A 288,358-nucleotide genomic window follows, 5' to 3' on the forward strand; every position below is an offset into this window, starting at 1 on the left:
CTGGAGAAGAGTGCTGTAAGACCCCTTAGTGAAGGTAGTCTCATATTGCTTAGGTTTGATAGATGTGGAATGTAACTCCACCTTCTAATTATATGGACAGTAAGCAAAAAAGAGCCATACAGTCAGAATGATAATCAGTGGCAATGCAATGTGGAGTTGATTCTATCTGGTAAATAATAACAAAGCATCCTGATGAACAAGCATGATTTGTGTTCTTTTTACAGTTACTTTTATCACCTCTAGCTAACAATTGGTATGTCTGTAAAGTCTTTATATTTAAGCACTTGCATAGCACATTTCAGTCATTCATCAGTTGTTGCAAAATCCAAAGTTTTGTATTCTTGTGTTACAATTTTCAGGTTTATATGGAACTTCTCTCTAAACAGTTCCACAGAAATCCTCATTAATGAACCTTGTCCACAACAATCCAGAAGTGCTAGCCTTTCACTAATCTGCCCTTGCAGAGTTACCTGGCCCATAGGATTAACAATTACCAAATTTGTTGTAATCAGAATGTTGGTTTAATCATAGTATTGCCTTTCAGAAATGGCAAACTATTCAACATAGACTGGAGTTTTACAGGCTAAAAGTATTAAAATATTTATAATTCAATAGGTAAATAAAGCACAAAACAGCGTGGGAAATACTATTGAGGACAATATTGAACTAAAATAAAATGAGCAGACTTTATAATGGGTGAATTACCCTTTTTACAAAGTGGCTTTGGAAACTAACAAAGTCTTTGATTTCCTATCCTCTTTTGATTGTGGTGTCCCTTTGATTTGAATAATTTCCTTTTGAAGTTAAGTTTCTAGCCAACCTTAACAAGATTAAAATTCATAGATACAAAAGGATCCATTTGACAATTTGAATGATACATGCACATTTGTTACCTTAACAGGAATTAACACATGGGAACAGATTACGCTGAACCCCCTATTAAAACTCCTATTTCTGTCTCCAATGCTCTGCTTAACCCTAAAAAAACGTTCCAGACATACACAATTGATAGCAAAAGGAGCCAGTTTTACAGAATGCAGCTATTTTTAAAAAAAAATGTGACCATTAGATCTTCAAAGTCAGTGACCCCACCTGCTCGGAGAACAATGGAGGAACTTTTTGTTCTCAGGATCAACAGGCACCGAAAGCTTCTTTGATTAAACAGAAACATGAAACAATGTGTTTCAACATTCATGATAACTTGCATGAACTATAATTACAACTTTGGACTCTTTTTCTAAGATTGTGTTGTGTCACTTTTGTTTCGGGGCTGAGACAATTGCTCTGGTTTTAGCGAAGTTTCCAGCCAAGTAGACTTAATATATGAATCCGAGTGATCAAATGGTCAGTTGTCTATACTACTATCTACAACAGTTGTTACAAAGACCATGAACAATAGCATTTCTAGCCTAATAAATTAATCAATACTTAAAGCAATATTTGTAAAAGGTTCTGTGAAAAAATCAATGGAAATTATTGCAGGACAAACCCAGTGGCAGCTACAGACCACTGGATAAATGGATTGCTTTTGATTTGACAGGGGTCAGGTCTGTATAGTACAATATTGTCTAATTTCCCTAAGTGCATGGACAAAGTTTTTCGGGGGGGTATACCAAACTGAAAATAATCCCCACCCCACACCCATATACTTTTCTGTTGCATTGTTTCTTGGCTGATTAGTATTCTTAGAATTAGACAGCCTTATTTTTGCCATCTCAGATTATTTAAAGCTGTGTTTCCTTGCAATTATTTTTGTTGAAATCAATAGTACTCACCAAAATAAATAGCTTCTGCAAAAATCGTGATTTAAATCCATTTTGTTTTTATGGTAATAAAATGGAAAGTTTGCCAAATTGAATTTAAAGTAATCGCTTTGATTTCTGCACTGCTCACAGTATTAGCCTGTCAATCATGACGTCATCATCACTGCACGTTGATGACAGTTACCTGGAGGCTGGATGTGAGAATGTATGCCCATAAATGCAGGGTTTCATGCCAACATGACTGGGTTGAAGAATGGCAAGCAATTGTTACTGCAGCTCTGCATTTGCAATGAACGGAACTATCATGCGATGGGATATGGTATGTGTCCACATTGTGATCGGGAAGATGGTACCAATGTACTCTCATATTGTATGGTGTGTTGCCCTGCTCACTATGCTGCTCATCTACATAATGAGGGTCAAACTATACATATCAGTTGTCTAACGACCAACTAGCGACTATCCTCCTGGAGTGCGAAGGAAGCTGTGTCTCTTTTGGAGTTGGGTTGCTCCAAGATGACATGCCTGGTGATGGAAGAATGGAACTCAGGCAATCTTCTGTGGCAGTCTCAGTCATACCACTGTTCAATGAACTAATCCAGAGAGGCACATAACATTCTTAAGGTATCTTTGATTATTGATCCGGCACATTGATGGACCTTGGAGGATTAAACCTGTTCCTGGGGGCTTCAGGTAACACTGCAGGTCAGCTGTGTGGATTTAGCTGGCTAAACACCAGCAGTGCTCCTGCACACACTTGTGAGTCTCTAAGCCTGTGCTCTTGCCAATATTTACCTAAGTTTTCTGGACTTGGGTAAATAGGATTTGCACTGCGAGGAGAGTGTGTATGCCATAATCAGTCAAGAGCATACCATTCAACTCAGACATTTAGCTGATCAAAACAAAAACTGCACATTCAAGGATCAAGTGCTTATCAATGACAATGTTATTGTACTGCAAACCAGACTCCATCCTCTCCTTCTCCTGCTCCTTCTGGCCCCACAAAGGGAAGTTTTAAACACGCCTGGAAAGGCCTCTCTGATTTCCAGACCTGGTTGTAGTAGTGAGCCCCCCTCCCCCACTTCCAGGTTAAAATGGCACCAGGGTCTGATTGATGTAGTAGGACCCTGATTTTCCCGCCTGGCTGAGGGGGCACCTCATACGCCTGAAAAATCAAGCATTTTAAAATTGGAACGGAGTTGATATTTCACTTAAATTTCCTCTCCTGGTTCTGCATCCTCTTCTGGCGGGAAAATCGCAGTGGCTTCCCCGCTTAGGCCAGAGTTAAAATTGCAGTCGGGGCTTGATGATGTCATCGGATCCCAATCTGTGCATATAAACAAGGACCTCGCCAGCTTCAGGCTGTGTTTTTGCTGTCTGCTCAGCACAGCAGGTTAACATTAGGATCGACATGATGCAAGCGGGAAATTGATGGGTAAGTTCCCGGCGCAACTTGACTGCCCACCAGCCTGATTTCCGCCAAGTGGGTAGAGTTAAAATCACCTCTGTCGTTTCTTTTGGGGATCGCATTTTGCAACTCTATCCATTTTTCCATGAAACCACAAACCAGTGTTCCTGATTATGATACACAGCAAGCTTCACTTCGCACCACATTCATTACCAGAGCTGTTTGGCACCACCTCCGCTAAGTCCTCAGACTCGGGTAAGTTCTTTTTTAACATCATCATTCACTGCATAAAAATATGAACCACGTGTAATTTAAGCTAACACATTACGGATGCCAATAACACATTGCACAAGACTGAAAATGTATTTGGTGCTGTACTGGCTAGATATGCACTCATGAAGTGCAAAAATACTTGTCTTTCCACAGCAGTCAGTAATTTGTGATGGCAGAGCTCCATCCCTGCTTATTTCTCATAGACATTTCTTACGTGCCACCCTGTTAAGATCACTTAAGTGAGCTCTCTGTATCTCTTTTCATTTTGGAAACAACAACAACTTGCATTTATATAGTGCCTTTAATGTAGTAAAACGTCCCAAGGTGCTTAATTTTTGGAGCTGCTCTGTGCCTGCACAGGCGCATGCATGATGATGATGTAGTATGCGTGTGCCTGAGCCTGTACTGTAGTGCTCTCAGCTTTCGAGGGGCCATGATTGTATGCAGCCTGGTACATCTGAGAGAGGCATTGTTTAATGCATCTCATTAGCACAAGCTCATTCAGCATGACAAGAGCATAATCAAGGTTTAAAATTTGAAGATTGGACAGACAGGTAACCTTGGGACTTTAACCAAGTCCCTAGATCCTAAAGCATTCACTCTTACCACTCCAGAGCTGCCTAGTTCCTGTATTTCATTATTGTTCCACTGAAGGAGCTTGTTGCTATTGAGAGGTTTCCACTTACTTCTGATCTCATATAGTTTAAAAATGTATATTGATTTTTTTAATAGACCCTTTACAAGTGTTGCTGCAAGAACTGACATCCAGTTCAAATGACCCTTCATACTCTTAGTGGCTTTCCACTCTATACGTTTTGCAGCAATTGCTTTATTATCTCTCTCAGTCACTGCAGTTAGTACCAGAACTCTGAATGGACACTGGGGCAATATTTCTGTTGCTATCGGAACCATGTTCTTCAGCTGAAGTCGCTGGACTCTGAAATAGAATGAGGAGCATTGCAGATTTAAAATATTGATAGGTACAGTTGGACTTAATGTTATTGCAAGCGTCACTTTGATTTCATGAAATAAATTTCAATCTTTTTTTCTCAGCTTTACCTCCAGACTCTAAGCAATGAACTATCCTGTCAGTTCTCAACATCAAATTTCATGATGAAATTTTGGCAGAACCTGCACATTGTTTAGTTATAATTATATTAGTGAGTCTCCCATGGTATTCCTCACGGATACTTACGCATCTGGAGTGTTGTGTTATTTTTGATGTTTACCAGGATGCTGCTGAAATATGACTCAAGTTCACCCATTACTGTAATACACCGAAGTTACTGAAGCAACATATCGTGTAATTGACTTATGATAAAAATATTGCATACCTTACTGATACTGAAAGATAAATATTATATAATTTTAGTAATGTTCACCTACCATTTTACAAAACTGCTTCTCTGCCCTAGACATCTTGGTGACTAAATTCATTAGTGCCCGAGGGTATGATCCATGTGGAGGCCCGAGGAGCATCCTAAATTTGTCCCAGGCCTCAGTTCCATCACTGCAGCGAGCTGCGGATGCCAGTCCGGACTCCTCGAATTTTGGCCAGTTCAGACACCAGCCGAGGCACACAGATGAGTCAATAATTTTGAAATTAGATCCCCTTATGCCCGGTTATTTACATTATGAAGTATTTATTATTTTGCTCTACCTTCCACAGCAGATTTCCAGTATTTGCTTAAGATTCTGGTGCTTTATTTATTTGCTTATTCTTCACTCCTTCCTTCTCCAAAGCCTTTCCTTTTTTCCAGTTATTTACATGTCTATAAAAGATTCTTTACTTCCCTCAGTGGATTTGTAATTCTTGCTGTAGCTATTTTTGGTATAGCACTGCCCCAGGAAGGTTTTCCTACTGTTGAATCTCCACATTAACAGGTGGCCAGTTGCCATGGTCAGGATTTGGCTGATTAACTGACACTGTAAGCCCCTGAAGTCTGCACCTCTGTCCTCTTCAGCTGTTTCCTGGAACGATCTTTCCACCTGCATTTTCTCCTGCTCGCTTGTGCTTGGTGACTCACCCAATGTAGACCCCTCCAACTCACTCTCTAGAGTATGTAGGGTGCCAATCGTGCCACTGTGCTGGTGCTTGAAAGAGTGAGAGCGAGTGACGGTGCACCTTTGGGATGGTTCTCCTTCTCAACATGTGCTACGGCAAGGTCTGAGACTTCTGATTGACCTTGAAGAGAGGAGAGGGTCAAGGGTTAGCACATTGTGGTAAGGGTAAGCTGTAGCAAATGATTGGCAGTAGATTGCACCACCAGGTTGTCTTGCTGAATGTGTGAGTTAGAGAGTTAAGTATAATGAGAGAAAGAAGTGGAGATGCCCAAACACCCTGCTATACATGGCCTCCAGCCTGATCATCTCCAATGCTATGTGCCCTCCCTCTGCGAATTATGTCGGTGGTGGCCTCCTCCATTGGCTGACCATTTGCACTGAGGCAGGACCTCGTCCTCATCTTGCACTCTCCCTCCTGTTGTATGCCAACTTTTCCTGCAAGAAGAGTAGGAGTGGGTTAGTGTGTGCCCTGTTGAACAGTTTTGAAGATGTTTGAGGCAGCTCAGCATAGTGTGCATCATGAGCGGAAGAAACAGTAAGTGTAGCAAAGAGGCGGATGTCATTGTGAGGGCAGTAGTAGGTCCTAGGTGTGCAAGTGCAAGCAGAAGAAGGTACAGTGAAGTGATTGTAATTGAAGAAGAGGCATGGAAAGCAGGGGAGGGAAGGATTGCTAGTGTTGGGGCTGTGCAAAGAGGAGTCTTACCTTTGCAGATCTGGTGAGGTCATTAAATTTCTTCCTGCATTGATGCCATGTCCTGGGAACAATGCTTGTGGCATTTACTTGCTCTGCCATCTCTCTGCATTGCTGCTGAGAAATTTGCTTGGACAATCGGCACCATCACAGTGGACGAAGGTCTCCTACCTGCTGTGCACTTGCTCAATTAGCACCGCCACGTTACCATCCAAACATCTGAGGGCCCTGGTCACAGTCATCTTGCCAGAAACCAGCATATGAAAAGTGCACCCTTCCCCCAGCCCCCCTCCCCTTAAGAGGTGCAGGCTGCCTTTAAACAGCTGCAACCCGATCCCGCCTGCCCAATCAGCGAGCTGCCTATAGGGGGCATGATTTTATTATAATAAGGTCCAACCATGAAAACGGATCAGGCTTCCCGCTGACATCATCAGGTGGGCCGATTGGAAGCCCCGCCCACCACCTGCCTAACAAACAATATATGAAAATCTACCCAGCAGGGCAAAACTCTCTCCATCCCAACAAAATCCCCCAACATAATATCAGAAAAGCACCAATACTCAACGAGCGTGATATTTTTCCTTTTCTTACATTAGCCTTCCAGTGGCCTCCCCGAATCAGATTGTAAATAAATGCCTATTAGGGTCAATCTTGCGCTGTGTGCCTTCAAGAGAGAAAGGGAGTAAATTGGTGAAAAAAGGAGGAAAAAGAATTTTTAAAATATCAATATGCATCACAGAGGTGCTAAGTACAGTATACATCATGATGGTGATCTCTTTATGTTAGAAAAAATTAATTCTGAAATGAGACGTACAAACCATTCTTATCAAATCCCATGTGCAAGGTATAATGAGCACATTTTATCTCAATTCGATGTCTGTTTTACTGCAACAAATTAGAGCCATTATTTGTGGCCTTAGATATAATTACATTGCAGGACTGTCATTCTGGGGCCTAATACCAATCAGCACACAGCTGCCTTAAGTTTGTATATCCTATTAAAGGTACGCCAACTTCAGTCTGCTGCGGACTGATTAGAATCAGACCTCTGGAGTATGTGGAGCAAGTTCACTTCCACAGTAACTCAAAGCCACTCTTACCACTGTATTCATTGAGAAACATTGATCTGAGGCTTTTATTTAACTATGAAACAATTTACAATTATCACTTTATTCAAAGGTCAATATAACTGAAGAAAACAGCTACAGCTCCGTACATTTCTTCAGCTGTACTGTCAGCAAGAACCTATAGATTTCCAAATCCACTTTATTAATACTCTTGTTAAAGCTTTGGAAAGCAATAGTTAATTATTGTAGCCTGATGTAGTCTGATTTGATCGAAGTTTTCAAGACATTGGGCTCAATTTTGAAATGGCGGCGGGTCAGCAGTGGCGGGGAGTTGGAGGTGCGCGTGGAAAACCCGAATTTTAAAAAAACTTACCGTTTCCGACACTATCGGAATGTAATTGACGGTGATCAAAGTTCTTTCCGGGTTTCACACCTGGCAGCTAGCCTGATTGACAGGCTGGTTGCCGACAGGAGCTGCAACGCCGAGGGAAGTGGGAACAGAGAAAGAGAGAGAGCCAGACATCATCCGGCGCTGGAATGGAAGATCGGGGTGGGGGGGTGTGGGTAGAGGGGAAGATCGGTGGGGGGAGAGTGGAAGATCGGGGGGGAAGAGGGGGAGATCTTCGGGGGGACATGGGGGGGAGAGGGGAAGATCAGGAGAGGGGAAGATCGGGGGTAGAGGAGGGGGAGATCCGGGGGGGGGGGAGATCGAGGGGAGAGGGGAACATCGGGGGGGAGGAAGAGGGGGAGATCCGGGGGGACATCGGTGGGGGGGAAGATCGGGGGGGAGAGGGGAAGATCGGGGGAAGAGGGGGAGATGGTGGGGACATCGGAGGGGGGGAAGAGGGGACGATCAGGGGGACATCGGGGAGGGGGGAAGAGGGGGACAGGGAGACATCGGAGCAGGGTGGAAAGGTAGGTTGATTTTATGTTTTAACTTTGTGTAATGGTTTGTTATTTAATTTATTTCATTTCTTTTTGCCTGATCTGGCCTTTCACCTCTGGTTTCACCAGACGTGAATCAGGAGCTGTGGGAAAGCCACCCAGGTAAGTTTAAAAAAATCATTCTGACTACCTAATATGTCACAAGTAAAGTGCCTTAAGCACCTCAATGAGGTACATTTGGTTCTTTAACTATCATCCCGCCGGCTTTAATTGCCGGTGGGACTTCCGGTTGCGGGACACCCGCACGCACACAGGTGCGTCTGTGGGAAACTCAGAAGTCGGCAGATTGGAGCCAACTTCCGAACCCGATCGGGATTTCTGCAATTTTCGCAACCCCCCGCTGTTGGTTGGGGAGTCTAGGACCAGGGGACAAAGCCTAAAAATTAGAACCAGGACTTGCAGTAGTGAAGTTAGGAAACACTTCTACACACAAAGGGTGGTAGAAGTTTGGAACTCTCTTCGCAAACGGCAGTTGATGCGAGCTCAATTGTTAATTTTAAATCTGAGATTGATAGATTTTTGTTAACCAAAGGTATTAAGGGATATGGGGCATGAGGCGGGTATATGGAGTTAGGTCACAGATCAGCCATGATCTCAATGAATGGCGGATCAGTCTCGAGGGGCTAAATGGCCTACTCCTGTTCCTATTTTCCTAGCCAAATAGTCAGGTACGTAATGGCTGGGAAATTGGTCTTGTTCTGATAAACGGTGTGAAGTGGGTGGTACACGCATCTGAAGCTTGCTGGAAATCGGGCCTCGGACCTCATCTAATAGCAGCGAGCTGCGGATGCCAATCGGGCGTCCCAATGCAGTTTACTGGTTGACGCCCTGGAAATTCGGCTGGCTGCGACATGGAGCAGGGCTACAGATAAGTTCTCAGGTAGGGGAGAGGCGAACCTAATGGGTGGGGGGAGGGGGGGGTGGAGAAAAGCACAGCCTGGCAGCAGCCCACAGTATTTCTGGGTACAGGGGGGTATCGGGCGTGGGAAATCTTGCCTGGTAACTGGTCCACCCCCAACTCCTATATTTTGCCTGGAAATAGGGTGCAAAGGAGACCAATTTCTCCGCAAATTAATCCAAACTGGAGGAAATCACAGAAGAGTTAAAGTAGAACTAAGGTGGCCAGGAAATGGCGATGGTATAGAAGGTTTTTGAAACCTATTCTAATGGATGTTTTGGAGAAGCATTATGGAAGCACAAATGCAATACACATAGACAAACATGATCAGCATTATTAAAGACTCTTAATATACATAGATAAAGGTGGCACTCTTTTATGTAACCTAGTACTGAGTGAATTGATTAAATAGGGTGATAGATATTACATCCCTAGTACTGAGACAACAAATGCCTGTTTATCTCAGATTTCTAAGTTAATACTTTTAGGATTTGCCTCAGCTCTGTACGCAGGGGATTCCATAGAATAACATAAGTATCTCTGAACAATCCTTGATAGGAGATTGCAGTGTTTTCAGCTTACACTTTGGAGAGGTAACTTTATGGTCATTGGTCTAACTGGATGTATAAGTTTCTTTCATTTTTTGTTTGGAAAAAATTGCTTTCATCAAGTTGAATGATGTTGGTGTTAGGAAATGGAACATTTTCCACTTTTAGTACCCACTGCCAGTTTTGAGCAGCCTCGGGTCTGGTATTGCGTGAGTTGGCCCCGACACTGCCCTACCCTATACCTGAAATCTAACCTCAGAAAAGCAACCCTCAATGCACCAAGTGGACATTTCCATTTTCTACACCAGCCATCCTTGAGGTTTCTGAGTGAGGCTGACAGTTTGATGCTAATTGCTGCCAATTTATTGTCGGTTTCGCAATGTAGGCTTGCACCCAACTGGGAACTAGGTTGAGGCAGCTCAAACTCATTTCACTTGGGACCTTGCAGCCCCCACAGAAAATGGACTTTCATCAGCCAGGGTTGAATTTTAACCCAGGGCCTAGAAGTAAAAGGTTGCTATTTTAACCCACACACTTCTACAACTAAAGTAGAATGTACTGACACAGCTACTAGTAGCCAGTTGGCTGAATGGTACAAATTCACTCTGCCAGGTCATTAGAGAAGGAAATGGAAACTAACATGGAAAAACCTTCCAGTACAATCAAGTTCGTGCTCTAGTAGGGAGATGCCTCTGAGATGGATCGGTCTATCTTCCTGAGGCATGAGATGCCATGAGAGAGAGGGCAGGTGGAGGAACAATTATTTAAAAAAATGGAAGTATCTAACATAAAATTGTGACATTCAAAACAACTACTTCTTACAATGTGATAATTGTAAACAATTTTACAACACCAAGTTATAGTCCAACAATTTTTATTTGAAATCTACAAGCTTTCGGAGGCTTCCTCCTGAGGAAGGAGGAAGCCTCTGAAAGCTTGTAGATTTCAAATAAAAATTGTTGGACTATAACTTGGTGTTGTAAAATTGTTTACAATTGTCAACCCCAGTCCATCACCGGCATCTCCACATACAATGTGATACTCAGAGAAAGTTTTATAATGTGATTTTGTTAACCTGTGACTATCAGAAGATAATTCTTGTGGACGTATTTTCACAAAGTAAGTTTGTACTCTGAAAACTGTGCAGGAAATTCCTTCTTATAAGGCTTAGAACTGTCACTGTTGTAATTAGCCATTATATTGGTAGGTTTATTGATTTGTTTCAGGCATGTCAAGTATCACTGGTCTTTAAAATAAAAACAGAAAATATTGGCAGTACACAGCAGGTCAGCATCTGTAAAGAGAAAAGACAGGTTATGATATTTCAGGTCTTTGGGCTGTTATAATTTCACTGAAACTATCCTACATCTCTAAATTCAGTACCGTTTTATGCTTGAGTGCCCCTTGTCTTATAATTTCTATTTCAAAAAATACATAAAACATAAACCACACAATGATTTTAATACCTAATCTCTCATCTTGTGAGGGTAAGAGTAGGAAGGAGAATTTAAGGGTTTGATTTGTTTTGCCAAATAATTTCACTGAAATTCATTTTTGGAACTTGCAGCTCTTAATTTGAATTTCACAGATCCTTCCTCCACTGTTTTGTTTTCGATAACCCATTGCCTCCATGTAGTCTTCTTCAGCAGGGTGAGTGGTTGGGTTAAGGAACCATAAACTTAGATGACTTTGATACTAATGCAGCTTGGTGCTCATTATCAGTATTCCCTCTAGAATTCCCTCCCCCGAGGCAAGATGCTCTGCTTCCACAAGATACCCTGCCTAGTGGCTCAGCTGAGAACTGACAAGCTCGTCACCTATGTAACTGGTAGATTAGAGTGTCAACAAATGTTAGGCCTCTAATCTGTAACTGCTGGCTCGTGAAAGAGCTGGTGTTTATGCTAGACACTGAGTTACTGAGGCCGAGAGAGTCGCTATTTAAAAGAAATATTTCAAATGCCTAACCAGAATACCAGTGAGAGTACTGAACACTTCAGAGAAAAGTGTTGGCAAAGTACATGGAGCTGTTGTGGAAGACTAGTTATGGGTATAAGTTTAATTGCATTCTAGACAACTTGGAATAACCAAGTAAGTATTTCCTCAACATTAACAGATGAGAAAATACATCAATTTTTAAGATGTCTGATTAGTATTTCAATTGCTCAAAATTTCAATGGTACAATAAGGATTAACTTTACTTGGATTCTTGTTCTCTGAAACTGTACCAACAGATCCCTCACAGTCATCAGAGAGAGAGAGAGAGGAGAGACTTTCCAGTTTATTTGTCTTTGAACCCAGGTCTTAGAGGTGAAAGGGAAAAGCATTGTGTCACCCCTTATAATTTGCAGTTGCCGCAGAATATTACAAAGAGGCTAATCAGGAATAAGGGCGTTACTGTCTGTTTAAGTGAGTGAATATCTTTCATACTAAACCAAGTGATTTGTCGTGTTTTTAGTTATCATATGTAATATTCAAATTAATTACACTCTGATGTGCGGCCTTTACCCGAATGACCTTCCCCGGTGATTTCTCAATCCATGAAATGCTCTAATTTACTGCATGAGTCATGTCAAAAATAATTTTGGTTTAAAGTTAATAATTATATGTGCTATCAGTCTGATGTTAAAAATCCTGAAAAATTTTGCACGAAATGTCAAATTTAAAAAGCAGCCTGAAAAAAGACTACCTTTTTTTCCTTGCTTGACTATCTCTAGTTATAAGTATGATTTTGAAAAAGAACAGTTAACCTCTTGAATACTGGAGTTTTTCTGTTCTTCACATTATGCTTGAATATTCCTAAAATTTCTGTACATGACACATAGCTGGGGTTAGTCAACTGTTCTAATAGGAAAATAGTACTGTTGGACCCTTCTAAACTACATCTGTTTGCCGAGAAATTTTCTGCTTCGTTCAGAGTTTCTATAATCCAAAGGTAAAAATAGCTAATTACAAATCTCTGTAGCCCAGCACTTTTAATCTTATATGGAGCAATTTGATGTAAACAAAAATAAAAGACATACAAAAAAGCAAGAATTTTACACAAGTGATTTGACTTCTAAAATGTGCTGCTTTCTCCAGGTGAAAATTCTCAATGGATTGAGTACATGTAGTGTGCCGAGTAATAAAATAGGGTAATTGGGAGCACTTTACGTAGGGATTGGGAATTTGTGTTAGAATGTTAACTATAATATCATGTGATGAGATGTTTACAATAACAAAGGGCATTGAAAAGGTAGATGAGAGATTGAATTTAATAGTAGTATAATCCAGAAAAGTGAGGATTATCTTAAAATTAGAACTAAGATAGTTAAAAGCAAATCCCGGGAAAATCTCACAAAGGGTTGAGAGCTTGTGGACTGCATAGACCGGAAGGTCAATGAAGCATATATGTATTGAAGTGTTTGAAAAGGAGATAGACAATTACATGAGAAGTATACATATTAAGGAATATGAAGAAAGGGCAGGAATTATTATAAAGATAAAAAGCTGCCATGGCTAGAGTGGACCGAAAGGCCTAATCCTTTTCTTCTGTGCCCGTTTTGATGATGACATGAACATGATGTCATTAGTAAAGCACTACAATAATTGATCTCCACTTTGCAAACTTTAACTAGACTTCCCATGGTTAATTTCAAACAAAAAATGGGGAGGTAAATATTATTGTATCACCCAAGTATGTTATAGAAAATAATTTAGCATCTTTATTGATTCAAGTTGATTTGTTAATTTTGATTCCACTTCATGAAAAAAATGGGGGCCACCTTGATTGCTTTTCTATATTTTCATTACACATCAAAATATTACATGTTGCATGTGCATGACTGTTGAGAGCATTCAACTGAATTGTATGATATATGAAAGGTCACTTTTCAATATGTCAAGATTTTTATTTAATGAATTTTGATTAAAGCAATGCTCAAGATTCCAGCGCAAAAATTGCTGCAGATTGCTTAACGGCCACTGCTTTAATGAATACATTTCTGATTTTTGCCATCAGTTTAGTGTTTCTGTTCACACCGATAGAGCACGTTTGATAAAGCTGAAACCAGGTATGAAAGAAACAAGTGCAAAAATCAAAATTACAATGTGATGCTGCAAATCGCACCACGTGTGAATTGTAAATTGCAGTGGGTTTCAACAAAGCTTTCACCTCTGGGGCTTGTCTCGAATCAAGCCCCAACAGATGGAATGAAAGCTTCTTCTCTCAGATGGCTGCAAGAGTCCTAAATGAATGAGTGTAGTTGCTCTCAACCCAGCTCCCTGTGGATGATTCCATTGCACAAAATTGCCCATAATTTGACAATAATTGGCATTAAATTGTGAGTTGACTCAGAAAGGCCACAAAGATGGCTGGTATAGGAAATAAAAATGACACATGAAGCAGCAGGGGATACATTTTTGAGATTGGGGTTAAGGTACCTTTTTGGTGCAGTGTAAGGGGATGATTTGCATCCAACCCCTGAGTCGTGCTATATTTGACCTTTGAATATTTAGCACTGGGGACAAAGAGCAAAAAGATGTTCTACTCCCTGAGTTTACATGTTTCACCTTAATAATAGGGAATAATACTCATCACAAAATGTAAGCAATACAAAGCTCAGGAATTCAGCTCATAAAACTATACACTTTTGACAAAATCTAATAGCCTTAACTGAATGTATGGTAAGCAAGTATTTCTGACAGTTGTTACTTGACAAGAGGTCCTCTGTGATATCAAACATATTTATCCTATAACTCCAATTAAAATCCAATAAAGGGTGTTACATTGTGTCTAATCCAGTAAAGATTAGGTAATGAAAGTTCAAAACCATTTTACACGTATTCTGTTTTCACTGATAGCTGTAAATTTATTAAATGTGAATCAATTTTGGCTGGATTCAAACAACTTACATCTTGGGGAAAAAAAATCATCCATTACTATTAAAATTGAGCAACAAATGGATGTAGTGAAAAATTCTTATTAATATTTCTCTATTGCTGATATGAATACAATTTTCAAACCAGCAGGTTATTCATTTAACATGAATATACCATATTTGAATATTTAACCAGAAAGTCAGATTTCAAAATCTTGAAGTCATGATGTTGTTAATATAAAGTGGTCCAGTGCTGCTTTTGATCTATGATTAAACTTTTGAGCCCCGGATCTGGAGGAGATCTTTGTTCCCACTTGCCAACCTGGGGCAACTAGAACTGCTCAACTCCCAGTTCTATTTGTTTAATTCATTCTTGGGGTGTGGGTGTCATTGACGAGGCTGGCATTTATTGTCCATCACTAGTTGCCCTAAGGTAGCTGTTTGATATAACTGAGTGGCTTGCTAGGCTACTTCAGAGGACAGTTAAGAGTCAACTATATTGGTGTGGGACTGGAGTCACATAGGACAGCAGGTTTCCTTTCCTAAAGAATATTAATGAACCAGTTGGGTTTTTACAACTTTTACTGCTAGCAGCTTTTTATTTCCAGATTTTGTTAACTGAATTCAAATTCTCAAACTTTTGCAGGGGGGATTTGAACTCACATTCTGCTGGGATAATAGTCCAGAACCCCTGGAGTACTAGTCCAGTAACATGACCACTACACTACTATAGCCCTAAGTGCAGAAGTCGCCCACTCCCCACTATGCTGCTTTTGGGCTCTTTTGATCTTTCTAAAAACTGCATCCTAGGATCTCTTAATACATGAGCTTGAGCACAGAGGTTGGGAAAGACAGAGTGAACCTCCAACAGAGTGAAGCGCTAACAGAGAGAGGACATTCAACTGGGAATTTGGTGAGTGTGGAAATTCGGTGCAGAGGGTGAAGGTGGTGCTAAGTGATTTAAATCAAATAATGATAGACTAAGCAGAGCATAAAGCATAAAGCACGAGGAATCAAAACAAGGCAAGGAGGAGCGCCGAGGATAAGTCAGTAAGTATTTAGTTCATCGGTTAGTGTTTTTAGTTTTTGGTGGTTACTGGGGATAAAAGGAGCGCGAGCAGAGGCCCGAGAGCTGAAGGAGAGGGAGCAGCGACCGAGAGCAGAGCGGGGATATAAAGGAGCGGGAGCAGCGACCGAGAGCGGAGCGGGGATATAAAGGAGAGGGAGCAATGACCGAGAGAAGGGCAGGGATTATAAAAAAGTGGGAGCAGTGACCAAGAGCGGAGCGGGGATATAAAGGAGAGGGAGCAACGACCGAGAGAAGGGCAGGGATTATAAAGGAGAGGGAGCAGTGACCGAGAGCGGAGCGGGGATATAAAGGAGAGGGAGCAACGACCGAGAGAAGGGCAGGGATTATAAAGGACCGGGAGCAGTGTGGGAGCAGTGACCAAGAGCAGGGCAGGGATTATAAAAAAGTGGGAGCAGTGACCAAGAGCGGAGCGGAGATATAAAGGAGCAGGGCCAGTGACCGAGAGCTAAGTGTGAGCAGTGACCGAGAGTGGGAGCAGTGACCGAGAGCAGGGCGGGGATAGAAAGGAGCAGGGCCAGTGACCGAGAGCTAAGCATGAGCAGTGACCGGGAGTGGGAGCAGTGACCGAGAGCAGGGCGGGGATATAAAGGAGCGGGAGCAGTGACCAAGAGCAGGGCGGGGATATAAAGGAGTGGGAGCAGTGACCGAGAGTGGGAGCAGTGACCGAGAGCAGGGTGGGGATATAAAGGAGTGGGAGCAGTGAGCGGGAGTGGGAGCAGTGACCGAGAGCAGGGTGGGGATATAAAGGAGTGGGAGCAGTGACCGAGAGTGGGAGCAGTGACCGAGAGCAGGGTGGGGATATAAAGGAGTGGGAGCAGTGAGCGGGAGTGGGAGCAGTGACCGAGAGCAGGGTGGGGATATAAAGGAGTGGGAGCAGTGACCGGGAGTGGGAGCAGTGACCGGGAGTGGGAGCAGTGACCGAGAGCAGGGCGGGGATATAAAGGAGTGGGAGCAGCGACCGAGAGCAGGGTGGGGATATAAAGGAGTGGGAGCAGTGACCGAGAGTGGGAGCAGTGACCGAGAGCAGGGTGGGGATATAAAGGAGTGGGAGCAGTGAGCGGGAGTGGGAGCAGTGACCGAGAGCAGGGTGGGGATATAAAGGAGTGGGAGCAGTGACCGGGAGTGGGAGCAGTGACCGGGAGTGGGAGCAGTGACCGAGAGCAGGGCGGGGATATAAAGGAGTGGGAGCAGCGACCGGGAGTGGGAGCAGTGACCGGGAGTGGGAGCAGTGACCGAGAGCAGGGCGGGGATATAAAGGAGTGGGAGCAGTGACCGGGAGTGGGAGCAGTGACCGGGAGTGGGAGCAGTGACCGAGAGCAGGGTGGGGATATAAAGGAGTGGGAGCAGCGACCGGGAGTGGGAGCAGTGACCGGGAGTGGGAGCAGTGACCGAGAGCAGGGCGGGGATATAAAGGAGTGGGAGCAGTGACCGGGAGTGGGAGCAGTGACCGAGAGCAGGGTGGGGATATAAAGGAGTGGGAGCAGTGACCGGGAGTGGGAGCAGTGACCGAGAGCAGGGTGGGGATATAAAGGAGTGGGAGCAGCGACCGGGAGTGGGAGCAGTGACCGAGAGCAGGGTGAGGATATAAAGGAGTGGGAGCAGTGACCGGGAGTGGGAGCAGTGACCGAGAGCAGGGTGGGGATATAAAGGAGTGGGAGCAGCGACCGGGAGTGGGAGCAGTGACCGGGAGTGGGAGCAGTGACCGAGAGCAGGGTGGGGATATAAAGGAGTGGGAGCAGTGACCGGGAGTGGGAGCAGTGACCGAGAGCAGGGTGGGGATATAAAGGAGTGGGAGCAGTGACCGGGAGTGGGAGCAGTGACCGAGAGCAGGGTGGGGATATAAAGCTGAGACCAACTCGAGCACAGGCAGAAATTTTAAAGTGTGACATCAGAGGACAGCAGGTTGGTGTCTGGTTGGTGAGTAATACATTCTTTTTGCTCTCTAAGCAAAGTGGTTTAAACTAGGAACCTATAACTTGCTAATACTTTAATAAATTAATAACCCTAACTAGATAAATTCATTTTAAAAATAACTAAAATTAAACTGAGTGAATTAATTACATTAAAGCTTTAATTAAGTAAATAAATAAAACAAGGTGCAGATGGTGTGCAGTAACTATGGGAGTTTATGGAGAACAGCATGATCCCAGGCAACCACATCTGTAGTAAGTGTCTGCAACTCAAGAAACTTCGGCTCAGAGTTGTTGAACTTGAGTCCGAGGTGCAGACATTGCGATGCATCAGAGAGGGGGAGAGTTACCCGGATACTTTGACCCAGGAGGCAGTCACACCCCTTAGGTTAGGTAGTGGTTGAGATTTGGTTAGTGGTCAGAGATAGGAGGATGTGACTGCGAGTCAAGCAGGTAAGGGGGCCCCAGATGTAGTGATGGAGGTGCCTCAGTCTTTGCTCTTGTCCAACAAGTACAAGGTACTTGCTACCTGTATGGATGAGAACAAAGACTGCAGGGAGGATGGACAAATTGGCCACGGCACCATGGTACAGGAGGCCATTCAGGCTGGAGTCCCGAAGGCTGTGTTGCCTGCTCAGTGCCAGGGTTAAGAACATCTCCTCCTTGTGACTGGAGAAGAACTTGAAGCAGGAGTGGGAGGATTCAGTTATTGTGATCCACGTAGGAACCAACGATATTGGTAGAACTAGGAATGAGCTTCTGCTGAGAGAGTTTGAGGAGCTAGGATCCAAATTAAAAAGCAGAACCTCAAAGGTAATAATCTCTGGATTACTACCAGAGCCATGTGCAAATTGGCATAGGGACAAACAGATTAGATGGTTAAATATGTGGCTTAAAGAGTGGTGTGTGAAGCAGGGGTTTCAATTCATGGGGCACTGGCAGCAGTACTGGGGAAAGTAGGAGCTGTTCCGTTGAGACGGGCTCCACTTAAACTGGGCTGGAACCAGTGTCCTGGCGAATTGAATAACTAGGGCGGTAGATAGGGCTTTAAACTAATAGGGGGGGAGGTTTCAGGTAAGGGTAAATTTATAAGTCTAAAGAGAAAAGTCAGTGCTGTAGAGCAGAGTAGCGATTTGGGTAAAAACAAGCAGTGTGTGTCAGGAAGGGACAGTGAGTTTAACAAAGGGCATTAGCGACTAAGGTCACATCAGGGAAAAATAGTAAAAAGTTACAATTAAAGGTGTTATATCTCAATGCACGAAGCATTCATAACAAGATAAATGAATTAATGCCACAAATAGAGATAAATGGGTTTGATCTAGTAGCCATTACTGAGATGTGGTTGCAGGGTGACCAAGGTTGGGAACTAAGTATTCCAGGGTACTTGACTTTTAGAAAAGATAGGCAAAATGGAAAAGAAGGCGGGGGAGGGGGGGTAGCCCTGATGCTAATGAATGAGATAAAGACAGTAGTGAGAAAGGATATTAGCTCAGAAAATCAGTATGTAGAATCAGTATGGGTGGAGCTAAGAAATAACAAAGGGCAGAAAACACTGGTGGGAGTAGTTTATAGGCCCCCTAACAATAGTTACAGTGTTAGACAGAGTATAAATCAGGAAATTGGAGGAGTATGGAACAAGGGTAATGCAATAATCATGGGGGACTTTAATCTTCATATAGACCAGGCAAACCAAATTGGCAAAAGTAGTTTGGAGGACGAGTTCATGGAATGCATTCAAGAAAGTTTTCTCGGACAATATGTCGAGGAACCAACTAGGGAACAGGCTATTTTAGATCTAGTATTGTGTAATGAGAAGGGTTAAATTAGTAATGTTATAGTTAAGGATCCTCTGGGGCAGAGTGATCATAATATGATAGAATTTCATATTGAGTTCGAGAGTGATGTAGTTTAGTCCGAAACTAGGGCCTTAAATTTAAACAAAGCCAATTACATAGGTATGAAGAGTAAATTGGCTAAGGTAGATTGGGAAATTAGATTAAAAGATATGACAATATTTAAGCAATGGCGAACATTTAAAAAAATATTTCATAATTCTCAACGAATGTACATTCCCTTGAGGAATAAAAACTCCATGGGGAAAAATGATCCAACTGGCTAAATAGAGAAGTTGAGGATAGTATTAGATTAAAAGAAGAATGTTGCCAAAAAGAATAGTAAGTCTGAGGATTGGGAGAGTTTTAGAAATCAGCTAAGGATGACCAAGAAATTGATAGAGGGAGAAAATAGAATATAAGAGTAAACTAGCAAGAACAGATTGTAAGAGCTTCTACAAGTATGTAAAAAGGAAGAGATTAGCGAAAGTAAATGTCCCTTGGAGGCAGAGACAGGAGAAATTATAGTGGGGAATAAGGAAATGGCAGAGATGTTAAACAAATATTTTGTATCTGTCTTCACAGTAGAAGACACAAAAACATACCGGAAATAGTGGGGAACCAAGGGGCTAATAAGAGTGAGGAACTTAAAGTAATTAAGATTAGTAAAGAAAAAGTATTGGAGAAATTAATGGGACTAAAAGCCGACAAATCCCCAGGACCTGATGGCCTACATTCTAGGGTTCTAAAAAAGGTGGCTGCAGAGAGAGTGGGTGCATTGGTTTTGATCTTCCAGAATTCCCTAGATTCTAGAACGGTCCCCATGGATTGAAAGGTAGCAAATGTAACCCCGCTATTCAAGAAAGGAGGGAGAGAGAAGACAGGGAACTCTGGGCCAGTTATCCTGACATCAGTAGTAGGAAAATGCTAAAATCTATTATTAAGGACATTGTAACAGGGCACTTAGAAAATCATAATATGATGAGGCAGAGTCAACACTGTTTTATGAAAGGGACATCATGTTTGACAAATCTATTAGTTTTTTGAGTATGTAACTAGTAGGGTAGATAAGGGGGAATCAGTGGATGTAGTATAGTTGGATTTTCAAAAGACATTCGATAAGGTGCCTCAGAAGAGGTTGTTACACAAGATTAGGGCTCATGGGATTGGGGGGAATATATTAGCATGGATTGGTTAATGGACAGAAAACAGAGAATAGGAATAAATGGGTCATTTTCAGGTTGGCAGATTGTAACTAGTGGGGTGCTGCAAGGATTGGTGCTTAGGCCTCAGCTGATTACAATATATATCAATAACATAGATGAGGGGTCCGAGTGTATTGTATCCAAGTTTGCTTACGATACAAAGCTAGGTGGGAAAGTAAGCTGTGAGGAGGACGCCAAGAGACTACAAAGAGATATAACCAGGTTAAGTGAGTGGGTGAGAAGGTGGCAGATGGAGTATAATGTGGGGAAATGTGAAATTATCCACTTTGGTAGGAAGAATAGAAAAGCAGAATTTTTTTAAAAGACGAGAGACTAAGAAATGTTGGTAGTCAGGGATTTGGGTGTCCTTGTACATGAATCACAGAAGGTTAACATGCAGGAACAGCAAGCAATTAGGAAGGAAAATGGTATGTTGGCCTTTATTGCAAGGGGTTGGAGTATAAGAGTAAGGAGGTCGTGCTGCAATTATATAGGACTCTGGTGAGACCACATCTGGAGTACTGTGTACAGTTTTGGTCTCCTTACCTAAGGAAGGATATACTTGCCTTAGAGGGGGTGCAACAAAGGTTCACTAGATTGATTCCTGGGATGAGAAGGTTGTCCTATGAGGAGAGATTGAGTAGAATGAGCCTATATTCTCTGGAGTTTAGAAGAATGAGAGGGGATCTCATTGAAACATATAAAATTCTTAGAGAGCTTGACACGGTAGATTATGAGAGGCTGTTTCCCTGGGCTAGAGAGTCTAGAACTAGGGGGCATAGCCTCAACGTAAGAGGTCGGCCATTTAGGTCCGAGATGAGGAAAATTTCTTCACTCAGAGGGTTGTGAATCTTTGGAATTCTCTACCCCAGAGGGCTGTGGATGCTCAGTCGTTCAGTATATTCAAGACTGAGATCGATGAATATTTGGACACTTAGAGAATCAAGGGATATGGGGATCGGGCAGGAAAGTGTTGAAGTAGAAGATCAGCCATGATCTTGTTGAATAGCGGAGCAGGCTCAAGGGGCCCTATGGTCAATTCTGCTCCTATTTCTTATGTTCTTATGAATTTGCATAATTACATACAGCATTGACACTGTGATATTCAGGAGGGCGTTAAGGTCCAGAGGTAGAATCAATTTATGTGATTACAGAGGGCAGAGTTGAGGCCACAAGGAGCAGCTCAGCTCACAGTCAATCAGCAGTAAATTTGCACTGGAGGTATCAGAAAGATCATCTATCTTTCATTCCATTAACTTTCTGCATGAGGTATAGTTCCTGTTCACCTTTGATAAAAATCAACAACTGTTAACGATTCATGTTGTTCATCGTGCACGGGGATGGGGCAGTAATGGAATAAGTGTTCAATTTAAATTCACTGAGTGGCCTAGCTCTAGAGTGCTCTACTGCTTTGCTGGGTGGACCTACGTTTCAATCGCAGCCTTGACTGACATTCCAACCTATTTGACCTTGGTGGTCAGTGCTGAGGATTGTCAGCCACAATCTCAAATTGGAGTTCCTCATAGTAATGGTATGCTTGGTTTTGGAGGGAAAAAAGACCAAGTGGGGGACCAAGGCACCTCTTTAAAAAATGTGCCCCTTGCATTCGGACAGCCAATAAGAAGGAACTTTGAAAGCAGCTGTGGGGAGAAGCATTCTCCTCTCCTTGCTGAAGGAGCCTGGGGTGAAGGGAAGTGGTCAGACAGAGACAAGAGTGAAAGTGATAAATAAAACCTGCAATATTATCATGCTACAAGCTGAAAAATATTTGCTTTAGTGTGTTGCAGAAGAGTCTAGAATTTAACTGCAATTGAGTTTTTAATACACTCTCTAAGATTAAGATGCTTAATAAGCACTTGATTATTATTTTTCCCATTACTTCAGTAATTGCCATGAGAGCTGGGATTTAGGATGTGCAGCTTGCTACTGATGATACTTGTGTTTGTGAGCACCATATTTTTGAGGTACTGTGTAGCTTTGGATTTATTTATTTTAATAGCTGCGCTAAATTTTTATGGAACAATTTCTGTTGGAAGATTTTCTAATCAGAAATAGGACTAAATACAATGTTATTATCCCACGTTTTTTGCAAGAAAACTGAATTTCTTAACCTTGAAAATAGGAGGAAAGGTCACGCACCTTAGTTGATGTACGCTGGAGGACCATTCCTCTAGCACAAAGCTGGGCTCGCTTGAATGAGTTTAAATATAAATAACAGCAAATGCTACACACAAGAAAAGCAATAAGGTTGCACATGAAGAATTACCCATCGGTCTACACCTAGAATCAAGTTTAAAATCACTGAGGGGAAAAGACCTTTGTTGCATTTTAAATAAAACTTTTACATTTCTTCCTAGGAATACTCAACTCGAGTGACTGGGTGGCACAGTGAGTTACACTGTCCTTTCACATCTGGAAACTCAGCTTGAATACAACTTCTTATGGAGTGAAAATGTATTTTCACTGAAGTGAAATGAATTCATATCATCTCAGCCTAGTTCCTTTGGGTTCAAATTCACAGCAGAAAATTACCCATAGCCATCTAGGTGTTATATAAATGCTTGTTGTAGTAGAAAAAGGACAAAAAACCCTGACTCTTTATTCCCCTTCCTGGACAAGTAGCGCTAAAACCAATTGCAGTACTCCAGTTGCTGCCCCAGCTACAATCAGTTAACTCAGCACAGACAAGGAATCAAATTTGGGATCTTCTGGTCTGTACGATTCCGTGCCGAATTGAACAATGCCATCCTATACTGGGCCATCGAGAGAGCTTTGGTTGAGAATCTTAACATACAATTAAGCACAGTTTCACTCAGCTTCAGATCCTTCCACTGTTTTGCGTTAGAGCTATTTTGAAGAGAAATGACAGCTATCAACTGAGCATACAAGTTTATATATATTTTTAAATAACTATAATCTAAAAACAATTATGATCTCAAAGGTGTGTGTTTAACAAGGTTGTGCAACACCAGGGCCTGATTTAATGCTCAGCTATGCCTTGTTTTAAAGTGATCCCTTATGCACTAAAACCCATGCTAAATGCACACTCTCATTCATTACTGTCTGATTAAGAGTACATACAGATAACTATAGTTTCATAGACAAACTAAATCTCTGTGTTGGAGCAAGGCAATCCACCATGAATACAGCATTTTGTTCTTTTCCTGGTGTCTTGGCCAACATTTATCCATCAAACACCACTGAAACATTTCTCTCATTGCTGTTTGTGGGACCTTGCTGTGCGCAAATTAACTGCCACATTTGCCTACATTACAACAGTGACTACACTTCATCAATAATTAATTGGCTGTGAAGTGCTTTGATATGTCCTGAGGATGTGAAAGGAACAGTATTCCATGATTGTTCACATTTCCCTAACCAAAATTGTGTTTTCTGCATAATGCTCCATATAGTCAACTTTGACCCTTTGAGGGGAATTAAAATTCATGACCAACGAAGACTGAGATTCAAATTTGCGCTATCTGAATTACAGTACACTGCTCTACACAACAGTGATTGGGCAGCCTTCATTTAAGAAACTTTAACCTTGCTAGCTTGCTTTGTTCTTTTATAAAATGTGACCATAGTCATCATATACTGAAAGCTGCTTGCAATGGCTATTTTCTGGACTCACCTGAAGCAGCTATAATGCATAAGTGACCTTGTTTCGGATATGACAAGAGATAATATAACATGGCTGTTGACTCTCTGGTGTAAAACCTTCTGACATTCCAGGCTCCTCTGGTCTGATCCAGTTTTCTGAATGGTCAGCAGCTGTACTGAAATTGAATTATTCTGAACTACAGTGGGACCCTCTCAAGATGAATTTATTTGCCAGGGAGGGGATAAGTTTTATGTCAAGCAGGATCCATTCTTAATGGATTTCTCCTGGTAAAATGAAAGTAAATAAAGCAGCTGTGAACTTTCTCACTACAAGTTGCTAGTTCATTAAGTAAATGCTGTTGTACAGACAGCATTTTTTAAGTGTGCTAAGGGCATCTATTGACAATTGACGAGACTATACCAATTATTTCATCTGATTACTATGTTGAAGGTGATTTCCAGCCAAGAAGGCTGCTTTGATAACATACACGCCAAGCTAGAAAACTAGCGACTGCTGACCAACAAAAATCTGACGCAGCTGCAAGAAAGCTGGAACTCAAAAACTGGATATAAGCCTATGACATGTAAAAACAAGTAATCAGACTGAAAGAGCAGCAGGGCACAGGATTGTAAATTAAGTTGCAGATATATCCAACACTCCTTCATTCTATTTGGAGAAAATAAATCAACAATACATGAAAGCCTGAAAAGGATCACAATGTCCAGAGTGTGCCATAGCATTCAATTGCTTACAGCAGTTCAACAGAGGAGATAGAAGCCCAGGACCAGTGCTGAGGGGGAAGGAGCTCAGGACCAAAGTTGATTTTCATCTATGAATATTCCATCTGGAAATGCTGACTACCTCCGTTAAATGTGATCAGTTGGCATGTATGAACTAATACTAGAGCTGGGGAAACAATGATCTTCAATGATTATGGACTAGAATTATGAGCCTAGAAATTACTGTTGATGCTATTAGTAGACAAATGCTTAATGTTTTCATGTAACAGTTTTCTGCCTATTATTTTAACATAGGTATTAACTGGTTTGTTTTCAATCAGTTAACACCTCCTTTAAAATAGGGACAGAAGGATGTAATGTTGTTGTGTTAAGTGTTTGCCCGTTGATATCATCAACAATAATTGCCAGGCTGTGGCCTTAAAAATTTGCTCTTAAAGGCAATTTGATCCAATAGATTTGGGAGGAAAGGTTCCTCTGTCCTTTGTACCGACGCTTATGATTTCATCACAAAGAGCAAACCTTCCGCTTTGATCATTATCAGGATTTTTTTTCTGAGCTATGAATGATTTTGTTGGAGTTATTAGATTTGATCCTAAGTAGGCTCAATCTCAGAATATTTCTCACAGAAAAAAAAGATTAAAAACATGCCAGTTTGTCTCCTACAGTGGCTGTATTCAATTGTCCCTATAGTTGCCTTCAGGCAAATATTCCTGTTACTGTAAATGAAAGTCTTTTTGCCAAGAGTGCACAATTATCAATAATTATAAGCAAATTATATACAGTCATATTCTGTATTAAGCAGCAATCCTGTGGTGATATTTGGACTTTTTTAAACAAGGTTTTTAAAAGTTAAACTGAGATTCATAGTGCAATTCAGATTTGTGTCAATTGGTCAATTGCAGTCAGAGACCAAAGGTTACAATATGAATTCCTACAGATAAGCTTCCTGGAAAACAGGTTATTTACTTAGATACGGTGAACCATATTTGGAAAAGCTCTGTGTATTTCTCTAGGCTTGACTGAGATCAGCACAAGAAGATCCATGTAGATCTGGAAGGTGCCAAGCAAAAAATATTTACGCCAGTTATTTCCACAGGTGTTCTTTGTGGAAGATTGACGGAGACCCTAGAGAAATGGCATAAACAGCCCTTTACACCATTTCTCTGGGGTTTGCATCGATCTTCCGAATTCCGGCAGGAGATTGGGGAACCTCTGCAGAAATTCTAACCCTGAGTGTCATTACTCTGTAACACCTTAACCTTACAATCAGTTTATGAAAATCTAACCTTCATCTTTTTATTAAAATTGGAGAAAGCATGTTTTTCACCAGAATTAATGAACTATTAGGAAAATAATATATTCTAGAATTTACTTTTCTTATAGTGTCGATACACAATGATAGCGCATGCAATGACAATACATGCTCAAATGGATAAGTCTGCTTATGTACTCATTGTGTATCATATCCTGTCTTCAGGAGAGCCCAGTGAACCAGCAACTTCCCGTGAAGAGCATCCAAAACCTAAGCACCAACTATCATCCCCATCATCATAAATACACACAATACAGGAGAAGTAGATACTGATGTTGCTGATGGAGCACAGGATCTGAGGATGGTATAAGATAGAACAGTGGTGGTTGGCTCTTGCCACCAGATCCGATATTGGCCGCTGCTCCATTTTCCTCATAACTCCTTGTTTGTTCACCTCGCCCTCTTCCACCACCTCTCCTTTAGAGTTTTCTTCATTCTCCGCCCTCTCAATCCCCATGGTTATTTCTTCACTGAGATCTCCTCATCAACCTTCACCTAAATTGCCTGAGTTCAACTTCAAACCCACAACTTATCGTCTACCAAGACCATTTGCATCCATCTTCACCACAGTGCCTGCATCCAACCTCACCACTGATCAACATCATACAGTAGCCACTTACTCAAAACTATTTGAAGAAAAGCTAGAGGACAAATTTGAAATGCTTTATTCAGGTAATTCTTATATAGTGTTTTAAAAACATAAAAGTGTGTGAGAGAAAGAAACAGAAACAGGCAAAGACCAACTTAAAATGTAACTACTAATTACACACCTGCGGTAGCTTTTGTTTATAAATGTATAAGCGACTGCCCATTTTAAACGTGGACATTTTAAATGGCGGGAACTGTATTGATTTTTATCAGTGAAAGAAAGAAATTGTGTATCTGTGCATAATAGAATTTCAGTTTGCCTCTTTTTTTGAAAATAATTTGAAATCAAAGTGGATAATGAATTTAAGTAGGTTTTCAACAAAACTTTTAAAACAAAGCTATTAACTACTTTTTATTCCAGATAAGACTGGGGGAAGAGACTGAGAGAAACTATCCCTTTCTTTACATTTAATCACTATTTGTGATTTTGTGAAATTTGTTTATGCAACCGCTGTGAGTCAGTGAAATGCTATTTATTTGCTGTTGAGTGGAAAAATGCAAGAAGCTGTGTAAGGTAATTTGTTTTTTGCATATTAACCAGATAGCAATATAAACCATTTGTTGTTCTCAGGTTTTTGTCTCCCCCTCCAAAAAAAGTTACCTTGGGGCTCTCATCTCAGTTAAATAATACTTTCTGAGGTAATTTCTGACTGTGTTTATGATTGACAGGAAGACTGTCCATCAACAGAGGATTTTGGTTGCAGGCCCCATCATTTTCCAACAGACGCATTCATTGCTGACTGAATTTTACTGTTAGAAAGCAAAAATACATTTTAAACATCAACGTGTTTATTTATCGTTGCAGTGAGACGGAAACATAGAGTATAAAATCTGTATATTTATGTATGAAACGAAGATATTTACTTATCTAAGAAAAACAATGGTGGCAAATTTCCTTGGAGGTTCTCCCGCTCTACCATCATAATGTCATCGGAAGTGCAGTGGAAACCCTGTTTACATGTGTGTATAAATGGGGTTTCCACTGCACCTCTAATGAAGTTATGGTGATGAAGTGGGAGAAGCTGCAAGGAAATTCACCCCCAATATTTTTTTCCAGGAACCAGTGACAAAACAATTACTTCAATGTTTGTAGATATCTACTAGAAACTTACAAACCAGTGCTGTCGGGCCCCTGGGATCCCCTTCCCCAGTGCTGTCGGGCCCCTGGGATCCCCTTCCCCAGTGCTGTCGGGCCCCTGGGATCCCCTTCCCCAGTGCTGATGGGCCCCTGAGATCCCCTTCCCCAATGCTGTCGGACCCCTGGGATCCCCTTCCCCAGTGCTGATGGGCCCCTGAGATCCCCTTCCCCAATGCTGTCGAAACCCTGGGATCCCCTTCACCAATGCTGTCGGACCCCTGGGATCCACTAGTGAGCCAAGTCCCAATGTTCCCCTCCATAGTGCTACCAAATTCCAGGACTGCTTTCAGTACTGCTAAACCTCATGATCCCACCCCCACTAAACTCCAGATATCTCTAATCTGGAACATCTTGCTGTGTTTCCTCAGATTTGAAAAAGGTAATGAATAAAAATTAAATACAAATGTAAGGTAATATATTGAAAATTAAAGACATTCATTTATGACTATGAGAATAATCAAAGCCACAGGAAAAATGCAGTCAATCCCCAAAGCAGCAATACAAATCTCATACCTGTGGAAAAAAAAAGCAGGATTTGATTTATTCAGTCACCATGGGGTCGATTTTAGCACCCGCGATTGGGTGCGTTCCTGGTGGGGGGGCTGCAAAAATCGGGGATTCCAGGGGCGGGGCGGGAGCCCGGCTTCAACCCGCCCACTTCCAGGTTTCCCACAGACGTGCTGACATGCGCACGCAGCCCCTGCATGTGGGACTCCTGCAGGCAATTAAAGCCGGCGGGGTGCCACTTAAGCTATTTATTTAGGTATTTCAGGTCGTTTACAAACCTGATTCAGGAGATATTTCAGGAGGGTTGGGATTTTACAACTGGGACTGTTTCCCGTACTGGGGGAAACACTCCCAGTTCAAATAGACGTGTTGCACCCATCAGCCTGTGGCAGCTGCAAAGGTCCATTTGACAGGTGCGGGGGTGGGGGGAGACCCTCACTCATTGCAGGAGGCCACTCTGTCACTTTGGACAAAGTTTGGCCTCCACCACCCTCCTCCTAACAATAAAAATCACCAACTTGCACACTAACCCCAGTGTCCAGACACATGTACCTACCTTGCGGACCCCCTCAGATGTACATCTTCCGGATGGGGGCCGCTGTAGCTGCAGTCAAGACCTCCTCGAAGGACGAACAGCATCACCAGCCTTGCCAGCCACGCCATCCACCTCTGACACGTGGAGCTCCACAACACAGTGCTGTGACACATCCACCTGCACAGCAGGAGGGAGGGAAACCGCAGAGAGAGATGCGTCGCAGAGGGCACTACCCTCGCCACAGGGTCCACAGACCAAGGCTCAGCTTCCTGGACCTCTTTGAGCAGCAGTGCACACGGAGGCTCAGAGTCACTCGACGTGTAGTCGTGGACATCTGCAGCCTCCTTCATGCCGAGCTGCTCCCGGCTGGCCCGAGCACCATCTTCTTACCTGTCGCTGTCAAAGTCACCGCTGCCCTCAACAACTTCTCCTCCGCATCCTTCCAGGGTGCCACCGGGGACATCGCCGACGTCTCTCAATCGTCTGCACAAAAGAGCCCTGAAAATACACCTACACCCACTCTGCAGTGACACAATGGGTGGCATCAGTTGTGGGTCTTCATTGTGATCCTCAGGAAAGGGCATTATTGCACAAACCAGACAAGATTCGCAAAGACGTGACTGTAGTGGTGCCAATATAATATGTAATGTGCATTGCTCAGAAATTAAATATAAGGAAAAACCATGACAAACCTGCAAACACCCTTGTGCATCCCCTTCATGCTCATGTTTGCCTTACGCTGCCTACTGCACATATGTGATGCATGCCCTGTGGCTGCAGCACAGGTAGTGGCAGGTTGAGTGAGGCTGACCGTGAAAGAGATGCATGAGAGGGTGAGTATGAGATAGAGCCATGAGATTGTATGAGGATTGGGTTGAGTGGTAGTGGCGGGATGAGTACTGGCGAGGTGAGTAAGTGCAGGTAAGATGAGGATGAGCTTTGAGTGGGTGTGAGGGGTCATGTGACAGAGTAGTGTTGGCAGTGCAGAAGGAGATGTGGGGTGGGGGCGGTGATGTGGCAGACAGAGTGTAGGGGAATGAGTAAGTGTACTCACTTTGGCTGACCTACTTAGGTCATTACAGCACCTCCTGCACTGTATGCAAGTGGGCGATATGTTGGTGGTGCAGATGACCTCCTCTGCCACCTTGAGCCAGGCCTTCTTGGTGGCAGAGGCAGGCCGCTTCCTCCCGCCCGCCGGGGGGAAGATCTCTGTCCTCCCCCTCCTCCTCACCCCATCCAGTGATACCTGGAGTGAGGCATCATTAAACCTGGGAACAGCCTTTCTCCTGGGCTGCGCCATGCTGTAATTTTTCCTATTTCTTGCAGCATCAGTCAGTGGAGGACTGCCCCTTTAAATAGAGCTCCTCCAACTGACAGATCTTAGTGCGCATGCGCAGTCCGCCCGCCGCACAGCTCAGCAGTGGGGAACCCGGAACAAGAGGTAAGTGGATCCAATCAGCCTGAGATTGCGTTCGGGGCAGACTGATTTCACCGGGCGCGTTACCCATGCGCCCGGTCGCCCCCCCGCCCCCCGCGAACCCGCCGCCCTGGTAATATCGGGCCCATAAATCAGTGGCCCTGATAATATGTTAAGCGTTACATAGCATAACACCCTTTTGGTATCAAACATCATATTTGCTGACTCACCATGAGCCCAAAGTTACACCAGATCTGCAAGTAAATAATAAAAATGGTTTGTGTGTGCACATTTTGTCCATTGTGTCACAATTTGTTACAGATGCAAAACAATCTGAAAATAATTGGTGCTTCTGAGCTTTAGCTTAAAACTGATAAGCACTTTCCAATCTATAAAGTTTTCTGATCAAACAATAAAACTCTGAGTAACCAGAGGCTCTGTTTACTTAACAACAATTAGACTTTGTGATCTTAAAAGAATACAGCCCCACCTTTGTGGAATAATACATTGTGCATTACATTGCACAACATTCTTGTCCATATAAAACAGTGTATCACCCATATCACCATGAGCAGTACTGCAGGAGATTTGCTAATTTGTATATAAGATTTTGCATCTAGTGCACATTCATTTTTTTAAAGATGCAAAACAATCCATTTTCTAGTATATATAAAAGTTTTGCATTTTGTCTATTACACTCCAGCTGTTGCACTTTTCTATAGGCAAATTTTGCATCACTAATGCTGAAATGCCCAGTTCATGAAACAGTGACAAATCAGAGTAGGGAATATAGGAAAAAGCAGGTATATAATATTCCAATGAAAAACTAACAAGGATATACAAAAACAATCATCAAAAGCTACCAATAAAAAAGGGGAACCAATGAGATTGCTTCAAATATATTTTGGAAAGCTTTTTAGCCACTATCAAACTCTGTCTAGTTGGCATCAGATTGTCTACTCTGCTTCTCTAAACTTAATATGCTTTCTGAAATTCATAGGACACAAAACAAAAGTACTCTATTCTCACATAGTCTCTCACTCACTCACACACACTCACACACACACACACGTGCGTATGAGGCACACGCACACACTCTTTTAAAAAAATTTATATTGTTTTCATTTTAAATAACCATATAAACTTTACCTGAATAAGGCATTCAAAATGTATTCTCTAGCATTTGTTCAAATAATTTTGAAAAACAACTAGGCAGAAACTGCTAGAAGCTTAAGAAAAATGTTCCAGTAGCTTAACCGACTGAATGATACTGATGCATTCTGGAATATTACACATGGACAAATTGCATAGCCTGAATTCAATTAACTGTATCACAGCTCTAGGCAAAATATCAAGTCCAAGCTCAAGCTTTTGGGAGAAGCTGAGGTTTTCAAGTAAATACTTTAATGAGGGCATTAAAAAACATGAATTAATGGATAAATTTGTTATTGTGATTTTTATTTTAATAGTTTGTTAAAACCCTTTGTTTGGACATTAGACATTTCAGTTACTGAGAAATAAATGGCAGTGAATTTTTTTTCAGAAAGCACTTTCAGCAATTTGTGGGGGTAGGTAATATGACATCAATCGATGGCCAAAAACAAAACTGGAGCCAGTTGCCATAGGACTCTTCCATTTTAAATGTGGACGTAAGAGTTTATAATGGAATAAATTGATACAAATATGCAATGAAAATATGACAACAGGAAGTACGGTTTTGTACACCGGAAGTGCATGTAGACATAAAGATCTAGATATACATATAATACATATAGACAGAGAAGATATTGCATGGCCAGTGGTGGAATCGTAATTTGTTTTATGAAGAAAGAAAAGCAACACTGATCACTTCAAAAATAGTTCATAAGTACAACAGTGATTACACTGCAGAAGTATTTAATTGTCTGTAAAGTGCTTTGAGACATCCTGAGGTTGTGAAAGGCACTACATAAATGCAAGTCTTCCTTTTTTCACTTGTAAATTGTAAAAGTCATTTGAGATAACTGTGACTCAGAATTGCATGGTCAAGTTTTCTCCTATTTATTACATATTTGCATTTGAGTTTAATATAAAATTTAAAATGTTTCTCAGTTTCCGTTATTTTATGAGCTTTTGTAAATGTCGGACAAGTATTTTGAGGAGTGTTATGATGCTACATTGGTACAATGTTCCCTCCCAAAGTAAAGATAATCAATAATACACACTTTATTAGAAAACCAATTTCCTCATAACATCAATAGTTTCATTATAGTAACAGTGTTGATGCCAAATTTTATTAATTTTCTCATGCTGAAATAATATTGCTCCCTGGACACACAGCTAGATACTTAGATTTTTTTTATTTCTTAGAAAATGTTTCTATATTTTAGAAATGGAACATATTTCAAACCTTGAGATAATCTCCACTTGAACCCGAAAACTAAAATATTGGCTCTTCAAGGTCGTTTCATATGGAATAATTTTTTTTAAATTGTAAACTTATTTTGAAGAGTTATAATTAAGGGTAAAGTCGCAGGACAAGTCAGATATTGGACTACCACACCATTAGCGTGGATTCTCTGACCCATGCTCCCTGCTGGGTGAGCTCCATTGGTGAACTTACTCTTTCATGTACATTTTCAGTTCATTATTGCATTAATAAAGCTCCTGACAACAGTCAATTTACTGAGAAATAAATAAGGCTGGATTCTCCTCAATTTCAAGCATAATGCTCATGTATCTTAATGAAAGGCTAAATGTTGGTGAAGAATAGTGGAATTTTGGGAGAAAGTGCCAGTGTTTGGTATTGTCCTAATATTAGGGATTACGGGGAGCGGGCAGGAAATTGGACATGAATTTAGATTTGAGGTTAGGATCAGATCAGCCATGATCTTATTGAATGGTGGAGCAGGCTCAAGGGGCCGATTGGCCTACTCCTGTTCCTATTTCTTATGTTCTTATGTTCTTATTCCTACCTGTCACAAACAGGAGTAAAATTGCCCGTGAAAAGTTTTTTTTAAAAAAAGAACAATTTAACTTATGCCGAAGGTACTGTTATCCCCAATTTCCATCGATAAATTCCCATGTTGTTGGATCGGTAAGAACCAATTCCTGCCCAATCCTGACCTTTCAATAGGATGAATTCTCCTGTTCCTGGGGGAACACGAGAAGTGAACCTGTCACACTGGTGATGTCATCACACAGCATGCGCAATGACATCACTAGCATGATGCAGCACAACGCGGGACTGACTTCCAGTACCAATTTCTGGAGGTAAGCCAGTTAAGATAAGCTCACTTCTTGATATTGCAGGTTATATTACTTAAAGGGATTGATTTGTCAGGACGAATGGGCCAAAATGCAAAATTTATAGATGCCCTGATTTTTTTTGTCTAATTTCGAAGTTTGTTGCTCACTTCTGAATATCATAACCATTTCCCAGTTGGAGACTTCAGGTTCTTCCATTGATTTCTGAACTATTCAGATTAGAATCTATCCTGTAAATGATGCCACTTCCTGGTAAAATATGTGTGCCGTGTCTTGCTGTTGTGTGTCAGTGTATTTATGAGTGAACAGTAGGTCATCAAGGTTCAATCTTTCTCCAAATGCATTTTCTTCCACCTTGAATTAATTAGACACCAAATCCAATGGCATCGGCTTTTGGACACTGGGGCTAAATGACCAATTACAGTGTGTGTAAATGAAGGGATGGAGCCAACATTCTCTAATGGGGAAAGAATTAATTTCATTACAGAGCAGATAGAATATCAAGAATATCAAGAAGCTTTAAAATATCTTAAACTGAGGATCGGGTGGGGATAGGACCATTTGCAGGTCAGCATTATTCTTGGCAGAGGTAGAAGAGGTTATTGTTGAGGCCCATAAAAGTCGAGTCTGTGAATTGTGTAGATAATTGTGGGTTGTCATTTAGCTTAACTGCACCTCATCAGTCCCTTGCTTGTTTTCTTGAGGCTTAGTGATGTTCAAAATAAAAACTGATTTTGTCTGAATTTACTCTGGATTTTCGGTTTCTATTCCTCCCCCCCCGCCCCCGATTTTTTTTTTCACAGCTTTTAATGCCAGAAACAAAAACTGAAGAACACCCCTAATAATCTAGGTTTTTAAATCAGCAGTAAAAACTGATTTGATCAATTTCTAACTTCTTCCTTTTTAAAGTTCTTGATTGCGTCATCACCGCTGGCAACTCTTTACCCAGCTATCATGTGTAAATGGCAGAAGGGGGAGACAGGGCCCTGGTCCCCTGCAGATTTCCCTCCTGTCTGCCTGTGTTACCGCTGCTTCCCATGGCTGCCATGATGAAGGTGGCAGTGGGTCCCGCAAAGCAATGTTAACAGCTTCCTCTGGTCATTATCACATTGCTGTTTGTGGGAGCTTGCTGTGCCCAAATTGGCTGCCGTGTTTCCTACATTGCTGCTTCAAAAGTACTTCATTGGCCGTTAAAGTGTTCTGGCACATCCTGAGGTCGTGAAAGGCTCTATATAAATCCAGGTCTTTGTCTTTCTTTCCTTCTGTCTATTTACGACGTAAATAGGACCCCGATTGCCATTTTAGGTCGGAACTGATAGGAGCCTGCACTGTTCCATGGGCAATGGAGCCAAAGTAGCCTGGTAAAGGTAAATGTGGAATTATTTTTATGGGCCTCGGAGCAGCAGGAGTGCTCCCATGGGGCCTACAAACGTAGTCTGGGCCGTTGCTGCCGCGGGAACTCCCTAAACCCCCACCACCAATTTACTTTACTGGCAGTCACCCCTGCTCAATTTCAGATGCTGCATTGGGACATTCATTTGGCGTTGGATATTATTAATGAGGCTGGGGCCTCAAAATCGCGGCCACCTCTTCATCGCGGGTATGGGCTCTGCCAGGTCGGTCACCCAAGATTAAATATCGACCCGATTGTACCTCCCAGTGCCTGTGAATTTAGACGGTCTTCAGTTGCTACAAGGTTTAAAAAAAACAATCACTTTCAAGCCATACAATTTTCTTCTACAGTTTTCTTTACAATTAATAAATTGATTTATTACAATCCCATTCTAATCTACTAAATTAAAATATTTTACTGCATAAAATACTCCATCTTTGTACATGTCTTCACATGCCTCGGGGCTGCTACTCTAATCAGTCACTTGGGAGTAATGTTTCGCTGAGTGAGATTTATGAGAAGAAAGACTTCCCAAGCTATCTGCAGTTCTATGTTCTGTACAATTCTGTTAAATTTGGATTTTGGCCCTCGTTCCGGCCTACGAACACCGTATCTTCCCGATTCCATTTCAGGTTAGCTAATCTTTCGCTTATCCTCATCCTTTTTTATTCCTCCTCCTACATTACTTCTTTATTTCTGGGAATTCAGTCTTGACCTTCACATCAATCGTCAGACTTTGGGGGAGAAATTGTTTCCCGTCGTGCCCATTTTTTGGGCTTAAAAATTAGGATTGGGGGACCAATTTCCAGGCGTGAAGTCCCGCCAGTGACTTCCAAGTGTCCAGAGCGCCCGCCTGAAACAGACGTTTGGCCCCTTTAACATGCTTTTTTTAAATTTCAAAGTATAATTCATAAAATTTAAAGATACACACAGCTTACACACAGTTCAAGCAGAAAGACACAGATTCCAGCAGGGCAGTTCAATGCAATACAGTGCAGATCATATACACAATTTTAAAGCACAGTACATATCTTCTAATACATTCCGTACAATACAAGGTGGGGTGGCCTTACCCCATAGGGCCTTTGCGTAGGCCGCACCTCGCTTCAGTGTGTCACGTAGCACGTACTCCTGGACCTTGGAGTGTGCCAGTCGGCAACACTCGGTCGTGGACAGCTCCTTCAGCTGGAAGACCAGCAGGTTTCGGGCGGACCAAAGGGCCTCCTGCACTGAGTTGATGGTCTTCCAGCCGCAAGTGATATCTGTCTCGGTGTCCTGTGTTACCGAACTGTTTGGGATGAACCGGGACAGATAGTAACGCATCTCTCTCCACACCCTCTGTGTGAAGAGAGGTGGACGACGGTCTCCTCCCTGCCGCAGCCTCAAGGGCAGCTCGCGGTGGTGCTGAGATTCCATGCGTGTTGGAAGGACTGCACTGGGAGGGCCCTTCTCACCACCATCCAGGCTACACCCTGGTGCCTGTTAGTCAGTTCTGGCGACAAGACGTTCTGCCAAATGGCATCGACCGTCTGGTCGGGGAACTGCCCAATCGGATCCACCCTCTCCTTTCGTTGCAGGACCCTCAGAACGTTCCGTGTCAACCACTTTCCTTTAACATGCTAATCAGGGCCCTGATAGTTGTTTTAGGAGCCCAATCCCAAATTTAGCAAAAACTTGGCGGAGCATACGTCGTGCTGCTCCTTTCGGTTCTTCCGGGTCTACAATGGTCGAACCAACGATTCTTAAAGGGACCGCTGGAGGCAACTGTTATAAAAGTGAGTTCACTCATTTTTGAATTTATGTTTATGTGAAGCAAGGAGGAGCAGGAATGCCGCTTTGAGAACCTGTTCACCAGATTCAATACTGAAACTGGGGCCAAGGAAACTCCCAGCCCAAGAGATCCCTCCCCTTGGCCCCCTCTCCCCACGGCGTGGGCCATGTTTGGGGCAGTCAGAGGTTCCATCATTCCCAGGCCCAGTTGCGATTTGGCAGCATATTGCATTTGCTTGCTCCTTTTCCCAGTTTGTTGTGTATATAGGATAGTCGTCCCAGCAGGGTTAGATGATGTCAAATCAGCAAAATATGATTTTCCCCCTTGATGTGTTTTCGCTAAATATGTCAACGTAAACCAAGAACAAGAGTGGTGCTGTTTTAACAGAATCAGGAGGGAGTGTAGCTTTAACAATCTGGAGAATAGTTTCTCTTTTACAACTGACAGGCTTGCACATTTGTGTCGTGGAGGAGTGTTTTGTGCTTTATTGTTTGCATGTCTATGAAGTACTGGGATGAAAGAGCTGACTTGTGAGCTGGTTTTGATTAAGATCTAATTGTTAACATTTGACATGCCTTATTATCAGCCAACTGTTATTGTACTGTAAGGAATTTGGCTCTCTGAGTGTTGGCAGTTTACAGCAAGGGGCTGATTTAAATGTAAGCTATTATATTGGGCATAAGTCTGACTATAGAGCCATGCAAGGCTGAAATACACTACTTAAATTAAAGTTATATGTTTCTTTGTTTGCAGACAAAAAAAATACAGCAAACCGCCAAATGTAATGAAGTCATCAACATGTGTCCCTGTCATTGCATGATGCACTGCACAGATCACACATGTGCTTGCTTTGTAGTGATTCATGTACCATCGCAAAGATGCTGTCCAAGTACTAATATAAATAGATTGATAGATTACATGGGGCTTTCAACTCTTTAGTCCCTGAAAATGCATTAAGCCATGTTTACACTAACAAAATATTGTTAATCCACATGAGAATGCTTTATTTCATTCCACTTTGTGCCTCAGTTCTGCTCCATGCCAAAACTTAAATGGAGTCATGTGCCAATGGTAACATAGTAACAATTTCAGGCAGGAGGAAGACCTTTGGCCCGTCTAACCCACCTATCCACAGTGTACCCTTGATGCATTTCTAATAACCCTGAATCCCATTTGGTCCTTCTTGAAACCCATTAAGGTTTCTTGTTCCACCACCTGTGCCTCCAATCTGTTCTATATACTTATAACCCATTTAGTAAAAAAAAAGCTCGTCCTGCATTTATTATTTTCTTTTGTTGTTCTTAATTTGTAAATATGACGCCTTTGTGCTTAAATTCTGTACATGGAAGAAAAGCTTACTTAGATTCAATTTGTCCAAACCGTTCATAATTTGAAACACTTCTATCATATCCTCTCTCAGTCTTCTCTTTTCAAGAGAAAAAAACCCCAGGGTAGTGAATCTTTCCTCACACGTCATTCCCTTATGTTCTGGGATCAACCATGTAGCCCTCTTCTGAACCTATAACTGAATATCCTTTTTGAAATAGGGACACCAAAACTGTATGCAATATTCCAGATGTGGTCTCACCAGGGCCAAATACAGTTTTAAAATGACCTCTTTGGATTTATACGTTATACCCCTTGCTATGCATCCCAAAGTGCTGTTTGCTTTTTTAACAGCCTGGGAACATAGTGAACTGTCCACTAAAACCCCAAGTCCTCTCTCATGCTCTGATACCTCAAGTACATTCCCATTGGGCACATAATCCCAAATCAACCTTCGCTCTAGAAAATTTGATATTTTTTTTATTCGTTCATGGGATGTGGGCATCGCTGGTGAGGCCAGCATTTATTGCCCGTCCCTAATTGCCCTTGAGAAGGTGGTGGTGAGCCGCCTTCTTGAACCACTGCAGTCCGTGTGGTGAAGGTTCTCCCACAGTGCTGTTAGGAAGGGAGTTCCAGGATTTTGACCCAGCGACGATGAAGGAACGGCAATATATTTCCAAGTCAGGATGGTGTATGACTTGGAGGGGAACGTGCAGGTGGTGTTGTTCCCATGTGCCTGCTGCTCTTGTCCTTCTAGGTGGTAGAGGTGATATATCCTTACATTTCCCTGAATTAAATTACATCTGCCTTTCTGTACCCACACATCGCGCTTGTTAATCATTGCTACTCTCAAAGGGGGAGAAGGAAGAGCAACTCTTCCGTGAGTTGTTGCGGGGGACAATTCTCTTTGTTTTATTTACATCATTTACAGGCAGGGGCAAACTGGCCATATGGGAAATCGAGAGATTTCCCGATTGCCCCATGAATGGTTCCATAGCGCTATTATCAGCGCCCCTCCTTTTCCACGAGAATACTGAAGAACCCGCACACTTTCGAGGAAGCCAGTCCGCCCCTGTTTCCAGGCCCATCATCATTTATATTGCTCGATTCCGAAATGCAGTTCATAAATTTCTTACTATAAACATCACGTACAAAGCAAGATGGCATTACTAAAACATTGTCCATTCACAGGCTGTAAGAGACATACTAAGCAGCAATTCCATGCAAGTTTAGACTGCTTTATTTGTTCAGAGTGTGGGCTTAAGCAACACAAACAGTCACGTGGCAAGCCTGTTGGGCTTTGCCTGGCTTCACTGGTTTAGTTTCATGCCAGTCGCAAAGTGTTGCAAAGTAACCACAGTCAGTTCAAGGCAAAAAATGTAAGTATAAGTGCTTGCTATGTTTAAACAAAATTCGAAAAGGCAAATGGAATTTGCAAGTTCAAGATAATGATTCACAAATGGACAACCAGAGAACATGTAAGTAGGGGAAAGTCAACTAACTAGCTGGTTCTAATCATATTTTGTACACTTTCAATTAGCTTGAAAGCTTGTGTCCCAAGTATGGCAACTTCTGCCCTTAGTAATTTTTAGTGTTTGGACACAAAAGCATGTCTTTCAAGAAATAAAGAAACCATAATGGAGTCTGATGTCTGGAAGCTGTGAGACTATTACAACCTCAACTCTTCTCTGATTACTCAAGAGCTACGCACCTTCAAAGGAGTGTACTCTGTAGCTCACAAAAGTATATATATTGAAGATCTTACTATCAAAACATCACAAACAGACTATGAGCATGAGGATAATACAGAAGAAACAGAAATTGATGTTTCATTCTCAAGATGGATTGATTATGGGTTTATCAAACCACTCAGGCTTATCAGTCAACTCTCAGGATTTCCAAACTTATTAATTCGGTATTCGATTTTGGATTTGATTGCAGTAACGAGTGTTTTTGCAGAACACACCATTAGCCGTGTCGCTATTATAAAGAACAAACTAAGGTCAACCATGTCAGATACATAGCTATCAAATCTTTTGGTTCTATCTTGTGAAAGTGATATTTTAAGAATCAATCACAAACAATGAGATTATATCAAATTTTGCATTGACAAGTCTAGTTAGCAAGAAACGTCTGATTGGCTGATCGGTATGGATCTTTTTAATCTGTTTTTGCTACTTTTAGTGATATAAAAGCTTAGCATAATGATTGTCTTAAGTATATGGTTATATATACATTAATTTAGTTCTATAGACACTGGTGGGCTGGGGGCAGGGTGGGGACTGTGGGGCAAAATTAGTTCAGAAGAGGAGGGACTCTTCCCCAAGACCGGGTGGGAGGATGGGCACCACTGTTGTCATTGGTACCACTGTTATCTCAAAATGACTGGCAAACTATAACGCTGGAATCCAGAATCACTTCAACTCCATGATTAGGTGTCGATTCCAAATTCAGTCCAAAATTAATCTGCTGGAGAAAGGTGAGTTTCTCTACCGGCCTCAATCAGACGCTTTAAATCTTTTATTCTGGGTGCAAGGGTAGTGTAGTGTGTGTAATGGGAAAGCACAAATTCAAGCCAGAAAACCCACGTTACATTTTTATCAGCTACAGAAGCTAAATTGAAGATTATAAAATTGGCTGAAAATCAGTAAAGTACAGTCACTGGAGCCAAGCACCTCTTCAATTTAGCTAAAGCCACTTTGGCTCATGGCAATCTTCCTTTTACACCTCCTCCTCCCTATGAATCAAATGACTCGTAACAAGAGCATTCTATGAATCAGTCTGTACAGGATTGAAACATCATGGGGGGTATATTCTCCATTCACTAATTTTAGCAAAAAAGCAAACATGAGTATAGAGCAGGAAAAAAATCACCGTATGTTCATATCAACTTTTTGCTGCAATCCGCCCTGATTAATTCTAATAGTTGCAGTGTAAGGGTAAGTCATCACAGGACAGATATACAGCCAAATTTTAAATTATATTTGGAGTCAAAGCTCTTACCAGTCCTGTTTTAACATTGGTTATGTTGCCCCATCAAAGGCTAATTCCACTTCATATATACTTTAAAGTTTGATTTGTCATATAAAATATATTCACATAACATGGCTGTATTCTATCTAGTTATGCATAATCCCAACTGAATATAATCTTACAGAATTGACATTTACTCACACACTGAGTCGGTAAGCTGCCACCATGACATACATGCTGGATATTTACTCGATCCAGGACAACAGCAGGAGATTTGAATTAGTATTTTACGCTACTCTATATTGAATCTCTGACTTCTCAGCTCAGTTTAAGAGAGGGCAGATTCTGTGCTGAACTAAAATCAGAGTAAATTACTATACCAATTACAATACAGCCTTCAGTGCTAATTTATTACAATACTGAAATAGCATTTAAAGTGCAATTATGGATGTTGGTACAACAGCTAAGTTGCATGGAAGAGGGACCAATGGACCTTGGAGGAATTTCTTGAGCACGGAATAATCACCAATATTCTGCTATGATTTTCCATATTGTATAAAGATTGATACTTGTCAGAGACCCCAATCACTCCTTTTTCTCCCCCCGCTGATTTCTGAAAATCAGAAGTAAGAATGTAAGTCCTGGACTTCCCTGCCCATAAAGGAATGCAGAATTCGCATGGTGCTGACTAGTAAATTGAGCAATGAAATAATGCAACACATTTTGTTGCTCTTCAACCATTATTAACCAGTTCGTTGCAGAGTCAAAGGTTAGGAGAAAAGCTGGCAAGAGTCCATCTCATCTGTCTTTATGTAGTGGGATTGGATGATGTATAGGTTTGGAGTTCCATGCAGCTGCTCATCCAGTTGAAAGTTTGTGATGGCAGAAGCATTAATAACTCCTAGCACTTATTTTCCTAACCAGAATTCGTATTGTAGATCCACAGAGATGTAATGGTGCTCATGAGGTGTATTTAAAGTCATGCAGATGATAATTTGGGGTATTTAAAAGCTATTTGCTGAACTCCATAATGTTTTTGTTCCTACCGTTCTAAAAAGAATCACAAATGTAATTGGGATAAAATGTCTTAATTTCTGTAATTGTCAGGCATCAGACCTAGATGAGATGAAGCAGGGCATGAGACAAACAGTGTTATCGGATGGTTATCTATACAATAAGAAACCCTGCACCTCAGGGATAAAATGGGACTAGAAAACTGAAATTGCATATGACATCAAGATCACCTTCATATTTATGGATCATCACTGTTTTCCTAAAGATATCCTTAATATGGGTAGGTTGTGTAAGAGACAAATTGGTGCAAATGATTGTGGAGCTATGGCACTTGGAGTGCCTGCTGTTAGTGCAAGACTTATTTGATCTCTTGTTGCTGCTGTACTGATCTGTGAATCAGGTTATGCTCACTTGACAAGAGCATCGCTCACCTGAGACATAGAGTATGACAAAGACGTCTTGATAATGGCAGCTAAGTTGCCTTCTGGCATCTCAAGTGAGACAGTGGCAGAATAGGTTAATGTTAGTGTGACCTTTACATGGACAGACAGAGCATGTTTGATTTTTGGCAGTATTAGATTCAATATTTCCCCTGAACTCATGACAAACATGCACATATTGAACATATGCCTCAATTGACTTTGGTGTCCATCTGGTCCTGCAAAGTTAGTGTGGGATTGTCATGGAGTCTCTTCTTTAGTGTCTTGTAAACATTAAGAGAAGAAGAGCCATATTGTAAGAAATTAAGCCAACAGTAGTGCAATATGGCACTTGGAATGTTTGTAGGTAAGTAACAGCAGCTTGAAGCTCATGTCATTCGATTCTCTGTAAAGTGACAATTTGCAGATCAACAGAGTTTAATGAATAGTCGAACAATAGTCATTTGTGAAGGCATCCATGCATTTAAATACTTAATAGTGATACTCAACAAAAGCTCCATAGTCAAGTACTGTTTCCACAATTTCACAGTTCATGTGACCTAAGCTAGATTTTATTTCAATTGTTTCAGTCTTTAGCACGATGCTTTTCTAAGGTCTATAAGCTTTACCACCATGATTTTATTAATTTGGACAAGGAGGAACAACAGGTCAGTCTCTGTGACACCCATGCTGCAAAGTGAGGCAACAAAAAGTGCACCAAATATTACTATTTAGTAAAAAATACTTTTTTAAATAAAAAAAACTTAGAAATACCTTACTTTAGGAGGCTGCATAATGTCCATTCTTCTGCACAGTTATGTCTGCCATTTTCTTAATTTTTTTTCTCTATATGATTGCAGGGGAAATACCACTTTTGAACTTCCTGTGCCATGCAAAGTAATTTCCTCCCTGGATACAGATTTAATTTGGCATGCTGAACAAAAGCTTGCCAGAAATGCAGTCAGATATGATGATTAATATGAGTCTAGAGGTATGTAACAAAGCATCACAGCCATGACTCGAATCAATTACTTTCTGAAGGAACACGGAATCGCACTTTGCATTGGCATTGGTACAAATTCACATTGCACAAATAAAATTTAGCCTCCCATCTGAAAAGTGCTGATACTATTTGCAGAAAATTACAAGTGAGCCAATCCAAAAAGATTAAAGAAGAGGAGCCTTAGCAAGATGGGAACTAGAAAGATGAAAGTTTGAAATTTCAATTAGAATTTAAAAATATTCATATTGCTTTGTATCATTATCTGCAATTATAGAACACTAAAATTGCTACTTTCAAAGGAAACTGTTGCCTTTTTAGTAAGCTTATATCTTTGTGGATGGGTCACATCAGGTGAAGTGGACCTCCTTATAGAATAATAGAACTGTGAACTTTGACTCTCCTCAGAGATGAACATAGGATTTTGTCCTGGGCAGTGGCACAACGGGCAGTAGCACAATCGGTTTGGCTGCCCTTGTACTGCAATGGAACTGAATGTTGGGCGGGAAGTATAATCGGTGGCTAATGCCATACTTCTCGTTTTGTGCTACGGCTCTAGACAATTTCCTACCATGTGGAGTCTAAATGATGCCCAAACTGAGATGGGCAGCTTCACTTTGACTGAGTCAGTACAGTATTTGGTCACTCATGCAGATCTTTTACTACAAAATGGATATCCGATGGCGAGATTGAACCTCTAGAATCTAAATATAATAGTCATTAAAAAAATCACTAAAAGATATTGCAAAAATCATTTACCAATTTACCGTACCTACTCAGTTCAATGTAACCATGGCAATGCACCCCCACCCCCATATCACAATCTCATTCCTATGGCTGTGGGTTTCATGCCACTACAAAAATTGAATTGTGACTGTGCAAAATGTAAGCCTGACCCTGGATTGACACAGCGATGAGCTTTTGACCTTCTACATGTACAAGGCACCACAAGGTAACTACAGGTAACAAGGTAGTCAGTGTAGTGAACTGAGATCACTACGCTGGCATCTTAAGTCTACATGCTGTAAATACTGCAGAGGAAACTGTACCCAAAGGAAACCTACTGGTTACTCTATAGTACCAATCTAAATGGAGTGAAGATTGTATTCTGTCTCCTTGTAGAAGAAACCATCATTATTATCATAATGTGCCAGAATTAAATCAAAATATTGGTATAGTGCAACTTTGTGCCACTAATAAGCTGCAGTAACTGTAAATTATATGAGTATAAACTATAAAGGTACAATGAATCCATTATGGATAAATGAGAGACTCCTGCATTATTTAGCATTGTCATTTTGTGTTGTAGTCACATAGCATTCAACTGAAATTAATGAAAGAGAATCGTGATATGATTCAGCTCAAATTGTAGAATATAATGTTATGAGCCCCCTTGTTTAGCAAATGTCAGGTTCCCATTGTGGAGGCCTATTTGGAGTGTTACTGAATCATTTGACTGATGGTTTCTGTTCCTTGACTCTCAGTTATATTTCATCACTAATCAAATGTTGGTGCTCTTAGTTCTGCTTTGGCACCATTTAAAGGTAGAAATTACTGTTCATGATATTAGCAGACAAATGTTCGGTGTAATTGTATGACATTCCTCTGTTCCCCATATTAACAGAGACATTAACCCATCTAAATTAAATGGACTCACAGCAACAGTAGATTCTACCCATCAGTCCTTACTTTGGCTTTTATATTGATGTTGCATTTTGGCAAGTCTTAAAAATCACTTAGTTGCTCTTTCCTTGTTTTGACAATGACAACTTGTACATCTTTTGTGCCCAATTTGTTCAGTTGGTAAGTCATGAAACCTACTCACTTCGAGGCCCCATACAGCTGGGCGATGAGCAGCATGTATACTCAGACTAGTGCTCTGCTGGCAATCAGCCTGTTTGCTCTGGTATTTTTCAGTGAAGATGTCCCGATCCCATGAAGTATCAAACCAAGCAAAATTTGCAAGCTCGTCATATTTGTTGAATCTGTGTATGTCAGGCAGCAGTGGAATTCATAGTTAAGTATCAGAAAGTGAACATCTTATCTGCTGTATTGCTTTGTTGTTTTTCTTCACTTGCTGCTTGTCCTTCTTAGGCAGTGTTTAGCAGTCAGCTAGTAGCTGAGCTGCCAGAAATATGCTTGTAATGTAATTGTGTGAAAACTAGACTATAATTCATAATACAGTGCTTCACTATTCACTTTAATAAAAACAGAGCGGATTCAAACTTGCACACATGTGGGTAGTTATGGTAGAACTACTTGAAAGGCCCGCAAACAGTCTGTACAATCATTTCCAGTCCCATTTCTTTCTATCTCAACTCTATCTGGTCAGATCACAAGTATGTCACGAACTGATAGAAGTGTTTTATATCTAGAGCGATCATAAAGGTGAAGGATTATGATAAAGCAGTCCAAGTGGTTACAATAGTTACAGCAATATCCACCATGGTAAAGTTTCCTATGATTTTTTTTCCATAAAACAATTTTAGTTTTAAAAATCATTAATTGAAAACTAGAAATTCCTGATAAAAATTCCGCTTTAATGGCTAGTGAAAATCCACGTTGGAGTTTCCCAAACTTAGTGGGGTAGAAATTGATACGCATTGTGCATGCTTTTCAGGCGTTAAATGGGCGTAAAAGATGCCAATTTAGCAATGTGACGACCTGCGCCCAATCTGCGCACACATTGGTCCCACTGCTAAATTTGTGGGACCCATATTTTTTTGAATATGTTGATACAGAGCCTGTTACCTGTTGAAGGAGCCCTCTACAAAATTAGTCATTGATGAGTGAGGCAGACGTCAAGCCTGCCCCGCTCAGGATTTCTCAATGGTCCCCTCGACCGCCAGCTAACGGTGAGTTTAATTTTTTTTTTAAAAACCTTTCTGTGACACCAGGAGGAGCAGGAATGCTCCCACTGGCTCCATAGTCCTAGCGATCGTTTCCCTCATTGCCTGTTCCAATCCCCCTCCCGCAAATTACCTGAGGACCGTTGTCGGTGCAGCAGGTGGCCCGAAATTCAATCCTGGAGAAGGACGAGCTGCCTGTGGAGGTATGAGAGGCACCAGCAGCTCGCCCGAATTTTGATGAGGGCCACTCTGTTCGGGTGAGTCTGGGGCCAAAAACCCACCCAGACTAAATTTTACCCCAGTGAGTATGGAAGAGACTGTTTGAAGCACTGATGTTAACAGACTGGAGACAGCTGTGAAGTTCTAGAAGATGGCCATTCTTATTTGTGATGCCAATTGAAGTTCTTAGTCTGTCTTTCAGCATGACATACACCCTTGTTATGATTTGAATAAATTAGGGCACAAACTTAAACAATGCTTGTTATGCCTTTGCATGTAATAAATTTTAGATATGTAGTGAATTGTATTTCACCACTGAAGTGATTAAAAAGCCCCACTCTGTATCTCAGTGGAGCATCACTAATTTGACTGGTAGTTATTAATAAATGGATAATGATAGTGGGGCTTCATTATTTTTTGAATGAGACAATTGAATTTTAAATAGGCAAAAGCACTTTTCAGGTGACCTACACTAGCTGTATGAAGAATTGGATAACATTTTATTGACACGATATGCTAGTGGAATAAACATGCTCTGAAGATTTGCTAAAACCTTCATTTTATACCCATTGGTATTTTAATGATTTTTGTTTATCATTTTTTTAAAAATATGAATCACCTCATTTTTATTATAATGCAGTACTTTGCAACAAAATGTTTTAGTGCTAATAATCAGATATATGTTGGACTGAGTGTCCCACAGCATAAAATGTAATATGAAAAGTTGGAAGCCAAGCACCCAATGCCTAACATTAAAGAAAATGCTATAACTGAGACCCCAATAATGGAGATGGGGGGGTTTAGCAATTAAACCAGCTGTCAGAATATGAACTGAATGGTCAACCACATGCTTTGAGTTCCACAGTCTTCTGTAATGCCATCAAACAATAACAGTAGAATATTGTGCTGATGGTAGCACTTTTTACTTGAAGGGAAGACCATCATAGCTGTGGTACTCAAGAAAGAAATCCATTTACACTAATGAAAGGACAGGTGGTCATGAGTGGTCATCAGCAGGATATCTTGCACCAAATATTGACCTGAATATTTCTCATGTGTCTCCATCAATTAAAAACGTTATGCAAAATTAACTTATTTCACCCAATCTTCTTCAATTTTATCTGTACTGGAGGGCACTGTACTTCACAGTGAAAACTAAGACTAATTAGAGCTGCTTAAAGAGTTTAGAATGTGATATTTATGCTATCAAGACTCTACTGAATAGACAAGGAATTAGCAGCTTAATATTTGCAATATTCTTAAATCTTAGAGAAAAGTATAGTTGCAGTTATTGGTGTTTATCAGTTCTCCCTGCTCCCATATTTTATTCTATAAAATTTGGCTCCTTTAGAGGCTGCTAGAAAACTTGCAATGTTCATATAACCTAGAAATCAGATTATAATGTGTGCTAATAATGCATGTTTCATGATAGAGGTGGAGTTAGGTCTGCAGCTGTCAAAAAATCATAAGGTATAGAAAGCTACTCTACCAGCAATGGAAATTCTGATGAGAGGACAAGAAGACACTGTATTCCTTCAGTGGCTCTGAATCAGAACTCAGTGGAGCAAAGGTTTTAATCTACAAAAAGCAATCATTTGGCACAACTACTAGATGGTCAAATTCATTTGTGTTATTGCAAATTAAGGGGAGTATCTCCCTCATTCAATTAACCCTGGATGAGAAGGCATGTTTTTTTTATTTGTTCACAGGATGTGGGCAATACTGACAAGGCTGCATTTATTACCCATTCCTAGTTGCCCTGAGAAGATGGCAGTGGGCATGCTCCTTGGACCGCTGCAGTCCTTGCGCACTCGGTGCTTCCACAATGATGTTAGGTAGGGAATTCCAGGATTTTGACCCAGCAACGATGGAGATGTATGTCCAAGTCAAGATGCTGCATGACTTGGATGGAAAGGTGTTTCCATGATCTTGCTGCTCTTGTCCTCGCTGGTAGAGGTCATGGGGCTGGGAGGTGCTGTTCAAGTAAGCTTGATGAGATGCTGCAGTGCATTTTATAGGGTGTACATCCAGCAGCCATAGTTCACCTGTGGTGGAGGGAGTGGATACTGAGTCCAGTGGAAGGACCGTCAATCAAGCGGACTACTCTGTCCTGGATGGTGTCAAGTTTCTTGAGTGTTGTTGTCGCTGCATCCATCCAGGCAAGTAATAACTATTCCATTACCCTCCTGAGTTGAGCTTTGTAGATAGTGGAGAGGTGAACCGCCTGTCATAATGTACCCAGCCTCTGCGCTGCTTGAGTAGTTACGATGCTGATATGGCTGGTCCATCTAAGCTTCTGGTCAATGGTGACCCCAGGATGTTGATGATGGTCATTACCTGCCACTGATGTGGTGTGAATGTTACCTGTCACTTCTCAGCCGAAGCCTGGATATTGTGCTGTTCCTGACATGGACTGTTTGATTATCAGAGGAGCTGTGAATGAAGATGAACATTGCACAGTCATCAGTGAAGAGTCTCAATGCTGACCTTATGAAGGACAGAAAATCATTGATGAAACTGCTGAAGATGGATGGGTCGAAGTTGCTTCCCTGAGGAACCGCTGCTGCGATATCCTGGGGCTACAGTGATTCACCTCGAACAACCACGACCATCTTCCTTTGTGTCAGGTATGATTCTAACCACTGGAAAGTTTTCTGCCTGGTCCCCATGGACCTCAGTTCTGCTAGGACTCCTTACCCTAAACTGCTGCCCTAATGCCCTCATATCAGCGCTTTTTAAAGCAATGATAGCTGTTGTTAACTCTAAATTCGCATCATCATGAAACTTCTGGCCTAATCCATGATCATCAGTATGGTTATCAGCATAGCCTGTGTAACATAAAAGGCTCAAATACATTATTGCATAGTTGAGGTGCTACAAGTTGAAAAGAGGCACACCACGGAAATGAGCAGTCATCAGACCATATCTGCCAACATGTGAGAACAACTGCCTTAGCTTGCTGTGGGTTGTCAGTGAGTCAGTTGCACAGCTTTGCTATCTGCAGGAAAGACATCTTCAGCCAAGTTGCAAAACAGGGCGATACTGCAAGGTCACCGCTGCCCTCAACTGTTCTGCCTATGGCTCAATTTCATTAGCACTACAATATCAGCCAATGTGCTGCTCACAGATACATCAAATAGGTGACTGATGATCAGTTAGCCTAGCCAGCACTTTTGTCACCATTCCCATTGCACAATAGACCAATGTGACCACATGGGTATGATGCAACTACAGAACTGGTTGACAAGTATCATTTTATGGCAAACCATTTACCTGGTACATGGCACTGTTGGGTAGTCTTACCTTACCAGATTTCTTAAAGTATTCTATATTGCTGATGATACTGAAGATTGTACATAAATGCCATCAGTGGTCTATGATTCATCTTTGCACATCTTCAACACAAGAGGACTGAAAATGACAACACAGTTCCACATACAAATGCAGAAATATAGCACTCACTATTGGAAATAGATCCTCTGATCTTTCAGCTTTTGTGTTTCTCAGTGTCTAACAGTTTTTTTTTGTTTGGTGCTTCAGTTGCACTGATGTATAAGTTCTGTGGATTTAGCTTCATTCCCACTACATGTGTGTAGCCTTTAAATTTTTACATTTCAGTAAATATGGATTGTTTGGTATTTTCTCTCCTCTTTATTTAGATATCCCTAAGGTCATGGGTCATTCCCCGTCCAAGAAAATGGATTAGATTTTCTATTCCAAGGTCTCTGCCAAAGGCTTGAATGACTCACCCTTCACTGTTCCTTCCCTTGTAGGAAAGCACATAAGGGTGAAATTGGACCTCATTAAGGTCCAATCTAAGGTGTCAACCACACCCAAACAACGCCTGAACCATAGCTGACGCCATATTGGTTTGGTCGCTGTAGAAGCCTCCCTGGCAGCCGCAGATTTTAGGCCTCATGAATATGCTATTAAGGGGCCTAATGCCTGATTTAGGACCCAAATCGGAAATTGGTTTGCCCTGAACACAGCAAGCATCGGGCTTGCAGCATTCAGGATTACCTAGTCTACATGTGGCCTAAACAATGGTTCTTAAAGGGACCACTTCAGCCCAAAAGGAGCAGGAGCAGGAGTGCACCTCCCTGCTCCTCATTAAAACTGTGGGCCACTGCCAGCCACTGCTCGCCCCGCCTCCCCACAATATAGGTTTTCGCTGGCGTCCCAGCCAGCCAATCTTGCTCCCCTCACACAACCAGCGAACTGCCTTTGGGACAGTGACTGGTGGCCGCAGATCTCTGGTACTAAGCTGATGAGGCCGGTGGACCAATTTGCCGTGGTCCTGCCGCCAGCCTCATTAGGCGCGTGCAGCGTGCACCACACTCGGATGGCGCCCCGATTCACACACAATCCAATCTCTCGGTCTAAGTCTTTGCTCTACATCCCCCAAGATCAGGAACTCAGTGCATTGGACAATCTGAGGATAAACCACGATCCTACCACTGCACAACATATTGGACCACCAGTTTCAAATGAAACAGGGATGGTTATTCTCAGACAAAAAGCTGTATACAGCTTGGCAGCACACAGTGCTCAAAGGGCAACATGACCATGTTCTGGCCATTGATATTTTTGTTCTAGCTGCTGTAACTTATGAAATATCACTTTTTTAAAAGCAGCAGAAGGAAGGCGGAACTACTGGAACAGCTGCACATAAAATAAAGATGCATTCACCAGATTTAACATGTTTTGTAACTTATTGATTTTGGTACCAGTTATTAGAAATAAAGTCTGAAACTCAAAAAAAATTAAATTCATGCTTGTGAACATTTTATTTAGAAACAGAAGAAAAAATGATTTTACTGTTTAAAAAAAGAAATAGGGCCAAAAACAAAATATTCAAAATTTCAAGTTCTACACCACACCCCCCTCTCTCTCTCTCTCTCTGACACACTCACACACTCATTGAAAGCACAATCTTTGGCAACAATAAAACACTCTCCTCCATCTTTGCAAGCAGCTCATTTTACAAGAGAGTAACTGACAGGAAACAACTGGAAGGGTCATGGATGAGATGCAAATATTACAGCAAAAGGATTAAACGTCTGCCATTTAGAACAGCCAACAAAAAAGAAAGCCAGCGCATGTTGGTAGCCACAGCAAATCCATAGATTTAATATTGTAAACTTTAGAATTAGTTGCTTAGAATTCTTAACTTAACAACGTTAATGTAAGTTACAATGTTCTACTAGTTACTGAAATGTCACAGTTAGTGGGGAAGCCATGGTAGAAAAGGATTAAAGAGACAAGGCTTCTCCGAGGATCGTTTGCTGGATAAATATAGCATGGGGGAATCTGATACATGTGTCTTCCTCAATAAATTATTAAACTCAAACTTCCTTCATTGGCACACTAAACATATGAAAACAACACTAATATTGAAATGTTGTTGAACGGGAGAAATGTGTTAAATAAAAAGCAAGTTAGAATGGTAAAGATCAGCCACTAACTTTATCTACAAGCTCATATACATATTGCATTGAGGTAATTAAACTGAAACCACATGATCAGTATTCCAATATTTATAGTATGAAAGGTCCCTTTCACTCCTGGTTGCAAAATTGAATGACAGCCATGGCTGACCCTGTAATTCACTGTATATGTGAAATACGTTTGAGTTGAATTTTGAGCTTATACTGAATTAGGGGAAGGGAAAAAGGGTACAACTAAGGGCAAGACAACTCTTATTAGCACTGAATAGCTGGGACTTTGTTTTACCTGCACCACAGAAAGGATGTTACACTAGGGCAGCAGGAGTGCTTGAAGAACATGGCAGATTCCATGCAGGTGAAACCAGGATTATGGGGTTGGAGGAGGATGTAGGAACTCCCTTCAAAGGGAACTGGTGGATAAATATTATTTAACATATCGAACCATTGTCTACGATTCTGAGAAAGGGAGCATTAGGCTTGGAAGAAGTCCACTAGCATGGCGTCCATCCGCCCCCCCCACCCAATCCCTTCCTGTCCGCCGCCCCCAGAAGTCTGCAATTCACTTAACCCTCGGGCTGCGGGGAAGATTGATGAAAATGAGCGGCAATGCCTGAAGAAAGGGAAAAGGAACGAAAAATAGTCTAAAAAAAAGAAAACTGGTCTTTTTTGTGAAGACTGCAGCTAATTAAAAAGATGTGCTATCAAGATGCAGCTTGTGGTACAGCCCCTAAAGATCAAGTAAATAAAAGCGTGTCTCATTGATAATTTCTGTTCCGGTGTACGTTGATCTACACATCTGTTCTGCTATTTATGAACGTTTGAGTCACATGGTAATTGTAAGCATCACTATCTTAGTTAATTTTGTCAACAAAAAAAACTGCACTATGATATCAAAGCTAATTTATTGTAGGCATCTTGGGGGAAAACTGTGACAGATTAATAAACTAGACTTTAAAGCATATGGTACAATAGCCAGATGTGGGACATATGTTTCTCACTGCTTTGAATGAAAAAAGATAAAAAGGAAATTTTTCACTTTATAATAAGTTTAGTGGTCAAACGATAGGTTAAATGATAAAATAAACCACATGAAAAAACAGAGAAATTCAGCACTTGTACACAATTGTGACTTTTACAGAACATGTGGAAGTCAGCTCTTCTTGAAACTATAAAAAGCATATTTGTACCACTTAAAAATAGCAAGATGTAATCTTTTAATCATTCTAATATGTTTCAAAGTTATTTATGAAAGTATAGTAGTTTACAAAATAGTACATTTTATATATTTTAATCCCTATTTTGTTTACTTTCCACTAGACGACTCACCTTAAGTTAATTCCCTGATTAAATGCCTAGTTAAAAGCAAACATTTCCCTCTATTAATTTCTATCTAAGCATGTTCTGTTAGTATATTTAGTATGTCATTTTTGGCCCGTTCACACCCTTGAAAATGTTAATCTGTTAATTGTTCATCTAAAATAGGTCATCTTAATAGCTCATTATTTACTAACTACTATGCTGTGTAACTGGTGGAAATGTCGCATTTAAGGTGTCACAAACTGTCTTATTATTATAAACATATTAAAAATGTTTCTAAGTGAACCAGTTGTTCAAATACAGCAGACTATACTTTTGCTGGAAATCCATATTAAGTATATAAAAATGTAACGAAAAAATAAGGAGGAAATAGAAATATGAAAGAAATTGCAATTTTTGTTGAACATTAGGTTGTACATGACCAGCTATTCAATGATGCTGCTGAGGCAACCTCCGACTGATAGTTGTTCGTTTTGCTACTTGTGCTGAAACAATTTCTCCACAGCACAAACTATTGTTTGCAATACTAAAACTCTGACACTACAAACGTTACTGTGTTGATAATTTGTGAAAAAACTGCACAAAGGGGATAAAAGGGGACGGTTGTGTTTATACTGTGATGTCTTTTTCTAATTCTGATTCACACAATATACTGTTCAGTACAGTGCTGACACATCATGATCAGACTTTTCCTCCTTAACACTATTCTTCCTGTATTTTTAATGTCGTTTTCTCTCCTGTATAATTTCCAGGATACAGTTAGGAAAATGAACTGTGCACTCCTTGATTCTCACACATGTGTATATGCAAAAATATTGTTCCAAAATGTTGGCATTATGCCTTTGTATCACATCATGTTTGACTGTTCTCTGTGCTTTTGCCCTGTTTGTCTTCTCAATTTCTTTGCTTTTTTTTAATTTCCCCTTTTTGCTGTTTTATTTTCATTCTCCCTCCCTCTCTTTTTCTGTTCTAAGGTTCCTTTTACTTATCTGATGTTTCTCTTTCCCTCACTCCCCAGTTTACTCTCTGATGCTTCTCCGTTCTCTCCCTTCTTTCCCTTTGATACTTATCTTTCTATTTTTCCTTCCAGTGTCTTCCTCTCTGGGTTGCAGATATTAAGCCATGGTTATTACATTATGTATTTGATTTGCTTAATGTTTTTGTGATGATTCTCTTTGTCATTTCGCTAGTCACCTTTGACTGGCTCTTTCATGCGTTTTGTGATGTACGATCACCATATTTAATTTATTTGGTGCCCTCTGACATCCTGTGCCCAGTCTGGAGTCATTTGATGCTGCCATGGTGACATTTTAAAACTAACTGCTGCTTTTTCATGGCTGCTTTCTCATGGCTAAATCAAGAAAGGTATTTGATGTCACTCAAAATCCATCTGAATATCATAAAAATTAATTTATTGAGCATCAAAGAGATGTGATACCACACACAATCATTCTTCACTTTCAAAAATTCAAGTATCCTGGCCCTGGGTTGAGATTTTTCTCCATTTAGACTACAAACTTGTTCCACATTAACTCAGGAGTTCGCAGGACTCTCTCCATTCTCTCACTCGGTCCTCTCTCCCATTCTGTTCTTTCTTCATATCGATGACCTCTTCTACTCATCACCCAAACTTATTCACTTTTTGCTGATGGTTTCACTCTGCACTCTCATCATTTTTTTTTCCGAAAGCACAGCTTTAGTGCACATATTGGGCTGATAATGCAATGGCAGGTGCCCCCTCCTAATATTATCACGTACAGAGGCCTGAGGCCTATAACATGCCCAAAGTGGCTAGCATGACAACCAGTATGTAGAACAGCAAACAAGATAAACATGAGGTAATACAAAGACAAAACATTGTGATGATGTAAATGTGTAAATGAATGATTAATGACTTTGAAAGAGCATTATGTAATAAATGGTTTTATACTTAGAACCATTTCCTTTCAGCATTATTTACAATAAATAAATAAAATTATAAAAGCAATGATATAAACTTTCACTACAGTGAACTGGTGATCAATATCAGCATCAAGTCTTATTATATATGTTTAAAACTGAATAGTTAACAGTTATATATTGTAAATGTGATTACCAGTATCAGAATAGCCTCTGCTTTGAGTCTGGTCTCTGAGAATTGTAAGTTGAATAACTACCTTCTGTAAAGGTTTTGGATGTGGGAATTACCCCATGACTGGCTATTTCTACCCATTGTTGGTCATGTGTCACCTTTATTTTAGTTTCTTTTTGAGATAATTGAAAGTATTTATTCATTTCCTCAGAATCCCTAATAATGTGAGAATCGTATGGACCATTCTTATTATTTGTGTCCAGGTGATTCAACACCCACTTTATTTGTAATGTTCATGATGTGTTCCTTCTATTTGGTGTATATTCTTTGCCTTGCTTTGCATGCACCTTCTCACCTTTACCAGCTGCACTAACCAAGCCTGACTTGTAGCAAAGTCAAATGGCTCACTTCTGGTTCTTAAGGTGCTAAGTATGCATAATTTCATATTAAATTTCTCATATGTGCAAACTCAAAGCCTTTTTGTAATTTTACACCCATGTGTGAGGCAAAGGTATTAAATAATGTAGGTATTGTAAACAACAAAAAGAGCTGACATTTTGCACCAGCTGCCATTTTCTAGTTGCCTACTGGGATAAGGAAACCAGTATAAGGGCCTAAAGCTGTGTACACAGCAACTACCAAGGTTTTACAACACTCTAAAGCCCACAATTCATTACAGTTTAGGCAAGCAATAACCTTATTACGGCCTTCATTTTAGTCATAATATTTTGTATAATAGAATTCTATTGCGCAAATTGGCTGCCGTGTTTCCTACATTACATCAGTGACTACACTTCAAAAAGTACTTCATTGGCAATAAAGTGCTTTGGAACATCCTGAGGTCGTGAAAGGTGCTATATAAATGCAAGTTCTTTCTTTCTTTATTTAATTTTAAACTGTAGGTTAGCATGCCGAATTGATTTGAATCTAAGGTCATCAACTCTGTTTGGACATGTTCCTGGAGGTTTCAAACACTTTCACCTCTAACCACCCCATCCAGTCAAACAGCCTTTATTCCTACCTCTTAATATTTTTATATCTAATAATCAAAAGTGTTCAAAGAAAATGAAAAAAACAATTTTTTAATGCCCCTATGATTTTTCTCCCGGGTTGCTCGCAGCAGTGTCCAGAAGATTAATCTTTAATTCCTGGACACTCCCAAGACAATCCTGGAGGGTTGGCAACCCTATATATAGCAGGCAGGAATATTGGAGGGCCATCTAACAAATCACAGTCAATAAAAGCACATATCCTTCTACATTACTGATCGTTCTACATGTAGGATGGTGATGGGGATATGGATGTTGGGGAGTGAAACGCTTTTCTCCTTTTGTGACGTAATAAAGGGTCATTTCATGAGGCTTCGCTGATACACACCGCCTCACAAGTGGCAAACATGAGTCAGAAAATCGGGACTGCAATACTATAGCCCTATCTCTGTCTCACACTCAGGCCTTGAAAGATATTATCAGCACCAAGTGCTCTTAGGTAAATTATAGCATAGATTGAATGCTGAGTAAAACTCCCTCTGCTCTCCCCTCAACAATGAGCCTTACCTACTGTTGAACTATTTCCCTCCCCACAGCCTTCCTTTGACCTCTCTGAATGTCCATCTGTGGCAAGTTATGGACAGTTTTGTACTGTGGTCCTGTGGCCAAACGGACTGGATTGATGCTGCCCAACTTAATTTCATATAGCACTGTTTTAGACATGAGTGAGAACTGAGACTCATTTTATCCCTGGTCTTGGCTGGATTCAACACAGTCCCAGAGCTTAAAGGTCAATGTATTAACCCATAGCATCAGTCAATCCCCAAATATTTGTCATCTAAATACCCTACATGCTTATAAGGTTGATTGTGTATCATTTTCTCAAATTCTTTGAGAAATTACCTAGTATTTTATCATAACATATGAAGCTGAAGATTGTTCTTGGTTGATTCTGAACTCAAGCGAAACTATGGGCTCAAATTTAAAAGCCAAGTCCGGGTGCGTTGGGGGCAGGGGGGTGGGGGGGCAAAGAAAATCCGGAGTGGGAACGAATCACGGCTCCAACCCGCCGACTTCCACGTTTGACCCAGACGAGTCTGGGTACGCCCGCGCTTCAGGAAACCGGAAGTCCCGCCGGCAATTAAAGCCGGGGGGAACGATATTTAAAGCAGTAATTAGGGGAGTTGAACTTGTTAAATTACTTAATTTTATGTTGATTGAGGCAGGGAGAGGTTTTCCTCAGGATCTGCCTCAGCATGTTTCCCGTGGCCTCTGGAACACACCATATTGAAGGAGTCGTGTTTCAGCCGGCAGCCATTTGAACATTTAAATGCCTGTTTGACAGATGGGGATAAATGGTGAGTTATTGCAGCAGGACATTCAGTTCTCTCAGACAAACTTTTGGCTGGCAGATCTTTGTGTTTACACTGAAAATTCTTAGTTTCCAATCAGAATTGTTCTGTTGATACATATTTACCAACTTTTCACACACTCTCAAACCGACACCATCAGGATGGGGGGACGCCATGCTGCATTCACCACTACATCCGAGGACGAGGAACATCACCATCCTTGCCAGGCACGGTGTGCACTTCTGCCACTTGGAGCTCCACAACACAGTGCTATGCCACAGGCACCTGCACAAGAGCACAGAGGGGAACAAAAGAGGGAGCGACATCGCAGTAGGCACTACCCTCATTAGAGGGTCTACAGACCAAGGCTCAGCTTCCTGGACCTCTCTGAGGAGCAGTGAATACGGAGGCTGAGAATGAGTCGCCAGGCGGTCGCAAACATCTGCAGCCTCCTTCACGCCAAGCTGCTCCCAGCTGGGCCTGGTGGCATCTCATTACCCGTCACAGTTAAAGTGACCACTGCCCTCAACTTCTTCGCCTCCAGATCATTCCAGGGTGCCACCGGTAACATTACCGGGGTCTCTCAGTCGTCTGCACACAAGTGCATAAGGCAGGTCACTGACGCTCGTTTCGCAGAGCCTCACAATATGTCAACTTCCCCATGGACGACCTCATCCAGACGGAGAGGGCAGTGGGATTCCACTCTGTGGTTGGCTTCCCACGTGTACAGCGTGCAATCGATTGAATGCATATAGCAATCCGAGCACCTCCATACGAGCCAGAACTGTTCATCAGAAAGGGGTATCACTCCATCAATGCTCAGCTCGCTTGTGACCACCGCAAAAGATTTCTTCACGTGTGCACCAGATTCCCTGGCAGCTGCCACGATTCGTTCATTCCAAGGGAATCCAACATCCTGGGCCTCTTCCACGCACCGAACTCCCTTAAGGGCTGGCTCCTCGGGGACAAGAGATTGCCCCTGTACACTTGGCTCATGACACTTCTGAGGAACCCTATCAGCGAGCAACAGCATCGATACGATGACAGCCACATCACCACCAGGTCTATAATTGAACAAGCGATAGGGCTGCTCAAGATGCGATTTCGGTGCCTCAATCGTTCTGGGGGAGAGCTTCAATATGAACCAGCAATAGTGGGTCGCATTACAGTAGTGCGTTGTGTCCTGTACATCATGGCACAACAGAGAGGGGTACCAGTTGAGGAGGCTCCATCTCCTCATCCACCATCCACATCTGCCAACCACATTGAGGAGGAGCAGGAGGAGGAGGACGAACCCATGGGCAGATCAGCGGCTGCTCGTGAGGCCAGGGAGTCACTCACGTGAACGGTACTTGTAAGATCAGAAAGTGAGAAGAATCCAGTCCTCACCACCTCGATAGACCAGCGCCAACACCAGCCCACCCTCCCCCTCCCTGCACAAAACAGTCCAGCAACTACACATACACCCACGGTAAAATGACCCACGGGGTGACATCAAGTGTCGTGTTCATGATGAAGCACATGAAAGGGCGCTATCACAAAAGCCAGTCAAGAATGGGCAAGACGTGGCAGTGGTGGCAAGAATGATAACATTTAATGTCACTTTAACATAAACCAAATATAAATGTCTGTCAGACACCCTTGTGTGTACCCTTCGTGATCACAAATCCTTAGCCTTTCTCTTCCTACCACTTCTACGTGGTGCATCCCCTGTGGCTGCAGCAGATTTAGTGGCAGGTTGCTCATGTCCATGGCCGGACTGCTTAGATGCTTTCAGCCTACACTCTCTGGGCTTGGAGCCTGTGACTGCTCCACCTGCACCTGTGCAGGGGCAGACTCGGCCACCTGGAGAAGAGGCAGCATTGTGGGCACTGCTTGTGAGGAGGGCAACGGGTGAGACATGGGAGTGCTTTGAGTGGTGTCCCCACTTCCATGTCCCCTTTCGCCATCATCCCTCCCCTTGGCCAGGCCCACATCACTCCTACCATCCTGCTGGACAACAGTTTGGAGGACATGTGTGATGCCTTGGAAGGCCACTTCTAAAGTATCTGTCAGCCTGTTTAAGGCAGTAGAATGTTGTTTACCCTGATTCCGAGCAGCCATTGTCAGTGCCTGAATGGACTCATTTGTGAGCCGTGCTTAAAGCTCAACGGAGGCTAGCCTTCTCTCCATCGCAGACATTCCCACAGTTACCTGCGACATTATCTCAGACTATCAGCAGTTACGTGCAACACCATCTCAGACAGTTGCTCACATCCCTGTGACACTATCTCAGCGATTCCCTCACATACCTGTGCCACCATTCCACTCATTCAGGAGTTAGACTCCTCCATCCTCTGTGCTATTGTGGAGAGTGTGCGTGGCACCTGTTCCAGTACCTCACAAATGTGCTGCTGTACCTTGATCATTCTCCTTTTAAAGAATGGTCCCCTGGATTCAGCATCTGCGCCCGGCTGAGCAGAGCCTGGAGAGGAGTGCGCCCACCGACGCGGACTCTCCAGAGCTACCCCTGCCACCAGTGTCTGCTTGTGCTCACTTGTGTGTGGTGACTCACAAGGTGCCAACCCAACTAACTGACTACTAGGACCCACCGAAGTGTGAGTATCTGCGCTGGTGGATGGCTCGCTAAGATGTGACGATGCTCCCTCAGAGGCCTGGAGCTCCTCTGAGGAATCGCCTTCTGCCATCACTGTGGTCATTGAAGGGCCTGTAAGAGAACAGAAGGCAATATTAAGCATCATCACAGATGTGTCATGTTGCGATGAGCATACTGAGGTGTTCAACATGCCAATCATTGTTAACATCAATTCATGTTGTGTGTGATGAATGTTAAAGTTTATCACCAGACGTTTGTGGGGTGCCAGTCTCGGCATCCCCAATGGACAGGTACTCGAGGGTACTCGAGGGTGATCCCCAGGGCCTCCTCCTCCTCGTCTGTGAGGACCACTATTTGTTGTGGCCCCCCCCCCCTCCAGTCCTCACCCTCTTGTGTGAATTTTGCACTCTCTTCTAGAAAGGGAGAAAGTACAGACGTGTGAGTGAGTGATGGTGAAGTGGCCGGCCGATGAATGCATTGCTTTGGGAGAGGCTGACCGTGAAAGAGGTGCATCCGAGGGTGAGTATGAGACAGAGACATCACATTGGATCAGGATTGGGGTGAGTGGTAGTGGTGGAGTTACAAATGGGGAGGTGAGGAAGTGCTCATGAAGTGCAGGTAAGTTGAGGATGAGCCTTAAGTGGGTGTGAGAAGTGATGTGATGGAGTAGTCTTGGCAGTGCAGAATAAGTTGGGGTGGGAGGAGGGGGGGTGATGTGCACCACGGAATGCAGGAGAATCAGTAAGTGTACTCACTTTTGCTGACCTAGTTAGGTCATTCAAACGCTTCTTGCACTGGATCCAGGTGCGGGATATGTTGCTGCTGCTGGTGAACCCAGGCCTTCTTGGTGGCAGAGGCAGGGCACTTCCTCCTGCCGGCTGAGTAAAATAGCTCCCTCCTCCTCCTCCCCACCCCGGCCAGTAGCACTTGAAGTGAGGCATCGTTAAATCTCGGAGCAGCCTTGCCCCTGTGCCTCTCCATTGGGTCTCCTTGCTCTTTGCTCCAGCAAAATCCACTGGAGTAATGGCCCTTTAAATATAGATGCTCCAGCTGACAGCCTGTCCTGCGGGTGCACAGCTTTGAGACAGCAAACCCGGAAGCCACGTTAAGGCCACCAATTAAGTTGCGACCGCGTGGGGAAGGTAAGTTTTTATTATCTGGGTTTGCCGCGCGCCCATTGACCCCCCCCCCCCCCCACTGCCATTCCACCACCCTTTTAAAATTGAGCCCTATGTGTGGGATGCAGCTTCATACTGTATGTTTACTTATTATGCAATAAATATGCAGTGGTTATATTAACATTTTTATTTAAATTACAGATTGTAGCATTTATCTGATTTAATAGTCCCATTTTACCATCTGTGTATTTACTGGAAATTGTACTCTGACATAACTCACACCTACCAGCTCCTAGTTGAGAATCCATTGAGAATATTTACTCTTCAGTTCTATTGATCCTACTGCAATATTCTCACACACTCCCAGAATGAAGGTTATTTTTATGAGTGTTAAAATGAGTTATTAATAACTATAAAGCAGTAAACTGTTATTTTCTTGCATTGAGTCTGGCTAATTCCTACCCAAATAAAAATGCAGCATTTAGTCACGGAACTATCAAGCTAATTTAGATTCACATGTTACATCTACCTTGCACCTCTAACAATTCCTCTTGAGTGTAACTTTAGAAGAGTACATCATACAGGACTAGTATAATATTCTGTATTTTCTTAGTCGGTGCTAAAGTGGCTACACATAATCCTTCCAATTCGGAAAATACAGCAGTGTGTTGACGAGTTACACTGCTGTTATTATTCGGTGGAAAAGGGGAAGAAAGTGTTGGCCATGCTGTCTTAGTTGATACATTTGTGGGATGTACATTGGCTCAAAATGCAGATTATCCCTATGCTAGCCTTGAAGGAGATGGAGGCAACAAAAATTTTGGGAGGTGACTTTGACTGCCACTGACAGTGCTGTACTATGGTGCAGGTTGGCTACAATGTCCTTGCAGCAGATGCCACAGATCTGTAATTGGCTCCATACTGGCCCGAAGCCTATGGAGCCAGTTCTCCATGGTCATTGATAGGTATATGTGTCAGGATCTGCAGATGTGGTTGGTATATGATAGCGGGTGTGGGCAGTCCAGCTCTGAAGCCTGCTGATCTCAACATGCCTTTTTTTCATCTTGTACCACTCAACATGAAATACTACATTTCTCCACTTCGGATCCAACTCTCATCATTAATTTATCAGCAGTCACAGGATTTTCACTTCGACATTCCTTGGACACCCATTAAAGTTTGATTTACATCGAATTTTACAGCACAGAAACAGGTAATTCGACCCAACAGGTCTATGCTCCATACGAGCCTCCTCCTACCTTACTTCATCTCACCCTATCAACATATCCTTCTATTCTTTTCTCCCTCATGTATTTATCCAGCTTCCCCTTAAGAACTCCTTTTTCATGTCTCTGCTTTTTTTCTGCTCGTCCTGTTTTGCTGAAGTTCTGGAAATGCTTCAATTTCAGTCAGCATTCCAGTGAATTAGTAGACAACAGTTGGCCGACCGCCCGATCCCTCAAACAGGAAGCCCGGCCCATTTAAGGGCAGGGCTTCATTAACATGCTGCCAGCAAACTTCAGGCCCCAAACGGGCATCCTGCTGCAGCTCGCCGGTTTCAGGACCAGCTCAATATCGGGCGTCCTGGAGGCTGATCCAGCTGACATGAAGGTACGTCTGGGGAGGAAGCTGAAAGGAAGCTCAGAGCTCCTCCTGGCTCCACAAAAATAATATTGGACTTACCTTTTTTGGGCCTCTTATTGATCACAATTTTTTACTGAGTGGAGCATCCACACATATGCTCTGCCCATTAGGCCATCTGAATTGCATTAGGGTCCCATGTAGGTCATAGGACCCCAATTTGCATAGATTAATGAGGCTTCTGCCTGATTCACGTGGGCACTAGAACCACCCAGCGGAAGTCCCAAGTTAAAAAAGCGGCAGCGTGGGAACGGGCCACCTCGATTTTAACTCTGCTACCGTCCCATTTCTGCCGGGCGGAGGGAGTAAAAATTGCTCCCTATGATCCGCATTGTGGACTCACATGCCTCCATACTTGCGGCAGTGGAAGTTGGTAAGATTGGTTTAGGAGAGCAATTGTCTCTACTGCAAACTGTCAACACCAATGGCATCTGCAGAGACAACCTCAGAAAGACAAGTTATGGACACAGTGAGCACAGTGCTCAAGAATGCTCTCACTTCTGCACTGAAGGCTTTGGGGTCCAGGCTTTAAGGGAAGTAGTGGCACGTTTCAATTCTTTTGGTTACAGAACAAGAGAAAGATTCAGAGACTTTATGGGTGCTCAGCGTTCTTTGCTTACATAGAACCATCTCATAAAGGTCACAGCACATAGGGGGAAAACAGCAGCAAAACACAATAACGCATATATCCTATGGATTGCAACATAAATTGAATTAATTAATATATCCAGCAGCCTCTCATGCTTTCAGTGTGCCGAAAAGAAAGCATCCCCTGTCAGAAGTAAACCTAACAGACCAAATGCAATGTTATGCAACAAATGTGATTTATAAGTCCTCCCCTTGAACTGGTTCAAGCATCGAAAGTGCTGCTTTAGCACTCCAAATGAAGGCCCTGGTTCAATAAAATAAATTATATAATCCTTTTTGCAACCACAGAACATCCCAAAGCACTTTACAGCTAACAAATTACTTTTTGAAGTGCAGTCACTGTTGTTATGTGGGCCAATTTGTGCACAGCAAGGTCCTACAAACGAATTAATGAATGACCAGATATTTTTGGTGGTGTTGGTTGAGGGAGGAAGGTTGGCCAGAACAGCAGGGACCTGGCAATGATCACTCTACTCATCCTTTCAGGCAAGAAATCCATCTATATTATTCACATCCGTCATTGCTGTGCTGATACTCTGACATTTAGCCCTTCTGTAAGAGCAGTAATACCAGATCTGACTCATAGTTAAATGGTCCCTTTTTGATTATCACTCGTCCTGCATAATCTTGAATACGTTTTTCATATTTGGCCTTTAACAAGGCTTAAGCAAGTTAAATTGTCCTTTCTTAATCACTCAGGTTAAGTTCCATAAGACTATTTTTGGAGGGCGCTAAACACAGATGATTAATTTTCAATAAAATTATTGAACAGAGGAAATGCAGCCCTTAGTTACTTCACCTCTGGTTTAAATATACTGAATGATTGAACTACAGCCAATTGGGGTCCAGGATGCTCTTTTATCTCTGTATTTCATGTGTTTTTACGAAATAAACCACATCCTTATTTTTATCAAACTTTGAGAAGTGCTGAAATCCAGTAGCAGTTGCTTCCCCCCAGGAAACGTTCACAAACACAAGAGCCAAATTATTATAAATGGATGATACTTGCAGTATGTTTGTCTGCGTCCCCCCATTGACTGCTCAGTTTATAAGCCAACCTAAACTACTTCCATCTATTTCAAAGTATCTTACGCAACATGCAACAGTCTCCCTGCATTATAATAAGGGTCAAAATCAACTCAGCATCAGTTAAGTGGCCCTGTGCTAGTTAGCTTATGTTAGCTTGGCTCATTTGCTAACACCCTTACCTCTGCATCAGACATTTCAGAACAGTACTGAGAGAGTGCTGTATTGTTAGAGGTGCTGGGATTAGTTTTCACCTTCATGGCCATTGGCTGTAATCTGGCAGAGTAAATCGCCCACCCACTGTAGAACATCATATTGATTTTAGCTAAGACACCAGATCAAGGCCCCGTCTACCTTTTCAGGTGGGCATAAAAGAGCCCATGGCACCTTTTTGAAGAAGAAGAGCGAGGAGTTCTCCCAGTGCCTTGGCCAACATTTATCCCTCAACTAACCATCAAAAAAGATGAACTGGTTATTCATCTCATGCTGTTTGTAGGATCTTGCTGTGAGCAGATTGGTTACCAAAAGCAATTCCTTGGCTATGAAGTTTGTTGGAACATGCTAAGGACATGAAAGGTACTATATCAATGAAAGTTCTTCATTTCACCTCAGTAAAATATATTCACTTCTCACTTAAATTTGTATCCCTTCTTTTTATCCCTCATTTCTTTCCTACATTTATTCTAAGTATTGTTTTAGTTGTCACCTGCTCTAATTAATTTTTTACATCTTCTTGATTTATTATCCATTAAAAATGGCAATTATTGCCAATTTTCCTTAGCAGAGGTTAAACTGCTCTAAGGCATAGAGAGCATTTTCATTTCTGCTGAGCAGTAGTAGTAATAATATCATTGACTAGTGCTACTTACAATAAGTGACAACATTCAAATAGTTTTGAAAAGTTAGTATTAAGGAGCACCAGTAACAAATTGGACTGAAGCATTGTGACCCCAGCAATCAAAGTAGAATGGGATTGGAGGTGAACCTGAAATCAATGTCAAACTTTTCAAATCATTTGGGAACACATACACACAAGTTGCTAGAATATATCGAAAACATGTTTCACACCTCGTTCAATATTTTAGTGTCACTGACTCCTTCAGAATGCCAGTCACAAACATTGGAAGATACCTTAAGTTGTGCTGGGTTTGGACTGTTTTTATGTTAAGCGCTCAACTGGGATATTTACCAGCAAAGCTTCTGCTTCTCATGCATGAGAGAGAAAATTCTAATTCATCTTCACCTCATCGGTCCAGTCTGAATCTAAATGCAGATCTTCAATGTGCAAAGACAGCTTTATAAAACTCTGCCAGTCAGCTAACCTTCTTAAACTCAGAGGTGCCTTTGGTTGTTTCAATATATTCACAGAAGTACCACAGGCAGAACTACAGAATTTCCACTGATGCACTGCTGGACACCCAGTAAACTTCCACAGCAATATCTCAAGATATAACTTTCAGTCATAGGATGCAACTAAATAAAATGGAGATGTTACTTTTAAGAAAATCTATCAACTTACGGACAGTTTAGAAATATTCCAGTCCCCATTACATGGATAGCGTGAGGGTACTCGTAAATCATGGACTGAAGTATATTGTATTGGGAAGCGGGAACTTCTCTGAATTAACAAAAGAAACTCAATGTAAGGAGTGAAAGAAAGAGATGATTTACTGACACCATGTGGCCAAAATATATATGATGAGGAGATGCCGGTGATGGACTGGGGTTGACAAATGTCAAGAATCTTACAACACCAGGTTATAGTCCAACAATTTTATTTGAAAATCACAAGCTTTCGGAGGCTTCCTCCTTCGTCATTCACCTGACGAAGGAGGAAGCCTCCGAAAGCTTGTGATTTTCAAATAAAATTGTTGGACTATAACCTGGTGTTGTAAGATTCTTGACAAAATATATAAAGCTCCATATGTAACTTCAATACCACATAAGATAAGCTGGCAAAAAGTGTGGTAACAAAATGAATAGCAGATTCTGTAGCGGAAAAGCAAAGCGCCTCCGGAGATAATTTTCCACTGGTTTTGATGTTTCTCTTCATAAAGTTCTCAGTGATGTTGGTCCAAATAATGCCACCGGCATCTTTGCTCCCTTCAATACCCATTTCCAAACTCAAAATTTCAAGGAAGTGTATCCTGGTTTACTCTGGTCACATGTCCAATTCACTACAACATCCTGCATTTGATGTATATAATTAGGAAGCGGGAATGCAATGTTGTACAAATGTGAGAATAAAACACAAAGAAACAATATGGCTTGATTTTGAAATAAGTTCTCTATCTTCCAAATGTAGAATTACGCTTCTTTTTAAACTGGGAAACATTGGGGGTGAAATCCATCTTTGGCAGGGGCACAGAACAGGCAGTAGCAGATCGGCTGCCCGTTATATGCCCGGCCAATTTCCCTTTCTGTTGAAGTCAATCAAAAGGAGAATCAGGCGGGGTGTATAATGGGCGGCCAATCAACTAAATTCCGTTTTGCACCCCCACCAAAGTTGGATTTCGCCCCCATCGTTTTTACAGCACCAACCTTCTCTACATCCTGGACAACCCGATCCATCTTATGAATCATGTGATAGAGGTCTTATGAAGATTATGAAGGGTTAAGGTAAAGTTTGTTCCCACTAGTTGGAAAGCCGGTAACAGAGGGCTCAAATTCAAGATGATCACAAAGAGAATTAAAAGGAAGCTCAGAATAAATTACTTTACACAGAGGGTGCTTAGCAAGTGGAATTCTCTATCACCAACTGTACTTGAAGCAGAGTCCATAAATTCTTGTAAAAGGGAATTGTAAAAGTTGCTTGTAAAGAGGAAAATTAAGAGTATAGGGAACAAGCGCGAGAGTGGGATTAAATTAAGTGGCTCATTTGGAGAAAAACACCAGCACAGACTTGATTATCTGAATGGTCTGTTTCTATGCTGCAACATTCTATGATCCTAGGCTAAACTTTCATTTCAAGTATAAATGGATTTTGGTAATTTGAACCAACTACTATGCCCACAGTACTTTTGCTCCCCCATATCAACACCAACACCAATAGGGAGTTGATACTGTAGCTATGGAGGACAAACTGTCCACTGAGGCCAATGTAACACCTCTTCTACCAATCTGCCTGTGGCAGACTAACTCAGCACAGAATAGGGATTTAATTTGAGATTTCAGCACACTGGAGAGTGTATTTGCCTACTCGGAGGAGCTAACAGGACAAGTTTTGAATATAAAACTGGAAAATGTTTGCCCCGAATCCCAGATGAATCCAATAGTTGCACATCTCTGTAATATATATTTTACACAACAACCAACAATACCAGTGTTTCCTAAGTGCTGTATGCAAAGTATAGCTTATAGCTTCATTAACATTGTGGCAGTAGAGGACTGCTAGCCCTTCCTCATTTCTGTTTATAAGTTCATTATGATAGATGGATTTATTAAACTTTATATATTCTATTTTATATTTGAGCTCCATAGCTCAGAATGGCCATTTCTGGTGTACCAACCTCAAGGGTTTCTTTAGCTGTGTTGAAGATTAGTTTTTGCATAATGGCAGCTGATACAAGCATAATCATTGCTGCTATTACTTGTCTTTGTGCTCAAGCTCTGTAATCAGAATGATAAAAGATTTGTGATACGTTGTGCAAAACAGTTGAAAATATTCCAACATTCAGTTCAGAATTCATGTGATGATGTTTAGACCATGCATTGACTGATTTAGCTTGAAAGATTGTAGATGTTAATGCTTGTGGCAGCATTGTTTCTTTGTCAAACATAATGATTTATCTGCTAAGATTTGCAGGTATAAGATCAGATATTAACTAAATAAATGCAGGTGTCAAAGGAAATAATAATGAGAAACAATACAGATTTGATTGTGTTGCTATTGATAAATTGTGATGTTAAATATACTTCACCACCATTGTGATTTTCTGTAAACATTTAGACAGTTAGGAAACTAGATGCTCCAGTGAATTAGACACTGGCATTTTACCTCTGGGACGTGGATTCAATCCAGCCTAGACCGATGGGATGAAACTGTCCTCCGGCTTCTGCCTATAAAGTTTGGCCAGTTCAATTCATTTCCTAGTGGAAACGGACTTACTGACCCCAATTGGTAATCTCACTCACAGAGGCCACAGGACGGTTGGTATGGGAGATGAAAAAATATCATTCTGGTGCAGTAGGAGTGCTTGTCTGAGGTTGAGTGAGGCATTTGATTGAGACAAAGTAGAGGGAGCTTCACTCTCTGTATCCAAGTGTGCTATATCTCACCTTGGTGCTGACACTGGATGCCTAAAAAGGGAACAGTTCCATTCCTCAGTGCTAACACTCCTTGCCTTGATGAACATAATTTTTTTTAAAATTACACTTAATTGTTCAGGTGATGTCAACATTTTGTCTGCTCCTTTTATCATTAATGTCGGCTCATCAAATATCATATCACTGTACTTTACATTCCAGGAGTTGTTCAGAATATTCCTATATTTAGCCCAGTATTTACTTGCAGTAACATCAAAGGTCTTAAAATTTTGCTTGTGAAGTTTAGCATACAAATCCTTAATCTGCTCAGATTAAATTCCTTTTTGTCCTCTATTTTAACAAAGATGTTAGCTCATTTGTTTTAATATTTCCTACGTTAATCTTCACATAACTTAATTTCAAGGCCTAAGTGTTTGCTTCTACATTTAATTTTTAGTTGTCCCAGGTCTTAGCGAATTACTGGTGTCATGAGCTTTAATGAAACGTTTCAAATGTTGTTGGTGCTGTTAATTTTGCGAGGCTTCCACCTGACTCTGCGGGCAGCTTGAGAGTTGACAGCTTAGATTTTGATTCTGCTGCATACCTTAACATCTCTTAGTTTTCCTCAACTATCCACTTACCAGAAGAAATAGACTTGTTGCTTTCACAAAAGTTCAGTTGACAGAATAGCAGAACAATTTCAGTATCCATTTCAGAATGTTCCTGGTGCGGTTTGAATGGTGTGGAAAATATAAAATACTTGAAAGAGGTTCAATTGTTGACATCAGGCTCACAGAACAGGCTCGAGGGGCTGAATGGCCTATTCCTGTTCCTATGGCAATATATCATAATCTCTTTTTTCATACTCTGCTGCCATGATGACAGAATTTCATTTTGTCATTGATGGTGACCTCTTCAGCATTTCTGTCCCATTAACTGTTAAATTTGGCTGATAAAATGTTAAAGTTGGTATAGATAGAATAATTAATAATATTCCCACATTCAGTTCATAATTTGCCTTGACAGATAATGCAGATGAAGCTCTATCTGTTGATTTGGTGGCCTGTCATTGCACAATTCCTTTGGTTTCTAATTCGGTAGTTGTCTTGTATGCTGATGTGATTAAAAAGCTGTGAGCTGCATTGCTAACTATTAGGATTCAGTTGTTTCTGGAAATGAGCTTGGTAACATAATGGATATTAGTAGACACCTCCTTATTTCACTCTCTTCAGTCATTGAGTCACCAGAGTAGACAGTTTTACCAAAGGTAGCAACACTACCATAGGTGAGGGCTCCTCCTGCAAGCTCCCATTGTAAAGGTTGTTCTTAATATAGCAGTTGTGTGTTTTCTCATTTCATTCACAAGTTGTATAGTGTTATGCTGTAATCAACGGTTTATCATTTAGAAGTACATTTGTTGCTTGCAGTGTTTGTTCTCTACTTAGTTTTGTAATCAACTTATATCTTGATATATTTGATAAAATATGTGGTGTTATAAACTCTCTAACAGTGAACATTTATTTCAGGTGTTAATGAAACTGACATTGATATTGAATGAATAGATGCTCACACAGTTTTACTGATTACTAATTTTAAACTTTAATGTATTTTACGTTCATTCTCTGTAACTCTGAAGGTATTTGATAGCTTATGTCCTGTTTTTATGTTACAGACATCATCATGATGATATAACTTACTAGGGCTATCAATGGGGAACATATTAATTGAACAACTAAATCAGAAAATGTTTTCTCACTAATCTAACAAGTGTATTATGCTGTTTTACCTAGTTACCTAATGGTCAATCTCCCTTTTAGTGTAGCTGGTTTAGTAGCCGTTTCACAAGAACTTGATAAAACCTGTAAAGTTGTCCACTCCCGTGCTGAATAAAATGTTTAGCTTGTCAATGCCATTTATGATACGGATAGCACAGGAGATGGCGATACAGATTGGCTTACAGCAGATGTTCTCCATTTTCACTGGATACAGCAACTATAACAGCCAGTGATGCAGGTACTAATTCTATTACAGCCACAAATTCCTTCATGCTTTGTGTTGCTGTTAAAGTTGTCTTGTCAAATGGAGTAGGTGTCACTCTAAAGAGTATTCTTGAAAAATGATACTGTTTATTTCTGAACTTGGAAGGTGAGGTATTGGAATTCTTGAGGTTTTTATTACACGTAATGTTGGAATTGCTCGACACCATCCAAGATAAAGCAGCCCGCTTGATTGGCACCCCATCCACCACCCTAAACATTCACTCCCTTCACCACCAGCGCACTGTGGCTGCAGTGTGCACCATCCACAGGATGCACTGCAGCAACTCGCCAAGGCTTCTTCGACAGCACCTCCCAAACCCGCGACCTCTACCACCTAGAAGGACAAGGGCAGCAGGCGCATGGGAACAACACCACCTGCACGTTCCCCTCCAAGTCACACACCATCCCGACTTGGAAATATATCGCCGTTCCTTCATTGTCGCTGGGTCAAAATCCTGGAACTCCCTTCCTAACAGCACTGTGGGAGAACCGTCACCACACGGACTGCAGCGGTTCAAGAAGGCGGCTCACCACCACCTTCTCGAGGGCAATTAGGGATGGGCAATAAATGCCGGCCTTGCCAGCGACGCCCACATCCCGTGAACGAATAAAAAAAAAAAAAATTGTCTCCCAGGCTGATGTTGATTGCAAGGTCTCTGGTGCCAGTGAGTTGAATGATACTGGTGATAAATTTTTTTCTTCATCATTGATGTCAGTTTTATTTTCGTTTTATTTTTACCCTCTAACATTTGAAAATGTCACTACCTCAGAAACCGAGTCAGCCACAAGATATAGGATTGAACCTATCTCATTGAGAAAAGTCGTTGCCTTAGTTGTTATTCCCTGTGATAGAACCGTCAAAAATATCTCCAAAAGTAGTTCAGAAGCTGGTCATTGTAACATTACCAATTGTCTGTTCAATGATATTATACTGTTTGGTTCCATGTTTGTATTAGCTGTTGAACTTTCAATTGAGCTTGTGGTTTGGGGTCCTGTTAATTCAGAACTTTTTGGCATCATTAAAATCAATGAGGTTGATCGTGTACTAGATGTTGACACATTTTTCCTAACTAATGTTACATCAAGCTGTTCCCTAGGCTCATACACGTTAGTCAACATCGGAAACTGATAGTTTAGATCTTGATTGTGTCACTGTCACGTTCGTGTTACTTATTTCATTTACCGTTGAATTTTCATGTAATGGAGTAGATACCATTTTAGAAACCAAGTTTGATGAACCATTGAAAAGTTCAGAATTTGTCTGATATGATGACACTGCCCACGATTTGTTGATTGCCGTTTTGTTTAATTCAGTATTTGTCTTGTACTTTAATCTTTTTGATGACATTTGTGGTGTTGTGAGCAGTGGTGCTAAATAAGAGGGTTTGGTTGCCAATGAGATTAACTTTTGTGACAGCAAAATGGGTGTTGGTGCATTAGTGCCTACTGATGTTAAACTTACTTGTTCATCAAGTTTGTCTTCTGTTGAAACTGAGACAATAAATAGCTCAGGTTTAGATTCTGTGACAGATGTCTGCATTTCTCTTTCTGGTGAACTGATGTTATCAAATGGCATATTGATCATTGTAGAGGCCATTTTTGAAGAAATGGTTGGAAACATTTTCTCTTTTAGTTCAGAATTTTTGTGATAAGCTGCTGCAGCTATTGAGATGTCTGCTTTATTTAATTTTGTAGACATGACAAATGTTGACATATTAGATAAAACTTGAGGTAATTGGCGTTTCGATGCTGATTCTGATGCCACTGAAGCCAATGATGCAAAGGGCACTAAAGTTGATCTAGTTTTTGTAGTTAATCTGTCCTTATGATTTATATTGACCTCTGCAGATGATACCACTAAAGTATTTAGATTCCATTCTTCCTCTGATGTATATTGCACCATCATTGTTGTTTCAGATCTAGGATGTAATGTTGATGCTGGAGTGATAAAAGTAGACACAGATGCTGTGGCCAGTGGTTGATGTGTTGCTTCTATCTCTGGAAACTCCGCTGTTGCAGATTTGGCTGGGGCGAGTCTTTCTGATGTAGCGTCTGGAGGATGTTGTGTTTCAGTGTACACTGATGTAGGCTTTACATTTATCCCTGATTCTGACTCCCTGTAAGAAGCTCCACTTGCTTTGCTTTTTTCTATTGAGAATGGCATTGTTTCTGCCATAACTGATGATGCTGCAATCAAAGTATAAATATTAGATGAATCTGTCCCGATGTATTCATGCCTAAACATAGAAGTCTGTCAATAGCTAAAAACACACATTCTATTAGAGCTTTCCAGTAACTTTTATCATGAAAACCTATCAAGAAAGCTTTGCACACAAAAAACGTATACAAACATGTCTGTAGATTTCAACATCGAGTAATCAATCATAATTATTCCACCACAAAAATCATTTGTGCTGATTTCATTATAAATACTTAATAAGACTCATTTAAAGATTTAAGCACTGTGTGAAATAATTATCCAGATAGTTTACAAAGACATTAAATTCCTTACATTTGCAATCAAAATAATTCTCCAAACTCCAGTGAACTTCATTGACCATTTCTTCAAAGATCAGTTTCACGTTTACTTTAATAAAAGGCTGCAAATCCATAGCTCTGATAGACTCGTGACATGCCTGAAAAGATGTTCAGCTCAGTATAAAAAAGGCATTGATTAGCCAAACAAGTAGAATTCAATCTTCATTACACTCACAATTCTCTTTTGTTATGTGTATGGTACAAGAACTTTATCACTGATTCGACATGGGATTCCTTGGCAGGTCATTGCCTACAGATTGTGCACTGGCAGTGGAGTGCTTGAAGTAAGACTCCAGAAAAGGGATGACTTAAAATAAGGGCTACATTATGCAATACATGCATTTGAAAAAATGTTTTAAATAAGATTGAAAGGTTCAGTACTAAAATACTGTCCCACAACCCAAAATAAAAGTTACAAGGATGAAGCATAGCTCACCTGGTATGGCGGAACAGTTCTGTCATAGTTCTTGGGTGGGTAGGTAAACAGGAGTGAAGGTATAAAAACAACAATCCTGCCTTGGTACACCAAGGAATGAGAGCACTCTCCATTTTTGCATTCTCAGTCCATTCTAGGGATTAGCATTCTAACTGCTCCAAACTGAAGAAGCACTGTGACAGCACACGGATAGTTGGTGTGGCCTCTTAGGTCTGAACATGCCAAGGACAAAAGGTTCACCTTATCATCTTTTTAATGTGCTAGTCCTGAATAAAATAGAATAGTACAACACTGCCATCTTGTGAAGGAAAGCATGATAAGATATAAATACATTGTAGTGCACTGACGTGGAAACAGTTTAAATCTGATAGCCCCTATAAAGGTTATTTGTTTCCTATTTTTTCTGGTTCTGGTAGATTGTTGTACACTGAATGCATTGTCTTTCTCGTCTCCTTTTTCCATCAATCTTCTCCACCGTCCACTTCTGTCTTAAAGGTATTGACCACTTGTTGCTGTACGACTCAATAGGTACCACGCTGTTTTCCCACCCAAGGTGCCATTCTCCAGCACGAGCCCAGCAGGTGAGCAATGACAAACCACTAGACCATGGGTTGCAGTGGTATCATAGTCAATCCCAAACCTGTTCCCAGCCAATGACTGCACGTTGCAGCACAAGGCACTGGATGGCAATCAGCGGCAAGAGCCCCGGCCATTTGCCCCCTACTCAGGGCCACTGAGATAATTTTAACACTGCTATGGTCACTCTGGATGAGATCAACTAACTCAACAAAGACTAGGGCTGAAACCTGACACATTCTTGGTTCTTCTGGCTCAGCTGAGCCATGATGGGAACAGTGGTGTCATTTCTATTGTGGTATTTTATATTTATTTTCTTCACATGAGCAAAAATCGTTTAAAATCTTAATTCAGTTCTATAAAACGCATCAACTGTTAAAGTTCCTTTAAGCAGGCTACCAATTAAGGAAGATTATTCTCACTCCAAGACCAGCAAACAAGATGATGGTTCCCATCCAACTATTTCGGATAGCTTTTGGTTGATTTCACTATACTAAATTTTTTATACACTGTAGCTGTTTGCTCTGAAGAACCAGCTGTACAGGGTATAAATAATAAAGATGAGACGCTACAAGCAAATAACATGACTGAAGATAACAAAACTTCGAGAATAATAACACCTATATAATATATTAAAAATCTTATTTCTGTGTATATTTCCAGTCTATAAAACCTTAATACTGTTGATAACTTTCCCCATCATAAATTCTGATGTCCACATTTATAATGGCAGCTGCCTATGTAAACTTGTCAGGCTGTAATTAAACTGCCCCACCAGTGGTGGCATTGTAGCTTCTCAGTTTTACATTTTCTAGCTTCGCAGACTCTACTGCAGACAAACTGCTATGCTCATCCAACTCTTCAGCTGTGGTTTAACACTCCTGCGTTTGTTAGCCCACGATTTTCCATCCATTAAGGTGAACTTCTCTGCTTCCTTAATGACTTAGATGAAGGGACCAAGTGTAATATATCCAAGTTTGCTGACGATACAAAGCTAGGTGGGAAAATAAACTGTGAGGAGGACACAAAGAATCTGCAAAGGGATATAGACAGGTTAAGTGAGTGGCCAGAAGGTGGCAGATGGAGTATAATGTGGGGAAATGTGAGGTTATTCACTTTGGTAGGAAGAATAGAAAAACAGAATATTTTTTAAATGGTAACTATTAAATGTTGGTGTTCAGAGAGATTTGAGTGTCCTTGTACACGAAACACAGAAAGTTAACATGCAGGGACAGCAAGCAATTAGGAAGGCAAATGGTATGTTGGCCTGTATGGCAAGGGGGTTGTAGTAGAAGAGTAAGAAAGTCTTGCTGTAATTGTACAGGGCTTTGGTGAGGCCACACCTGGAGTACTGTGTACAGTTTTGGTCTCCTTACCTAATGAAGGATATACTTGCCTTAGAGGCGGTGTAATGAAGGTTCACTAGATTGATTTCTGGGATGAGAGGGTTGTCTTGTGAAGAGACATTGTGTAGAATGGGCCTATACTCTCTGGGGTTGAGAAGAATGAGAGGTGATCTCATTGAAACATATAAGATTCTGAGGGGGCTTGACAGGGTAGATGCTGAGAGGCTGTTTGCTCTGGCTGGAGAGTCGAGAACTAGGGGACATAGTTAGGATAAGGGGTCGGCCATTTAGGACTGAGATGAGGAGGAATTTCTTCATTAAGAGGGTTGTGAATCTTTGGAATTCTTTACCCCCGAGGACTGTGGATGCTCAGTCATTGAGTATATTCAAGGCTGAGATCGATAGATTTTTGGACTCTGGAAGAATCAACGGATATGGGAATCGGGCGGGAAAGTGGAGTTGAGGTCGACGATCAGCCATGATTGTATTGATTGGTGGAGCAGGCTCGGGTGGGGGGGGCCGTATGGCCTATTCCTGCTCCTATTTCTTATGTTCTTATGTTCCCAAATTGCTATCCATTTTGCTATTTAACTGGAAATAATACTGTAAAATCAAAGTATTGTATAAACATAAGCACAGAATGTATGACTTTAAAATGGAAGCTTAATGTCGTCTGCATGTCCTGGCCCAATTATCCCCCACCCTCTAATCCCTCTTCACCTAAAGACTACACTTGGTTTTGACTCCCCATGTGCAACTATACAAGAGTTTGACTTGTATCGCATTAAAAACATTGATTTTGGGTTCTCTTCTGGTCATCTGATTATCTCATTCTATCTGTGTTGGCTTCTAGCAATCAGATTGCTCCGAATGAATCACATGACTCATGTCATCATTACTGTTCTAGTGATTTGATTAATCCATGGGAATCACATTATTCCATATTCCCATTATTTCTCACATGATCTGAATGGCATGTGGGAACCATGTGACCTGTAGAGTAGAGACTCTCAAGATATCTTTTTTCTCAATAATGTCAGGTGTTCTTTCTCCTCATCTCTTCACAGTCCCACTCACACCTTGAACTTATCAGCTTGCAGTTGCACTGGCCTCGGGGCCTCAAGCTGCTAGTCATTATTACTTCCTCTGCAATTCAGCAACCCTGCTCTCAGGCCCTGGTCTAGCCTCCCCACTCTCCCTACCGCAGCACATCTGTTCTGCTGAGAGCCAGAAGTACTCCATGCTGTTTTTCAAACAATGCGACGGGATCTTTAATATCCATATGAATAGGCAGATGGGACTTTGATTAAGCAGGTCATCCAAATGATGGTACTTTCAACAATCCAGCACTTACTCAGTATTGTACTGGAATGTGAGCCCAAATCCTTGAATGGGGCTTCATAGCAGAAACTTCAGAGGCAGAGGCAAAAGGCCTACCTGCAGTCTCAGTTATATCCACTCTCTGATTAGTATTAACTGTATAGAAACCACACGCAAGTATCCATCTACATGCCCTTTGTATACTTCAAATACTGACCTGCGTTTCTTGCATAAATACTTTGGGGATGCTGATCATTACAAAGTCTTTGTTTTCCATCACTGTGTATGTAGCCACCTGCTTTACAGTGATTGACTTCAGTATTAGTTTATCTTTATTATAACTTCTTCGTTTGACCAATCCCATTCTCTTTTTAATGATGGGTATGTTAATCTCTTCAGAAAATACTGACACTGAAATAACAAAGATGAAGATATATATTTATAATAAAACAGCAATAGTTGGAAAATGCCACATACTGGTGAAAGATCGGAACTATTATTTGTCAAATACTGGTATGGGTACCAGATCTGTAGCAACAGTCTATTATAAAGGATGTGATAACAGAACACTTGGAAGGCATTAACGGGATTTATGAAAGGGAAATCATGCTGGAGTTTTTTGAGGAGGTAACTAGTAGAATAGATAGGGGAGAACCAGTGGATGTGGTGTACTTGGATTTTCAGAAGGCTTTTGATAAGGTCCCACACAAGAGGTTAGTGTGCAAAATTAAAGCACGTGGGATTGGGGGGAATATACTGGCATGGATTGAGAATTGGTTGACAGACAGGAAACAGAGAGTAGGAATAAACGGGTCTTTTTCCGGGAGGCAGGCAGTGACTAGTGGGGTACCGCAGGGATCAGTGCTTGGGCCCCAGCTATTCACAATATATATCAATGATTTGGATGAGGAAACTGAATGTAACATTTCCAAGTTTGCAGACGACAGAAAGCTGGGGTGGAATGTGAGCTGTGAGGAGGATGCAAAAAGGCTCCAATGTGATTTAGACAAGTTGGATGAGTGGGCAAGAACATGGCAGATGCAGTATAACGTGGATAAATGTGAGGTTATCCACTTTGGTTGTAAAAACAGAAAGACAGATTATTATCTGAATGGTGATAGATTTTGAAAAGGGGATATGCAACGAGACCTGGGTGTCCTTGTACACCAGTCGCTGAAAGCGAGCATTCAGGTGCAGCAAGCAGTTAGGAAGGCGAATGGTATGTTGGCGTTCATTGCAAGAGGATTTGAGTACAGGAACAGGGATGTCTTACCGCAGTTGTACAGGGCCTTGGTGAGACCACATCTGGAGTATTGTGTGCAGTTTTGGTGTCCTTATCTGAGGAAGGATGTCCTTGCCATGGAGGGAGTGCAACGAAGGTTTACCAGACTGATTCCTGGGATGGCAGGACTGACGTACGAGGAGAGATTGGGTCGACTAGGCCTATATTCACTAGAGTTTAGAAGAATGAGAGGTGATCTCATTGAAACATATAAAATTCTAACAGGACTAGACAGACTAGATGCAGGGAGGATGTTCCCGATGGATGGGGAATCCATAACCAGGGGGTCACAGTCTCAGGATACGGGGTATGCCATTTAGAACCGAGATGAGGAGAAATTTCTTCACTCAGAGGTTGGTGAACCTGTGGAATTCTCTACCACAGAAGGCAGTGGAGGCCAAGTCATTAAATATATTCAAGAAGGAGATAGATATATTTCTTAATGCTAAAGGGATCAAGGGATATGGGGAAAAAGCGGGAACAAGGTACTGAGTTAGACGATCAGCCATGATCATTTTGAATGGCGGAGCAGGCCCAAAGGGCCGAATGGCCTACTCTTGCTCCTATTTTCTATGATTCTATGATTCTATGATTGGAATTTAATGGGTTATGTGGATAAGAAAAAACAAAAAATGATCAGGAGTGTGTATTGGACTAAAACTCTGGTCTAAATACAGAATCTTGATCCATAGTAGGATTTGATAATAAATTTTGATGAATGAACGTGCTTTTGTTAATGGAAATTGTTGATCTTAAGAACGATTTAACTTCATTAGGGTTTAAGTATACACACTAAGAATCTTCAGAACACATACCTGGTGAACAGCTTGTCTCCATTGAATATGCATAATAACCACTCACCATCCAGAGTGGCAATACTTCTACAATGGTGCCCATTACCTATATTTTAGATACACAAGAGTTAATTAACTGGCTCCTATTGGTGAACCAAATAAATCAGAGTGTACAAAAAGCTGGTCTGTTTTTTTGCAGACAATACAATGCTGATTCTGAAATATGTTTCTTTTTAATAGCCAATTTTCTCACCTTCTCGTGAAGGTATTGACTCCGTACATGAGCATTGGGCATTTCCGGCAACTTGCTCAAACGGCCTTCACAGTGAGTGCCTGTGGAACCATACTCCAGCATGAATCAGCACTTTCAGGAGAGATGGGGAGAAATTTGGGGCAGAAAGGTTTGTAATTTCCATAAGTGTAGAAAATTCAGTTGGCTGCTACTGAATGTTTGTTTTTTTGTTGCCTGGTGTGGTTCAAATGAAATAGTCCAGGATGAAGGAAAGCATGAAACAAGAGAGAGAGTCACAACCCAACTGATCCAGTTCTTCTATACTCACCACATCATGAAGACTAAACAATATACAGAAATCAAAACAATCAATTGGGACAACAGACTATGAAACCTAATATTTCCTTTCTTGACTATGTGGTTGACTGAGGCAGTGTGGGCTTGATGCCAACTTGCAAAAGGAGACAATGAACCAGTCACAATCCCAACGGACCCAATTTTCCTCTAAAAATTTACTAGAATTCAGCGTCTACAAATCGAATTGCAGTATGGGAGTTGCACCCCTTCCATTTGGTTCAGCTGTGCTGTTGGGTTGCATTCTGGTTAGTCAGGAAGGGTCTTTTGTCATTGCCCGGTGGCTGGGCTCTAAGCTAAAGGCTTAATACAGACTTATATGTTTATACTCATGTAGTGTTTATTATAAGAGAATTATCTCTCACATTGACACTTCTGGAAAAAATGGTTTGGCTGGCATTGCTTCATCCACCAATTCTTATGATGATGCTTTTATCCCATCCAGTCCAGTCTTTACATATAGTAACATACATCACACTGATGATGGTATTAACAGACACTTAATGGAAGATTTTCCACCTGCCCTTCCATTGCATTTCAAGATTTTTTTTTATTCGTTCATGGGATGTGGGCGTCGCTGGCGATGCCGGCATTTATTGCCCATCCCTAATTGCCCTTGAGAAGGTGGTGGTGAGCCGCCTTCTTGAACCGCTGCAGTCCGTGTGGTGACGGTTCTCCCACAGATATTATGCCTCCCAAGCCCATGATTTTCCACCCATTAATATTAGACCAGAAAATCATGGTCTGGGAATGTGTAATTTCCAAATGTCCGTTCCTAGCGGTGCCGGAAGTACCAAGTGGAAAATCTCCCCTACAATGCATTTGTGTCCCATCCTTCTGTCTGCTATTTTAATGGAGGCACTAAACCATTTATTTTAAATAGCTTAATGGTTCTGCTAAGATAATGGATAGAAGAACATCATACAAACGCACTTAGCGTTCATTAACAGTCACCAACAATAATTTCTGGTTTAAAATGTTCCACAAGAATCAAAATATCAAAGTAAGGAAAACAAACTTTGAATCATAAGGGTAAATTCACTGAAGCTTTGTTCCCAGCGTGAAGCCGCTTTCAAAGGGACTGCATGTAGAAGAAGTCGTGCTGTGGTGTTGCAGCCCTATCTTTGACCTGCATTCCTCACTCAATGCTGGGAGCACAATATGAGTAAATTTCCCTAAAATGTGCTGGATTTCCCACCATTGACTATGAATGAGGGAAAATCTAGGCCAACATTTCTTGAAAGAAACGTGTTTTTTCATAATAATATAGTTGAGAAATATAGATAAATACAAATTAAACATCTTTAGTGGTGAACCAGCATTGAAATGACTGCACTGTATCCAGTCTCACCTCCTGTGTGATAAGAAGTCCCCTTCTTTTGCCTTGTATTGTGATATCAGTCTCATTCATTGCCACACGTAAGCCAATCAGGCTGGCGTCTTCCAGTGTCACTAACCATTCACCTCGGAATAAAAGGGACCAGGAAAACTTCAAAAACACAAAAAAAACCATCAGTGCTACAAATCGCAATGTTGCATCCAACCAATCAAGAAAATTGACTCTGCAGTGTAATTAATATTTTTATTTTGTTAATTGTATATTCCTATGTTTTTTTGTAGTATAAGAAGCTAAATATAATGCAACTTAGATGCATCTTTATTACAAAAATGTTGAACTTAATTTTTTTTTAACTTCCTCCCCTTACTCCACTTTTTTGAGGGATGTGCTACACAAAGGAGGATGATTCCATAGGCACTGGAGCCTTCCTGTTCCTCATCCACATGGCCAATCCCATGTGTCAGCATGATATTTCCCCACATTAAAGCCTAGCCCAATCATATCCTCATTCAACCTCCACATGTACTTTCCAGCAATCCTGGCTGACTATGGCCCGAACTAGGCCAGGAACACTGAGGCCAATTATAAGTCCCCTACTGTCATCCCAGCTGAGATCAGCACAGACCTCAGACACAATCTAGTAACCCACCATGCAGTGTAGTTACCAATTGATCCACAGGGGAATCCTACTGAGGTTTATAAAGTGGCTTAGCATTATCATCCCACTCACACCTTACAATTCTGGAGACCAGTTCCTTGCACTGTACTATAAATAGGGATATGCCTATGCAGATCAATTCTCTCAATGAAGGACTTATTTAATAAATATCAACGGGCCATTATTTCAATCAAAAAGGGTTACAGAAACCAAACACAGGACTAGAAATTTGGATCACGACCCAATTGGGGCACCTTCCAGGTGCAGCGCACACACTGTATGGGCCTAATGAGGCCGGCGGCAGGACTGTGGGAAATTGGTCCGCCGGCCTCATTTGCTTACAGGCTCCAGGTGAGGTAGCTCACCGGTCCCAAGAGGTACCAAGTTCGGCCGGCTCAGATACCATTCAAGGTTGTAATTAGAACCGGGAAAGGGGTGGGGGTAGTAGGGAGGGGAGCGAATGGTGGGTGGCCTGCAACAGCTGGTGATTTAATTTGAAGCCAGAAGGCACACTCCTGCTCTACAATAAGGTAAGTAAAAAAAATTAAACTTACCTTTCTGGTGGCAGCCTCTTTGGCTGCCAAGTGCCTGAAGAAACAATCCAAATTTGCAAAGGGGGCCTCAAACTTGCATTCAACCCCCTATTTGCATAGGCAAAGGTCCTAATACCTGTTTCAGGCATGTGCTCTGGATGCCTATGGAGGAGCCTTTACCAGTATGGCGGGTGGCGCACTTCGAGCGCCGAATGAGTGGCACCTGCCACCCGCCATACTGGACCCTTAGGCGCCCATTTTGCACCTGTAAAACGGGTGCAGCACGATCCAATTTCTAGGCCACTGTGTTTGAGTTTGAATTAGAACGGAGACTTGAGCACTCCTTGCTGTATGTTATTTTCTACTATAACAGATAAAGTGTCTGAGTGTTATAGTGAGGAACAAGTCTGAGATGCAGTGATTGATAAATACTAAATCAGTGCAGGATTAATACCGTAAATACAGCATCCCTACCAAGCTCTGTGTTAGCACTGGTGTGCCATTAAAATTGGGACTTACCAAACCGTCCACATTTCCTTTTGGCAATGATCGTGTCAACTACAGAAACATAATACAATAAAGTTGCTTACACTTCACAACAAATGGAAAGACAATTAACGAATGAATACTGTATAATCATTCACATCAGAAGAACTTACTTGAAAATATTCAGGGCTGCAGAGAACGCTTTCCTTGCCTGCGACTAAGATTACCATTGGACATTTCATGATGAATTCCTCATGCCTCCCTCCATTTGCAGCTTCTCTTTTCCATACAATGACTTGCAGCAAGTGATAATTACCCTGTAATGATACATTTAGCATGTCAGGTAGATTATCTGTACTGGGCTCATTCATTCAGTAGCTGCCAGAATAGGTAAGGGTTTTAATGATGCTTTGGGTCCCTCACATTGGCTAATATTAAAGACGCAATTTGGTTGTTTATGTATTCGTATCTGGTTCCATTTAAATTATTCTAATTTTTTCCAAATTCACTCTGTTGGGGTCATTTTGATTTTGGGTGACAGTGTAAAACGGGCCCTATCAATTTAGTCCCTCGTTTTACATCTCTCTTGATTTTCATTTCCATTGAAGTCACACTCTCACTCTGCCCTATATCTACTTGTAAAATTAGCATACAACTTCTACAATAACACGAGATGATGCAGAGTTTGGTTGAAATTCTAATCTGTTTTATTTCACAGTAAGGTGAAATGTACAGAGTAATAGACATTGGAGTCACTTAGTTCAATCAGTAGAACTTATAGTCGTGCATTGATACAAAATAAAGAAGACGCAGCACTATCCCATTTCGGTGGGTCGTCTTACTTAACTGAAACAATGTTCCCAGAAATTGCTCTGAAAATATCCACAATTCTAACAGGGCTCACTTGTATAATCACTCATGTCAGAAGAACTGAGAATGCTTCCCTTGCCTGTGAATAAGATTTCCATTGGACATTTCATGATGAACTCCTCATGTCTCCCTCCATTTGCAGCTTCTCTTTTCCGTACAATGACTTGCAGCAAATGGGAGAGCAGGTTCCAGTGACCGCACATGCACAGTTAAACGCGGAAATCCGGAAATTGCTCTACCGGATGCGAGCCTTCTCCAAAAGCTGCGGGAGAGGGACAGCTCGCCTGCTGAATGAATGGACCAGTGTGAACTTGCTCTCCTGCCCAACTGGAAACTAATTAATCTCTCCACAAAAAAGGTATGCTGGGTTTTTTAGGTCTAAATTAACTTCTAATGGTGTGGTAAGTCTTAATGACTGCCAAACAACCTCTCTAGCACTGAAAATTAACTTTTCAAAATGTGGAGTCTCATTACTTCCGATTTTAATTGTTGTTGGACATTTATAAAAACAATTTTTTTAAATATTTTTAAAAAATTTTAAACTTTTTCTGCCTGTCTCTTTTAGCTCTGTCTTTTCATTTGATATTTCTTAACCTGTCTTTATTTCTCTTTATTTTGCTTTCTCTAACTGATTTTACATTGAATTTACTGTAGTCGCTTGCACTTCCTGGTTCTGACTGCACGGCTTGTCAAGGATGCTTCAAGCTGATGGGTTGAGGGGAGAGAGATGCTTTCCCTGCTCTCACAGCTCACAGAAGTCCGGGAATGGATGCTGCACTTTTTTCAACTCCCCACTGTAGCAAGTTGGCGCCCAGAAGCTGGCAGATAGTTTGTGGGTGAGTTTTAATCTAACGAATGGCGGGCACCGTTCGTTCACTGCTCAGCACAATTTCCAGACTATTATTATCTCTCTGCGTCCTAGCATCCTACAGCCCAGGACAGAACCACTCTCAATGCAGTTCCCGTCTTTTGAAGCTTTTTGCTACCTTCTGCCTGCCTGTGCAGTGTCCTCGTTCCAAAAGTTCTTTTCCTTTTTTGGTGTCTGTCTCTTTTTTAAAAACCTGTCTGCAGTGTCAGCTTTTAGTCAAAACTGATTACCCCCCTCCCCAGAAGTGGAGTCCACCAGCCTACTTGGCAATGAGTCCTGCTGAATTCAGATGAATATGATTGTCACAACAGCAATGAATGTGTACAGTCGCTGGAATGCCACATTGTCACCAGGATGCTGGTTTAGAAGCCCCATCCGATACCTCATACATACTTTCGAGCCATGCCATCCTATTGTTAAGGGATCGAGAGCTAGTAAGGAATCTATTTTGTATTCAGCCCTTAAAAGCTTGAAGAACTTTGCTGACAGTGCAGTCTACAGAGAGGTCACAAAAAGCAAGATCTTGAGGTTAAACAACACATTGATTACAATCTGAACTTTCTTGCAATTCTTGCATGTCCAGTGACTAACTCATCAGTAGCATAGCCACAATATAATACATCATATGCCTTACTAGAACATAAACATCAGCAGCTTCAGCTAGCCTCCGGGACCATGAACATCAGATGGAGCGCTTAGGGTGTTAGATGTTTAGAGAGCCTGGAACTCCTTGATAACAACTGGTATGAGATGGTACAGAGTGTGTAAAGTTATGAAACGTATATGGTTCAATATAGTTAGAAAGGGTCTAAAAAGAGCGAGATCGTAGTCAGAAGTTTGAAGATGAAGCAGAAGGAAGAGACCTAGAAACGACTCAACGACCGTAACAGTTCCAGGGTGTTGTCTGTCAGTATGTTCATTTAACTCTTAATAAACTTGCAAGTGTTTGACTCCTGCATCTAGAACCCTCATTTCTGGTACATAGACAAGAACTGCAGCCTCAATCTATCTTATACTATGAACTTTCCATAGAAAAATGGTCAAAAAATCCAGAATCGTGACAACGAGCTTTTCAAACGATTCCAATTATGCCTGATGGCAGTGGAGTTACAGCACATTGATGGGGAAGACTGAAAAGCTATAATGGGTGAACGCATACTGCATTAGATGGGGCATGAGCAGAGAGAGGCAGCTGTCAGAGGATAGATTGAACTGATGGTTTGACTGGGACATGTTTTTTTTTCTAGTTCTATATGTGGAGCATAGGATTCAGACGCTTTTGTTGAAGACTTTGACAAATATTTGGTGTGATGGATTCAGCTGAACGGCTTCCAAGTATTCCCAAGTTTCCTTACGGCTCCAGTCTAATTACAGTGCAGTATTTAAAAAGGCACTTCAGTACGTTAGCACTTTTCACAACAGTTGCCGTAACTTAATGATGTTTTTCCAGCGGTTGCTTTTATTTCAATAATAAATATAGAGTAATCATAAAATATGAATATATATCACTGATACTTATGCAGCAAGAACCCGCTTGTGACGATATGCAGCCTTTGTTGTAATTATCCTGCCTTACCTCATGCTGCACAAAGCAGCCGTTGTACTGTACTCGGAAGAGGTCATTTCCATTTTGATCAGTGGTGAGGGAATAGCCACAGTCAGCCAAGAAGTTGTTTAATTGGTCCGGAGTCCCTAAACCAACTTAAATGAGAAGAAACAGTGACAAACATGATAAATGCAGCAAACTATATTAAATATTGTTTTCTGTGCACTTTGCTAAATTTAGACCCTCATCCCTTTATTTCGGATTTCCCTTTTGTACTCTTTTCTCTGTGATCATTGGCTTGTTTGTGGGACAGGAAGCAAGCAGAGACAACATGCTTTAGCCTGAGGATTTAATTAACCCTTTTGCAGCGTTCAGTATCTTTGCCTCCGGCAGCACCGTCAACTTTCCCCCTGAATCCGTCTATTATCATTGTGCATTACAAAGTGTTTTTAACGGCCTGAGCCAGAACGGCATGAGCCCACAATTATTTATATTTGTAGTTAGAGGTCTGTCCAAATGGAGGGTGCATTTACATGAAAGAACCACTTCCTGAACTGCACACACAGTTGGTTTAAAGTCATGTTTATCTCCTGGGACCCAGGTTAATTCTGTGGAATGTATGGAGCATACATCAAAACTTTGGCAGCTCAGGCTCATAACAACCAAACAAGATGGCCGCCTCCACCTACATGTAGAAAGGCACTTTGAAATTTTCCATTTCCCATAACAGTCAACTTTATGACTCAGATTGTTAATTTGTTACCAATTTGGACCAAATTGCGAGCAGTTTTATGCTATGGACTTATGCCTGCTGGGTAAAGAGTTAAGATTGCCCATTCTCGTTTTACATTGACCACTACAGGCAGTAAAGTGAAAACACTTTCATCCCATCCGTCAAACCGAGGTCCTAGAGGTGAAAGAACAACGTGTAGCCCACTGCGCCACCTGTTCCCATTCCTTTTAATAAGGCCGGCAGTTTCAAAGAGCACAATTGATAGCTAAATGATAAAGATTTCTGAAACATCCAGAGCTGATGACTGTATCTCAGAGCAACAAACAGGACTGAAGACAAATCCGCAGAAAATTTAGTTCAATATTTGATTTTTGATTTGACAGAAGGGGAAATTTTGCAGTTGTGTCCTTGTGATATTCAGGCACCTTAGCACCAGGCTTATCCCAGTCTCTACAGCATTGCTTGGGACAAGGAGATGTCCACTGGCAGAGGGTCGGTAACCAGAGGACACAGACCTGAGATAATTGGCAAAAGAACCAGAGGGAAGATGAGGGAAACAAAATGAGACAAAGTGAGTTGTTACGATCTGGAAGGCACTGGGTGGTGGAAGCAGATTCAATAGTAACTTTCAAAAGGGAATTGGATATATACTTGAAAAGGAAAAAATTACAGGGCTATGGGGAGAGAGTAGGGGTGTCAGGCTAATTGGAAAGCTCTTTCAATGGGCCGGCACAGGGACGATGGGTTGAATGACCTCTTTCTGTGCTGTGTGATTCGATGATGATTTTATGTGGGATTGCAGGGGAATTACGAGAACATCTGAGCTGGGAGTACTTGACGCCTTGAACACTGTCACAGGACAAAAAGGGAACAGTGTTCCATTCCCCAGGACTGTGATCCCTCATACTGAAAAACATAACATTTGCCTCTAAATGAGAATAAAAATGAATAAAATAAGATTCTATTGTGGTGAGATGTGAGGTCCCGGCAGTGGGTGACACTCAAATCCCCCAGCCACGAGCGTGATGTCTTTTGTCAGTTCTTGGCTAGGTGCCTAGGTACAATGCCTCATGGAACTATTTCAGTTGCCAGATTGGCTTCAACAAGAATAACCAACGTCGCATTTTAGTCCCTGGTGAACCATGTAATATCGTAAGTGAAAGAGCAAACAAAACGAGTACAGATTTCAACATATTCCCTGCAGAAATAGACTTCTCTTCCTTAAAGCAAAGCTCTTACATCTGGAACAGTCTAAGAAAGGGGCCAAACCTCTCTGGAATGACCACCTTTGAAACAGATGTCAACTGATTTCCATAGAAAGTATCACCTCCCCCTCCCCCTTCTCCTCCCCCTCCCCCTTCTCCTCCCCCTCTCCCTTCTCCTCCCCCTCCTCCCCACCCCCCAAATCCTCGCTTACCAATAGGGAGGAAATTCTGCCTATGGTACAGGGTTCAGGTAAGATCCGTTAACATATTTTTGGAACCATCAATAAAGGTCACTAAAGGAAGGTGGTCATTCTATGCAAACAGTCTTTAAGACCGTGACTGGTCTAATTGTTTTCATGAATCATGAAGACAATTAGGAAAAGCTGATTTCCTTTAAAGCTTTATTCAGACTGAATCCAATGGAACTGGAATTAGCCACCAATGAACTGGACAGTCGTTACCTGGTATCTGTAAAGCTTTGATGAGCCATTGTTTCAGCACATCAATTCTCTCCTTCTGAATCCAGAGCTCCATGTATTCAGAAAAACATTCAACATCTTCACCTGAAAGTGTGTTTTACAGAAACAGTTAGACAGGACTCTCTTAATGGAGCCTTTTATAGACTATAATCTTAAGGCAGTTAATAGTAATTGATATGTAATTAGTGGATATATATTTAAGCTCTAAAAATATGCACCATCTAATCATTTGGATGATATTATTGCCACTAGCACCTCTATATACTTTCACCTTCTTAGACCCAGGCCTATATTCCCAGGTCTGTGCTCCCAGGCATGCATTCCTCAACATATTTTCCCAGGTGTGCTTTCCCAGGTGTATATTCCCTTTCGTGTATTCCCAATATGTATTCCTCAGCGTATATTTCTCATCATGTATCTGCCAACTTGTGCTCCCGACCATGTACTACTAGGTGTGCACTTGTCAGTATATAGTCTCCAGTGTGTATTCCCAGGCATGCAACCCCAATTGTGCACTTCCTGGCTTATACTCGCAGATGTATACTCCCAGATGTGTACTCCCGAGGTGTACTGGCAGGGGTATGCTCCCAGATGTGTACTGGCAGGGGTATGCTCCCAGATGTGTATTCCCGGGCCTGTACTCATGGCTATCCAGTCTCATCAAACACATTAGGACACCCAGCTCCTCTTTCTAATTTTTCCTTCTGCCTTTTTAAGGTGTCTAGCCTTTACTCTGCATGTTCCCCACAAGAGACCATGTAGAGATCTGTGGGCATACCTCCAATCCCCCCACCCTGTGCCATGCAGTGTTGGAACACCAAACCACCCTGACACCACTGATTTAACACACCAGTTCATGAAAGCAGGAAACTGCACTCTTTTGAAATTAGTAACAAAGCAATAATATGTAAATGGTTGCCTCAGAGAAGGGCCTCCCTGAGCAGTGGGCCTATCACAGATATTGTCTATTTATTGGATGGTAGAATTTCATTTTATTTCAAAATTTCTTTTTAAAATATGATGCAGCTGAAATATAGGCCTCGATATTAACCCCCCCACGAGGGACGGGAGAGAGTCGAGGCGTCCGAGTGTCTTGCCATGGAGAGACTGGACACCTAATTAACATATTAAATCAGGCTCCCACAGTGCAGTTGGGAGCCTGATTTAAAATTGACTGTTGCTGCACAGGTTTCTCAGGGGTCAGGAAACCCGGTGATGAAAGGGAGGCGGGAGCTGCCAGCTCCACCAGGTAAAGTGGCTGTTCCAGCACTCCTTGTGGGCCAGGAGGAGCAGGAGTGCTTCCCCCCTAGGCCCCTCTCCTCCCAGCCCCGATCACGGGCCTCTCCCCCCAGCCCCGATCTCGGGCCTCTCCCCCCAGCCCCGATCACGGGCCTCTCCCCCCAGCCCCGATCTCAGGCCTCTCCCCCACCCCCCACGCGATCGCAGGCCTCTCCGACCTCCCGATTGCCAGAGACCGTCCCCAAGGATTCCTGGCTGTGGCCTCCTGCCGCTGATGCTCCCTCCCACACCAGCCGGCCAGGCTGTCTATTTGGCCGGCTGCCAGGCGGAAACGGAGCTAAAAAATGTTAATAAGATCCTGCCGTTAAGTTCGGCAGGACCTCCACGTCCCCGGTCTTACCGGATTCTTCGGCCATTTTCCTTTAAATATCAGGGCCTTAAATACATCAATCATTAACAGAATTCAGTAAATAATTTTTTCTGAGACTCCCACTCTGTTCAACCTCGGTGATTTCTGGGACTTTGGGCCATGGTCTTTCACCAAAGTGTCAGATATTTATTAAACCAGGGTGGGCTCTTATGTCGGATATTTATGGCGTCAAGGTCCTATTGACATAATAGGACCCCATTTGCATGAAAGTTTGAGGCTCCCGCCTGATTCATGGGGCACCTCATCTGCCTGAAAAACCAGGCATTTTAAAATTGCACCAGTTCGGGACGGAGCAGGGAGTTTACCCGCTCTATTTTAACTGCCCTCCCCCCCCCCCCCGGTTTCAGATTATGGCACCATCTATTTAGAAGCCAACGGTATGTTAACAGCTGGGAAAAAAAGCTGAACAATCAACCAGCAATGGTTGGCAAATGGGGCAACCTGGTTATATTTGACCATCAGTCTGCTTCATGCATCAGTCTATGGAGCCAACTGGCCTATGGAGCCAATCCAGCAAACAGCAATGACTGAGTCTGTCCAACGCGAGTATCCCATTGTCATCGATTTTCAAAATGTCCTGCACAATGTATCATTATTACAGGCAGTCCTCCATTACCACAGAAAGGGGAAACAAAGTACTTTTATGCAAAATATGTCCCCTTTTTTTTAGAAAGAAATGATAAATTTATCTCAAAATTATCCGGCCTTTTTTTAAAATGTCAGTTTTATCCACTGACGTGAATACTCTCACCACAGGTTCTCCCTCCCTGCTAGGCCATTGGGTGATATCAGACTGGTGTATCCTGAATCTCACCTCATGGGAGGTAGGGGACTTTAAACGGCCCTCTGGGATGCCAGGCGAAGCCAAGCGACTCCGTGAAAACCACACTACAGGCTCACTTACAGCCCATAACATTGTTTTCCGGGATTGGGCAATTCCGGAGTAATCCTCAGTCCAGTCTGAAGTCCCACCTCCCCCTGTTTGCGTTGGAGCCTCTCCGGTACAAATGGGAACGAATGTCCCCATAATTTGTCACCGGGGGACCTCAGTAGGAAGGTGACCCTAATGGAGGGTCTCCCACCACAGGCGGAATTTACGTTTATCACATTCTTCTCTAAAATGGGGGAGTACTTTGAATAAAAAGTATTCCCCCTGGACATTCCTTCTCCTTTCAGCAAGATAATTATTACATGAAGAATAAATTTATAACAGTAATTTAATTGCAAATGTGTTTTACAATAAAAATGAATCTTACTTGGTTGCACCAGTGAATGGAAACATGTGGTGTCACTGCTAAAAATGTCAGCTTTAGATGGTGCTTTATGATTCATGTCAATATTTTATTAATAAATTATCTGGAATCTTAAAACTATAAAAGTGATATTTTTAAACTTGTTTCTCAGTGAAACCTTGAACGCCTGGTTTATTACTACGTCTCGTGGCCCTATATTTCTATAAAGATTAGATCACTTGGCAGTGATTACTGTAATAATTTCAGGTTTCATTGAATAGTTTCTACCTTGTCGCTGTAAAACCATCCCTTATGGTCGTGTTTCAACAAAGTCTAATCGATGTTCATGACTTTGCCTAAATACCAACAGTGACTGCACTTCAAAAGTGGTTGAGAAGAAAGAAAGATCTTGCATTTATATAGCACCTGTCACATCCTCAGGACATCCCAAAGCTCTTCACAGCTAATGAAGAACGATTGAAGTGCAGTCACTGTTGTAATATAGGAAACAGGGCAACAAATTTGCAGACGACAAAGTCCCACAAACAGCAATGAGACAATGACCAGATAACCTGTTTTAGTGATTTTGCTTCAGAGATGAATATTGGCCAGGACAGTGAGGAGAACTCCCCTGCTCTTCTTCAAATAGTGCCACGAGATCTTTTGCATCCACCTGAGAAGTTTAACGTCTCGTCCAAAAGACGGCACCTCCAACAGTGCAGCACTCCCTCAATACTGCATTGAAGTGGCAGCCTAGATGATGTGCTCAACTATCTGAACCCACAACCTTCTGGTCTTCTGAGGCTGACACTTGTATAAATACAAGTTCTTTCTTTCTTTGAAATAGAAACCCAATTTCCTCTCTGTAAGTCCATTATCTCCAGCTTTATTGAACAGAAATGTGGGCGCAATTTCAACCCATCCCACCTTGTGGGAACAGAGCAATAGGGCCTTTAAAATGCAGCGTTCTGCCTTACCACCCTATTCTCGCTGGAATCCCGCTGACCACCATTTTAACTGATCAGTGCAGTTTGGAGGCTGAAGCTCCCTCTGGAAGCAGGCAAGAGCCTCATTAATTTATGCAAATCAGGGTCCCTTTGATCAACAAGACCCAGATTGCACTTTAACCCAGGCCGGAGCGGGGAAGCCACGGCGGCTTTCCCACCAGGTGAAGGCGGATCGGCAGCTGTCGGGAGGAGCAAGAGGTAAATGGAAGACTCCAAGGTAAGTGGAAGACTTTCCTTTGTGGGGCCAGGAGGATCAGGAACCCTCCTCCGGGCCCCACATCCAAAGTTGTAGCCTCCCCAGCCCTGGACCCCCTACCTCTTCTCTCCCACAAGAACCTTCCGAAATCCCCTCCCCATGACTTACCTACTGGCCAGTCAGCCCTCCTCTGGAGCCGGACAGCAGCCTCCGGCCAGCTGCCACTTTCTGCCAATTTTGTTTGCCTTTGTGGCAAGTATCACCTCATCCTCAATGACTTCATCCTTTACCTAAATTTCCCTTGTTCCTTCAATTTCTTTGCCTCGAGGGCTACTTCAAGTATTAGCTCCATCCCGCACCCAAACCTTGACCCCCATATATTGCTGTAGGGCTTCTCCTCCCCATCCCACACCCCCATCCCTCTCCAGTGTCATCTCCTCCATAAGACCCACCTCTTGCTCCCTCAATCCCCTTCCAACCCAAATCCTGACCACTCAACTACCTTCCCTTGCCCCAATGCTCACCAACATTGTTAATGGTTCCCTTTGCACAGGTAATGTTTCCTTGCCATCAAAACTGCTGTTATCTAAAGACCTTGACTCCTCAGTTCTTTCCAACTATGGACCATATCTAAGCTCCCTTTCCTCACTAAGGTTCATGTAATTACCACCCAGTTCTATACTCACCTCTCCCACAATTCCCCATTAGGAATCTCTTCATATCAGCCTCTGCTCTTCAGATGACACCGACTACACTGAGGCAGCAAGTGGGATGGTTTTCCACCAAATGTAAATGGGACACACACAAGAAAACAGACTTTCTGAAAAAACATTCTACTGAAAAAAAGGAGCTAGCTGGTTGAGAATCAGACTGGCGGAACTCTAGTCTAGAAAAAAACCACCTTTCTTTCTGTTTATAACTAACCAGGCCCGTACTTCTAATATGTTTTTATTTCAGATATTTCATCTTTCTTCGATAACTTTAAAATGCCAATATGGTTAAGCTATCATGTGTTGCGTGACATGTCCACAAACGTGGTTTTGGTTTAGAACTCTCAAGGCTTACAACAGAAGGGCTTCCTCTGGCACATGTCTGCGATCCAAAAGATGTGGGGTTTATATGAGGCAAAAAGAGAAAGAGGCTTCGGAAAGGAAGAGCTTTGGCCTACACGAACCTATTGCTGAGTAGTCGGGAGGGGGAATTAGCCTCATGGGCACTCCGTCATCCCAGATCCCCAGGAATTAGCTGTTGGTGATGCGTGAAACTTGGATCTGTGCATCTAGAACATCAAGGTATCTGGGCTGATGCAAACTGCTCTGTGCCGATCCTTCCACTGCACTGAGACTTCGGACAACAACTATTGGAGGTATTACCTGGAGGCTAGGTATTCCGTGGAAGATATGCTCAGATATCAAGTCCTCCACGCCTACGGTGATCGGGTTGATGGGGGGGAAAAGCAGCTGCTCCTGGAGTTGTGCACTGCCAACTGGTGGAAGTACTATTCACTGTAAGGGGGCATAACCTTCAAATCAGAGCTAGGCCATGCAGGGGTTATGTTAGGAAGCACTTTGTCACACAAAGGGTAGTGGAAATCTGGGGCTTAAAGGGTTAAATTATGAGGACAGATTGCATAGACTAGGCTTGTATTCCTTTGACTGTCGAAGATTGAGGGGGGATCTAATTGAGGCATCTGAGATGATCAAAGGAGTTGATAGGGTAGATAGAGAGAAACTATTTCCTCTGGTGGGAGAGTACAAAACAAGGGGGCATAACCTTAAAATTAGAACTAAGCCATTCAGGGGTGATGTTAAGAAGCATTTCTTCAAGGGTGGTGGAAATCTGGAGCTCTCTCCCCCAAAAAGCTGTGGATGCTTGGGGCCAATTGAAAATTTCAAAACTGAGATTGATAAATTTTTGGTAGGTAAGGGTATTAAGGGTTTTTTTTAATTCATTCATGGGATGTAGGCGTCACTGGCAAGGCCAGCATTTATTGCCCATCCCTAATGGCCCTTGAACCGTCTTCTTGAACCGCTGCAGTCCATGTGGTGAAGGTTCTCCCACAGTGCTGTTAGGTAGGGAGTTCCAGGATTTTGACCCAGCGACGATGAAGGAACGGCGATATATTTCCAAGTCGGGATAGTGTGTGACTTGAAAGGGAACGTGCAGGTGGTGTTGTTCCCATGTGCCTGCTGCCCTTGTCCTTCTAGGTGGTAGAGGTCGCGGGTTTGGGGGGTGCTGTCGAAGAAGCCTTGGCGAGTTGCTGCAGTGCATCCTGTATGGTTACGGAACCGAGGCGGGTAAATGGAGTTAAGATACAGGTCAGCCATGACCTAATTGAATGACGGAGGAGGCTCGAGGGGCTGAATGGCCTATTCCTGTTCCTATGCGCTACGATATGAGTCAGGAGGATGGGGTGGCATCAGATTCACACAATATATGAAGAGTTATGCAGCTCACCCCCTGCCAACCTAGCCCAACACGTGTCAGTGGTCTGATAATCAGCAAGTTACCATACTCCTGGGGGCCAGGTAGGCAGGGTCTCTTTGATATGCCCAGTAATGGTAGTTTGGAATCACACCAACCCTCGATGACGGGTTCGGTAATCTTATACCTGAACCAGGCAAGTCTGCAGTATCCCAGAGCGCTGTTCATTATTGACCAGCCAGTCTGACTCTCCAGGGGAGGGGGGGGAACGATTCTTCCCAATTGGCTCCAGATACCCCTGCAAGCCTTTGCTCCAACAGTATGGTGGGCCTAAGTGGACACACAGCGGGAAGTTTACCAGTGTTTTGTCGGTAAGTTGTACAGTTTCAGTAAATTAAACTCCAGCAGCGACCTGGGGGTCTCATGAGCCCGGCCAAGCTGTACCTAAGCTTTCTGGATTAACTTAAATGGGGTGTGTTCCGACAGGGTTAAAGTGTGAACTCCACATTGGGCAAACAGAAATCCTGGGTTTAGATTTCTCAGTAGCTTGATTTAGAGATTCTTAAACATGAAAATAGGTTTCTGCACACATCAGAAAGCTGGCTGAACAAAAAAGTCAGATTTTTAGTAATCATGATTTTATTTTTCATTCATTATTTATTGTTTGCAGCTGCATTAACGTCGTCTATTGAGCCCGACAGTAGAGTGCACTTTAACGACCAGCAGTACCTGCACCTTCCAACCGGTGACGCTGCAGACCGATTAAAATTTAAAAGCCATCGCTCGCACCCGCACCATCTGTAGGAATTTATTGGAACTGCAACTAGGTGCTCGCTGTTGCTGTAATACTGCTAAGTACCAACTGGTGGCGCATTAGTACCATCTGTAGGAATATGTTGGTACTACAGCTGTGTGCGTTATATTCGAACTGCAGTATCACTAAATACCAACAGAGGACGCTGCAGACCTACTAAAAATTAGGTCTGCAGCGTCCTCTGTTGGTATTTAGTGATACTGCAGTTCGAATATAAATTAAACACACGACAATACTAAAAATTAAACACACTACAATCTGTAGGAATATTTTGGCTCTACAGCTGTGTGAATTTTTTGTAGTATCACTAAATACCAGCTGTTGGAATATTTTGGTACTGCAGCGGTGTGAATTTTATTATGACCAACTGCAGTACCATTAAATACCAAATGACGTTGCAGGCCGATTCAATTTTAAAAGCCATTTCTCAAATCAGCACCATCTGTAGGAATTTATTGGTACTGCAACTGAGTGTTCGCTATTGCTGTAGTACTGCTAAATACCAACTAGTGGCGCTGCAAGAGTACCATCTGTTGGAATATTTTGGTATTGCAGCGGTGCGGATTTTAATATAATTAATTGCAATTCCACAAATTACCACATGATGACGCTACAGACCGATTAAAATTAAAAGCCATCACTTGTCACTGCACCATCTGTAGGAATATTTTTGTACTACAGCTGTGTGAATTTTATTACAATTAACTGTAGTACCACTAAATGCCAACGGAGGACGCTGCAGACCTATTGATTGAAAGCCAGCGCTCGCAACAGCACCATCTGTAGGATGCTAGCGGTACCACAGCTGTGTGCACTACATCATAATTGTTACCAACTGGTGAAGCAGGCGGCCTATATAAAAAATAAAAAGCTGTTGCTTGTAACAGATGGAAAGTCTCCCTCCCTGCAGTTATTTCCATCTTTTGCCACAAATAAATCGGATGGGACAGGGAAGAGGGATACATCAGTCACAAAAGCCACAGACGACACCTTGTCCATGTTTTAATCTGAATTTAATCATAGAATCATAGAAGTTTACAACATGGAAACAGGCCCTTCGGCCCAACATGTCCATGTTGCCCAGTTTATACCACTAAGCTAGTCCCAATTGCCTGCACTTGGCCCATATCCCTCTATACCCATCTTACCCATGTAACTGTCCAAATGCTTTTTAAAAGACAAAATTGTACCTGCCTCTACTACTGCCTCTGGCAGCTCGTTCCAGACACTCACCACCCTTTGAGTGAAAAAATTGCCCCTCTGGACCCTTTTGTATCTCTCCCCTCTCACCTTAAATCTATGCCCCCTCGTTATAGACTCCCCTACCTTTGGGAAAAGATTTTAACTATCTACTTTATCTATGCCCCTCATTATTTTATAGACTTCTATAAGATCACCCCTAAACCTCCTACTCTCCAGGGAAAAAAGTCTCAGTCTATCCAACCTCTCCCTATAAGTCAAACCATCAAGTCCCGGTAGCATCCTAGTAAATCTTTTCTGCACTCTTTCTAGTTTAATAATATCCTTTCTATAATAGGGTGACCAGAACTGTACACAGTATTCCAAGTGTGGCCTTACTAATGTCTTGTACAACTTCAACAAGACATCCCAACTCCTGTATTCAATGTTCTGACCAATGAAACCAAGTATGCTGAATGCCTTCTTCACCACCCTATCCACCTGTGACTCCACTTTCAAGGAGCTATGAACCTGTACTCCTAGATCTCTTTGTTCTATAACTCTCCCCAACGCCCTACCATTAACGGAGTAGGTCCTGGCCCGATTCGATCTACCAAAATGCATCACCTCACATTTATCTAAATTAAACTCCATCTGCCATTCATCGGCCCACTGGCCCAATTTATCAAGATCCCGTTGCAATCCTAGATAACCTTCTTCACTGTCCACAATGCCACCAATCTTGGTGTCATCTGCAAACTTACTAACCATGCCTCCTAAATTCTCATCCAAATCATTAATATAAATAACAAATAACAGCGGACACAGCACCGATCCCTGAGGCACACCGCTGGTCACAGGCCTCCAGTTTGAAAAACAACCCTCTACAACCACCCTCTGTCTTCTGTCGTCAATCCAATTTTGTATCCAATTGGCTACCTCACCTTGGATCCCGTGAGATTTAACCTTATGTAACAACCTACCATGCGGTACCTTGTCAAAGGCTTTGCTAAAGTCCATGTAGACCACGTCTACTGCACAGCCCTCATCTATCTTCTTGGTTACCCCTTCAAAAAACTCAATCAAATTCGTGAGACATGATTTTCCTCTCACAAAACCATGTCCTGTTTCCGCTGATATATAAAAACATACAATCAAAAGCAAAATACTGCGGATGCTGGAAATCTGAAATAAAAACAGAAAATGCTGGAGAAGCTCAGCAAGTCAGGCAGCATCTGTGGAGAAAGAAACAAGGTTAACGTTTCAGGTCAAAGACCTTTCATCAGAACTGGAAGATGTTAAAGAGTTAAAGTTTTTAAGCGAGGGAAAGAGCCAGGGAAAGAGGGGGGAGGGAGGGAAGAACAAAAGGGAAGGTCTGTGATAGGGTAGAGGGCAGGAGTGATTAAATGGGACGATAGTGCAAGTCAAGGAAGGTGGTAATGGGACAGGTTAAGAAACAAAATAATGGTCAGGAGTAGCTGTAAATGGCAACAGCAGAACCATTACCAGCACCTGCTGACCGAAAAAATGGGAGCAGTGATTATGATCTGAAGTTATTGAAATCAATGTTTAGTCCGGGAGGTTGTAAAGTGCCTAAACGAAAGATGAGGTGCTGTTCCTCGAGCTTACGTTGAGTCTCATTGGAACAGTGTAAGAGGCCAAAGACAGAGAGGTCAGAGTGGGAGTGGGATGAGGAATTAAAATGGCAAGCAACTGGCAGGTCAGGGTCACACTGGGACAGAGCGGAGGAGATCAGCAAAGCGATCACCCAATCTGCGTTTGGTGTCCCCAATGTAGAGGAGACCGCATTGTGAGCAGCGAATACAGTATTCTAAATTGAAAGAAATACAAGTAAACCGCTGTTTCACCTGGAAGGAGTGTTTGGGGCCCTGGACGGTGGGAAGGGAAGAGGTGAAGTGGCAGGTATTGGATCTCCCCCCTTTCCCTGGCTCTGTACTTGCTTAAAAACTTTACCTTTTTAACATCTTCCAGCTCTGATGAAAGGTCTTTGACCTGAAACATTAACCCTGTTTCTTTCCCCACAGACGCTGCCTCACTTGCTGAGCTTCTCCAGCATTTTCTGTTTTTATATTATAAAAACATATGGCCACATTAGGTCAATGATTATTGTCAAGCAATTGAGTCACATTGCCTGGTAACTACAGGAACAAGTGCACTGGTAATGGGAGGCACATTCAGCGGTGCTCTGTCAATTTACTAATGGGTATATAGGCACATATTTGAAGCTTTATCCTTACTTCACAGCGATTGTGATCGGTGTGAAACGGAAGCCAATGCTGCTTCCTGCCGTGAGTAAACAAGAGGTAATTTATCAATCACGCCACCAGTGGGAGCCTTATTCACTACGACTGCATATCAGAAATTCAGAATTGCACTCCCCACAATTTTCTGATCATTTGTCTGTTCTCTCCACAGATGCCGTATGTTTCTAGCATTTTCTGTTTTTGTCTCAGGGCCTCAAATTTCCTTGGGGTCTGGGATCAGACTTGGGGTGGTCCAGGCGGTTAAGGGCAGGCAGGGGTGGGAAATGGGGAGAGACCTGGAAACGCCTGGTTTCCACCTTCAGGGAATTTCCTCAGGAGGATGGGGAGCAGGCAGCCTGACGTAGGGAAAGGAAGCAACACCGGTGGGAGATGGCGTCATCTGCCAGAAATCCTGCTGCTCACACCTCCTGTGCCCCGAACAAAGTGGATGTCAGCAAGATACCGGGGTTCAGTACAGTGGAGTGGAATGTGGGGCCCACAGGGGACCGGGATCATGGCCTGGACCAAGTCTGGGATGAAATTTCAGATGCAGTGAAGTCAGCCCTCTTAGAAAGGGGCCAATTTCGACATGATGCTGAATCTACAGCCTGTCTGGCGAGTGACAAAGTCCCACTCCCCCCCCCCACCACCACAGCAGGCACCCAAGAAGTGTTCGGTAGAACAGATGGCTGTGACACAACAACAACAACAACAACAACAACTTGCATTTATATAGCGCCTTTAACGTAGTAAAACATCCCAAGGCGCTTCAGAGGAACAATTATCAAACAAAATTTGATGCCGTGCCATATAAGGAGATATGAGGACAGGTGAACAAAAGCTTGGTTTTAAGGAGCATCTTAAAAGAAGAGAGAGAGATAGAGAGTTGCTGAGATTTAGGGAGGGAATTCCAGAGCTTAGGGCCTAGGCAGCTGAAGGCACGGCCGCTAATAGTGGAGCGATGAAAATAGGGGATGCGCAAGAGACCAAATTGGAGGAGCGCAGAGATCTCAGAGGGTTGGAGGGTTGGAGGAGGGAGGGGTGAGACCATGGAGGGATTTGAAAACAAAGCTGAGAATTATTAAATCCAGAAGTGCACCAGAACTACAAACATTAGGATGAACTTTCCCACAGGTCAAGGAAAAGAGATTTACCTGTAGTATTCTCTGTTACTTGCGAAGGCCTGTCTCTCCTTTGTGGGTCGATGGGCAGGCCTTGAGCTGGAGATGCCAGCAGACTGATCAATAGACCTGAAACCCTAGACAAAAAGATTTTAAAAGTTAGCTTGTTGGAATAAGGTCAGTTCAAGGGCAAGCACATTGTGCACAATACTGATTGCTGGTTGTCTTTTTCTTCCACCCTCCGTAAGCTTGAGCTCATCCAAAACTCTGCTGCCCATATCCTAACTTGCGTCAAGTCCCATTCACCCATCATCCCTGTGCTCGACGACCTACATTGGCTCCTGGTCCACCAATTTTAAAATTCTCATCCTTGATTTCAAATTCCTCCATGGCCTCACCCCTCCCTATCTCTATAACCTGTTCCAGCCCTACAACCCTCCGGGAACTCTAGCGTTTCTCCAATTCTGGCCTCTTGCATATCCCCGATTTCCACCCCACCAATGGCAGCCGTGCCCCCTGCTGTCTAAGCTCTTGAATTCTCTCTCTAAACTTCTCCACCTCGTTCTCCTTTAAGATGCTCCTTAAAATCTAGCTCTTTGACCAAGCTTTTGGACGCCTGTCCTAATACCTCCTTATGTGGCTCAGTGTCAAATTTTGACTGATAACGCTCCTTGGGATGTTTTATTACATTAAAGGCGCTATATAAAAGCATTGTTGTTGTTGTATTAACCCTACTCTTTTTGACGTCAATAGGCTCATTAAAAGAGGGCATAGATATTTATTTTGGGGACTCTGATAATAAATGTAATTATTATGTAATTATTGGCGATGGGAGGAGTCCCACACCTCTATCACCACATCCTTGCCAACCTCCACCGCTTTCATTTCCCCCAATGCAGTGAATTCAAAATTGACGTGCTGGTTTACAAATCCCTTCATGTCTTTGGCCCTTCAAACAGCTGCCATCTCCACCCATTGTACTTGTCAGCACAGGTCCTCTGCTGTTTCATCTCCTTCCCACCCTCCCCACTCCACTCAAACTTCCAGTGGTACAGCCTCCGACATCTTCGCTCCACACTCTGGAACTCTCTCGCTAACCCCACTGACATATAAATGTAAGATGTTGTTGTTTTGTTCGTGGGGAACACAAAATAGTGTACGATACAGTGGTGGAGACTCGTGTATAAACAGGGCAGCTCAACTTAGTGCACCCTCATAGATTTAAACACTGAGCCCAGTTACAGCACTGGAGTGAGAGTAAGTTACCTTCATACTGTAAATCTGACAGGAGTATTGTGAAGGAGCGTTTGCTCAGGGAAAATTACACTGGGATGAAAATTCCTCCAACCAAGGGGGCAGAACTAGGATGTGATTCCAGCGGAGGGGTCCATGATTTGGGGCAGAACCTGGATCTGCAGGTTTAGAAATTGTACTCCAGGACGGGGAAGGCATTTCTTAGGCAGGGGCTGAGTCGGAACTGGGAGGCATTCCTGGGCTACCCAGAAATTCGGTGCAGCTCTCCCTGATAGACCCTGTGGGACCTTCGCCTGCTGAGAGCAGGCATGGATTCGGCTGCGAGCCTCTTCAGGACCCCCAAAGGAAAAATAAAACAAAGGCAATTGATCCCAGAGGCATTGATAACCTTTACAAAATTCAGCTGTTTTCAGCTTTAAATGACGCCCACACACATGTTCAAAGCACACACAGGCAGTGTTGTTTTTTTCCTGTGACCAGTGATACAGAGCTGACAACTTTACCTCCTGATAGCTTTCAATCTGTCAAAATCTCAGCCAGGTACGATTTGCACCTTCCATTTACTTTACTCAGTTTCCCTTACAGTAAATGCCAGAATTTGTCGCCGAAAGCGTGTTTCTGTGGTTAGTCTAGACGCTGGACTGCGATAAAAGAAAATTCTTAACAACGTCAGCATGTCTGTCCTCTGACTGACTCACTATACTGAGAAACACAGCCAGAATGTTCCTAATCCCACATTGTCATTGTGAAATCTCTCAACCAGTGGTAATGAGACACATCTGAAGCCGCAAGAACACATGGATTTGCTTTCCACCTTGTGTCCCACAGCAAACAGCCTCTGTTTCAGTAAGTTTAACATCTCCAGTTTTAAACTGCATTTCTGTGTAGCCATTTTAAAATCTAACGGAATCTTTTTATTAAAGTCTGTGTACAGCAGGTTGACATGTGTGCAGCTATTTTTAAATTTATTTTCCTCACCATTTCCTCTCAATTTTAAAATGGCCAGAAAAGGAAGGGGATTTCCAATGAGACTGGTTATACCCGTTAGCTAGGAAAGCTGGAGAGACAGATTAATATCAACGATGTAACCACACTCACTGAAATCTGCTGGTAGCCAGGGTTTACACAACAGGCAGCTCTGTGTTTAACTCGTTCCAGATAGACAAAAACCACTGTCAATATAGAATGGAATAATTTCACCATTTTCAAATGTAGGACTTGAATTTTGTTTGTTCAATTTGGTTCTGGTTTTCAGCTGTATACAAGGTACGACAGAATTTAATCGCACGCACTGTTGTATAGCAGCAAGAATTAACCAACATATTTTACAGTGTGTTGGGACACTGAGGCAGAATGCCACAGAGTGGTAGGACATTGTTTCTTCAAGGCCATCAGCACCCCTCTCACTGAGTTCCCGATCTCAGCAATGTCACTGTGTACTGGTACTCACCAGGGGCCAGCTTCCCCACAAGCCGGGAGAGCCACCCCAGGAATACTCACCTATCTCTTTTTGGTCCACTCCAGACAGGCACTGGCTGAGCTGGAGGCCTGGGAGAACACCCACTCACTCAGCAGAATAATTCATAGTAGGGGGATGAACTCTTCTGACTGCTAGGTGAAGTAACAACATAAATATATTCAAAAAGATAGTCGTTACACACAGCAACCAGAGAGATTGCCATGATGTGTTGCCCAGGGAGAACTGAAGGAGGAAAGTGCCATACAAACCCACAGAGCAGGCCTGAACACAGGTACAAGTTCCACTCTGCTTAGCTCCACATCTGAGGCGCCTCATCGGAACAGGGTGGTGTCAAATGGAGGCTGTGATATCTCACAGCAAGGCGGAGGGAATATCAGAGGGAGAGTCCGACCCAGGCAGTCACTAGTGCCTCCTGATGGCCAACTGCAGGGCACATTCACGGCCAGGGAGAAGATTGTGTGCCCATCCTCTTAGTGCTGTCAGACCAAGGACACAAGGAAAGGGAATAAAAATTACAGAGGGGGAAACATACCCCCAAAAAAATCCTTGTAAAAAGAAAGTTAAGACTTATTCCCTTCCCCTTTTTCTCTTCTGGAAGTTCAATAATTCCTTAGTTAAAAGAAACAACCTAAAATAAATCCTTTCTCTGAAAAAGAAACACTTCAGAGCGGCTATGAGGAAGCAGTTGCTTTAGATGAAGGTGATTCCAAATATTACTGAGCCTTAATTGGGCTTGGGATAGATTATCAGGACCTTGCAGGTTCAATATTTAAAATATTAGTGAAAAATAATTCAAAACTAAATTTAATCAATTGTAACATTCTCACAGCACTGTTCCAAATTCACAGCCAGTGTCGTTTGTGTTCTAGGGAAAATCAGCCATATAGACATTAACAGAAAAGGATTTCACTGAAGTCCCAGGAAGAAAATTTCCATTCAGTACCGATATGTTTAATGTTTGTCACCTATGTAGCTTTTTAGAATTATATTGAATAAAAGATCACTGTCTGCGACTTAATATGCTGTTCAGAGTAAGTTTTCTTTTAACACTTCCAGTTTTCAGAATGAAGCATTGATATAAGTGCCTGTCAGTGAAGCTTCAAACTAAAACAAAAATCATGAAGCACGAGTACACTTACCAGGTTAATATTACTGAGTGATGCATCCTGTGAATGAAGCCTCTCATCCTGGCCTCCAGCAGAATTCTGGATGATATTTATTAAGCATCACATCAAAGCAGGAAAGGCGGACCAAACACATTCACAGCTAATTGTCTGGGTAACAGCAGTAAATCAAGTGTTACTTGAGTGCCCACTGATTTCAGGGTGCAAAATGTCACAGGAAACATAGGGGACTCTGCATAACTCTGATGAATTGCTACCACAATGTGACATTCAGAGCCCTTTTAGAGGAATACAGAACAGCTGCAGCACCTGCACCCCCCCCCCCCCCAACACACAGACACACACACACAGACACACACACACACAACAGTTAAACTGACCAGTCAAATCTCATTGATTAGGCTTTAAAAATGTAGACCCTGATATTCCGTTGGGATTTTCCCAGTCTCCCCACGGTCACTCCGATGGGAAACCAGCGGAACCCCCCCAAAAAGAACAGTGACCCAGCGTAACCGGGTATGCCAAGTCTCTGCCGTTTATATGGGGGTTCCATCGGTCTCTTACCAGAATTATGGGGGGATATCAGGAGAACCTTCATGGAATATTTTCACATAGTCCCTTAAAAATGGTCACAGCTCTTGTTTGTGTTATTGGGTTTGCAATCGGTCTCACTCTTTTTGGTTATAAATCTCACACCTAACGTTCCCTGATCTGCAGTTATACCACGTCATACTGAGGTAATTGGAGGTTAGATTGTATTCAAAATTGGCACAAGTTCTACCTGTACTGGCTGCAAATCCTGCTCTTTGAACTGATCCCAGTATCATGTTGATCCACCATTAAGCAGAACCAATTCAGAGGCACTGCACAATGAAGAGGCATCAGATTCCTGGGTACATCATTCCCAACTGCCCACTGTACAATGAATTTGCCCATAAGGGTAATTTGTACCATGTCTGATGTACACAACCATGCATTATCAATGTACATGTCAATGCAGAATCTGTCCCATACAATGTCTGACATAAAGAAAAAAGAAAGACTTGCATTTATACAGCGCCTTTTATGACCTCAGGATGTCCCAAAGCGCTTTACAGCCAATGAAATACTTGGAAGTGTCGTCACTGTTGTAATGTAGGAAACGCTGCAGCCAATTTGCACACAGCAAGGTCCCACAAACAGCAATGTGATAATGACCAGATAATCTGTTTTAATGGTGTTGGTTAAGGGATAAATATTGGCCAGGACACCAGAGAGAACTCCCCTGCTCTTCTTCAAAATAGTGCCATGGGATCTTTTATGTCCACCTGAGAGGGCAGACGGGGCCTCGGTTTAACATCTCATCTAAAAGATGGCACCTCCAACAGTACAGCACTGGAGTCTCAGTCTAAATTATATACTCAACTCCCTGGAGTGGGACTTGAACCCACAGCCTTCTGATACAGAAGTGAGATTGCTACCACTGCACCATAGCTAAAAGTTGTATCCACTTTAAATTTTATTAAACCCAGCACTATATTATTCTGGCTGAGGAGGAGCAGGGAAGGCTGAAACTTTGCTGAAAGTTGATTGCAGTGCCTATTGTGCATGAATGCAATGTCTGACAAACCTTGCCTGCAACATCTAACTGCTGTGTGAACTATGCATACATACAATGTGCAGATATTCTCCCATTTGTAGGCATCATATTCACTTTAACGGGTTTGCAAATGCAGTAGCCAACACACAATCAAAGGCTGTAGCTGATAATGGTGCACACAGCTGTGCATCAGCACTCATTGCATAACTGACAACCGTCCACTTTTCGTGCAGATGCCTTTTCTGTTGCCTTGTGAGTACCCTGCGTTTCGTGCTGTTATCCAGCAGCCACTCTGTATTGTGCTGTTGTGTAGGATGCACCTTCCCAAATCCACTGTTGCGTAGTGCTCACCTGTGTGCTGAATGTATTGATATCCTGGGCCACTGCAGGAAATGTACTCAATGCAGCCCCTGGGGCCTTTTGGATTAGTTAGGCCACACAGGGAGTTTTTGTTGTTTCATTTACAATTGATCCCCCTGTGTGATTCCTTGTCCTCCTCCCTCATCCTGCTGTCACTTTGAATTGCAGCACAGCGACAGCAGCCAGCCCTGTTTGTTTATTCGTTGGTAAAAGAGATATTTGTTCTGCACTAGGTTATGGTGACCACCCATTCCATCGCATGTAGTAATATTAGTGTCCCAGGTTCTGGGTGGGGTTAATTCTGGCCACTTGCACAGAGATCTTAAGCTCCCCCCATTGTAGAATCTAATTGTTTCTTAAATGATTCCAGGGTTTTTGCTGTCACTGCTCTATCTGGAAGTTTATTCCACAAGTTGATCATTCTGTGTGTGAAGAAGAATTTCCTGATTCTTCAAGTACATTTCCTGCAGTGGCCCAGGTCATCGGTCTCAATTATTCCAATGTTTTCCTGGCCTGCCTCCCATCTTCCACCCTCCATAAACTTGAGTTCATCCAAAACTCTGCTGCCCATATCCTAACTCACACCAAATCCCATTCACCCGTCACCCCTGTGCTCGTTGACCTACATTGGCTCCCGATCTACCAAGGTCTCAAATTGTGTTCAAATCCCTCCACAGCCTCACCCCTCTCTATCTCTATAACCTCCTCCAGCCCTACAACCCTCTGAGATCTCTGCGTTCCTCCAATTCTGGTCTCTTGTGCATCCCCGAATTCCTTCGCCCCACTATTGGTGGCTGTGTCTAGGGCCAAATCTCTGAACTTTCCTCCCTAAACCTCTCCGCTTCTCTAAGGCGCTCCTTAAAACCTACCTCTGTTAAAAGGAACCAGCGAACTTTTTTTTAAATTTCAAAATATACTTTATTTCATAGAATTTAAGGATACACACAATTCAATGTAAATATCACAATTCCAAAGCAATACAATTCAAAACAATACAATACAGGTCATACACAATATGATCCCAAAATTACAATTTAAGCACAGTATATTTCTTATGATACATGGTGTACAATACAAAGACGGTGGCCTTTCCCCATAGAGCCTTTACGTAGGCCGCACCTTGCTTCAGTGCGTCCCGCAGCACGTATTCCTGGACCTTGGAGTGAACCAGTCGGCAACACTCGGTCGTGGACAGCTCTTTCAGCTGGAAGGCCAGCAGGTTTCAGACAGACCAATGAGCCTCCTTCACCGAGCTGATGGTCTTCCAGCAGTATTAGATATCTATCTCGGTGTGCGTCCCAGGGAACAACCCGTAGAGCACAGCGTCCTGTGTTACCGAACTGTTGGGAATGAACCGGGACAGATATCAACACATCTCTCTCCACACCTTCAGTGCAAAGGGGCAGCCCATCAGGAGGTGGAAGACGGTCTCATCCCCTTTGCATCCTCGAGGGCAGCTCGCGGTGGCGCTGAGATGCTGTGCGTGCAGGAAAGACTGCACTGGGAGGGCCCTTCTCATCACCATCCAGGCTATATACTGGTGCCTGTTGGTCAGTTCCAGCGACGAGACATTCTGTCAAATGGCTTCAACTGTCTGGTCGGGGAACAGTCTTATCAGATCCATCCTCTCCTTTCCCTGCAGGACCACTGTCTGATTGCCAGGTGGTCGAAAGGGTTCCTCTTCAGGAACTTCTCCACCTGGGACAGGTGATGGGGGATGGTCCAGCTGGACGGGACGTCCTGCGTCTGCTTGGCCAGCGCGGTCAGACCCAACCTTCTCAGTGGGATGGACAGGTAGAAACTCAGCACGTAGTGACACTTGGTGTTTGCTTACTGGAGTTCTACACCCATCCTGAGGCAACCACACACAAAGGTGGCCATCAGGATCAGGGTGAAGTTGGGGACCCTCTTCCCCCCTTTGTCTGGTGTCCCTGTGGACGCGGTCCATGTTGGACATCCAGACAAATTGTCTGGATGACTGTGGCGGTGGAGTGGCGGGGAATGGCCAGACCTGGGTAAAGCAGCACTGCGAGCACCTCAAAACCTTATCACCAGTTTCTGCCGGCAATGGAGAGGGAACGTCACCCCCCCCAACCCCCGCGCACCCCCATGTACGAAGCTTCTGTTTGGCCTTGGCAACTTGTTCCTCCCAGTTCTTGGTGCAGGCCTGGGGCCCCCCAAAGCCACATCCCTAGCACCTTAAGGTAGTCGGACCTGACGGTGAAGGGAACAAAGGATCGGGTCTCCCACCTGCCAAAGAACATGGCCTCGTTCTTACTGCGGTTCATTCTGGCCTCCGAGGAACCGTGAGCTGCCCGGCATAATGTACATCCCAATGCAGCTTGCTGGATTAAGGCCGGCCTAATATTGGATGGTCCAAAGGTCACCAGGCCGTCAGCAAGGTACGTCCAGCGCAGGGTGGGGCGGGGGGGTTGTGTCGCGATCTTGGATCTTGGAGCGGGGGAGCCAGGCGCCCAGATTACTTTTGTGAGATCCGGAGGAGCATTTCTGCTCCTGCTGGCCCCGCAAATATAATTTAAAGCTTACCTTTACGGGGACTCTTTTGCTGTATTGCCAGTAAAACTGGTCGGAGAGTGCATGGCACAGGCTCCAAGCTGATCGATCCTAAAATGGCAATCCTATGTATATCATAGGACCCTGGTTTGAATATTAAAAGGGGCTTTCCCCCTGAATCAGGCTGGTGCTTCCACCACTCTGCAGTAAAAGTGGCAGAGGGCAGAGATTTTTAATGGCGAGCTAAGTCTCCTGACCCCAAGACGAGCCCTTGCAAGTTGAGCAAAAAAGAAAATGATCACACCCGACATAAATGTGCCACAATCTTTTCTGTGCTCCTGCATTTTTACAGCGCCTTGAAAATAGCACCTCAAAGTAACAGCTGCCGTTTCTGTTTTCTGAGGGTTTGGCTTCCTGTGAGCTGGGCTGGTTTTCTAAACGAGCAAGTGAATCCTCACTGAAGCACAGTCCGAATGCACTGCAGTGAACACTGTGATCTATCCTATTTCGATGCAACAGCAAAAACCTTGGTGTGAAACTTCTGAGGGGTAAGTTCTGAGAGGTTTCTGAGGGGAAACTATTTTTCTGCATTTTATGTTTTGCTGTATTCAGCCTCAGTAACATTGATGCACTGAGGCGTTTGAGATTTTAAATCGGTGTAAATGCAAATATTGTTTTGGGACAATTGAGATTGATATTAAAAATAAATATCAGCATTTATATTTGAATATTTATCAACACTAAATGTAAGTCGGTGTATTTTTAATTCAGGCTAAGTTAGCTCTTTGCTTGGGGCTGGGTTGCATGCAGTGTTTGTATTGGTTCTATGTGCATATGACTTACCACTAGTTGTCACTGCAGTACTATCCTATTGCTCTGGGTGTGTCCTTTATTATCTAAATCTACAAAGGGATTATAGATAGGGTAAGTGCGTAGGCTAGAAGGTGGCAGATGGAGTATAATGTGGGGAAATGTGAGGTTATTCACTTTGGTAGGAATAGAAAAATAGAATATTTTTTAAATGGTGAGAAACTATTAAATGTTGGTGTTCGGAGGGATTTGGGTGTCCTTGTATACGAAACACAGGAAGTTAACTTGGTGATACAGCAAGCAATTAGGAAGGCAAATGGTATGTTGGCCTTTATTGCAAGGGGGTTGGAGTACAAGAGAAAGGAAATCTTGCTGCAATTGTACAGGGCTTTGGTGAGACCACACCTGGAGTATTGTGTACAGTTTTGGTCTCCTTACCTAATGAAGAATATACTTGCCTTAGAGGCAGTTCAATGAAGGTTCACTAGATTGATTCCTGGGATGAGAGGGATGTCCTATGAGGAGAGATTGAGTAGAATGAGCCTATATTCTCTGGAGTTTAGAAGAATGAGAGGTGATCTCAATGAAACATATAAGATTCTGAAAGAGCTTGACAGGGTGGATGCTGAGAGGCTGTTTCCCCTGGCTGGAGAGTCTAGCACCAGAGGTCATAGTCTCAGGAAAAGGGGTCGGCCATTTAGGTTTGAGATGAGGAGAAATTTCTTCACTCAGAGGGTTGTGAATCTTTGGAATTCTCTACCCCAGAGGGCTGTGGATGCTCAGTCGTTGATTACATTCAAGACTGAGATCGATAGATTTTTGGACTCAAAGGGAATCAAGTGGTATGGAGATCTGGCGGGAAAGTGGAGTTGAGGTCGAAGATCAGCCATGATTTTATTGGTTGGCAGAGCAGGCTCGAGGGGCTGTATGGCTTACTCCTGCTCCTATTTCTTATATTCTTATATAACTAACGCACTTTTACAAATGTAGGCAATTATTTTCAACACCGTTTCATCATTAGTTTGTATGTCATTCAGTTTGAGTATTTTTAAGTCGCACAATGAGAACACAAAGATTTTCCAAGAAACGCAGCTGCATTCGTGATCGGCTGTTGAATTAACTTTGAAAATTGGTGCAAACTGGGTCCATTAAAATTGAGCAATAGATTTGGAACCATGTCAATCCTTGTCTCATTGTTGTTTTCCACAATGTTAACTCCTCACAGTGACACAAACCAAAATTTTAAAAAATATGTATGGGTGTTTGAGGTGTATGTCGTGTGTTAGCTGAGCGTCAGTGGGTGTGCTCTCGCCTCTGAGTCAGAAGGTTGTGGGTTCAAATCCCACACTAGGGACTTGAGCACAAAATCTAGGCTGACACTCCAGTCCAATACTGAGGGAGTGCTGCATTGCCAGAGGTGCTGTCTTTCGGATGAGATGTTAAACGTTAAAGACTGCAGGTGGACGTTGAAGATCCCATGGCACTATTTCAAAGAAGAGCAGGGGAGTTCTCCAGGTGCCTGGCCAATATTTATCCCTCAACCAACATCACTAAAAGAGATTATCTGGTCATTTTCACATTGCAGTTAGGGAACTTGCTGTGTGCAAATTAGTTGTGGGATTTCCCACATTACAACAGGGACTGCGCTTCAGAAGTACTTCCTTGGCTTTGGGACATCCTGAGGTTGTGAAAGGCGCTATATAAATTCAAGTCTTTTGATTGATTGGATATTATAATGTTATGCACAAGAAATTTAAGGAAATATTTCAGGAGTTGTTATGATCTGGAATGCAATGCCTGAAAGGGTGACGGAATCAGATTCAATAGTAACTTTCAAAAGGGTATTGAAAGTATACTTAAAGGAAAAATTTGCAGGGCTATCGGGAAAGTTCCATTCGCAACCCCTCAGATAATGAAGCAGTCCATGCCCGCATGCAGCAAGACCTGGACAACATCCAGGCTTGGGCTGATAAGTGGCAAGTAACATTCACGCCAGACCAGTGCCAGGCAATGACCATCTCCAGCAAGAGTGGGTTTAACCACCTCCCTTTGATATTCAACGGCATTACCATCACCGAATCCCCCACCATCAACATCCTGGGGGTCACCATTGACCAGAAACTTAACTGGACCAGCCATATAAATACCGTGGCTACAAGAACAGGTCAGAGGCTGGGTATTCTGCAGTGAGTGACTCACCTCCCGACTCCCCAAAGCCTTTCCACCATCTACAAGGCATAAGTCAGGAGTGTGATGGAATACTCTCCCACTTGCCTGGATAAGTGCAGCTCCAACAACACTCAAGAAGCTTGACACCATCCAGGACAAAGCAGCCCACTTGAATGGCACCCCATCCACCACCCTAAACATTCACTCCCTTCATCACCGGCGCACTGTGGCTGCAGTATGTACCATCCACAGGATGCACTGCAGCAACTCACCAAGGCTTCTTCGACAGCACCTCCCAAACCCGTGACCTCTACCACCTAGAAGGACAAGGGCAGCAGGCACATGGGAACAACACCACCTGCACGTTCCCCTCCAAGTCACACACCATCCCAACTTGGAAATATATCGCCATTCCTTCATCGTCGCTGGGTCAAAATCCTGGAACTCCCTTCCTAACAGCACTGTGGGAGAACCTTCATCACATGGACTGCAGCGATTCAAGAAGGCGGCTCACCACCACCTTCTCAAGGGCAATTAGGGAGGGGCAATAAATGCTGGCCGTGCCAGCGACGCACACATCCCATGAACAAATTAAAAAAAAAACATTCTCAGCCTCCAGAATGTCTCTGCCTGCCGCAACTGCCAGACAAATGGAAACCAACCACACTCAATCCCTGCATCAGCTGTTACTCACGCCCTACCCTGCCGCAGGTTCTGCTTTGAGCAATCTACCAGCTTATGAAACAATTCTGCTGTACATGCTAGAATTCTACTAAATGTGTTATGAATAACAGAAAATGCTGAAGATTGCACTTTGAAACAAGCTTCGTAAGCCAGAAAGTAAACGTGCTTTATTTTTAGGAAGCAAGCCAACTAAGCACAAAGCTCAACCTTATATGTTGTTAAAGACTTTTATCAGATTAAAACACACTCTCCTTCCTTATCGCTCCTCCCTCCCAAAGAACAAAGTACAGACACAAAACAGTCTGTAGCTTATTATTGGACTATTTTGATACTGCCATGTCGGTTTATATGTCTTCTGATGTTTAAGCATAAAGAAACTTGCAGTAATTTCCAGAAGCAATTTAAAGTGGTATAACATCACAGTATGTGATTTTGCCGCAGTCATACCCTTCTTTCAAGAGAAAACATGTTGGAAGCAAATCTGTTTACTAATGTTTTTTTGTATAAATTCCATTCAAATGTGGATTGCCTCCAGTCGCAAGTTGCAAATCAGTGTTATTCGTACACAGTACGAGAATTCATCCTGAACTGGGTCACATCTCCTTTGGAATACTAATTTGTTCTGAATTTCCTGTCCACAAGCAGCCAAGATTTTTTTTCCAATACAGATTCTGGTTGTTTACCTTTCTGAAACCATTATGGTGGTTGTGTATACAATCAGGATTATTCAGGATGAGCTCTATATTTGCAAAAGTGAACAGGCTAAAGAAAGAACTTGGATTTACATAGCACCTGTCACATCCTCAGGACATCCCAAAGTGTTTCACAGCCAATGAAGTACTTTTGAAGTGCAGTCACTGTTGTAATGTAGGCAATTACAGCAGATAATTTATGCAGAGCAAGGTCCCACAAACAGTAATGAGATAAAAGACCAGATAATCTGTTCTAGAGATGTTGGTTGAGGGATAAATGTTGGCCAGGAAGAACTCCCCAACTCTTCTTCAAAAAGTGACACGGGATCTTTTAAATCCACCTAAGAGGGCAGACAGGGTCTCGGTTTAAAGTCTCATCTGATGGACAGCATATCCGACAATGCAAAATTCCTTCTGTACTGCACTGAAGTTTCAGCCTAAATGCTGGTTGAAAGCCAAGTCTCTTAACTGGGGCTTGAACCACAACCATCTGACTCAGAGTGCTACCTCTGAGCCAAGATTGACAGTTTAAGTTCCATTTAATGTAGGGCGGGGACATAATTTGTCAAAGGACATGACTGAAAAACATTATCATCAATTCATTCCTCAATCTGAATTAAGGAGGAATAAATAGGCCCATCACATCAGTACCTGTCAAGCACTCCAGACCCTGCAAGCACAAGTTCAGTTACATTCACTTTACAGGAATTAGATAAGGGGAATCAGGAGAGAACACCAGATGAAGCACTAAGCAAGTGGAGGTGGCAATAGATGAACAGCAGGGCCAGCTGCCTGTGGGCCAGCTGAACATTTTTGCAAATGTTTAAATTTCGCCAGGTCCTGAAGACAGGCCTTTTAAAATTTAAATGACCTTCAACCCGACATGGCAACTCTGGACACCAGTAGCATGCTGGCATACCTTGCATACAGCGTTGCTATGACAATAATGATGAAAGACCGTGATTACGGCCTGGTTTGACTACATCTGCCCATATTTGGGTGAAGGTGTTTAATGGCCACCATCACGTCTGGGAGAAAATCCTGGAGATGTCAGGGAGTTGGCAGAAAACTCCCTGGCCAATTTCTGCTCCTGCCTACCCCAGATCATCTCAAGAATTGGCCTGAATTCCAGTGACAGGCCCCGATATTTATGGAGAGGGAGCAGGGGTGCCTGTTGGTAGCCAGGAAATCCGGAAATACCAGTTAGGCGAAGGTCCTGCCAAATTTAATGGCATGACTTCATTAGAATTTCTTTCACTCCATTTCCCGCCTGGCAGCCAGGCAGATTGAGAGGCTGGCTGGCTGGCGGGCGGGAAAGCCTGCTGTACAAGGCCGCAGTCATGGACTGGAAAGGAGGGAGAGAGGGAGAGATCGTTGTGGCGGGGAGGGTTTGGAGATCGGATCGTAGTGGGGAGAGATCGCATCGTGGTCGGGCGGGGGGTCTGAAGATCTTGGGGAAGGTCGGCAGATTGCGGGGAGTGTCGGCGGATCGCAGTAGGTTTGCTTGGAGGGCCGGGGAGAAGCACTCCTGCTCTTCCTGGCCCACAAGCAGTGCTGGAAAAGCACCTACTTGCTGGCTGCGGCAGTTCTCGCTTCCCTTTAGCTGCCGGGTTTCCCGAGCCCCAGCAAACCCGTGCTGGAGGCGTTAAATCCAAATGGTTGCCAAAATCCGAGGCATGGACCCTCAATAACATATTATAATTACCAACCCGCCTCTTGAGAGCAGGTTACTTGCCCAACCCCCAACCCGTCCTGTTAAACCGGAAGTGGGCGTGTTTGCGGCGGGTTGGGGTCGGGTTTCCCATTTTTAACAATTTAACCCCCCCACCCTCACCACTGTCCCGCCCGTCCAGGGGGGTGGTTAAAATTACCCCCAGAGTCTCTACTTAGTCCTTTCACTGAAATGTCATCCAGACTGATTGTTCATTAAGTCATTTAGTTGCATTAAAAACAATTTGACGTCCTCTATTCTTGTCACAAAAAACTCAGAAAGGCTGTAATGAGAAAGTAAAAATGTCTTCATTTCCAAATAATGGGCACAAATAGATTGAAGGAAACATAGAGAGTGGGTAGCAGAGTTCTCAGGGTGGTCAGGTTGAAAGCCAGAGCGAGCAAGGAGTTTGGAATTTGGCATGGTTGTTTGGTGGGAGGAAGGGACATAGTTTCAGGTCAAAATAAGCAGGGAAGGAATGGGGCCAGAGCTGGGAACAACTGTAGTCTAAATGGTGTAGGATTTTGAATGAATTGTATTACAATATCTGCACAAAACTTGCTACATTTTCTGAAAAAAATCTGAATTGGCACTTAACCTTATTAGATGAGTTTGGCCAAGTACTTATGCTGCAGGGGTGGTCAAAGGCTGTTGGAGTGGAGTCAAAAGGTGGGGGCAGAAGCAAACATTGTATTTTATCCACAAAGAGGTAGGATGCATCAAGGCTTTGGAGGGATTTATAAAGCAGGGCACACGTCATTGGCATCGTAAAAAGAAAGGACAGATTAACATTTTGGACAGAGATTCTTCACTCAGTTTTTCTTTCTGTCTTTTCAAAATCATTAATTATCAGCATCGTGTTTAATCGTCCTTTGCTCCTTCCACATACAAAGTCAAGATTTACAGACTAACAAAGCCAAAAGTATTTTTCTGATTTCTGTGGCAGATCTCTCAGTGGAGTGTACAAGCAGATTCAGCTGGATAATAGTGGATTTGTTTTCTTACCAGTTTGATCTGGGCCCTTCTTGTTTCACCCCCACTCTCACTGAGTATTTGCTAATATGTGGAGTGGATGGAAGAAATAGAGTAAGGGGAATGAGGAAGAGATATTCATAGACTGAATATGGAGGAGAGGGAACACGTACTTTTAGGAGATATTGAAAGAGAGGAAATAATTACAGTAAAATTTATCACAAGGTTCAGCAAGGTTCAATCAAAGGGAAATGAAGACTGTTCCTTAAACCTAAAATAACCTTTTCAATCGATGTTTTACTTACTGTTTCCCTATTGAAACAAGAAAGGGAATGTTGGAAATCCCCATTTCGTGACATTAATCTTAAGCAATTTCCTGTGAACTATTGAACGTATTTATATAAAATCCAGTAAATCCCTCAAACCTGTAACCACAAACATTACAAAACCATAGGACATTTCTTCAAGAGCCTACCTTTCCAAACCACCTATCAGTTTCCTTATTGTGATTCTCGAACTAATAGCCCTGAATCCTCTCGATTGGAATTCATCTATTCCTTTTTTTAACGCCTGCCATGACTTTCTGTTCCACCACCCCAGCTGATAATCTGTTCCACAATTCTTTCATCTGTTCCCAAAAAGTTGCTTACATCTCCTATTTTCTTTTGACTTGCTTAATTTTAAACCATGTCCCCTGAAAATCCTATGCCGAAAAGAAAAACTTTCCAGGATCCAAATTCTGCTTATCTGTAAAAATCTAAAGAGGTCTATCAACCCCTCCCCCAGATTCGTCTTTTGCAGAGGGACAATATTTCCTCATAACTTAGCTTACTAGTCTGCTGCCTCGTTTGCATTGAGCCTGCATAAAACTAGATGGAAACTTTCCCCTGCCCAGCTACTGAAATGCTGCAAAATGAAATGGGAGCTAAAGTTGGCAGAATTGTGCAAGGCTTTTGACAAGGTCCCACATGGCAGACTGGTCAGGAAGGTAAAAACCCATGGGACCCAAGGGAAAGTGGCAAGTTGGATCCAAAATTGGCTCAGTGACAGGAAGCAAAGGGTAATGATCAACGGGTGTTTTTGTGACTGGAATGCTGTTTCCAGTTGGGTTCCGCAGGGCTCATTCCTTGCCCGCATGCAGCAAGACCTGGACAGCATCCAGGCTTGGGCTGATAAGTGGCAAGTAACATTCGCACCAGACAAGTGCCAGGCAATTACCATCTCCAACAAGAGAGAGTTTAACCACCTCCCCTTGTCATTCAACGGCATTACCATTGCCGAATCCCCCACCATCAACATTCTGGGGGTCACCATTAACCAGAAACTTAACTGGACCAGCCATATAAATACTGTGGCTACAAGAGCAGGTCAGAGGCTGGGTATTCTGTGGCGAGTGACTCATCTCCTGACTCCCCAAAGCCTTTCCACCATCTCCAAGGCACAAGTCAGGAGTGTGATGGAATACTCTCCACTTGCCTGGATGAGTGCAGCTCCAACAACACCTAAGAAGCTCGACACCATCCAGGACAAAGCAGCCCGCTTGATTGGCACCCCATCCACCACTCTAAACATTCACTCCCTTCACCACCAGCGCACAGTGGCTGCAGTGTGTACCATCCACAGGATGCACTGCAGCAACTTGCCAAGGCTTCTACGACAACACCTCCCAAACCCGCGACCTCTACCACCTCGAAGGACAAGAGCAGCAGGCACATGGGAACAACACCACCTGCACGTTCCCCTCCAAGTCACACACCATCCCGACTTGGAAATATATCACCGTTCCTTCATCGTTGCTGGGTCAAAATCCTGGAACTCCCTACTTAACAGCACTGTGGGAGAACCTTCACCACACGGACTGCAGCGGTTCAAGAAGGCGGCTCACCACCATCTTCTCAAGGGCAATTAGGGTTGGGCAATAAATGCTGGCCTTGCCAGCGACACCCACATCCCATGAATGAATAACAAAAAAGTACTAGGTGCATTGCTTTTGTGGTATATATCAATTATTTAGATTTAAATGTAGGGGCATGATTAAGAAGTATGCAGACGATACAAAAATTGGCCGTGTGGTTGATAGTGAGGAGGAAAGCTGTAGACTGCAGGAAGATATCAATGGACTGGTCAGGTGGGCAGAAAAGTGGCAAATGGAATTCAATCCAGAGAAGTGTGAGGTAATGCATTTGGGGAGGGCAAACAAGGCAAGAGAATACACAGTAAATGGGAAGATACTGAGAGGTGTAGAGGAACAGAGGGACTTTGGAGTGCATGTCCACAGATCCCTGAAGGTAGCAGGACAGGTAGATGAGGTGGTTAAGAAAGCATACGGGATACTTTCCTTTATTAGCCGAGGCATAGAACATAAGAGCAGGTAGATTATGCTAGAACTGTATAAAACACTAGTTAGGCCACAGCTAGAGTACTGCGTACAGTTCTGGTCACCACGTTACAGGAAAGATGTGATTGCATTAGAGAGGGTACAGAGAAGATTTACGAGGATGTTGCCAGGACTGGAGAATTTTAGCTATGAGGAAAGATTAGATAGGCAGGGGTTGTTTTTGTTGCAACAGAGGAGGCTGAGGGGAGATTTAATTGAGGTGTATAAAATTATGAGGGGTCTAGATAGAGTGGATAGGAAAGACCTATTACCCTTAGCAGAGAGGTCAAAAGCCAGGGGGCATAGATTTAAAGTAATTGGTAGAAGGATTAGAGGGGAGCTGAGGAGATATCTTTTCACCCAGAGGGTGTTAGGGGTCTGGAACTCAATGCCTGAAAGGGTGGTAGAGTCAGAAACCCTTGTCCTGCGTTAAATTTCATATTCATCATCAGATATATTTAGTGCTGTGAAGGCAGTTCTTTTAATATATTGCAAGTCCTTTGTTTTTATAAAGCAAAGTGGGGACTTTCCTAGACATTGATGTTACACAGCTGATTCTGCTCTTAGTTTCACATTGGCAATACCTGTGTGTACCTGTAAAAATTCTCATGTGACCAGGAAGGACGTAATTGCACTAGAGGGGGTACAGAGGAGATTTACGAGGATGTTGCAAGGACTGGAGAATTTTAGCTATGAGGAAAGATTAGATAGGCTGGGGTTGTTTTCGTTGGAACAGAGGAGCAAGAGGGGAGATTTAATTGAGGTGTACAAAATTATGAGGGGCCTAGATAGAATGGATAAGAAGGACCTATTTCCCTTAGCAGAAAGGTCAATAAGTAAAGTGATTGGTAGAAGGATTAGAGGGGAGCTGAGGAAAAAATGTTTCACCCAGAGGATGGTAGGGGTCTGGAACTCAGTGCCTGAAAGGGTGGTCGAGGTAGAAACCCTCTCAATTCATTTTAAAAATACCTGAATATGCACCTGAAGTGCCGTGACCTACAAGGCTACGGACCAAGTGCTGGAAAGTGGGATTAGGCTGGGTGGCTCATTTTCGGCTGGCAAGGACACAATGGGCCGAATGGCCTCATTATGTGCCATGAATTTTCTATGATTCAATGATTCCATGAACAGATGAGTCACCAACATTAGTCATTTGGACTGTGAAGGATTATAAACCAATAAACTGGTTTACTTTATATAAAATACATGACTGAACAGAATATAGTTTTCACAGTAAGATCTATCCATTTCCTACCACTCTCTGTTCCATAAAAATAACAAAATTCAAATTCTATAGGGCACTTTGAATGAAAGCCCACTTCCAAGCTGGCTAATTCCCAAGGCAACAGTTTCTGTCTTTGTTTACAAGCAGCATGGATTGATTCTAGCATCTAATGTCTGAGAGAGAGCGAGAGAGAGAGAGAGAGAGAGAGAGAGAATCTGCTGCATGTTCAGAGGATAGGCCCCTGAGCTGTCAATCAAAGTTACCACTTTAATCAAATTGCCCCCTCTCTGATATGGGAATCTGAGGTACCTGAAAGTCTGCTTTGCTAAGCCACTAGGCTGTTTAAGTGTCATAAAGAAGCAATTTCACATCAACAGCGTAAAATACTACAAGGGTGGAACTTTGGGGGACTCTACATTGAGAGCACCATTTCTCCACAGCTATCTTTTTCTGACCCATCCCAAATGTAGTCTCCAGTTGCAGTACCAGTTAAGCCAAATTTTATTTACCCTAACAATGTGTGATGCAGGTTTATTCAGTTTGCTTTAACTTGGTGCCTTTACTTTGTATCAGTCTTGTGTGTCTTCTACTTCCTAATATAAGCTCCTTCTAGGTGTTTCTCCGGTGGGAAGTGCAAGTGAGAAAATTAGCTGTTGTGTACCAGTGTCCACCTCCATGGAGGGAAGTGGTCCATTACCTCTTTGTGCTGCCTCAGCACATGGCCCTGGAAACACAGGTGCCACTTTATTGATGTCTGGGCCTGTGCATCATGTACTCGCTAGAGCAGGTTGCTGGGTGATACGTGTTTAGCTTCACTCTGAGACTATCCATTATTTATGCCAGCTCCTACTGCTGCTGGATACTACCACAGCATGGTCAAAGATTCGTGTGGCAGCAGACCGGTGAGCATCATTGAGGTTGTTGGAACCTTGCATTACTTGGTTCCTCAACGTGGTGAATCCAGACAACGCATTCTGCCGTAGATTGGAGCCTTAGTCAGTACATTTTTGATGGATGCTTTGGCTGATCTTAAGACTTTGGACAAAAGGAGGCTCCACTGAAGATGGCCTTGGTGTGGTCATGCTCTCCATAGTGATCTGCAGTTCACTCAGGCAATCATGCGGCACTGTATTGATGTGATTTGTGGACTCCTCCATAAATCCCTGAAACTGCACAGGCTGCATGGCACACTCTCAAATGACTGTGTCACCTGCTGTTGCCGAGCAACCAAACTGCGTGGATGACCTGCTTTTAATTTTCAAGTATTCTGTTTTAGTTCAGATACCAGCATTTGCAGGGCTTTTTCTTTTCAATTTGAATTCTTGAAGCAGTTTTGATACCTTAAAAACTGTTCAAAGAAAGTCCACAAAAGTATTTTTTAACAATGTAATTGGCTAAAGTGACTTCTTTTTTGTGGCTAAAGTTTGGCTGTCTGTTGACATTTACAAAAGCAACAACTTTGTGCTTTGCAATGTGTGGATGTTGAAAGGTGAAAGACTTGAATGGCTATTGGTAAGTCCCGAAAAAGCATACGAGTATACTTAATTTAGACCAAACCGCACTAACTGCCTGTGATACTTGTTTACACACATAAACTTTGCCTTCTATCTCAGTACAATTTTCCGTCCCTCAACCCACCTACTTGGTTTAGTATCGCCAACGCATACACCAGAGGCACTGTATGATGAAATGCATACAGCAAGCAGTGGTGTTTCATGTACACAGTGAATAAGGTCAAACCATAGATTCGATTCAAATCATGAAAAATTTCTGATGGAAGTCCACTGTGAAAATAAAATCATCGATGATGCTTTAAGGGTCAACAAGGAAAGCCCCCCCATCCCCAACCCTCACACCACCACCCCACCAAGACAGCCAGTGAAACAAACACCTCTGAATTATAGACCCTTCAGATCGCTATGGAAACTAGTGGTTTGGGCAGCAAGTGTCCGTCCGCCTAACCACTGTGAAAATGGATACTTCCAACAGGCAGTGTTCACCTGCTACAACAACACTCAATAGACTACTGCAGAAAGAATTTATCACTGACATATAAAAAAACAGATCATCAAAGACAATAGATTACTTGAGCACATCACGGAAAATAAAAATAAATGGGTTGGGCAAATAAAGAGCTGCATTGACCCTCCAGTCAATCCTTTCAGCAATTCCGATAACAAAACCCTGCAAAATGGTACAAATACACAGATATTTGAGCTGATAAAGTGATCGAGCAAGAAATGTGTGGCTGCTGGGTGAGACTGGTGTTGATGCCTACATTTTCTCAAGGGCCTTCTCAAGGGCAATTAGGGATGGGCAATAAATGTCGGCCTCGCCAGCGATGCCCACATCCCATGAACGAATAATAAAAAAAATGTTCCTTTTGCATTGCAGAGAAAGACTGTAGATGTGACAATTCTAAATGATGCAAGAGATTAGCAACCAAATAAGGATTACATCAAATTTGGGGCACAATGCCTGCAGATAGCACACTAAAATTTGGCTGTCGGTGAAAAACAAGTAAATCAAAATATTGAGACAGATGGAGCAATGAGGGGCCTCCCCCCACCCCATTCTAGTGCTGGACTATGCCCAAGTGTGCTACACCTGTCCAGGTCTAACTGCAGCCAATTCTGGTGTCCTGGCTCATTAACATGGCTTGGGGCACCCCTGGCACAGACCTGCCCCCTGACAGGGCCTAGTACCAGCAAACAGGAAAGCAAAATATAAGCACAACTGCAGGCCTGGCTTCTGGCTTTGGGGCCTTCTGCCTGCCAGAGGCCTCTAGGCCCAAAAATCAACATTTGGCTGCCGAAAGAAAAATGGCCACGTGCCTTCTGACCTTGCTGCCAAGCATCCTCAATTGCCCTGATCTGAGGATGTGACCAGCGCAATATCCAATGCTATCTTTTTCAGGTGCCTCTGGAAACGTGCACCCAACCAACAGGTTTCCACAGTTCGTCTGTCTAAGTTATGGCAGACAAGTGGAGGAACCCCCGCGGAAATTCATTCCCATAGAAATGACAATACGGAAACAGGCCATTCAGCTCAAACAGCCCATGTTGGTGTTTATCCTCCACACAAGAAGTAATCCTAATCCCACGTGCCTGTCCTGTCCCCCTTTCCTTCAAACAAGCCATCGAGCCTACTCTTAAATCTCGACATGGTCTCTGCTGCAATTACTAACACTTTTAGCCATGATGTGGAAATGCCGGTGATGGACTGGGGTGGACAAATGTAAGGAGTCTTACAACACCAGGTTATAGTCCAACAGCTTTATTTGGAATCACAAGCTTTCGGAGCTTTCCTCCTTCGTCACCTGACGAAGGAGGAAAGCTCCGAAAGCTTGTGATTCCAAATAAAGCTGTTGGACTATAACCAAGTGTTGTAAGACTCCTTACATAACTCTTTTAGTGCATTCCACAAATATTGGAGGATAAAGCTATTAGTTACTTTCCACGTTTCCTTTCAAGTTTTTGCCTTGGTGCCACTCAGTAATTTACATACTTTAATCATTATTTTGGCCTGGATTTTAACTTGGAGTGGGGAAGCGAGCAGGGGTGGGGTTTGCGGATGGGAAACCCGGAAGTATGGGTTTCCTGCAGATCCTACTGAATTTAACAGTAGGACCTGTTTTATATTTTTCAAATTGGTTTCCCGCCCGCAGCCAGTCAGATTGAGAGGCTGGCTGGCTGTCGGACGTGGGACCCGGGAGAAGATTGCGGTCCAGGAGGTGGAGATCGGGGCGGTGGGGGGGGTGAGGGGGAGAGAAGAATTGGACATCAGAAGTTGAGGGGGGGTCAGCCAATCGCTGGGGTGGGGGGGGTGGGTTGACCAATCGTAGGGGTCCAATCGAGGCGGGTAAGCTTGATGAGCTGTGAGGAAGCACTCCTGCTCCTTCTGGCCCCCAAGCAGTGCAATAAAGGTACGCATTTCATGGATCCGGCCCTTCTCACTTCCTTTTACCTAACGTGATTCCTGCAACTTGGGAAACACGTGCTGGAGGCGTTAAATCTGAAGGTGACGTAAATTCAATTTTAAAACATCTACTTAATGCCTCATAATCATGTTAATTGTCCCGTTAACTACCCACCCGTCTGAAATAATTAAAGTCCCGCCTCCGGTGAGTAGATTACTTGAACACTCCAAACACGCCTCCAATAAGTGGGCGCGTTGGAGCCGGGTTGTGGTCACGCTCCAAAAATAGATTATTTTAACTACCCACCCACCCCCAACGCACCTGTTCCTGGGGGTAGATTCTGTGCCCCTACATAAAACTGCAGTTCTATGATAATATTTTCAATTCAAGTTTCAATTCAATTCAAGTACTGTACTTCTTTCTACAGAAAAACTGCAAGTTTTTTTGAAATGACGGTAGGGTAGATTTCCATCTTTTTGCACCTGGGAAATGCTGAGTTCCCAGGCGCATGAAGAGTAAAATTTCCAAGCTGTATTTCTAGATGCTGAAACCCCTCCAGTACTTCATCCAAATACACATTCTTCATATGTGAACCTAGATACTGATTTCTGATAGGTTTGAGGGAGCATTGCAGTGCAGTCTGACCTCTCCAAACCCCTTCTCCATTCCCATGCACTTTCCAGATAGTCAATGGTTGACGATTAAGAGCAAAAATGCTTGTTCTCTTTTATCACTTCCCTAGTCCAGGGACACTAATCAGTTGTTCTGCAGAAGGTAATACAAAATAAGGCAACCTATAAACACAAACACAGCTGCTAAATAAATCTCAGTATTGACCCTAAACAGTATAAAACACATTGATGCAGCCAATTAAAATTGCAGCTGTTTTTGTAAGTTCAGGTGTTTGCAACTACAATCAGAGGAACAGACCGCAAAACAAAGTAACTGAAATTTTAGTGCTGTAAGCACCAGGGGCTCGGTTTTACAATGGTGGTGGGTTGGCAGTGGGGGGGGTGAAGGTGCGCGTGGCAAACCTGCATGGACAAAACTTACCGTTTCCAACGCGATCGTATGTTGATTGATGATGATTAACGTCCTTTCCGAGTTTTGCGCCCGGCAGCTAGCCTGATTGACAGGCTGGCTGCCGTCAGGAGCTGCAACGCGGTGAGGGGGGGGGGTGGGGCGAGAAAGAGAGAGAGCGAGACGTCATCCGGCACTGGAGCGGAAGACCGGGGGGTGGGGGGGAGAATGGAAGATCCGGCGCTGGACTGGAAGATCGGGGAGGGGGGAGAGGGGAATATCAGGGGGGGAGAGGAGAAGATCGGAGGGAGAGGAAAAATCGGGGGGGAGAGTGGAAGATTGGGAGGACATCGGGGGAAGATCAGGGGGGGCTGAAGAGGGAGACATCAGGAGAACATCGGGGGGGGGGTGAAGAAGGGGACATCGGAGCAGAGTGCAAAGGTAGATTAATTTAGTGTTTTCACTTCCTTCCATGGTTTTTATTTAATTTATTTAGTTTCTTGTTCCCTGATCCAGCCCAATCAGAAGCAGTGGGCAAGCCACCCAGGTAAGTTAAAAATCTTTCTAACTACTTAATCTGTCACAGGTAAAGTGCCTTAAGTACCTCAATGAGGTACATTTAGCTCTTTAACTGTCATCCCGCCGGCTTTAATTGCCGGCGGTTCTTCTGCTTTCGGGTCGCACGCCCGCACACAGTTGGGTCCCTGCGAAACTGGGAAGTTGGCAGGTTGGAGCCGGCTTCTGAACCTGAACGAGATTTCCGTGATTCACATAAAGATGGCGCTGCAGGAGGACGCCACGCAGGTAAGTAATGGAAGTTCGGGCTGCTGCGATTGGTGGCCAGGAGGGAATCGCGGGACTAAATACTGTCATTGGTATTTAGTGTTAATAAAGGTTTTTCATTCGTGTAGAAGATGGGATAGGCCCAACGCCACATAGCATTTCCGTGTTTTTTGTTGCTAGCCAGTTAGAAGGCGAGGATGAATTGCTTATATCCCAGCATTGGTAATGTTAGACATGTGACTGCAGGGCAGGCAAAATGAGAAGTGAAAATGAAACATGAATCTGAAAAGGGAGAGAATAGCACGCAGCGAGATTTTGTGTGGAGGGGAAACCACTGTCTATCATAGCAGCAACACATACTGGGGTCATAGAAACATAGAAAGTAGGAGCAGGAGTAGGCCATTTGGCCCTTCGAGTCTGCTCCGCCATTCAATATGATCATGGCTGATCCTCTATCTCAATACCGTATTCCCGCTCTCTCCCCATACTCTTTGATGCCTTTTGTGGCTAGAAATCTATCTATCTCCTTCTTAAATATATTCAGTGACTTGGCCTCCTCAGCCTTCTGTGGTAGAGAATTCCACAGGTTCACCACCCTCTGAGTGAAGAAATTTCTCCTCATCTCAGTCCTAAATGTCCTACCTCGTATCCTGAGACTGTGACCCCTCGTTCTAGACCCCCCAGCCAGGGAAACATCCTCCCTGCATCCAGTTTGTCTAGACCTGTCAGAATTTTATACGTTTCAATACGTTCAATCTATCGTCATTTAAATAATACTCTGTCTTTCTATTTTTCCTTCCGAAGGGGATAATTTCACATTTATCCACGTTATACTGCATCTGCCACTTATTTGCCCACTCACTCAACTTGTCTAAATCACCTTGAAGCCTCTTTGCATCCTCCTCACAACTCACAATCCCACCTAGTTTTGTGTCATCAGCAAACTTGGAAATATTACATTTGGTTCCCTCATCCAAATCATTGATATGTATTTTGAATAGTTGGGGCCCAAGCACCGATCCCTGCGGTACCCCACTAGTCACCGCCTGCCACCCTGAAAAAGACCCATTTATTCCTACTGTCTGTTAACCAATTTTCAATCCATGCCAGTATATTACCCCCAATCCCATGTGCTTTTAATTTTGCACACTAACCTTTTATGTGAGACTTTATCAAAGGCCTTCTGAAAATCCAAATACACCACATCCACTGGTTCTCTCTTATCTGTTCTACCAGTTACATCCTCAAAAAACTCCAGTAGGTTTGTCAAACACGATTTCCCTTTCATAAATCCATGTTGACTTTGTCTAATCCCGTGAATATTTTCTAAGTGCCCTGTTATCACATCCTTTATAATAGACTCTAGCATTTTCCCTACTACTGATGCTAGGCTAACCGGTCTGTAGTTCCCTGTTTTCTCTCTCCCTCCTTTTTTAAATAGTGGGGTTACATTTGCCACCATCCAATCTGCAGGAACTGTTCCATAATCTATAGAATTTTGCATCCACTGTTTCCATGGCTACCTCTTTTAGTACTCTGGGATGCAGATTATCAGGCCCTGGAGATTTATCGGCTTTCAGTCCCATTAATTTCTCCAGCACTATTTTTTACTAATACTAATTTCCTTTAATTCCTCCTTCTCACTAGACCCTTGGTTCCCGAGCATTTCTGGGAAGTTATTTGCATCCTCTTCCATGAAGTAGATTTTCATCTTCACCATTTCGGTATAAAGCATCATCTGAGAGGAAAATCAAACAAGGAGGATCCCACACCATTAACAGAGCTTGCCAGATTTTCCTTTCATTAATTTAAATGGAAAATAGGTTTGGCAGGCTCTGTTACAGTTGTGCAATCTTCCCAGCCCGATTTTTCTCTTTTTTTCTTCCTCCAAACCGATGCTTTATACCCAGGCAGTAAAGATAAAAATCTACCCCATAATCTCACAAAATCGGGAAATCCCACTTTGTTAGAACCAGATTGAGTGTTTCATTGAGTACATCCAATGCTGTAATAGTATCCAGAATTTAGCTCCAGTCTCTACTCGCTTGGGGCTGTGTGGAGCAAGACTTGAACCCTACACCGACTGACTCAGAGGCGGGAATATTAGCCATTAAGACAAAGGCTCGCTTTGTTGGATGTATTAGAGAAGCTATTACAGTATTTGATAGCGCTGGACAAGCATAAAACCAATAATGTATCATTTGATATTTTTAATTCACTGGTACTTTGATATACATCAGAATATAATACATAGCTGTTAAAGATGTTGGGAAATAGATTGGTATGTGACTGATTCCTTTTCTGGGAATCAATAGGCAATTCATTACACAAGAATTCTGATGCAATAGGGATAATATAATATGGTTTCACGTGAGAAATAAGGGTAATATAATATAGTTTCATACGAGGAAGTAAAATGAACATTCTTCCTCATAGGTTCAGCTTCTACTTTTGGAACATTCCCCCCCCAACACCCCCCTCCAAATTTGTTCCTATTTGATCTCAAAACTCCCATCCATGTCTTTCTTCCCTCAAACCTCAATTTCCTCAATGCTTTTCTCAGTGGAGTCTCCGGCTCCACCCTGCACAAACTCCAATTTGCTGCAAACTCTGCACCCCATATCCGATCCCACACAAAATGCAACACGCCAATCACCCCTTGCCAACCTTCACTTACTTCCTGTGTCACAACACATTGACTTCAAATTACTCTGTGCTCCAACCAACTCTGCAATCTTCTCCTGCTCTACATCGCAGGGCCCACTCTTCTGACTGATTAAATGGCTCAGGTTTGCATGGCTACTACCCACACCCATCCTACAGTATGAATACCTGTAAAGGCCCATTTTTATTCTCATATATTTTAAGATGAAAACGATCCAAAGATTTTCAATCTTTCCTCTGTTCATCTAACACCAGTCAACCTCATAAGTTTTAAATCAGTGATTATTCTTCATTATGAAAGCACAGTGAGATAATCTGTGTTGCATCCTGAACAGTTTGTTGTGTCTGTACGTCTTCCTTTGGCTTCAGTAAGTTTAAACTCATTCGGGGCAATCTGCATAATTGTTACTTTCAGCAAATAAGGGAAACACAATTATTTTTTGCTTTTTCTTTTTCTAGTTTTTGCCCCTCCTGAAGGTAGTTAGTGAGGCTGGCTATAGTTCTATGGGCACCAGAGACTCTCTGGTACCTTGCCCCAGTAGTCATTCTGCATGTGCGAGCGTAGACAGTGAGTGTCAACAAGCTATTTAAGCTTGGGCGCATCACAATTGAACCCGATTATGTCCTCAGTCGATAGGCATTTCCTGCAGGGATAGCAGAAGGAAACCTTGCCAATTTGTTTTTCCAGTCCCTGACCCAGGAACACTGAGGTCAACTGTAGCTCGCTGAGCTGAATTGTTTTACTTCTGCTGCCCTGGTTGAGATCAGCAAACTCAGCACAGATTGGGGAATCACACATGGCACCTACCTGGTCTGTTTGGCTCACCTTTACACTGCCTAAATCACCTCAACGATCAGGGAAGCCAAACCCCCAAGTTTGTGCAGGGGTACTGCTGGAGTTTAAAGAGCTACAACCAAAAAATCTATCAGCATAGACCATTGGTAAGTTTCCTGCTCCTTGTTCTATCTGGACCATCCCACCCATTAAAGTACAGCTTATAGAGTTACCTGGAGCTCAGCCTGAGTGACAAGTCTACCCTTCCGGTTTCTAATATTGAGCCAAGTTGACTCTTCAATCATCAACGGAGCCCTGGGGTACCACAGACTTCCTGGCTCAGGTATCAGATTACCAAATCTGCCACAAAGAGTTGACTTGGTTCTGAATTTCTATCACCTGGCATATCATCTTGGAGCCAACTCAACCCCATAGAGACCTTGCTTACCTCCTTCCCAAAGTCACTAGTTGGTTATTAGACAACTGACAAGCATGGGTTTGAGGCCTTGTTGAACATGAGGGAAAAGCTTATTTAGGAACGCTCAAAACTCATTCTCAAGATTTATTCCTTTGTTAAATACAATTTGAAACTGCGTTTCCATTTCCAGCCACACTTTAAAAGTTCTGATTGTACTTTTACCAACATAACCAACCACACACCAAGTTCCTGGCTGCTAATATAGCAGCATATGTAAAGCAAATGAAGTTGCTATGTTTTTCCAATAAATATATATATAACTGCTTTGTTAAAATAAATATACTTTAATTGGACTTAGCAGAATATTAAATTATGAAATTTTACAGCATCAGGGATTACTAATAATGATATTTGTTGAGATGGGTCTGTGTTGTTCCAAAAGTGATTAAACTGTGAAATGAGAAAGGCAACTGGTTACAATTGGTTCAGAATTTATAACGCATTGACTTCTGATTAGAGCTATAGTTTTCTCCATCAGTGCAGGTTGATGGTCTCCATATAATTGCGAAAGCCCTAGGGAAATTAATATCTAAAAAAAATAAATTTAAAATTAGTGGAAATTCAGTGCTAAAATAACTAAATGCATTATCAGGTTTCAGCAGAGGTTTTGTTAAAAGTGAACCCACGCTGTCAATGTGCACCAAGTCCATGCTGCCAATATGAACATGGGACCATAATTTGGTGTAGCAGGGCATCTAATGGCATCTGCCATTAGTTAGACTTGCCCTTGCATGTTTAGGTTTTAAATTTTTTTGCACAGCAAGTTGCTGGAAGTGCGAGCTGATAACGTCGCAGCGAGGGAAAAGGGGCAAGCAACTTTGTATCTCTTTAACCAATCAGATTGAAAGATTATGAAATAAACAACGCATGGACTGAGAAGGAAGTGTAAATTAGAGTACAAACACAGCAACTTCACGCCATTCAATGCATTTCAATGGTGAGGCAGACAGTGAGATGTCGTTTTTGCGAAGCCAGCGGCCGAGCAGCGCAATTCGGACATCAACTTTTGGACATCTGTGTTTAACCGTGCATCTGCCCCTCGCCTGAAGTTGCTGTACCATTTGCACATAAATAACGGTGAGCACCATAGCAAATTCTGGGCCATTGAGTCCATGCCACCCAAGTCAACTAGAAGTCCAAGTTCATCAGTGAGTGCCAAACCATTCAATTTTCCCTCCTGATCTTAAGAGACAAAATTGAAGTTGTGTGCCTGGATAGATTTTTTGTTAACCGATTCACATTGTGGGACTAGGACAATTTATTTTGGAAGTGCACATGGTAACCCGTAAAATTTCTTTTATAACCATGCAAAGACCATTAACCAAAAATTCTGTAAAAAATGGACTGCCCTGCTTCTGATACACTGTCTCATATCCAGTCCAATCCACAAAATCCACATCTGTTCCCAGCAACACTTCTCCAATGCTGGAGGACACCACAACTTCCCCATCAGTCCTACCACTACTTCTCTGAGCACTTCCCATTTTGCTACTGTTTAAAGAATTATTTTAATTTCTCTCCCCAACAACTTGCATTTATTTAGCACTTTGTAGAAAACACCCCAAGGTACTTTACAGAGGGGAAGAAAAAAAAATTGAAGGAATGGATGCTGAGCCATTGTGGGAGAGTTAGGAGAAGTGACCGAAAGCTTGGTCAAAATTTTTTTAAGAGGTTATTAGAGGTGGAGAGATGGAGGGGCTTAGGGGAGGAGTTCTAGAACATAGGGCTGAGGCAGCTGAAGGCCCTGCCATCAATGGTGGGATGAAGAGGAGTAGGATGCCCAAGAAGCCAGAGTCAGAGGAATGGAGAGTTCAATGGGGGTTGCAGCTTGCTGAAGTTGGTGCCCTACAATAAGGTGCTTAGGCCTACTCACCCAAAGCAGCGAAGTGCACTCCTGGAAAGCTAGGATAGGCACACCATTACTGAATCAGCCTTAATGTTCAAATATGACAACACTGAGGTAGTGAAAGTACAATGGAAAAATCCATAACGTAAGATAAATGCCTGAGTATCTAGAGTAAGCTTGGAAGAGGCTAGATTGGACTTCTTAAACTGATGCATCACAGAAAACATTTATTCCCTACACACACATACTATTCAACAGGCTTTACAGCCCAAGAGGTCTTACCAAGATTTTCTGAACGTCAGTGCCACAGAAGGCGTCACCCCCTCCCCAGAGGTTAATAGGGATATATGTCAACTGCTAGCTGAAGACCTGGTGCCCACTTCCACCAGGAGAACAGCATTGTCTGTACCAGTCAAACTCACCAATGTCTTGAATTGCTCTAATTTCCCTTTCCTTTCTTAAGGTCCTTGAACACATTGGCACCTCCCTGCTCTGTGCTCATATTTCTCAAAATTCCTTGTTCGAATCTCTCCAGTCTGTCTTCCATATTTTTCATAATACCAAGATGGCTTTGGCTAAGGTCACAAATGGCATTCTCTATGACTCTCACCACAATGTTTGAGACAGTCAAACATAATGCTGTTCAACTACACCTGTTACAAATATTATATGGTTGCACTAGATATTGTTTCAGCTTCAGCATCATCAGTCATTTCCATAAGCAGACCTCATGTCTCCTACGATATGGGGTGCGCCTTTATTGCTCAATATCTAGTCAAATGATAGCATGAACTAGGGATTATAACACAGACGTCTTGTTGTGTGACTGGATACTATGATATGACATGTGCTGCCCCTTGTGCTTTCCTATCTTTTCGGAAGGTAGGCTAAAAAGCATTCAAGTAAAATGAGGCATCATTATAAACCAACAATTTGATTTGTTTTACGTGGAATACATAAATGAACAGAATACAGTTTCCATACTACCCCCTTCAACATGGAAGCTTGCAGTACTCGTTTGTCTGTTTGGCTAAGTCCACTGTTGCGCATATTGAATGGAAATCCATTCTATCATAATGCTAAGAAATACCTAGGATCAGATCTTAACAACAACAACGCCGCCGCCGCCACCAACAACAACAACAACACCAACAACTTGCATTCATACGGTGCCATTAACAGTGAACAATGTCCCAAAGCACTTCACAGAAAACTTTTCTCTTGACTGGCACGGAAAGTTACAGAAGTTCATGTGACATAATTGTTGTTATAAGTTTCTGTCTTTAACTAAGCTTTGTTTGTTGAAGGTATAAATTTACTTGAAAGGCATGATAAGCATTATTTAATTTGACTGGACCATACTAAGACGCTTCAAGCTGCCAAGCTCAGCTAACCATGTAAAATGAAAGCACTCGATCACCTTACATTATCATCGACCGTAATAAAAATGGGGTCAAGAAACCAAAAAAAACAGGAAACAAATTTGGGACGCCCACAAATATTCAAAGGAGTAACAATGTTAAAACCGTTAACAGTAATCAGAGTGCTATACTAACACCACCTAATCCAGCACTCAATTTAGAATCAGGAATCACAAACAACCATCACAAGATTGCGTAAAAATAACTCCTAAATTCCTAATCCAGCATCATGTGCGCATTTTAAAAATGCACTGATCATGAAAACTGCTAGGAAATCCTTTTTTACTGGGTGAAGGTTAGGCAGAAAAGCAATATATTATTTGTGTTGTGAAGTTGGGCTGGATTTTCCTTTGAATTATTTTCTGTTTGGGGAAGCTTTGGGGCACTAACAGTAAGATGGGCAATAGGCCCAGCACCCCAAATCTACCTCTAAAAAAACTGCAACCAAATTATCCTTTTTAAAAAAAAGCACCTCATAAAAGTAGCAGACTAGAAGTTTGAGCAAATAAGGGTAGAGATGGTGTTAAGGAGTTGTTGATAGGGTGCATGGATTTTTTGGCACCTTTGGGTGAATGTCATTCCATAAAGTAAACATAGCTTGATTACAAAGAGTTCTAATACTGAAATAGGCAGAAATCTTTGGCACTGAGGCACTTTTTCAGGATATGGGGGCAGAACAGGTGTCAAGTGACTTTATTTGGTGTGTCAACTTTTATTAATTGAAAGCGCTGGACTATAAGCTGTGTTCTCCTTTCCCTGGCTGCTGGTGTCTTATTCCATGCCTTCTCCTTCATGTGCACCATCCTCATTCTTTGGGATGGAAATCCTTTCCCCGCCCCAACCCCCCATCTTTATCATCATCCCCTTCAGCTTCAAGAAGCAGTAAGCCTTTCTTTGGTGTGATGGTATGTAGTATGCGGCAAGCCACGATGATTCTGGAGACTCTTGCTGGGCTGTATTGTAGGGCTGCTAAGATTTATGAAGGCACAGAAAATGAAACTTCATATAATGGCATGGACCTCATATGGGCATCGCTGGCGAAGCCGGCATTTATTGCCCAATCCCTAGTTGCCCTTGAGAGGGCGGTGGTGGGTCTTCTTCTTGAATCGCTGCAGTCCCTTGTGGTGAAGGTACTCCTAAAATGCTGTTAGGTAGGGAGTTCCAGGTTTTTGACCAAGCAACGATGAAGCAATGGCGAGATAACTCCAAGTCACGAAGGTGCGTGACTTGGAGGGAAACTTGGAGGTGATGGTGTTCCCATGCACCTGCTACCCTTGTCCTTCTAGGTGGTGGAGGTCACAGGTTTGGGAGGAGCTGCTAATGATGCCGTAGCGATTTGTTGTAGTACATCCTGTAGATAGTACGCACTGCAGTCACGGTATGCCGATGGTGGAGGGAGTTGATGTCTAAGCTAGTGGATGGGGTGCTGATCAAGCCAACTGCTTTGTCCTGGATGGTGTCGAACTTCTTGAATGTTGTTGCAGCTGCACCCATCTGGCAAATGAAGAGTATTCCATCGCACTCCTGACTAGTGTCTTTTAGGTTGTGCAAAGATTTTGGCGAGTCAGGAGGTGAGCCACTCACCGCAGAAAATCTGACTCTCTCCTGCTTTAGTAGCCATGGCATTTATGTGGCTGGTCCAGTTGAGTTTCTGGTCAATGGTGACCCCCCAGATGTTGATGGTGGGGATGCAGCGACGGTAATGCCATTGAATGTCATAGGGAGGTGGTTAGGCTCAATTTTGTTGGAGATGGTCATTGCCTGGGACTTAAGTGGTGCGAATGTTACTTGCCGCTTATCAGCCTGAGCCTGGATGTTGTTCAGGTCTTGCTGCATGTGGGCATGGACTGATTCATTATCTGAGTAATTGCGAATAGAGCTGAATACTGTGCAATCATCAGCGAACAGCCCCACTTCTGACTTTATGATGAAGGTCATTTATGAAACAGCTGAAGATAGTAGGGCCCAGGATACTGCCCTGAAGAATTCCTGCAGCGATGTCCTGGGGCTATGATTGACCTCTAACAATGCCAACCATGTCTCTTTGTGCCAGGCATGTCGCCAGCCACTGGAGAGTTTTCTCCTTCATACCTCCCCATTGACCAGGACTCCTTGGTGCCACACTCGCTTGAATGCTGCCTTGATGTCAAGGGTAGTCACTCTCACTGCACCTCTGGAATTCAGCTCTTGTGTCCATGTTTGGACCAATGCTGTAATGAGGTCTGGAGCTGAGTGGTCCTGACGGAACCCAAACTGAGCCTTGGTGAGCAGATTGTTGGTAAGTGCTGCCTGATGGCACTGTTGATGACTCTTTCCATCATTTTGCGTGTGATTGACAGTAGGCTGATAGGGTGGATAATTGGCCAGGTTGGATTTGTTCTGCTTTTTGTGGACAGGACATACCTGGACAATTTTCCACATTGTCGAGTTGATGCCAATATTGTAGTTGTACTGGAATAGTTTGGCTAGTTCTGGAGCACAGGTCTTCAGCACTAGCCAGGATGTTGTCGGGGCCCTTAGCCTTTCCTGTGTCCAGTGCACTTAACCGTTTCTTCATATCACGTGGAGTAAATCGAATTGGCTGAAGACCGGCATCTGTGATTGTGAGGACCTCAGGAGGAGGCCGAGAAGGATCATCCACTCAGCAATTCTGGCTGATGATGGTTGCGAACACTACATACAACCTTATCTTTTGCATTCACGTGCTGGGCTCCACCATTGTTGAGGATGGGGATATTCATGGAGCCTCCTGTATATACAGGATTGTCTGTATATATGAGTAGGAGACAAATTCCCATATTCTTAGAGGGAGCTAGAAAAATTTCACAATGAATGATTCTCATTAAGAAATTATTGTTACAAAATAGAGAATGCCCAGAGCAAGTAAAAGCTACCAACTATTACCCAGTCATTTCAATTGTTATGTTATAGCAGAAACCATATAATGCTAGCAGTTTGCCTCAATCTGTCATGTTTTATACATTGCAAGCTAAGTTGTGCTATCATTTAAGAGGCAGGACTGATTAAGGAACGAACTTTCCATAAGAAGATCCTGCATTTCTGGGAAACCTGCATGGTAGAGTTTATTTGCCTTTAGACCTTCTTGTGAGTATGTTATTTTCAGGTGGGAGGCCCTGCACAGGCCCACTGGTAGATGCAATAATAAGACTGTTCATAAGGTGATTTCACTGTTCATCAAAATATCCCTATGTGAAAATAGTATCCACCCACATAATAGAGCAACTTGTTAATGTGAAACTACAAAAATATAAATGTGACATAATTTATTCCTTATGTCCCACTTGCTCTTTTCACAGATGGGGAAGAGCCAATCACAAGTCAAGGCAATGCCCAAGAAAAGGATTTAGCACAGAAACTGCATGTCTCTATCTCATCAAGTGAAGGGCCTGGAACTATTGAGGACGGAAGTGACAAAGGGAAACTTTGGAAGACTAATTAGGATCTGGGCACTTGTCCAACCTGCATGTAGCCTTTTCTTTGGGAATACAAACTTTAGTGAAGCCACTTTCAAAGAAATTATATAACAAGAAAAATGGGTACTGGTGTATCGCTTGACACTATACAAAAGACTTTGCAGTGAACCTTGATGGTTTGAAGGAGTCCAGCACTGAGTTGCATAACATAATGTCCAACCTGGCCCTTGTAATACAGCAACGGTTGTCTTAACTGTGGTCTGCACGTAATGTCCTCGAGACCCTGCGGGAAAAGGAGATGGTAGATCCTGTCGGATGGTTCCCCGAGCAGACTGCCTCATCGCCAGGACTTTCAAACAAGCACCAAGACGTAGCTTGGCTGGTGGTGAGAAGGGCCCTCCCTGTCAGATTCTTCATGCACACCCGGCATCTCTGTGCCACTGCACGCTGTCCCCGAGGAGGCTGCATTGGGGATGAGACCGTCACCCATTTCCTTCTGGATTGTGCCTTTACAAAGAAGGTCTGGAGAGAGATACAGTGGTATTTGTCCAGGTTCATCCCGAGCAGTTCCATAACACAGGATTCTGTGCTCTACGGACAGTTCCCAGGGATGCACACCGAGATAAACATCAACTGCTGCTGGAAGACCATCAACTCAGTGAAAGACAGCCTTTGGTCTGCCCGAAATTCGCTGGTCTTCCAGTGTAAGGAGCTGTCCTCGACCGAGTGTTGCAGACTGGCATATTCCAAGGTCCAGGACTACATGCTGAAGGGCGCACTGAAGCTTGGTGCAGCCGCGCAAAGGGTCTATGGAGAAAGGCCACTATTTAGGGCCCTCCCGCCATTGTATACAAAGGGGCTAGAATCCGAGAAAAAACCCCTCGGTGAAATACGCCCTTTGGTCTGCCCGAAACCTGCTGGTCTTCCAGTGCACGGAGCTGTCCTCGACCGAGTGTTGTAGACTGGCACATTCCAAGGTCCAGGACTACGTGCTCTGGGATGCACTGAAGCTAGGTGCGGCCGCCGCAAAGGCTCTGTGGGGAAAGGCAACCATTTAGAGCCTTCCCGCCATTGTATACCGAGGGGCTTCAATCAGGGAAAACCCCCCCCGGGCAGAATGTAAAATTCAAATTGCTGTAATGTACCTGTAATGAATCTGTAATCAATAATCTGTATTGAGTATAATGCAATGAGACACCCCAGAGTGTCATGAATTGTAATTATGCACAATGTGTTCATTGAACTGTACTTGATTTAACCTGCAAATTGTATAATCTGTATTGTGTATGTTTGGAATGTGATATGACAACTGTATTGTATGCTTTTGCTACAAATTTTATGCATAAAGTATATTTTTAAAAAATGACCCCTTTCTGTTTTGTGCTGTCTTCTGTAGGAGCTCATGTGAAGCATAGAAATTTGAGACTACAGCACTGTCTTGAAAATGCCAGAAATGGCAGGAATACTGTGGGGGCATGTTTGTTGAAATTGCCAATATAGAAAGTCCAATTATAGGTGCACTTTTACTTTTGCTGACTGAGTTTCATTATGAGTCTCCCATGAACTGAAACTTCAAAATTATGAAGTAAAAACAGAAAATGCTGGAAAAGCTCAGCAAGTCAGGCAGCATCTATGGATAAAGAAACAGTTAACATTTCAGGTCGAAGATCTTTCGTCAGAACTGGAAGATGTTAAAGAGTTAACTGTCAAAATTATGAGTGAGTTTTGATAAAGTAATTAAAGGAAAACTATTTCTGCTGGTTAGTGAGTCAATAACTAGAGGATGTAAATTTAAGATTGCCAGGAATGAAGGAAGAGTGTGTAGTGAATGAATAGTACACCACAAGAATAATAATTATCCATTTATTAAAATATAATGCATCGGAGACCATGTGGGTTGCATACTATGCTCTCCTCTCTACTCTGAAAGATGATAAATACCATGTTATCAGACAGTTACATCCAGGCTGAATCGAACAGATTTATTTGCAAGATATAATTACATAGCAGGAGAAATACTCAGAAAGCTAATGATGGTACAAATATTTTTAAAATAATAAAGGTTGAATCAGTCCGTAAGAGTTTAAAGTATTTTCTAAAGATCTAGGAGGGTGAAGTTCACCAATCTCCTGCGTAACTTTAGTGGAAGATTGGTGGAAACCCCAGAGAAATGGCGTAAACGGCCATTTACAATGTTCCTCTGAAGTTTGCGTGGTAGATTGGGGAATGTCCGTGGAAATTCACCCCTCTCCCATATTTCTTACGCAGTCTGATAATCAGCAAAAATTTTGGAGAAACTAGCTTTTTGTAGGCTGCCCAATATGTTGGTTGTATGTGTGAGAGATGATATTCCTGTCCATTACAGAGTCCAGCTGTCACTTTGGCTCATGGGCTCAACTGAATTGAACCAAAGATATTGAGGAAAGGCTGCAGTATATATTCTCAGATAGACAGGCTTCTGAACAAACAGTTGCCAAACTATCAAGTTTAAAGACATATCTGTGAGACGCAATCACACGTCTAACACATAAGGGGGTATTTCGATCCTCCCCGATCGGTGGGAAAGGAGTGGTGGAGCAGTTAAAATGGAGCCTCTCCGTTCCCGCCGATTCCCCATTTTAATGTCGCTGGTTTTGGCGGGCGATGAGACTCATGGCATGCCAGGAGGAGCCCAAGGAAAGTCCGTACCTCTTATGCTCTGGCTCCCCTCCCAATTCCCCACCGGCCAACTACTGCTTTCTGTCTGAAACAGCTGATTGACGACATTCAAATGAGGCCTGGCAGTTAAAATCTGTCAGACCTCTGATGAACAGTCCCACATGGGATTGCTGTCCGCTCCTGCTAGCTTTCAGCCGGGAGTTAAAATCGGCCCTATAAAATCACTTGAGGAGCTACTGTATGTGTCAGTGATGCATTCACCCACTGAGTCAAGGAAGGGGCGCTTTCCTCGTCTCTTTCCTCTGCACCCGACAGTTTAACTTTTATATTGGGTTGGAAATTGCGCATATTGGCTTGGCAACGTCCGCAGCAGCTCCTACAAATAAAAGGTACGAATTTACTTACAGCGGATTGGAGGCATAAACTTGCGTGAATTGGAAGATTTGAAAAGAATCGCGACATCAGCCCAGCTTCTGAACAGCGTAGGCCGATGCACATGGGAAATGGCTGAGAGAATGGAAGCCTTGTCCACAAGCAGACAAGTAAAACTCATTAATTTAAAGTGAACTTCTCTATGTTAGTGTAAATAAAAAATTAACATATCTTATTATAAAAAGCCAAGCAAATGACTTAATTTAATGAAACTTACGTTATTTAAAAGTAAAAAATTTTGTAAAAATGTAAAATTTTTAAAATTTTGTATAATGATCAAAAAATATTAAAATAAGAGTAATTTGACATTCCACATTTTTAAAAGTTAATTTTTTGTTGTTTCGCAGGCATTAACAGTCACTGCACTTTTAAAAAGTAGTGTACGGCTGGTATTTTCCAGTGAACCTTTTGGTGGGGTAAGTATCTTCGTTCCAGCTGGGCAGATGGGTACGTTTATGAATGTTGAATGATTTCTATGATTTTAGCGCGGGTGGCCCTTTAATTCAGACCTGTCAAACCGACGGCAAACCAATGGGAGCAAGTTCGCGATTTCCTGGTTTTAATGAGCATTTGCGAACTCCATCGATTCTCCGGCGGTCGGAGAGGATGCCATTATGGAACGGCGTCCTCAGGTCAGTAATTTCTAGGCCATTATTTCTGATCTGTACTCTATTTTGTTTTACACTATTTCTTGTTTATTTAATTACACCATGGGATACTAATAGGAACAGTTAACACATTTGTGTGAAATTCTTCCCTTTTCTATTTCATCGGAGGCAATAACTTGTTCCTGCCGAATACCTTTTCTGATCCATGGATATGTGGCAATGCAATTAAACTATTTTGGCAACTTCCCAATTTCTGACCCAATTTCCACAATATCATTTGACACAAGGCTGAGGTTAAAAGTCAAAGGGGAATTGCCATTACATTGGTAAGTTTTCAGGCAGGCGTTTAGGAAACCTTTGAAAATTAATAAACCAAAATTCCCCAAAAGATTACGAAGGCAGAGAGGAACCATATGAATAAGTACCGAACAACGATTGTGTTTAACACAAAGTCTTACCTGCCTTTTCAAAGGCAAACTGTGATTTCTCGCTACCCTGCTAGTTAACTAGTTTAATTTAAAGTTTCACTAGTTTCTTGGATCTGACACAGTGATATAGCGATATTATCACATTTGTGTGCACGTTTTTGCTTCCAAACATGTAACATTTTATTAAACAAAAAATATGCTTTTAGCCATTAACTTCACTTCTTTTAAGCTATCTCGTATATGTTACTTTTTTTGCCGATGTGTGACTAACAGATCAGTTAAATCCTTGTGATTTACACATGATTTACTTGTGACTACTGCCACAAATCAAAACAAGATTTTTATGTAATTCTCAAAGTTTTTAGGTCGAGTCTATTCACACCACTGTGTTGTAAATATGCAAGTTTGTTATTCTCACTGACAGGAAATGGGAGGACATTACTCACCCAACCCTTTGTCTGGAATGTATAATTTGATGTAGTCTGCTGTAGAGTTATTCAAGTTCTCTGCAATGTGTAATTTGATCCATTGTAAACAATTTTACAACACCAAGTTATAGTCCAACAATTTTATTTTTAATTCCACAAGCTTTCGGAGGCTTCCTCCTTCCTCAGGTGGTGTGGAAATGACATTTTCGAATCCTTCGCATTTTAAAATCACAGAACAATGCCTGGTGATTACTGCCCGTTGCCAAGGCAATCACAGTGAGCAGACAGAAAGGTGTCACCTAAAAAGGCCACCGAATATACAAACCCCCCAAAAAAAAAGAGAGAGAGAAGGAAGACAGTCAATGACCCGTTATATTAAAAACAGATAACATTTGTTCGCTGGTGGGGTTACGTGTAGTGTGACATGAACCCAAGATCCCGGTTGAGGCCGTCCTCATGGGTGTGGAACTTGGCTATCAATTTCTGCTCGACGATTTTGCATTGTCGTGTGTCTCGAAGGCCGCCTTGGAGTATGCTTACCCGAAGGTCGGTGGCTGAATGTCCATGACTGCTGAAGTGTTCCCCGACAGGGAGAGAACCCTCCTGTTTGGCGATTGTTGCGCGGTGTCCGTTCATCCGTTGTCGCAGCGTCTGCATGGTCTCGCCAATGTACCATGCTCTGGGGCATCCTTTTCTGCAACGTATGAGGTAGACAACGTTGGCCGAGTCACAGGAGTATGAACCGTGCACCTGGTGGGTGGTGTCCTCTCGTGTGATGGTGGTATCTGTGTCAATGATCTGGCATGTCTTGCAGAGGTTACCGTGGCAGGGTTGTGTGGTGTCGTGGATGCTGTTCTCCTGAAGGCTGGGTAATTTGCTGCGAACGATGGTTTGTTTGAGGTTGGGTGGCTGTTTAAAGGCGAGTAGTGGAGGTGTGGGGATGGCCATAGCGAGGTGTTCGTCATCATTGATGACATGTTGAAGGCTGCGGAGAACATGGCGTAGTTTCTCTGCTCCGGGGAAGTACTGGACGACGAAGGGTACTCTTCGCCAGTCCAGTTCGCCATCAATGATGACGAACACCTCGCTATGGCCATCCCCACACCTCCACTACTCGCCTTTAAACAGCCACCCAACCTCAAACAAACCATCGTTCGCAGCAAATTACCCAGCCTTAAGGAGAACAGCGTCCACGACACCACACAACCCTGCCACGGTAACCTCTGCAAGACATGCCAGATCATCGACACAGATACCACCATCACACGAGAGGACACCACCCACCAGGTGCACGGTTCATACTCCTGTGACTCGGCCAACGTTGTCTACCTCATACGTTGCAGGAAAGGATGCCCCAGAGCATGGTACATTGGCGAGACCATGCAGACGCTGCGACAACGGATGAACGGACACCGCGCAACAATCGCCAAACAGGAGGGTTCTCTCCCTGTCGGGGAACACTTCAGCAGTCATGGACATTCAGCCACCGACCTTCGGGTAAGCATACTCCAAGGCGGCCTTCGAGACACACGACAACGCAAAATCGTCGAGCAGAAATTGATAGCCAAGTTCCGCACCCATGAGGACGGCCTCAACCGGGATCTTGGGTTCATGTCACACTACACGTAACCCCACCAGCGAACAAATGTTATCTGTTTTTAATATAACGGGTCATTGACTGTCTTCCTTCTCTCTCTCTCTCTTTTTTTTTGGGGGGTTTGTATATTCGGTGGCCTTTTTAGGTGACACCTTTCTGTCTGCTCACTGTGATTGCCTTGGCAACGGGCAGTAATCACCAGGCATTGTTCTGTGATTTTAAAATGCGAAGGATTCGAAAATGTCATTTCCACACCACCTGAGGAAGGAGGAAGCCTCCGAAAGCTTGTGGAATTAAAAATAAAATTGTTGGACTATAACTTGGTGTTGTAAAATTGTTTACAATTGTCAACCCCAGTCCATCACCGGCATCTCCACATCATAATTTGATCCAGTCATTGTCAGGCAGGCTACAGAGTTCAGAGAATGCACAGCACTAACACTACCCAGTTCAGAGAATACACAGCATTAACATTATTGGCTTCAGATACAAAGGGGTGAGGCCAAGGAGAGATTTCAACATGAGGATGAGAATTTTAAAATCAAGTTGTTAGTGGACTGGGAATGAAAGTAAGTCCGTGAGCACAGGGGTGGTGGGTGAACGAGACTTGCTGCGAGTTAGGATACGTGCAGCAGAGTTTTGGATGAGCTCAAGTATATTGAGGGTGGAAGATGGGAGGCCAGCCAGGAGAGCATTGGAATAGACGAGTCTGAAGGTAAGAAAGGCATGGATGAGGCTTTCAGCAGCAGGAGGGCTGAGGCAGGGTCTGAGATGGGAAATGTTGTGGAGGTGGAAATAGGTGGTCTTTGTGATGGAGAGGATATGGGGTCGGAAGCTCAGCTCAGGGTCAGTTAGGATGCCGAGGTTGCAAACAGTCTGTTTCAGCCTGTGACATTGGCCAGGGAGGAAGATGGAATCACTAGCAAGGGAATGGAGTTTGTAATGGTGACCGAAGACGATGGCCCCAATATTTACTCAGGGCCATGAAGACAGCGGGGGGGGGTGGGAGGACTTCTGGATGGAAAACCTGGAAGTATGGGTTTACCAGACAACGGTACAATTTTGACGTGTGGACATCTTTAAAATTTTTTCTGCAAGTTTCCTGCACAACAGCCAGCCAAATTGACAGGCCGGCTGCCTGTTGGACGGGAAAGCAGCCAGGGGGCAGATTGGTAGTAACTTTGACATCGGGGGCTTGAGGCTGGACATCGAGGAGGGGGGGGTCGATCATTGAGGAATGTGGTCGGAGACATTGTTGGGGGGTCGGACATCAGGGTGGTGCGAGACAGCGGAGGGCTGGGAGACAGCAGGGGGTCAGTCATCGTGGGTGGGGGGGGTGGTCAGCCGATCGCGTGCCTGGGATCGCGGCAGGTAGGCTTGCTGGGTCTGGAGGAAACACTCCTGCTCCTCCTGGCTCACAAGCAGGGCAATAAAGGCACATACTTGTTGATCCAGCACTTCTCGCCTCCTCTTAAGTAACGTGACTCAGAAGGACCAGGAATCCCAGCCCCAAGGAATTAAAAATAAAAAACTTATTAAAATGGAGGCCCGCAGGCTCCTTAAAAAATTTTACTGACCGACCCGCCTCCTGAGAGCGGGCTCGTCGCCCGCCCCTCAACCTGCCTCCTTTAAAACCCGAAGTGGGCGGATTGGAGGCAAGTTGGGGTCGGTTTTTACAATTTTTATCTTCCCACCCGCTCCCAACCCACCCATCCTTGGGGGTTAAAATTACCCCAATGTCTTTGGTCTTCCAATGTTTAATTGAAGGTATTTGCAGTTCATCCAAGACTGGATGTTGGACAAGCAGTCTGACAACAAAGAGGCAATGGAGGGGTTGAGAGAGGTGGTGGTCGTGAGGTAAAGCTGGGTGTCGTCAGTATACATATGGAACCTGACATCATGTTTTCGGATGATGTCGCCAAGGGGCTGCATGTAGATGAGAAATAGGATGGGGCCAAGGATAGATCCATGGGGGACTCCAGAGATAATGTTGCGGGGGAAAGAAGAGAAGCCATTGCAGGAGATTCTCTGGCTACGACTGGATAGGTAATAGTGGAACAAATCAAGGGCATTCCCACTCAGCTGGACAACAGAGGAGAGCCATTGAAAAAGGATGGTGTGGTTAAGCGTGTTTAAAAACTTTTGAAAAAAAGATGAGGAGTGATAGTGCACCACGGCCACAGTCACAGTGGATGTCACTATTGACTATGATTAGGAACGAAACCTGATTGTAGAGGTTCAAACATGGAGTTGCGAGAAAGATGGCAGATAGGTATGGGGCCAACGGACAGCAGCATTGCCTTCTACTCCACAGCTGCAAATAACTCACAGTATCTTCAGGCATACAGGTGACAGCTGTTGGGAATTGCAGGCAACACAAACTGCACAGTGCCTCCTCTTCACTCCTACAGTTGCTCTGCCAGTTGGGTTATGTGTATCTATGAATGCTGCTCATCCACCTTCCATTGCTCCTTTTCTTCATTCAGAAAAAGAGATCACAAGATAACTATGGATGAGCAAGGCCATTTGGCTCGCCTTGAATCAAGTGTTGATCCCTCTGTGTTAAGTATGATTTCTTGATATCATTCCTACATTTGAATCTATGTTGATTCCTCCTATAATAGTGATCCTCCTTGTGGCTTTTCTCTGCACTGGCCACAGCACATCAGTATCTCCCTTGTGCCTCAGTGACCAGCACTGCACAAGGGAGTCAAGGTGTGGTCTGAGCAGCAGACTGTTCATAACTTCCTCTGATATAAAAGCCTGGACTTTCCTTATGAAAACAACCCACTTCTGGGTGGTGGTCTGGCAAGTGAAGTAGGTAGGGCACCTCAGCCAAAACTCCAGAGGTCTTTAAGATAATGAAAGGGTTTGATAGGGTAGACGTAGAGAAAATGTTTCCACTTGTGGGGGAGTCCAAAACTAGAGGTCATAAATATAAAATAGTCACTAATAAATCCAATAGGGAATTCAGGAGAAACATCTTTGCCAAAGAGTGGTAAAAATGTGGAACGCACCATCACAAGGAGTAGTTGAGGTAAATAGCATAGATACATTTAAAAGGAAGCTAGATAAGCACACAAGGGAGAAAAGAATAGAAGGGTATGCTGATAGGGTTAGATGAAGTAGGGAGGGAGGAAGCTCGTGTGGAGCATAAACACTGGCACAGATCAGTTGGGCTGAATGGCCTGTCTCTGTTCTGTAGACTCAATGTAATTCGATGTAACTGGCCACCTCGATTTCTGTCAAGATTTCCTTCCCATGACTTCTGTGTGGCTCTTCCCCATCTCTACCGTGCACCTGCTCTTCCCCGCCTCCTCCATGCTCCTGCCCTTCCCCACCCACCCCCCCGTGCTCCAGCTCTCTCCCCCCTGCTCCTGCTCTCCCCCCCGCTCCCCTCCCACTCCTATTCTTCCCCGCTTCCTCCATGCTCCTGCCCTCCCCCCACCCCGTGCGCCTGCTCTCTCCCCCCTGCTCCTGATCTCCCCCCCGCTCCCCTCCCACTCCTATTCTTCCCCGCCTCCTCCGTGCTCCTGCTCTTCCCCCACTGTGCTCGTGCTCTCTCCCCGCTGCTCTCCCCCCGCCCCCCTCCTCCTGCCCCTCTCCCCCTCTCCTCCGTGCTCCTGCTTCTCCCCCACTTCCTCTGTGTGCCTGCTTCCCCCGCACCGCCCCCCCCCACCCCCATGCTTCTGCCTCCCCTGGGCTCTGCATCGGCTGCATTTTTGGTGCTTGGCCTTCGGGCCGTGTTATTAGTGAACGGCAGTGCGGTGTGTATGTGCAGCAAGGTTGGTGGCGCGCACACATGCGCATCATTGAAAGGGGAAGTTCTCATTCCCTGGCACTAGTCACAGCAAAATTTTCATAGTCCAAATGAGGTTTAAAAGTTCAGTCTGTGGTCTAAATGGCAATTCTAAAATAACGTGATCTGTAGACCATTTACTCATTGAAATATGATATAAACGTATTTTATTGCATAAAAAGATAAGTAGCATCACGTCACATCTTGCAGCCTGGATACAGGGAAGATAAGATTGCAGAAAAACTATCTACATTTTTTTAACAATTTCTTTTTGCTAATTCTGGAGGTGGGAGATTTTTTTTAAAAATGCAATTTCACATTCACTTCACTTTCAGCATCTGTTGCATGTAAGTTAAAGTTAGCGATTACTAATCACAATTCAGCTCATGTTATGACATAGACATAGAATTTACAGTACAGAAGGCCGAGGACAGAGGGGTCAGAGTGGGACACAGAGCTCAGAGTTGTATTTGTGGACAGAACAGAAGTATGCAGCAAAGCAATCACCTAATCTGTGTTTGGTCCATTCCCATTTAAATTTATTAGGGCATATTCAGTGATGCTGAGCTCCTGGCAGGGAACGTCACTTAACGGGACTGCGGCTCGCAGAATCAGTTCTCGTTTAACTGATCTCTCTGTGAGCCGCATTCCTGTCGAGCGACACTCCTCCCCAGGAGCACAGCCTCACCGAATTTGCCCGACAAAGAACCATCGCCTTCCAGGGTGCGGTATTAGCAATGGCAACACCACTGTCGAGAATTTTCCGTTTCATCTTAACTCTTCGATTATCAGATTAGTTTGACTGGCATATGACAATAAAACTCATCAAATTCCCCAATTGTTGAATAGGGAAATTGTGGAGGGACTTTTATCGTGAACAAGGAAAAGAGAATATATTTTTGTTGCAATTCAGATGTATTTTCCTCTTACAAAATATATTTATTAAATTCACCTCAGAGAGTTGTTTTAATTTTTTTTTTATTCGTTCATGGGATGTGGGCGTCGCTGACGAGGCCGGCATTTATTGCCCATCCCTAATTGCCCTTGAGAAGGTGGTGGTGAGCCGCCTTCTTGAATTGCTGCAGTCCGTGTGGTGAAGGTTCTTCCACAGTGTTGTTAGGAAGGGAGTTCCAGGATTTTGGCCCAGCGATGATGAAGGAACGGCGATATATTTCCAAGTCGGGATGGTGTGTGACTTGGAGGGGAACGTGCAGGTGGTGTTGTTCCCAGGTACCTGCTGCTCTTGTCCTTCTAGGTGGTAGAGGTCGTGGGTTTGGGAGGTGCTGTCGAAGAAGCCTTGGCGAGTTGCTGCAGGGCACAGTGTGCTGGTGGTGAAGGGAGTGAATGTTTAGGGTAGTGGATGGGGTGCCAATCAAGCGGGCTGCTTTGTCCTGGATGGTGTCAAGCTTCTTGAGTGTTGTTGGAGCTGCACTCATCCAGGCAAGTGGAGAGTATTCCATCACACTCCTGACTTGTGCCTTGGAGATGGTGGAAAGGCTTTGGGGAGTCAGGAGGTGAGTCACTCACCGCAGAATACCCAGCCTCTGACCTGCTCTTGTAGCCACAGTATTTATATGGCTGGTCCAGTTAAGTTTCTGGTCAATGGTGACCCCCAGGATGTTGATGGTGGGGGATTCGGCGATGGTAATGGCGTTGAATGTCAAGGGGGGGGGGGTGGTTAGACTCTCTCTTGTTGAAGATGGTCATTGCCTGGCACTTGTCTGCCGCGAATGTTACTTGCCACTTATGAGTCCAAGCCTGGATGTTGTCCAGGTCTTACTGCATGCGGGCTCATACTGCTTCATTATTTGAGGGGTTGCGAATGGAACTGAACACTGTGCAATCATCAGCGAACATCCCCATTTCTGACCTTATGATGGAGGGAAGGTCATTGATGAAGCAGCTGAAGATGATTGGGCCAAGGACACTGCCCTGAGGAACTCCTGCAGCAATGTCCTGGGGATGAGCTGATTGGCCTCCAACAACCACTACCATCTTCCTTTGTGCTACGTATGACTCCAGCCACTGGAGAGTTTTCCCCCTGATTCCCATTGACTTCAATTTTACTGGGGCTCCTTGGTGCCACACTCGGTCAAATGCTGCCTTGATGTCAAGGGCAGACACTCTCATCATTTGAACTATCTGTAATCCAGTGGAGGGTGCTCTTGTGAAGCTGAAGAGAAAGATCAGCTTTCTCTGGTGTCCAGCAATGGTTGGATCTCCTGAGTATCTGGTCTCTGAATACTGTAAACAGAAGAACCATATTCCATTCTCTAACACCATCAGCTATCCACTCAGAGAAACTGAAAATTTAAAAATCTACAAAAAAATTGGAAAATTAGAATGGTGCCTTTCTGCTGAACTCTTTATCCCTCTGACATCAGTCTCTTGTGCACCTTCCATTCCTTCATCCCATCACTGGCAACCAAGCGTAAAGCTTCCTAAATCCCACTCTCTGGAACTCCCAACCTAAACCTCTCTCTCCTCTTTTAGGACCCCCCCACCGACCCAGCTTTTTGTCACTCCTCCTAATCAATCCTTCTTGGGCTCAGCGACCATTTTCCTCACACATCTATAAAGTGCCTTGGGACATTGTCTGACTTAAAAGGCAATATATAAATGCGAGTTGTTGAAAAATTGCCTTGTTTTTTAATTGGTGTGATTCACAGATTGGGCGTTGGAAACCATACTGCCATAGAAGGTGACCCAAAATGGAGGAGAGAGCCATCCAATAAACCAGTCCTTTTGGTCTCCTCCGAAATGCCCATTTCAAATGAACGCTGTATATCTGGAAAGCACTTACATTGAGTCTATAGCAGAGAAACAGGACATTTGGCCCAAATGGTCTATGCCGGCGTTTATGCTGCACACGAGCTTCCTCCCTCCCTACTTCATCCAACCCTATCAGCATATCCTTCTATTCCTTTCTCCCTCATGTGCTTATCTAGCTTCCCTTTAAATGCACCTATGCTATTTGCCTCAACTACTCCTTGTGGTAGCACATTCCACCTACTTACCACTTTGGGTAAAGAAGTTTCTCCTGAATTCCCTATTGGATTTATTAGCGACTATTTTATATTTATGACCTCTAATTTTGGAAACATTTTCTCTACGTCTACCCTATCAAAACCTTTCATTATCTTAAAGACCACTATCAGGTCATCCTCAGCCTTCTCTTTTCTAGAGAAAAGAGCCCCAGCCTGTTCAGCCTTTCCTGATAAGTATATCCTCTCAGTTCCAGTATCATCCTTGTGAATCTTTTTCGCACCTTCTCCAATGCCTTTATGTCCTTTTTATAATATGGAGACCAGAACTGTGCACAGTACTCCAAGTGTGGTCTAACCAAAGTTCTACACAAGTTTAACATAACTTCTCTGCTTTTCAATTCTATCCCTCTAGAAATGAACCCCAGTGCTTGGTTTGCCTTTTTTATGGCCTTATTAACCTGCGTCGTTACTTTTAATGATTTGTGTATCTGTACCCCAAGATCCCTTTGCTCCTGTACCCCATTTAGACTCTTATTATCCAAGCAGGATGTGGTCTCCTTATTCTTCCTATTAATATGCACCATATCACACTTATCTACATTGAAATTCATTTGCCAATTACATGCCCTTTCTGCAAGTTTATTAATGTCTTTTTGCATTTTGACACATTCTTCCTTTGTATTAACTACACCCCCCAATTTGGTGTCGTCCGCAAATTTTGAAATTTCCGATTCCCGAATTTAAATCATTAATGTAAATTGTGAACGACAGCAGTCCCAGCACCGATCCCTGTGGAACACCACTTCCCACTTTTGCCAGTCTGAGTAGCTAACCTTAACCCCTATTCTCTGTTTTGTAGCCAGCTTGCTATCCATTCTGCCATCTGTCCCGACTCCACATGCTCTGACCTTAGTCATGTGTCTACAATGCAGTACCTTATCGAAGGCCTTTTGAAAATCCAAATATATCATATCCACTGCATTACCCTTGTTTACTCTTTCTGTTATTTCTTCAAAGAATTCAATAAGGTTGGTCAAGCGTGATTTTCCTTTCTGAAATCCATGCTGACTACTCTTTATAATATTTTAGTTTTCTAGAAGTTTTTCTATTACATCTTTGAGTAAAGATTCAATTATCTTTCCTACCACCCACATTAAACTAACTGGCCTATTGTTCCCTGGACTTGTTCTATATCCCTCTTTAAAAATAGGAATCACATTAGTTGTCCGCCAGGGCATTTAGGGATGGGCAAAAAATGCTGGCCTTGCCAGCGCCGCCCACATTCCATGAACGAATAAAAAAAGTCATCTGGTATTACTCCCTTTCCTAATAATTTTTTTATATATATGTAATAATGCCTCTGCTATCTCTTCCCTAGCATCTTTTAATATGTGCGGATGCAATCCATCCGGACCAGGGGTTGTATCCTCTCTTAAGTTTGATTAGTTAATCAATTATCTCCCCCCTTTCTATCTTAAATATCTTTAAATTGTTTTTGTTCTCGTCTTCTAATGTCATGGCCACCTTGTTAGTCTCCCTGGTAAATATTGAGGTAAAGTAACAGTTCAATATTTCTGCCATTTTGCTGTCATTACCTGTGAGTTTATCTTGTGCATCTCTTAGTGACCCTATCCTTATTCTGATTTTTCTTTTGTTATTTATGTGTCTGTAGAATAATTTATTATTTCTTTTTATATTCCTTGATAATTTAATTTCGTAGTTCCGCTTTGTTTTCTTAATTGTTTTTTGACTTCTTTCCTAACCTCTTCGTATTCCCTTTTGTCATCCTCTCCTTTATTGTCTATATACTTAGAGTCTGCCTTTTACTCTAGTTTGAATTTTACCCTTATCTCTTTATTCATCCATGGTATTACATTATTGGCTAGTTTGTTCTGTTTTTTAGAGGAATATATTTCTCCTGAACTCTATTGATCACCATTTTAAATATTTCCCACTGCTGTTCTATCTCTTTGTCTGTCAATTTTTCTTTTCCATTTTTCCTTCCCTAGTTCCATTCTCATCCCCTCAAAATTAGTTTTTTTTCCAATCTATTTGGTATTTATCTTACTTATGCCTTTCTCAATCATTATTTTAAACCTAGATTTGCCTAGATGTTCCCCTACACTTACTTCTCTTATATCTGCTCTGGTTCATTTCCCATTATTAGATCCAGCAGTGATTCCTCTCTTGTTGGGCTTCTCACATACTGGGTAAGAAAGGAGTCCTGTACACACTATAAAAACTCCATCCTCCTTCCCCTACATCTTCTTGCTAGTTTATTTGGAGGTAGTTGAAATCTCCCATCATTATTCAATGTTTTTTTACTCATTTCATAGATTTGCTGAAGTATTTCTTCCTCCACTTCCCTTCCACTATTAGGTGGTCTGTAGAATATACCTATTAACATGATCATGCCCTTCTTATCCCTTGTCTCAATCCACATGGATTCTGTTTCTATCTTAATATTACTTATGTCTCTTTTTTCTATTGCCATTATGTTGTCTCTAATTAGTACAGCTACCCCATCCCCCCTTCTTCCTTCCCTATGCTTTCTAAATACATTATATCCTGCAATATTTAACTGCCAGTCCTGTTCTTTACGTAGCCATGTTCAGTTATACCTACTACATCTGGCTCCTCACTACAAATTATTGCCTCCAGTTCCCCCATTTTGTTTCGGATGCTGTGCACTTTGCTATACAGACAATTTAATTTGTTTTTTATTAATTATTCCCTCACTTTATTTTTAAGTCATTTTGTGCGTATGTTCTATAACTGTATTTGTTCTCCGACCGTTTATGTTACCCTTATTGCTTACCTTGGTCCGACCTTTACTCTCATCTCCTACCTCTTTCATCTTCAGACTTATGTTATTTACACCAGATCTTTCAGCCCTGTTTATCCTTTCCGCTAGGACATTGGTCCCATTCCGATATTCCGATTCAGGTAGAGCCCGTCCCAGCAGCACAGCTCCTTCCTGTCGCGGTGCCAGTGTCCCATGAAGTGGGACCCCTCCATCCCACACCAGTCGTTCAGCCACGCATTCACCTTCCTGATCTGTCTATCCCGATGCCAATTTGCAAGTGGCTCAGGAAGTAATCCCAAGCTGACCACCCATGAGGTCCTGTTTTTTGATTTAGTTTCTAACTTCTGATATTGTCCTAGCGGGACCTCCTCCCTATCTTGAGGAGGATGCGCCCAAGTTTCAAAACTTGGGAGCTTTTATGAGACCTGCCTGCCTGCCCGGTGCCACTCAGTGCCAAGTCATGCCACTATCCCCTAAACCTCAGTACCGGGGAGGGGGGAAATCTTTGTTCCGCGTGCTGAGCCTGTGTGGAGGCGTCACGCAAAGGGACGTGATCATCATCGAAACCAAAAGTAATTCGGAGCTTTCCCGTTGTAATCGAAACGAGATTGATATCGAGTCCGGAGTAACGACAGCAAAGCGGCGTTTTCACCGCGGGCATAGCCCGGATTTCTTAACCCTTCGGGGGGGGGGATGAACTCTCCGGTGAGTAAATCGGTGTAAACGCTCCGATTACTGCGCAAACTGTCGGTTACAGCGCGGACTCTGACCCGGGGCCTGGTTCGGGCGGGCTCTTCCTGCCACGTCTTTAGAAATTGTTTACAATAAGGAGACAGACCTTTGGACAAATAATTCTGGAAATGTTGTTTTATCCTGTGAGAGATGGAGGAGAGCGCAGCCAGAAGGAAGGATTATTGTTGACTCGATTTTTAATTAAGGCGGCGTTTTCTTTAAATATTATATTAATCAGCGGCCTCTGGCGGCTGTGGACGTGTCGACAATCCCACAGTCTGTCGGTTGGGCCGTTTTTAATCGACTGTTTCGATGTTACTAAATCCTGATTTTTGAAAAATCCAACGTTACAATCCAGAGATTCAAGTTATAGAAATGGTCCTAAATCATTTCAGCGGCTGCACCAACTCTGATTGTTCTGAAAAAGTCGCAGTTCTTGCTTTCCGCAGTGAATTGAATCCAAGAGGTTGTTTTCCAATTGAACTCTCCTATGCTGGTAGCACGTAGCAAAAATTCAGGCACACCGTATACATGATTTTCTAACCATTAATTTAAATCGTTGCAAAATCATGCAGTATGCGCCTGAATTTTCAATAGCGAGCTTCCCAGTTTATCTCATAGAATGTACAGCACAGAAACAGGACATTTTTTAAAATTTCAAAATATACTTTATTTCATAAAATGTAAAGATATACACACAGTTCAATGTAAATATCACAATTTCAAGGCGATACAATTCAAAAACAATACAAAAGGGATCATACACAATATGTTCCAATATTGCAATTTAAAACACAGTACATATTTTATGGTACATGCTGTACAATATAAGGTGGGATGGCCTTACATGGTGGCCTTTCCCCATAGAGCCTTTGTGTAGGCCTCACCTTGCTTGAGGGCGTCCCGCAGCATGTACTCCTGGACCTTGGAGTGTGTCAGTCGGCAACACTCTGTCATGGACAGCTCCTTCAGCTGGAAGACCATTAAATTTCAGGCGGACCAAAGGGCTTCCTTCACCGAGTTGATGGTCTTCCAGCAGCAGTTAATATCTGTCTCGGTGTGTGTCCCGGGACAGCCGTAGAGCACAGAGTCCTGTGTTACTGAGCTGTTGGGGATGAACCGGGACAGATACGAATGTATCTCCACACCTACGCGAAGGGGCAGTTCATCAGGAGGTGGACAACGGTCTTGTCCCCACCGCAACCTCGAGGGCAGCTTGCGGTGGCACTGAGATTCAGTGCATGTTGGAAGGACCACACTGGGAGGGCTCTTCTCACGACCATCCAGGCTACATCCTGGTGCTTGTTGGTCAGTTCCAGCAACCAGACGTTCTGCTAAATGGCTTCGACTGTCTGGTCGGGGAACTGCCCAATCTGATCCACTCTCTCCTTTCCTTGCAGGGCTCCCAGAATGTTCCGTGCCAACTACTGTCTGACGGCCTCGTGGTCAAAGGGGTTCCTCTTCCGGAACTTCTGTAGTTGGGACAGGTAGTGGGGTACGATCCAGCTGGACGGGACGTCCTGCGTCTGCTTGGCCAGCGTGGCCAGACCCAGTCTTCTCAGTGTGGTGGACAGGTAGAACCTCAGCATGTAGTGACACTTGGTGTTTGTGTACTGGGGCCTTACACGTATCCTGAGGTAGCCACACACAAAGGTGGCTATCAGGATCAGGGCGGCATCGGGGCACCCTCCCTCCACTTTGTCTGTAGGCTTGTGCATGGCATCCCTGTGGATGCGTTCTACCTTTGACCTCCAGACAAAGTAGAAGATGGCCCGGGTGACTGTGACGGCAGAGCTGTGGGGAATGGGCCAGATCTTGGCCACACAAAGCAGCGCCACGAGCACCTCACACCTTATCACCAGGTTCCTGCCAACCATGGAGACTGAGCGCCCCCCTCCCAAAAACACACCAAGCTTCTGTTTGGCCTTGGTTCCTCCCAGTTCTTGGTGCAGGCCTGGGGTCCCCCGAAACAGATCCCCAGCACCTTGGGTAGTCAGACCTGACGATGAAGGGGACAAAGGATCGGGTCTCCCTCCTACCAAAGAACATGGCTCTTACTGCAGTTCACTCTGGCCCCCGAAACCAGCTCTAACTGGTTGCAGATGCCCATCAGTCTGTGTACCGACCACTGATCGGAGCAAAAGATGTTGATGTCGTCCTTGTACAGGGAAGCCTTGACCTGAGACCCTCCACTGCCTGGGATCGTCGCAACCCCCCCCCCCCCCCCGATGGCCGCGGCAAACGGCTTGATACAACATACGATCCAGACCGCAGAGAGAAGATAGCCGTGCTTGACTCCAGATCTGATCGGAAAGCTCTCCGACTCCCACCATTGATGTCCGTGTGAGAGCAGTCAGATCCAATCGCGATTGCCTCCCCAAACCCCATTTTGGAGAGCACCCGAATATCCCATCTTAAACGTATGGGATATTCTGTGGAAGACCTTCTCCTGGTCCAAGCTGATGAGGCAGGTGTTCACCCCCCGTTCTGCACATAGGCGATCGTATCCCTGAGCAGTGCATGACTATCAGAGATCTTCCTGCCAGGTACAGCGTAGGTCTGATCAGGGTGGATCACCAGCTCCAGTGCAGACTCAAGCCTGTTGGTGATGGCCTTAGACAGAATCTTGTAGTCAACATTTAGCAATGAAATGGGTCACCAATTTCTGATCCCTTCCCTCTGCCCCTTCCGCTTGTACATGAGGGTGATGATGTCTTTCCTCATGGACTGTGACATACTGCCTGCCAGAAGCATACCCCCGTACACTTGCAGTAAGTCTGGGCTTATCCAGTCCCACAGAGCCAAGTACAACTCAACCGGTAAGCCATCGCTTATGGGAGTTCTACTCTTCTCGAGGACTGGACGGCCTTTGTCAGCTCGTCCAAAGTCAGCAGCTGATCCATACTCTCCTGCACGCGGTCCTCTAAAACTTCCATGATAGAGGACAGGAAGGACTGGGAGGCTGTGCTGTCTGTGGGCTTCGCGTCACACAGCCTGGCATAAAAGGACTTGCTGATCCTCAGTATGTCGGCCTGCGAATATGTCACCGAACCGTCTTCCTTCTTCAGGCTGCTGATCACAGAGGTCTCTCTGTACAGCTTCTGGGAGAAGAAGCGTGAGCACTTCTCGTCCTGATCCACAGGGCGGACTCTGAATCGGAAGATGATCTTTGAGGTCTCGGAGGCGAAGAGCGAGGCTTGCTGGCCCTTCACCTCTCAGAGCTCCTCCCCGACATCGACTGCCAACGACTGCAGCTGGAGCAGATGAAACAGGCCCGTGCCGGGGTTTATGCTCTAGACGAGCCTCCTCCCTCCCTACTTCATCTAACCCTATCAGCATACCCTTTCCAGCGAATGTCAACAGGAAAGAGGTATAACATTTTTACAGAGTGGCAGGATTTCCCCAGGTCTAGGGGACTGTTGCTGTGCTATGTGGGAATACATACTCCCTTATTGAATTTCATTACGTCAACAGCAAACTTTGAGTACACAGTTTGCATGCAAAGCCAAGCACATTTTGTGTATGAACAGCCTGATACCCAGCGCCCTTCCATGATGCATTCATTTAAAGATAGTCATGGATACCAGGACTGTTCATCATCCCAAACCAGGGATGGTGGCACTTGTTGATAAAAGTTACCAGTTAAGGAGTGGCTGAAGTCCCCACTGTGGAACTTTGGAACAGATAACTTACGTAAAAAAAAATACTGCAGATTCTGGAAATCTGAAACAGATAAAAAATGCTGGAAACAATTATCAAGTCACGCAGCATCTGTGGGGAGAAGCAACAAGCCAACATTTGGGCGTAAACCTTTATCAGAACTTCTAATGGGTTATGCCTTAAATTTTAATTTGTCACTTCTCTCTACATATAATTGGGTGCGTAATGCTATTAGGATAGCTGTGGAACAGATCATTGACATCCTAAAACGAAGATTCATGTGCCCGGACCAATTGGGCAGTATCCTCCAATATAATCCTGTGAGGGTCTCCAGGACCATTGTGGCTTGCTGTGTGCTGCATAATCTTGCCCTTAGAAAGGGAGTTAATCTAATGGAACTTGATGAAGATAGGCAAGGTGGCCCAGTCCAGCCAGGCACCCTGAAAGGGCTGAGCGAGCTGAAGATCCGGAGGTGAACCATTGCTAGCTGCAAGGCAGATATGAGAACTCCTAAGAAGGAACAACTTCAGATAAAATAGATCCCTGCCTGCTGCATTCTCAGACATTCTATTATCAGAGGAGTTGTGTAACCATAATGAAGTAGTCCATGCCAGCTTGCAGCAGTATCCAGGCTTGGGCTGACGAGTGGCAAGTAACATTTATGCCACATAAATGTCAGATAATGGCCATCTCAAAACAAGAGAAAACCCAGCCATCTCCCCTTGACCTTCAGTGACACCACCATCACCAAGTCCCCCACCATCAATATCTTGGGGTCGCCATTGACCAGAATGAACTGGACCAGCCATATCAACACTGACTCCAAGAGAAAGAATCAATTTGCATTTATATAGCGCCTTTCACAACCACGGGATGTCTCAAAGTGCTTTACAGCCAATTGAGTACTTTTGAAGTAGTCACAGATGTAATGTGGGAAATGCAACAACCAATTTGCACACAGCAAGGTCCCGCAAACAGCAATGAAACAAATGACCAGATCATCTGTTTTTAGGTGTCGGTGGAGGAATCGATATTGGCCAGGACACCGAGAGAACTCTCCTGCTCTTCTCCGAATAGTGCCATGGGATCTTTTACACCCAAGTGAGAGGATAGACGTGGCCTTGATATAACGTCTCATCCAAAAGACACCTCCGACAGTGCAGCACTCCCTCAGTATTACACTGAAGTGCCAGCCTAGATTACGCGCTCAAGACTTTGGAGTGGAGCTTGAACCCACGACGTTCTGACTGGGAGGCAAGAGTGCTATCACTGAGCCAAGGCTGGCACCTTAAAGAGCAGGGCAGAGAATGGGTATTGTGTGATGAGTGGCTCACCTCTACATCCTCATAATGTTTCCATTATCTACAAGGCCCAAGTCAGGAGTGTGTTGGAATATCCACTCGCCTGGATGGGTACAGCTGCAACAATGCTCAAGTAGCTCAGCACCATTCCAGTACAGCGATTCGCTTGATCAGACTGGACTCAATGTTCACCACTCCATCATCGGTTCTGCTCGGCTGTAGTATGTACAATCTACGGTTATTTGAACAGCACCTCCCTCCCCTACAACCTCTATCACTGAGAAGAACAAGAAGAGCAATGTCGTGGGAACCCCATCACATCCAAGTTCCCCTTCAAGTCATACACAATCCTGAGTTGGACATATATTTTTCTTCCTTCATTGTAGCTGGGTCAGTATCCTGGAATTCCCTACCTAACACCATTACCAGTACCATCACCACAAGGACTGCAGCAGTTCAAGCAGAAGACCCACCCATCACCTTCTTATGTACCTTCAAGAGAAAGCTAGATTGCATCATACAAAAGCTAGGTACCAATTAATGTGTCATGGTCAATGTGGTCTCCTGGACTAGTTTCAGGCACCTAGAGGGGATCAAAGAGGAATTTTCCAATTTTTTCCTGCCTAATTGTCCTTGGGTTTTTGATCTGGTTTTTTGCCTCTCCCAGGATCCTACATGGTACCTAGGAGGTAGGAGTTTCTTGACCTGAAGCATAAGGCATCACAACTGTATGGGACAGTCTATGGACCAGCTGGTCTGTTCCAGTCTGACATTTTCGTATGTTCATATAATCGGGGTTATGGTCTGATGTATTTTTTCCTTTATTTCAGAAGCTGGATTTCTTCAGGTGAAGAACTGGACAGGATTGTATACAAAATTATTATATTTTGTAAAGTATTACTACTTTACGCTTAGAAAAAGTACTGCTATGCCAAAATTTGTTCTTTCTATGTTTGAAAAATGAACTTGAGCAACAGTGAGTACATTTATAGTACATATATAGGCACATGAATGAGCAACAGTGTGTCCTTGTGATTGTATGTTGAAGAATGTGATGGAGGGGAGGAAATAGTTGAGAATGGTATGGTAAGGGTTGAGAGGAGTGACGTGAGGTGTTGTTGAGAAAAGTGAAGAGGTGTACTCACCCTTGCTGCTCTTGTGAGATCACTAAACAACAACAACTTGCATTTATATAGCGCCTTTCACGTTGTAAAACGTCCCTTTCTGCATTGAACCCAGGTCCTGGGGTGATGGTGTTGGCACTGACCACATCAGCCACCTCTATCCAGGCCTGCTTGACAGTGGCCTTGGAATGCTCCTGCGGGTGCTGAGAAGAGGACATCCCTCCTGGCTCTGATTTTCTTCGCTAGGAACTCCAGGGAGGCATCAGAAAAGTGAGGGCAACCCTTCAACTCATCTGTGCTGCCACAACCTTTTCCAATGTTCTTCCAACAAAGATGAAAGTGAGGGATGCAACCTTGCTTTAAGACATGCATCCCTGCTTTAAGTATAGTTGGTAAATGTGGGCAGGTTATGTGCTGTCCGACTCTGCAGGCGATTGGAGGGCAGCCCATCCTTCAAATGTTAATGAGGACCAGGAGTTAAAATGGCCTTATGCTGACAGTGTCATGGGGGATTGCTGCCCACTCTGCGTCCCACCACCCAATTCCCGCACTGAGTTAAAATTGGTGCTTAAATTTCCAGATCTTATGCTATAGTCCATTGTAAAGCAAATCAGATCCCATTTGGAGTATTGTATTCAATTCTCATTGCCATACCTCAAGAAAATATTCATACTTTGGGAGGTGGAGAAAAGAGCTACAAGGATGATCTGAAATGTAAAAGGGATTAGAACAACTGTAGCTCTACAGAGTGAAAAGAACATGGTTAGGAGGGGATCTGATCAGGGTATATAAAGAATACTAATGGTACACGCTAGATAATGCCAGAATATTTTAACATAAACCAGGAACACCAGACAACATAAGTTAGTGAAAAGTGAATTTAAAACTGACATAAGACGTTTTTTAAAAATTCATAGTGTTAAATGCTTTGAATAATTTGCTGGATAGGGTAGTGTGGCAAAACTATTAGAAACATTCTCATTGCAGCTGCGTGCTATGAAGGGAGAGCTTAGATACCAGAGCAAGAAGTTTCAGTGGGCCAAATGGCATTTTTTGTTCTTGACTTTCCTTGTTATTTCCCTGCAGCAAGTATCAAAAATCCAGATTTGAAGGCGAGATGGCATGGATCAGACTCCAGCAGTAACTCACCTATAACAGTGTGTGGACAAAGGATTAAGTAAGTACTTCAAAAGGGATCCAGAATAAATTTTCTTCCTCTGCAGTTGGCTGATGTTTCTAAATGATAAGTAAATTACTGAGTTGCCCAAGTTCTAATGTAATACCAAGTTTATTTTTGTCCCTTTGAAAAGCATCTTGAGTAGCAGTTGATCTATTTTGTTTTCATTTTCATCAAAATTTGTGGAAGAAATGTTTTCACTATGTATCTTTGTACAGTGCAGTGTACAATTCTCATCTTCAAAACTGAATTTGCTGTGACGCTAACAACTCTACTCAGGTGCACAAAATGTAAGCCACCTAATGATCAGTGATGGTTCAATTTATTTATATCTTTTTGGGGAAAAAATATCTGCATGACCCTCAGCGGCAGGCTCACTAGCTATCCTTAGATAATTGTAAACAATTTTACAACACCAAGTTATAGTCCAGCAATTTTATTTTAAATTCACAAGCTTTCGGAGGCTTCCCCCTTCGTCAGGTGAACGATGTGAAATGAAGTCCTCGAAATGAAATTTCATTTCGAGGACTTCATTTCACATCGTTCACCTGACGAAGGGGGAAGCCTCCGAAAGCTTGTGAATTTAAAATAAAATTGCTGGACTATAACTTGGTGTTGTAAAATTGTTTACAATTGTCAACCCCAGTCCATCACCGGCATCTCCACATCATATCCTTAGATATACAGTTTACTGCTTAATTCAGATAGTCTGATAATTCAAGTTTTTTTAGCACCAAATTCCCATTATGCTATGCTACTTACATTTAAGTGTTAGTTTGACTCAGTGATAGCACTCTTGTAAGCTGACATATAGTGAATTCTAAAAATCTGGCTTACTGCTGTTACTTATGTTACTAGTAATCAAAAAATGGAGCCAGGCTCCGGACCTGCTCCGGGATTCCCCGATTTTACGAGCCCCAACACACCGTCTCGGCCATCCTAAAATTGACCCCCAAGTGTTCCTATCTAAAATAAATCATATTACCCATAGCCTGTATCCCTCTCCTGTTTCTCTGTGTCCTCTGTGCACTTCTCAATAGTTTCATCTCACCAAAATACTCTCACTTAAGGTGCAGGTGAGAAGCAGTGAAAAAGTGCAGAACCCTGGGAAACATGGAGAGCAACAGAGAAACTGGTGAAAAGGGAATCATCTTGGAGCCAGCAAATGTAGGTTTTATAGGTTAGCTAGCCTCCTAGCTGAGAACGATGCACTGTGCTTTGCTAGAATCTGAGAACAGTAGCGTGTAGCAGAAGTGGCAAAATGCCACCCTTTGAGCTCCCTATTAAAGCGTTTTTTGAAGTCGAAATACTTAAAAGAAATATAGAACCATAAAAATTTATGGCACAGAAGAAGGCCATTCAACCCATTGTGTCTATGCTGGCCGAAAAAGAGCTATCCAGCCTAATCCCACTTTCCGGCTCTTGGTCCGTATCCTTGTAGGTTACGTCACTTCAAGTGCACATCCAAGTACTATTTAAATGCGATGAGGGTTTCTGCCTCTACCACCCTTTCAGGCAGAGTTCCAGACGCCCACCACCCTCTGGGTGAAAAAATTTCTCCTCAACTCCCCTCTAATCCTTCTACCAATTACTTTAAATCTATGGCCCCTGGTTATTGACCTCTCTGCTAAGGGAAATAGGTCCTCCCTATCCACTATATCTAGGCCCTTCATAATTTTATACACCTCAATTAAATTTCCCCTCAGCCTCCTCTGTTCCAAGGAAAACAACCCCAGCCTATTCAATCTATCCTCATAGCTAAAATTCTCCAGTCCTGGCAACATCCTCATAAATCTCCTCTGTATCCTCTCTGGTGCAATCACATCTTTCCTGTAATGTGGTGACCAGAACTGTACGCAGTACTCTAGCTGTGGCCTAACTAGTGTTTTATACAGTTCTAGCATAACCTCCCAGCTCTTATATGCTATGCCTCGGCTAATAAAGGAAAGTATCCCATATGCCTTCTTAACCACCTTATTTACCTGTCCTGCTACCTTCAGGGATCTGTGGACATGCACTGCGAGGTCCCTCTGTTCCTCTATACTTCACAGTATCCTCCCATTTACTGTGTATTCCCTTGCCTTGTTTGCCCTCCCCAAATGCATTACCTCACACTTCTCCGGATTGAATTCCATTTGCCACTTTTCTGCCCACCTGACCAGTCCATTAATATCTTCCTGCAGTCTACAGCTTTCTACCTCACTGTCAACCACACGGCAAATTTTTGTATCATCTGCAAATTTCTTAATCATGCCCCCTACTTTTAAGACTAAATCATTGATATATACTACAAAAAGCAAGGGACCTAGTACTTAGCCTTACAGAACCCCACTGGAAACAGCCTTCCAATCACAAAAACAGCCGTTGACCATTACCCTTTGCTTCCTGCCACCGAGCCAATTTTGGATTCAACTTGCCACTTTCCCTTGGATCCCATGGGCTTTTACTTTACTGACCAGTCTGCCATGTGGGACCTTGTCAAAAGCCTGGCTAAAATCCATTTAGACAACTTCAAACGCACTACTCTCATCAACCCTCCTTATTACCTTCTCAAAAAGTTCAATCAAGTTAGTTAGACACGACCGTCCCTTAACAAATCCATGCTGACTGTATATAACCAAAGGGAGAATCCCAGTGTTGAATCATGAAAATATATTGATATTTCTTTAATTAGGTTTCTTATAATTTCATGCAGGGGACATTTCACAGTGATTATTGGAGTATCTGACTGAGTAGTAGAACTATGTAAATCTTTGTGCTAATCACTTTTCCCAGATATCAGGAGATGGTCCGAGTTCCATTCAATGCAGAAAAACTGAACACGGTGGCTGTAATTGTACATGTTTCACTTGTGACAATATTGATTGACATTTCCATGGACTACATACGTGGTTGGTGTGAAGAACGCAAACTGCCATTTTCAGGTATGCAGTTTATTCAGTACGTTCAGAAAGACTATTTGCTGTATGTTTTTACACAGTTGTTTTTGAATAATTGTGTTCAATAAAATTAGTATTCCATTTTTGATCATGTTCCACGTCTCTTCTACATCCCGTTCATCAGTTATTGCAGGTACAATGTGCCTCTGTACATCATCTTTGTACTTGTTTTTGAAGTCAGCTTCTTTCAATTCCTCCAGATCCCAGATTTTTGTTTTAAATGCCTTTCCAGCAGCTCTCACTCTCAACCTTACTTATGCCAAAACTAATTTAGGATCAGAGCCGACATCGGCCGCAAAGGACACTGGATTTCCATCTTCTAATCACATTGATGAAATCAATCATATTTCTTGTCTGCCCATCAGGTGACAACCAAGTCCACTTTTATTGTGGCTTTCTTTGATAGAAAAGTGTGTTCGCCACATTCAGATTGTTACTTAGGCAGAACGAAAGTAACTGTTCTCATATTTTATTTTCCGCACCAAATCCAAACTTTCTTATAGCTCCATCCGATACAATCTAGTTAGATCCCAGTTCACGTTGATGTCTCCCATTATCAACAACATGTCTTGTCTTGGAGCTTCTTCTGTTAACATTTGGACATCTTTACAGAAGTTATCTATCGCTTCATCAGATGCGACTGTTGTTGGTGCATATACATGAATGATTGTGACTGCTCCAATTTTTACTCTGAATCTACCCATTAACATATGTGGGGATATGAGATTGAAAGACATGAGTGCTTGACTTGCAGCTGGTTTTAATGCTAATACTACTCCTGATGCATACCATCTTCCTTTCCGGACATTAAAAGCCTGTGTCCATCATAGTGAAACTCACCTTTACCAAAAAAAACCAAAGAAAGCTTAAAGCGAACATGAAGCAGATCCCAATATGAGACCAGAATACAACAGGTTAACTAAAGAAATAATGCTTAAAGCTGAGAGATGAGAACAACTGGATTAACAACCAGTGCAAAGAAGCAGAAGATAACGCCAAAAGAAAGAAATACAGGGACGTTGCCTTTCATCTTACACACGGTACCTTTCATGGCCCTACATACAGAGGTCCATGGAACAAAATGCTAAGGAAGCACTGGATAGAGTAACTTGTCACAGAAAGGGATACAGATGACTAGCAGCCAGACTAGTTCAAAACTGACAACAATAGAGTGAATTCATTCAGCCCCAATGTTGCTGCTGAGCTGACAGATGGGAATTTAGTAGAAGCAGTTCGGTAAATCATTTATACTTCAATCAAATTAGAAATAACATTTTTCAAGTATTTACTGAAGAATTTAATTTTGTACATTACAAATTGAAAGGTATATTTAATTTAAATAAATTAGAGCATTATATGCTCGTACATTAATCTAATACACACATGTCATGTGGAAACTCCAGGTTTGGACATCTTTGCTAAACTAACTCATTTTCTACAACATTCATTAGAAAAAGGAATGTAGCTGTAAGGCTGCCATAGGAGCATGTTTAGTTAGCAAATGGCATGCTTTACAATGCAATGATGACTTTAACCCTGCCCGCCCGATGGAAACCGGGTGGGCAGGCAGTCAAAGTCAACCGGGGAAACTCGCCTGCCGATGTTCCACTGTCTCGTGCAGGCTTCAATTTTAACCACCTCTTCTGACCAGGCAAGAAGGACACCCATTGGAAACTGGTGGGGTCCTTCTTTAAAGATGCAAATGATGTTATTGGTGCCCCACTACTATTTTAACCATGGGACTGAGGTGGAAGTGGTTATGACTTTTCTGCTGCCCGACATTGCACCCCTGCCTACTGCCCAGCTGTTGGTTCCTGCTGGTTTCGGGCAAGAAACTGTCCGGAGGCATACAGATGAGCCATACGCTGCTGAGGTCAGGACGGTTGCCACCCACCTCAGCCCTCGCCTACCTGATTCCTGCCCCAAGTTGAAATCGGGGGCTGATGCTTTACAACGTGTGTCATGGTTTGAAAAATGTGGCATCATCTCCACCTTTCCTGACTTATGAAATAGTTACCAGAAATTTCTAATATTTTTGTTATAATTAATGATAGTGGAGTTTCTCAGCAAAAGCATATTAATGCTTTTGTTTTGCAAAGGTCAGCATTGAGTCGGTAGAATTTATGATTCTGTTAAATACCATGCAGGTCTCTTGCATGGAACAACAGCTGCAAAGTGGAACCATTTTTCTGCACTGTAATCTTGTGGATGGAAGAGCAGTTATTATACTCAGTTCCTGTTCCTGAATTTTTTTGCTGATGGGACAATTTCTTATTTTGTTTAATGTATCTTGTAGATTTTTGTATATTTTAGGTTATTAGAGGAAGGGCCATGGTGGTAGGTAGGGTGTTCCAAGATTTTGACTCAGCAGTGATGAAGGAATGTCAATAGATGTACAGTTCTGGATAGTGTGTAACTTGGAGAGAAGCTTAGAGTTGATGGTATTCCCATGATATTGCTGCTGTTACCCTTCTTGATGGTAGAAGTCACAAGGCTGGAAAGTGCTTTTTGTAGCAAGCATAGTGAGTTGCTGCAGTGCATATGGGAGCATAATTCAAGACTTGGGTGTTCTTGAGCTTTATAGGTTGAAGAGGAAATAAATATTTGGCATGAAAGAGGAAACAAGACTTTTTGAAGGCAACTTTTGCAGTTGTCATGAAGGCATTCCATTGGGGATCAAAGGAAATAATGACCCAAAATTTGCAGAAGCTGGGCATCTCGAGATGTGTCCTGTTTGTTAGATTTTTTTTTACCGCACCCTTTAGCTTGAAAAACTTTTGCGTTGCAAGTTGCTGTAAATGCAAGCTGATCAGGGCGTGGCGAGGTCAGCAGGCCATCTGGGACCTTGGTGAACGACAGGACCAACAGTCTATCTCCTTAACCAATGAGATTTAAGGATAGAGAAAGAAACAGAGGAATGACGGTGAAGGAGATAGGTTGAATTAGAGTCAAATTAGATACAGAAAGAGAAATAAAGAAAGGGAAAGAAAGATTGGATTATGAGAGAGAGAAAAAAAGGAGAAAATTTTAAACCTCTAGGAACAATTTGCTACCTACAGGAATGAGACGCCACAGTTTTAATTGTTCCTTTTCTGGGCCGGAGCAGTTGACTGGTATTGCAGGAACATAAATCTCGTCATTAAAAGGGTCCTTACATTGTTTAGTACCAGCCGTAACTTACTGCGTTTTAACAGCGCAAATGCAGGAATTTCTTGAAACTTACAGGGAGGTTGACGGCGAGCTTCCGTTTTCAGGTGGTGGAGTGGCGCAAACCATCCAGCAATTTGTGGCGATTCGCAATTCATGAGGTATTTCTTCCTCACCACAAATTGCTGGGCTATTTACACACTAATAATGGCGTGCGCATTAAACTCACCTTTATTTTCCCAGTAAATTCTGGCCAATAAAGTTAAAAATGTGAAAAGATGAAGCACAACTAAGTTGGGATAGGTGGCAATTGTTGGTTGGGGCATCTGGGACCTTGGTTGGACTTTTAAGAGACACCAAGAAATTGTCTTTGAAAGATCAAAAGAAGCAAGATCTCCATTGGTTCCAGCTAAAGGCATGCAGGAGATCAATATATAGTGATTGATCCATAATGCTGCAAAAGGGATAAAGGTGACATGCACTGAAGATGTAGGACCTGAGGGAAGCTGAATGTAGAATTGATTGCCAGCAAAATAGTGGATCGGTTTGGATGATGAGTCGAATAGGTTGTTAATCTGGAGAATGAACAGAATGGGAGAGGGAACAGAGCTCTGGTGAACTCCTGAATTGATGGAAGAAAAGTCAGAGGATGAGCCAAGCTATCAACTATAGTGCAATTCAAGCAATTTAAAAGGAAACTACTTACCATGAATACACCTTTGGAGGAAGATTATGTAGTAGCTTGTTTAGAAAGGCAGTGGGTCAGACCCATATTAAAGGCACTGGAAATATCCACGGCGATGTCAGATGAGTGTGTAGCATGCGCAAGAAGATCACTGTTGAAACAACCATGGTAGTTAGAAAGGTAAAAAGGACACTTTAATCGGGGACAGGATGAGCAAAAACAAATTTCCTAGGTGAAGGAAAGTTGGCCTGGGTGTAGCAGGGACTTAGGAAATAGCAAAGAATTGCTGAGTCCTGAGACATGTATCTTGAGGTCTGGACTAATAATCCAGAGAATGTGTGTTCAAATCCCACCATCGCAGTTTGAGAATTTGAATTTTTTTTAAAAATTGGAAATATAAAGCTAGTATCAGTAAAAGTGAAAAACATACATATAAATCCTGCAGATTCCTTCCAGAAATGTATTTACATTATTCTTACATTATCAGGTACCAGAAAAGGAGAGATCAAAAAGGTAGGAATACATTATATTCAATCATTCTATTACCAGTGAATGTAGCATTTTACCCATGGTTCAAATGATTCAAGTCAGATGAATCTATTGTTATTAAAAATGTTTTCCTTATAATTATATGAAACAACTTGATTTAGCCAACAGACAAAAGCTCCCTGGTAATGAGTTTTACATCCTTTCAATTACTAAGATCAGCAGATTTACTTAAAAATTTTATGTACAAGTGTACAAGTCTACCTGCCGCCCCCTCCCCCACTCCGATCCACCAGGGTAGGGGAAGGTAGACAGCCTAGGTCTATGACTGCTATTGTCTTTTGTTGTAAATTAATTTAACAGAAGTACTCTCTCGCTGTCTCCATTCCTTCATTTAGTTAAGTTTATGATTTTAGGTGCTACTTTTTAACATAGATGATAGATTACTGATGCTGTCTGAAAACTAGCAGGCTATATATCAACTCCATACTGTGTGCACATCATCTGAGGCTGTTAGACTTAGATACTTGGGACTAAAGTGTCCAATGGCATTGTAGAAAGGGGATCCACTGTTGGTGTGGGAACCACAGTCTTTAAACAAATCCATGACATCATTAAAAATATTTTTTTACAAATTTTGAGTAATTAATGTAGGGAAGTATATATGCTATTTATTTACACTTCCTTTAAGCCATTGCCTTCTTGTTAGTTTTTTATCATTCCTTTCAACCATTCGCTTTGTTTAACTTGTTAGCTGTTACACAATTGAATTCCTTCTTAGTAGAATTGGGAATTTTAGCCAGTTATGCTGCTAGTTTAAATATATTGCTGCAATATCTGATTGTCACAGCACAGGTTTAATGTAGTAAGCAGAGAAGTTGTCATCAGCATGATGTCACCAAACTGGGGACCCACTCTGCCCATATCTGCCTATGTAATTAAAACACCTGAATCTAGAAATGTCCATAGCTTATGGCTATTCTAGCAGGATAACTGAGGGCCCTGATCCCCGAATAAGAGTATGACCCTTTTAAGAAACTGCCCCTTTAAGAGGAGGGGTATTGTCCTTTTAAGGATCCTCACCTTTGAGGTTGGAATGAATGGAGAACTTCCCCAGTCAGGTGAGAGTAAAAGGGTGAGGCACAAGAGAAACTGGGCTGAAACAGGGCTCCCTGAGCAGAGCCCCTGAAGAGGAAGCTGGAAGGCAGCTGGGGCTTTGGGACCGTGGGACCTGAAAGAAGCTGATGAGCTGAAAGGCAGTTGAGAGCAGCTGCAGACAGCTGAAAGAGCCTGGGACTGGGAAAATATACTAGGCATTGCCAACGGTACTGTTGTGTGACTGTGTGGAGTGAATTAAAAGAGAAGTGTTTTGAAGTACGAATTGGTCAAGGACTATCGTTAATCGTATGAAGAAGATTACAAGAAGGTAGGACCCTCAAAGAGGGAAAGAAAGAGACCAACCCAATATGGAGAAAACGCTTGAGGAAATGTTATGAGCTCGAGAGGACCAATCGGTTCCTGATCCTTGATGCCCAGCAAGAATCCCAGGGTAAAGGGTATGTGGTGCTGAATCACCGGGAACAACGTGCGGTGTACGATAAACAAGGTACTTGTGGATAAAGAAGCCGATGTCCTAAAACAGAATCATGATGGGGGACGAGTTCTGGGAACTGCTCTGTGGAAAAATCACGGTGGCTGACATTAAGGCGTTTAAGGATAAGTACAATCACAAAATCACTGACGGTACCGTAGTGGAGGCCAGTAGAGTGAGCTGAGGAAGGAACTTCCTGGAATTTTTCAGGAGACTCCCGCCCATTCTGAGGAGATGCGGAAGTCCAGAAAGGGTCGCAGTGGAAGGTCTAGGAAGTCCATTCCTAACCAAAACAGTCGTGGCTTTCCCCAGGATGAGGGAGTGATCAGTGACATGTGGCTATTTGGTAAGTCAGGAGGAAAACGGCCTGGATTAGGTCCTCAAATTGCAGGCCGAACTGGAAGACACCGCCGGAGGTCTGGGGATGGCCAAGTCCAAAGCCATCAAACTGGCCAAGGAGGTGTGAAGTTTGGAGTCCCACCTAAAGGACACCCAGGAGCTGCGCCAGGAGGAGAAAGAGAAGAGGCTGAAGCTGGAGCGGCAGGTGGTCTCCCTGCAGGCTCAGTTGACGAACGACGAGAAGAGACGGGCGCTGGTTAGATAAGTCCACGAGCTACATGAGGAGCTCGAGAGCCTCAATAAGCAGCACCAGGCCAAGATGGAGAACTGATGAGCTCCGAGGACTAAGTGAGCAAGAGTATGCACAAGCTGGAGAAGGCGAAGCGAGCTCTGGAGCAGCAGGTAGAGGGGATGAGGACCCGCCTGGTGGAGCAGGCTGACGAGCTGCAGGGCATTGAGGATGCCAAGCTCCACCTGTTTGCCAACATGCAGGCCACAAAGGCACTTCACAAGAAAGAGAAAAGCCAGCTAACAGTGACCGTCGCCAGCAGTCAGTCCACGATATCGTGGATCAGAAGGAGCTGCTCGAGCAAGCTGCGTGGGTTCAGGAGGAGCCTGAATAATGGGCAGGTACTCAAACTGGCAAGATGTGACTAGTGGTATCCCACGGGGATCTGTGTTGGGGCCTTAACTATTCACTGTATTAATGACTTTAGATGACTGGATGGAGAGCCACATATCCAAGTTTGCCGATGACACAAAGATAGGCAGCATTGTAAGCAGTGTAGATGGAAGCATAAAATTCCAGAGAGATTAATAGATTAAACTGTGGCAAGAGGATCTCAATGTAGGCAAGAGGATTTCAATGTAGGCAAGTGTGAGGTCATCCACTGTGGACCTAAAAAGGATAGATCAGAGTACTTTCTAAATGGTGAAAAGCTCAAAACAGTGGAGGTCCAAAGAGACTTAGGGGTCCATGTAAATAGATCATTAAAATGTCATAGACAGGTACAGAAAATAATCAAAAATGCTAATGGTATGCTGGCCTTTATATCTAGAGGACTAAAATACAAGGCGATAAAAGTTATGCTACAGCTATACAAAGCCCTGTTAGACCATACCTGGAATACTGTGTTCAATTCTGGGCACTGCACCTTAGGAAGGATATATTGGCCTTGGAGGGAGTGCAGCATAGATTTACTAGAATGATACCTGGACTCCAAGGGTTAAATTACGAGGCGAGATTACACAAACAGGGGTTGTATTCCCTAGAGTTCAGAAGATTGAGGGATAATTTGATCAAAGTTTTCAAGCTATTAAGGGGAACTGATGGGGTGGATAGAGAGAAACTATATCTGCTGGTTGGGGAGTCTAGGCCAAGGGACATAGTCTAAAAATTAGAGCCAGAACTTTCAGGAGTGAAGTTAGGAAACACTTCTACATGCAAAGGGTGGTGGAAGTTTGGAATTATATTCCGCAAATGCTAGTTGATGCTGGCTCGGTAGTTAATTTTAAATCTGAGATTGATAGATATTTTAGCTAACTAAAGGTATTAAGGGATATGGGGCTAAGGCGGGTATATGGAGTTAGGTCACAGATCCGCCATGATCTCATTGAATGGTTGAACAGACTCATAGGGCTAAATGGCCTATTCCTGTTCCTATGAAAGGCTGACTGGGCAGCTCGACACGTTGAACGTGGAGATCGTGAAGCTCCACAACTCCTTGATGCAAAAGGAAGTGGAGCTGGAGGAGGAGAAGAAACTGAGGTATCAGCTGGCAGAAGACTCGCAAAGTAAAGAGCAGGAGGCCCAGCAAGTTGTCCTTGACCTCCGCTGGAAGTGGGAGACCCTCGAGAAAGTCCTGAGGACCAAAGAGGACGTGATGCTCAGTTTTGAGAGAGAGGTGGAAGCCAAAAAAGAGAGTAAGTTCCAACAAGTGGCTGCGCTGAAGGAAGAGGCGGAAAGGATGTGCAATGAGAAGGCTTCTGTTATGCAGTATGAGACATTGAAGGAAGCTGAACTAGAGATGCTCACTAAACAGATTCAGGTTATGGAAGGTAATCAGATGGGCATTGAAGACCTAGAGAGACAACGAGAGAGAGAGGAACCAGCTGGCGCAGGAGGTGCAACTGTTGGACACCGTGATTGCAGAGCTGACCTCAAAACAGAGGCTCCAGTTCACTTGCGAAACCTACTAGCAGACCCATGTTAAAGAAGTTTTAGCTCTTCAAAGGAAGCAAGAGGTGACTGAAGGTCAAAGGAGGCAATCCATGGATAAACAGGTGGAAAGATCTGCAAAACTGCAGGGTGATCTTTCCAATGCACTGACGATGGTCAAGGAGATTGAAGGCAACTTGGAAGAGTACAGGAACAAGTTGGCCGGTCTTGAGAGTACTCGGAATTACAAGACCCAGCAGGTGCAACTTGATTTCCGGCAGGTGACTATCGGAGGGCTGGAAAAAGAGATGAAGAGGCTTCGTAAGGAGGTTGCATTTTGGAAGGAGAAGTTTAATGTTGCTGGACAAAGAGGTTCAGAGGGAAAGGACCATCAAGGAGTTGAAGGGGCAAGTTATTGCAAAGACTAGCGTCTGTGGAGACAGAGATTCTAGAGCTAAGTGCTGTAGATCAGGTTCTACAACCCGCTGTGCCTGATGCAGGGGTTGTACAAGGACCAGTGTTAGAAACTGCAGCTGCCATTACAGAGGCTGCAATTGAAGGCAAGTTGGCTGAATACAAAATAAAGAAGGTGGTAACAGAAATAGTTGGGACTGTTTGTAGGACTTCCGGGTTTTTCATCCCAGTCAGCGCAGCTGGAAGGAATCAAAGCGGAAACCCAAACGGATCTCAGACAAGAAACCAATATGGTGGTACTTCAACATTGTAAAAATACTGAAAAGGCACCAAAGGAGGATGAAATGGAGGTAGCTAATGGAGCAACCGATAAACCTGTAATCAGGTTGGAGTCTCATTGAGATTGGGCCTCCACTAAATCTTCAATTGAAGAGTGCAAAGAAGAATCAGCACCCCAGAAGTCAAATAAGGACCAGGGGAAGTAAGATTCCTCTGGGGGAAGAGGAACAAAGCTCGAGGGTAAAACCTGCAGGAGAGTCAAATACACCAAATCGACAGGCGGGCGCGAATCACAGGAATCAAGTGGAGTGAGGGACGGTCGCTTTAAATCGGAGGACGAAGCCAAATGTTCACGGTCAGAAAAAGCGATGCAGTCGCTCATCATCCTGCAAAGTGTGGCTGAGGAGCAGCTGGCGTTGGAGCGGTTAATGAAAAACCCCGAGAAACGAGTTCCAATCTCTGAGAAACCTAAGGAATGGGATCCTTAGCCAACACCAGGGTTTGTTCGCGATCTTATGGGATCGAATACCGGTGTGGGCAGTGGAGAGTTCCACACCGACCGACCCTGATGTTGAAGGGAGCACGTTGTGGGCTGTGGGGGAAGAAGAGAGAGAGAGAGAGTGTCCAAACATGTAACAGCAATAGAGGTTATTAAGCAGTGGAAAGAGAACGCAGAATAGTCGTTTACTGAGGCTATCATGTCCTTTCGCAAAAAGGTGGTTGCACCAGAAATGCACGGCGACGGACACAAGCGGGAAAACCCAGCGTGAGGGTTACATGGGCGGCACGGACTTGGTGAAATGATTGAGAAGGCCATTGTTGGGCATGGAGCCAAGTTGGCTCGGGAATACGGTGTGCCTTCTCCAGGGCATACTACCTCACGGCGCAGTCCAATGGCTCTATGCTGGGTTGGGGGGGCGGGGGGGAAATGCGTAGCAGGGTACCTGAGGACCCTGATCGCTGAATAAGGATATAGCCCTTTTGAGAAACCTTTTTAAGAAGTAATTGAGGCTGGAATGGGTTAGGGCCTTCCCCAGTCAGGTGAGAGTAAATGGGCGAGGCACAAGAGCAACTGGGCTGAAATAGGGTCCACTGAGCAGAGCCCATGAAGAGGAAGCTGGAAGGTAGCTGGGGCTGGCCTGGGCTCTGAGACCTGAAAGAAGCTGATGAGCTGAAAGGCAGCTGCGGACAGCTGAAAGAGCCTGGGACGGGAAAGTGTACTAAGCATTGCCAAAGATACTGTAGTGTGACTTTGTGTGGAGTGAATTAAAAGAAGTGTTTTGAAGTGTGAATTGGTCAAGGACTATCGTTTGTCATATGAAGAAGGTTACAAGACGGTAGGACTCTGCGACACTGGTAAAATCACTTCAAAGTGTCACACATACTAAGTATATTCTAAAAATACCTGTCTCAAATAACCACTACCTGTTAAATTAACCATGCAGATTCACTCACCTAAGTAAGGAAAACCTACCAATCGCAAACAAGTAGCCCACACAAATCAAATTGCTTAGCTTTTTTTTTCAAAGCTAGCAATCTGGAATCAGCAACTGCCACAAAACAATCTGTTAAATTGTTCAAACAGTCTTTTTTGATTTTCCAGTGGTCATGTTGTTTTCTCTGAACCAATTTTTATGTACCTAAAATGATTCAATTTATATAGTCAACTCCTGTCAATTCAAAGCCGTGCTGGATGTAAAAAAATTTCAAATTACCAAGTAATTTTTTTTCACACAGATGGTCAGCAGAAACTTAAGTATCTGCTGACCATCTGTGTGAAATAAAATCTTAATTCTTTTAGTGGTAATCCTGAATTTGTGCCTCCTTTTAACTGACTGTTCTGTAGGCTCTGTGCAAAATAAAATGTAAGTTTTTTTTAAAAATTGTACACAGTGCTGTCTCAAGTGATATCGTTTTTTTAAAAAAAAAGTTTTTTGCAGTTGCATGATTGCTTTTTCATCCTTTTTTTAATCAAGGTAATTGTTACCTTGTACTCTCAATTTTTAAAAAACTTTTTAATGGTATGTAAATATTGTAGAATCTCATGGTTTTCTTCTGAGCACTTAATATTTCAGTACTGTAATATTTGAAAGCAAACTAACTTTATTTAAGGATTAAGAATTATTTGAACTAAGCATGGACGTTCATATTTGTAAGTTAACCTTCTAAATAAGAAAGAAATCCTGTTATAAAAATCAGCAGGAAGAGTTGTGCCAAATGCTCCTTCTGAAAGTGTTTCATTCTCACTGATGGTTAGAATTGGTGGCTGTGGAGAATTCCACAGGTCAGGCTATCCTACTCTATATTGAAGGAAGACTAGTATGGAGTTGCAATCTTGTCTGGGAGGGAAAAATAGGATTCAAAGTAAAATATAACCATAAAAATGCATGACAGTTCTCTTCTTATTTCAATATAGATTTGTTTAATTCTGTCACTGGTTATTCACTCTGCGGGCTGTTGTGGTTCAGGAGAGTATAACATTCAGGGAGAGTGCTGTTCAATGTGTCCACCGGGTAAGTGATGGCCTCTATTTTGAACAATCGGCACCACCACACAAACATGTACTAATTTTCTTTAACTTTCAAAAGTGATAATGTTATGGTTTTATTAATATAATATAAAAAATGCACCGTGAATAAATGTTCTTTTATTAGTGCCAGTTGCCTTCTCATTTGAGACGTGTGGGTCCCCTTTCACCTCAATAATATTATTTAAGGTATGTTAAATATTTCTGTAAAGAATTTGTTTCTATTAAGTATACTGATGACTAATTCTTCTGAGGATTTAAAGCTCTCATTTAATAGTTTTTTTTCAATTATGCTTTTTGGTGACAAATTTTTGTAAAACTGTTTAATTTTACCAGGATATACTTTGGCATATTCATTTTCAGGTTTCTTGACAAATCATAAATAATAGTAAGCTCTGTGGAAGATGCTCTCTGATTTCACATTTCAGTACTCCTGTTAACATATTAAAACAATTTTTGTACATTTATAGAATTGTTTGTAGATATTAAATAAAATGTGTTTTTGAAGAATGTCAGTGCTAAGATGGCTATTTGTGCTGTTTGGATTTATAATCAGTCATTTTAATTGCTCATTTTACAGTCTCAAGATACACAATCTGCACAGCCCTGCCTAGTTCCAATCCAGGTCTTGTAACTCCATCTAATGGCAACCAAGAGATTTTCAGTTGGTAGCATTCAAAGGCATTTCTAATATTAAGTCTCTATGTAATATTTTTACATGATAACTGAGGCTAGTTAGGCCAAATTAACACAGTTTAATTAGAATTTTCATTTGAGAGCCCGGGAGGAATTGGAGATTATTTCCAATCTAGAGAACATGTTGATGTAGTAGAAGTTACTTTGGTTGCTGAATGTCCTGTAGCAGGGTGACTGAGGGCCGGTATGTCAGCTGTAGGTCGATGAGGGTCCTGATCCCCGAATAAGGGTATGGCCATTTAGGAAACCTCATTTTTAAAAGGCAATTAAGGCTAGAGTGGATGGAGACCTTCCACAGCCAGTTTAGAATAAAATTGAGTGACGCAAGAGAAACCAGCCCCAGAACAGACCCCTGAACAGGAAGCTGGAAGGCAGTTGGCCTGAGCTCTGAGACCTGAAAGAAGCTTATTATCTGACCGGCAGTTGCAGACAGCTGAAAGAGCCATGGATGTGGGCAAGAGTGTGCATGAGCTGGAGAAAGCAAAGCGGGTGCTGGAGCAGCAGGTGGAGGAGCTGGAGGATGAGCTGTAGGGCACAGAGGACGCCAAGCTCCGCCTGGAGGTCCACCTGCAGGCCACAAAGGCCTTCTCCAAGAGGAGAATAGCCAGCAAATGTTGACCGATGCCAGCCTTCAGCAGTCAGTACACAAGATGGCTGATCAGAAGCAGCGGCTCGAGCAACCTGTATGGCTTCAGGAGGAAAGGCTGACCGGACAGCTCGACACGTTGAATGTGTAGATCATGAAACTCCACAACTCCTTGATGCAAAAGGACGTGGAGCTGGAGGAGGAGAAGAAACGGAGGTATCAACTGCCGGAAGACTTGCAAAGAGCAGGTGACCCATCAAGCTGTTCTCGATCTCCACTTGGAGTTGGAGACCCTCGAGGAAGCCATGAGGGCCAAAGAGGACGCGCTCCTCACTTTCAAGAGAGAGAGATAGAAGCCAAAGAGAGAACAAGTGGCCACAGTAAAGGAAAAGTCGGAAAGGATGTGCAGTGAGAAGGCTTCTGTTGTTATGCAGTACGAGACGTTGAAGGCTGCGAAGGAGGCTGAACTAGAGATGCTCACTAACAGATTCAGACTTTGAAAGATAATCAGATGGGCAATGAGAGAGAGTGAGAGCGAGTCCAGTCAGCTTGCGAAAGCTGCAGGCTGACCCATGTTGAAGAGGTTGTAGTTTTTCAAATGAAGCAAGAGGTGACTGAAGTTCAAAAGAAGCAATCCATCAATGAACAAGTGGAAAGATCTGCAAACAATGGCAGAGAGGCTCTGGAAATTATAGATCAAGACCCAAGTATTGGAGGACTATGTGAAGAAACCGTGGCAACCGTCCTACCTGAAGTTGTAAAGAAGGTGGAAACAAATAGTTGAGGCCATTTGGGATGACAAAGCGGAAGTCCTGCAATCAGTGCAGCTGGAAGGAATCAAAGTGGAAACCCAAATGGATCTCATTCACGAAACAGACATGGTGGTAGCAAATGGAGCAACCGATTAACCCGTAATGAAGGAGGTTGGAGACTCCGGGAGATTGGACCTCCACTAAACTTCAATTGAAGAGTGCAAAGAAGAATCAGCACCCTGGAGGTCAAATAAGGAGCAGTGAAAGAGGAACAAGGATTCCTCTGGGGGAAGAGGAACAAAGCGCAAGGGTAAAACCCACAGGTGCACCAGATGGACCAAATCAAGGGGTAGGCACCAACCGCAGGAATCAAGTGGAGCGAGGGGCGGTTGCTTCAAGATGGAGGACAAAGCCAAACGCTCGTGGTCGGAAAAGGAGCACAGTCCCTCGTCATCCTGCAAAGCATGGCCGAGGAGCAGCAGCTGGAGTTAGAGCGGTTAAGAAGAAACCCTGTGAAATAGGTTCCAATCTCTGAGAAACCCATGGAATGTGATCCTTGGTCACCACCAGGGTTTGTCTGCGATCTTACAGGATCGAGTGCCGTTGCGGGCAGTGGAGAGTTATGCATCTACAGATACCTATGTCGAAGGGAGTACATGGGGAAGGAATTCCAGGAAAAACTCAAAAGATGTAACAGCAACAAAGGTTGTTAAGCAGTGGAAAGAGAAAAAGAAGAAACCTTCTCCAGCCCAGAAAACAGTTCAACTAGATACTTCTTTGCTCAGCCCTATTTTCGATGGTCCATTGCCTGAGCCTACTGAAAGCACTAGGTTGTCTGATGGGATCTGGCCACCAGCAGTTTTTCAAGAGTGCATTGGAAAAGAGAGCAAGTTTTAGGAGTCTTTTACTGAAGAGGCAACTGAAATAGTTTCGGCAGTCTTACAGTTGATTGAAACCCTGGTGACGACTACAAAGGGTTACCCTATATGGGAGGAAAGAGTCCTGGTAACCAGACAAAACCAGGAGGTGCTGCAGCAGACGGCTAAAAAGGTGAAGCAATCGGTAGGACTGATCATGTCCTTTCGCGAAATGGTGGCTGCACCAGAAATGCAAGGTGACTGACAGGAGCGAGAGCTAGAAATTTCCACGAGAAAAAACCTGGCGTGAGGACTCCTGTGAAACGGAATGCCAGAGTCGGCATGAAAAGGAAAAGCTGAAAACTCGGAAGCTGCGTCAATGGCCTTTTGAAATAGCCGAAGGGACTGAGCATGGGACATGTGAACACTGGCGGCACGAACTTGGTGAAATGATTGAGAAGGCAATTATTGAGCATGGAATGGAGTCGGCTCAGGGGAATGCCGGTGCTCTCTCCAAAGCATACTGCCTCGCGGCATAGGCCATTAGAGCCATTGGCTCTATGCTGGGGGGGAGGATGTAACAGAGTGACTGAGGGCTGTTATGTCCGTCATAGGCTAATGAGGGCCCTGATCCCTGAATAAGGGACCCTTTAAGAAACCTCACCATTAAAAGGTAACTGAGGCTGGAGTGGGTGGACACCTTCTCCAGCCAGTTGAGAATAAACGGTCGAGGCACAAGGGAAACTAGCCCTGAATAAGAAGCTGGAAGGCAGCTGGGGCGGGCTTGGGCTCTGAGACCTGAAAGAAGCGGATGAGCTGCAAGGCAGCTGAGGCCAGCTGAAAGAGCCTGGGAGTGGCCAAAGGTACTGTAGTGGGACTTTGTGTATGAATAAAAAGAAAAGTGTTTTGAAGTGCAAATTGGTCACGGTCTATCGTTTGACGTACGAAGAAGGTTACGAGATGACATAACATTAAACTCAGCAAGAATTAGGCAATGTGCTAGTTTATGATGAGACTGCAACCTGATGTAACTTTTGGATCGGGCAATGGAAGTTGCTGAATAGCCAAATATATGGGATGCTTGTTTGTTAAAATGGTATAAATGAGGACTACAAAGCAAAACTCAGTTAGGAACTTTAGCTACCTTCAGGGAGAGTTACCGTGAATGGCTGGACAGGCAATAGCGCACGATTCCCGTTGAGTTCTTTACTTGTGACTTTTGTACATGTAGGACTGGCATGTACTGCTGTTTATGTAGTCTTAGAAGATGAATGTTTTGAAACATTAATCGTCAATTGTCGGACATATTACTATCTCTAGCATCCACTTATTTCTTCTTCACTTGAACGAAAAGAAAGACTTGCATTTATATAACGCCTTTCACGACCTCAGAACATCCCAAAGCGCTTTACAATCAATTAAGTATTTTTTGAAGTGTACTTACAATTGTAATGTAGGAAACGCAACAGCCAATTTGCGCACAGCAAGCTCCCACAAACAGCAATGTGATAATGACCAGTTAATTTTTTTTTAGTGGCATTAAAAGAATATGGATTATCTAAAATTAAAAGAAATTAGGATCAAAAGTATTAAAAGAATAAAGATTATAGAATGAATGAATAAAGCCACTTGTAAACATTGCCAAAAATAATGGGGGTGATTGTAGGAGGCATTGGCAGGGCGGGGGCGGCTCCGAAAATTGGGGGAAGCCGGCTTCAATCACCGACTTCCGAGTTTCCCAGGGACCCACCTGTGTGCGCGCGGGTGACCCGAAAACGGAAGATGACAGTTAAAGAGTCAAATGTACCTGATTGAGGTACTTAAGGCACTTTACCTGTGACAGATTAGGTTATAGTCCAACAAATTTATTTTAAAATCACAAACTTTCGGAGATTATCCCCTGACGAAGGGGATAATCTCCAAAAGCTTGTGATTTTAAAATAAATTTGTTGGACTATAACCTGGTGTTGTAAGATTCCTTACATTTGTCCACCCCAGTCCATCACCGGCATCTCCACATCATGTGACAGATTAAGTAGTTAGAAAGATTTTTAACTTACCTGGACAGCTTGCCCACACTTCTGATTCATGCCTGGTGAAACCAGGTGTGACGGGCTGGATCAGGAAACAAGAAACTAAATTTTTAAATAACCATGTAAGGAAGTGAAAACACGAAACAAACCTACCTTTGCACCCTGCTCCCCTGCTCTGATGCCCGATGTCTCCCGCTGCCAATGTCCCCCTCCTTCCCCCCCCCCCCCCCCCCCGGTCTTCCAGTCCAGCGCTGGATCTTCCATTCTCCAGGCCCCCCCCCGGTCTTTTGTTCCAGCGCCGGATGTAGTCTCGCTCGCTCTCTTTCTCGCGCCCCCCCCCCCCCCCCCTCACGTTGCAGCTCCTGACGGCAGCCAGCCTGTTACAGGGGAGGACGTTAATCATCAGCAATCGACACGCGATTGCGTAGGAAACGGTAAGTTTTGTTCATGCGGGTTTACCATGCGCACCTTCACACACCCCCGGTACCCACCCACCCACCCACCCCTGCTGCCGACAGGGCGCCATTGTAAAATCGAGCCCGATGTGTCTGTATGCTGTAGGAATGGACAGGAAGATTCAAGCTAGAACCCATGAAGATATGGTGTACATATAATTTTAATTACGCTGCCTGGCAATGAAACAGTTAAAACTAAAATGATAGAACCTGTGCTTAGCTTAGCCACTATAAACCTAAATAATGTCTTTAAAAGAATTGTTGAGATAAACTGCTAACGGTCGACCAGCTTTATCTTAATCACTGTAGCTCTGGACAATAGCTATGTCTTAAAGAAATTAGCCTGTTGAGATAAGCTGATCTTCCAGTCTAAACTCATCCAACTGACAATAATAAATCAACCTTATCTTCCTTGACTTCGCTATGTTGGAAAAACAACCTCCCATTTCAGGGCTCCAGTGCATAGGTCGGGCTTATACTGATTACAAGACCAGTATAAGTACAGGTCAGTATAAGAGGTCAGTAGTAGAGGTAAAGCAACACAGGATGACGGTCGGGTTACAACTCTACTCAAGAAGGGAACGGGTTATATCGTTCTGTTCTTATAACTATTGCTCGAGCATTGTAATTGCCTTTAATATGTGTTTGGTTTGATCACCTCAATAAAGAATCTCGTCACAGCCCATAAGACGTCAGAGTTGGATATATTACAAATCTGGCGACCACGGCAGGACCCTGAGGGGTTCAAACACTCCGGCCAGTCAAGGATCGCAACCTACCATCGGGGGTAGGAAACCATTTTGCGACAGGACGGGAGCGGAGGAGCATTAGCATCTTCCGATAGTAATAGTAACCATAATGGCGCTTGTGAGAAGCTGTCCAAAAGAAACTGAGTGATGTGGCCGGTAGTGAGAAATTGATTCCCCATTTGACAGGGATGGATGAGCCGTTTGAGGTGGAGTCGAGTAACTTAGAGATTTTAGTTAAGGAGAAAAAACTAAAGTTTGTGTGTGCAATTCGATTAATGAATTACGGCCCACTTCAGTGCACAGAAATGTGAGGAGAAGATAAAGTTTTGAGAGGAAGAGACGGATTCCGAGGAGGAAATAAAGAACCACACAGACACGAAGGTGTGTTTTATTTGTCGTGAGAAGGAAGATGCACTGGTCACAAAGAACATGGTTCCTGGAGAGCCGGTGTACAGCGAGAAGAGGATAGGTGTGGAGGAAGCAGAGATGAAGATAGAGTACAAAGCATGTAACCCTTTCAGATTGAAGCTTGCGGCTGCAATCCTTGGTGGCATCGACCAGATTCACATCAAACCGGGAGCCAAAGTGTTGTATTTGGGAGCTGCATCCAGCACCACCATTTCACACATGTCAGATATTGTAAGACCTGATGGGTTGGTTTACGCCGTGGAGTGCTCACAGGTCTGGCCATGATCTCGTCAAGATGGCGAGAAAGCGAACGAGTATCAGTCAGAAAGGGGATGAAATCTGGGACTCGATGGCAACAGTCACTGACAGAACTGATTCAAAGAGGAAAACAGACCAACAGGAATATCTTGTTCAAGCAAGGTGCAATGGTGCTGTGTTTACAAGCAGACCAGATGACGGGTTAGTGGCTCAGCCTGCCCACCAAATTGTATATACAAATGTACGTTGTGAGATTGTTCCAGTTATTGTTGATTTAAGCAATGTAACACTTCCGTGAAGCTTATGTGTTGTAACTATTCTGAACCTTCTCTGTTCTAAGGAGAACAACCCCAGTTTAGAAACATAGAAAATAGGAGCAAGAGTAGTCTCTCCACATAACTGAAATCCCTCATCCCTGGTATCATTCTAGTAAATCTCTTCTGCACCCTCTCTAAGGCCTTAACATCCTTCCTAAAGTGTGGTGCCCAGAATTGAATACAATACTCCAGCTGAGGCCTAACTAGTGTTTTATAAAGGTTTAGCATAACTTCCTTGCTTTTGTACTCTATGCCTCTATTTATAAAGTCCTAGATCCCAAATGCTTTTTTAACAGCCTTCTCAATTTGTCCTGCCACCTTCAAAAATGTGTGTACATACACCCCCAGGTCTCTCTGTTCCTGCACCCCCTTTAAAATTGTACCATTTAGTTTATATTGCCTCTCCTCATTCTTCCTACCAAAATATATCACTTCACACTTCTCTGCATTAAATTTCATCTGTCATATGTCTGCCCATTTCACCAGTCTGTCTATGTCCCCCTGAAGTCGGTTACTATCCTCCACATTATTTACTACATTTCTGAGTTTCATGAATTCTGCAGACTTTGAAATTGTATCCTGTAAACCCAAGTCCAGGTCATTAATATATATCAAAAAGAGCAGTGGTCCCAATACCGATACCTGGGGAACACCACTGTACGCTTCCCTCCAGTCTGAAAAACAACCAGTCGCCACTACTCTCTGCCTTCTGTCCCTTAGCCAATTTTGTTTTCCATTTAATCCCATGCACTTTAATTTTACTTACAAGTCCATTATATGGTACTTTATCAAATGCCTTTTGAAAATCCATATACACAACATCAACCGCACTACCCTCATCAACCCTCTCCATTACGTCATCAAAGAACACAATCAAGTTCTTTTTGCCACTTTGTACAGGCTTCTGAGGGGGCTGGCCAGAGGGCACTTATGTGCTGCTATCCTAAGAGATATTTGATGAGCGCATCCCTGCCACGTCATGGGCACTGGACACTGGCTTGGTGTGGCCACTAATCAGTGGAAAAGCAGACCAAATGTTACTAATCAGAATGTTAAAATCCTAAGAACTACTTGTCTGTATCCAAGTCCCAATAGCTTGAATGCCAGAAAAGACAGCCGTCTCTCCAATATGATGCCTCACGCCTCTAGGGCAGCAGTCTGAGCATCCCACAAGGAAGCAAGGACTACTCTTAGAGTGGGGTGTTCACTGCAGATCTGCATGGAGCTGCCTCACACACCAAGCTGGCCTGCAATGCTGAAAAGCCATTTGTTGAAGTGCAGAAGATACTGGCAGTGCACCTGCACTTAGCCTGCCATCTACTGGAGACTCTCCCCAGGGGCTGCAACTTTCTGTGCTGCTCTGCAGGCATTCTTCCTTTAAAAACAGGGTCTATGAGATCTTCAATTGAGGACTGATTCTCCGCCTCAGTTTCCACCCCCGGCTTCTCTTGCGCACTTGTGCTCTATGTATCCCTCGGTGCACTCCCCTCTGACTCACTCTCCAATGCCTCGAAGGCGAATGTCTCTAAGCAGGCCCTTTGGAGGGAGTGGATGATTGGCATGTCTGGTGTGGTACTGGCAGGGCCTGAAGCACAAAGGCCTGGCAAATTTTCTTCTCTTCTGATCTTGTTAGATATCTAGAGGAGGATGGGTTAAAATTGAAGAACGATGTTCTCTTGTTACTTTCAGTAGAAGGAATAACATGAGGGTTTCTGATATAGCTTGCTGACAGATTATCTTTAGTCCTAAAGCATAAGTTGGCAGTGACACAGAATGTCATTACAAACCTGCAGCTGGCACGTACCCTCTGAATTCCCCACTTCCAACACCCGCTGCTGGGTGCCTCCCCAGGAGCTTGACACCATCCAGGACAAAGCAACCCGCTTGATTGGCACCCCATCCACCACCCTAAACATTCACTCCCTTCACCACCGGCGCACTCTGGCTGCAGTGTGTACCATCCACAGGATGCACTGCAGTAAGTCGCCAAGGCTTCTTCGACAGCACCTCCCATACCCGCGACCTCTACCACCTAGAAGGACAAGGGCAGCAGCCTGCACGTTCCCCTCCAAGTCACACACCATCCCGACTTGAAAATATATCACCGTTCCTTCATCGTCGCTTGGTCAAAATCCTGGAACTCCCTACCTAACAACACTGTGGGAGAACCTTCACCACACGGACTGCAGTGGTTCAAGAAGGCGGCTCACCACCACCTTGTCAAGGGCAATTAGGGATGGGCAATAAATGCTGGCCTCGCCAGCGACGCCCACATCCCATGAACGAATTTTTTAAAAAACAGGCTACCTGTTAGCATTATCAGAGAGAGAAACTTTTCCTGATCTCAAATAATTTTTATTTTCATGAACACGGTGGATAGTGAGAAAGGACTTCTACCTAATCCTGGATAGTACCATCATCGTATACAGCACGGAAGGAAACCATTCGGCCCATCATGCCTGTGCCAGCTCTTTGGTAGAGCTATCCGACCACTCCTTGCTATTTCCCCATAGCCCTGTAATTTTTTTCCCTTCAAGTATTTGTCTAATTACCTTTTGAAAGTTATTGAATATAATAAGATATGAAAATGAACTTCACAATAGTAAAGGGAAAGAAGTTATTTTTAACTTGAAAAAATGTAAGCTATTTATTAATTGAAAATATATGATACCAAGCACTAATAGCATTTTCAATCCAATGAGGATTCAAATTGTTGTTAACTGATCTGTATTTAGTCTGATTTTTGATGAGTAAGCTCCTTGATTACACCATGGTCTTCCTATTCTTCCTGAACTGCTGTTATTCCTAGTCAAAAAAGTAGTAAAGGTGAATTCCAGTTTTATTTTTCCATAGATTTTTTTTGCAGTAAAAAGTTTTCTGACAACAGTTATCTGGGAGCAGTACAAGCCTTGTAATTCCATAACTGACTTTTACAATACATTTTTTTTAATTGCAGGCAACATAGTGTACAGACATTGTACTGGAGATATTGGTACAACATGTAAGCCATGCACATCTGGAGAATATGTTGAACATCCCAATGGTTTTGAAAAATGTCTGAAGTGTAAAGCTTGTGATCGAGGTAAATATTACAGTAATACTTTATTTTTGGAGACCTGAGTATTTCCTCAGGAACAGTTATCAAACAGTTGTTTGAAAATGCCTGATTTTGGCAAAACATCATAGTTCAAGGTTTTCCTTAAGTGTTTTCTCCTACTGCTCTTGAACATATATACTAAGTAATATTTGTGCCCCTTGTTGGCGAGCTACAGATCCATGATCTTGTGACTGCATTAATGGTGAAATTGTGCACTTCAACTTCAACACAGACTGCAGCAGTTCAAGAAGGCGGCTCACCACCACCTTCTCAAGGACATTTACCTGAGGAAGGAGGAAGTCTCCGAAAGCTTGTGAATTTAAAATAAAATTGCTGGACTATAACTTGGTGTTGTAAAATTGTTTACAATTCTCAAGGACAATTAGGAATGGGCAATAAATGCTGGCCTTGCCAGCGACGCCCACATCCCATGAATGAATTTTTAAAAAAGATTTGATCTGGAATTTCCTGTCATCAAAATCTTGTTTTGGAGTTAGATGTGATCAGATTAAATGTCAGTGGCATCATTACATTTCCTGTTACGACAAAAGCATTTTTTCTCTCCTTTCCCAAGGGTGCTGGCTTCTACTGCTGTATGGTTGCATAGGTGCCAGCAACATCCTGTCCCTCACCCAAATGGTCATTCTTTATGCTTGAGGTTATCTGGTGAGCACTGGCATGTTTTTGAACTGTGGGTGGTGGGAGGAGGGGGATGTAGCCATGACAGCCAGGTCCTATTCTTTTGTTACTGAATATGGTAGAGATCAGTTCGTAGCCTTGGCGAATGGGGGCAGGGGCTGAGCCTTCTGCCTGAGGACACTAACGCCAATTATAGTACTCCTACAATTGCTTTGGTTGAGATTAGCTAATTCAACATTCATCAGAGATTGGGCCTGGGATTTCTGTGGCTCAGTACCAGATCACCTAGTGCATTTACCCACTGAGCTATTGAGGATGAAAAACAACTACCTGCATTTTTAATATAAAAACATAAAATGCTGGATGCACTCAGCAGGTCAGCAGCATCTATGGAGAGAGGAAGGTAAGGTTAACGTTTGAGGTCGTTGGCCTTGGAGGAGGTACAGCACAGATTCACCAGAATGATACCAGGGCTTGAAGGGTTAAATTATGAGGACAAGTTGCATAAATTTGGTTTGTATTCCCTTGAGTTTAAAGGTTGAGATTGAACTAATCAAGATCTTTAAAATGATAAAGGGTTTTAATAGAGCAGATACAGAGAAACTATTTCTTCTGATGGGGGAATCTAGAACAAAGAGCATAATCTTAAAATTAGAGCTCGGCCATTTAAGAGTGAAATCAGGAAGCACTTTTTCCACAAAGGGTTGTGGAAATATGGAACTGTCTCCCCCAAAAGGCTGTGGATGCTGCGTCAATTGAAATTTTCAAGACTGCAATTGATAGATTTTTGTTAGGTAAGGGTATCAAGGGTTATAAAGCAAAGGCAGGTAAATGCTGTGTAGAAATAGATGAGCCATGATCTAATTGAACAGGCGGAATGGCCTAGTCCTGTATCTATCTTCCTATGTTCCTACAGAACTAGGTAAGATTTTTCAGTAGTTGTAAGAATTTGTAAGAAAGGAATGCCAACAAGAAGTGTAATGTAATAATACTACTGACATTTAATCTGATCATATCGAACAACAACAGATGAACTAAGTGGCCTTTTTCCCATTGTTTTTTGAATTCTACTTCTGTAAGTGAAAACCAAGCCACTTAGAGTGTATGATATACAAAAGAACCTGAGTAATAAAAGAACCGCCAAGAATATGAGGGAAACAATAAGAATATAAATTGCCAAAATGTGATCCAGAAAATAACCACTCATAAAATCACTGAGGAAAAAAAAAAGTAGTTTGAAAGGAAGGTGGAAAATAGAAAGATGAAAATAAACCAGAAAGAACCAATGAGAACAAGTTACTGAAAAAGCAAGGCGAGGACAGCAACTTTGCCACTCTGGGACCCACTCGGGGCCTCAAACTGGCGGCTGCCTCTCCTTCGTGGGAGCGGACGATCGGCTGGTGCGCTCCACCTGTTAGTCACCCAACAGTCAAAATCGACCCCCTAGATTCTAATCCTAAAAGAGAAGCCTCTGCTATTTCATGTTTTGTATCCATTCTCTACCTCTTAAGAAGGTATAAAGTGAAATAGAATGTATTTCAGATTGATTTCACTTGTACCTCATTGATGTTTTCTATTTATAGAGCTGGGACTTGAAATTGAACATGAATGTATCTATACACGAAATACAGTATGTGTTCCCAGAGAAGGATATTACTGCGCGCAAAGAGAGGAAAGAGGCTGTCAGCTGGGCAGAAAACACAGCACATGTCCTCCTGGTAAAGGAGTTAAAGGAAAAGGTATGGTGTTGGCTTACCATGCATTTCAGAGCTAAATACTGTCTTGCAGTGGAAAGATAATGGACTTGACTTTCCTCAGCTATACCCCTCAAAGTTTGGAGGTATAGCAGCAGCAGGGGATCGAAAATGGGACAGGAAGGTCTATTGCCAAATGCTCGCCCCTAAAGCACCACTTGACCCTTGACTGGCCTGATACATTTAATTGAGGGCAGGGCTAGGGAAACTGGACAATTTCCCGATCTCCCTGTTGAAGTACTGGCCGCACTAGGTAATGTCAGAAGAGGTATAGTGGCACATGCTGGGTTAGCAGCGGGAAGCCCCTTGATGGCCCTGTTGAAGGGATAGAGCCTGGTAGTGGCCGCCTCTCCCTCTCTCCACCCTATAATTTTAGTAAAATAGGCCTCGGCTCCTCTGGAAAGTTTCATAATTCTACCAAAAATATCGAGAGTACTTCTGACCCCTTCAGTGCTGCCGCTTCCTTTCTGACGCAGCAGCACCATTGGATTTTACTGGCTGGCAGTGCTCCTTCTATTTGCCGGTGACACCAGCTCTGCATTTGTAATGAGCCTCAACCCAGGAAAATAGGTTAGGGTCAGGGTAGTGGGCAGATGTCCCCACAAGGCGTCTCCAGTAGCGAAGAAGAAGACACCAGAAGAAAATCCAGCCCTATATTTCTTTTCCAGCTCTCTAGAAAACTGGTTGTTCAAGGTAGAACATGAGTTGGCAGCTGCCTTTTACAGAGTTATGTGGGTTCTAAACCAGTGATTGCCTCTCAGGGTAAATTCCTAGTCCTCACTATAATCTCAAATTATCCAGTTTGTGGAGTGCTTCACAGGCAACAATACCATAGAGGGTACTCATCAACATATAAAATTGACGGGCAGGAAAAGACCAGCTGGTCCAGTAAGCCTGCTCAACACTCATGATTGCCGTAGCATCGTGCCTAAACACTTCCCCTCTTTCCCTCACTCCCTCACTCACTCCCTTCCCTCCCCTCCCTCAACCCCCCACCCCCCTCCCCGGCATCCATGTAATCTCCTGGGAAAGGAAAAAAAAAGAAAAACCCAGAGCCAACAATGGACAATTACTCTGGAAAATTCTTCTCCAGCCCCCATCAGGCAATCATAACCAGTCCAGGAGATCACATGGAATAAGTGTTATCCATAAAGACTCTTACCTTCTATTTGATGCGATCTCTGCCCCAGTCAAGAACTGGTCCAGCTCCCTCTTGAATGCAGCCACTATACCCTGCTGCCTGCACATTGAAACAGCTTCCTGGAGTCAGCCAGTCACAGCCTTTTGGAGAAAATTAATTAAAAAGCACAAAAGAAAAACTGTACAGTGTTACTGAAATTGTGTAATCTAGTCTATTATCAGGTAGGTATGTAAACAGTGAACTCTGCTGCCTTTGCGTGTGAAAAATTTTACCTTTTTTTGATTGCCTTGCTCGCCCAGAAAAGGTAAGCCAAACGTTTTAATTCAGGTATATTGAGAGTAACTTTAACTTTCATGCCAGGTGAAAAATGAGTCATAGTGAATTGGCAACCCGTTTTACACCTCACCTGAACTTCTTTCCTATTGTGGGTGAATAATAAAATGAATAATAAAATAAAGTTTTGGATAAAGACCCATTCGCAGTTTTGGTGTACACTTATTAATATTGTGCAGTTGTGAATATTTATTTTCCATTTTACCACGGAAAGGGGCATGGTTGTAAATCATATTAAAATGTGTGTTTGCTTTCAAGGAGTTAGAATTGCAGGATGGACATATGCTGGGGATGTGGATCAGGTGTCAGATGAAGCATCCATCCAGGTGGCTTCAGACAATGGAGGTTCATTAAAAGAAATCCCAGCAAACATTCACACCTTAGGGATTGGACTGTTTCAACCTTCTGAGCTTCACAGGACCTAGTTTCAAGGGGCTCACATTGTGGCGACAGCAGTAGGTTTAATTGGCAGCAATATTGGCCAACCCCCCAGACAGGGCAGGAGACAGGATTCAAACGGCAAAATTTCCTGCCACAAAAAGAACAAAGAAACATACGTTTAGGATCAGTTGTTAAGGTCTGTTAAGAGGCAGATAAGGCCACAGCTAGTTTACCTTAAGAAGTGAGCTGGCCAGACCCAGAGCAAGCGTCAGCCTGATTCAGTAACAAGCCTGACCCAGAAAGAAGTTGTACTCATAGGAACAGGAGTAGGCCATTCAGCCCCTCGAGCTTCTTCCGCCATTCAATTAGATCATGGCTGATTTGTACCTGTATTCCATTTACCTGCCTTTGCTCCATATTCTTTGATACCCTGATAACCAGGACTATGTGATAGACATTAGTGGGTCATTAATTAGGGAGAAATAATATATTTTTATTACTTGATTTGTTGCAAGGAGAGACTAAAATTAAATTGAAGTAAGGTGAGATTTGCAATAACTGTTACTCTGTACATTCACTTACTGACTGTAAAATAAAGCAGCTTAATGATTCGTGTCTGGTCTCATCCAACTAGAATATTAACCAATCCACCTTTTATAAGATTAGAGAAGTGCAAGTGAGGATCACAATACCTGGTTCCTTATAACAAGGGGGTCACATTGTTCCCCCTGGGTTACACAATCATACGTCATGAAAATCAGACCTCGATTGTGAAAGATAGAGGTTGGTTTATGGGAGAGACTGGTAGTGCTAACCTGAGAGAATATCTAAGGCAGATCTGAAACTTGTAACAGTTATCTTCCGGATAGTTGGAGCAGGAAACATCGCCCCCCTCACCTTTTCCAAATTTCTCTCTTCCATATAATTCACCTCCTGCTTCCTTGGTCTCTTTCCACCCACCCCCCCCCCCCCCCACCAAACCCCCCAACCCCACTCCATTCCTGATCACTCAGTTTCTCATTCTGGCCCGCGTGGACACCAACATTTTAATATTTCCCTTTCCTCCAACAATGTCTCACTCCCCTTCAAGATGGCCATTATCAACCCCCTAATCAAACAATCCATCCTCAATCCTTCCGTCCTCACTAATTATCGCACTGTCTCTACCCTCCCTTTCCTCTGAGTGTGTTGTCATCTCTTAGCTCAGTGCCCATCTCTCTCGCAAATCCTCAATTGATTACATTCGGTCCAGTTTCCATCCATCTCACCGCACTGAAACAGCTCAGGCCAAAGTCACAAGTAACCTCCTATGTGACTATGAATGTGGTGCGTTACCCCTCCCTGTGCTCTTTTTTTATTCGTTCACGGGATGTGGGCGTCGCTGGCGAGGCCAGCATTTATTGCCCATCCCTAATTGCCCTCGAGAAGGTGGTGGTGAGCCGCCTTCTTGAACCGCTGCAGTCCGTGTGGTGACGGTTCTCCCACAGTGCTGTTTGGAAGGGAGTTCCAGGATTGTGACCCAGCGACAATGAAGGAACGGCGATATATTTCCAAGTCTCTGACCTCACTAACAATTGAGACAGTTGGCAATCCTATCCTCCTCCACCGGTTCTCCTTAGTTATCCAGCTGTGTGAGACTGCCCTTGTAGAGTTCCATTCCTACCTATCTGGACAAAGCCAACTTACTCTGCACTCACCTGACGAAGGAGGAAAGCTCCGAAAGCTTGTGATTTAAAATAAAGCTGTTGGACTATAACTTGGTGTTTTAAGACTCCTTACATTTGTCCACCCCAGTCCATCACCGGCATCTCCACATCATCTCACCTTCAGCAAAGGCTTCTCCTTTCTCACCCGCATTATCACCTCCGGAGTTCCCCACAAACCTGTCCTGAGAACCCTCTTCCTCATATATATGCTGCACCTTGGTGACATTATCCATAGACATGGGTCAGCTTCCACATGTACATTGATGATACCCAGCTCTGTCTTTCCAATACTTCTTTCAACTACACAACCACTTCTGTGCTGTTGACGACCTGACACAGAGTCTTAGACTCAGCCCACCTTCCTTCTTCGACTGAACATTGGAAAGACCAAAACCATTGTTTTAGGTGTTTGTGATAAACTCTGCTTCCTTGCTATTAAGTGCAACCTCCTCCTTGGGCACTCGCGTAGGCTAAACAAAGCCGTGCATTACCTCAACGTCGTATTCGGCCCTGAGCTTCCAACTCCATATCCTTTCCATCACCAAGTTTGCATACTTCCACCACCACAACATTGCCGGACTCCATCCCGATCTCAATACCCTCTGCTGCTGAAACCCTTAGACGTACATGTGTTATGTCCAGACTCGATGGGGCCTAAACCGTAGAAGGAGTGCAACGATGACAAATTTAGCACAGCGACAGCCCGCACCCAATTTGCACGAGCGTTCAGGCCGCCACTAAATTAATCAGGACCTTTTTTTTTAGGGGACCCTGGCACTTCCTAAAATGAGCATTGGCTTCATCTCAATATTCAAATAAGGGTCCTACGCCCATTTTCACGAAATTCGATAAGATGAGACAGAGCTTGCTCCCGGGGCACCCAGTTGGCATCTGCAGCTTACCGGATTTATTCCAATGAAGCAAATTTAGGATGGTCTTTGGGCCTTTCTCTTCAGGCACGCAAATTAAGCTCGCCGATCATTTTGTGCCCATTATTGGGCGATATCGAATTTAGGCCCCTATTTCTCCAATTCCTTGCTTGCCTTTTATTGTCCAAAACTCCAATTTGTCCAAAACACGGCTGCCCGCATTCCTGTTCACACCAAATTCCATAATCTCCTCCACTCATTAACCTACACCGGTTTCCTGTTACACAATCCATCCAATTTAAAATCATTGGCCTCATCTTCAAATTCCTCCATAGCTTTGCACTTCCGTACCTCTGAAACCTCCTCCAGCCACTGATCCTCTCCTGCACCCTACAATCCACTGACTCCAGCCTCCTGGGCAACTCGCCCTCCTTTTGTCCGATCATTGATGGCAAAGCATTTAGTAGCCTATTGCCTGGATCTCTTTTCCTATATCCCCAACCCCTCCAGTAATAATAGGAGTAATAGAGTCCCCACCTCTTAAAGTTGGTGGTAACGTGATTTGCCTGGACAGTAAATTTATTATTGAGTAAACTAAACAAGACTGTATACTAGCTGTAATTAGCTTTATTTATGCTGAGTAGTGCAAAATGCAACCCCACACAGAGGGGATTAAGTACATAAGATTTTTTTTTATTCGTTCATGGGATGTGGGGTCGCTGGCAAAGCCGGCATTTATTGCCCATCCCAAATTGGGCCTTAACATTATAATATTTACTTCTTGAACATGTTTGTTACTGCAGTCACTGCTGAGTAGTGCAAGGTGTAATCCAACACTAGTTAGAGGTAATTAAGTATACAAGGTAATTGCACCTTAACGAGATTTAAACATGGGTGCTTGAAGTGCTGGAGTCTGCAATGGGAAAAACACAGGCTGTGGGGGAAAGGAGACTTCTAGTGATGTCTGAAGTGCCACAACAACAACTTGCATCTATATGGCGTCTTTAACGTCGTAAAACATCCCAAGGCGCTTCACAGGAGCATTATCAGTCAAAATTTGACACCAAACCATATAAGCAGATATTAGGACAGGAGACCAAAAGCTTGGTCAGAGGTAGGTTTTAAGAAGAGTCCTAAAGGAGGAGAGAGGCGGAGAGGTTTAGGGAGGGAATTCCAGAGCTTAGGGCCTAGACTGCTGATGGGCCTAGGTCTGCCAATGGAGGGGTGAAGGAAGTAGAGACCAAGAGACCAGAATTGGAGGAACACAGAGTTCTCAGAGGGATGTAGACCAGCAGGAGGTTACAGAGATGGGGAGGAGTGAGGCCATGGAGGGATTTGAACATAAGGATGAGAATTTAAAATCGAGGCGTTGCTAGACCGGGAGCCAGTGTAGGTCAGCGAACACAGTGGTGATGGGTGAACGGGACTTGTTGCAAAACAGAATACGGGCAGCAGAGCTTTGAATGAGTTCAAGTTTATGGAGGGTGGAAGATGGGAGGCCAGCCAGGAGAGCATTGGAATTGTGGAGTCTGGAGGTAACAAAGGCATGGATGAGTATTTCAGCAGCAGATGGGCTGAGGCAGGGGCGGAGACAGGGATGTTACAGAGGTGGAAGTAGGCGATCTTGGTGATGGAGAGGATATGGGGTCAGAAGCTCAGCTCAGGAAACATCTGATTGCATTACAGGCACTGTGACCACTATATATGCTATATGTGTTTAGTGTACGTTATCATTTAATTCAGAGGACCCACTCTGAGTTAGGTTCATGATGACTTTAAGCAAGCTTTTCAGAAATCTAGAATGCAGTCTACTCTCAATTCAAAGTCACTTCGTTTGAATTATCTAATCATTTGAATTTTGTTTGCATTAAATTAACTCTACTTACTGGATAATTCAATTTTTTTTAGGAGTAGGCTGTAGTGGATAAAAGAGTAACGGGAGCTGTGGTTCAAACACACCTTAGTAATGCAAACTCGATTCAAATGCTCTGGAATTGACATTGATACATTTATTTTTCAGCAACACATTTCAAAGACACTGTGTGTGTAGAGTGCCCTCTTGGAACATATTCAAGCAACGATTCATCAACTGAAGCATGTAAGAATTGGTCGAAGTAAGTACCACAAAGGAATTCAGAATTTTTTAACTTGCAATGTCAGTGTACCAATACCTGAAATTTGCAAATATACTGGCCTAGAAATTGGGCCAAGGAGTGCCCGTTTTTAAGGCACTACGTGGACTTCTAAATCCCCAAAATGGCGGGCAAGAAGCGCCCAGAATTGGGTACGGTGGTAACGCTTGTGTCAGCAGGGCATGCTGGCAGCATTTAAAGTTAAAATGCAGATGAAGATCCTGCGATGAAGATCCTGCGCTTTGTGCAAAACCTGTTTTCCATTTTGGACCGCCCCAGCGCTCACCACAACTTGAACCGACGCTGAATGGCATGAAGGCCCCCTCGCCAGTGCTATTTAAAGGGATTTTGAGGAGGTAACAAACGTGGTAGATAAGGGAGTGTCTATGGATATTATTCATATGGACTTCCAGAAGGCATACAACATGGTTCCACATAAAAAACTATTAACAAAAAATGAGAGCGCATGAAATTGGAGGCAACCTATTGGCTTGGATAGGGATAATGGTTATTTACTCAAATTGGCAGGATGTGACTCGTGGTGTTCCCCCAGTGATCTGTACTGGGGCCTCAGCTTTTCACTATATTTATAAATGACTTGGATGAAGGAATAGAGAGCCGTATATCTAAGTTTCCTGACAACACTAAGTTAGATGGCACAGTAAATAGTGTAGATGGGAGCAGAAAGTTGCAAAGGCACATTGATAGATTAAGTGAGTTGGCAAAACTGTGGCAGTTGGAGTTCATTGTGGGAAAGTATGAAGTCATTCACTTTGGACCCAAGAAGTATTTTCTAAATGGTCAGAAACTAGGAACTGTGGATGAGCAGAGAGATTTAGAGGTCCATGTACAGATATCATTAAAAGCTAGCGGACAGGTCCAAAAAATAACTTAAAAAGCTAATAGAATGTTGGCCTTTATCTCAAGAGGAATGGAATACAAAGAGGTGGAAGTTATGTTACAGCTGTACAGAGCTCCAGTTAGACCCCATCTGGAGTACTGCATTCAGTTCTGTGCACCGCACCTCAGGAAGGATAAGGCAGGGGTACAGCGCAGATTCACGAAAATGATACTGGGACTAAAAGGGTTAAATTATGAGAACAGGTTGCATAGACGAGGCTTGTATTCCCTTGATTAAGATTAAGGAGTAATCTAATTGAGGTGTTTAAAATCATAGGCATTGATAGGGTAGACAGAGAGAAACTTATTTCCTCTGGTGGGGGAATCCAGAACAAAGGGGCATAAACTTCAAATTAGAGCCAGGCCATTCGGGGTGATGGCGGAAAGCACTTTTTCACACAAAGGACAGTGGAAATCTGGAACTTTCTTCCCCAAAAAGCTCTTGAGGCTAGGTCGAATGAAAATTTCAAAACTGAGAATGATAGATTTTTATCAGGCCAGGGTATTAAGGATCAAGGCAGGTAGATGGAGTTGAGATACAGATCAGCCATGATCTAATTGAATGGTGGAATAGGCTCGAGTTCTCCTGTCCTTATATTCCTATGAGTCTAAAAATGGGACCAGCCTTCCATTATTTCCTCTAATACTAATAGTGGGTTTAACTCAAACTCTGCTGGGCTTAGAATGAGATTTCAATAACAGATTAATTGTAACATATTTGTTATAATTATACTTAGAACAACTATTGTTGATGTTTGTGCTGATTATTTTTTCTGCATTTTCCCCAGATGTGAAGAACTCAACCAAAATCAGGTCAAACCAGGGAGCTCTTTTACTGATGTGGAGTGTGAAAAAAAGACTAATCTAGCAGCTATAATTGTGCCTGTTTTAATTTTGATTTTGATATTGGCTGTGATTCTTTTTGCTCTTATTTGGATGAAAAAGTATAAAAAATCCAGGAGGCATTCAGGTGCGTGATTCGTTTGATTTACTGTGTGCATCTTCCTGCTCCAGTATATTTTTCCATATTAGCCTTATTTCAGTCAGATTGCAAATAATCTTCCTTTTTTCCCAAAAGGGTATGTTGCAGTCAAACCACTGGGACACGGTTGCTTTATGAACCTTGTATTAAACTTGGGCCATGTGGGTTATGTGCTCATTGCCTCTCTGTACATAAAGGCTTCAGTTTGATTGTTGTTCTGTTTAATTAGGCTCAACTGAAACATTACCTCCATCTTCACTATCATTTGCTGACAAGAACACCTGCTATTTTCATGTTAATAAAGCATTGGCAAAGTAGAGCAAAAACTTGAGTAAATCTATTTAACAGCACTTACTCCTTATATTAATTTACTTACATTTTTCTTCTATTGACAGATGCTGAGAGAGCGCAGGCTGAAAAGGTGTGTGTGTGTGTGTGTGTGTGTATGTATATATATATATGTATTTCACTGTTGTTATGCAGTCATGTGTGTAAAATCGTATTTTCTACAAATGTGTTCAAAACATTCCACAAACACATTCCAATATAATTAGAAACCTAGCATTTTATCAATATATTTTCCTGCATTTTCTTTTTATCCTGCAGTGACAGATTTTACCAGTTAGAAACCAAATCAAAGGGTAAAAACAGCAGACAAAAGCCCTACAGCTAGGAGTGTTAAATCCCTTGAGCATTTAAAGTGCAGGTTGCACCCTCGTAAATAATCTCCTGTGTATAGCGGAGGACCTTATACAGTGTGCAGTCACTGATGTCCAGTGCGCAGTATTGAGGCAAATATAAATCTGATCCCCGTTAGCTTATTAGTCTGCATCTAATCTCTGCCTCATGATAGTTGTTTGTGTATAATTTCTGGACAGGGGATCCAGGCCAATAAGAATTCATTGAATCCCTGACTATTTCAACAACACTGAAGGTGAGACAAAATGTTGAAATCCTGTATCATTTAAAAAAAAATTGCCAGCAGTTGGGCTGTGTTGTAAGTAAAGAGCTGATGGGAGACAGTTTGGGTTTGCTGTATAAGGTACATGAAGAGGACATTACAGGTAGAATTACAGAGCACTATTATGATATTTGTGCAGCTCCTTTTTTAAAGGATTCAGTCAACACCATCAATTACTTTTCATGAGAACTTTTATCACCAAGTGAAAAACGGGCAATAGCAAATCGGCCACCTGTTTTATATCCCGCCCAATCGAGCAGGGTGTTAAAGAGGTGGCCGAATCACCATCACCCGTTTTTCACCTGGCAGTAAAAATTAAAATTACCGCAGGAAATGTTTCAATATCGTTCGGTGCTACAGGTCCAAGAATCAGCCTGGTTGCTATTCTGTGAACTTTCCCCAGTATGTTAGTATCTTTTTGAGGGTGAAGTGTCCAAAACTGACACAGTATTCCAACTGTGGTTTTACCATAGATCAACACAGGATTAGAATAACTTATTTCAATTTATAATCTGTACATACATCCATTGCACTGACATTACTTTGTGACTAATTTAACAAAATCTCCTCAAATTTGACCTGTGACTTTCTTTCACCAGATGCAGAGGGCTATATGTATGTGCTTAAGCTGATTTGACACAGCAGTAACTTCTTATCTTAGTAATTTTGAACATTTTTTTAAATAACTGACTCCTTTTCATTAAACTGCAAAACAGTTTTGAAAGTGAGAGCAGTGGGAACTGTGGAGCTGTCTTTTATTTACATTCAGTGTATCAAAACTACCTGCATTTCTATAGCATTCATTACATATCGAGATATTTCACAGCATTTTATAGGGCGGTGGATAGCAAGTGGGCATCAAGCAGAGGAAGGGGGAAGAAAAAGAAGACAGAGAGGTCAGGAACGGGGAAAAGCACAGTCAAGGGTCTTAGGATATTTTTGAAAGCAGAGAGGGAGGTGACAAGGTGATACTGTGGGAGGGAGTTCCAGAGAGTGGGAGAAGGTGGCTAATGATGGAGCAGAGGGAGTGAGGACTGAGAAGAAGGCCGATGTTGGAAGGATCATAGGCCACATGCAGGAAATAGGGCTGAAAATCGGAGGGCATGAGGTCTTGGAGGGAGTTGAAGGTGAGGACCAGAATTTCAGTGTCAATTCTCAGGGACACTGGGATCTAATGGAGCTCAGCGAGGACAGGCTTTGTTGCATGTGAGAACACAAGTCATGGCATTCTGGATGACTTGTAGTTTATGAATGGTGAAAGCAGAGAGATGGTAAGGAGAATGTTGAAGAAATCCAGCTTCAAAATAATAAAAGCGTGGATTAGAGTCTCGGCAGCCAAGAGAAGAAGTAGAGGCAACGGCAGGTGATACAGCAGAAGTGAAAGAAAACTAAATTGGTGACAGATTGGATGTGGGGGAGGAAGCTGAGCTCAGGGTCGATGAAATACACCGAGGTTCCACACTCTGGGCTAAGCATGAAGTGGGAGGTAGGAAGTGAGGCGGAGTCAAGGAATGAGGTGTGTAGATGCTTGCAGGAACTGAAGGAAATGGCTCCGTTTTTGCTGACATAAAGCTGGAGGAATTTTTGAGACCTCTGGGTCTTGCGTCAGATAGGCAATGCCTGTCAACCAAGTATGGTCGATGGCACAGGTGACAAGATAGAGCTAGGTGTCATCAGCATCCATGTAAAAGTTGGCCCTGTGCTTCAGGATAACATCAACAAGGGGTTGGATGTAAACGATGAAGAAGAAGAAGCCAAGGATGGATCCCAGAGGCGACCATGAGGGAATGGGAGGAGAAACTATTTGAAACGATGTAATATCTATGGTATGACGGGTAGGAGTGGAACCAGGAGAAAGCAGTATCATAAAGGTGAACTGTGGGGGAGAGAAGTTTGAGGAGGATGCAATAGACCACGGTGTGGTGGGGTCGAGGAGGAAGAGTATAGACAGTAAGCCATAGTTGCATTCATATAAGATGTCGTTTGTGACATTGACCAGTGTAGTTTTGGTCTTGTGAGCAGTTTCGGATCCAGATTTGAATGGTGAGAGAGGTGGAGCATAGTTTTGGGGCAACATTTGGTGACTGAGATGAGGATGAAGGGTGCCATGGAATGTGATTAGAGAAGACAACTTGTTATGGAGAAGAGCAACAAAGTTGTTCCTACTGACCAGAAGTAATAAAAGGACTCAACTGTGGAAATGGAGCGATGGTAAACTTTGAAGTGATCAAGTCAAATTTGGCAATGGATAGTCAAGGTGAACATTCGTCATGCTCCAGCTATGTAGAAAGATGATGGCAGAGGGGTTACCAGCCAGTGGGTATGTAGGAGAAAGGAAATGAAGTAATCAGAGAGTTCTGTGCATGATGGAAACTTCAGAGTTCTCAGGGCTATGTGTAATGACACCTAAACTAACTATGACAGTCAATACAGAGCATCTTAGAACAAATATCCTGTTTTGTTCATTGTCATGGTCACAATATCAAACTCAGACAAATGAGTCAATGCTTTCAAAATGTGACTTCCCAACCTTGCAAGCTTAGTAACTTTTTTTTCTGTGCAGCAAGTCCCGCTAATAATAAATCAAAGCAAGAAGGAGAAAACTGATCAAGGTGGTCTAAGCACACCTACTCCAGAAACTCAATGCCATCCCAGTGCAAATAGTGAGAACACTACAAATCCAAACAGCACCCAAATTACAAGAATCCCTCAGGAACATCTGAGAGCAGGTACAGTACATTTCTCTCCAATATTTGTTTTGTTTCTACATTTTTCCCCTTTCTGCTCTCCTCTCCCATAGATAATGACTCTTGTTGGGATACAGTTCCACCAGTGCCTACAACACGTCCGTGCCCTGCCCAAAAGTCCATTTTTCATGTGCAAGCCAGAGTTTGTTGACAGGCCATTCCACTGAGAGAGGGCAGCGATAACATAATGACTAAGCCCAAACTTATTCTCGCCTGTGTATACTTTGCTGCAGAATTAATGCACGGTGATGAGAGGGGGAGAAATACTGAGGCCATTTGTAGATCCCACTATTATCCCGGCTAAGGTCAGCTAACTCAGTACAGACTCAAAATCGAACCTGAATCTATATGACTCATTACTAGAGCCTACAGTGCATTAACTCACTGGGCATTGTGTGTGGCACATTTTGTGATTACGTTGTCCACGTAGTTTCATCTTCTGCAGATCAAACAGAAGTGGCATTGCAAAAGACCACCTTTGTTGCATCTTCTTCACTCAAGTAGTGATTTTGAACTAACTCAGGTACCATGGCAGCTTGTAACTGAGACAGAAAGGGAGAAAAAATATGCAAAGTGCTTAAATCTTTTAAAATTTATGTTTAGTTGATTAATGTCAAAATTGCATTTATATAGCGCCTTTCACTACCTCAGGACATCCCAAAGCACTTCACAGCCAATTAAGTACCGTAGTTTGAACTGTAGTTATTATCATAATGTAGGGAAATGTGAAATCCAATTTGCGCACAGCAAGATCCGATAAACAGCAATGAGATAAATGACCAGATAATCTGTTTTAATGATTTTGGATGAGAGATAAATATTAGCCGGGGCACTGGAAGAACTCTCCTGCTCTTCTTCGAATAGTGGTATGGGATCTTTTTCTTCACTTGAGAGGGCAGACAACACCTTGATTTAACATCTCATCTGAATGACAGTATCTCTGACAGTGCAGCATTCCCTCAGTACTGTACTGATCTGTCAGTCCAGATGATGTGCTCAAGCCTCTGGAGTAGGGCTTGAACCCATGACCTTCTGACTCAGATAATATGCACTGAGATGGTATAAAATATGTTGGCTGATGTTCTTTACATTTTCTTTAGAATATTTAAGATTAGTTGTTAACATTGGTGAATGTTAATCTTTCCAATCCCTTCTTCTGCTTATTTTGTATACTGAGATGTCTTCACATTTTCAAATCAGTAATTTTTGCCTATTTCATAAGTTATTTTTCTTGCCTGCATTATCCTCCCCCCCCCGCTAACTCCATGTAATGGCACCCTTCCCTGACCTATTCCTAGGCCTCTGCATGGAAACGTGGAGACACATGTTTCATTGTGCCTCCAGTTCGCTCCCTTTGGGGAAATCCTACACCTCTGTTTATCATCTTCCCCCAGTTGGGGACGTGGGAATCGGGGGGCAGAACCCCTCACCCATCACTGAACAGCATGGCATGTTAGTAAACAGTGCTCTGTCCCCTTAAAGCCATATTTACATGTTCTGAAGAACAAGTTGCAGGTTAATGTAAAATTTTTAAAAATATTTTATCTCCAACGATCATGATTAGATATTAATAATAGAATTTATTTTCCGATTCTGTTAACTGTGAAACGCAAAACTCACTGATCAATAAATGTAACTAACTGCTAATCACCAAGAATGCCTTAAGTGTTGTCATTTCAAGTGTACGTGTGGATTTGTCACATGACCAACAGCTCCATTGTCTTAAAGGAGCTTTCCATTGCTTCATTCCTGTTCAGCCACATGCAGATTATTCAGTTTCACTAATTAGTTATTTTTCTTTTCTGTACATATTGGTCTTCATTTAGTCCGTATTATCATTTCATAAGGATAAACAGTAATTCTAAATTGCAATTTCTGTATTTTTCTTCTTTAGGAGGCCGTACTGATTCAGGAAGAGGGAGCCAAAGTTCAACAGAAATTCATTCAGCACCTGGCGAAGATAATCCAGATACCAGAACTAGATGACCATTTTGGTCTGTTTGTTTTGTCTGTGGTGTTAGCCTGGCCAAGCTAGAGCCAAAGTTTATAAACTACATGACATGTGGTTTCAGATAGAGGACCCAAAGACTATCAAGGAAGTTTGGGCTTGGAGGCAAACCATGGATGGGAAATAAAAAGAAGAACTGTGGCAGTTGTAAATAGTTCATACTCGCTGTGAAAATTGTATTCTGTTCTTGCATCTGACATTCAACGGCATTACCATCGCCGACTCCCCCACCATCAACATCCTGGGGGGGTCACTGTTGACCAGAAACTTAACTGCACCATTCTGGAGGGGGAGGGTGAACAGCCAGTTGTCGTGGTGCATATAGGCACCAACGATATAGGTAAAAAACAGGATGAGGTCCTACAAGCTGAATTTAGGGAGTTAGGAGTTAAACTAAAGAGTAGGACCTCAAAGGTAGTAATCTCAGGATTGCTACCAGTGCCACGGGCTAGTCAGAGTAGGAATGACAGGATAGCTAAGATGAATACGTGGCTTGAGAGATGGTGCAAGAGGGAGGGATTCAAATTCCTGGGCCATTGGAACCGGTTCTGGGGGAGGTGGGACCAGTACAAATTGGACGGTCTGCATCTGGGCAGGACTGGAACCAATGTCCTTGGGGGAGTGTTTGCTAGTGCTGTTGGGGAGGGTTTAAACTAATGTGGCAGGGGGATGGGAACCGATGCAGGAAGTCAGTGGGAAATAAAGTGGTGACAGAAACAAAAGGCAGTAAGGGAGAGTGTACAGAACATGACCGGACAGATGGTCTGAGAAAGCAGGGCAAAGACCAAGGGAAGTCTAGATTAAACTGCATTTATTTCAATGCAAGAAGTCTGATGGGCAAGGCAGATGAACTCAGGGCATGGATGGGTACATGGGACTGGGATGTTATAGCTATTACTGAAACATGGCTAAGGGAGGGGCAGGACTGGCAGCTCAATGTTCCAGGGTACAGATGCTATAGGAAAGATAGAGCAGGAGGTAAGAGAGGAGGGGGAGTTGCGTTCTTGATTAGGGAGAACATCACGGCAGTAGTGAGAGGGGATATATCCGAGGGTTCGCCCACTGAGTCCATATGGGTAGAACTGAAAAATAAGAAGGGAGAGATCACTTTGATAGGATTGTACTACAGACCCCCAAATAGTCAACGGGAAATTGAGGAGCAAATATGTAAGGAGATTACAGACAGCTGCAAGAAAAATAGGGTGGTAATAGTAGGGGACTTTAACTTTCCCAACATTGACTGGGACAGCCATAGCATTAGGGGCTTGGATGGAGAGAAATTTGTTGAGTGTATTCAGGAGGAATTTCTCATTCAGTATGTGGATGGCCCGACTAGAGAGGGGGCAAAACTTGACCTCCTCTTGGGAAATAAGGAAGGGCAGGTGACAGAAGTGTTAGTGAGGGATCACTTTGGGACCAGTGATCATAATTCCATTAGTTTTAAGATAGCTATGGAGAAGGATAGGTCTGGCCCAAAAGTTAAAATTCTAAATTGGGGAAAGGCCAATTTTGATGGTATTAGACAGGAACTTTCAGAAGTTGATTGGGAGAGTCTGTTGGCAGGCAAAGGGACGTCTGGTAAGTGGGAGGCTTTCAAAAGTGTGTTAACCAGGGTTCAGTGTAAGCACATTCCTTATAAAGTGAAGGGCAAGGCTGGTAGAAGTAGGGAACCTTGGATGACTCGGGAGATTGAGACACTAGTCAAAAATAAGAAGGAGGCATATGACATGCATAGGCAGCTGGGATCAAGTGGATCCCTTGAAGAGTATAGAGATTGCCGGAGTAGAGTTAAGAGAGAAATCAGGAGGGCAAAAAGGGGATATGAGATTGCTTTGGCAGATCAGGCAAAGGTGAATCCAAAGAGCTTCTACAAATACATAAAGGGCAAAAGGGTAACTAGGGAGAGAGTAGGGCCTCTTAAGGATCAACAAGGTCATCTATGTGCGGAACCACAAGAGATGGGTGAGATCCTGAATGAATATTTCACATCGGTATTTACGGTTGAGAAAGGCATGGATGTTAGGGAACTTGGGGAAATAAATAGTGATGTCTTGAGGAGTGTACATATTACAGAGAGGGAGGTGCTGGAAGTCTTAACGCGCATCAAGGTAGATAAATCTCCGGGACCTGATGAAATGTATCCCAGGACGTTATGGGAGGTTAGGGAGGAAATTGCGGGTCCCCTAGCAGAGATATTTGAATCATCCACCGCTACAGGTGAGGTGCCTGAAGATTGGAGGGTAGCAAATGTTGTGCCTTTGTTTAAGAAGGGTGGCAGGGAAAAGCCTGGGAACTACAGACCAGTGAGCCTGACATCTGTAGTGGGTAAGTTGTTAGAGGGTATTCTGAGGGACAGAATCTACAGGCATTTGGAGAGGCAGGGACTAATTAGGAACAGTCAGCATGGTTTTGTGAGAGGAAAATCATGTCTCACGAATTTGATTGAGTTTTTTGAAGGGGTAACCAAGAAGATAGATGAGGGCTGTGCAGTAGACGTGGTCTACATGGACTTCAGCAAAGCATTTGACAAGGTACCGCATGGTAGGTTGTTACATAAGGTTAAATCTCATGGGATCCAAGGTGAGGTAGCCAATTGGATACAAAATTGGCTTGACGACAGAAGACAGAGGGTGGTTGTCGAGGGTTGTTTTTCAAACTGGATGCCTGTGTCCAGCGGTGTGCCTCAGGGATCGGTGCTGGGTCCGCTGTTATTTGTTATTTATATTAATGATTTGGATGAGAATTTAGGAGGCATGGTTAGTAAGTTTGCAGATGACACCAAGATTGGTGGCATTGTGGACAGTGAAGAAGGTTATCTAGGATTGCAACGGGATCTTGATAAATTGGGCCAGTGGGCCGATGAATGGCAGATGGAGTTTAATTTAGATAAATGTGAGGTGATGCATTTTGGTAGATCGAATCGGGCCAGGACCTACTCCGTTAATGGTAGGGCGTTGGGGAGAGTTATAGAACAAAGAGATCTAGGAGTACAGATTCATAGCTCCTTGAAAGTGGAGTCACAGGTGGATAGGGTGGTGAAGAAGGCATTCAGCATGCTTGGTTTCATTGGTCAGAACATTGAATGCAGGAGTTGGGATGTCTTGTTGAAGTTGTACAGGGCATTGGTGAGGCCACACTTGGAGTACTGTGTACAGTTCTGGTCACCCTATTATAGAAAGGATATTATTAAACTAGAAAGAGTGCAGAAAAGATTTACTAGGATGCTACCGGGACTTGATGGTTTGACTTACAGGGAGAGGTTAGACAGACTGGGACTTTATTCCCTGGAGAGTAGGAGGTTAAGGGGTGATCTTATAGAAGTCTATAAAATAATGAGGGGCATAGATAAGGTCGATAGTCAAAATCTTTTCCCAAAGGTAGGGGAGTCTATAACGAGGGGGCACAGATTTAAGGTGAGAGGGGAGAGATACAAAAGGATCCAGAGGGGCAATTTTTTCACTCAAAGGGTGGTGAGTGTCTGGAACGAGCTGCCAGAGGCAGTAGTAGAGGCGGGTACAATTTTGTCTTTTAAAAAGCATTTGGACAGTTACATGGGGAAGATGGGTATCGAGGGATATGGGCCAAGTGCAGGCAATTGGGACTAGCTTAGTGGTATAAACTGGGCGACATGGACATGTTGGGCCGAAGGGCCTGTTTCCATGTTGTAACTTCTATGATTCTATGATTCTATGCACCAGCCATATAAATACTATGGCTACAAGAGCAGGCCAGAGGCTGGGTATTCTGCGATGAATGACTCACCTGATAACTCCCCAAAGCCATTCCACCATCTACAAGGCACAAGTCAGGAGTGTGATGGAATACTCTCCACTTGTCTGGATGTATGCAGCTCCAACAACACGCAAGAAGCTCAACACCATCCAGGACAAAGCTGCCCGCTTGATTAGCACTCCATCCACCACCCTAAACATTAACTCCCTTCACCACCGGCGCACCGTGGCTGCATTCTGTACCATCCACAGGATGCACTGCAGCAGCTCGCCAAGGCTTCTTTGATAGCACCTCGCAATCCCACGACCTCTACCACCTCGAAGGACAAGGGCAGCAGGCACATGGGAACAACACCGCCTGCACGTTCCCCTCCAAGTCACACACCATCCTGACTTGGAAATATTTCGCCGTTCCTTCATCGTCGCTGGGTCAAAATCCTGGAACTCCCTTCCTAACAGCACTGTGGGAGAACTTTCACCACACGGACTGCAGCGGTTCAAGAAGGCGGCTCACCACCACCTTCTCAAGGGCAATTAGGCATGGGCAATAAATGCTGGCCTTGCCAGCGACGCCCACATTCCATGAACGAATAAATCAATTTGTTTTATATAAAAACAGAATAGGAAGCGATCCACGGCCTCACCCGCTCCATGTGGCTGCTCTGCAGCTTCGGCCTGAGGCGCAGGCCTCTCAGCTCCAGCCGGCCCCGCAACGGTCTGTCTGCGGCTGCGGGGCGTTTCGCACGAAGATGACAAATGCATCCATTTTCAGAATTCCTCATAGATGAAATTGAGGAGGATATGAAAATCCAGACGAGCTCAACACTGCCAAAGGTGTTGGGAGGTTGGTCTGAACGGGACTGAAACTAAACTTGTACAAAAGGTTGATGGTGAAAAGGTCACGGTCTCCTTTAATATCAACGACAGTATTCCACCAACAGTGGAGGAGGAGCCGCAGGAAGAACAGAAGGGTGCAGAGAATGAGCCTGAAATCATCTCAACCTCAAACTTTGTTGTTGAAGTGACCAAGCTGTCAAATAACCAGAGCCTGGTTATGAGAGTGACATGTTTGCCATCCAAGAGGTGAGTTTTCAGCCCACTACAGAGGATGACTGGAAGGACACAACCTATACCCTTAATACAGACAGCCTAGATTGGGCCCTCTATGACCATTTGATGGACTTTCTGGCTGACCATGGTGTTGATAACACTTTTGCTGATGAACTCATTGAGCGGAGCTATGCCTTCGAACACCAGAAGTACATCAAGTTCCTCAAAGATTTGAAGGGTTTTATCAAGTGCTAATAATTAGTGTACAATTATCACTATCTCCCAGCCTTTTGACAGATTGCTTTGTGATGGTAATGTTTGTGTCAGAAATGGCAGAATGTCCCCAGGCTTTCAGTTATTTTACATAAAATTTTGTACTAAGGTCTTCTCTGGTACTGAACTGCTCTGTGTAATTAGCACCCTTCTTTATTATTTACAAAGTAGTTTGGGATGCTGAAATATCCAAAATGAAGTCTCTGAATTGTACACTAATTATGTTAACCCCAAGTGTGTGGACACATTGACCAGATTGTTTGTTCTTCATAATGTCAATAATCTAAGATGTTCCAAAAAAAAATGAGGAAGTCTTGAATAATCACATTGTCAGAAGTGAAAAAAAAATTACAAGTTTATAACCCACACCTACATGATGGACGTGCTCTCCAAAATGGGGTTTGGGGAGGGAATTTGCGATTGGATCCAGCTGCTCTACGCAGACATCCGTAGCACAGTCCTAATCAACGGGTGAGATTTGGAGAGCTTTCTCATCAGATCTGGAGTCAGGCACGACTATCCTCTCACTGTGATCTTGTCCGTGTGTTGTATCAAGCCATTGGCCGCATCCATCAGGAAGGACGCGTGTATCAGGGGTGACAATCCCAGGCAGCGGAGGCTCTTAGATTAAGGCTTCCCTGTACATGGACAATGTCACCATCTTTTGCTCCGATCAGTGGTCGGTCCACAGACTGATGGACATCTGCGATCAGTTCGAGCTGGCCTTGGGGGCCAGAGTGAACCGCAGTAAGAACGAGGCCATATTCTTTAGCAGGTGGGAGACCCGTTCCTTTGTCCCCTTCACGGTCAGGTCTGACTACCTGAAGGTGCTCGGGATCTGGTTCAGGAAGCCCTCGGCCTGCAACAAGAACTGGGCGGAGAGGGTGGCAAGGCCAAATAGAAGCTTGGTATGGGGGTGGGTGCGGACCACTCCCTCTCCATGGCCGGCAGGAATCTGTGATAAGGTGTGAGGTGCTTGTGGTGCTGCTCTACATGGCCTAGTTCTGGCCCATCCTCCGCCACCACACTCACCCAAGCTATCCCTCCTTTGGATGTTCAAGATGGTCCGCAGGGACACCATGTACGAGCCCCAAGACAAAGGGGGGAAGGGCGTCTCCAATACCGCTCTGATCCTGATGGCCACCTTTGTGTGTGGCTGCCTCAGGATGTGTGTAGAGCTCCGGTACGTAAATACCAAGTGTCACTACAAGTGCTGAGTTTCTACCTATCCACCACACTGAGAAGATTGGGTCCAGCCGAGCAGATGCAGGACAACGCATCCAGCTGGACCATACACCACCATCTGTCCCAGGTGGAGAAGTTCCTGAAGAGGAACCCTTTTGACCACAAGGCCGCCAGACATTGGTCGGCACGGAATGTCTTGGAGATCCTGCAGAGAATGGAGAGGGTGGATTCCATCTGGCAATTCCTCAACCAGACGGTCAAAACCATTTGGCAGAACATCTCGTCTCCAGAACTGACCAACAGGCACCAGGATGTCGCTTGTATGGTGGTGAGAAGGGCACTTCTGGTGCGATGTTTCCTGCATGCACGGAATCTCAGTGCCACCGGGAGCTGCCCACGAGGCTGCAGTGGGGACGAGACCGTCGTCCACCTCATGATGGACTGCCCTTGCACGCAGAGGGTTTGGAGAGAGATGCGTTGGTATCTGTCCCGGTTCATTCCCAACAGTTTGGTAACACAGGACGCTGTGCTCTACAGACTGTTCCCCAGGATGCACATCGAGACAGATATTAACTACAGATGGAAGATCATCAACTCAGTGAAGGAGGCCCTTTGGTCTGCCCGAAACCTGCTGGTCTTCCAGCGAAGGAGCTGTCCACGACTGAGTGTTGCCAACTGGTACACTCCAAGGTCCAGGAGTACGTGTTGTGGGATGCACTGAAGCGAGGTGTGACCTACACAAAGGCTCTATGGGGAAAGGCCACCGTGTAAGGCCATCCCACCTTGTATTGCACAGTATGTGTTATAAGATATGTACAGTGTTTAAATTGTGAATCGTGGTATTTTTACATTTTATGAAATAACGTAGATTTTGAAATTTAAAAAACATAGTTTGCAGTGGGTTTTGTTTCCAGTGGCTGCTTGTGAACATTCAGACCAAGGGGATTTTACACTGGCTCCAGGCTTTCAATGCACAATAGTGGGAGGGCCCAAATTATGGCCATTCCCCATTGAGCCTTTGTGGCAGCCGCACCAAGCTTTACTATGTCCCTCAGCACATGGTCCTGGACCATAGAATGTGCCACTCTGCAACACTCAGTCATGGACAGCTACTTGGTCAGGAAGACCAGCAAGTTTTTTGCAGACCAAAGGGCATCTTTCACTGAGTCAATGGCATTTTAAGAGAAGCAAGGGAGGAAATAGCGGAGGCTCCGACCATCATTTTCCAACCCTTAGCTACAGATGTGGTGCCGGAGGATTGGAGGACTGCTAATGTTGTACCGTTATTTGAAAAAGGGAGAAAGAGATAGACCGAGTAATTATAGGCCAGTCAGTCCAACCTCGATGGTGGGCAAATTATTGGAATCGATTCTGAGGGACAGCATAAATCATCATTTAGAAAGGCACAGGTCAATCAAGGACAATCAGCATGGATTTGTTAAGGGAAGGTTGTGTCTGACTAACTTGATTGAATTTTTTGAGGAGGTAACGAGGAGGGTCGATGAGGGTAATGTGTTTGATGTAGTGAACATGGATTTTAGCAAGGCTTTTGACAAGGTCCCACATGGCAAACTGGGTCAACAAAGTAAAAGCCCATGGGATCCAAGGGAAAGTGGTTAGTTGGATCCAAAATTGGCTCAGTGGTAGGAAACAAAGGGTAATGGTTGACGGGTGTTTTTGCAACTGGAAGGTTGTTTCCATTGGGGTCCCCAACATTCAGTACTAGGTCCCTTGCTTTTTGTGGTATATTTTAATAATTTGGACTTGAATGTGGGGTGCTTGATCAGGAAGTTTGCAGATGATAGAAAAATTGGCCGTGCGGTTGATAGTGAGGAGGAAAGCTGTAGACTGCAGGAAGATATCAATGGACTGGTCAGGTGGGCAGAAAAGTGGCAAATGGAATTCAATCCAGAGAAGTGTGAGGTCATGCATTTGGGAAGGGCAAACTAGGCAAGGGAGTACACAATAAATGGGACAATACTGAGAGGTGTAGAGGAACAGAGGGACCTTGGAGTGCATGTCCACAGATCCCTGAAGGTAGCACAACAGGCAGATAAGGTGGTCAAAAAGGCATACGGGATACTCTCCTTTATTAGCCGAGGCACAGAATATAAGAGCAGGGAGGTCATGCCAGAACTGTATAAAACACTAGTTAGGCCACAGCTTGAGTACTGTGTACAGTTCTGGTCACCACATTACAGGAAAGATGTGATTGCACTAGAGATGGTACAGAGGAGATTTACGAGGATGTTGCCAGGGCTGGAGAATTTTAGCTATGAGAAAAGATTGGATTGGTTGGGGTTGTTTTCTTTGGATCAAAGGAGCTGAGGGGAGATTTAATTGAGGTCTATTAACCAAACCTAATTTATCGAGGACGGGACTAGATCGTGAGTGGGGAGGACTTAGTTCCCTTAGCAGAGGGGTCAGTGTCCAGGGGGCAAAGATTTAAAGTAATTGGTAGAAGGATTAGAGGGTAGTGGGGGTCTGGAACTTACTGCCTGAAAGGGTGGAAGAGGCAGAAACCCTCAACTCATTTAAAAAGTACTTGGATGAGTACTTGAAGTGCCATAACCTACAAGGCTACAGACCAAGTGCTGGAAAGTGGGATTAAGCTAGATAGCTTTTTCTTCGGCCGGCACGGACACGATGGGCCAAATGGCCTCCTTCTGTGCTGTAACTTTCTATGATTCCAGCAGCAGTTAATATTTGTCCTGATCTCTGGAAACAGTCAGTAGAGCAGAGAGTCCTACATTACGGAACTCCTTGGGATGAACCTCAACAAAAACCACTGCATCTCTTTCCAGACCTTCTTTGCAAGCACACATTCCAGAAGGAGGTGGGTGACGGTCTCGTCCTCACCACAGTCTCCTCAAAGACAGAGTGTGGTGGTGCTGAGACACCGGGTATGCATAAAGGATCTGACGGGAAGGGCCCTTCTGACCACCAGCCAAGCCAAGTCTTGGTGCTTGTTCAAAAGTTCTGACGATGAGGCGTTCTGCCAAATAACTTTGACGGTCTGCTTAGGGACCCTCCTGAGAGGATCCACCATCTTTTCCTGCAGGGCCTCGAGGACGTTTAGCGCAGACCATTGTCTGATTGACTTGCGGTCAAAGGTGTTTTGTCGCATAAATATTTCTACGAGGAACAGATGGTACGGCACTCTCCAATCGAATGGAGCGTTCAGTGACAATGTGGCCAGACCCATCCTTTGCAGATAGAACCTCAGCCATAGTGATACTCGTACCGAGGGTCTATGCATAGCTTGATGCAGCTGCACACAAAGGTAGCCAACAGGATGAGGGCGATGTTGGGTACAATTTTTTCCTCTTTGGAGTCTTCTGCATTGTGTCCCTATGGGCACAGTCCATTTCTGATCTCCAGACAAAGTGGAAGATGGCACGGGGTATGGGCCAGACCTACACCATGTACAGCAACACCGATAACATTAATGATATACCTCATGATATACACCCTTCAAAGTGCCATGGCTGAATGAAGTAAATATTGTACTACCTGGAATGATGTATCTTAAAGTGCCTTTGAATTGTGATCGTGACCTTAAATTGTACAGGGTGTGTTTTGGACTGTGTTTGTATATATTTTATTTTGTTATGAATAAAAATGTATTTTTAGAAAAAAGACTTTTAAACATTCTGAAATTAATGTACTTTTATTTTGTAATTTCTACAGCTTCCGAAAGGGGAAAGGGTCGAGATTTACGGTGATTGGCAAAAGAACCAAAGGCGACTGAAGGGTATCTTTCCTGGAATTTAAATAAAAAATTGTTTCGAAGGATGGCACTCTTCACTATATGCCATTCTGCAGCTTTGCACCTGATAGTTTTTCAAAGAATATTTGAAATACCACTTGTAAGATATTAATTGTTAATTAAAACTGGATGTTACCCTGGGTTAGAAAAAAATGTTTACACCATAAATAGAACAGTAAATGCTGTGGAGCGGCAAAAATTAAATCTAACAATAGTTTCCATACCACTCAACTTAGAAATTGCTGGAATGATTGAAAGTCCTAGAATCGGTTTAAAAGAAAAACAGGAGATTGTTGGATAACTGAAAAATAAATGATCTTTAAAATAATGCTATTTTTTTTGAACACGAACATGGTGAATATTAAGCCAAAATAATAAACTGAGTTACAGCAACATTTTATTGCTTATCTTGGGAATATTTAGGTGCCAATTTAGCTTGTGTAATCTGTTTTGTCAATGTTAGGTATGGGATAAATATAGTTTAAAGTACTGCATCTTCCTAAAAGTACTATCAATCTGTACTGCATAACATAAATACATCCATCACATGGATTGGAATTACAAACAAATCAACCGTTCTTTTTAAGTTCATACCTCAGGGGTGATCTCGAATGCATTTGGGGACATCGCAGGCGTCAGCACACCGAAAGTGCAATGGGCTAGCCCTGTCCTGGGAGAACCCCTTTTTAAATTTATTTCAAAATATACTTTATTTCATAGAATTTAAAGATGCACATAGTTCAGTGCAAATATCATAATTCCAAAGCAATACAATTCAAAACAATATACAAATCGTCCTGGGAAAATGTAGTGTTAGCCTGGCCAAGCTAGAGCCAAAGTTTATAAACTACATAACATGTGGTTTCAGACAGAGGACCCAAAGATTATCAAGGAACTTTGGTCTTGGAGGCAAAGTATGGATGGGAAATGGAAAGAACTGTGGTAGTTCTAAATAGTACATACTTGCTGTGAAAATTGCACTCTGTTCTTGCAGCTGACATTCAACGGCATTACTATTACTGAATTTTTTTAAATATTCGTTCATGGGATGTGGGAATCGCGGGCGAGGCCGGCATTTATTACCCATCCCCTTCACGGTCAGGTCTGACTACCTGAAGGTGCTCAGGATTTGGTTCAGGAAGCTCCAGGCCTGCAACAAGAAGGCGTGGAGAGAGATGCATTGGTATCTGTCCCAGTTCATCCCCAACAGCTCAGTAACACAGGACGCTTTGTTCTACGGGCTGTACCGAGACAGATATTAACTGCTGCTGGAAGACCATCAACTCGGTGAAGGAGGTCCTTTGGTCCGCCTGAAACCTGCTGGTCTTCCAGCTGAAGGAACTGTCCACGACTGGCACACTCCAAGGTCCAGGAGTATGTGCTGCAAGACACACTGAAGCGAGGTGCGGCCTACACAGAGGCTCTATGGGAAAAGGCTATCCCACCTTTTTAGTATATGGCATGTATCATAAGAAACGTACTGTGTTTCGAATTGTAATGATGGGATTGGAGCATGTACGATCTTTATTGTGTTGTCTTGTCTTGAACTGTATTGCTTTCAATTGTGATTTTTATGTTGAACTGTGTGTATCCTTAAATTTTATGAATTAAATTATATCATGAAATAAAAAAAACCTCCTCGGGGTGGGTGATGGTCTCTTCCCTACCAGGGTCGTTTCGAGGACAGAGTGCGGTGGTGCTGAAACTCCAGGTATACGTAAAGGATCTGACAGGAAGGGCTCTTCTCACCAACAGCCAAGCCACATCTTGGTGCTTGTTCAAAAGTTATGAAGGTATTCTGCCAAATGACTTTGACAGACTGATCAGGGAACTTTCAAACAGGTTCCATCATCTCCTTTCCCCGCAGGGCCTCAAGGACCACTGTCTGATAAAAGTTTTTGCAAAAAAAACAATCAATGAGGGGCAGATGTTACGGCAGACTCCAACTGAAAGGAACGCTCCGGTGCAGTGTGGCCAGACCCATCCTTCACAACACTGGGAGCAGACAGAACCTCAGCACCACTTGCAATGGCCCGTTCTTTCCTATTCTCAAATACCCTTCTTATCTGATCAGAGAACAAACTATTTTTGCATATTTTCCATGTGCTGATGTTGCATCCTGAGACCAATGTGGCACATGTCTTGCACGGTATAATTGCTTTCTCTTTTGGAAGTTATAGGAATTATAGAATTAAAATACACTAACTTTTCAACAACACTTCTGGTTTTCTCCGTGAATCCCTCTCCCGCCCTCGGTTTTCCTTCTACGTCTGCTTGCGGGTGACCTCCTGGTTCACGGAACTTCTCAAATAACAGCTGCTGGCGTGAAGCCACGAGCAAAGATACTCAACTACAAGGGACCCAACCTTTATAAGGTATGTACAAAAACCTTCGCAGATGTTGGGCGGAGAGGTTTCGGGAGGGAATTCCAAAGCTTAGCACTTAGGCAGCTGAAGGCACGGTCATCAGTGGTGGAGTGATGAAAATCAGGGATGTGCAAGAGGCCAGAATTGGAGGAGCGCAGAGATCTTGGCGGGGGGGGGGAAATTGTAGGGCCAAAAGAGAAGAGTTTTGGATGAGCTCAAATTTACGGAGTGCGGAAGGTGGAAGGCCGGCCAGGACAGCATCAGAATAGTCGTGTCTGGAGGCAACAACTGTATAGATGAGGAGTTTAAGCAGCAGATAGGCTGAGGCGGGGCAGAGAAGTACGATATTACAGAGGTGGAAGTAGGCGGTCCATGGAGAGGATATGGGATCGAGTTTGCAGTCCCGTTCAGCCTCAGACAGTGGCTAGGGAGGGGAATGGAGGCAGTGGCTAGGGACCAGAGTTTTGCTGGAAACGAAGACATTGGCTTCGGTCTTACCAATATTGACTTCAAGGAAATTTCTGCTCATCCAATACTGGATTTCGGACAAGCAGCGTGACAAATCAGAGGTAGTCGGAAGGGTCGAGAGAGGTGGTGTTGAGGTAGAGCTGGGTGGCGTCAGTGTACATGTGGAAAGTGACACTGTATTTTCAGATGATGTCGCTGAGGGGCAGCATATAAATGAGAAATAGGAGCGGACTAAGGATAGATCCTTGGGGCACTCCAGAGGTAACTGTACGGGAGCAGGAAGAGAAGCCATTGCAGGTGATTCTCTGGCAACGACTGGATAGATTGAAATAGAACCAAACGAGGACAGTCCCAGCTGGACAATGGAGGAGAGGCGCTGAAGGATGGTTTAGTCAACTTTGTCAAAGGCTGCAGGCAGGTTGAGAAGGATGCATATGACTTAAAACTGCATGTTTCCCCAGGACAATTTATCCAAGAATTTTTTTGGTTTCTTTCCCCCTTTTTCTCTTTGCTGCAATACAGTACCATGGAGCATCAAGGCATCACAGGCAAGTCCGATAATGTTTCGGGAAACCAAAGCCAAATACTGCAGACGCTGGTGAAAGATCATCGATCTGAAATGTTAACTCTGTTTCTTTCTCCACAGATGCTGCCGAACCTGCTAAGCGTTTCCAGCAATTTCTGTTTTTATCTAACAGAAATCATACTGGCTTATTGCCTGTTGATTTGTAAAAAATGTAGCTTGTGATGAGTATTGTGGAGGAAGGTTCTTTTGTATGTTGAGTACTAGCTCCCTCTATTGGAAATATCGACACCACATATTGGAAATAAGGCAAAGTTGAGAATGAAATAAAGACATCCCGTTTATCAGGATGCATAATGTGATGTAGCAACTGATTGCGTGGTTGAGAAGTATTTTTGTAATCATACCACTACAACAAATGACAACCCACTATAGCACTGCTTAATTAAAAAGCATTGTTAGTCAAAGTCTAATCTTTAATTGAAAGCCGGGGAGAGCGTGAACGCAGTCCCCCACTACCACAAATTTTGCAGTCGAGTATCCCGCATTTGGGGACATCGCAGCGTAAGAATGGGATCTCTCCTGCCAGGTAAGTAACTAAACTTCTAATATTTTTTAAAATTTCAAAATATACATTATTTCGTAAAATTTAAGGATGCACACAGTTCAATATAAATATCAATTCCAAAGCAATACAATTCAAAACAATACAATAAAGATGGTGCACAATACAATTACAATATTACAATTCAAACAGTACATTTATTATGATGCATGGTGTACAATACGAAGATGGGATGGCCTTACATGGTGGCCTTTCCCCATACAGCCTTTGCGTAAGTCGCACCTCGCTTCAGTGCATGCCACGGCACGTACTCCTGGACCTTGCAGTGTACCAATCGGCAACACTCGGTCGTGGACAGCTCCTTCAGCTGGAAGACCAACAGGTTGAGTGGACCAAAAGGCCTCCTTCACCGAGTTGATGGTCTTCCAGCAGCAGTTGATATCTGTCTCGGTGTGCATCCTGGGGAACAGCTCGTGGAGCACACAGAGCGCTGTGTTACTGAGCAGTTGGGGATGAACCGGGACAGATACCAAACGCATCTCTCTTCAAACCGAAGGGGCAGTCTATCAGGAGGTGGACAACGGTTGCGTCCATGCTGCAGCCTCAAGGGCAGCTCGCAGTGGCGTTGAGAGCTGAGCGTGCAGGAAAAACCGTACTGGGAGGGCCCTTCTCACCACCATCCAGGCAATATCCTGGGTGCCTGTTAGTCAGTTCTAGCGACAAGATGTTCTGCCAAATGGCTTCGATCGTCTGGTCGAGGAACTGCCCGATGGGATCCACCCTCTACTTTCCCTGCAGGACCCCCAGAACGTTCCGCACTGACCACTGTTTGACGGCCTTGTGGTCAAAAAGGTTCCTCTTCAGAAACTTCTCCACCTGGGGCAGGTCGTGGGGTACGGTCCAGCTGGATGGGACATCCTGCATCTGCTTGGCCAGAGGGCCAGACCCAACCTTCTCAGTGTGGTGGATGGGTAGAAACTCAGCACGTGGTGACATGGCATTTGCGTACTGGGGCACAGCCAATGATGTACTTTTGAAGCGTGGTCACTGTTGTAATGTGGGGAAACACGACAGCCAATCTGCACACAACATAGGAATATAGGAACAGGAGTAGGCCATTCAGCCCCTCGAGCCTGCTCCGCCATTTGATAAGATCATGGCTGATCTGTGATCTAACTCCATATACCTGCCTTTGGCCCATATCCCTTAATACCTTTGGTTGCCAAAAAGCTATCTTATCTCAGATTTAAATTTAGCAAATGAGCTAGCATCAATTGCCGTTTGCGGAAGAGAGTTCCAAACTTCTACCGCCCTTTGTGTGTAGAAATATTTTCTAATCTCACTCCTGAAAGGTCTGGCTCTAATTTTTAGACTGTGCCCCCTACTCCTAAAATCCCCAACCAGCGGAAATAGTTTCTCTCTATCCACCCTATCTGTTCCCCTTAATAGCTTATAAACTTCGATCAGATCACCCCTTAACCTTCTAAACTCTAGAGAATACAACCCCAATTTGTGTAATTAGATCCCACAATGAGCTAAATGACCAGATAATCTGTTAATGGAAGTGTTGGCCAGGTCACTGGGAGCATTTTTGCCCCTTTCATCTGGAGATTTGTACATCATGCCCCAATGGACATGGTCTATTTTTGATCTCCAGATAAAGTGTAAGAGGGCTCAGGTGATTGTTGTGGCGCAGACATAGGGTATGGGCCAGATCTGTGTCACGTACAGTAACACAGACAGCACCTCACATCTGATTCCTACCTGAGAGGGAGCACTGCTCCCACCCTATGAGAACTCTCCTGTTCTTCGAATAATACCGTGGGATCTTTTACGTCCCTCTCAGAGGGCAGGTGGGATCTCGGTTTAACGTCTCATGCGAAAGAGGGCACCTCTGACAATGCAGCTCTCCCTCAGTACTGCACTGAGGTGTCATACAAAAATAATCCAAAATGATATACAGTCAATACCAAGTAATTATTTAAATGTAAAACAATTGAAATTATCAATACCCATGAAACAAACGTTGAATAAAATCACTTTTGAGAGTCCTTAGGCGGATTTGCTCCAATTATAGCATGACCTTGTATCACAAGTGAAAAGTTAGGAGTTCAAAAATACAAGTGTGATGTCATCATAAAGCAGCACCATCTTCAACTGCAATCCCAATCCCACTAGTTCATGCATATATTAGTCCTTTCTTGTAATGGGAACTTACGTAGGGAAACTCAATCTGGGTTCAGGTCTAGAAATCACAAAATAGCGCAAAAGAAACAAGGGGGGTGAAATTGGACTTAGTCAGTAGTACAAAAGGCACTCATAGCAAATCAGCAGCCCATTTTAGACTGTTCGATTTTCTTTTCCAAACTATTTCAGAGCATATGCAAAGGAGATGAGAATGAATAATAAAGGGAAAAATCCAGTCTAAAATAGTAAGCTCTTAATTAATGCCAACGTTACTTGAAACCATTGTATCTCAACATTAATGTAGCATTCTTTCAAATGCAAAATGTTGTGGATAGAAATTCATGTATTAGTGCCAACATCATTATTTTTTTCAAAATAAAACTTATTCATAAAAAATGCAAATATATACAAATACAATCTGAACAAATGAACATTGGGTGCAGATCAGACACACAGTTCAGGCCACTCTGGGTGCATTATTTCAAGTAGTGTTCTCTAGGGGTACATTAAGTTATTGACCTTCCAAAAGGCTACATTTACATTGAGGTTCACATTGTTTGGTACTGGTACATTTATTTTTTAAATACACATCATTCCATTTCAATGAAAAGTTTCATTTGAGGTACGTAGTTTGCAATGGGCTTTGCTTGTGAACATTCAGACCAAGGGAATTTTACACTGGCTGCAGCCTCTCAGTGCACAATAGTGGATCATTAAGCCTTTGTGGCAGCTGCACCAAGCTTTACTATGTCCCGCTTCGACCTCAACTCCACTTTCTCACCTGATCCCCATACCCCTTGATTCATCTAGAGTTCAAAAATAGACCGCTCCTTGCTCTGGAAGACCAGCAGGTTTCTTGCAGACCAAAGGACATCTTTCACTGAGTTAATGGCCTTACAGCAGCAGTTTTTTAAAAAATTTGTTCATGGAATGTAGACGTCGCTGGCAAGGCCAGCATTTATTGTCCATCCCTAATTGCCCTTGAGAAGGTGGTGGTGAGCCGCCTTGAACCGCTAAGTCCGTGGGGTGTAGGTTCTCCCGCAGTGCTGTTAGGAAGGGCGTTCCAGGATTTTGACCCATCGACGATAAGGAACGGCGATATATTTCCAAGTCGGGATGGTGTGTGACTTGGAAGGGAATGTGCAGGTGGTGGTGTTCCCATGTGCCTGCTGCCCTTGTCCTTCCAGGTGATAAAGGTCACGGTTTTGGGAGGTGCTGTCGAAGAAGCCTTGGCGAGTTGCTACAGTGCATCCTGTGGATGGTACACTCTGCAGCCAGGTGCGCCAGTGGTGAAGGGAGTGAATGTTTAGGGTGGTGGATGTGGTGGCAATCAAGCGGGCTGCTTTGTCCTGGATGGTGTCGAGCTTCTTGAGTGTTGATGGAGCTGCACTCATCCAGGCAAGTGAAGAGTATTCCATCACACTCCTGACTTGTGCCTTGTAGACGTGGAAAGGCTTTGGGGAGTCAGGAGGTGAGTCACTCGCTACAGAATACCCAGTCTCCAACCTGCTCTTGTAGCCACAGTATTTATGTGGCTGGTCCAGTTAAGTTTCTGGTCAATGGTGATCCCCAGGATATCGATGGTGGGGAATTCGGCGATGGTAATGCCGTTGAATGTCATGGGGAGGTGGTTACACTCTCTTGTTGGAGATGGTCATTGCCTGGCACTTGTCTGGCGCAAATGTTACTTGCCACTTATCAGCCCAAGCCTGGATGTTGTCCAGGTCTTGCTGCATGCGGGTCGGACTGCTTCATTATCTGAGGGGTTGTGAATGGAACTGAATCAACAACGAACGTGCCCTTTTCTGACTTTTTGATGGAGGGAAGGTCATTGATGAAGCAGCTGAAGATGGTTGGGCCAAGGACACTGCCCTGAGGAACTCCTGCAGCAATGTCCTGGGGCTGAGATGATTGGCCTCCAACAACCACTACCATCTTCCTTTGTGCTAGGTATGACTCCAGCCACTGGAGAGTTTTCCCCCTGATTCCCATTGACTTTAATTTTACTAGGGCTCCTTGGTGCCACACTCGGTCAAATGCTGCCTTGATGTCAAGGGCAGTCACTCTCACCTCACCTTTGGAATTCAGCTCTTTTGTCCATGTTCGGACCAAGGCTGTAATGAGGTCTGGAGCCAAGTGGTCCTGGTGGAACCCAAACCGAGCATCGGTGAGCAGGTTATTGGTGAGTAAGTGCCGCTTGATAGCACTGTCGATAACACCTTCCATCTCTGCTGATGATTGAGAGTAGACTGACGGGGCGGTAATTGGCCGGATTGGATTTGTCTTGCTTTTTGTGGACAGAACATACCTGGGCAATTTTGCACATTGTCGGATAGATGCCAGTGTTGTAGCTGTACTAGAACAGTTTGGCTAGAGGTGCGACTAGTTCTGGAGCACAAGTCTTCAGCACTACAGACGGGATGTTGTCGGGGCCCATAGCCTTTGCTGTATCCAGTGCGCTCAGCGATTTCTTGATATCACGTGGAGTGAATCGAATTGGCTGAAGACTGGCTTCTGTGATGGTGGGGATAGTGGGAGGAGGCCGAGATGGATCATCCACTCGGCACTTCTGGCTGAGGATGGTTGCAAACGTTTTAGCCTCGTCTTTTGCACTCACGTGCTGGACTCCGCCATCATTGAGGATGGGGATGTTTACAGAGCCTCCTCCTTCTGTTAGTTGTTTAATTGTTGACCACCATTCACGACTGGATGTGGCAGGATTGCAGAGCTTTGAACCGATCAGTTGGTTGTGGAATTGCTTAGCTCTGTCTATAGCATGTTGCTTCCGCTGTTTAGCATGCATGTAGTCCTGAGTTGTTGCTTCACCAGGTTGGTACCTCATTCTTAGGTACACCTGGTACTGCTCCTGGCATGCTCTTCTACACTCCTCATTGAACCAGGGTTGATCCCCTGGCTTGTTGGTAATGGTAGAGTGAGGAATATGCCAGGCCATGAGGTTACAGATTGTGCTGGAATACAATTCTGCTTCTGCTGATGGCCCACAGCACCTCATGGATGCCCAGTTAATATTTGTCTTGATGTACATCTCTGGAATCAGTCCATAGAGCAGCGAGTCCTGCGTTACGGAGCTCCTTGGGATGAACCTTGACAAAAACCACTGGGTCTATTTCCAAACACACATTCTAGAAGGAGGTGGGTTACGATCTTGTCCTCACCACAGTCTCTTCGAGGACACAGTGCAGTAGCGCTGAGAAACCGGATATACATAATGGATCTGACGGGTAGGGCCCTTCTCACCACCAGCCAAGCCACATCTTGGTGCATGTTCAAAAGTTCTGATGATGAGGCATTCTGCCAAATGACTAACATTCTGCTTAGGGACCCTCCACCATCTCCTTTTCCCACAGGGCCTCATTTAGCGCAGGCCATTGTCTGATCAATTTGTGAACAAAGGTGTTTTGTCGCATAAACATTTCTACTAGGGACAGATGGTACGGCACTCTCCAATCGAATGGAGCATTCAATGGCAGAGTGGCCAGACCCATCCTTCGCAGATAGCACCTCAGCCATAGTGACACTCGTACCGAGGGTCTATGAACAGCTTAATGAAGCTGCACACAAAAGGTAACCAACAGGACGAGGGCAATGTTTTCCTCTTTGGAGTTTTCTGATCGTGTCCCTGTGGGCACAGTCCATTTTTGATCTCCAAAGTGGAAGATGGCACGGGGTATGGGCCAGACCTATGCCAATGTCCAGCAACACCGACAACATCAATGATGCACCTCAATTAAATGTAGTATCCTTCACAGTGTCATGGTTGAATAAATTAATGCCAATAATGTACTACCTGGAATGATGTACCTTAATTGGTCTTAACTGGAGTGGAGAGGGGGTGTGGTGGAAAGGGCAGTGATTGGCATCAGCACCCTGGGTCAGAGGGAATGATTGGCCAGGTTCTGTGCCTTTGATCACTATTTACTGACAATTGATGGAAGCAGATGTCATATATGGATATCAGGTGAGGACAGGTTCCAGCAGCTGTGATGCTCCTCATGGTTGACATTTACTATCAAGGCTCACACACAAATAATGGCCAATTGGATGAGATCCCAGCACCTATAAAATTATCAAAGAATAAATGAGTTTAGGAAGGGACAGAAGCAAATAAAAAAATCCATGTTCATCACATTCACCAATTGTGATGAAAGAGCAGCTTTGATGTGAATCAAACTTGAGGCCGAGCAGTGAAGGGGAAACGCAACCTGGGAGATCTTCATGGAAGTAAAAACTGATATTTTTAAAAAGCTTCAATTGTTTTAAGCTATAAATTATTTTATATAGATATACAATGGGAGGTGTAGTTCTACACCTTCCTTCCCCTTTAAGCTGTTATTTGTTAACTGTTTATTTGGTACCTTAGAAAATATTTTTTAAATTGTGTTTTGTAGACACAAAGAATGCAGAGTGCACACAGGATAATGAAAATGTGTTTTTAATTTCATAGGATACCACTCACTCTTTACATATGAGCTAAGTCCTTGTGAGTTATTATTAATAGACATTTGTTACTGCTGCTGGTTGTTGCTAGGAAACCCTTTATTTTGGGACTCACTGTTCCCAGCTCAGACATCACTTAGCTCAGACTTCTTGGAGCCAGGAACTTAAGTTGCCAAAAAGCAACTACATTTCTCAATAATCCTTTTGTATAATCTTTTCTTAATAATCATTTGTTGCCAAACTCTGCTGGAAAACAAGCAGCAGCAGAGCTTTTTTAAAAAATTTGTTCATGGGATGTGGGCGTCGCTGGCAAGGCCAGCATTTATTGCCCATCCCTAATTGCCCTCGAGAAGGTGGTGGTGAGCCACCTTCTTGAACTGCTCCACGTGGTGAAGGTTCTCCTAGTGCTGTTAGGAAGGGAGTTCCAGGATTTTGACCCAGCGACAATGAAGGAACAGCGATATATTTCCAAGTCGGGATGGTGTGTGACTTGGAGGGGAACGTGCAGGTGGTGTTGTTCCCATGTATCTGCTGCCCACGTCCTTCTAGGTGGTAAAGGTCGTGGGTTTGGGAGGTGCTGTCGAAGAAGCCATGGCGAGTTGCTGCAGTGCATCCTGTACACACTGCAGCCACAGTGCGCCAGTGGTGAAGGGAGTGAAGGTTGAGGGTGGTGGATGGGGTGCCAATCAAGTGGGCTGCTTTGTCCTGGATGGTGTCGAGCTTCTTGAGTGTTGTTGGACCTACTCTTGCAGCCACGGTATTTATATGGCTGGTCCAGTTAAGTTTCTGGTCGATGGTGGGGGATTCGGCGATGGTAATGCCATTGAATGTCAAGGGGAGGTAGTTAGACTCTCTCTTGTTGGAGATGGTCATTACCTGGCACTTGTCTGGCGCGAATGTTACTTGCCACTTATCAGCCCAAGCCTGGATGTTGTCCAGGTCTTGCTGCACGCAAGCACAGGCTGCTCGATTATCTGAGGGGTTGCGAATGGAACTGAATACTGTGCAATCATCAGCGACCATCCCCTTATGATGGAGGGAAGGTCATTGATTAAGCAGCTGAAGATGGTTGGGCCTAGGACACTGCCCTAAGGAACTCCTACAGCAATGTCCTGGGGCTGAGATGATTGACCTCCAAAAACCACTACCATCTACCTTTGTGCTAGGTATGATTCCAGTGACAACAGTGAGCTCCAAAGAGAGTGACTGTCCTGAAAATTACATGTTCTTTTACATTTTAAATTGTGATTCATTAACATTTTTGGAGCATTTACAGATCATAAAAATGCAGTATCATGTTACCTACTGTAACAACCAGTTCATATTTTGTAATTCCTTACAAGTTACACTTTAAGGTTCTTTGAAAAGATAATTATCAGATGCAGTGGTGCAAAGTGACTTCATAAAAACAGCCCAATTGTGAAACAAACTGTTCTTTCATTGAATTAGCAGGACACTGAAAATTTTGATTAAAAGGTTCTGTTATGCAAATTTTTCAGTTGCTCAAATAGTGACCAGAAAGCAGTTTTGCAGAATACAATTGCTCCTTCTTTTGTATGTTAAAAGAACAGCATAATTAAAATGTCAACTCTGGAATAGTTGTCCCCACAGCACGACTTACAATTTAATAGGTGCTAATATTTTCTACTTTTAGAAAATTAGCATCTAGCTCTCCATTTTCTTTCATAAAATTAAACAGCAGCAAATTAAAAGGTTTTGTCTCCATTTTCCATTGAACAACTTAATGAAAGATATGAGGGTAGATTTTCCTGAGCTGTGCCTGGGAAATCAGCATTCCCCAGGTGCGGGGCAGAGAAAAAAGGGACGAGACCCATTAAGTCAGATCGCCACCTGCTGAAATCCTAATTCATCCCGCTAGAGTATCCATTTAGCCTCTCAGGATTAAGTGGACTGTTTTCAATCTTGGTGTCCTTTAAGCCCCACTCTCTATCCAGTACCAAGACTGCTTAGTTCTGCAACATTACCAGCCGCTGCCCCTGAAATCCTTATAAATGCTATTGTTACCTCCAGATTGCACTACTCCAATGCTCTCCTTGCTGCCCTCCCATCTTCCACAAATTCTAACTTTTCCAAAATTCTACTATATATCATGTCCCACCCTAAGTCCTTTCTTGTTCATCACCCCATCCTTGCTGACCTATACTGGCTCCTATCCTCCAACACAAATTCAAAATCATTGTCCTCAAATTCAAATTCCTCCATTGCCTTCCCCACCCTATTTCTGCACTATCCTCCATTCCTTTATCTCCTCCTAAACACAATGTTAATTTAAATTTGAGACAGTGAACTGAAAGCCAATTCAGAACAGCAAGAAAAGGTGCGACAGGCGAGCGTGACTTGGTATGATATAGGATATGGCAGCAAAGTTTTGGATGAGCTGCTTTATGGAGGATGAAGGCCAGCCAAGAGAGCATTGGAGAAATTCAGTCTGGAAGTGACAAAGGTATGAGTTAGGGTTTCAGCAGATGGACTGAGGTGAGCAATGTTACAGAGATGGAAATAGGCGGTCTTTGTGATGGAGACGATAGGAGGTTTGAAACTCAGCTCAAGGTCAAAGAGGACATAGAGGTTGTGAAAGATCTGGGTCAGCTTGAGATAGTGCCAAGAAGAGGAATTGAGTTGGTGATGAAGACAAAGGCTATGGCTTTGGTGTTCACTGGGTGTTGGACAAGCAGTCTGACAGCAAGCAGCTGTAGAGAGGTTTAAAAGAGGTACAGCTGCATGTCATTAGCATACTTGTGGAAGCCGATTGCTAGTCAATGGATAATGTTGATAAGAGGCATGACGTAGATGAGGAAGAGTTAAGGATAGTTTTTTGAGGGAGAGTGAGACAATAAACCACTTAAAGATGCTCGGGCTACGAATGGATAGGTAAGAATGAAAGCAAGCAATGGCAGTCACGTGGAGCTGGACAACTGAGGAGATGTTGGAGTATTGTGCAATCAACTGTGTTAAAGGCTACGGAGAGATCAAAGAGGACGATATGGGATAAATCACCATCAGTCACAGAGAATGTTCTTTGTGACTTTGGTTAGGGCCGTGTGAGAGGTGTGCGCAGATCTGGGAGGTTACAATTGAATAAAATGAGCGAGTCTGGCTCCTAACAAAAAAAATTAAGAAAACTGGTCAAACGGAGGGAGAGACAAACAGAACAACCGCTATATTTTCATTTCTGCTGAATTACTCCACGTTAAACACAGCGGGAGAGCGAAATAAAATTTACAGAGCACCGCTTTTCCATTAATCTGGGGGAAAGGGAGGAACTCTTCACAAAAGACGTCGAAAGCACATGGAAAATAAATAAGGCCGTTAACAAATCGGTGGGCAGTGAAGAAATGGACGAGGGAACATCGAATGACAAGCGTTTCCAGCCGTTTCCTTTCAAGAAGCCGGGGTGCCGACATAGCTGAGCCCCCGGCTCCAGCCTGTTACACCCCGCCCGCATCATAATTACCGCTCAATCCTCGCTCGGGTCATGAACAACATTTGTGCTCAATCCTCCACAACATTTGACGTATTTACACTTGTTCTGAGCCGCGGGACACACCCGCTCCGGCGCCATCTGCAGCTCCGTGAAAAGCGGCCCCGCGCAGTGACCGCGATAAACCCCGGCGTCTGTCCTCAGTTGCCGGCCTCAAGAGCTCGGATTTCTCATCTCCTCGGGTAGAATGGACTCTCCGGTAAGTGTCGCGGGCCGCAGCGCACAATTCGCCCCCAAGACCTGGTTTGTAGGTTCATTCCCACCCCTCAAATATTCCTTCCTGCGAGAGAGGGACAGAAGATGGAGCCTCGACTCGGGGGGGTCAAGGGTCACTTACCCTCTCTCCTCCCACCCTCGTGACAAAGACCGACAGCGCCGCCTACCGACGGCCACCGCCGATCGCAGACGCGGAAGCGAAAGGCATCACTTGATGAGACTTGGCCACTTTCTGGCTGTAGAAATAATGAGACACATGTTTCATAAGATCGCACAATATGGGGTGACAGCTTAGTGGTATATTCCCTTCTGGGTCAGAAATAGGGTTGCCAACTCTGGTTGAAGGTACACCTAGAGGTTGATTACCCCCCCCCCCTCCACCAAACCCCTCCGCCTCCACATCCCCTCATTTAAGACACTCCTTAAAACCCAGCTTTTGGTCACCTATCCTAATATCTCCTCCTTTGGCTCGGTTTCAGTTTTTTTGACTGATTACGTTGCTTTGCAGCGCTTGGGACGCTTTACTACGTTAAAGATGCTACGTTAAAGTTACATGACATCTGCAAATGTTATTGTATGTATCTTATAATGGTTGGGTCCCTGTAGTTGAGTATCTTTGCTCATGGTTCCACGCCAGCAACTATTGTGTGAGAAGTTCCAAGAACCAGGAGGCCATCTGCAAACAGATGAAGAAGGAAAACCGAGGGCAGGAGAGGGATTTACAGGGAGAAAACCAAAGGTGGGAGGTGCTTTGATTCCACCAGTAACCAATAGTAACTCACTGAAATTGTACCCATAACTAATAGTAATACAGGTAATGTTCAGATTCCCCTCTTAACCAACAGTAATACAATAACTCACTGATTATATTCAACTGGTAGTAATAGGTATAATGGCCCGATATCCTATCTGTGACTCGTAGTAATCCTATAATGTGTTGATATTTACCCTGTAACTACAGCCAGAATCCCCCTGCACTGCACAAGGTGCAGTCAGGCTCCCCAGTCAATGCCACTTTGAACATCTCTCTCCCTACCAACAACAACTTGCATTTATATAGCACCTTTAACGTAGTAAAATGTCCTAAGGCACTTCACAGGAGTGTTGTCAGACAAAATTTGACACTGAGCCACATAAAGAGATATTAGGGCGTGACCAAAAGCTCGGTCAAAGAGGTAGATTTTAAGGATCTTCTTACACTCTGGTTTGGACTCAGGTGGTGTGTGATGGTGACATCTCTGAACTGGGAGCCTCAATACTTGGTCTTCACATGTCAAAACCAGCTGACACAGACAGACCTGAACCAAACTGGGAGATTGCACAAAGGGCAGTGGACTCGTTTGGGACACTTCTCGGGGCATATTGTCCTAAACTGAGCTCAGCATCAATACTTCTAAACCACATCCTGGGCTCGGACTCGATAAAGGAGTGTTTTCGTAGAATGATAGAAATTACAGCACAGGAGGAGGCCATTTGGGCCCCGGTGCCTATGCTAGTGCTGGTGCTCTCTCCTGTTACCCCATTCCCCTCAGATCTTGTATTCATCTTTTTCAAATATTCATTTCCTTTTAAATGATGTTCTAGTTTCTTTCTCAATAGATATTTGTGATGAAGCATTCCATGGTCTCATAGCCCTCTGTTCAAAAACCGTCCTTTCTCCTGGGTCATTTCCAGTGCGAATCCCGTCTCTGTTCCCTAGTTCTCCATTTGCCCACAGTGGAAACAATGTTTCATTATTTACCCTCAGTAAAGTCCTCAGGTTTCACTCACCCTTTACTGGCTGCTCGTCTCTCGGTGCGGCTCCCACTCACCACGATGCTGCTGCTCCTGGCTCTACTGGAAATACTGGGCCTCATACCCACCCCATTCCCCTCTCTTCGCCCCCACCCCAACCCCAATCACGAAACTCCCAGTCTCCCTTTTACCCTGCCTAAGCCCCAATCCAATAACCCCAGTCCCCTGAGCCCCGATTGCCAGTCACCCGCTGTCCCCCTGAGCCCCCAGAACCCTGTCTCCTGAACCCCTCCCCCCATTCTTCTACCTCCCCCCTCCTCGGAACCCCAGTCCCTGGTCACCCACTCTTTCTTCATGAGCCCTAATACCCTGCCTCCAGTCCCTGTTCACTCTAGCCCCGTACCTCTCCCCACTCCGTCTCTTCCCAACCTGACTCCCGTGCCCCATTCTGGGAGACCCCCAGGCAATCCAGGAGCATTGGCAACACTAGTCAGAAGGTTTTAGGTTCAAGTCCTCTGCTAGGACTTGTGCAGATAATCTAGGCTGGCAGTACTGGAGGAGTACAGCATTGCAAGTGCTATTTTTGAATAGCCATCTGTGGTGGTTCAGATGGATGTGAAAGATCCCATTGCATTATTTGAAGAGAACTGAGTTCTTGAGGGGCTAGATTTTTCTGGGGGAGGGTAAAGAGACTTCCGCAGGTCTAGATTTTCCTTTGGGGTGAGACTTTGTATTAGGGATGGGCAATAAATGCTGGCCTTGCCAGCTTCGCCCACATCCCATGAACGTAAAAGAAAAGAAGTATGTCAGGTAGGATTGCCAACTCTCGTTGGGCGTATTCCTGAAGCTTAGATCATGTGATATTTGATCACGCAATATTTGATCATGTGGCATTTGATCAGTGGCATCTGATCACATGACATTTTCCCACTGTTTGCAAATGTTATTGTATTTACTTTAGTTGAATGTCTCAGTATCACCAAGGGCCAAATAAAATATTTCAATCTTTTTGTGTAGAATCTAAAGATTTCATTGAGATGAATTACAACATAATTCACAAATCAAAGCAAGAACGCAAAAGAATAGAAAGATTTAAGGGTGAGTAATGTTTAAATAAAAACTACTGTGATGTTTCTACAGTATCGACTGCAATGAGAAACACCAAGTAAGTTCTACTGATTCTACAAAAACATCATCGATATAAAGTAACTTCTAACCAACGTTTTTGTGTAATTTTATGACTTTTTACAATACACAGAACAGTTAAGGTTATTTGAAATGCTTCTTTTTTGTTTCAGAATCTAAAGAAATCATTCTGGTGATTTCTTTTGAAGCAAATAAGATGAAGTGTTCCTTTTTATTGGTGAGTGCTGGAGAATATGTCGAACTCAAGCCAGCAAATTGTATATATTTTTATTTAATTTATAATTAATAGAAGTGTTCTTTTAAGTATTTTATTTTCTCTTTCACTTAAGAATTCAAATTTTCACTTATTATCTTTACAATATTCACTTTTTTGTTAACATTGAGTTCAAATATCAATGGAATTTTTAAAACTTTTCTTAACCACGTTGATGGGTGAATAGGGGGTTTCCAATGGCTCAGCAAGTTTATCCAGCAAGTACTTGAGACATACAGGACAGAAATATCCCAGGTTCAATCTTTCATCTATTGTTGAGTTAATTGATCTCAGCAATGTATCAGTCCATTCAACTCAACAGTATCTGGCTGTCTGGGCTTCCTTAACTGAGTGTTGCATCAGAGATGTTCAGAATGTAGGGCACCACTAACATTTGAGCCTTTGCAAAAATATATCCAACCCCTTAGAACTGACAAGCTGGTATCCTTATTCATTAAGTCTCTATTATTTTCCTTTCTATTTGGTTGTTTTCTACGGTCAATATTGACCATATTGCACAAATTTCAATTTCCTCCCAATCACATTCCACAAAGAAAATTCTATTTGGTCCCATTCTAGCAAAAAAAATGCAATTTCTCTGCAAATGCAGCCACCACAGCCATTCCTCACTGTATATCTCTAAAAATAAAATTTGCCACATAACCAACACTTAAAAAAAAATTACAAAAATCATAAATGTGATTCTCCCACAAATAGCAGCTTGCTGGGCTCCGGAACATTCTGGAATCAGTCTCCGACATCTTAGATGAGAATTCCCAAGAGCCACTCTGCATCCAGGCACTTAACGTGCGTAGGAATGAGCATCTTTCTTTATATAATTAACAATGGGCAAATATGCGCATGTGTAGGAGTCCATCTCTGATGAACAAACTGCTGCCTTCTATTGATTTGAGCAGTATTGCAGCCTGGCAATAAGGAAAGAAGAAAAAGACAAATCCTGTGGGATTGGAGGAGGCAGAAAGAGAAAGAGAGTATTTTACTAGGGTATGGGAAAGGAAAAGTTTTGCAGGGGAATGCAGAGTTGGAGAAATTCCCTTTTTGGGGAGCAGAGGAAGAGGAATACCTTTTGGGACCTGGGTAAGGGGGGGCAAAGAGATAAACAGACAACCTGTTGGAGTGGATTCTGACAGAGAGACAGAGATATCCTGTTGGGGGGAGTAAAAGAGAGAGACCCCGTAAGAAGAGAGGGAGAGATACCCTGATATAAGGGTGGAGAGAGAGAACCTTGTTGTTTGGGCTGGAGAGAGAGAAACTCTGTTGTGGGGAAGTGGGCCATCTCTGGTTGTGTTGGGAATGAGAGGGACAATTGACGTCAGGAATTTGTGGCTGCTCATTATAAAACAGTATATCCTCTGACTCGTGTGAGCAACATTACAGAAGGTCTATTAGTGGTTTAAAAAGGGAAATAAAATTAGTGGTTTTCCAAAACAAAAGGCTCGGTTGTACCAGCCAAATCCTTTTTCAGTAAACCGCAGAAACCCCATGTATTTTTATTCCCCACAATAAAGTCAAAACTGTTATTTTTTTATATTATATATGTAGATTCATGGAAGTGAACATCCTGAATGGATTGAGAACTTGCAACACTTTGTTTCAAGTTGGGTTTGGAAAGTTGATTTATTTTTGAAAGTTTCCAGAACGTAGGCCAACAAATAGAAAGCTTCACATGTGAAGCAAGCAGCTCTTTATATCAGAACTATGGATCAAAACTGTTTCTAAACATGTTGTTACTGTTAAAACTTTTTCTCAGCAATTGCTGTCATGTTTTTAGCTACATGATCATTTCCACAAGCATCTTGAGTTCCATATAAACCAAAACTTTCATTGTGTGCCAAGGTTTAGAGATTAATCCCAAAACACTGGAAAATACATGGGATGCCTACCATGTTCTTCCATCATTTGCAAAGGCAGAAAATAATTTGTCACTGAAACAATGAGTACAGGTTAAAACTGCTTGGTCAGATTTATTTACAAATAAAATAATACATAGAAGCAGGAAGACCTTAAAAGTAGAATAACCTGACTTAAGCAATATATAAACTGTTTCAACACAAGAAAAGAGAAAGTCCAAAATCCTCACAGTTCATTTAGATAGCTTCTGAGTATGTCTCTGATGAGAGTTACATGAGAAATGTTTTCTCATGGAATCCTTCTTAGCCCCCATGTGTGGATGCAGAAAAAAACAGGGAACTGAAGACACCAAGGAAGATTTTGGGTCTTAAAAGTATCTTTTCCATTACTGAAAAAGCAGACCCTTTGAAGATTGTCCTTAAAAAAAAAACTCATAGGAAACCACTAATTATCCAGGAAATTAGTATCATTTCCGGGTGTGCACACCTTCCTAGAATAAAGGCTCCTTATCGTGACCTCAGGACATCCTAAAGCTCTTTGCAGTCTAAAATAATTTTTGAAGTTGTTTAGGCCAATTTGCACTAACCAATGTCTCCAAAAACATCGAAAGAGATAACTGACCAATTAATCTTTTTTTTGGAGGTGTTGGCTGAGGGAGGAATATTGGTTAAGACACTAGGAGAACTCGCTGCTGTTTTTTGAATAGTGATGTGGACCTTTTACGTCGCCCTGACCATGCACTCTGGATCACAGTTTAACATCTCATCCAAAGCAATAAAAGATGAAATTATATTTTGAGACAGCCATTACCATGAGGAATTCACGTGGAAAAGCAATATGGAGGACCCGATGGATACAAACAATGGACTGTATTTATGTAGCTCAATATGCATCATAACAACACAAAAAATTCAGAGACACACCATTAGCAGTCCTCAATTTTCAATCTTGGTGAGACAGGACAGCTTCTAGTCATTTTAAAAACTGTATGAAATAAAGACAGAAAATTCCCTATTTTTAACATTTAAACTCTTTTCTGTATATCGTTTCAGTTTAGCTGCAACCCAACAGAATAAAATTCTCTTCCAGGTATCACTTCACTTGACAAAGTGTTCATGAACTTGCAACAACTGTATCAAAACTACATTTTCATGCCATATTAACACAACTGTTGCAATCATGACCATTTCAACCCTCTCATTTAAAAAAAACTTTTTTGCCGTTTGAGATGCAAACATTCAGTATACTTTTCCTGATGACTGCTTTCTTGTAAGTATTAAGTTCAAATACAGATTAGTACTGTAATATAATATTTGAACACAATCTTTATTGACTAACAGGAGATGGCAGTTAAAATTTGTTCTAAAAATCCGCAGAAAGAGCTGCGAACTCTCTATAAACACCTGTCATATTATATATGAAAAGATAGCTAAAACCTAGGGGATAAAATTGATTTTTTTTTAAAGTTCATTACAATCGGGAAGATCGCAGGTTTGATCACTTGCCTTTACTGATTTCACTGATCTCAGTTGGGGGGGGGGGGCAGTAGAGGTGCTACAATTGATCTTAGCACTCTTGGGTTAGGGAGGCGAAAATCCTTCAGTCTTTCTGTTCCTCATCGTTTTCCAGTTACCCCTGTAGAAAGTGCACATCATGTGTGTATGGACATTGGGTGAGGACAGAATGGGATCAGCTGCGATGCCCTTCACTGTCAAATAGCTTGCTAATAATCACTGTCAAACTTCACACATGAACAATGGCCACTTGGTTGAGGTATTAGAGCCTTCAGAAGAGGAGAGGAAAGAATTGACAAAAACAATCAGAAAAAAGGTCACTACAGTTTGGTTCTTATTTCAAATTAGATTTGTTGCTTTCTCTTGCTGATCTCCTATCTACAAGTGGTGACCTGCTGTGATCAAGGACAATATCTTCATAATGGTAGCTGCTGCCTATTGTGCCCCGCAGGTGAGTGTCAGTAAGTCTTTTGATCGTCACCCCTATAGCATTTTGTGGCTTTCAGGAACTGCAAACAAAAATAATGGATGGCTGAGTGCACGTTATGGGATTCTGTCTTGAAGCTGCAAAACTGGAATGCTCTGTTTAATTTGTGCTTATATTCCTATTGCTGGATTTACCTGTTTGAATTTGGTGGGCCTGATGGTTTGGAAATATATTTTTTCACTATTGCTTCCTCATTAATAGATTAAAGATGTTTCCAAATTTACAGGCTCTCAAAATTCTAACAGACAAATCCCCAGCAGTATAAGAATATAATGTTACACTGGGCAACAGCATGAAAATGTAGTAAGAGTCGAGTAGTTTAAGCAGCAAAGCTATAGGAAACAACAGTCAAAAACTCATACCCATGAATAAAAAGCAGATGGCGTCTGAGATGAAACATCTTGCAAATTATTTACGGACTAATCCTTATGTTTCTACAGAACTGCAGTGTTGGTTCGGAGAGAAGGAAACTAGCTACAGGCTTTTAAGTGGGCACTGAAATTTTAAGACTTTGTAGGTTTAAAAAAATGAACTTCTTCATTAAGTTATTTGACCTGCTCCAAATTACACATCTACAGGTTGACAATGTTTAACTCTGCAAATCCTTATCAATCTTGTGCATATTGAGAGCTTTATTTGACAATTTCCCTTCATATTTTACAAATACCTTGTCGTATTAATGACTCATTTTACTCCCTTCAAGGTGCTTAATAAATTAAACTTATTTTTATAATATTCAGAATTTACTGAGCTCTAGTTTAATGATCCAATATAACTATATCAATTAATTGAGTATCTTGAAGAAGTTGATAAACACCCTGTATTGTGTGATCTCAACTGGCACGATGGTAGGAGCTCCTAAAACTCACTTCAGTGACCCTGGGCTGAGTAAGGCAAAAATCAGCTAAGGTTGTCATTCCTGATGGATATACAGTGATTCCCACTGAAAAGTGCACCTGTGTGGACTTTAGGTGAGAACAAGCTCAGGCGCAGCCTCATCCCCCTAGTAGAATATCCTGCTGACACACTTAATCCAGGCTCACGTGTAAAGACTGACCACTTGGGTGAGTTACAAATGGGCAGCCAGCACTGTAAAATTGTCCCCCGCAAGAGTCAATGCCTACCACCACTCCAGCTGAGATCAACTAACTCAGCACAAGCTTTAGAGTGAACCTGGAACCTTCTTAATCTGCTATGCTCAACTACACACTGAATAGACTAGACGTACTATGAGGGAAACTTCCAATGTTGTTGAATTGTCATTCTTGACCCTTTGTGGCCCATGTGGTTGCCATCCTTGGTAGGTATTGTCATGCTGCATTTGCTGAAGTGATCCAGGACATAATAGATTTTTTACCTATTTGGCCCAGAAAGGATTTTTGGTTTGATATATATTATGTTATTGATATAAAGACTGCCACTATGGGAGACAATGAGACTCCAGGCTGAGGGTTGAACACGTGCAGCTTATAGGAGTAACTGTTAATTCAAGGACTACTAACTTGTAAAGTGAATTTAACCCGTAGAGTGACACTAGCAGCAGAGTCCCAAATTTCTAGCTCCCTAGTCAGCACTCAGTGAGCTTCTGGAAAGTGCTCTGCATTTTACAGCGACCAAAGGTAAATGCAATCCTCTCCTGATTGTATCTTTATTTATTTATATGAACTTGCCAAGTTTAGTGTAGAAAACAACCCAGCCTTGCTTAGGACAGTTGGGGGTTTTTTGATTCACAAGAGTAGATTTTAGTGTTGAGTTTCCAATATTCAATACAGAACTGCAGAGTACCATTTTTTTTGCAGAGAAGAATAAGGGGAGAAGCTCAGGGGGTGTGGATCTCTTGAGTGATTCTATGCCCAACATGGTTTTCAGCACTGTTTCACCCTCTCATACAATTACATTGGAATTCATCTTATGTCTCACGAGTTGAGGGTAGTTGCCACTAGAAATACGGTGGGTTATGGTGTGTCTCTATCCTGGATTCTCAGAATGTTGTGAGTACTGTGGCATGTTTCTGTAGAAACCCCAGCAGTTCACTGTGTGGCTCTCTATGTCAGATTGGTATCTACTAACCTCATTAATGGTATCTACTGATCGTCTATACCTATCCATTTAACTTTCAATCCCATAGTGAAATGCTTTGGAAGATGGGAGGGAAGCTAAGATCAGATCAAACCTTGTAATTTTAAATGTATCTGTTGCTAATGATGCAGAGATGCTTATTTTTATTGCAGGCACTCGAGTGTTAAAACACTGTACATCAGATGCCGCATCAACATGTATACCGTGCAGCACTGGGACATTCTCTGATCACCTGAATAAATTAAGTACATGTCAGCACTGCAAAGATTGTGGTTTAGGTAAAAACACAGTAATATTTTCAATGTCTTTCAGTAGACCTCAGTATTTTCCTAGTAGCAGTTATCAAGCCTTAGGAAATGTACTGAAGTGAGCAAAACAGATCTATTCAAGGTATTAATGAGTACTGGTTGCACTTCAATTTTTTGTGACTGTGAAACTATGCACTTAATCACCACCAAACATTATTATGATTTCCATGCATCTCAAGTGCTGCACACTTTGTGGAGTGCTCAGCATTCCCACCCGGAGTTTTGGTTTGTTGCCCTGCTACTCATTGATATCTCCATCACCAATTTTACCAGTTGTTTTTCAATTTTATCTGAAATGGTGTTTTTATTAATTGATTTCTGAGTTGTTGCTTCAAAGTTTATTTTTAATTCTAAAAATGCATATGATCACCGTTTTCTTTCATTCTTTATTTTATTGTCTGGGAAAGAGCTGCAGTAAAAGCGTGGAGCTTTATTTCACATACATTAACTTCACATGAATATCACAAAAACAAGTGTTACACATTGTATACCACATTGGCTCTTAAAAGATTGAGATGTAAGGCAACTTGTTGCCATCAAAATCTTTTAAGTTTGGGGATGATTGGATAACAGTCATTAGCATCTTCTAAATCCTAACCTAAAAGGACTGACTCCTGGGGCCCGATTTTAGCACCCGGTCCCGGGTGCGTTCTTGGCAGGGGGGCCTCTAAAATCCCGATTTCGAGGAGCGGGACTGGATCGCGCCTCAATCCCGCCCACTTCCGGGTTCCGCGCTGACGTGCGGGAGTGCATGCGTAGCCCCCGCTGGTGGGAATTCCGCAGGCAATTAAAGCCAGCGGGGTTCCACTTGAGTGTATTTATCTAGGTATTTCAGGTCATTAAATGACCTGATTGAGCTGTTTATTTAACAAGTGTGGGATTTTACGGTGAAATGAGACTGTTTCCCATACTGGGGGAAACACTCACACTCCCAACGGACATGTTGCAGCCAGCAGCCTGTGGCAGCTGCCAAGGTGCATTCCACAGGTGGGGGGGGGGGGAGAGCCTTCACCAACGCAGGAGGACACTCCATAACATAGGGCAACGCCTGCCCTCCACCACCCTCCTCCAAGCAAGAAGATTCACCGGCGTGGAAGTGCAACCCCTGTGCGAGGACACACTTTTCTAGCGTGCACAACCCCGCAGACCTACACCTGCCAGATGGGTGCTGCGTTGACATCCTCGGAGGACGAACAGCATGACCAGCCTCAGCAGCCTCGCAGTCCACGCCGTCCGCCTCAGAGACGTGCATCCCCACAACACGGTGCTGTGGCACATCCACCTGCACAGCAGGATGGAGGGCATCCGCAGAGAGAGATGCGTCGCAGGAGGCACTACCCTCCGCACAGGGTCTACAGACCGAGGCTCAGCTTCATGGACCTCTCTGAGCAGCAGTGCATATGTAGGCTCAGAGTTAGTCGCCGACATCTGCAGCCTCCTTAATGACGAGCTGCTCCCGGATGGACCAAGCAGCATCTTCTTACCCGTCGCCGTCAAAGTCACCACTGCCCTCAACTTCTTCGCCTCCGGATCCTTCCAGGGTGCCACGGGGGACATCACCGGGGTCTGTCAGTCGTCTGCACACAAGTGCATAAGGCAGGTCACCGATGGGTTGTTCCACAGGGCCTCGACCTACATCAACTTCGCCATGGATGAGCGCAGCCAGACGGAGAGGGCGGTTGGATTCCATGCTGTGGCTGGCTTCCCACGGGTGCAGGGTGTAATAGATTGCACCCACATAGCAATACGGGCACCTCCACATGAGCCAGGGCTGTTCATCAACAGGAAAGGGTATCACTCCATGAACGCCCAGCTCATTTGTGACCACCGCCAGAGATTCCTACACGTGTGCGCCAGATACCCTGGCAGCTGCCACGATGCCCTCGTCCTCAGGGAGTCCACCGTCCCGCCCCTCTTCCATGCACCCAACGCCGGCAACGGCTGGCTCCTTGGCGACAAGGGATATCCCCTACACACGTGGCTTATGACACCTCTGAGGAACCCCATCACCGAGCCGCAGCGTCGGTATAATGACAGCCACATTGCTACCAGGTCTACAATTGAGCTGGCTATAGGGCTGCTCAAGATGCGCTTCAGGTGCCTTGATCGTTCCGGGGGAGCGCTCCAATACACGCCACTCCGAGTGGGACGAATTATAGTTGTCTGCTGTGCCCTGCATAACATGGCACAACAGAGAGGGGTGCCGCTGGAGGAGGCCCCATGCACACCCGCCACCCACATTGAGGACGACAATGAGGAGGAGGAAGAGGGAGAGGAGGAGGAACGACCCATGGGCCGAACACCGGCTCACCTGCGTGCTCGTCAGGCCAGGGAGGCACTCATATGCCAACGGTTCTCCTAACATCACACTGTGTGAGGCGTTCACATGTCATAACGTGCACAGACGAGGGTCCATACAGGCTCCCTCCACAGAAGAGTGGTGCCTGTACACCTGCACCCACTGTATTATGCCCAATGGGTGGGACGGGGTGGTCGTCGTCATGATGAGGCGCACGGAAGGGACATATTGCACAAGCCGCAGAATTATGGACAAGAGGTGGCTGCATTGGTGAGAAAAAGTGAGTTTATTTTGTGTTGACATTCAAAGAGTGGAAATTTAAAAAAAAACAAATAGACAAACACCCTGGTGCAATCCCTGTGTGCTCACGGAACTTTAGGCTTTCGTTTCCGGGTACCCCTACGTGGTGCTACCCCTGTGGCTCCAGCAGAGGTGGTGGCAGGTTGCTCCTGTTCGTGCCCTGACCTGGTAGATGCTTTGGGCCGATGCCCCCTGGGTTTCGGTGCCCGTGAGGGCACCTCCACAGACTGCTCCTCCTGCACCTGTGCAGGGGCAGACTCAGCCACCTGGAGAGGATGGACTATTGCGGGCACTGGTTGAGAGGGAGGGCAACGGGTGAGACGTGGGGGCGCCTTGAATAGCGTCCACACTTCCATTTCCCCGTTCACCATCTTCCCTCTCATCACCCCTTCCACCCTGCTGGACGGCAGTTTGGATGACGTGGGTGAGACCTTGCAAGGCCACCTCCAATGTATCTGTCAACCTGTTGATGGTGGCAGAATGTTGCTCACCCTGAATGCGAACAGCCGTTGTGAGGGCCTGGATGGACTCATTGGTGAGCTGAGCGTGACGCTCGAGGGAGGCTAGCCTGTCCTCCACCGCAGACATTCCCACACCTACCCGCGACACTATCTCAGAGATGCCTTCACGTCCCTGCGACACTATCTCGGCGATACCCTCCTGCACTTGTGCCACCATTCCCCTCATGCAGGAGTTGGACTCCTCCATCCTCCGTGCGATTGTGGAGAGTGCACGTGGCACCTCTCCCAGTACCTCAGCAATGTGCTGGTGCCCCTCGACGACTCTCCTTTTGACTGGTGGCCCCCTGGGTTCAGCATCTGGGTCCGGCTGAGCAGAGCCTGGAGAAGAGTGCTCCCACCGACGTGGACCCTCCGCGGCTGACCCTGCCACCAGGGTCTGCTCATGCTCACGTGTGCGCGGTGACTCACCATGTGCAATCCCAACTAACTGAGGGGGGGGACCCACCGAGGTGTGTGTATCTGCGCTGGTGGATGCAAGGCTCATGTGTGACGATGCACCCTCAGAGACGGGCATGTGCTCTGAGGAATCGCCCTCAACCGAAACGTCGATCGCAGACGGTCCTGCAAGAGAACAGAGGGCAATATCAGGCATGTGACCAAATGTGGCGGTGCGGCATATGCCATGTGATGCTAAGATCATTCGCGCTCATGAGTCATGAGTGCCAGCTTTCCCTTACCGGCCGTTTCGCCAGAACCAGACTCGCCATCCGCCACCGACAGGCAATGCAGCGTGCGGCTGATCTCCAGTGCCTCGACCTCGGCGTCTGTTAGAGCCACCTCGTGTGGCGGGCCCCCTCCGGTGCGTGCCCTATCGCGTGCGTTCCTGGCCCTCTTCTCCTGTAAGGGCAAAACACAAAAATGTTATTGAGTGATGATTACAATGTGAGACGCTTCAAGCATTGGTGTGAGTGGGTTGAGCGTGTGCCAGATGGATGGGAGGATGCGTGTGCCACATGGCCATCCCATTGTATGGGCATTGGGGTGTGTAGTAGTGGTCGAGTGGGGACAGGGATGGTGGGTACGTGCAGGCACTGTGAGGATGATAGTTGGGTGGCTGTGAGGATTGGTGCGGGAGCGCAGTGCTGTCAGTGGAAGACGGAGTGACGCAGAATGCGTTAGTGTACTCACTTTCCCGGACCTGGTGAGGTCATTGAATCTCTTGCGGCACTGCATCCAAGTGCGGGTGGTGTTTCCCCTGCTTGTGACCTCAGCGGCCACCTCCTCCCATGCCCTCTTGGTGGCGCTGGCAGGGCAGCTCCTTCCATCCGTGGGGAACAGCGTCTCCCTCATGCGGACCCCGTCCAGCAGCACCTGGAGGGCGTGGTCCGTGAAACGGGGAGCAGCCTTACCCCTGCGCTCCTCCATCCTTCATGGAGTATAGTTTGTGGCTGGAGGGGCTTTGGTGGACTGCCCCTTTAAATAGAGCTCCACCATTGCTCAGACGTCAATGCGCATGCGCAGGCCGCCGGCACGCAGCTGAGAAGCGCGGAACCCGTAACTGCCGGCTAATTACATCAATCATCCCGCGATCGCGCGCGCAACGCACTCAATTCGCACGGCGCGTTTTCCTCGAGCCCGACTGACCACCCGCTGCCAACCCGCACCCCTGGTAAAATCGGGCCCCTGCTGTTTTACTAGCTGCCTCCAACCCAAAGTTCTTAAACTAAAGTTCACAGATTCCAAAACTATACAGTGATACAGGAAGTAGTTCAGACTTTCAATTAAAACTGATGTTTTTCTTACCTAGTGAAAGGACTTCATACATTAAAACACTGCCTTCCTGAACAAGATTCATTGTGTGACTGCAAAGCAGGGTTTTTCTGCATTATACAAAATCCAAAAAGCTGCTTGAAGTGCAGGAATCACACACCGTGTCCTACAGGTGAAGGGGTTAAAAAAGCAGGTATGATGTTGGACTACATGTTTGAAAGATAAATAAGCCAATAATGTAGTTGAGAAAACATCCCTTTATTAAAACTCTGGAGTTGGTACATCATCATGGTTATTGAAAATGAAACGTGAGTTGGCTGTCACCGTTGGACAGACATTGGTGCCTTACCATATTGTGCTGCAGAATCGTAGGTTGTGGGTTATTTCCTAGAGGTGAGTTCTAAATTCTCAGATGTTCAGCACTTTGGGAACACCAATTTGCTGCTTCACTGGGCTACCATTCTCAACCACGTTGTCAGCTTGGCTCAGTGGTAGCACTCTTGCCTCGGAGTCAGAAGGTTGTGGGTTCAAGCCCCACTCCAAAACTTGAGCACGTAACCTAGACTGACACTTGAATGCAGTACTGAGGGAGTGCTCCATGTTGTAGGTGTCTTTTGAATGAGACATTAAAATGAGGCCGTGCCTCCTATTCAGGTGGATGTAAAATAAAATCCCATGGCATTATTTGAAGAAGAGCAGGGGAGTCTGCTGGGCGTGTCCTGGCCAACATTCACTCCTCAAACAACACTACTAAAAAACAGATTAACTGGTCATTCATCATTGTTTGTGAATCTTGTTGTGTGCAAAATGGCTACCACATTTGCCTACAAAACAACAGTGACAGCACTTCAAAAGTAATTCTTTGGCTGTGAAGCACTTTGGGTTATACCGAGGACATGAAAGCCACTACAATAATGCAAGCTCTTTCTTTCAAAATAACAAGATTAGTTATTCATCTGTGGGATTTTTTAGCCTGAGAATGTTGTGAATCTGTGCTTTAATATGATAAAATTGCCTCTGTATTTCACTTGGTTAATGCTCAGTTCCTGGGTATAGGTAGGGGAAAAAGGGATGGAGACCTGTGACATGGTTCTCCGCCCCCTTTACATCGCCGTGGAATGTGAGCGTTCCAATTCCATGCAATGAGGTGGCAGTGACATAATGACCCCAAGGACTCAGTGGGTGCCCTTTAAGAAGGGTGCCCAGAAGATGTAGGTATTAGGCCCTGTGTCCAGCCCTGCTCCGATTGGAGCACCTAAGAAGGGACAGGCAGCAGGAAGAAGGAGCTCAGAAAAAGATAAATACTTTTTTTATCGTAGGTACCTGAGAAGATGTTTAGGGCTGGAAGCTGTTTTTGGACAGCTGCCAGAAGGCCCCACATTACTGCCAATGACAGCAGTTAGATTTCCACCTATAATTCTGGGCATAGATTACTGTCAAGGGGCAGGCCTGAACCGGGGGAACGTCAGGCCATGAAAATTACCTGAACCCAAAAATACAGGTGAGTTCAGGTTGTGCCAGATGGAGCTTACTTTGACTGCCGTCTGACTGATGAAGCAAGGGTGGGAGGAAAATCAGCCCTAATATGTTTTCATCATTTTATTATAAAATTAAGTCTTAGAATTTTGAACCAGAGGATTTTGGGAAAGATTTACAATGGAAACCTGTGCATGTTTTGAAAAAAACAAAAAGCATAAATTTAGAAGTTTGAAGGGTGATCTAATCGAGGTCTTTAAAATGATATAGAGATACTATTTCCTCTGGTGGGGGAATCCAGAGCAAGAGTTCGTAATCTTAAAATTAGGGCTCAGCCATTGAGGAGTGAAATCAGGAAGCACTTTTTCACATAAAGGGTAGTGGAAATCTGGAACTCGCTCCCCCAAAAGGCTATGGATGCTGGGTCAATTTAAATTTTTAAGACTGAGATTGATTGATACTCTTGCCTTACAAAAATCTAAGGAAATGGAACAAAGGCAGGAAAATTGAGTTGAGGCACAGATTAGCTACAATCTAATTGAATGGTGGACCAGGCTCAAGGGGCTGAATGGCCTAGTCCTGTTCCTATGTACCTATAAGATACACAAAGGGTAAATCAATACAGGTTTTCTCCAGAATCTGCAGAAAGTACAGGTACTATTTCCATGCAGGGTTAGCCATCGAATAATAATTATTTGGACACTCCACAATTTCCTCCTTTTCCTCAAAAAAGACAGGTTGCAAATAGTATAGGTGTTATTGGAGTGTAGCCAGGATTTTAAATTTTGTATGCCATTTCCATTGGGTTACACTATCATACAGTTAGCTTTTGGGCATTATTGGCTCACATTATAAGACATTCAGGCCACTTAGGAGAGTGGTCAGCAATCATGCCACTTCTGGTGGGAATCACTTTATAAAACTGTCTGATACAGATATTGGGTCCCCTGCAACCCATCTGCTCGTTAGTTGATTGAACCACTACTCAAAACTCTACTCTTTCAATTAGGACAGCATGTAGTAGTAGTGCACCACAGGAAGTGTCCTGCAGCTTACAAGGAAAATATGCAACTGCAAATCACAGTACTCAAGGAAAGTGGCGGCCTCCCAGCCTCAGACTCCTCCCCTCTCACGCACCCCTCCCGAAACTCCCTCCCTGTCACCTACCTGGAAGCCAGCGGGCGGCCAAGGACTGCCTGATTTCTGGGCGGGAAGTGGACCCATGGCATTTAAACGATTTCAATGCGGCCTGTTGGGAAATTAACTCGCCGGAGAGGTTTCCCTCCAGAAAGTGGCTCCAAGTTAAAATCTCCCCCATGTTGACAGTGGTGAAGTTAATTCACACATCTCACTGGTGAAAACTTGTTGAAAGGTTAAAATTACATGATTTTCTGAAACTTGTGACATTGTTACATCTGCTTTCAGGAACAACTACGACAGATACTGTGTGTGAGGTGTGTGTTGATGGAACATATTCAAATAAGAATTCACCTACACAGGTGTGCAAAGAATTGACCGAGTAAGTACTTCAAAAGTAATCCAGAATAAAGTTTAAAATCAAATGATTACCATATAGTTGACTGTCATTTTTAAATGTTTTTAAAAGTGACTGTGATGTAAAAATTATATCGCTGCACTTTCTAGTCTAGTTGTATCAATTTTTCATAATATGTGAATTTCAGTTCGTTGTTTCATTTTCTCCCCTTTCCCTCTGCTAATGACACTGAATTTCAGTTTATTGGATAAACTGGCAAGGACTGGTATAATTTCATCTACTTGAGCTTTAAGCTAAGATTGACAGGATATACAACCTGTAATGACTGTCAGTGCAAGAAGCTACAAGCTGTCCTTGGATGCAACGTGGACTATTACTTGGGTTTAATAAGTTGATATCTATGAAAATGTCTACTATATAATCTAGCCATTGAATGAAAATTTTAAATAAATAATAGTTTACGGTAAACTCCATGGAGTTGTTGCATCCCCCGAAGTGCAGCAAGACCAAACTTTTGCCCACTTCTATACTCTGGTTGTGATCCCGTCCCAAATCTTGGAGATGGAATCATTTAAGTAATTGGGGCAGGTACCCAAAAGCTGAGTCAAGTCCTGTTCTCATTCATCGTTCACAGATAGGATCTTTGCAACACTGGTCATTGAATAGCAGCCAGGAGCTGGAACCCTGGCTGAGTTTCCCCTTCCTTAACTCAGAACAGTCCAACTGTTGCCCTTATTGAGTCAGCATAGACCAAGAATTAAACTAGCAACCTTCAAGTTTGTATAGCTAGTGTGTGTAGCTTAGTGCTACACCAAGTAATGTCTTTACCAAGCTGCCTTTGGGGCAAGATTGAAATGAGCCCTTTGTACTACTTTCACTGTCCTTCTGCCTGCTTTCTTCTTGTTATTCCCACTTTTCACATCCTCTCTGCAATCCTTGGTAGTTCTGCCTTCCTAATGGCAATGTCATTTCAAATCTATCAAAATATTTCACAGACAAATGATGCTTACAAACAACAGGAAAGTTCTTGAAACTGGAACTTCCTAAAAATTATATATACATTGATGTTTAGTGATGTCATTGAAATAACCTTAATCTGAAACAAACTATTAATTCCATTAATCCTTAAGGTATTTAATAGGGGATCTAACTCATATTCCAATGTGATTATGATGTGATTTTAACATGGGATCACTTGATTCGCATGAGAGTTACAGAATTATCGCTGAATGTTTTTGTTAATTAATTGTTTTGCACTTTTTCCTCAGTTGTGATGATTTAGGTATGCTTCAGACTGTCCCAGGATCGACATTTTATGATACAACGTGCGCGTACCCAGAGACTATAGTTGTACCTGTTGTAGTTATAGTAGTAATCGCAGTTACGGGAACTATATTGTGGCGGAGACAATACCGGAGAAATTCACATGCAAGAAGCGAGCAGTCAGGTGTGTGATTTGTTTGATTTATCTGTTTAAAAAGACGCTTGATTTAGCTGTTCAGAATCCCAATCTGCATTTACCCATGCTTAGCCCCACGTTGCTCGAGGGGCTAAGCAAGGGTAATTTCAGGACTCGTGTGCAAAATAAGGTTGGTAAATGTCTCTTTGTAGAACTACGCACTTCTTGATCAAGTATGATATAGGCCTCCACAAATGTGAGAGATCAAAGCATTTGCCCTGATAGTGCAGTTACAACCTTAATCTTTGAGCTGTACCCTTTCCTACACTGGCGATGGCAACATTCTTATTAATTAGTTTACCTGCACGTACAATTAGGTTTTTGCAATCATGGAGCCTGTGGTTGAAGGCAGGAATAAGATCACCTAGGCTTATTTTTAAATAAATTTTCACCTTTCCCCTGTCATTTTGGTGAGGTTACTGTCCCCCACTCTGCTGTATATAAGGCTTCATTCATGCATCAGACGAGTATTAGCAGGTATTCAATTAGAGTAGGGAGAGCATCACAACCATTATTCTCACCCAATATCTATATAATTGCACTTCCTGCAAAGGTCACCTGTCAGCAATCAGGACAGAGACTGATTTTTCCTTTCCCTAACTTGGGACCTTCAAGGTCTGTTTGATTCAGCTATTCACAGGATAAATTTGCTGAGCCATTGGGGAACTATTTGCTTTCAACTAAAAGTGCACACAGAAGTAACATGTAACATTCAATAGTTTAGTCTTTCGATCTTCAATCTTTTCTTCACTGACTCAAAAAAGCATATGTTTAAACTTTGGCAGAGTAGGCTCATGCTACAGTAATCTGACCGGTCCAGATTACTTTAACTCATTTATTTACTTTCTCTTTTACATTGGCAGGTCATGCTTGGAGATCCCAGATTCACTTACATCAAAAAGTATGTTATGTTTTGTTAAATATATATAATACAGCATTTTCTGCAAACTTAAGAGTTCACAATTATCAGTCAATAGCTCTGAACATGTGTTCAGGTGGTCCTAGGGTCAGGGCTGATAATAATGCATCCAATTCCTGGCTTTCTGTTTCAACAGATTAAATATGTCAAAAAAATTGAAATCATGTGCAGTTCAAAAAGAAATAGGTTTTTGTTGCTGGTCATTAGGTTCCATAAAAAGCAAAAAGCTGATGAGAGATCTTGGGGGGTGGGGGAGTATTATATGGATCCCAGAAAAGGATATGTATATTTTTTTATTCGTTCATGGGATGTGGGCGTCTCCGGCAAGGCCAGCATTTATTGCCCATCCCTAATTGCACTTGAGAAGGTGGTGGTGAGCCGCCTTCTTGAACCGCTGCAGTCCGTGTGGTGAAGGTTCTCCCGCAGTGCTGTTAGGTAGGCAGTTCCAAGATTTTGACCCAGTGACGATGAAGGAACAGCGATATATTTCCAAGTCGGGATGGTGTGTGACTTGGAGGGGAACGTGCAGGTGGTGTTGTTCTCATGTGCCTGCTGTCCTTGTCCTTCTAGGTGGTAGAGGTCGCGGGTTTGGGAGGTGATGTCGAAGCAGCCTTGGCGAGTTGCTGCAGTGCATCCTGTGGATGGTACACGCTGCAGCCACTGTGCACGTGATGAAAGGAGTGAATGTTTAGGGTGGTGGATGGGGTGCCAATCAAGCAGGCTGCTTTGTCCTGGATGGTGTTGAGCTTCTTGAGTGTTGTTGGAGCAGCACTCATCCAGGCAAGTGGAGAGTATTCCATCACACTCCTGACTTGTGCCTTGTAGATGGTGGAAAGGCTTTGGGGAGTCAGGAGGTGAGTCACTCGCTGCAGAATACCCAGCCTCTGACCTGCTCTTAGTATTTTTGTGGCTGGTCCAATTAAGTTTCTGGTCAATGGTGACCCCCAGGATGTTGATGGTGGGGGATTCGGCAATGGTAATGCCATTGAATGTCAAGGGGAGGTGGTTAGACTCTCTCTTGTTGGAGATGGTCATTGCCTGGCACTTGTCTGGCGCGAATGTTACTTGCCACTTATTTGCCCAAGCCTGGATGTTGTCCAGGTCTTGCTGCATGCGGGTACGGACTGCTTCATTATCTGAGGGGATGCAAATGGAACTGAACACTGTACAATCATCAGTGAACATCCCCATTTCTGACCTTATGATAGAGGGAAGGTCATTGATGAAGCAGCAGAAGATGGTTGGGCCTAGGACACTGCCCCGAGGAACTCCTGCCGCAATGTCCTGGGGCTGAGATGATTGGCCTCCAACAACCACTACCGTCTTCCTTTGTGCTAGATATGACTCCAGCCACCTACCTATGTGCACAATTATATAAAATGCAATTCTAGGTCTATTTGTAGGTTAAAAAAAATCCCTTGTTGGATTTTGTGTCTTCACACTTATCCCCATGGTAAGTGGAGAAGAACATCAAAGATTAAGGAATTCTATCCCACTGGTGAAAAATCTGTATTTTGTGACTTCAGAACTTGATTTACATCAGAAGCAAGGTGAGGGATTTCCTGTCATGAGATTCCTGTTCCTGTTGAAAACAGATGTACTGTATTGTGCGGGGGTGATTTTACTGGTGAGCGGGATTGGTGCATGGAGTGGCCAGGGCGAGTGGCAAGCTTACATGCTGGCGCTGTCTGAGGCCCAGAAAGACTTTCACTCCCAGGCCTCATTTCCATATCGATGGTTGGACTTCCGCCCAAATGCAGCAGGAATTACTACCTGGTGGGCAGGTGGGTGACAGGATTTCAGCTGGCAGGAGGCCGCCGCTGTGGACCAGACTGAACGGTCCCGGCACTAAGGTATGTAGTCAGAGGGGATGCGGAGGGGATCATGAGCGGTGAAGGAGGAGGGCAGCCCGTAGCAGAGGAGGGCAGCCCGTAGCAGGGGAGGCCCAAGATTTCCTCATGGGGGCTAGAGGAGCACTCCTGGGCCACAAGGAAACCCTAAAAAATGTTTCAAAAGCTTCCCTGTCTTCTGGCCCTGAATCCACTTCCTGACTGGTTTGACCTGGGGTTAAGATTGCAGTAAGGCCCCGATGGTGTCATTCACACCCAATCTACATATTTAAACAAGGACCCCCACCAGCTTCGGGCAGATATCGTTGGTCCCTGCAATTTAAAATCGGCTGGATCGGGGTGGCAGGCCAGCGAGTAAGTCTCCTGCTCCATTTCAACAGCTCCCCACCCAGTTTCCGCTGGATGGGATGGGGGGTTAAAATTCCCTCCTATGTGTGTCTGTAGACTTGATGTGGAGATGCCGGTGATGGACTGGGGTTGACAATTGTAAACAATTTTACAACACCAAGTTATAGTCCAGCAATTTTATTTTAAATTCACAAGCTTTCGGAGGCTTCCCCCTTCGTCAGGTGAACGATGTGAACATCGATGCACATCGTTCACCTGACGAAGGGGGAAGCCTCCGAAAGCTTGTGAATTTAAAATAAAATTGCTGGACTATAACTTGGTGTTGTAAAATTGTTTACAATTGTCTGTAGACTGTGTACATTGTATCCCTATCTGTAAATATGGGACTATCGTTTCTAGCACTAACATAGTAAGTGACTGTCTCGTCAGACTCAAAAACTGTCTGTGTGTCATGGCAACTGTAACAACGACTTCTTACCTCAGTAACTTTAAATACTTTATCAACATTATAAAACGCTGATTTTCTTTCATCAAACTGTAAAATACTTTTGAAAGTAGGCTGCTTGGAACTCTGGGGTTGTTTCCTGCCTGTACTTTGTGTCAGTGTCAGCACTAACACAGAGCCCAACTTAGGGCGTCACAGAAGAAAATTCTACTTTATCGCGTACACTCAGTGCAAGGGGCTTGCTGGCAAATTGCAACAAGTTAATGCCTTCAAAATGTGACATTCTACAGCTTGCAGTTTAATAACTGTTATTTCTCTCTAGCCCCAAGAAGGCAAAGACAAAGATTCCCAAAGGGATAAAGTACAGGATCAGAATAGTCCCCTCCAACCAGGTCCTTCTGGATATCATAAATACACTATAGAGGAAAAGGAAATGATAGTGAAACCAGTCCAAGGCTCTAATGGTAAGTATGGCACATCTTACAGGGATTGGCATCCCACAGTTTCACGTCCCAATCAACAGGCAGCTGATCACAGGGAATGCTGGCTGGGAAATTGTGGGCCAGTGGTACCTGATTTTCTGTCGTTTAACTTAAATAGGCAAAAAATCAGGCACTGCCCAGCCACAATTTCCTGGTCAGTGCTCCCTGCGAGCACTAGGGATGCCCAACCATACAATCAGCCTTCTGGTGCTGAAGTTGCAAGGGGCAGTATAGGAGGTTGGACAGATCTTTTAAACATGATGTGGAAATGCCGGTGATGGACTGAGGTGGACAAATGTAAGGAATCTTACAACACCAGGTTGTAGTCCAACAGTTTTATTTGAAAATCACAAGCTTTTGGAGATTATCTCCTTCGTCAGGTGAGTGAGTGAATGAGAGGTTCTCAAATCGCATATCTTATATTAGGCTGGGAATCAAAGGTGTCGTTGGTGTTCAGACAGGTTAGCCACGGAAAACAGTATGTCCCAGTATACTGAATACACAAGGGTCAAATTACACAGACAAGGAGAGAAAGAGACCCGAAAGGCAGTGAGAGAGAGAGAGAGAGAGAGAAAGAATGTCCAGTTTTATTAAAAACAGATAACTTTTTTTTTCCGCTGGTGGGGTTACGTGTAGCGTGACATGAACCCAAGATCCCGGTTGAGGCCGTCCTCATGGGTGCGGAACTTGGCTATCAATTTCTGCTCGCCGATTTTGCGTTGTCGTGTGTCTCGAAGGCCGCCTTGGAGAATGCTTACCCGAAGATCGGTGGCTGAATGTCCTTGACTGCTAAAGTGTTCCCTGACTGGGAGGGAACCCTCCTGTCTGGCGATTGTCACGCAGTGTCCGTTCATCCGTTGTCGCAGTGTCTGCATGGTCTCGCCAATGTACCATGCTCCGGGGCATCCTTTCCTGCAACGTATGAGGTAGACAACGTTGGCCTAGTCACAGGAGTATGAACCATTACCTGGTGGGTGGTGTCTGTGTCGATGATCTGGCATGTCTTGAAGAGGTTGCCGTGGCAGGGTTGTGTGGTGTCGTGGATGCTGTTCTCCTGAAAGCTGGGTAATTTGCTGCGAACGATGGTCTGTTTGAGGTTGGGTGGCTGTTTGAAGGCGAGTAGTGGAGGCGTGGAGATGGCCTTAGCGAGGTGTTCGTCGTCATCGATGACATGTTGAAGGCTGCGGAGAACATGGCGTAGTTTCTCCGCTCTGGGGAAGTACTGGACGATGAAGGGTACTCTGTTGGTTGCGTCCCGTGTTTGTCTTCTGAGGAGGTCTATGCGATTCTTCGCTGTGGCCCGTCGGAACTGTCGATCGAAAAGTCGAGCGTCATATCCCGTTCTTACGAGGACGTCTTTCAGCTGGACATTCTCTCTCTCTCTCTCTCTCTCTGCCTTTCGGGTCTCTTTCTCTCCTTGTCTGTGTAATTTGACCCTTGTGTATTCAGTATACTGGGACATACTGTTTTCCGTGGCTAACCTGTCTGAACACCAACGACACCTTTGATTCCCAGCCTAATATAAGATATGCGATTTGAGAACCTCTCATTCACTCACTCACCTGACGAAGGAGATAATCTCCGAAAGCTTGTGATTTTCAAATAAAACTGTTGGACTATAACCTGGTGTTGTAAGATTCCTTAGATCTTTTAAACGTGAGTGTTGATGCTGAGATAATCTGGGAAGCTTGAAATTGAGTGAGAAAGAACCAGTTAGAAAAACATATGTAGTACTTTAATTCTTCTTCTAACAACATAATGGGCCAGAAATTGCTGCAAAGACGCAGCTCGCGGCGAACAGCATTAATTGGACTTTTTACCTCACCGTTCACATCACTTTTCCTCCCCTCGAAGCAACATCAGGAATCCAATTCCCTGATCCCAACCGACATGTCGAGTGGAGAGATTGTGTCCTTGGCACAAGGGTTCATGGACATAGAGGGGCGAGACATAAGAGGGAATAGGGTGCCCCGCTCGTACAGAGTCCACCTCCTCCTGCTCAGTCTCACTCACAGCTGACCCTCACGCACATTTGTAAGGGTACAATTGTACAACACTTGTAAATAGTTTCACCTGTTTCTATTATTGTTCTTCTTACCTTTGTTCTTGTTGGTATATTATTTATTACTCTTGATGTTATTGTTGTTGCTGCTGTTAAATAATTCTGTGAGAAGTCGTTTTAAACTTTTTGATACTTCAAAATGTTTATAACTTTTGAACAAATCAACATTTACAATTGTTGCCAAAGAAGCAATATAGCTCTACTTTAAAAATTAACTACTACTTTAAATTGACGACCTCAAACCAGTGTTACTGCTGCTGCTCAGTTCACAGGCAGTGATGTATACACGCCCACTGTACAATTTGCACTTGGCACTGTTATTAAAGTCCTGTGACTTACGTTTTTTGCACTATTTTAAAGATATACACTACTTATTTGTCAATTCTGGCTGATGAGACTGCACAGTTTTTGTTCCCATCTGCATTAATTTGTTGAATGTTGTTGTTTTAAACCGTTGCACCAAATAAAAGTTCCACTGTTTCACTTTAAATCTTGCCGTGTTGTGCATTGAATGTGAAGATAAATATTATGTGATGTGGCCAATGAACATGCTTTACCATTTGCCTTCCTTTTGTCCACCCCACGATGGGGAATCATTCAACGGACAAGTTCAGAACTTCCTGGTCCACCTCAATTCTGCTGGTGGAGTCCTGGGGGGAGGGGCATGGGTGCATCTGGCGGCTATCATTGTCCAAATACCTGAGCTACCAGCTGCACTCTAGCCGCCCTGCCAGCTGCAGACGTGCCTTCCTCGGGAGGAAGGGGAAGGGCATCATCCATGGCCCCAAGGACATCCAGGCATCTCATTTGCCATGTTAAGGGTCAGCCCTTCCTGCAGGGCAATGTTGTGCAGTATGTAGCAGACCACCATGATCTTCGCCGCTTTGCTAGGCAAGTACTGTAAAACACCCCCCAACCTGTCCAGGCCCTGGAAGCATGAATTGAGCACCCCTATTGGGCCGAATGGCCTGTTTCTGTTCTGTTAATTCCATGCATGTAATTCTATTGTCCTCTCCACTACTTGTCGTGTACACAGTTGTACCTTTCCTTTGCTGTGTTTTTGGATGCGGAAAGGTGTCATCAGCCACGGCTTCAGTGGATAAGCCTTGTCCCCTAAAATTCATCCATCTCCTTGTATCTCCCTGGTGAACAAGTCGTGGATGTTGGAGTGATGAAGAACAAAAGCATTATGAGCACTTCCCCAATGTTCTGCAGGATGCTCTGCTAAGCATCGCAGATTATCATGACATTCAATGAATGGTAGTCTTTCCTATTGATGAGCGTGATAGTTTCATCAGGTGGTACACGTGGGTCCAGATGTCACCAGTGCCTGCCTGAAAAGAACAGCATGCGTGGAAATTTGAAGGCTGCCGACAACTTCATGGCCACTGACAAGGCCGTGTGGGAGGTAGACCAAGACTGCCGGTCCTCTTTTAGGATGTCACAGAGGTGGCCGATTTCCTCCTTGCTGAAACAAAGCCTCTGACATTGTCTTGAAGGACATTCTTTCCCTGTGGACTCTCTGTTTGGAGGGAAAGGGGGTGGGGGCGTATCAGTTAGTTCTGTTCAGTCTCCGGCCATGGTGCATCACCCACTGGGCCTGCTCCTTCTGCTCCTCTTCCAAGTTGTCTATTAAGATTAGGAACAGTGGAACACCAAGTGGGTACGCCATTTCATTTCTTTAACCCTCTTCTGAGTGTCAGAATAACTTTGTGTCAGGAGTGTGGATGTCAAGGGATATCACAAATAAGCTGCTGAGACAGATTTAAGGCATAGAAAACCCTTAGGAACAATTCACTACTAGCTGGAGAGAGAATCCACCACTTCACTGTTCCCTTTCTGGTCCTCCATGGTTGAGTGTCATATGAAGACCAAAAATCACGCCATTGATCAGGTCCTCTACGACATTAATTACCAGCCCTAAATGGCTGAGGCGGAAATAATTTGTATTAACAATTTCATGATTGCAATTATCTTCACTGGGGAGCCTCATGGCAAGAAGGTACTTTTATCGGCTTTGGCAAGGCTATGGCAGAGCAGCACAAATCATCCAGCAATTTGTGGAGAATCAGAGCTCAAGGCATATCTATTTTACATTGCAAAATGCTGGATTCTTTTATGAATTCATAATGGCAAACGCCGTTAATGCGTCATTATTATCTCAGTAATTTCTGGCCCGTTATTGACTGATGTTACTCTCCTAGGCATCTTTATTGTACTATAACAGGTACTGATGAGGTAAAGGGATTTACAAGGCTGATATGTTTTTTCTTTAATATATAAAAATGAATTGGGTTAACACAGGTCGGTGCCAATGTTTTCAATCTCTTTCACTGTTGAAATCCTTTCTCTCATGTAGATAGTTACAATTTTCTTTGTTGAGATTTCTTTTCACTTCGATACCGTATATATTAATTTATTTTCTTCTATTTTCTAAGTTTTATTCTCTCAGTTTTTTGCACCTTCCTCTGCTGGGCCATGTACCTGACTGGCACAGACTTCTTCCAACCCCATTATGAACCATTACTGGGTGCACGAGGGGCACTTTCCCTCTGGTGTCTTTCCCTCCTTCCTCCCCCTAGGAAGGTGCCCATTTGTTTTTATGAACTAATAGTTTTACTTCATCATACTGCTCATACTGTTGAGGAACTTGCACTTTTAGGAGGGTGATGGTAAGCATTGTTGACAATACAATTAAAGATTTATTTTGCTTTGCTATAAATTGATCAATCTGGTGTGTGACAGGTTTCAGAATCAGTCCACAAGACTGAGAATTCACAATCTTGTTGGCTAATTCTAAAACTTGTTAACAGCAAACCCAATGCTAGGAAATACATAGAAGTTACAAGGATATCTCTCTATATTGTAAGACACACGAGCCAGGAAATTGCACTGGACCAATTTTCATGCAAACAGATGAGATTTCTGTACCAGGATGTATGGTAACTAATGGAGGTGTGTTAATGTTTAGTCTGCAATGCCATTGACTCTGAACTGGGGTAAACCAGCTGTTCTTGCCAGGATAATGAGTGTTTCACATGTAGTTGTTAATCACTAAGAATGACTGAGATATGCCCTTCAAGTGCATACAACAAAACAGCCTCATTGTTTGGAGGGAGCTTCCCATTCTTGCATTCCTTAAGTTCAGGTCTGAGCTCAGAACTGAAACAAAAAGCTTGAGGGTAATTTTAACCTCAAAGTATGGGTGGGTTGGGGTGGGTGGGAGGTTAAAAAGCAGCTTTTTGAAGCGCGACCGCAACCCGACTCTAATGTGCCCACTTCCGGGTTTAACCCAGGCCCATTTGGATGCGCGCACATCCGAAATCTGGCAGTCCCGTCCCCACTTAATGCCAGCAAATGGATTGTTAAAGGGGCAATTTACCTTATTGAGATAAATGAGGTACTTAATTTTTTGTTGATTCTATGGCTGAAACTAATTTAACCTCACCTACACGGATTTCCCCAAGGCTTCTGAATCTCATGTGAAAGGAGGCGAAAAAGGCTGAATTCATGAGGTAAGTGCTTTTATTGCACTGCTTGTGGGCCAGGAGGAACAGGAGTGTGCCCTCCAGGCCCAACAAGCTTACCTCCCGCGATTGGACCTCCGCGGCCGGCCGAACCCCCCCACCCCGACCTCTGAATCTAATCTGATATCCAACCTCCGACCCAATCGCCTTCCTGCCATCATCTTCTCCAGAGCCCCCCTTCCCACCCCGTGTTCTCCATGCACCCCCCCCCCCCCCATGTCCTCCACGGCCCACAATCTCTCCCTCCCTCTCTCCTCTCCGATTGCAGGCTCCTTTTCCTCCCTCCCGACAGCCACCCTGTCAATCTGGCTGGCTGGCTGGCTGTCGCACGGGAAACCCAGAAGCAAATAATTACCTTAAGTTGACTTGCGATCTCAGATTCCGATGAACTCACTTCACTTCCGGTATTCCCACGAGTAAATCTACCCACCCGCTGAGTTCTCGGCTCCAAGTAAAAATCATGCTCAAGATTCTGACCCTGATGGAGAGTATTAGCCAGATCTAGATTAGTTGATTGACTTTTGATCTTCAAACTCCTCCTGTAATTTAGAATATATTTTCAGTAAAAATTATGAATAATTATTCAGTGATTTGCAGAAATTCTATATTTTTCTTCCTTAGGGAATGCTGTAAAGGCTAAAATGGGTGACTCACAAAGAGGTGTTGCAGTGCAAATAATTACCAAACAACCTGGTTTAGACTACAGCTAGAATTCAACAGCAGCCAGCCATGAGGTCTATTAAGAATTGGCAGGAAGAAGGAACGTCTGACACATATAGAGTATCGGAGACGCCGTGCAAAGTGAATTTATTTGGACATTTACTCTTATTTGACAGCCTTTGAATATTACCAACTACCAGATAAAAAGTGTGGATTTGATTGCCCCCTTTAAGAAAGTTTATGCTTCATTACTCCAGTGTATGGCTGGAGCAGGTTCTGCGGTGCATTCTTGCCAATTTCAATGGGAGATTGTGCCATGGAGACAAAGGGCCCGATATTACCATGGCGGCGGGTTCGCGGCGGGGGGTCGATTGGGTGTGTGGGTAACGCGCCCGGTGAAATCAGTCTGCCCCGTGCACAATCGCAGGCTGATTGGATCCACTTACCTGTTGTTCCGGGTTCCCCGCTGCTAAGCTGCGCGGCGGGCGGACTGCGCATGCGCAGTAAGGTCTGTCAGCTGGAGGAGCTCTATTTAAAGGGGCAGTCCTCCACTGACTGATGCTGCAAGAAATAGGAAAAATTACAGCATGGAGCAGCCCAGGGGAAGGCTGCTCCCAGGTTTAATGATGCCTCATTCCAGCTCTTATTGGATGGGGTGAGGAGGAGGGGGAGGACAGAGATCTTCTCCCTGGCGGGCGGGAGGAAGCGGCCTGCCTCTGCCACCAAGAAGGCCTGGCTTGAGGTGGCAGAGGAGGTCACCTGCACCACCAACATATCGCCCACCTGCATACAGTGCAGGAGGCACTGCAATGACCTAAGTAGGTCAGCCAAAGTGAGTACACTTACTCATTCCCCTACACTCTGTCTGTCACATCACCCCTCACACCCACTCAAACCTCATCCTCATCTTACCTGCACTTACTCACCTCGCCACTACTCATCCCGCCACTACCACTCAACCCAATCCTCATACAATCTCATGGCTCTATCTCATACTCACCCTCTCATACATCTCTTTCACAATCAGCCTCACTCAACCTGCCACTACCTGTGCTGCAGCCACAGGGCATGCATCACATATGTGCAGTAGGAAGCATAAGGCAAACGTGTCGTGAGCATGAAGGGGATGCACAAGGGTGTTTGAGAGTTTGTCATGGTTTTTACTTATATTTAATTTCTGATCAACTCACATTACATATTATATTGTCACCACTACTGCCATGTCTTTGCGAATCTTGTCTGGTTTGTGCAATAATGCCCATTTCCTGAGGATCACTATGAAGACCCACAACTGATGCCACCCGTTGTGTCACTGCAGAGTGGGTATAGGTGTATTTGCAGGGCTCTTTTGTGCAGACGACTGAGAGACGACGGCGATGTCCCCGGTTGCACCCTGGAAGGATGCGGAGGAGAAGTTGTTGAGGGCAGCGGTGACTTTGACAGTGACAGGTAAGAAGATGGTGCTCGGGCCAACCGGGAGCAGCTCGGCATGAAGGAGGCTGCAGATGTCCACGACTACATGTTGAGTGACTCTGAGCCTTCGTGTGCTCTGCTGCTCAGAGAGGTCCAGGAAGCTGAGCCTCGGTCTGTGGACTCTGTGACGCATCTCTCTCTGCGGTTGCCCTCCCTCCTGCTGTGCAGGTGGATGTGTCACAGCACTCTGTTGTGGAGCTCCACATGTCAGAGGTGGATGGCGTGGCCGGCGAGGCTGGTGACGCTGTTCGCCCTCCGAGGAGGTCTTGACTGCAGCTACGGCGGCCCCATCCGGAAGATGCACATCTGAGGGGGTCCGCAAGGTAGGTACATGTGTCTGGACACTGGGGTAAATGTGCAAGATGGTGAGTTTTATTGTTAGGAGGAGGGTGGTGGAGGCCAAACTTTGTCCAAGGTGACAGAGTGGCCTCCTGCAATGAGTGAGGGTCTCCTCCACCCCCCCCCCAACCTGTCAAATGGACCTTTGCCACACGTCCATTTGAACTGGGAGTGTTTCCCCCAGTACGGGAAACAGTCCCAGTTGTTTGCAAAATCCCAACCCTCCTAAAATATCATGTTAATCAGGTCTCTAAACGACCTGAAATACCTAAATAAATACCTTAAGTGGCACCACATGCGGGGGCTGCGCGCGCATGTCAGCGCGTCAGTGGGGAGCCCGGAAAATGGGGCGGGTTGGAGCCGCCCCGGTAATCCCCGATTTTCGTAGCCCCCCGACAGGAACGCACCCGATCGCGGGTGCTAAAATCGAGCCCAAAGACACCAAATCCAAGATGAGAGCAGCCATCATATTTTTAAAAGTTTTAGGAACCAGAATCAGTGTGGTGGCTTTGTACCTTGGAGCTTTAACAGGCAGCATCAAAGAGTGAGAAGACAATAACCCCAATTTTCACTGGGGGTGTGAGTGCAGTATGTGGGGGCCAGGGTGAGAGGGAAGCAGCAATGATGGCGCAGGTGTGAGGCTGACGCATTTTAACTACCACTATCTTTATTACCATGTTTTAGGAAAGACTCCTGTCAGAACCCTGCAGGAACTATGAGGAGACCGGGCGGGAGGAGGAGCAGGATTTTGTGTGAAATGAGGCCACTACCGGGGACTCGCGGGAACGGTCCCCGGCAGAAGATAAATGAGGGGGAATGACAGGAGGCGAACATGGTCGATGAAGGGGGAGTAAAGCCCGAGACAGGGAAGGCCCAAGGTTTCCTTGTAGAGCCCGAAGAAGAACTCCTTAGTCTGGGCCCATTTTGGTCCCACTGCTAAATTGGTACACTTTGCGTCCATTTTATGCCCAAAAAACTAGTGCAATGCACACTAATTTGTACCGCTAAGAATCAGCCACACAAAATGGGACTGGAGACACATGTAGGCCAAGTAGAGGTGGCAGCTTCCTTTCCTCGAAGGAGATTAGGGAACTGGATAAGCCCTTGAAATGAAAAAAATTTGCAGGGCTACAGGGAAAGGGCAGGGGAGTGGGACTAGCTAGATTGCTCTTGCATAGAGCCGGCACCGACTCGATGGGCCGAATGGCCTCCTTTCGTGCTGTAACCTTTCTATGATTCTAGTGAACCAGTTGGGTTTTTATGACAATCTGTTGGTTTTCTTGATTTCTTTTTTCTAGAACTCTCCTACAAAAAGAACATGAGGGGTCAGATAAAGATAAAACTACATCTAAAAAGCTTGGTTTTCTCTTTTGCACGAATCACTTTTTCTCCCCTCAATTAAGCCTAATTTTCTATGAATTTAAGCATGCTTCCTTTACATATTTCTGATAATTCTCCTACAAAAAAGGAAGCATGTAGTCCAATCCCACCCTAAGCTGGAATTCACTATTTCATTGTTAATACTTGACCTAACCATGGTACCAAGTATATATCTGTGATAATTCTCCTACAGAAGAATGTGAGGCATTTGATAAGGATAGTTTTTAAAAAAAAATAAATTAGGAAGAGTGTCAAGGCTTTGAAGAGAGTGCAGAGGAGATTTACTAGAATAATCCCAGGGATGAGGAACTTCCGTTATGTGGAGAGACTGGATAAGCTGGGATTGTTCTCCTTAGAGCAGAGAAGGTTAATGGGAGATTTAATAGAGGTGTTCAAAATAATGAGGGGTTTTGATAAAGTTTTGACCCCCCCCCCTCCACCACTGGCATGAGTGTCGGTAACCAGTGGACAGATTTAAGATAATTGGCAAAAGAACCGAGGGGAGATGGGGAGACATTTTTTTACGCAGCGAGTTGTTTTGATCTGGAATGCGCTGCCTGAAAGGGTGGTGGAAACAGATTCAGTAGTAACTTTCAAAAGGGAATTGGATAGACTTGAAAAGGAAACATTTTCAGGGCTATGGGGAAAAAGCAGGGGAGTGGGACCAATTGGATAGCTCTTTTAAAGAGCTGGCACAGGCACAATGGGCTGAATGGCCTTCTTCTGTGCTGTATGATTCTATACAAATTCAATGCACCTGAATCAGCAGCCAGAATAATAAGTTTTCATGGCAAAAGCCATCCCTATCTGATTCAGATGCTTTATTTTTTTTAAAAAGTGCTTTGTTTTTATTTTAGAAACCTGACATTGCGAAGACTGAACTGTTAAACAAGGAAAAACTTGCTAGCTGGGCATGTGAACTAGCAACAGAAATAATGGGAGCATGCGCAATAATGTATTCTTTTGGTGCCTGCAGCAAAGGCACCAGCAGTATAAACAGGGCAACACTACTAAAACAGGAGGCAGTCACTGCAAATACTGAGCATAGATTACGGTGCTGCAGTTCAGCGTATTCCTAACAGATCACTGAAATTGTTTTCCAGGGATGTTGATTTCTCTTAGGGGGTAAGTACAAATTTTGAACAATAAAAATTTGCTAGTATGAGAGGATTCACATTGTTAACTCTTTACAATGTAATGAATTACACTCGAGTCATTTGCTTTCAAGAAAAGTAATGAAAAATGCAGCAAAGTGGTGAAGTTTAAAAAATAAAAGTAGACTTCATTGGATAGCAGATGCACAGAGGATAAAAAGGTTTGAGGTCACCTGAGACCATCATGGCACTATAGCAGAAGAAAAAATTCTGAACAGGCGTGTTTGTGGCTGAGTGGGAAGAAGCTGTAAAATTTGGAAATGCTGTGCCAAAATCAGGACAGAGTTGAAATCAAACTGCAAAATTAGGACAGCCCAGGGCTATCCCATCGCATAGAAATAAACCGTGGTCTTTGCTAAAGCTATTTTCCTAGTAAAATCTTTATTTAAATATTTAATTTTATTCAAATATTTGATTTACAACTGGCAAGATTCAATGGTTAACAACAGAGAAAAAATAAATAAATAGAAGAGTACAGCAGAGAGTTGGAGAGTGAATGGTGAACAGGGCAGAGGCCTGTGCAGGGTCGGAGCAGACATGCGGAGATCATTTCCTATTTATGTGTTGTTTTTCTTTACCATTTCCACAGTTCGAATTATCCTGCCTTTATATAACTGTGATGTGGAGATGCCGGTGATGGACTGGGGTTGACAATTGTAAACAATTTTACAACACCAAGTTATTGTCCAACAATTTTATTTTAAAATCCACAAGCTTTCGGAGGCTTCCTCCTTCCTCAGGTGAATGTGGAACATTCACCTGAGGAAGGAGGAAGCCTGCGAAAGCTTGTGGATTTTAAAATAAAATTGTTGGACTATAACTTGGTGCTGTAAAATTGTTTACAATTTATATAACTGTACATTAAAATGCACTGAGAAAGTATGGAAAGAATTACATTATTGATACTTTGTTAAAAGTAAAGAAATAAAGTGTGATTCCATACTCGGTCAGAGATAGAGCTACAACATTGTAGGTCAATTTCAACTCGCGCTATTGTTGAAATTAGTTCCCCACCGGAAGCGGGATTGTGGAATCACCCCTACAATCTGTTAACTCTGTATCAAAGACTTCCTACTTTTTTATATACTGGACACAGAATTTTCAAGCAATAATAGATATTAAAAATAACTAAAGCACCCTTCTGGCAATACAGTCCTGCTGTTTGCTGGTATTTATTCCTTGCTAAGTTTCAGATTCTAATTGCTGAGTTCTACTCTGCATTTTAATATGACCTTGGAACATTTTGTAATGTCCTACATTAGGAACGTGATCATTTTATCAATGGTCGTTATTTTAAAACTATTACAAAGAACTAGTAGTTACTGTATTGTAAAATTGTACATCACGTTGGTGTCCTGGAATTGTAACCATCTGTGTCCTGGCTTTGGTTTTAGAAAGATTATTAAGTTTGTGCTGATAACAGCAAGGAAACTTGGAATGATTATGATGGGTTTTACATGTTGTGAAATATCTATTTTCCTGAAACTCTGACGTCCTTGCATATGATGCAAAGCACAAATGTTATAAAGCCCGACTCCATCCAGGACTTGAGCAGTGCTCCCATATCTGGGGAGGCTCTTTTAGAACCTCTCCCTGACGAAGGAGGTAAGCTCCGAAAGCTTGTGATTTTCAAATAAAACTGTTGGACTATAACCTGGTGTTGTAAGATTCCTTACATTACTCCTAGACAAGATACAGAAAGAAGCTTGTCACACATAATTAATCTCTTTCTGACTGTGAATTATGGTTAGAGCTCCTTCAAAATTTCTTCTCTTGTTCCTTTCAAACTCCAAATCCACTGTCCGACACACTCTTCCTGCATCCCCATTGTGTGGAAATTAGGACTCATTTGCACATCTTAATTAACTCAGGAGGCGGGTCGGGCCTTAAAACCTTGCAAGGTGGCTTCAGGCCTTCATTTTCCTCGAATTCCCGATTTCAACCCCGAGAGTGCCAGGATTCCCGGTCCTTCTGTTTTACACTTCATGAAAGAAGGTGAGAAGGCCCGTGACTAACAGGTAAGTGCCAAGAAAGGCACAGCTTGTGGGCTCGGAGGAGCAGGAGTGCTACCCCCAGGCCCAACTAGCGTACCTGCATTGACCCCCTCCCCCCCCGATCATGGACACCCGACCCCCGATCGCGGTCACCTGACCCCCGATCGCAGACCTCCTGCCTCCTCCCCTAATGATCCCCCACTCTGATCCTCCCATCTCCAACCCCCAATCCTCCCCCCCCCCCACTCTGATCCTCTGACCTCTGATCCTCCTCCTCAATGATCGCAGACTCCTACAATTACCCCCGATCCCACCCCCCATGACTCAAGACCCCCATGCCAACCCATGCCCATCTGTGCCAACCTATGCCAACCCATGCCCACCCATGCTCCAGTGCCCGCCCATGCCCCCCCCTCCACATCCATACAAACAAGGAATTACCTGCAGACTTACCTGAAGACGTCCTCTCCCCGGCTGGTCTCCCGTCAGACTGAGACCAACCTGTCAATCAGGCCGGTCAGTCGGACGGGAAACCGAAAAAAAAAGAGGTCCTTACGTTAAAATCATACTAATGGGTTTCCCGACTTCAATTTGACCCCCCACCCCCTTCTTGGCTCGGTTTTAAAATTGAGCCTCACCAGTCCAAACCTACACTCTGGCTGGGAGCTAGTGACTTGTGAACAGCTGAATGCCATGTCATTTCTTCTTGATGCAAGCTTTTTCCCTAAATTTCCCCCTATATTGATACACAAGTTGTTTACATCTCAGGAAGAGTACTTTTCCTGACTCAAGCAATTTAGACTTCTGCTTATTCAGAGGAGCGCTTTCACATTTGTGTGTTATTTCCCAATTCCATGGTCATTTATAAGATCAAACATTACCTCATGCATGATCAGCATGTGGTCAGAACTTTTTGTACCTTTCCATCCTATACATTATTTTCAACTCAATTTTTTTTACTGTGACGCATTGTTACACTTTTCATTTTTTATTGCATTCCTACACAAAATGTGCACCCAATTCCAATAATTTCAACAAATGATCAATACACAACATGACGATGAAAACATAATCATGTATGTAACTGGCCACTGTCCAGGAAGCAACCATAATGCCTTCATTGTGCGGTAGTCCACAGTATTCACATTGTTTGAAAGAGAAGAAATGTTGGAAGGATGACTCTCCGGGTTATCCGCTACAAAATTGACTGCTGACCCCACTGAGAAACCACCTAACCAGCAGCAGAGCACCTTGGCCTGGACACCTCAGCGTCTGTTTGAATTTTCTCAGCTGCCACCTTCACTTTAGAGAAAAGTATGCTTTGCAGCTTAGGCACAATGAAAGAGTCTGCAAAAAAGTGACGGTGATACACAGTGCTTGAAATAGTACCTCCGAGATGGTGCATTAGTTTCTATCGTGCTTTATGGGACACACATAAGTGAGGAGAAATCTAATGTTCGTCTTGCTCCTGATACCAAAACAATTCTTCCTCATTTGCAGCCAGGTATGAGAGCTAGGTGACTGCATTGACTTAATTGCTATCTCCCTCCATTCAGCTGGTACCTTTATTGGAGGGTGGCCTTCAGCTTCACATAGGACCACCCACTTTTGGTGCACATCCTGCAGCAAGACCTCCAATTCTTCAGCATCAAAGAGAGGAGTGTTGCTCATATCTCTCCACAACCTGTTTGCTGCATTGTGATGTAGATGATTACAAAATCGAGGCTTATTTGTTACCTTGATCTCAGAGAACAGGTAATGTACCGGTGAGAGTTAAGCATTGTACGGCTATCTTATCTGCTGATTTAAATTGCTTTTGTGTATACTTTCTCATAAGATGAAACTTTTTTCAAAAATTTGTGCCTCTCAATCAGACTGAAATATTTGTTCTTTTTTCAATCTGTATCCAGTACCAGGGAGGTGGAGTGCAATACAAAAACTTTTCTAATTACATTTTTGTTTTAGAGTTTGAGCTAACGCCTGGATTTCGAACACACGTGCATGAAAGATGGGACACTCTGAAGTGAGTTATTTGATGCAGTGAACTTTGACAATTTCTTTAATTATTTTCCTGACTGTATTGCAGCAGAATTATTCTTTGAACCAGTCTAAGTTATCATTAAAAACAAATATTTTATTAAATATAAAGCTTTTGGTCAAAAATATTTAATAGCATCAAAATTAAAACACTTAACAGTTTTTCTGAGAAGCTGAAGGGTCCACTTGGTCCTGCTGGCATAGCTCCGTGATGTTTCTTCCCCATTCCCTTCAAGATACTCAACTGATTTCAAAAGAGAGTCTATGCACACAAAGGGTTAACATCTTGTTAAAAGGAAATATCTGTTTTGTATTTTTCAATACCAGACTTCCTTCTTCAAATGCACATGACATGTGAATGACTCATTCTTCACCAAAAAAGAGGATGTGGTGATCTTGCACCAAATTACAGCACATTTACATTACAGTACAGCTAACACCATAAACCTGAATTCAGCAGCAGTACTAGCCTAACGACTCTGAAGGAATGGAGGCTCTCTACATTTTTTTGGCCGTGGGCAGGTTGAACACTCAGCTCATGCATAAAAGCCCGTAAAAAGATTTTCTGCTTGCTGGCCTATATGAACTTTTCTCATGCAATGGGGGAAGTTTGCAACCAGAAATTAAAGTTACAGTTGCTGCTTTCTGACAACTGCTCATCTGCAAGCTTGCATATGCAATGGCAAGCGTTAATAGCAACATGGATGTAGTAGATATTTCCCTTTAGGTCTTTTGAACTCCAACATGTTAAACCTTTGCCTATTGGTAGCACTCTAGAATGAGTTAGAAGATTGTGGGTTCAAGCCTCACTCCAGAGACTTCAGCACATAATCTAGGCTGGCATTTCAGTACAGTACTGAGGGAATGTCTTTCGGATGTGACGTTAAACTGAGGCCTGATGTGCCCTCTCAGGTGGACGTAAAAGATCCCATGGCACTATTCAAGGAAGAGCAGGAGAATTCTCCCCATCGTTCTTATCCATAATTATCCCCCAATCAACATCACTAAAACAGATTATCTGGTCATTATCTCATTGCTGTTTGTGGGACCTTACTGTGTGCAAATTGGCTGCCACGTTTTCTGCATTACATCAGTGACTACACTTCAAATGCACTTCATTGGCTGTAAAGTGCTTTGGGACGTTCTGAGGTCATGAAAGGTGTTATATAAATGCAAGTCTTTCTTTTAAGGAGCAAGCTTCAGGCTACAGAATATAGGTTGTGACCAATTGTTATTTTATTGATGGAAATATAGTGGAGATCAACAAAATCTTTTGAATGGAAATGAATGAATCTGGGGAAATGTCAAAGCAAACTCTACTAGGTCAGCCCACAAAGATGGTTCCCCCCCATAGCTGCCACATGAAAATTTGCCATCATACATCAGCACCTTGTATACAATAAGATCCTTCTCCGGTTATATGAAGCATGGCTTCCTTCTCCTATTCTTCAACCAGCCCATTTTTAAAATTGTGTTATGTTAAGTTATTGTGCAGTAACAAAGGGATCAAAGACTTTAGGGGTAATTTTAACTCCCAAGAACGGGTGGGTTGGAGGCAGATGGGCAGTAAAAAGTTTGATTTTAAAGCGGAACTGCATCCCGGCTCCACGTGCCCACTTCCGGGTTTAACCCAGGCATGTTAGCATGTGCACGCGCAGCAGAAACCCGGAAGTCCCCTCCCTACTAAAGCTGACGGGCCGATATTTAAAGGGGCAATGTACCTCATAGCGATAGTTGAGGCATTTAATTTTTTGTGTATTAGAAATGTCAACCAAATTTAACCTACCTGTTTGGGTTTCCCATCGCTTCTGATTCACGTCGGGGAAAGCAGGCGAGACGGGCCGGATCCATGAGGTGAGTGCCTTTATTGCACTGCTTGTGGGCCAGGATGAGTAGGAGGGCTTCATCCACGCCCAACAAGCTCACCTGGTGTGATCGGACCTCAGCGATCAGCCGACAACCCCCCCACCCCACCCCTGATCTCTTCCACAGCCCACGATCTCTTCCCCCCTCCCTCCCCCCTCTCCAATATTCGCAGCTCCTTCCCTTCCGACAGCCTGTCAATATGGCTGCGCGGCGTGTGGGACACCCGTAGCACAAATACCCACTTTCATTCGAGTTGCGATCACAGATTGAGATGCACTCACTTGACTTCTGAGTTCCTCACGCTAAGATCTACACACGTGCTAGGTTCCCGGCTCCAAGCTAAAATCATGCCCCTCACGTCTGAATTGTTAAGTTAATGAACACAATTATTGGAGCCTTTTTCTGAATTATCATCTTAATTTACCATTGGACATAAATATCACATGGAATTGTAAACAATACTGTACTTATTGCTAAGCAGTAAATATTTACTATTGGCGCCTGTTTATTACCAAAAGCGTGCTACTATGTCCCATATCGGATTCGCCTCTTATGTTTATGGGAATGCCACTGTTCGCTTCCCCACCTCCACGTAGGACAGTGAAGAGAGTATTTATTAAGTGAGTCTTATTTCCATTTAGATTTGTTGCATCCTCTTATTGATCTTTAACTTGCAACTGGTGACCAGTTGTGGCTCAGAAGAATATAATTTTCAGGAATTGTGCTGTCCCATGTGCCATTCAGGTGAGTGACAACAACCTTTTTGAATGAATGTTGCCACACAAACTTCTGTAAGTTTTCAGCTGTTTTAAGAAGTGGTAATATTATGGTTTTGCTAATATAAGAATTAATATAAGAATTACATCATATATTATGTTTTTTTCCCTTTTAAAAACTTTCATATGTGATATTTAAGATGTGTAATTTGGAAAGTTTAAGCAAAACTTAAAGAAGTAGTATATCAGCACTGTGCAAGCACCTTCTTGTGCCAAGACTTGTCCCAACATCTTCAATAAAAGTCATCTTCAGATTTTGGGTAGATTCTGAGGAATGCTACACAGTGGTCTTGATCAGTTTTACAGCTGGAGATACCAGTACAATATATATTGTATATACGCCTGGATATAAAGAAAAAGGGAAAAGACTTGCATAACTTTGGTTTCCTGGCTAATTTCACACAAATATTGTCTCAGTTTCCATCAACAACTAGAACCACTCATAATGGAAAAGATTTCAAACCCAGTGCTGCACACAGACCTGGTCATGAAGTTCAAATTCTAACCTATTATTATCAATATGAAACATAACATCTGTAATCTGCTACAAATTTTAATTAAAACCTTGGTGATACTGCAGAAGTGTCATCATATCCTGGGAATATGTAATGCATCTGATAAGGACAGAAATTCTAATCTCTAATGTTAGAATATTAACCATACATTATATAATAGAGATTAGGACAGACAATGGAGTGAGATGAAAACAGTAATCTAATCTCAGAGTTCAGATGTCATTTAAAAACTAATTTTGTTGCAGCATTCTGGTTGACACAGCTACCTTGTTTTTCCTGAGTATCTGTTCTTCTTATGAAGATGATTACATTTTCTGTTGTAAGCTGTATTTGCATGGTTTTCTTTGATTTTCTACAGTGAAACTAGAAGAATCTAACATGGCAATTCTGTGACTCCAGCTTTACCTTTTGCAAGTAATGCTCTAGCTTTTTAATTTTTCTTTTTATTGCAGGTACTCGTGTTTTGAAACACTGTACATCAGCATCATCTACCACATGTGTTCCCTGTGCTCGTGGAACTTTCACAGACCACCCAAATGGTTTCGAAAAATGCTTGAAGTGTAAATATTGTGATCCTGGTAAACATTTAGTAACAATTCTTTTAACATGTTTTCATAATCTAAACTTTTCCCATGAAGGTTTATCCAATTGCCTTTAGGAATACACAGAACTGAGCAAAATGGACTAATTTCTAAATTTCTTTAAAGAATTAGTTGTATTCCTCTGCTACTTTGTACGTTTTAGAAAATTTGAACAATCAAATAAGTTGATTTTTGACCAAGGTATTTTATAAACGGTATTGTGGTTCGAAGGGTCTGTGTCAGAAACTTAGCTGAGTGTCTGACACAAACAGAAACCCATGGCTACTGTTGAATTTAGTCACTTCCCACAATATGGCTACAGTAGCATGAAATTGAAATATCTGGTTATTCGTATTCAGTTGCGTAAATGTGATATAGAACCAGTAATTAGTCTTAAGATTTGGTGGAATAATTAACAGCTGTGAAGGGGAAGAGCGTATTTGTTTAAGGTTATGTAAAATTAAGTTTCCAACGCTAACCCAGTAACAAAAAGAAACCTGGTTTTTATCATACCGCTTGTTTTGCTAAGTTGTATTGAGTATGAAATTCTATGAAATAAAAGAGTAGCTTTTATTGTTTCATGTTTTGCTTGCATCCTACAACCCTTAAGACCAAGGTTGATGTGGGTGACAACAAATTTAATTTATTTGAACCTTAATGATTTTTTTAAAATTGTAGAGCTGGGACTTGAAACTCTGAAAGAATGCAATGACACTCAGAATGCATCGTGTGACTGCAAAGATGGGTATTTCTGCTTAGCGAGAACAAAAGATGGATGTCACATGTGCACAAAATTTATCCCACATATTTTCAACGAAAATACAAAAGCCAAAGGTATGACATTAGATTGATAATTGTTTCGTGGTGGATCATGCAATATTGCAGGTCAGACATACATTGATTGAATATGTATATGTGGCCACAAACTATGGAGTTAGTAACAATTGGTTATGGTGCGTTTTCGGATCCATAACCGAAAGCAGGCACGGAACACACGCTCCAACTGGGAAGCCTGAGGCTGGCCCGAAAATGGGCCTTAGGCCTCATTTCAATAAATTAAGTGAGCTGCCAGAACCTGTCATGCCTCCATAGGCAGGTTGCCTAGTTCAGGCTTGCTAGCACTGTCGACGACACCTTCCACCACTTTGCTGATGATTGAGAGTAAACTGATGGGGTGGTAATTGGCTGGATTGGATTTGTCCTGCTTTTTGTGGACAGGACATACCTGGGCAATTTGCCACATTGTCAGGTAGATGCCAGTGTTGTAGCTGTACTGGAACAGCTTAGCTAGAGGCATGGCTAGTTTTGGAGCACAAGCCTTCAGCATTACAGCCAGGATGTTGTCGGGGCCCATAGCCTTTGCTGTATCCAGTGCACTCTTGATATCACATGGAGTGAATCGCATTGGTTGAAGACTGGCTTCTGTGATGGTGGGAATCTTGGGAGGAGGCCGAGATGGATCATCTACTCTGCACTTCTGGCTGAAGATGGTTGCAAACGCTTCAGCTTTGTCTTATGCACTCACATGCTGGGCTCTGCCATCATTGAGGATGGGGATGTTCATGGAGCCTCCTCTTCCCATTAGTTGCTTAATTGTCCACCACCATTCATGACTGGATGTGACAAGACTGCAGAGCTTTGATCTGATCCGTTGGTTGTGGGATCACTTAGCTCTGTCTATAGCATGCTGCTTCTGCTGTTCAGCACCCATGTAATCCTGTGTTGTAGCTTCACCGGGTTGGCATCTCATTTTTAGGTATGCCTGGTGCTGCTTCTGGCATGCTCTTCTACACTCCTCATTGAACCAGGGTTGATCCCCTGGCTTGTTGGTAATGGTAGAGTGAGGGATATGCCAGGCCATGAGGTTACAGATTATGGTGGAATACAATTCTGCTGCTGCTGATGGCCCACAGCGCCTCATGGATGCCCAGTTTTGAGCTGCTAGATCTGTTCTGAATCTATCCCATTTAGCATGGAGGTAGTGCCACACAACACAATGAACGGTGTCCTCAAATTGAAGACGGGACTTCGTCTCCACAAGGACCGTGTGGTGGTCACTCCTACCAATACTATCATGAACATGTGCATTTGCGACAGGTAGATTGGTGAGGACGAGGTCAAATAGGTTTTTCCCTAATGTTGGTTCTCTCACCACCTACCGCAGGCCCAGTTTGGCAGCTATGACCTTCAGGACTCAGCCAGCTCGGTCAGTAGTGGTGCTACCAAGCCACTCTTGGTGATGGACATTGAAGTCCCCCACCCAGAGTACATTCTGTGCCCTTGCTACCCTCAGTGCTTCCTCCAAGTGGTGCTCAACATGGAGGAGTACTGATTCATCAGCTGAGGGAGGGCGGTAGATGGTAATCAGCAGGACGTTTCCTTGTTCATGTTTGACCTGGTGCCATGAGACTTCATGGGGTCCGGAGTCAATGTTGAGGACTCCCACTCCCTGGATAGTTACATAATTTGTATTATGTAACAATCCTCCACTCATTGCATTTTGCTGGAGAAATAATCCTGTTGTACTGGGTTTTTATAGAATCATAGAAGTTTACAACATGGAAACAGGCCCTTCGGCCCAACATGTCCATGTCGCCCAGTTTATACCACTAAGCTAGTCCCAATTGCCTGCACTTGGCCCATATCCCTCTATACCCATCTTACCCATGTAACTGTCCAAATGCTTTATAGAAGAGACTCTGGTGTAGTAATAGACTGGTGAGTAAATAGACTCTGTTTGCTGTAGTTTATGAGTAAATGAAAATCACAAGTCCTGCCCCTCCACCTCGTTAGCTGATAAAGTGGTGTCAATATTCACATTGTAAGAAAAAATTAATAATGTTGTCTTCACAATGCTCTGATAATTCCAGAACTTTCATTAATGTTTGTACGATTAATGTTGGTAATAATAGCACCATTATTTTAGCCCATATTACTCTGGTCACAGTTATTTTTTTATAATTCATATAGGTAATCATAGGCAACATGAAGTGAGACCAACATCAGAGTCTGGAATAACTCACGGCGACACCATCATTAAGTTTATGGGTCAGGATGAAGCACAGAATCCATCACCACTTGGGAACAAAACCCAAAGGAGAAAAACTATTTCTAAACCAGAAATATCAGACACATTCTCAAAGGGGGAGTCAGCTTCAGAAACAATTCCAGGGAAACTCAAGTTTGGGCACAGACAGGACCCTGTAACAATAACAAAAACACTAACGGCACTGATGCAAGAAATTGATCAGGCATTTCCAAAAGAATCTTTAAAGCTGCAGGAGGCAGGGAACACAGCCACTACAAAATTACAAAATACTGTGCAGACCAACTTGACAAACATTCAAAGTGTTTTGCAAACTGGGCTAGCAGATATTCGAATTACTATTCAGACTGGCATGGCAGGTCTGCAAAGTGCTATGAAAACTGGCATGACAGACATTAAGAATGCACTGCAGATTGGAATGACAGGCATTCAAGAAGCTATAAAGTCTGGAATTGCTGATATCAAAGGTATCACTCAGGTTGACAATACTCTGAAACAACAACAGGCAAATTCACAGTCTAACATGATACAAATGACCAAGCAGATTGGTTCACTGGTCACCCTATTGACAAAACTTGCCTCGAACCAGACAGTCTCCTTCATTCAACTTAAAGATATTACTTGTAAGCCTTCTATTAAAACAGAGGTGGTGCAACTGCAAGGAACGGAAAAGCAACCTTAAGTTACACTGAGGCCCATGAGACAGACCTTGGGTAGGTTTCCAGCTCTGGTTCCTCAGCTCCACACAAAGGAGCATCCATTAAGGATACATAGCCTGGAAGGTGAAGCACACACCCAACAAATATCAAAAAGTTAATAAATACATTTATTTTTCTGGACGGCACTTTCCCCTTTTAGTTTCTTCCTATAACTTAACATAATTCATCTTGGCTTTTGCATTTTTCTCAATTCTTTTCAATAATGCTGGGCTCCAAGACTTTCTTTTGACAGAGTTTACTTTGACAGATGTTGTAATAAATGAAATGCTGTTTAAATTGAATATTGCATGAATGTCAATAAACCTATCACACAACATTTCACGGAATTCTGTAAGGAGTGCATGTCTTCAAAGAGTTGCTTAGATGGCTTGGCCTAAGAATGTGCATTGTTATAATAAACCGTGTTTGGCATTATGTAACAAAAAACTTGCCTACAGTCTACTATGTGGTGCATTGTGCGAGGAAAGTACCTGACAGCGTGTGCTCATATTAATAAACTGCTTTATTCCATCAGATGTTTGGTGCACTCCATTCCAAGTTGGGGAAAGAGTCATATTGAATGCAAAAGCTAAATGTTCAGCATAAACCTACCTGACAGCTGCTATTACATATGGGACACTTTTTATTGTAATTGTGGGTTTTCATGCAAGCACTTTCTGTTCTCTACACATGGAGATAATCAGCAAAAGACGCCAGGAAAAAGCTTACATTTGTTGAGTTGTGATACTTTTCCCCTCCATTTTTCTACCCTAAAGGCACTGGGGGTATTGTTTGCTCCTGGCATGAGATCAAAGTGTTTCATGAACACAGAATTGCTCCTCTGCCACTCCTTCCCCTCTGCATTCCCTAGTGGGGAATAGTGCCAACTGGGGAAAGGGATTGGGTGGGTGGGGGGGGGGGCACGATTCTGGAGAAAGGGAGTATGGCTGAAGGAGGTGAATCGGAGAGATCAGAACCAGAAAGTGGCTGAAGAAAGGGGAAGGGCAAAGATTTGTTGCTGCAGCCAATATACGCACTCAAATAAACACAGAGGGAGACCTTAGATCACACAGACTAGTGCAAAAGAGCTCGACGTGGCAAGGAAGGTCCTTACAGTAGGGACCTGGTAAGATGAGGCAACTTTTCAAAAAAATTCATTCATGGGATATGGGCATTGCTGGCAAGGCTGGAATTTATTGCCTATGCTAGTTGCCCTGAAAACGTGGTGCTGGACTTCCTTCTTCAACCGCTGCAGTCCATGTGGTGTAGGTGTTCCCAAAATGCTGTTATGTAGAATGTAATGCACAATGGGTTATGTTAAGACTATAGCGGTTTGATACAACTGAATAGCTTGCTAGGCCACTTCAGAGGGCAGTTAAGAGTCAACCGCATTGGCGTGGGATTGGAGTTACATATAGGTTTCCTTCTCCAAAGGACAATAGTGAACCATTGGGTTTTTGGGACACCTTCATGGTCACTTTTACTGATACAGAGTAAAATACCCAGCTTTTTATTTGCAGATTTTTAAACTGAATTCAAATTCTCAAATTGCCATGGTGGGATTTGAACTCAGGTTCTCTGGATTATTAATTCAGGCCTACACATAGCATTACCACTACACGACCATACACACACTGTCAGTGGTCCAGGGATTCAGGCTCGTCTTTAGGGGGAAACCTCAGGACAGTAGGCAAGTAGGAGCAAAGTCTGTTTCAGGAGCTAATGAAGGAGGAAAGATCAGCTTTGGCTAAAGACCAGGTCAGGAGCCGGTGGAGGAAAAGGTTTCAGTTCTGAAGTTAGCAGGGGAGCCGAGCTGGTACAAAAGCCAACAGAAAAGTGGAGCCTGATCAAGGAAACCAGTGGAGTTTGATCCAGGAGACCAGTGCAGGAGCAGAGCAAAGTCCAGAAACCAGGAGTGAAGTGCAGTCCAGGAAACAGTGGAGGAACAGAATGAAACTCAGGAGCCAACAGAGGAACTGATCAAAGCCCTGGAAACCAGCAGAGCAAAGCAATTCAGCCAAGGAGCTAGCGTAGTGGAGTTTAGTCAGACCTGCTTTTTCATTTGAATTAAAACTGCATTAATCCAATCTGGTGCGTAGCTTTTTTACTTGTTAAATGGGACCCAATCTCCTGTTAAAATATTACTGTATCTTAAAACTAACTATAGGTTCCCCTCTCTCTAGCCTAATGCACAGTAAAACAGCTGATAATGCACCAGTGTGAACTTTTTTTATTTCCCACACCAACTATCTTGTAGTCTCTGAAAGAGATTACCAATTAGTGCCAAATTAGGGACAGTTTTGTGCTGTAGGCCCATGACTATTAGAAATTGGACTAACGCTACCCTTATAATGTACGTTACTTTTATTGTTCATCACAGTGGTGTTGTGTGAGGGAGCCAGCTCCTGGAATTTTGATGATCAGCTTTCAGTCAGTGAATAAATCGTGTTGGGGATCTGCTGCAGACAGCATGTTTGAAACTATTGCAATCAAACAACAACTAATTGCATTTATATAGCGCTCTTAACAGGAGTGTAATCAGACAAAAATTGACACCAAGCCAAAGAAGGAAATATTAGGATGGGAGACTAAAAGCCTGGTCAAAGACGTAGATTTTAAGGAGGGTCATAAAGGAGGAGAGAGAGGTGGAGAGGTTTAGGGAGGGAATTCCAGAGCTTAGGGCGTAGGCAGCTGAAGGCGCAGCTGCCAATGGTGAGGCAAAGGGTGGGGGGGATGTACAAGAGGCCAGAGTTGGAGATATGCAGAGTTCTTGAAAGATTGTAGGGCTGGAGGAGGTTATAGAGATAGGAATCAGATTAATATACCAGATAAAAATCATTACATGAGATTGAAAAGAAAACTACTGATATCTGCTATCATACAGAACACACTTGAACTCTTCTGGTCTCTCTCAATTTTACACTCCCAGTCTTTCACATTTTCTACCTCCTTCCTCTACTCTTTCACACACTCATTTTAACAACTAGGAATCTAAGACTGTGGATGGGGTCTAATTATCTTATACACTCAATTACAACGTACTATGCTTTATGATGGCAGTTGTCAGTGGTGCTGAATTTCGTTGACTTTTAGAAGGAATTTGATAGCGTCGACAGAAATTCAGTGGCAGATTCTCGAAATGTAAGGGTTACCTATGAAAGTCATTAGCATCATCAGGATTGTGTGTTAAGAAGCAGTGTGCAGTGAGAACAAACAATGAGCTATCTGACTGGTTTGATGTAACAACCAGTGTCAGGCACGGCTGCATCTTGTCCCCTATACTTTGTGGCATTGTAATTGATTTTGTGAAGAGATAATCACCTAGCATCAAATCAGGCACTGCATAGAGCAGTGGAGAACTTGGGGACCTTGGCTTTGCAGACGACATCTGCCTCATTAAGAAGAATATAGAAGGCATGCAAAGAGAAATGATCTTGCAGACACAGTTAGAAAAGTTGGGTAATACATCAACACTGCATAAACTCAGGTCACAAAAGTTAATGTTCACTCTGATGAAGAAATACACTTGGAAGGTTAATCACTGCAAGCTGTGCATTCTTTCACTTACTTAGGCAAGAGTGTGCACGACTAGGGAGACTGTATGTCATACGTCAAAGCTCATGTCGAAAAAGCTAGTGGAGATTTTCAAATGCTTTGCTCATTCCGGAAAGCAAATGTAATTGGAGAAAAAACAAAGTTGAAATTTTTTTTTTAAGAGCGATGTGCTGGCTGTGTGCCTATATGGCAGTCCAACAAAGCCAAGCAAAAGAAGCTCAACAGCTTCCGGTGTAGATGCTTGTGACGGCTCCTTAATATTAGATGGTTTAACAAAGTGATGAATGAAAGTGTACTTCAGAGAGCACAGATGACACCACTGGCTAGAACAGTTCTTGTAGTAGCACGTTCCACAGTTTCTCCAGAATTCCCTATTGGATTTATTAATGACTATTTTATATTTATGGCCTCTAGTTTTGGACTCCCCACAGGTGGAAACATTTTCTCCACGTCTTCCCTGTCAAACCCTTTCATTATCTTAAAGACCTCTATCAGGTCACCCTCAGCCTTTTCTTTTCCAGAGAAAGGAGCCCCAGCCTGTTCAGCCTTTCTTGATAAGTATATACTCTCAGTTCTAGTACATCCTTGTGAATTTTTTTTGCACCTTCTCCAATGCCTCTATATCCTTTTTATAATATGGACCTGAACTGCGCATGGTACTCCAAGTGTGGTCTAACCAAGGTTCTATACAGCTGGTCCATCAAGCTTGCCCCCACACCTCATGGTCAACACCAGTCCAGGAGATCATATGGACCAAGTGTTATCTGTAAAGATATATACCTTCTATATAATGTAAATTTTGCCCCAGTCAAGCTCCCTCTTGAAGGCATGCATAGAGTCAGCACCCACCACACCAGCCAGCAACGTATTCCAGAGGCTCACAGCTCTCTGGGAAAAGAAGAACTGCCTAACATCCGGTCTACTCCTATTCTTACATAGTTTAAACTCATGTCCCCTGGTCCTCCCCAAACTGTTAAACTGGAATAATCTATCAATATGCACGCTAGCCAGCACTTTAATTATTTTATATACCTCTATCAGGTCATCTTTATGTCTCTGCTGCTCTAAAGTAAATGGTCAAAATTAGATAACTTTTATCAAAAAATTTACAATTACCACCATTATATGTAACATATGTATATTATACGGCTACAAAACATTCACGGTAACAATTCCTCAATTACTTGCAGCACAAATTATTAAATAAAGTTTGTGTGGTCAGTCGTATTCCTCTTCTTTCCTCTCACGTCTTAGAATGCATTATTCCTTTTATTTCCAGTTTGCTTCTATCTCGCAGCTTTACAGTTCTTTTTACTGTTTCTTGACTCTTCCTGTTTATTTTACCGAATCTTCTTTCCATTAGTTTCATTCTGATGTATGTTTGGTTTCTCCTTTTTTTTCCCTGACCAAACGTTTTGGTCTTTCCGCTATTCTGCTGATTTCATCAGCTGCTCCTTCAACTATCCTCCCTGTCTTTAAAAACCGCCCTACAACTTTCCTCTTTGTGCTTTTTGCCGTCTCCTATCTCCTTTTCCCCCCCCTCTTCCTCAGCATCCAATACCTTGAGATTTTTCTGTACTCATTGAGCACAGTTGTTTTTGATGTTATTTTGAACTAGCAACACTATCCTACCAAATTTATTTTCCATCATTTAAAAAAAACTCCAGCTCTTTAATTAATTCATGGCATTATGCACCGAAAGTAATTATAATACAGTACAACGAAACTCCTCCATTGACGACTATTACTTTCGGGGAGGGGAGAACCTATTTTCACTGCGTCATCCCCTTTACGTCTAGGAATGACTCACACCGGTGCTCGTCTTCTGACTTTTTTCTTCTCAACAAATATTAAACATACGAAAATATTTAATACTGTTGCTGGGTGGCTTAAAATAAGAAACGACTTCCGATCCGTCAAGAGAGTGGTCGCTATAACACAAACAAGATAAAAGAGCGGAGCGCGATGACAATCGATGATTGACAGCTGTCTGAACCAATCAGCAGCCAGGCTGCGGACAAGGAGAACAAAGACACCGCACGGATCCGCCAATCGGTTTGGCGGCAGTGGGCGGGATTTCCGATTGACGCCTGGCGGAAGGCGCGTGGGAGAGTAGAAGCCGGTGCGCACGGAGCGAAGAGAGACATAAAATGGCGGCCAATGGGATTTTAATTGGAGATAAGCTGTACTCCAGCATCGCCCTGACGTTGGAAAACTGCCTGATTTCTGAAGAAAAACTTTCGCTAACTGCTTCTGTTTCGGATGGGCTAGACCCGGAGGTGGAGACTGATCTGCGGATAGTGGGATGCGAGTTAATCCAAGCCGCCGGCATCTTGCTCAAACTACCTCAGGTAGGCCCTGGCCCTAGCGGCCTTGAAGCGCAGGTTTGGTTTTGTTTGCTTTCGATTTTATGAAAGTTGGCTGCGCCGAGAATTAAACGTAGTTTTAGCGAAGGATTATCAAGGGCCCAGTTTCCCTTTAATTTTGGGACGTGCGGGCATGAGGTCTATGAGGGGCCTGCGACGAATAGGAAGAGACGATGCATGTCGATGGGCACCATAGCGGCCTCGCTTATGTAACTCGAAGTAGCTGAAACTGCTGAATCAATCGAGTTTGTCTCCGGCAGATTAAAATGGGTAAACTTAAAGCGGTTATTTTAACAGATACGTTTTCTATCGCCCCTTTTTAATCAGCCCCGGGAAGGGTGCAAGTACTAGGGTCGTGTGTAAAGGTGCAAAACAGGAAATTAGGTCAAGGCCAATTGTAGATGCTCTGAAACCACCTTTAGGACTAGCCTGACGTAGATCTTTACAGTCTGTTGGTCTCGATGCACATGCATAAATCTAGATCCAGTTGGGATTGTAGTTAGATTACTAGAGACTATACGTAAAAATTTGGTTGTGAGAATGATCCTTTTTTCCATTTTCGTGTTCTCCAAGAATAACAAAGGTGACAAACCCTCTCTTTTCCCCACTCCCAAAAGAAATACTTGGCATGTGGGTATTAAAACCCATGATTTCTAATACACCACTGTTTTGTCCTGCATCACACTGTTTAATGCTGAAATATGTGTGCATGTGTCACCACAGAGTGCCTTGGCTGCCACAATATACATTAATGTACGGTGTTCTTAATTCTATCATCTCAAATTGCTACCATCATCATCACCACCAGTGACATATTGTAATTATCAATGCTTCAATTATATGACTTGGAATGTTACTTCCATACAAAACCACAGTTTGATAGACAAAATTTGGATGATTTCAAAATCCAAATGGATATAATTTTTTTGTACCCATTATTATGCTTTGAACACTGAAATGGGTCTGATGTATTTTAAAATATAGATTTTTTTTTTGTTCTTGCGGTGTGGTCAACGTTGGCACGGCTGTATTTATTGCCCATCCTTAATTACCCTGAGATGGTGGTGGAGCACTTAAGCAATTTTTTTAATGATTTGAGTGGTTTGTTAGGCTAATCCAGGGGATATTAAAAGTCAACTGTATAGTGAGGGACTGGAGTCACATGTAGGTCAGACCAGGTAGGTGCACAGGTTTCCCTTCCCTGAAGGACATTAGTGAACCAACTGAGGTTTAAAGACAATCCAGCAGCTTTCAGTCACTTTTTTAGTGGTGTCAAATGTATCAAATTCAATTTTGCAACTCACCATGGTGGGATTTTCACCTGAACCTCTGGGTTCCTAGTCCAGTACAATAACCACTATGTTACAGTACTATGGGATTTATAAGTTCCAATGAAAGATAAAAAATGGTTTTGGAAATGGAAGTGCTGTGAAAATTTTAAATCAGCTTAAATTAGTTATTTTGTTGTGTGCTTAACTATTGCAAATTTGCATGGACTGAATTAAACCTTTTAAATTAACCAGAAAAATTATTTTGCAAATTGACTTGTATGGGAATTAATGCATTAAGTTCTAAAACTCTATAGTTTCTATTAAAATACAGTTAAAGTAAAGGTACCTGCGAGGCTGATTGTGCTCCCTTCATTGATTTAGGTGGCAATGGCAACTGGACAAGTTTTGTTTCAGCGCTTCTTTTATTCAAAATCCTTTGTGAAGCATCCCATGGAGGTAAGTGTCAGAACTGTTTGAACTGAAATTAGATTCCAGGGGGATATTCAGAACTTAAATACCAGAATGTTACATCTAGTGTAGTATCTGTGTAAGATTTTTTTTAGTGCAGGAGGGGAGGATGCACATTCCACTGCCAGCCAAAGTTACCCTTGAGGCAACAACTAGGAGGTGTGCAAGAGAAAGCTAGTGATGGCTTACCCTTTCTTTGTGAGTAAGTATCTAGCTTCCACTGAGTCTTCCCCACTGTACCATGCTTAGATTGTCAGACCTCCATCAGTGCAAATCTTCATCTCACCATAAGGGTGAGACTCATATAAACCAATTTAGCAAATGTCAAATCTACTTCATTGACATAATTTTATTGGCACTGTGCATTTGAATAAATACTGTTGAACCATCTCAGTAGATCCAGATGCTATATAGAAACATGTACCAAGTCCTGTTTTGATTTCTAGCTTGTCACCATTCCTATGGTTGTATATGGCAGTCTGGTTTTAAGCAGCTTTTTTCCCTCTAAATCTGTTGAATATACAGTAGCAGATTTTCCATGATATTGCTTGTGGTGAGTCACAAGAGTGTGATGAGGAAAGTGTTATAGGAAGTAATTGTGACATTTGGAGGTGTGAAGTCAATGCAAGACTTATTTTTTACATGCATTTTTGTAGAGTTGCTCACAGTAAGTCAGAAGATATGCATTCTCATCTGTCTTTGTGTTGCTGCTTTTCTCTCTTTTTTTTCCCCCCTCTATTTTGCTTCTCTCATTATCTTCTATTTTTTTGGGTGGGATGTGTTAGGTGACAGAGAAGTGGGGCACTGAGTGCCACAGTCCTCATTTTGTTCCGGAGGGAATGATTTTGCCAGGGCTACAGACTACTGGGATGCAGTCGTCTTTTGAGACACAGGTGGGGGAAGTGGCCCAGGATGTCACTTTGGAGCAGAATTTGATTGCACTGTGAGTAGAAAGCAGCGTGAAGAGAATAGTGCTGTGTAGCATTGCACCATCTAGCTTGGAGTCACAAATTGGGAGCCAGGAGGAGCCAATGGCAAGTATAATAGTAAATATATGGAAAATTTAGCCCAGACTTTACCCAAGTGTGACGGACACGCTGAGATGCGACCTTCCTGTAAGTGCAGGAAATGAGTGTCATTTGCGAAACTTTTAATATATATGATTGCTGTTCAGGTAATTCTGGATGTCCTGTCAATTAATCTGACATAATTGGCAATCTGTTCCTCATTTAACCTCCATTTATAGTGGTAGCTGTAATGGTGAATTCTGCACATGTACCAGATTGATTTTTGAGCTTTACTACATTTGATTTCAAATAATTCACAATTTGATGAATTGCACATGTGCACAGAAGTTACAATGGATGCATTTGTCTGGTTAGGTTTTCTTGTGTTGTATAATCTATAATTGCATTGTATGTTTGGAATTTGTAAGCCATAGACCCCCAAATGGATGAGAGAAACATGGGCTGGACCCTGCATTTCTGAAATAAAGTTTTATACTTGCATTCAGTTTGTGTAAATTTATAAATTTTCTTCAAGTATCTCAGAAGTATCCAGTGTAAATGGTATGGCACAGGACTTTCACATTGTTGCTTGGATACTTAAACTTTAAATGAGAGCCTACAAAGCATTCACATTATGCTGTTTCACTGGCATAGTATTCAGGCTTTCCTTTCCTATTTTCCTTTTCATTCTTGTTGCTTTATACTTTTGCTGTGGTTCCTGTTCCTGCTGGTCATCTAATGACCCTAGCTGGTAAGCATGAGTGTCTAGATGTTGGATGAAGACAGGATTGGATACTGGTGTGACTCCCTGAAGTCCTGGAGCATGCTGACATTCATTGGCTATTTTCACATGAGTTTAGGCAATTTCCAAATATTGAACTGCTTACTGATGAATGTAAGACTTTGCCTCTATATGTGATAGTGTGAACTCTTGTGGAGGCTCCCAACTGATGTACCAAAAATAAGGGAGTGGTAACTCTACGGACTCTTCAGAAGTTCTGCGATGAAGCACACATTTTAATTGAGGATGAGAAAGTGTCATTTAGCCCACATTGAAATTTAGCCCTCTGGTATCCTGAATTTCCCGGGCTAGCATCCAACTGTGTTGGCTAGCTCAATTGGTAGCACTATCAACTCTAAGCTGCAATGCAGGCTTGAGCACATATGGTACAGTCTTTTGGCTGAGACATGAAACCGAGGCCCCATTTGTCTGCTTGGGTTAAAGTAAAAGATCTTGTGTCTCTATTCGAAGAGGAGCATGGAGTTCTTCCCATGTCTTGGTTGATAGTACGTCCTCAACCAACGCCACAAAAACAGAATGTCTGTAGATTCATTAATTTGCTGTTGGGTGAAATCTTGCCTTGTGCAAACTGGTTACTACATTTGCTTATGTAACAATTGTGGCTGTACATACAGTTCCCAATTTGAGAACTTACAACCTAAAGTCATTAGTTATCATTTGAGGTCTATCTGATCAATGATGGCAGCAGCAAAAGTAACATTTTTCAGAAAGGCTTTGTCCCGAAGTGGACATGGTAAGCAGTGACTAAAAACATCAAATGGAGAATTTTTTGAAAAAGGGGATAAATCAGAATGAGGAAGCAAGAAAGGTGAGTGACTAGGTAAGTGGCTGGCCTCTTGGAGAGTTAGAAAGTACAGTTGAAAGGCAAGTAAATGGGTCACTTTAAAAAAAAAATGAAAACTGACGTTGCAATTTCTAATTTCCCCCCCTCCCCCCCCACACAGATATTATCAATGGCTTGCGTTCATTTGGCATCTAAAATTGAAGAAGATCCCAGGCGCATTCGGGATGTCATCAATGTGTTTCATCATTTGCGAAAACTCAGGGAGAAGAAGTAAGTTGGGAATGTTTATATAGTTAGCAACCATAAAACTCATCTCATAAAGTAATCAGTTCATTTACTGAAAGAGCTGCTATTTTTTCAGCTGCCTTCTAACTGAAAATGATGGAGCTTTAGTTGGAAAGAATTCCAGGCTAGAAGCAAATATTTGATTTGGACCCTGAATATACCAAAAATCTGACTGCATGATCTTACTTTCTTAATTCAACAACTGTTCTAGAAATTATAGTTTTTAACTAGGTCGAGATAGGTTTTGTTTACAATTACAGTATTGGTTAAATATTGTGGTAAGTAACAGCTTGGTTATACGTGCTCAAGTTGAATGGTCATTTACCACAGTCGTTTTATTGTTGAGACCATTAGAATCTCTGTAGAGAAGGATAACAACTATAGATCACCACGTCACTAAAATTTGCTGATCTGTCAAGGAATAGTCCATTTAGAGTGTGAACAATTTTTTTTCAAATCTGTACAGAGAACCTATTTTTAGCCCACATTCTTGAAATAGGTAGTTACCTTGAAAGCACTGTGGCCCTTGAAGCATTTTCTGTCAACGGATAAATAGGCATAAAGCAGCTTTCTCAGGTTCCTTAATACATGTCAGCTGATGTCTATGTAATAAGTGTTCCAATGTATAATAGCTGATTTAATAGCAGCGGTAGAGTCCTTGTTGTGATTTGCTTGCTTTAAGTTCCATTCAGTTCTTGCTACAGTGTGCCATAGCACTTGCTTGTCTGTCAGACTGAACAAAGCTACTGTGCTGGTAACTATTGTCTTTAGTTATGAAGAGCATGTCATTGAGATTAATAGCAACTGTCCTAAGTCACTTAAATAACTTTCAGAAAGGTGTTTAAATCGAAGAAACTAACAGGCGAAGTGTCATTGGAGAGTAAAAAAGGACAAGATTTGGGAATTGAGTCAATATTGGACTTTCTTGTCCCATAATTCAAAACCTTAGTTAATATGAACATATGAGGATATTTTTTTTTTCTGCTGATGTTTCCAATTTTAACATAAGGACCAGTATTCTTTCTGAACTGATATGGTTTTCTGTAATGTTAAAGATCTCCTTCGCCACTTCCTTTGGACCAGAGCTACGTCAATCTAAAGAACCAAGTCATAAAGGCAGAAAGACGCGTGCTAAAGGAGCTGGGATTCTGTGTTCATGTCAAGCACCCTCACAAGGTTTGTCAGTTTAACCTGCTGTTTGAGATGGAAAAGAAACTTGTTTTAAATCTCCAAATTCTGTTTACATGAGCACTAGTTTGGGTAACAGAGCTTGGTCTACTATAGTACGGTTCCTTCCCTTTTGTCAACAGCAAGCTAAGACTATCAAAAACACATGCCTAGATTATTTTACAACTTTTGGTTATCTCAGTTGAGTGTTTAATTTTCTACCTTGGGATTGACCTAAAGTAGATTCTTGTACAAGAGGTTAATCAAACCATTTGTTTTACTGCATTATTTTCACAACCATTGGCTGCTTCTAGAAGTATCAAAGTACTGATTTTTGCTACATACTTCAGAAGAGACAAAATATACATTTGTTTGAATACAGTATTATCATTGCAGTGGTAGAACTGCTGAAGATTGAAGGTCACAGCAATCCTAACAAAATTTTGGGGACTGTCCTTCCATTTGAATATTGGGTCAGGGCTGCAAGTTGAAATTCTAGTCTCTGCTGGTAAAACTTGCTTTGTTGTGAATTTTGACTGTTCTTAACATCTCCGGATGCTGGATGTTATTGGATGGGCTTGATAAAAAGCAAAAGATCTGCAGATCCTGGAAATCTGAAATAAAAACAGAAAATGCTGGAAACGTTCAGATGATCAGGCAGCATATGTGGAGAACTGACTGTAGGGTTAACGTTTCAGGTCTATGACTCTGTCAGAATCTGAGTGCTTGATTTCAGTTTGAAGGGTAGGATGATGGTAACACAGCAAAGATGCTGTTTTTCAGAAGCAGTGCTGGAGTATATGGCTTGAACTATTACTGTCTCAGATTAAAAACTATAGGATTGCAATGGGAAGGCCTGAAAAGCACCAAAACAAATGTTTTTATAACTGTTTAAGTGGAAACCCTAGGAGTTAGACAATTCATTTTATGTTGGGCTAATGGTTCTAGTATTTTTTGGTGTCAAACTATTGCAGTCCAGAAATAAAAAATCTACAAAGCCACATGGTACAATTGCAGTACTCTATCTCCACCACTAGAGGCTGAAGAGCCGTGTTTTGGTTATCGGAAACTGACGGATATAATGCTGTAGAGATTTTATACATTTCCATTGGACTTTAGACTGAGACTTATCTTGGTCCTGGATGTCAGACCAGTGGAATTTAACATCTGAAATCAAAGGCAATTAGAAACATTGGAAAGACATTGAGTAAGTAAGTGCCATCTGTGTCAGTGTATAACATTTTGATTCTTGTTACAGGAATCGTGTACAAATCTACTTACTGCATATTGAAAGTACTGTTCTGTTAACAAAAAATGGTGTATGTTTACTGTTGTATTCTCGCATACATTGGCAACATTTTTTTTAATGTGAGTTCTTCAATTTAAACTGGACCTTGGAAGGGCATGGGGGCAGAGTAAAGAGATGGCAAGCTGAGAGTCTTTCCTCTCATCAGCCTCTGGTGGGTTACTTATCTACCTGGTGGCTGAATATAGATTGAGGTTAGCAAAGATTTGGCAATAAGTTTTCTGCTGAGGGAGCAGAGAATGAGTGCAGACTGAATACGTGTGAGAGAGACAGTGTGTAACTAAGAATATAATTCTGTAAAACAAAATTGTGGGTTACATATTTCATTGACCTTTATAGTGCTGTTATAAAAATTGTTCTACTACCCCTGTAGTATGAGCAAATAAATTTGGGGAAGAAGGAACTTGTAGCAGAAATTCTTTGCCTTCTTCAGTCTGTGGCACATAAATTCACGTAGTAGTTTAGTAATTGGTTAAATGAGCCCTATTTCACCAGGACAGCTTTGATCACATCCACCTTTCCTTTCTTGCAATTCAAATGAGAGCAAGTGAGTTTAAGTGTCATTCAAGGCTATAGCTGGGACTCATAACTGGTTGAGAGTTCGTTGCTTTAATGCCAGAGATACGGGACATAGTACTCCTGCAGAAATGCATTGCTGGGTGTGCCATTGTATTTACAACCACAAAATACATAGGAGACTTTTCTATTTTTTGAAATGAGCACTTGTTTGATAGGAGAGAGTGCAGTCAAATGGTTCTAATTCTTTAGCCTTTGAGATGGTGTGCCTTGAGGGATAAAAGTAGAATTCAAGAATTACTCCAATTAAAATCTTTGTATACTATAGTTGTTTAGCTGAAAACAGCTAATCAACTGAAGTGAAGAATAGGGACAGTATTAAGAGACTGTGTTAATGGTGTATTAGGTTCTGTTTACAACCACTCCACTAATGACTAAATAAGGTTCAGTTGTAACTCTATAACCTGTATCTTCCAGATTATCGTTATGTACCTTCAGGTGTTAGAATGTGAACGTAACCGGCCTCTGGTCCAGACTGCATGGTAAGTTGATTTTCTTTGTTTTTGTTAGATGACCAGCAAAGACAGTGGCAGAAATATGTATCCATGTGTTTCTCTCTTTCTTCCCCACCCCACCCCAGCCCTTCACTGTGCGCCATTCCCTGGCTTAAGGGCAGGCTAGCAACCTTTGACCAGGCCTCTGCTGGTCTTGTCAGCAAGGGAATGCAGGAGAGCATTCAGTGACTGATCTAAGCACCGTAGAAATGTATATAGTGACTCCTTTCTTTGTGGAGAGGTACTTAATCTCTGCTATTCATCTCCCTTGACACAAAGCCAAGGTCAGAAAGTTACCATGTGGGAAACCGCAAGCACAAAGTTAACTTGCTGAATATGCCTTAGCAGAAGCAAGAATATGTTAATATACCTGTAACAATTTTTGTACAATTACATTAATTCCATTTTTCAGAATGATATGGCACTGTGGTCACTCTTGGGGGAAAAAAATTGTGACTTGCTAAACTGTTGAATCTTATTTTTCAAACGTGTACTGCCTGATTTATGTAAAAATCATGCTAGGATAACTTCATATTTCTGCTTACTAGTCTATTTGGCTGGTGTAGCATTTGCTTAATTGAGAACCCATTTTAACTTTTCTTTTTTCTACTCTTTCGATCAAAGGGTAGACCCTGATGGTAAGTGACTAAGACTTCTGAACTGCCCTCCAAGCACTTTGATGCCAGGATGGCCCTAACTGGCTGCCACTTTGAACCAATCCATTGCAGGTTCTCCTCCGAGAAGGCTGACTGTCTAGTGAGAGGTGGTATATAGTAACTGGCCAACTGCTACTTGTGTTAAACAAACATTTTTTAATAAATAAAAATTGAAATATTTTGATTTCTGTTTTATAAATATTAAAATGTTAAATTCTTAAAAGTAATGTTTCTATCAATAATTTTAATACGTGTTTGTATATATAATATATCTTTAAATGTTTGATTAGAAGCAATTATGTAATGGTTCTATTTATTGATTGCTGTAATGGAAGAAAACCTAATCAAAGACTGTTAATGAGACTGTTGAAACTCTTCTGACTGTTGTGCAGCACCTGTGATATCTTGCAGCTTCTCAATTTCTGATTTGGCTGAATCTTGATTACTGGAACTGAGCAAGAAGAATTGTTCTGTACCGTTGTCGCTAAAGAAGACTGGGGAGAATTGAAAGTGCTTTCACTGAGTATTTGCTTCAAATGTTACCGAGAAGAGCATTTCCATAATATTTGATTGCGTGGCCCATAAAATTGGATAAAGACTGATTTCAAGTGTACAAAGAATCAAGTCACATTGATCTTTAATCTGTACAGGCTTGAGAAGATATCAGTGACTGGAATATTGCCGGTGCATGGAAAAACTGTTATTTTTTGCGATTTACATGCGTTTGTGAAGAAGTTTGACAAGAAGTTCAGATATTCTAGCATGGATCATTATCTCGAGACTTTCATTAAATATGGATGTTTTAAGTACGCCTTAATTTTACATTGCATGTCTTGAGTTGTATTGGTTTATCACGAGAGCAGGCCAGTGAGTAGATCAGCACGGAGGTTAAAATGGGTTCTCTGCGTTTTTCTTTTTTTTTCTTGTGTTCATTACCATACAGGGATCAAAATGCTTATTTGTGCAGTACATGCAGATTTTTAAAAATGGCTTACCTAACATAGCTGTGGAAGTATAAATTGGCATAAAAGATGCTGTGGGGTTATACCAGAGTTTTTAATAAACGACATTACCATTTCACGAAAAACCCAATGTAATCCATGTATGTGGGGATCTGGTCTTCAGTGACTTTAATGGTCTGTTTTTGGCAACCTGATAATTCTTGCACAGTATTGAAGTCGATTCTGAATGTCTGGGTTTGAATTCCTGTCTCAACTGCTATTTGAATATGGTTAACTTCTGGCCAAATTATGGCAATTGCTGAGATTTTAGTTGGGGAATCTTGCACTTTTGGAATACTAATTCTCAGGGGAGGGATGCTGTCTTGTGAGACTTAATTCATCTCAGTAAATGTTCAGTTTTCTAGTATAAAGTGACGTTGATAACTATGGAGAAATCTGCATTTCATATTGGCCTGCATACTTGAAAGAAGGTGAATAGGAAAATAGAAGTTGAGAAAGTGTCATGTAAAAACTGCATTTGGATCAGAGCATTGGATCTAAATGTACTTTAAAGCAGCTAGAATTGACAGTTAAGTAATTCTGCTTGTCTTGACAATGTTGAATCCCTGGAGCTGTGCTTTGGTTACAAACTGTAGTTTCTCATCAAGAAATAAATTGTAATGGTGTTTTGATCTGAATTGACGTAAGTTTATGGACTAGCCAATCTGCATCTTTGGCAAAAAGCATTTGGTCATCTCCAGATTCTTTAAATTGTTCATTTTTGTTTTTTCATTGTTCTACTTTTGGTTGTGCTACAAAAGTAACAGAAAATTGAGCATTTTGAACCCTGTGTGGCTGTTTAACTTTTCATTTTAAAGCATTTACTCTCAGAAATTAGCAGTATATTGGGTGGGTTGCCGCAACGTTTTTGTTGTCTTTTTCAGGAATTATATGAATGACAGCCTGCGGACAGATGTGTTTGTCCGGTATCATCCAGAGACCATTGCCTGTGCGTGTATCTACTTGGCTGCTAGGGCACTTGAGGTTGGTGAACATCTGCTTCCTCCCCACAAACACACACTTTTCTCTCCCCTATTGAATGTTTTGTCTTGCTGGGATGTGGTTCTACAGTTTCTGGCCAGTTGTCCAGTCTCACAGCCAAGTAGCCATTCTTCATATGTAAGTCAGGCACTTCAACTGCAGAGGAAATCATAACCAATCTTATCAAGCAAGAAGTCATCGGTTGTGGTTGTGATCCCCGACTTCTCTTTTTAAAAAAAAATCTTGCTTCCTCTGCCACACTGACCCAAAGGCGATAGAAACCTATTGCCCTGGCTAAGACCAGCAAATGGAGCACAGATTAAATCTGGGTCCTTCTGGCCTATATGGTTTAGTACTACTCTGGGCAGTGACTTTACCCTGTAGGTCATTGGAGGAATGAATGCAGTCTTTAAAAGGAGTGTTAAGTATAGAGGTTGACTATATGCATGCAACTTTTAGTCACTAGTTTGTTTGACTCTGCAGAGCCAGTAACCATAAGAATGACCTGGGTACAGTGTTTGTAATCCATTTTGTCTAGGTTAATGGAAGTATTTTGAGTTGCATTGAGAATGCTAAACTCAAGTAAGTTAATTTATTCAGCATGTAATCTAGTTTAACTGTTTTGCAGATTCCACTTCCAAATCATCCCCATTGGTTTCTACTGTTTGGAACAAGTGAAGAAGAAATGAAGGAAATCTGTGTGAAAATCTTAAAGCTCTATACCAGGAAAAAGGTCTGGATCTTTGAGATACAAATTGTTTGTATTGCCTTTTTTTTTCTTTCAATGATAATGAATACAATGGGACTTGCTCTTAATTTAGAGATTCAACTATTCTTGCAGGCAAATTTGGAATACCTTGACAATGAAGTTGAAAAGCGGAAGGTGGCTCTTCAAGAAGCGAAAGCTAAAGCCAAGGGTCTTTTGCCAGATGGTACACCAGCGTTAGATGCTCCACCTAGCTTCTCGCCGTCCTCAAAACCAGGTGAAAACTTTTATTTTGTTATGTTTTGTGAAACTAAAAGCAACTTGATTGGATTGCCATTTGTCCTGCTTCTAGTCACCTGATAGTTTTTAGCACTTAACCAGTTACTTCAAACTTAATGTGATAACTCACCTTGTGATATAATGATTCCAGTTATTTACATGTATAATCTGTTTTGTGTTAATAACTAATCAAATGACTTATGAAGCCCTCAATGTTAATTAAATTATTGCTTTGGCCTACATATGTACTTCTTAAAAGAAATAGGTGAGAAAATTGCAGGTGCTTTAATCATAATTTTTCAAAGCTCTCTAAATTCAGGAATTGTGCCTCTGGATTGGAAAATTGCAGAAATCACTCCATTGTTTAAGGAGGGAGGGAGAAACCAGGTAACTACAGACCTGTCAGTTTAACATCAGTTGTGGGAAAGTTATTGGAATCTATCAGAGACAAGAGTGATTGAATACTTGGACAAGTAGCAGCTGATCAAAAAGAGTCAGCGTAGATTTGACGGGTAGGTCATGTCTGAGTAATCTGGTCATGTCTGACTAAT

General features: G+C 43.1%; 6 protein-coding genes, 2 long non-coding RNA genes and 1 pseudogene across 18 annotated transcripts in view; 6 read left to right on the forward strand and 3 right to left on the reverse strand.

Annotated features, from left to right (window-relative positions):
- Positions 1–70,714: 70,714 nt before the first annotated feature.
- On the reverse strand, positions 70,715–152,316 carry c32h1orf127 (chromosome 32 C1orf127 homolog). 2 transcript variants are annotated; one of them, XM_067970386.1, is made up of 11 exons: positions 151,698–152,316; positions 100,685–100,788; positions 88,728–88,829; positions 86,359–86,483; positions 83,218–83,361; positions 83,078–83,116; positions 81,380–81,517; positions 79,464–79,548; positions 77,584–77,777; positions 73,663–73,786; positions 70,715–73,337 (listed from the first exon to the last, which is right to left on the reverse strand). In XM_067970386.1, the coding sequence occupies exons 1-11, from the start codon at positions 151,718–151,720 to the stop codon at positions 72,259–72,261; spliced, it is 2,157 nt and encodes a 718-aa protein (XP_067826487.1). In that variant the 5' UTR covers positions 151,721–152,316; the 3' UTR covers positions 70,715–72,258. The 2 variants fall into 2 exon arrangements, with proteins under 2 accessions (XP_067826487.1, XP_067826486.1); XM_067970385.1 differs by lacking the exon at positions 151,698–152,316 and adding an exon at positions 104,525–104,591.
- Positions 102,395–137,280, forward strand: LOC137301032 (uncharacterized). Of its 2 annotated transcripts, XR_010958217.1 has the most exons (4): positions 102,403–102,445; positions 102,669–102,751; positions 109,366–109,510; positions 135,826–137,280. It is a non-coding gene; the product is annotated as an uncharacterized lncRNA (long non-coding RNA). The 2 variants fall into 2 exon arrangements; XR_010958216.1 differs by having other exon boundaries at positions 102,395–102,751; positions 135,826–137,278.
- Positions 152,080–201,166, forward strand: LOC137301031 (tumor necrosis factor receptor superfamily member 5-like). 4 transcript variants are annotated; one of them, XM_067970387.1, is made up of 13 exons: positions 152,080–152,390; positions 158,209–158,354; positions 159,589–159,679; positions 162,455–162,603; positions 166,938–166,963; positions 174,134–174,230; positions 184,312–184,437; positions 186,675–186,830; positions 193,296–193,389; positions 195,096–195,277; positions 195,685–195,710; positions 198,814–198,979; positions 200,892–201,166. In XM_067970387.1, the coding sequence occupies exons 2-13, from the start codon at positions 158,339–158,341 to the stop codon at positions 200,981–200,983; spliced, it is 1,221 nt and encodes a 406-aa protein (XP_067826488.1). In that variant the 5' UTR covers positions 152,080–152,390; positions 158,209–158,338; the 3' UTR covers positions 200,984–201,166. The 4 variants fall into 4 exon arrangements, with proteins under 4 accessions (XP_067826488.1, XP_067826491.1, XP_067826489.1 ...); XM_067970388.1 differs by having other exon boundaries at positions 152,088–152,390; positions 158,209–158,225; XM_067970391.1 differs by lacking the exon at positions 152,080–152,390 and adding an exon at positions 153,941–153,991 and having other exon boundaries at positions 158,209–158,225.
- A 3,290-nt stretch (positions 201,167–204,456) lies between these two features.
- Positions 204,457–206,171, forward strand: LOC137301033 (complement component 1 Q subcomponent-binding protein, mitochondrial-like). Its single transcript, XM_067970392.1, is given in 3 exon segments — positions 204,457–205,584; positions 205,586–205,788; positions 205,791–206,171. Coding segments are annotated over 3 exon segments (546 nt in total). The 5' UTR covers positions 204,457–205,492; the 3' UTR covers positions 206,042–206,171.
- An 8,644-nt stretch (positions 206,172–214,815) lies between these two features.
- Positions 214,816–225,419, reverse strand: LOC137301035 (uncharacterized). Its single transcript, XR_010958218.1, has 2 exons — positions 225,056–225,419; positions 214,816–221,199 (listed from the first exon to the last, which is right to left on the reverse strand). It is a non-coding gene; the product is annotated as an uncharacterized lncRNA (long non-coding RNA).
- On the reverse strand, positions 214,858–214,967 carry LOC137301221 (U1 spliceosomal RNA; annotated as a pseudogene).
- A 2,639-nt stretch (positions 225,420–228,058) lies between the features above and the next one.
- Positions 228,059–254,463, forward strand: LOC137300829 (tumor necrosis factor receptor superfamily member 5-like). 2 transcript variants are annotated; one of them, XM_067970082.1, is made up of 10 exons: positions 228,059–228,130; positions 228,331–228,395; positions 232,166–232,268; positions 234,536–234,661; positions 239,559–239,714; positions 242,423–242,516; positions 243,761–243,939; positions 244,815–244,852; positions 247,836–247,977; positions 254,206–254,463. In XM_067970082.1, exons 1-10 carry the CDS (start codon positions 228,070–228,072, stop codon positions 254,292–254,294), a joined length of 1,053 nt encoding a protein of 350 aa, XP_067826183.1. In that variant the 5' UTR covers positions 228,059–228,069; the 3' UTR covers positions 254,295–254,463. The 2 variants fall into 2 exon arrangements, with proteins under 2 accessions (XP_067826183.1, XP_067826182.1); XM_067970081.1 differs by lacking the exon at positions 254,206–254,463 and having other exon boundaries at positions 247,836–248,294.
- A 3,954-nt stretch (positions 254,464–258,417) lies between these two features.
- On the forward strand, positions 258,418–270,637 carry LOC137300831 (uncharacterized). 2 transcript variants are annotated; one of them, XM_067970084.1, is made up of 6 exons: positions 258,418–258,561; positions 262,550–262,607; positions 265,129–265,231; positions 266,231–266,356; positions 267,038–267,193; positions 269,330–270,637. In XM_067970084.1, the coding sequence occupies exons 2-6, from the start codon at positions 262,593–262,595 to the stop codon at positions 270,085–270,087; spliced, it is 1,158 nt and encodes a 385-aa protein (XP_067826185.1). In that variant the 5' UTR covers positions 258,418–258,561; positions 262,550–262,592; the 3' UTR covers positions 270,088–270,637. The 2 variants fall into 2 exon arrangements, with proteins under 2 accessions (XP_067826185.1, XP_067826184.1); XM_067970083.1 differs by lacking the exon at positions 258,418–258,561 and adding an exon at positions 261,760–262,339.
- A 5,115-nt stretch (positions 270,638–275,752) lies between these two features.
- The window catches only part of LOC137301036 (cyclin-L1-like), an 18,489-nt gene continuing 5,883 nt past the window's right edge, over positions 275,753–288,358 (forward strand). The window contains exons 1-8 of one of the 4 annotated variants that reach the window (XM_067970393.1): positions 275,753–276,009; positions 277,677–277,751; positions 280,517–280,626; positions 281,697–281,817; positions 284,108–284,172; positions 286,726–286,825; positions 287,451–287,555; positions 287,664–287,805. In XM_067970393.1, the coding sequence (XP_067826494.1) occupies positions 275,809–276,009; positions 277,677–277,751; positions 280,517–280,626; positions 281,697–281,817; positions 284,108–284,172; positions 286,726–286,825; positions 287,451–287,555; positions 287,664–287,805 (919 nt within the window). In that variant the 5' untranslated portion in view covers positions 275,753–275,808. The other 3 variants (XM_067970395.1, XM_067970394.1, XM_067970396.1) reach the window with 3 other exon arrangements.

This window comes from Heptranchias perlo, chromosome 32 (genome assembly GCF_035084215.1).
Source record: "Heptranchias perlo isolate sHepPer1 chromosome 32, sHepPer1.hap1, whole genome shotgun sequence".
Classification (NCBI taxonomy): Eukaryota; Metazoa; Chordata; class Chondrichthyes; order Hexanchiformes; family Hexanchidae; genus Heptranchias; species Heptranchias perlo.

What these genes read in the sequence shown, in the direction of transcription:
- c32h1orf127 (XM_067970385.1), bottom strand. Translation starts at nt 104,571, where the DNA reads ATGAGAGGCTTCATTCACAGGATGCATCACTCAGTAATATTAACCTG. An exon ending in GACTTCTTATCACACAGGAG is followed by an intron (nt 79,549 to 81,379) that starts GTGAGACTGGAT and finishes TCTAAAATATAG; the next exon opens with GTAATGGGCACCATTGTAGA. An exon ending in TATTTATGCAAGAAACGCAG is followed by an intron (nt 73,787 to 77,583) that starts GTCAGTATTTGA and finishes ACATCTTTTCAG; the next exon opens with GCATGTCACGAGTCTATCAG.
- LOC137301031 (XM_067970387.1), top strand. An exon ending in CTGTTCAATGTGTCCACCGG is followed by an intron (nt 174,231 to 184,311) that starts GTAAGTGATGGC and finishes TTTTAATTGCAG; the next exon opens with GCAACATAGTGTACAGACAT. An exon ending in GTGTAAAGCTTGTGATCGAG is followed by an intron (nt 184,438 to 186,674) that starts GTAAATATTACA and finishes TTCTATTTATAG; the next exon opens with AGCTGGGACTTGAAATTGAA.
- LOC137300829 (XM_067970081.1), top strand. Translation starts at nt 228,070, where the DNA reads ATGAATTACAACATAATTCACAAATCAAAGCAAGAACGCAAAAGAATA. An exon ending in TGAAGTGTTCCTTTTTATTG is followed by an intron (nt 228,396 to 232,165) that starts GTGAGTGCTGGA and finishes ATTTCAAATTAG; the next exon opens with ATTTGTTGCTTTCTCTTGCT. An exon ending in AGATTCACTTACATCAAAAA is followed by an intron (nt 244,853 to 247,835) that starts GTATGTTATGTT and finishes ATTTCTCTCTAG; the next exon opens with CCCCAAGAAGGCAAAGACAA.
- LOC137300831 (XM_067970084.1), top strand. An exon ending in CTGTCCCATGTGCCATTCAG is followed by an intron (nt 265,232 to 266,230) that starts GTGAGTGACAAC and finishes TTTTTATTGCAG; the next exon opens with GTACTCGTGTTTTGAAACAC. An exon ending in GTGTAAATATTGTGATCCTG is followed by an intron (nt 266,357 to 267,037) that starts GTAAACATTTAG and finishes TTAAAATTGTAG; the next exon opens with AGCTGGGACTTGAAACTCTG.